General features: G+C 46.0%; 5 protein-coding genes and 1 long non-coding RNA gene across 7 annotated transcripts; 3 read left to right on the plus strand and 3 right to left on the minus strand.

Annotated features, from left to right (window-relative positions):
- Positions 1–17,196: 17,196 nt before the first annotated feature.
- Positions 17,197–192,634, minus strand: FAM178B (family with sequence similarity 178 member B). Its single transcript, XM_088151902.1, has 17 exons — positions 192,239–192,634; positions 191,368–191,437; positions 188,161–189,152; positions 186,916–186,977; positions 183,990–184,112; positions 179,776–179,961; positions 166,782–166,881; positions 139,257–139,338; positions 125,786–125,921; positions 113,334–113,439; positions 106,529–106,705; positions 99,406–99,503; positions 75,078–75,168; positions 65,516–65,647; positions 24,068–24,145; positions 22,124–22,291; positions 17,197–17,552 (listed from the first exon to the last, which is right to left on the minus strand). The coding sequence occupies exons 1-16, from the start codon at positions 192,632–192,634 to the stop codon at positions 22,127–22,129; spliced, it is 2,994 nt and encodes a 997-aa protein (XP_088008028.1). The 3' UTR covers positions 17,197–17,552; positions 22,124–22,126.
- Positions 192,635–201,303: 8,669 nt separating this feature from the next.
- Positions 201,304–207,319, plus strand: COX5B (cytochrome c oxidase subunit 5B). The gene is made up of 4 exons (XM_007440736.4): positions 201,304–201,487; positions 205,361–205,431; positions 205,983–206,082; positions 207,087–207,319. The coding sequence occupies exons 1-4, from the start codon at positions 201,370–201,372 to the stop codon at positions 207,194–207,196; spliced, it is 399 nt and encodes a 132-aa protein (XP_007440798.1). The 5' UTR covers positions 201,304–201,369; the 3' UTR covers positions 207,197–207,319.
- Positions 207,320–208,811: 1,492 nt separating this feature from the next.
- On the minus strand, positions 208,812–233,754 carry ACTR1B (actin related protein 1B). The gene is made up of 11 exons (XM_088152127.1): positions 233,578–233,754; positions 227,214–227,278; positions 226,714–226,789; positions 222,478–222,603; positions 221,640–221,764; positions 219,257–219,473; positions 218,475–218,567; positions 218,051–218,225; positions 216,187–216,248; positions 213,553–213,593; positions 208,812–212,086 (listed from the first exon to the last, which is right to left on the minus strand). Exons 1-11 carry the CDS (start codon positions 233,623–233,625, stop codon positions 211,984–211,986), a joined length of 1,131 nt encoding a protein of 376 aa, XP_088008253.1. The 5' UTR covers positions 233,626–233,754; the 3' UTR covers positions 208,812–211,983.
- Positions 233,755–234,705: 951 nt separating this feature from the next.
- Positions 234,706–246,647, plus strand: LOC103065202 (E3 ubiquitin-protein ligase MARCHF5-like). The gene is made up of 6 exons (XM_088151912.1): positions 234,706–234,923; positions 240,412–240,614; positions 242,428–242,558; positions 243,903–244,086; positions 245,106–245,275; positions 246,133–246,647. Exons 1-6 carry the CDS (start codon positions 234,889–234,891, stop codon positions 246,301–246,303), a joined length of 894 nt encoding a protein of 297 aa, XP_088008038.1. The 5' UTR covers positions 234,706–234,888; the 3' UTR covers positions 246,304–246,647.
- Positions 246,648–266,864: 20,217 nt separating this feature from the next.
- LOC103064971 (neuropeptide Y receptor type 4-2-like) lies at positions 266,865–271,877 on the plus strand. The gene is made up of 2 exons (XM_088151908.1): positions 266,865–267,253; positions 270,038–271,877. The coding sequence occupies exon 2, from the start codon at positions 270,130–270,132 to the stop codon at positions 271,234–271,236; it is 1,107 nt and encodes a 368-aa protein (XP_088008034.1). The 5' UTR covers positions 266,865–267,253; positions 270,038–270,129; the 3' UTR covers positions 271,237–271,877.
- A 9,211-nt stretch (positions 271,878–281,088) lies between these two features.
- Positions 281,089–286,583, minus strand: LOC112542557 (uncharacterized). 2 transcript variants are annotated; one of them, XR_003086268.2, is made up of 3 exons: positions 286,412–286,583; positions 284,088–284,318; positions 281,089–281,839 (listed from the first exon to the last, which is right to left on the minus strand). It is a non-coding gene; the product is annotated as an uncharacterized LOC112542557 (long non-coding RNA). The 2 variants fall into 2 exon arrangements; XR_015798140.1 differs by having other exon boundaries at positions 284,084–284,318.
- Positions 286,584–288,358: the final 1,775 nt, after the last annotated feature.

Raw genomic sequence — 288,358 nt, forward strand, 5'->3', positions numbered from 1 at the left:
GTTATCACTAACCTTGTCGCTGTCACCATCTTCTCTCTAAGTCTGGTCTTGGGCGAGACAGCCTTTTTGCTTTTCAGCAGCAATTAAAAAGGCAAATTCCAGTCTAGAGATTTCTCAGAACAAAACTGAAAGGAAAACAACCGGTTAACTGAACAGTTAAACATTTATACCCCCATTTTTCTTCCTTGGATGTCCAAGGTCGGGTATAGGGAGCCAAAGCAAACTGTAACAATAATAATAGAATCTAATCAATCATGGCCAAAGCAACAGGGAGACAAAAGAGATAACCAGACTCCAGAATGCATAATGGCCTGAGAAGATCCCCAAGGCCGGACCAGTTGTTAGACCAAGGAAGCAATCTAACACAGGGAGCAGATTTGGAGTCTTGCAGAAGGCAGCAAATAGCACCTCTTTCTTTTGACTTTAATTCTCAATGGTTGTGTTAGTTGAGGATTATAGGAGTTGAAGCCCAACCAGCTGAAGGAGATTGGGCCCATACTAATTAACATGGAGTAATTAGTTTTATGGATGAGTTAATGGCCAACCAAATGAATTCTGGATGAAAGTATCCAAGGATTCACAGACATGCGTTAGTCATATTCTTCATTGGAAGAGAGGTCAAGAGCCAGCAGACCAAACCCATCTCATCTTCCTTCCTCATCTGCTCATCCCTTCCTTTTCCTCCTACAGGGAGTCAATTAGCCAGGCCTTCATCTCTTCCATGCCCAAGCTCTGATAAGTAAGGGCAATGCTGATGTCATCCAGCTTTTTCCATCAATGCTGGTCATTTCCAGCTGCAAAGATTGCAAAACAGGAATTCCTCGATCCTACATGTAGGACCTCCCTGGAGAACTTCACGGTTTCCACTCCCACTGTCCTTCATAGCTTGGTTCCAATCTTTCATCAGCATGCAATGGTTAGTTGCCAGTTTTTTTCATCAGCCCTGCTCTTGCGTCTAAATTAACCCAACTCTGCTGAAATTAAGAACATGGAAGATTCCCCCCTCCACCATCTCTTATCCCAGAGGTGGGCAAACTGATGTCCCAGGGCCTTACATAGCCCTCAAGGAGTTGGTTCAACATTGGAGGACATTCAAGTTGGGAGTCTGCTGTAATAAAAGCCCCAAAGTAGGCTTAACTTTATTTATTAAACTAAGATACTCCATCCGCCCCCAAATCCCACCCTCTTCAAAAACTTAGGAAAACTCCCTGAAAATCTCAGTGTTGCTAAAGTGTGATATGCAACTAGACATATTTTCCAACCTTGCCCAATTCTTTCTGGTCCCCATGATAGATGCTGTCTCTGGCCACGAAAAGAACGCCTCCTTCTAAGTGGCATGAAGCTGAGAAATAATTATTACTAATATGCCTCTACAAGGAATACACAAGAGAGAAACAGTACTGGGTTCAACGTTCCTGCTTTTTTTCATTTTCCGGTCTGTCCTGTTCTCCTTCGGGATACCCCCACCAGGGCTGCCTGCGGGGAGGGTGGGGGGCAAAAAGGGCAAGATGGGAGCTGCGACCAATGATCAAGGCCACCCCCCTTTTTATGTCCATCTCCCCCCCAACTCCCCTCTTCTTTTTCCATTCCAATTTTTCTCCCAACCGGTTTTTTCTCTCTTCCTGTAAGCCAGCGGGGCCGACTGCTGCCAAGTCTACAATATTTCCATCTTGTGCAAGGGAGGTGCCATTTCGGCAGCTTACGTTCTCGTGCCTGAACTTCAAAATCCGAACAAATGGTTTATTTTAGAAAGCATACCCCAACCTACATTTCCACCCCCTGGAAACCCAAGGAGCTCACACTGACAACTTGTAAAATAAACCAAGACTGCTCTCCAGAAGTTCCCAGCAGCAGCAGCAGCACTAAAGCCTATTTATTTGCACACTGCTTTCTTCCCTCCATAAGTGGTCCACAAGAAGGGTTTACATTATTAAATAATATTTCAAGAGGATTCACTAACAGTTACAAGATGACATTTAAATAAGCATACCAGCATTAAATAGAAACCGAGATTAAACAGCGCATGAATCATGTCATGCTAGAGCCTCACACCAGATGCACAACCTCGCTAGCCAGAGAGCAAAGGGAAGAGGGCTTCTCCAAGACCCTTTAATCTACCTCTGGCCTTTTTAAGATCTAGAAAGTCCCAAGGGGCTTCTAGGAGGCGTCTACGGCTTTTGGGGGTTGGGGGCGCTCTTGCGAAATGGCCGAGAGGTTGATGGGTCACAGAGAGCATCTGGGGGGACATCCTCACAGAACCCACTGGCCAGAAGGTTACCCCGTCTGATCCCATCCCACCTATCCCCTGTTCTCTATTCCTTTGGCTCATCTTTGCCCATTACCTGGAGAGGTGGGTGCACTGCCCAGTGAAGCTCTGGGCTGCAGCACCCACCCACCACTTTTCTGAGATTGCTGCTGGAGCCCATTTGGCCACCTGCAAGTGGAACTCAGCTTGGGCAACCCTGTTAAGACCCAGAGCCTGACTACGCCTGGGTAATCCTTGGATCATGCAGGAAGAGGTCATCCTTGAGATACCCAGCTCCCCCCCAAAAGATAAAGTCAAACTTGACTCTTCTGGACATGACTATGGACTTGTGGTGGGATGTATCTACGAAGAGGAGGGTAGTGTGAGAGATCCAGGCTATCAGGAAGGAGGGGGTGCATTCCAGGAGGGGAAAGGAGACAAGAGACAACACAGTCCGGAGCAGGAGCGTGGAAAGTGAAAGAGGTTCAGGATAGCCACTCCCTAGAGTATGCCCACTTGTTGCAGTAGTAAAGATTAGTCTGTCAAGATTCTGTCTATAAGGTGTGAGAAAATAAAGGAACTTGACTCAACTGGACTGTTTCACCGTTGTTCTTGGGCTGGGCCTGACAGTACTTTTCTTTGCAGCAATATGGAAGTTCCAACTGTGAACTAATCCAAGTGGTCTCCCATCCCATCTGTGAACTAAACAGGGAGACTCTGCTTCCCCTCTGAACCCAGGTGAGGCCAGCCAAATGGTTTCCACTTGTTCCCAACTTCAAGCCTTATCATAACCTACATTTTGTTAACATTTATTAGCCTTGGTTTCTCAGACAGGCAGAGACTACACCAGCTATAGTTTAACTATAGTTTGTGGAATAAGCATAGTGACCCAGTTCCTGCAACACAGTCAGCCAAAAACTAGTTACCAAGTGACATTAAACTATGGCTTATTTAACCATGAATTGTTGAATTTAGGTGTGTATGCATTCATCTCTCTCTCTCTAATGAATTTATATATTTTATGTATAGGTCGATAATTTATTTATGCCATCTATCCTGTGGATTATATTATTTATTTTTGATTATTGTTGTCATTGCATTTGAATTGGTTTTTACTCTTCTTTATTGGAAACTGCCCAGAGTCACTCGTTGAGTGAGATGGGCGGCGACTAAATTTTTAAAAATATTAATAAATAAATAAAATAAGCCACCATTAGTTAGATTCAAACATAATGCTAAGCCATTTACAAACTATGATGGCTGGGTTCATACATTTCACATACCATGCTAAACAGTTGTTTATTTGAAGCAAGGTTGGTTGAATGCCTTATTTGCTGGGTTCACACAGCACAATAAACCAAAGTCCAGCATACCAAGTACAGCTTCATATAGTGCAGTGTTTCTCAACCTTGGCAACTTTAAGATGCCTGGACTTCAATTCCCAGAATTCCCCAACCAGCCATGCATCTTAGAGTTGCTAAGGTTGAGAAACACTGATATACAGACAGTCCTCTACTTATGAACAGGTTACACTCCAAGAGGCTGTTCATAAGTCCATTTTGTTCGTAAGTCCAACCACGGCATGCCGCATACATATGCCTGGGAGTTTACAGCACGCCACATACGTACGCATGCATGCCGTAAACTTCCGGGTGTACGTATATGGTGCACTGTATACTTCCGGGTGTATGTACACATGTGCACCATAAACTTCCAGGACCTTCCTTTAAGGGACCTTCATTGTTGGAGTTCTTGGAGGTTTGTTCGTATCAGTGAAAGTTCGTAACTTGAAAGTTCGTAAGTAGAGGACTGTCTGTAGTGCATGAACTCAACTGATAATTTAACACTGTGCTTGAACCTAATCACAACCTCATTCAACTTTAGAACAATGGTGTAAGCCAGGCCATTTGGTTTAAAAAAAAAGTGGGGGTGGGGAGTGACAAGGCTGAGAAATAGCCTGTCTCAATCTGGGTGCAAAATTCATGGCCAAGGGATCATAGCTCTGAGCCCCCCTGCCCACCACCACAGGGGGAGGGGCAGAGCTAAACTATGGGTTCCCTTTTGCACTTTGTGGGGCCAGTGGGGGGTTATGGGCCAAGTGAGGGCTTTCAGCCTTGCATGAGCCAAAGACACCCATCACAACCCTGAAAACCTCAAAGCCCCCCCCAAACACAGAAGAGGAAGGCCAAGGGTATGTGTGTGCGTGTGCGTGTGTATGTGCATGTGTGCGTGTGTGTGTGTTGGGAGAGGGAGAGATTATGACAGATAACCTTCAAGGTAGAAAAAAAACTTGATTTTTCTTCCTCCTGAAACAGCAGGTTGCCTCAATTCACCCCCTCTTGGCATCAGCTGGCACCAGCTGTGCGTTCAATACAGAGGGCATCTCAGACCAGACCCAAGACACTTGCTGGCGGGGGGGGCAGCTCAGGTTGGTCCCATCTCACTTCCTCTTGGCTAAAAGCCTTTTGCCAGCTGAAGCTGACTGGGCTGGGGCCCGGATGAGCTGAAACCAGGAGCAGCCTCAAACCCTTGGTGGGCTTGCACCCGAGCCAGGAAAAGGGCAAAGCAGGTTTGTGAGAGTTTGTTAGGAGCTGGAAAGGTAGGATTGGTGGCTATAAATAGCCTGCATCCTGATCCGGCTGCTTTCTGTCCATTTACTCCCACGGAGCTCAACAGGACACATTTGATTTGTTATTTTATTAAACGGTTCCTGGTGCAGTGAACTTTGCAATTCAAGCCTGACTTCCTGGGGACTCCATGAATATATCCATGTAGATGCTCGGCAGCGTGACTGAAATGATTTGCTACCGTCTTCTTCGGCAAGCTTCTTCACCTCCCTGGTCTCCGCCAACCGCTTTGGGATCCCCTGGCGCTCTCCTATCCGAGCATTCATCAAACCCAACCTGGATTTGCATTTTGAGACCAACCACGGTGGGTATTTGCGACCCAGGCTAATATCATGGAATCTGGGAGCAGAAATCTGACTTTCTTCTAAGTAAGGCTGAAATCACATTTGATGCTGGTGCACGTGGTTCCCAAATCTGTGAGCCCCTCAAATGCTAGTTTCACACAACGGGCTAACTGAGCCACACGTGCAGAATTAAGCCTGCATTCAGGACACCTTTTGAACCACCTCCTGGACGCAGCCACCGGGTTCATAACACAAACCGAGCCACAAACAGGTCCACGGCATTTTAGCCTAAACTATTGTGCAGCTCAGATGGGGTCCCGCCATGTACCGAATTGTACTGTGGCTGATTTGACTTGGGCTGCATGCGATGTGTAAACTCAGGCATTGCAGGTTTAAAATCCCATGGCTTGGTGTACTGGGTATGACCGGGGGCACTCATTTCCAAAAGGACATTTCTGACAGGTTAGAGAGGATTCAGAAGGGGGTAGCCAAGATGACGCAGGGACTAGAGGACAGGCTGAAAGAACATGGGATGTTCATTCTGACAAAAAGAACATGGAGGGGAGACAGTTCGGTGCATAAAGAGAAGCTACAGGGAAGACCCTCAAGAACTATTTTCCACGGGCCCAGAAACTAGGACCAGGAATATGGACATAAGTTGCAGCTACCTAGAGTTTGTGTTTCTCAACCTTGGGAACTTGAAGATGTGTGGACTTCAACTCCCAGAATTCCCCAGCCAGCATGGCTGGCTGGGGAATTCTGGGAGTTGAAGTCCACACATCTTCAAGTTCTCAAGGTTGAGAAACACCGGTTTATACTGTAAGGAGAAGCTTCCTGTCCAACACTGGAACAGTCTCTCCATGTTGGCTGTGGGCTCTCCATCTCTGGAGGCTTTGAAGAAGAGGTTAGGCAAGAACCCCCTCTCACGGCTGGTTTAACTGAGTTTTCTGCCCATTGCAAGGGGTTGGGCTAGATGATCCTTGGGACCCTTTCCCCCTCCACAGTTCTGGGATTCTAGGATGTGATGAAAGGCGTCTGCAGAAAAGCAGCCAGTCCAACAGGCTTATCTTTCCCCTCGCCCGCCTCGAATCCCTTTCACAAATAGCTTTCCACCCAGCCTAACCTTGGTTGAGAAGGGGTTGGGCATTCGTTGGTGCAAAGGAGATGGTCCGGAAGGAGAGTTCACCATAGGTAGTACAGCTTCCTTCCCGTTTTTACTTCTCCCCTGCAAACACCCTGCTTTTTTGCTGGACTGGTTGTTGGATCCTGACTTTGCAGTTGGGCTCCACAGTGGGGTCAGCAAGGCTCCCTTTGAGCTGGGATCTATCCCCCAGTGGAGTCATCTGGGTCCAGGAAGAAAGGGGCTGCGTTGCGGAAGGATTCTGCTTGGATATCATTGCCCCATCTCCACCCTGTCTTTGTCTGCCAGGGAACATACAGACTTGGCATCCTTGGGTTGCAATTTCAGAAAGTGGAACCGCAACGTTACGGCTCTTTGTACACTGAGAGTTTTTACGCACAACCGTTCTGTAATTTTGATATGATTAACGGGGCCGTTCCCTCCTCCCAAGCAACAGGGGAATGACAGTTTTGCTAAGGGTGCTGAACTTTTTGCTGTTAACTGCAATATTCTTCATTCTCCTGCTAGGATAAGACAGCCCAGTCTGCAGGGGAAAATAATAAAGGTGGGATTAAAAAAAAAAAATCTAAAAAAAAAAGGGGGGTGTTGTTAAACCAGTTTTAGTCTGTGGTATAGACATGCCCTGAGTGAAGTAATGAAGAAAGGAGAAGTGGAGGGCAACAGTGCCGCATTGTTTAAAAGGGACTTCTTTTTTTAAAAAAGATATTTTTTTGTTTTGCAGCTACACACGTGAGCCTCACAAAGCTCAGATATTTTTATATGATCTGGCAACTGGTTACGATATATTCCTGCCCTTCCTGGTTCTAGGACTGTAATGCTAGGACTGTAATGCAAACAGCGTTGACTTTGGGCAGGGGAATTTTCTGGCCAAACGTGTTCTATTCCTACAAGGCGAGAGCCCCCTTTTGCTATTTCTCCCTAAGAAATCCGCGGCTGTACATTCAACAAAGCCATAATGTGGTTTCCTTGCAGCTTAGCATTCCGTGCAAACCAGCCAACATGGTTTGTTCAATAAGCAAGCAAACATAGGTAAGCAAGCTATGGCTTAGGGTGCTATATGAATCAGGTCAAAGTGGAGAGCACCCTAGATGTCGTCCAATTTGCCAACATCCCCAGCAAGGCTGGAAAAAAATAAGAAAAACCTCTCCTATCTGAAATTTGGAGAACAGCTGCCAGCGGGCTGGATAGGCCAACAGACTCAACAGGTGGCAACTGGACCAGCCTGCCCATCTGTGCTGCCATCTGCCCAGATCCATCCAGCTTACAACCTCCTGGCATCTACCTAAAGCTAAAGCAAAAACGATTCCTTTTCCGAGCACGATTCGCCGAATCTCTTTGGCAAGACTTATCCGGAAGAAAGGGATGGGGTGACAAGAATTCCACCAACTGAACTATTTCCGTCAACCACCAATATTTCCCAAAGTATGTGAGGATGAGTCTTCTGCTTTTTCACTCCCTTTCTGGGAACTGGCGTTATCTCTTCGCTGAGAGTTGTTTACAAAACCCCCTCCTGCCTCCTTATCGGTCTAGGAGCAACCATCACACTTGGATTAGGAAGTTGGAGGTGTGAACTATATCTTAAGATAAACAGAACGCCGCGTGTGTTTGTTTCTGGCCGACGTTTTAGATTTCTGATAGCTGGGGCGCGTTATATTTTTTTCTAAGGGCACCCTTCCAGAATTGGTAAGTAAAGTCACATCCAGATATATCTGCATCAGCCTTCTCCATCCTGGTGCCCACCAGATACATTAGGACTCCCAGAATGCCGAGCCAGGTTGGTGCTCCTGGCACAGAAGCTGGATAATTCGGAGAGCTGCAGTGGCAACTCATCTGAGTCCATTGGAGTTGGGTGGCCAGTACCTTTAAATAAATAATTAAAAAAAAAAATCTGGAGGTCCCTAGATTGCACAAAGCTGGTTTATCTGAACCACTGATCTTCTGGTTTGGTCCACTCAGAGCAGCAGCTCTTTCAGAGAAAAAACCATCAATTAATTTAGTTTTATCTGCGCCATAAGAGAATGGAATGAGCAAATAACAATGTAAGGGCAGCCTAGTGAATTCCAAAAAGGCAAACAGTGGGCTAGAACAATGAATCATACAGAGATCAGTGGGCAGCCTCCTCTGTAAATTAACATTCCAACTTTCTAACAATATGGGCTCCGTTTTCACCAAAAATAAAAACCAGCTCTTTTTTTAAGGTACACAAGTAGTTGCCTCTAAGCAGAGTTTAGGGAAAGTGGAAAGCTGGTGTCGGAAGCTTCGTGGATGTGTGCAAAATGATGAAACCGTGGGTGGGAAGGGCGAGAAGCTGGTACCCATGTATGTTTTCCTCCATGAGAAACGTTCCTGCAGCCGGATACAGGAATCAGTGACACAGAATGTCAGCCGTTGCAGCTGTCCACAGCCCCACCCGTCGCGTGCGGGAGAGCACAGCTGGAGCAACAGACGGCAGTGAGAGCCCTTCCCTGGCGAGGCATCGCACGGGAGGAGGAGAGGAGAACAAAGTCGGAGAGGCTGGCAAGGGAGAACCAAGTTTATTTGTGGCAGGGATCCAAAGAGACTAAGTTGAATGGACAGCTGATGCACCATAGTTTCATACAGCATCAAGGAATCGCGTGGTGTAGCTACCCAGTAAGGAGGTGACTTCAAACACCCATCTAAAGCCGTCCTTTCCTTTTCTCTTTTTGGACTCCTCACGATTTGGGGGATGAAGAACCAGTTGGGCTCTTTGCAGACATGACTTCACACCTGCAGATGTGAATTCCAACCTTAGTTCTGCTAAATGAGAGTTTAGCCCAGTGTTTCTCAACCTTGGCAACTTTACGATGTGTGGACTGCAACTCCCAGAATTCCCCAGCCAGCCATGCTGGCTGGGGAATTCTGGGAGTTGCAGTCCACACATCGTAAAGTTGCCATGGTTGAGAAACATTGCGTTAACTCCATTCTGCAGCCTAGTCTACTTTACAGATACGTGGTAAGAATTTCAAGGGTGTATGTTCCACCTTGGGCTTCACCAACCAAGTGTCCACCATAAAAGTAAGTCAAGCTCTCATGGTGTAGCAAGCCACAGAGATGACCTTGGAGAAACTATTCAACATGCACAGAAATGTGCTGAGCCCAGGAAACAGGGAAAGCATTAGACAGAGACTCAGTCTGGCTCTTTCCAAACTCCCTGGGGTATAAGAGAACGGAAAGAGAACATACAGTCAGGTTTGGAAGATTCAGCTACAACAGCTTATCTCAATAAAGCAGAGTTTTAATGATCTGGAGTTTTCCCATCTGGTCAACCTTGAAGGGCTGACGCATACAGCCTCCGCTAACTGGAGAACACCAAGTCAGGGAAGAATGTCATAAATTAAAAGTGGACAAATTAAAAAAAAAAAAAGCGATAATAAAGTCTACTTGATTTGGGACAATCCAAGTCTAAGGTCAGAAAAACAAGATTTCAGTCTCTTGACAACTTCACCGTTACGGTGTACCAAGCTCCTAATTCTTATTCTAAGAGCGAATAACTAATTTTGAATAATTACCGTCCCAGTTTTGTAGCAGTGATAATAACTTAATGAGGATTGGAATAATCACCTAGCAAACACAGAAAGATAAGCGCTAAAAAGGTAGGAGAAATTCTAAACATTCCATTAATCACCCGTTTGTATAGGAGCCTATGACGCGATAACTGGGAAGTGTTTAAGTAACTGGATTTAACGGCAGGGACAATGTAATTCTACGTTGACAGAAGGATGTATCTGGCAGGAGAAATTATAGTGATGAGACTTGTACAATGTTTCAGGTTAGATTCCGAAAAGGGGCTTCGGAGCGTGAGAGGCACAAACGTCGCGTCTACCTGCAGCTGTTTAAAACAGCCGTGTCTTTTTCCTCTTCTAGCTTTGCACCATGACCCCCTGATGTTGTCGGTAGTTTTTGCACGCCACCCCTTACCCGTAAATTCTCTGGATGGTGCAGAATGAAAAATAAATGAAGCAATCACAACACCAAAAAGTACGTGAACATTCAATTCAGAACAAACTGGCAACTGCAGAACACCGGAAATGCTCTGCTACGTCTAAAAGGCATAAGCGCACACATCTAAAATGGGAGGGTCAAAGGTTTTCAAAGGTGCTTAAGTACTAGGCACTATAGGATGCTGTGGACAAGGTGCCCCCCCTAAAAAGGCCCTCCCTCCTTCCCTTCCCACGTGCTCAAAAGGGGTAATGTGGGGTCCTGGGAGGGACCAAGGGAGGGGAGAAGACTCTTCTGTGCATTGTGCCAAGCCAGCTGGGGCTGCAAACATCTACTTGGCTTTGGGACCCCAAACATACATTCAACCCATGGAGATCTCAAGGTGACCAACCAGGTATTCTCAGTACCTGTTTTGCACTTCCCAGACTGCCTTGGGGGAGTGTGAATGATCTCAATCCTTAAAACTCCTCCCCAAAGGAAACTGTAGCCCTGCTCACGCAGGGAGCACATCTCCAGCCATGTCCTCTGTGGCCCTTGGAGGTTCCTCACCACAATGGCAAGCCTTAAGTGACCTGGGTATTCCCAGATGCCTGTTCTCCTTGGTGGAAGCCCCAAAGTAATCATACCAGAAAAATTCCCAACCCTGTCTCATAAAATGCACCCACTTCCTTTTGAACTATTCTCAGGGTATCTAGATAGGTGCTTTCCATGGCAAAGAGGGTGTAATTATGGGGCAGAGGTCTCCTTGGATGACAGACTGCAGGGTTCCTTGAGACAGATAGACCAACTATTGTTAACTAACGGTTTGTAGCAGAAAGTAAGTGCCCCCTTTCTATTGAGACACCCCTGCACTTCCACATTTCCACTTTCAAATAAAAACATATTTTATTATGACTATTGGCTAGTCAACAAATCCACAACAAAACCAGATTTTCAATAAATCATAGAATAGAATCATAGGGTTGGAAGCTAAAATTAGCTTGACCCAATCAGTATAATTACAACAGCAAAAACTGGGCTCTTGTCTTAATAGCAATTTAAAAAACCCTTTGCTTTGCAATAAAGCATTAATAACAAAGGGGATCTTGTTCTTACTTGTGTGATAAGCAGTCCTGCCCCACCCTGGATTTTCCAAGTTTTCTCGAAAACAAGCCTCTCTTTAGCTGTCAGATATTGCTACCCACTTCCTGAAGAGAGTAGACTTCTGAGATGACAGTGAAGCCATGACTGGATTCATACAACGCTTTAAATCCAGGTTAACAAGACACAGTAGCTGGGTCCAGAGAATATGCCATTCTTAAACCAATCAACCATATCATGGTTCCATGTGATCATCTTGTTCATGCCGTGTGCTAAAAACTGGCTGGGTTTCCCACAGCACAGCATCGAGTGACCAACTAGTCTTGCCCATCATGTCGTGTCAACCCAACCCATTTTGAGCTAACACTCGCCTTATCCCTTTGGTTGACCCAAATTTCTCTGGAGGCCTGGGTTGGAAAGTCTTAATAACCCTCTCCTCTACTCCACACTATTAAAAAATAGGAAATTTAAATTAGGGTTCCTTCCGTTCTTGAATCTGTGAGTGAATCAGAGTGTTGAGAACACGTTGTGGGCCACCTTGGTGAGAACGAATCCCAAAATAACCATTTAACAGGATGGTGCCCCCACCCACCATGTCCCCAAGATGGGCCACACTGACCCGAGATTGTCCTGATCTTTTTTCAAGCATGTGGACACACTTCCAAAGTAAGTCACCCCTGTTCTTATTTTTTAGGGCAGGGTTCCTCAACCTCAGCAACTTTAGCCAGCTGGGGAATTCTGGGAGTTGGAGACCGCCCATCTTAAAGTTGCTGAGGTTGAGGAACCCTGTTCTAGGGCAGTCAATGGGGAATTCTGGGAGTTGGAGACCACCCATCTTAAAGTTGCTGAGGTTGAGGAACCCTGTTCTAGGGCAGTCAATGGGGAATTCTGGGAGTTGGAGACCACCCATCTTAAAGTTGCTGAGGTTGAGGAACCCTGTTCTAGGGGAGTCAATGGGGTCAACTTGTGGGCCAAAGGCATGATTAGAAATAATAATATATAATAGCCCTTGCTTTGTTTTGCAAAAAATATAAAGCAGGTCACTTAAAAAAAAATCAAAATAAGCTTTTAATTTAAATGTTTTTCATTTAAAAGTCAGTGTGGGCTGGGAAAAGATGATGCTGTTGCATTGGTACCCCAAGGAGGCCTCAGAAACTACCCAGCCTGCTGTCTGAAGCAGCTTGTTTTACCGCAGGACACGTGAAGGCCTTCGCTGGCTGTGACAAGAAAAAGAGCAGCCCTCTCCTGCCGCCCTCACCTGGCCCTTGATGATGGAGGGGAAGGAACAAGGGACGGTGGCTCTTGGCAGTGCCCAGGTGCCTCTAGGGAAGCCACAGCAAAGCCAAGTTTCAATTTCAACCCAGGTTCAATGACCTTTATGAAAGTCCCTGACCACCTTAAGCAGCAAGGTTGGGAAAGGGACGCCCTGCCCGGGGTTTCAGCGCCTCCTTTTCCCCTGGCAGGAGAGACAAATGGGCATCTCTGCATCCGCCCCTCTTCAGACTGCCCCTCCATCATCAAGGGCCAGGTGAGGGTGGCAGGAGAGGACCGCTCCATCTCTTGCCACACCCGCGATGGCCTTAGCGGGTCCTGCGGCGAAAAAAGCTGCTTCAGACCACAGGCTGCGTAGTTTTGGGCAGCCAATACATTTAAATAAATAAGTCAAAATAAATAAAAAAAATGATCAATGGAGGGGCCTCCTGATGAGACCCCTCGTTGCCCACCAAGGAAGGTGCCAGGTGCTCCCTCCAGCAGGGCACCGAAGCCCCTTCCCCATCTCTAAATGAACTATTCCTAGTCTCCTGCAGCTGCAAACCCCAGCAGCCGTTGGCTCACCGGCCCCCAGCCGGGTCATCTCACCCCCGGCCCCCACTTCGCTGACTAAGCCTCCGTTGGCTGGCTGGCTCTAGCCCGGCCCTGGGCACTCAGGTGTAGACTGCACCGGCCCGGGAGCTCTATTCACGAGCGAGGACCACGCACCGGGCATCTCTCGCCTCCTGCTTCTCCGGCCTGCTGGCTCTGCAGCTTCGCGGCCGCGGGAGGGGGATTCCCCTCCCCACCTCGGGGCCCTTCCTGCAGCCTGGCGCCAGCAGCTCCATCATCCGCAGCCGCTTTAATTACCGCTTGCGCGCCTGCAACAGAAGGCTGCACGCCGGCGCGACCGAGCGGCGAGCCCCAGAGGGCTTGCTCTCCCGGCCGCCCGCCCGCCCGGCCCCAAGCCTTGACCTGGGGACACGAGGCCGAGCAAGCCGCGTTCGCACGAGCCAGGGAGAAGCCTGCCGTGCCAACGCAGCTCGGGCGCGTTTGCTTCTGAGTAAACGGGCCGGGCCAAGTCCTGTTTTCCTGTGGCGGAGGCTGCGAGGAAGAAAATTCTCGGAGGGTGGTTTCCCCCCCCTTGAACTAAGCTGTAATAAGAGAGGTTTTACCTCTCGCCGATTTATGGGCGTTTAAATTACGTCGCTGCTATTTCGTTCGCTTTTCCGATTGCTTGCATTTTATGTATCGCAGCCTACTTTTCATTTTGAAAAACGGCTCAGCCCGTCTGCGACGAATGCGCTTTATGTCGCCAAACAGATTCGCTGAAGCAGGTTGGAGACCCCGGAGGCGTCCGGGAGAAGCCAGGATGATGTCATGGGCAAATGATGCAACACTGCACAATTGGCATCGTTAGTGCAATTCCGCGGCGGGCACCGTGTCATTTGTGCCTCCTTGACACCCGCATCTCCAGGGCCCTGGGAAGCCACTGTGTGGCTTGTACATAAATCTTGGTTGGCAAAATAAGCCAACTCCATGATGGCTTAATCAGATGGTCTGGTTGCTAGTAAAGACATTATTTGGTTTTGCCTTACCTTTTGCATTTGATAAACCATCGTTTATTGCAGGAATCTACAGCCTATGGACTACCTCACTAGTGGCTCTCAGAAGCTCTCCTTGAAAGTCCAACTTACCTCCTCTAGTGACATCCCACTATGAGCTGGACCCCACACCTTGGCCCTAAACCAGGCCAAAGGTCATGTAGCTCCTGTGCAAATAGGTTGCCTACTCCAGATTCCTGGCATGGTTTGTTGCAGAAATTCAGCCCTAGCATTCCTCAACCTGGTACCCTCAAGACATAATCACCACCATTGCCCAACCGGCCTAGGAGTCTGGCACATCCAAAAGATAACACATTTAGGCATCCACATCTGGCTTGCAAAAATCCAGATGACCAGTCAGAGGCAGCAGAAAGTGGCCTGGTGGTCATCTATAGATTTGCAGCCCATTTATGGTTGCCCTTACAGGTTGGAGAAACCTGCGATGTTCGGTTGCTTCCAACTCTGTCCCCAACTGACCAGGATTGTGAACTTCTTTGAGTTTGGTGTAAACAACATTGAACTGGAGGGAACAGTGGAGACAGGGGGGCTGGTAAAGAGCCCCCCCCAGCTTCAGTAGACATGGTGATAAGCTGGTTCCCTCCAGTCCTTGATGGCTGCTCAGCCAAGACATTTTTCAAAGCTACTGAATGCGTTTATTAACTGCCTGGAATCACACATTGTGCCAAGCTGTGGTTTTTGTAATCATGGTTTGCTGAGTAAGCCAGAATGAGTTGGGTTTACATGGTTTGTAAGCTGGTGGCAAGCAACATTTTTGTGTGCAGGGAGGCATACATAAGACAGACCAAAACCCAAAAGTCCTCTCTACAGCTTGAGAAGACAGGGCTGAGCCGATGTGGGGAGAGTTAAGGTTGGGAAGAAGGTACTTTGTGCCCACCAGAGATTAACACGCCTACCATATTTTGAGCTTCATTGTTTTAAAAATATGGGGGGTGGGGTGGGGAAATTATGTTGCCCAAATTGATTTTCTCGAGACTTCAGCAGCACAAATTGGTCCGCTCCCAAAGCTGCAAAAAATGAAGCTGGGTGCAGAATGAGGTTCTGGCTGAAGTTCAGACTGAGCGTCCACTGAAGGCTTATTATCATGATAAGTCAGATAAAATGTGAAACTGGGCCGAGATGGCAACCTTCACACAATATATTAGACCAGCCTAAAATGGGGTTGGGTAGTTCAGGGTTCAGTGTGGGAAACTCAACCACTGCCCTAACAGAACTTGTGAGCCAAGCCATCACATTAAACCAAAGGTTGCTTCTTTTGGGCATAGCAGGTAAGGAAAACCCAGCAATGGTTTTGTTAACTCAGGCTAGTGTTCAGTGCAGTGTTTCTCAACCTTGGCAACTTTAAGATGTGTGGACTTCAATTCCCAGAATTCCCCCCAGCCATGCTGGCTAGGGAATTCTGGGAGTTGAAGTCCACACATCTTAAAGTTGCCAAGGTTGAGAAACACCAGTTTAGTGTTTTTGCCAACTCAGCCACTGTCTGTATGTTCTTATATACCTCTGACTCGGTCTCTGGGATCCTCTGCTTGAACACAGTGTTTCAACCTAAGCAAATGTAAGATGTGTGGATGTCCACCCCCAGCATTCCCCAGCCAGCATGCTGGTCCACACGTCTTAATGCTGCTGAGACTAAGAAATGCTGCTCCGTTGGTTTCAAGTCCTGGAAGAGGATCCTGGCAAGAGGCTCATAACGCAGCCTTGAAAGCAAAGGGTGAGGGTGAGAAAAGGGTGGGCTTGGCTTCCACCCAGCAAAGGGTAACGCTTAGGCAGGGCTCTCTTTCCCGTAACCTTCACTGGTCGGGAAGAGCCTTTTTGCCCTCTCCAGCTGGGCCCAGGAAAGCACACTAAAGAAACAGCTGGACGATGAACAGGACAGTCAGCTGCAAAAGGGGGGAAGCATCACCCGGCAGGCCAGGGGCCGGGGGGGTGTCTCTCGGTGTTGCTTAAAAAGAGAACTGCTAACTTGGAGTTGCTGGCGGGGGGGACTTTTCTGTAAACAGCCCAAATCAGACAGCAATTCCCTCCTGGCCACCATCGTCTCAGGGAGGAAATGGGCGCTGCGTATTTTCTTAGGCGGCTGAGTCCCTCCGTTGCAGCTAAGCCCTCAGGATCTCTGCTTTGGGCGTGGAGAATTACGGCCTGTCTGCCCGGGCATCTGAGTTTGCCAGTCAGGGTTTACGGCAGGATGCGAAACCTGGGCCCGGGGGTGTGCGATGCAGATCAAAAGCCATGTCGTGGGTGCCATCTGGGCTCTTAGACCGTTCCCTGTGGTCACCCCTGCCTGGGCCTCTGTCCCCCCAGCATCTGATGCATCTCTAGTGCTTTGAGGCAGCCTCCCCCCCCACACCCAAGGCCCTTCCCAGAGTTGTCACTGAACTGTAAGTCTTCAGGTGACCCAAGGGAAGTCACTAAAAACCTGCATTTCATTTGATCCAGTTTAGTTTTACTTGGGCTGCGTTCACTTCTTTTCCTGGCCAGCCCACTTTTTGGGAATGGGACTTCTCACCTGTGATTGCAAAGTCAAGTGTGTCCCCCCCCCCCCCCGAAAGGTTGTGCATCTCTGTAGGAACCCGGTGCCTCCAGCTTGTTCGGCAAACCAGGAAGAAAAGAAGACACAGCTGAGCATGAAGAACCAACTTGGGGGCTCTGGACCAAACTCAGTTGCACGGTTTTTCAGTATGCTGGCTGGGGAATGCTGGGAGTTGAGGTCCACACATCTTAATGTTGCTGAGGTTGAGAAACGCCGTTCTGAAGCACTTCCACCTCCGAGTAAATAAAGACTCTGATTTTCCCCGGCAAATTCTCCGTGGAGCACCCACTCGAGGGAAAGGTGCCCTTGATTTCTCTCTTGGGCACCTCCCAAGGATCCTACGTGCCCGAAATACCCTCTCCCTTGCCTCCTGATTGGGATCATCTCTATGCAGAAGACGACTCCCTCTTACAGCCCCAGAGAACAGCCAGAAAGAGAAAAATCAAATCCATTAAACATGACATTTATTTTGACCTCCTCTGTGCAGGGAGGGGCACTTATTCCTTCCCTGAGTTTTCTGCTTTGAACACAGGTGCCTTAAAGGCACAGGGTCTAAAGAAACAGGAAGCAGGCTGGGTTTAGCCCTGGGAGGAAGGGGGCTCCTTGTAAGACACGCAGAGAAGAGGCTCAGAAAGTTTATGAGGAAGGAGGAAAAAAAGAACAAGGCTTTTATTGGTGGCTGTGGGGGGTGACTGGATTGTCTCTTCCCCCCCTTCATTCTACTAATTGTTTTTCTGGGTTCTGTGATGTTGTTCCTTCTGGCAAGATCTTTAGTTCCTGGGGATGTCTCATTAAACCTGATCGCTCTGGTCCTAAAAGGAAAATGCAAGGAAAAAACTTTAGGAGCAGACCTGAGATGGTTTGGCCAAGGGGGTAAATCGTGCAAAATCTCTTGCCAGCGGGGTTGATCTTGGTTGGTAGCCCCAACCCTCTTCTCTTTCAGCTATGCCCAGTTGGCAATGCCACACCTGTGCGCCACCAGGCCCTTCCACCCACAGAAGCGACACCTCACCGGGACAAATGTAAACGAAGCAAAGTTCCCCCGAGCGCACGCAAAGTGACTTTCTCCCCCAGCCCTGAGCAGCCGCCTTCATGTCCTTTGAAGTAAGAAGCAGAGATTCCTTCCAGGACAGATGGCAGAGCTCCCACGCAGGAGGCGCCTGGAGGGTCTCCTATTTTGAGAGATGGAACACAGTCTGCGCCTCCTTCGAACGCCACAGAAAGGTTTGCCACCGCTGCTGTGAAACCGCATGGCCTGGGGAGGGGGATGTGAACTGCGCCGGGGATGGGCAGGCCCTGGTGGAAACCAGAGCGCCAGTCCTGGGATGTGCTGGAACTTGACTGGCCCTGTGCTGGGGGGGGTGTTGATAGGGGAAGGGCGCCTGCAAAATTGGGGCATTCTGGGGAGGAGACACCCATCCTGAATGCCTGTTGTCACAGCCATCAGGCAGACCTTTTTCACTTTAACGTCCCTCCTCCAAAGTGGGGAGGGGGCTCTGAATCAGCAGAGCATCTCCTGCCAATTTTCTTTGTGGCCATGGAAGGGGTGGTGTCTCTTGGGGCATGAGATGCTGGCAGAAGGCACAAGGGTCAAAGGGAACGTTCTAGCTCCCCCAGGAGATCTCCTTCTCTGTTGGGAAGTTCTCCTGCCCTGTCATTGTGACAATGAACCGAAGCCGGGCAACTGTAGCAGGAGGCCCTCTTCCGCCTTTCTGAAAGCTGTGCCAAGGGTTATTTAATGGATGGCACCGCAGGGGCACAGATTCCGTCTCTGCACCAACCCCACCCGCCTGCAAGAGCTCCCTTCCAGTTTTCTCGAATCTCAGCTGATCGGGTGGAGGGCACCCGGAGGGGAGACAAGTTATGATACCCTGACTCCTAATTAATGGGGAGGGCAGTAATAGGTTGGAGTCCCTTGATCTGAACCACACAATGAAGTCATTTCCTGCCGCCCTCCCCCTCCACGATTCTCCAGGTCTTCTGATACCTTGGGGCCATGCAGATCCAGTCGGTCTGGGGTGAGTAAGTTCCTGAGTAATGGAAGAAGGGAATGATGGAAGGAGCACCTGTTTTCCATCATGTTTGCATAAAAGGATGTTGGCGTCAGCTCGGCTTGTAAATCAAATGGTCACAGAGCTACATGGACTTGCTGCTAGATGGAGAAGACGGGATCCCTGTGGCTGGATCCCTTCCCAAAATGCATTAGCCCAAAGGCATTGGGCCACCTCTCTTTTGGATGCAGCCAAGGTTTTTTGGGGGGGTGGGTTGGGAGAACATTTCATCCAACCCACACCAGCCAAAGGATTGGGCCCGTTCTGGTTCTTTCCTGCTGGGGCTGGCAAGGGTGGGAAAGGTCCTTTCAACACCCCTTGGGTGAACCTTTGAAGGGTCGTCATTTCAGATCACCTTGGAGCCTTTCCTAAGAGCCCGTGGAGGTCTGGGATCTTGTGAGATCCACGGGTTGCATGTCAACAGCTGCCGTCAACCCAGTTCTTGGCGTGCGTGCTGAAAACAGGGGTGTCCGTAGGGTGTGGCCAAAGTCAAAATGAAAGCCTTGACGCTGCCTCTGCATGTCACTCCCAGCTCTGCTGTTTTCCTTTTAATGTGCTTTGCAAGGGGCAGAGCTCCAAAATTATGGGGTCGCAGTCACTGCCTTGAGTTTTTTGACCCTCCCCATGGACGCCCCTGCATGACACTCCCTCCCCCATTTTTTCCCCCCACGACAGCAACCCTTTGGCTTGCTGAGAGCGAGAGGCAAGCCCAAAGCCTCGCTGTGAGTTTCCATGGCCAGCTGGGACGTGAGTGTGAGAGACATGGAGAAGTGGACATCAACAGGGAGGATATGGAAATTATTTTCAGACTTTTTCTTGTTTGGGGCTGTGGATTAAGGGGTTAAAGGCTTGTGACCTTTAGTGTGGTCCTGAAAACCACTAAAAACTAAAAAAAGGTTTTCTCCACAACAGGAAAAATTAGTTCAATTATTTGGAGGCCTGTTTTTTTTTTTAAAGGATGCTATTATCCTTATTATTTAGTTATGGCCAGCAACCAGCTTGCCACTAAAATAGTACACAGCTACAGGAGGAAACGATAAGATAAAACTTTTACAGTAGTCATTTGCAGACCAGCGAGCCACAATAGGAACACGAAGGAAGAATACCGAGGCCAAGAAATGAGCAGCACTGCAGGTCGCTAACTCCATCAGGGTAATGATCAGTTAATAGATAAGGTAGGTAGAAATCAGAATGCCTGCCTGCAGCTCCTCTAGAACGAACAGCAGAGCATTATCTGACTCAAGGATTTCTCCAGTGCCTGACCCACTGCAAACGAGGTTATGAGATCTACCAAACAGAGGGCAGAACGTCAAATCTTGCCAGAGCAAAGGTTTTGCTTGCAAGGTTTGTTCCAAAGCAACAACACTAACAGGAGCAGAAGCCAGTACAGACTTTTTTTAAAAAAAATCCCCCAAATTCAAGAGGCTAGGGGCTAAACTAAGATTCGAAAGGGTAATCTCAATCCCACAGATGTAGCCTGATAAAATCTTTTGGCATCACTGAAACCTGGAGGAAGAATGCTAATTGGGGGAGAAATTCAACTCCACAAACTTCTCGATCCTTCGTTAAGCCGGCCCAATTTGAAAAAGGTCTAAGAAAATCATAGAGGCAAGACCTTACTAGGAAGAAAATTAATTTCACAGATTCATAGAATCAGAGATCGTAAGGGTTGGAATTCATCTCCTTGGCCAATGCAGGAATCCATGTTGAACATCGCTGGCAGATGGCCATTCAATCTCTCCGCGAAGGGAAAAAAAATGAACTACATGCCGCCTCCACAGGCATTTCTTTCATCTTTAGACAGTAGGACATTCTTCCTGAGGTCCAGCTGAAGCCTGCTTCCTTGTTCTTTCAACCCGCTGCTTCGGCCACCGACCAGGAACACGCTGTAGCCTCCAGAAATATCAGCCCCGCCTCAAGGTGAAGAGCGGCGTTTCTAACAGAACCGAGGGACAGCCGAGATCTGAGAAACGTGGATTGCTTAGTTTCCAGTTCTGCCACTTTTCTAAACGTATTGACTGGGACACCTTCGGAAAGCTGAAGCTGGGCTTCAGCTTCAAAGGCCTTACAGAACGTGAAAACCACGTGGGCAAATGGAAGGGCTGCAGACTCGTCCCTCTCTGCGGAAAGTCAGTGCGCTCCCTGCTTGACTGAAAAGGCATGGAAAAAGACCTGGGATAAACAGCTACCTGCTTGGTTCTGTTCCCATTCATTTGCCAGGTGCACACCTAGTGCTGCTTTCAACCAAGAACACCTTCGTTTCCTGATAGTTAACCATATTTTTAGCTTTGCTGGAAACAGCAAGAAATCCCAGCAACTTTCTCATGCCTCTAAAGCAGTGTTGTCCAACCTGGGCCACTTTAAGATGTGTGGACTTCAACTCCCAGAATTCCCCAGCCAGCATGGCTGGCTGGGAAATTCTGGGAGTTGAAGTCCACACATCTTAAAGTGGCCCAGGTTGGACAACACTGCTCTAAAAGATACTATTGGTGCCCTCAATACCTTCTAATTCCCCTCACTGCACCTCCAAAACTAGAAATAAAAACAGGTCTGGCATTTTTGGCCCACCTTGTTCTGGTGGGCTTACCAATGCTCCCTCCTGGGGTACGCGATGAGGCCACGGCCTGGCCTCTGGGGCTTTTAGCAAGGGCAGAGGGGAGAAAGGCACGGAAGGGTGCGTTTCGCTGCGCTCCAGCACGCATCTGCTGCGCTTCCATTCCTCGGCCAGCTTCCGGGATCCAGCGTCCCAGCAAAGCCTTTTGGACGGACCCAGAGCAAAGGGTCTAGGGCAGGCCTGCTCTGCTCCCTCCCCGTCCCACTTGCTGCAGGGTGGGCTTTCTGCCACGAGCAGGGGTGGGTGTGTAATGTGCAATTAGCCACAGACAGCTGGAAACTGAACTGCAGCTGCCAGAGTTTCACTCATTCCAAGGCTGAATCAGAATATTTGTTGCCTGAAGCAGAATATATTCCAAATGGCACCCGGCACAAACATATGTTAACACATACACTGATTAGGACACTTGTTCACCCGTGCAGCGGGAGGGAGGAGGGTTGTGCAAGAGACCTTCCCAGCAGATTCAGCCTGGTGCCTTGGGTTGTTCTCTCTCCCCCTTTCCTGCCTTTTGTGCCCCCCACCTCCCCAAATCCTCCTGAGCATGGCTCTGACATTTCACCCTTTTTGCACATGAGGCAAGGCGTGGAGGGGAGGGGAACGGGGCATCTCAGTGGGAGGTTCCTCTTCCTTCCCCCAGAGAGGTTTAGCAACGTATGAGAGATGTCTGCTAAAAGCTCTGGGGGCTGCATCTGAAGGTCCCCCTCCTACAAGAAGTTACCTGCTAGGGGGTCACTTGGAGCCAGCCCCACGACAGCAGCTCCTGCCACTTGATGTAGGTTTGGGCAGCCAAGTTCTTGAGTTTAGTCCGGTACATGAGACAGGGGTCTTCTCGGATGCTGCTGCTGACGTGCCACTGCAGCTGGGTGCAAAGCTGCCGGAGATGGCCCTGGGGGTGGGCAGGAGAAAGGACAGAATTCATCAGGCAGAGAGTGGGAGAGGGCAAAGCTAAACTGAACTTTCCTCTCTAACGAGCTACATTTCAGGGTATGGTAAAGGACTCGGTCAGTGTCAGCTTTTCGAGGTAGTCCAGACAGGAAGCACGCCCAGATGAACTATTTCTACTTTATTGTAAGGCTACATTAACGGAATCTTGCAAGTCTGAAAGTACATTTCTCCCTGCTCGCCTTTACAGCCCAAGAAACTAGGGAGGGTCCCTTCTGAGATGTTTTCCATACTCCCATTCCTTCAACAGGCTCAGCTACCTCTTATCTGAGCATTGCCTAGTCTGTGGCTCTTCCTCCTGTCTCCCAAGGTCCTTCCCACAGATGATTACAATCTGACATCTCCCACCTCTCACTTCCCACCTGAATCCTCAGGATGAGATAGGCTACAACTCCCAGAATTCCTAGCCAGCATAGCTGATTTAGGTCAGAGAGAAGCATTCAAAGACATGTTTAGTACCTCACTTGTAACCTGAAATGGTACAAAACAGAAATATTTGTACTGGATGTAGAGAGAACCTCTGGCTAAACTACATGTTACACACAAGTGGCTGCGTTCATCCAACATGCAGGACTTAGTGATTGAATTAACTCATTTTCCAAGGCCTCAAAATAAACTGACCATAACCTAAACCAAACGGGCTGAGTTTGCACAACAGGCCAAGTCACAAAACATTAACTAAGCTTAAAATTAACTACGTTTGTGCTGTGATTGTAGCTGCTGATTTTTTTCACAGACCCAATTAAGTGCATTGTGTGAGCTGAGTATGTCTTAAGTAAGCAAACTGCAGACATATTTGTATATTACATGGATCTTGACCCCCAGTTTCACTTCCTTCTTTATTTTCTATTGCATTTATTAAATTTATATAGCCTCCCATCTCACAAATGTGATTCTGAGTGGCGCACGCAATTAGCCAGTCTTGCTTCAACAAGACTCCAGTGGGAACACATGGGAGAGCATTTTTCTGTCCTCTACTGCTTCCTCCTGAAGGGGTGGTCACATTATCTTTGGTTGTGTTCGCACAACAGGCAATGCCCTAAACCTATGCTAACAAAACATAATTGTGGCAAAGCCCAGATAAACCACGTTCTGGCTTCATGCAATGGCCTGGTTCACACAACATGCTAAGGTCCTGGCTGAGTTCCCAGCATGCACTGAGCCACAAACTACCCAACCCTGTTTGAGCCTAGGCCAGTGTTTCTCAACCGTGGCAACTTGAAGACGTGTGGACTTCAACTCCCAGAATTCCCCAGCCAGCCATGCTGGCTGGGGAATTCTGGGAGTTGAAGTCCACACGTCTTCAAGTTCCCGAGGAGTTGAAGTCCACACATCTTCAAGTTCCTGAGGTTGAAAAACACAGGCCTAAACTAACATGTTCTGCGCAAGCCCTCCATTAAGCACCTCTTAGTCATTAATTGCAAACTGGAACTCCACACATCTATTTTGCACCTTCCCCACCCCCACAGATGCCCTGAGCCAGCATGTCTCCACTTCAGTGAGTTGTACAAGCAAGCTGGCTCCGGTGGAGCTGTGAAATGGAAATTTATGCTGTCCGCAAAACTGAGCAACTGCCAGGCTAAATGTCACACACCGTGTAAGTATTATTCTAATATATATGTTTTTTTCTGAACGTGGGATTTGCTCTCAAAGCTTGGTCTGAACGCAGCCTCTTTATTCCCCAAGCTTCTTGCCATCCTGACCCTGGTTCCCATCTCACCTGTTCTCTTGGAGATGCAGGCTCGGTTCCCACAACCACGTTGGCTAATACCAGAAGGTTGTAGCAAAGGTAACAGGCCTGCAGGGGAGAGAGAAAAGAGATCAATGAAACAGGGAGGCAGATGCTGCTGCTGCTGCTGCAGATTTCATGTCTCCTTTCCTTCTAGGGCCATCAGTGGTCCAACCCTCCCAACCATCATCCAAGGAGACAGACAAGGCCTCCATATCCTATTTCTGGGACACAACACCTTTCACTCCTCTCCTCCCAAAGCAGAATTCATCAGTCAGCATTTGACCACAGGAGAAAAAATGGCCAACCCAGTTCCAACCATCTCTGTTGCAACCAACCATCTCTTGGCCCACTTCTTCTGGACAGCATCCCATCAGTGGCTTACTCAGAAGTCCATGGAAAGCCTGGGAGAGGACCTGCTTGACATTCAGGTGTACCAACTTTGGAGTGGATTGAAACTCCATGGGGTCAATTTTTTTCACCCAGGAGTGGGCAGTCTTTTTGGCTTGGGGACCATGCTTTCTGTATGTGCCCAGCCTACGGGGGTGAATGTGGGCTGCACAGAGGCCAGGGAGGTCCCCGTCTTAGCCTCTCATTCTTCTGTGTCCTGAATGGCATCTGCATTCTCTCTCTTGCATCCCTGGCAGTGGGAACTTTTTTCCAAGCTGCATTGCCTGGTAGGGAGGGGGAATGTGGCATTTGTGGCCAATCGTGGTCAGGGATGGACTCTCTTCTGTTTCCTTAGTCTGGAGGGGTGAAGGTGGAAGAGAAGGAATAGAGCTGTCATGATGGTTAAGGTCAAAATGATGGAGGAACAGAGAGCTGGAATGCCACTGTTCATTGAAGAGCAGGTTACTCAATCCCACGTCAGCCTCATCTGGTGGGCTTTGTGTGATTCCAGCCATTCAGAAGCTTGTGGGTGAAGAGAGCTCTCTCAGAGACAAAGATCTGGAGACGTGACTTGGGTGGCACAACTCAAGAGCGATGGGGGGGGCGCAGAGGAGTGGTTGGCCTGACTAACATACACATGTGGTGGGTAACTAAGTTCGTACCCAGAAAGACTGAGGAAGCTGGCTGGCACACGCTGCCTGTGGGTACATTATCTGGCACAGAGTTTGGTTCTATGAATTGGGTGTTCTGCTGGGCAGAAAGAGAATACAGTAGGGTTTCTGTTTCAGGGCAAAGTTTCGGGGTAAGTTATACGTTCGGTTGCTTCACCTGTCTGCATGCCCAAGGTTTCCTTGAACTCTGCATCTCACGGGAAGCTGTTTCCTGAAGGGTTTGGGGGACGTGTTAATGACTTCAAATGGTTGACTGTCCCTCAACTAACCCAGTCCCGTTGCTTGATGACCAAAATGAAAAACTAGAGCAATCTGGTGGAGTGGGGAAGGTGCTGGGCTAGAAACCAGGAGATGGTGAGTTTGAGTCCTCCCTTGGGCAGGCAAACTGGCTGGGGGGACATTGGGTCACTCCTTCCCTCTCAGCCAAGCCCACATGACGGGACTGTTGTTGTGGGGAAGATGAGAGGCAGGAGCATTATGTACATCACCTTGAGATGACCAAAAACAAAGCTGGGAGAAAAAGCCAGTAAATCGATAACAGACGCTGCCCAGCTTTTATTTGTTAAAAGTCGTGCAAAATGAATAGTCAAGTATATTTCTGATAACAAGGTCAAGATGCTCTCAAGTCACGCTCAACTCCTGATAACTTCATGGACACAGACACACAGCTGTCTTGTGTTGTCAGCAACACAAAAGGGACTTGCTTTTCAGTTTCCCAGTCTGGCCTCCCACCCAAAGGTTTCCTGGCATCTCCCATCCAAGGCCTGACCTGGACTGACCTTGCTTAGCTTCCCAAACCCAGACAAGTTCAACGGGGGCTCCCGTGTAGACCGAAAGCAATAAAGATTAGGGTAACCATTGAATGGCATTCTGGTATGCATTTATTATTTATTTAACAGGACTGAGAGGCTGCCCCAATTTCACAACCCCAGAAATTGCACATGAACAGACCAATACAGATGAATAACTCTGTGGTGAAGAGAACAATTCAAATTATAATTAAAAACGGTAGAGAACCCCATGCAGATAGAGGTGCACCAAAACACTCTAGGCCCAAACAGTGGGGTTCAGGTGGTAGGAGGTGTGTGTGTGTGTGTGTGTGTGTGTGTGTGTGTGTGTGAAATAGGCAATGTGGTGGTCACAGCCTCACAATCCAAGGGGTGGTACATAGATTGTGCTCCCTATCCCATGTTACCTGGACACAAACTATCATACCACCGTGGGCTGAATCATTTCAGAATGGGGCAAAGTTATTGCATTTCTCAACAGACAAGTTTTCAATTTTAATTATCCCTACATAGGTCAGTTTAGGTTAACTCTAACCCCAACAAGGATATCCCAGATCCTAAGAGTTAAGTTCAACCATGAAGAGACAATACTCTTTCTTCAATGGGGTGGAACAAAAATTACATTTGCTGTCAACAGATTTATAACCATCTACAAACTGGATATTTCGAGGTCAGTGTTTCTTTCTCTCTCTTTGTTCATTTGCATTTATTAAGAATTTTTCCATAGAGCAAAAGACAGATCAAAAGGGAAAGGAAGGGAAGGGAAGGGAAGGGAAGGGAAGGGAAGGGAAGGGAAGGGAAGGAAGGAAGGAAGGAAGGAAGGAAGGAAGGAAGGAAGGAAGGAAGGAAGGAAGGAAGGAAGGAAGGAAGGAAAAGGAAAAGGAAAAGGAAAAGGAAAAGGAAAAGGAAAAGGAAAAGGAAAAGGAAAAGGAAAAGGAAAAGGAAAAGGAAAAGGAAAAGAAAGAAAAAGAAAAAGAAAAAGAGAAAGAAAGAGAAAGAGAAAGAGAAAGAGAAAGAGAAAGAAAAAGAAAAAGAAAAAGAAAAAGAAAAAGAAAAAGAAAAAGAAAGAAAGCAGTGTTTCTCAATCTCAGTAACTTTAAGAGGTGTGGATGTCAACTCCAGAGTTCCCCAGCTGGTCAGTATCATCTGGTCAATATCATCTAATGCAAGGGGTGGGGGCACCCTGGTTAATGGAATTATTCCGCCAATGGAAATTAGAGGGCGTGAATTAGAGTGAAATGCCAAGAGATTTTGCTGCAGTATTCCAAAATGAGAGAGCCGTAGAACTGAATTGTCTCGGCTCCCATTTATCTACTACCCTGGACATTATGACTCAAGGTTCCTCTACCTGTTGTTTTCATACCTTTCAGTTAAAGGATTTTAATTATCTGGCTGGCAGGCAATTGCATGAGCTGCTTGGGGACAAGCTGGAACATCTATAGTTCTATTTTTTTAAAATTCAAGCAAAATCCTGGCTCATTAACTAGAGCTCTTCCTGGCGAATGCTAGACTGTAGACACGGATATTTAATAAAAATTTATCGAGGAGTGAAGAAGTAAATATCATACCTAATTGAGCATAAAACAACCAAATATTTCATACGGGAGAAAATGGAACAATGCCCAGCAATGTAATAGGTGGAGGAAAAATATATATATATATGTGGCTGTAAAATGGGGGAGGGGAGGGGGGAAGCACCTTCTAAGTTCCACACCAGAACAAATGCATTGCAATTCGATTAGTTCTACTCAGTCAACCAGGATGGTCTCATGTTCATCCTTCCCTTTGTTAGTCAACAGATCCCTCCTCTCCCCAATTTTATACTTTCCCTCCAATGCAACCATAAGCATCAGTGGAGAGTTTTAAAAACCAAATGCTGCAGGTGGCTGAAGAACAGGGCTGGGTTCATCAACCTGAGAACCCACCTCCTTGTTCTGGAGGGGCAGGAAAGAAATCTCATCAACGGAGAAGCAAACTCAACATGCCAATTCATTCTCCCTCGTATCTGCTCATTTTCCATTTTCCTGTCTTTGTGCTACAGATCTCACAAGGTTTTGGGGAGGTGGACAGAGAACCTCACACGGATTTGCAAGGGGAAGGAGGCCGGGCCAACAAAGCCTTGCCTGTTGGTACATACATCACCACACACACACAGATGGGCAAGGCTGGGGTATCTGCAAGATATGGTCAAAAAAGTTAAGATGGCCACAATGGTTTTTTTAAAGCATATACTCTTAACTTTAAACTTGATTACCATCATTGATCAGCAATCGAGTGTAATAACCAAAACCTAAAACATTGTAAAATACCTAACAACCTTTGAATATAAGCAAAATTACCAAAGACTACAGATGGTCATTCTGTCCTATGGTAGTGACCGTCTCATGGTGTAACCTTGTCAGTAAGTATATATATTTTTGAGATAGATAGATAGATAGATAGATAGATAGATAGATAGATAGATAGATAGATAGATGGATGGATGGATGGATGGATGGATGGATGGATGGATGGATGGATGGATGGATGGATGGATGGATGATAGGTAGGTAGGCAGGCAGGCAGGCAGGCAGGCAGGCCGGCCAAGCTTTTGAATTCTCCTGATTTCACCAATACTGTACTATATTCTGATTACTCAGTGGGCCTATTTTGGTTCTCAACTTGTTGGCACTCATCATCTGAATTTGTTATTAGAGGGCGTGAAGAAGCTAATGGAGAATGTTTAACAAGCAGGTGTTCAAGCCTTGTTGAACTGAATAGATCTGAATAGATCATGAAAATGGGAATGGAAAGAAAATATGGAATTAATGCCCTGTAGCCCTCCCTCGAAGGCTGTAGCCTTCTGGAGTCTGAGAAGGGGGTTGAAGCACCTGTTTTTGTGGGCTGGTGGTCCCTGTTTCCAGTCCAAATAAAAACAGAAAGCAGTTTTGGAAGAGTGGGAGCTCACATGTTTGATAGAGTCCTTTAGAATAGCCCAGCCATGGATCAGAAATTCCAGATGGTTCAAGATATTTAATTGCCAAGGTAGGAACTCCATATTGCAAAAACTCCCCAGATGCAAAATTATGTTTCCGCAGCCTTTAATTCTGGGTAGAAAGTTCTAGGCAGTGAGAACTGGATTTAGAGTTCTATCATGTGTGTTCACCAGGTATGTAAAATATCCTGGCATTAAGCAATATATTTCCTTTATAATTATGCAGAGTTGGGGAAAGGAAGATGGCCTTTCTAGAGGACTGCATGTGGTTTAGAGGGCTCAGTCCTTCTCCATAATTAAAAGAAAGATCTTTCCTTTCGCTCTCCAGTTTGGCATACTGAGAACCCAAATCCATCAGCTTGTGGTCCGGGGAGGCAGAAATCAATGCAGATGTCCTTTGGTGATGCAGGGGAGGCCAGCCCTGCGTGAACCTTCTTGCTCAAAATGGTTTTGAGGTAGTGTCCAATCTTTACCGTAAGCCTGATCCATTTTACCAGCCTTTACTAATTAACCAACCCTTCATCTCCCTTCCTGGCAGCTGTAACTACTGAAAGTCTGGTGTAGATTTACCGATAAGTCTCCTGCAACAGGAAGGATGAAACATCAGGGGCCACTTTAAAGACAAAGAGATTTCCACGTAAAGGTAAACAGATTGATTGAGGGGTTCATTTCCTGGGCCAGGAGCCTATTTCATCAGACCCTTAAGGGTGTCATCTTGAACTGACAAGCATACACACGGGCAGGACAAATACAGCCAGGGAGCTGATGCAATGCGAGCGGTTCCATTTCCACGTCCAAGAAATAATTAATGCTAATATTAACCTTTCTGTTTTCTGAGCTTATCTTGACTCCTTAGGACTCCCGCTAAGAAAAAAGCGTCTCAGAATCATACCTTTTGTCCTGTATGGACTTCTAGCTTCCCTATTTACCATCTACCTTCCTCCAGACGTGTGAGCGTGAATTTCTGAACTGAAGGTACCCTTTGGGCATCTGATAAAAACAAATGCTTAGGCCAGCCCTGAGTTTCTAAGGTATCCCCAAAGCCTTTCAAGTTGATAAATGTGACTGCGGTTGTGGATCAGCCATCTCAGGTGGAGAAGTTGGCACGATCAAGGCTATGGGGAGTAAGGCAGGCAATTACTCAGAATACCTGTCAGGAAGCAGGAAGAACCATGAGTGAACAATGGGGAGGTTGAGGGAAAAGACACCTAACATCTAAAGTACACCAAAGGTATGGTAATGTTGGCCCAACCCAGCCCAGACTCCTTCCCCCGGCATCTCTCAAGTTCCCTGTTGCATAAATGTGGAACTAGTCAATTTTTCTGTCCAACTTCCTGATCTACCTGAATTGATGCCAGACCAATTCTTGCTACACCTTGAAGATTTAATCTATGTAGGGATCCCTCTCGCTCTTCCCCCAAATAATCCAGCAGCCAGAAGAAAAGCAGGAAACATTACATGCTGTCTCGTACAAGCGTAATGGAGTAGTATAGAGGTGGTCAAGAGGAAAAGGGTTTTGCAGGAAATTAGGGTTAGAGAATGCAAATGGATGTCCGCCCATCGAGGTAGGCCAGGTTAGGAAACAGGCACCACAAGGACTACTGTAAAGTTAAAGGGTGCTACAACAGAGTTTGAGAACGTGACCGAGCTTCCCTCTCCCCACTCCTATACCCAAAAGAATCAAGGCGGGGCAATCTTGAGTTTCCTTCTCACCCCATCTTCCCTCGCAAGGCTAAGTCAACGTTTTCCTATCTGTTTGTGCATTCCTTCTTCAAGATTAGCTCCCTACTCCTTTACAACTAACACCTTAAGACAGGGGGTTAGGGAGAGAGACAATTCTCCGTTTTCCATCCAGGACCTAAACTTCAGCTGCAAAGACAGTAGTCCCTTCCCTGGTATATACACTAGAAATATTGGCCATAAGTCTCTCCCTCAAAATATCCAAAGCATGTTTTTAATTCACTGAAATGCTTCAGCAGCTTTTACATCCCAGGGGTGCAGCCAAGCCAATCGCTGCACATGGTTAATAGATTACAAACCATAGTTAAGAACTGGTGCTGGTATGATTTTGGAAAGGGATGGCCGTGGGAGTCAATACCTTCAGCTTCCAAGTGCGTGTTTTGACAATTCTTTACTGACTGGGCTGGAAAACACCCCGTTGTGTTGTAGTGCAGTCCTGCTTTTATGGAAGTGTCATAATCTTATTTCCTGGTGCAAGACTTAAAGCTCTGGCACGTTTTTTTCAAACTGAGGCCCAGTGTGTGTATGTGTGTGAACCATAAAATGGGCCTGCCTCTGAGAGGCTCTTTCCATCTCCAAAGCGTCCCTGCACCCACATGCAAACATCTGGGATTGGGAGGGGTCCAACTGCAAGAAGGACTAGCCTCCATCTAGGCAGATTTTTTTTTTAATAATAACTTTATTAAATTTTAAAAACAGAAAGATAAAAACTACCAGGAACTAATAATCAAGGAAAAGAATAGAAGAAAAGAAAGAATAAAGAGAAAGAAGGAAAGCAGAAGTGCAGAAAAATAAACAGAAAGAAACAGAAATATAAAAAAAGAATGACTTCCAACTTCTTTTATAGCAGATATAAGTAAAACATACATTAAACTCTTACTCTAAGATTGCAACTTAACATCCATTTTTTCCATAATCTATTAATTTTACTAATCATCAAATCATATATCATAATTTCATTTTCTTCTGCTTCCCACGAAAAGTCCAAAAGGGGTTTCCAATTAACATTAAAATTAGTCAATGTCTTTTCTTGTCCAGGCAGATGTTGAACCTCTGTTCCTTCCTTGCCAGGAGTAAATAAACAAGGGGGATGGGCCCTTTGTGAAACAAACCTAGTAAAAACAAAACTCAGCTCCTTCAGCGGTGCTCACCCCGACGTAAATACACCAAGGCCCATGAATCAGAGCGTCTGGGGAACTGAACGCATCTTTCCCTTTCTCATGCCCTCCTTCTCGCCTCCACAACTGGAGAAGAGAGCAGGTTGGGAACTGCCAGGCCAGAACGGGCATGTTCCCAGATGCTACCAGTCTGCGCAAGGGTTTCCTCCTGGAGTCAGTCCAAATAGGAGAAACAGAGGGCACAGAGAGAGACGGAAGGCAGATAGACAGAAACTCATCACATCAGGAGGCCCTTGACTAAGTAGACGAAACAGCAACAGACAGGGAAAGAGATGTTATCAAGGAATCACAGGCAAGTTAAGATGGGTATCTATATGTATGTGTGTAGATCACTGGGAAGATCTCATGGAAGAGGCTTCCCTGTTTTATTTTTCCAAGCCTGCAAACACCCCAGAGCGGTTTTTGAAAAGCTTTCGACCCCAGACAAGACCTTAGAAATGAACTCAGCGGAGCGGAAACCACTCCCGAGAGTGGGAGATTTGATGATGCTAAAGCTGCTTCCTCGTTCCCAACACGTAAAACTTTGAGGGGGAAATCAATAATGAAAATGACTCTATGGAGCTCCAAGTTTGTATCACCCTGAAATCAAAAGTGAGCAGACAACAAAGCCTTATCATCTTGCTCCTAAGTGGGATCCTCTGACCTTCGAGATAAACTGCCATACTTTTTAATTAAAATAATTGTTCTCCTAATTTAAAAACATCGTGGAAAACAAACCCCATCTGAGAACCATGGGTAAAGAGCTGAGATGCTGCACCACACCATTAATTTTCAAACCACCGCACAAAATAGATGATGGCAGAACTAGGCGGAAATTGGGTTGGGTCGTTCGCAGCTGAGTGTGCTGTGGGAAAGTCGGCCTCTTATACCAACCGGGCCACCCATGTTGAGCCATAAAGCAACTTATTTGCTCGGGCACCGTGTGCCACATGGGCCCAGCAGCTGTTGCTCTTGACCTGGGGCTCATGCGTTGGGAGAACCCAACCCACGTGTTCAGGAGAAAGAGACCCTTGGTGGGGTGGACCTGAATCTTGCCTGGCTCAAAGTTCTCCAAGTAGGCAAAGCACTTCCGGCCACAGCTGGACAGGGGCGTCCTACTAAAAGAACTGAACAGAATCGACCAAGGGGACGCCGCTTCCCGCATGGGATTTGGTTTCAAATGACAGAGGACCCTGTAGATAGAATGGGTGTCAACTGGGGTTTAGATCAGCCATTGATTCTTTTTTTTTTCTCTTTCAGCCAGGATGCGTGTCCTGCCATGACTCCCAGTGTCCCATGCGGAGAGAAATGTGGAGTCCTTGGGGTTCTCTGAGCCTGGTTGTCTTCTTGCAGACATTTTGTTACCTGTCTAGGTCACATCTTCAGTGCTAGAAGGGAGTGGGGCTTTAGAGAATGAGCCCCACTCCCTTCTAGCACTGAAGAAGTTACCTAGCCGATAATTCTCTTCTACTGACAGAGAGAAATCTTGGGGAGGCTTCATTGCCAAGACATGTGCATTTATGATTTGGGGAGGGGGGCAGAGGAAGGAAGCTGTGGGGTGCAGCATCTCCGATCTTTCACTGTAATTAAAGAGCAGCTTGGTAGAGGAACCAATTACTCAGAAATGGTAGCTTGCCTTCGATGGATAAGTTTAAGTGGGGGCTGGACAGCCATCTGTTAGGGATGCTTTAATCTGGCTTCCTCTACTGAGTAGGAGGTGGGACTCCATGGCCTTATCAAGCCCTAGGATTCTAACTTTCATCATATGGAGTTACAAATATCTATCTATGATTATTTCAGTGAAATAGGATGGTCATGCATCTTGAAGCCTGGAGCATTCTGATTATGGAAATATGTGACAGAGATTAGACCAGTGTTCTTCAACCTTGCTAACTTTTAAGATGTGTGGACTTCAACTCCCAGAATTCCCCAGCGGACTGGGGAATTCTGGGAGTTGAAGTCCACACATCTTAAAATTGCTAAGGTTGAGAAACACTGAATTAAACTTATCTTTAGCTTTAAGCGCAGCACTTTGGTTCAAAGTCATTTGACTAAGATGGGGAGGATCTGCAAGGGGTGTGTCTCAAAAATTCAAGATGGCAGCCATAGCCATGCGATCAAAGCCCTACCTGTTTCATGTGCTGCGAAACATGTAAAAAGGGGGTGGAGCTTTGCTCACATGGTTGTGGCTGCCATCTTGATTTTTCTGAAACCCGCCCTCCCCCGCGGATGGCCCTGGAGTAAGCTCTGTTTCCAAGTTGTGCATTTGGAGAATTTGCACGGCCTATGAAAAGCTGAATGCTCTTCGCTGCACCATTCCTACCCTTCCCCAATAGCCCTTGTTATCTCAGCCATTGTGCAGTTGGGAAAACAGTTTGCTCTTGGCCTGTCCCACACAGCCACTACTTCCACCCTCCAATCCCTCAAAAGCAGTTTGAAGGCAATCGGTGATCATCTTCATGGGTGCCGACCTCACTGCTCCATCCTGAGCTGCCTCCAGTCTTCTAGCACTAAAAACAAAAACAAAAATACTCACCACCCCACTGCATGCTCAAAGTAGTAAAACACCCCACCTATGTCTTTAGTTCACACAATAGATGTTGGTCTGGCTCCCTCCAAAAAGATCCCAGCCGGTCCTATTAGGGGGGAGCTGAAAAGCCATCAAGCCACCCTTCCATCTGAAGGACCTGCCAGCCCAGGAAGCAGAAAACCAGCTGAAGCAAGAGGTTCTGCAAATGGAGAAACAGTCTGCTGTCCCAAATCTCCACCATCACAAAATCTCCACCTTCACAAAACAACCCAAACCAGCTCCATAGGAGGTTTTACTATACCATAGCTCTGCTGAGAGTAAACCAGCTCAACTCTTGAAGAGAGATAATACTGTGAGGGATCACAAGGGTGCGATGCTGATCCCGGAGCAGTACAAGCACTATCTGGAGGTGCCCCGATTTCCTATCTTTACAACTGTTTGTGAGGCAGAGGCATGAACTTTGAAAAAAAAAGAAAGAGGGGATCCTTTATGGAAACACGGGAGTGTGCTAAACCCACTTACTACAGCTTTGGACAAATACTGAAATCCCTTTCTTGCAAAAAAAAAACTGGCTGTATTCTCACGACACACTGACCACCAATCAGCCAGCCACGATTCATGTGACTTGAATCCTGTCTGTGTGGTTAATTTGTGTGTCGTTGTGTCACGCAACTGCCCCCCACCCATGGGTTCATTGGTTAAGCTGCAGGAAATGGGCTGCAGTGCACCAAATGACCACTAGAGAGCAGCAAAGGGATAAAGAAAATTCTCTTTACTGCCCTCTGATGGTCCCCTGGCGTTTTGCAGCCCAGGTAAGATAGCCTTATGTAAAGGCCGCTTTGGAGCGCCCTTGCTTGTGCTGGGCTGTGCTGCTTTTTAAAAGAATAAACTCCATTATTTGATTGCGGTGCTGCTATTTTAAATTAATTACGCCGAGTTTTCAACCAGGCACATTTCATTACATTTTACTGATTGGTTTCCTGCAGGTTACAAGAAAGGGCAAATGCAAAGAAGGAATAGCTGGGGGGCTCACTTTTGCTAACTCAACAATCAAAAAGTAATGGAAGAAGAAGAAGAACATGTGGAAAAAGCTTTAAGGCAGTGTTTCTCAACCTTGGCGGTTTTCAGATGGGTGGACTTCAACTCCCAGAATTCCCCAGCCAGCACGGCTGGCTGGGGAATTCTGGGAGTTGAAGTCCACCCATCTGAAAACCGCCAAGGTTGAGAAACACTGCCCTAAGGGATTCTGCCTTTATAAAATAGATTCCCCAGTTCACTAGATCCTGTTCCAGTCTAAACCCAGATTGGGTCTATGCAACTAATATGGGTTTTGCTTCTTTGTAGCTTAGCAGATTACGTCAATCCAGCCAGCCCAGCTTACAAACCATGGTTTAGCAGGAGGGTGAGCACAGCTTCACCCGATCCAGTTCAACCGATCCATCATGGTTTAAAACGGCTGAGTGGCATGACCTAATCTCCCAGCACGATACCGGGGTGTAATTCATGAGCATTTTATAACCAACCGGAGCAAGGGAATCCACAGGGGCAATAAAAAAAAAGGCCGTGTGAAAATGCGACTGAAGCTCTGCCTGTTTTTTCATGGGCAAATAAAAAGAAACAGAGCTTCAACGGCATGACGGTGTCTGCCATCTTGACTTTTCTGACCACCCTACGGAAGCCTTGAACTGGAGTCCATGCGACACCTAAGGCAGCTGCTGTTACAGGACTCGGTTTTTGGGGTGTATGATTTTAAATTATTTCTCTGCTAAGCAAGCAACTCAGCCTCCCTCCTTCCCTCTGTTACTCATCTTCCTCTCGAATCCCAGATTATGTTGGTTTTAAAGAGCCGGTTTGTACCAAGGTTTCTCCTCTCTCATCCTCTGCACCTTGTTCCACTATCTACATGCAACTCAAGAAATGTTTAGCACAGTTATAATTAATTAGGCACCTGAGGATACCTGGAAAACGTGGAGGAGGAAGAGGATTGTATGTAACTGCATGCAAAAATAAACTTTGGAATGTGGTTCGTTTTATTCCTGGTTTTGATGAAGAGAGGGGAAAAATGCTAATAAATATGTATCTTTTTTTCCCCTCCCTCCTTCTTGTTCTAATCCTATACGTTTCCCACTTGCCTTCCAACCAAGAATCTCTGAGCAATTAAAAGAGCTCTAATTAAGCATGAAAGAAAGGATCACACCAAGGCATTAAAGTAATGAGTTGGATAGCTGAGCTGAAATGGGAGGGGAGAAAAGGAGATTTCAGGGTGTTGCAGGCGTTTGGAAGATAGTTATTCAAATTCCTAGATGCACACGAAGGCGGTGTTTGCAAGACATGTTTACCCATGGTTAACTTAATCATGGTTACTCAATTACCCCATTTTTTCAGTTTCCACAGCCCAGTGAAGCATGAACCCACCGCACAGGTTGGATTTGCACAACGGGAAACTGCGTATGCCCAGAGCTCTCATTTTTTCGGAGTTGGAGCTATGCAGAATGAGAAAAGAGGAACAAGGTGCATTTTGCATTGCTGGGGGATTCAGAGTTAAGCATCCTGATCATCCTAGCTCCCGAAGGGACTTCTTGAAGGTATGAAGACATCTAGTGGGCCAACCTTTTCGGTGGGGCATTTTTAGGGCTATTGTATCTGTCCTGCAAAACTCCAGGAGGCCACTAGCCGGCAGCAAAGGTGGAGTTTGGGGTTAGTTTGCTGCCACCTAGTGGCCATCAAGGGTTCGGAACCCATTTTTGGCAGCCTAAGTTATGGTAACTACACAGTTTAGCAGCGTTAGTAGATGACCATAATCCCAGGCTGTAAAAGCATCCACTGTTTACTTCTGTGGACTCTTGATGGGGCCAAGAAAAGAGTTTTCAAAAAGCAGGTTGGTGAAGGACGAGTTTTCAAAAGCAAGTTGACGAACTGGTGAAACGATCAGTGTTTCTCGAGCTTGGCCGCTTGAAGGTGTGTGCACTTCAACCCACAAAATTCCCCATCCAGGCATGCTGGCTGAGGAATTCTGGGAGTTGAAGTCCACCCATCTTCAAGTGGCCAAGCTCGAGAAACGCTGGTCCAGATGGACCTCCCGTAGCTGCATCTGCTCCTGTGATTTTAGAAGCGACCGGTTGGATAGAAATGAAGCGGAGGCATCTTTTCATAGCGTGCGGACAGAAAGCAAGAGGACCACCACGTCTAAATTTTTGGAGTGTCAGGCTGTTCTTAAAAGCATGGGAGCAGATCCAGTTGGCAGTCTAGGAGGCACCCCAGCAGGTGAAGAAATATAATGTGGCTAATGATAATAAAAGGCTGTAACCTTCTTGCTTCTGCCAGTTTTTAAATCAGCCCCTGCCATTCTCTCTACAGCTGCAGATGTTTGCTAGCGGACGCTTTTTCCTGTCTTCTGTTAACTTCGTTGGCCTGAACGTAAACCCAGATACCTACACAATACACACCCAGAGCAAATTCGTCCCTGTCCTTTAAAGGGCCATTCACTGTGCACAATCAGCCAGCAAAGCTTTTCATGATGGTGGGGAGGGGCAACCTATTCTGTGCTGGATTACCTGGACCAAGGATGCTCCGGGCCTGCCTAATACCTGAGAATCCACAAAGCACTCATCCTGTTAAGGTTTTCTATACCTGTCAACACAGAGGGAAGCAGACCCCAGGCCGGGAAAGGTGACAGGGTTGAGGCTCAAACGGTGAGGATAAGCTACGGGGGGCTTCCTCAAAACCTGACAGGTGAGGACCTTCAGAAATGGGAAACCAGTTGGCCTTGCTTTCAGAACATGCCAGAAAAAGGGTCAGGACTTCAGCCACGTGGCTGCAGCCCTCGTGACTTTTTTTGACACACACACCCCTGCAGTCTTCAGGGGTGTCTGTCTTCTTGCTAAAATCACAGGAACAGAAGCAGCTACAGGAGGTCCATCTGGAGCAGTGTTTTTCGAACTTGGCCACTTGAAGATGGGTGGACTTCAACTCCCAGAATTCCCATGCTAGCTGGGGAATTCTGGGAGTTGAAGTCCACCCATCTTCAAGTGGCCAAGTTTGAGAAACACTGATTGTTTCACCATTTCACCATCTTGCTTTTGAAAACTCTTCTTTCATCAAGGAGGAAGTTGAAGACACCCTTGGGCTCTGCCCTGCCCACAGATACAGATCTCGCTGCCCCAGGAGGTGGCTGGCTTCCCCCAACATGCTAAATCCTAAACCCAGCTTAACAGAAGACAATTGGGCAGGATTTGCCCAACCCGACTAAGGCTAAACTAGGGCGTGGTTAACTTGGGATTCAGGGTGTTGTGGGAACAACACCCACCCTTCACTTCTTGTGAGGTGGGAACAAGGCCATTATTTTACGCCGATGCAGTTGGTCTGTTTGGGCATCGTATAGTCCATGAAGCCAGCAATGGTGTTTTGTTAAGAGTAGAATTCACCATGCGGGAGAACATCGTCTAAACTTGGGTGAACCAAACCCACTCTTGCTCTGCAAATCAGTGATATGGCCTGGTTTGCACCTCCTGCTAAAGACAATGGGTGAACACACAACACACTGGGCCATACACCTCCCAGCTCCATATGAATCTAGTTTATAACCACCCCTGCCACCTTTATGACAGTCAAGGCCTATTTGATCAGGAACCCAACTGGAAGGAGTTTGCATTTTCCACCTCCAAAAGCCTTCCTCCCACAGAAGCGTCCTGAGATCTGCCCTATTCTTGTGGGGACAGGGGAGGTGGTCTGCGAGCCTCTCTGCTGACCCAAGGCACAGGGATCTCGATGGCTGACCCTGTACCTTTGCTTAGCCAGCACTGAGTAAGTGGAAAGTGGCTTCACTGGTATGACAGCTGGAGGCACCTAGCACGCTTACAAACAGCAACAGCTGGAATCCCACACGGCGGGCGATGGAACTGGCCCATTTGTGCACGGATTTGGCAACAGACCTTCAGCCCCCACCAGCAGGCTCCGGGTGCAGGAATGGGCTAGATTTGCCAGGATTTGGTTTAGTTTGCCCAGGACCACGGCTGTCTGCAGGGGAGGACACGAGGGGAAGCAAGTGGTGCCACTCGGATCATGAGGTCATTGTGAAAATGGTATTCGCATCGCTTCTGCAATGACATCACTACATGGCTTCTCCCAGGGGCCTACACACAGTAGCCGTTAAGGTTTGCTGCACCGCTGTTTACCACCTGTGAAGCTATTCCTCTTTAAAGGGAAAAAGGTGATCTGGATGGGCACAGACGGGCATACATGTTGCACCTGTCAGCAAATCTTTAAATAAGGAGGCGCAGCGCAGGCACTCATGTGCCAAACCCTCTTTTCCCTTTCGAGTCCAGATCACCGCACACTCCTCAAGCGTTCACACAATGTACTGAGTTGCAAGCAAGAAGCTCTCTATGAGAGCAACCTTTTTTTGTGAGGGCTCCAGAAAACCTTTGCTGGCACTGAACACCGGGATAGGAAGGCTTTGCCTGTTGAACCTCTGTCTCTCGAGAACAGCCTTTCCCCCAAATGCCGTTTCTCTTCCTCTAAGCAACTCTGGGACTCATTAATACGCCAGTCCCCAAACTGGCAAGTGCACGAAACAGAACTTCTCAGCAGTGTCTCGGTCTTATGGGAGCAGCGGCTGGTCTTTTTGGATGCTTTGTTTAATGTGGATATTTGGGTGGGGGAGGCAGGATCCTAAGCCTGGGAATTAAAAAAGAATGGAACAAAATTATCTTCTTATCAGAACGTGGGAGCCGAGTCATGAGCTCTGACTTCTAGCAGGGGCCTTTCACCAGCTTCAGCAGCTAGCTGTCTCGTAGGAGGAAAAGGAGGAGGAGGAGGAGGAAGCATCTGCTGCAGAACCAGATGTTCAGGCTTTACCCTTGCAGTCAGGTGCCTGTTCCCAGCTGTTTTGTGGCTTCCAGCTATTAGATTGCAAACGACTCGCGGGTTTGAAGGCCATCTAGCCAGCCCACATGTAATTATATAGGGCTGAGGTGAGGGGCGGATAAGGATCTCTGCAGAGTGCAAGAGGCACTATATACATCAAAAGTGAGGCAGGAAGGAAAAAGATACGATATTCCCAGCCTGCTTCCTTCTGTGAATTGACTTCTGACTCAGGGTTAAGCTCTGATGTGGCCTCAAGATTTGGTGGGGGTTTAAAATCGTGCAAAAAAACCAACACCAAAACTCCTATGAAGTTTGCTTGACAGAGGCAAAGATGGGGTGAGTGTATTCCAATGAATAACATTGCATCTTTGAAATAATATATAATACTCTAGGGGAAAAAAAAAACTCTAAAGCCTTTTTGCTGCTCTTGATATTAAAATCCCAACTCCTGAAAAATAGCAGCAATCAATAAACCAAATAGGCTTCGGAAAGGGAAAGATTTTTGACCTGAAGAGCAACCTTTTGGGTTTGGGGAAGGAGAGATGTTCGATAAAGTTGCCAGCCCTGATTAGACGGCTTCATTTAGTACCCTCAACAGAACCTATTGCACATTTATTTATTTATTTATTTATTTAATTTGTCCCCTGCCCATTTCCCCTCAATGGGGGACTCTAGGCGGTTCACAACACGTTAAAACAATAAATAAATATACAGTTAAAACCTATAACAATACACATTCACAAAAATACATGTACATGCAGGGAGGTCCCAGGCGGATCAAATGCTCGAGCAGAGGGTAAGAGGCCCCCTTTCCCAGCTTCGTGTCTAGAATCCAGCTGGACTTGCTGCTGAATCTCGCTCCATGTGCAGGGTGGGGGCTTGTCTAGGTGACTCAAGAATAGATGGAGAACTGCCTTCCATCCTCAGCAACTGTCACCAGGGGCAACCACCTTGAAGTCTCAAGGTAAGGCTTGCGCATCCTTTCGTAGGGCTACCAGATGTGGGCTGCAAAACCCTAGACAGCCTCTTGATGGCAGCAAAGAATGATGGGCACGTCTTTGCTGCCATCTTGTGCTCATTCAAGGGCTTGAAACTCGGATTTGGTAGCCCTCCCTCACCCAAGAGGCTCATAAACTTTCCTACCCCTAAGCCACAAATTTACAACTTTTGAAGGCAAGGAGCAATTTGGCCTTTGAAAAATGGGCCAGGAGGGGGGAGAGAGACATTCTAAAAAGAAGCCATGAAATTGGCAGAACCAAGAGAAAAAGCTTATTTTTTTTTAATGGAATATTTTAGTTAATAATTAACGAGGTTGCTCTCCAGCATTTAATAATTACTGCCTCTGTCACATTAAAAATTGCAATTCGGTGGTAACATTTGGAGGGATGCTGGGAGGTGCATCTAAAATTTGGAACCACGTGTGGCTCAAGGGTTACACAGTGGGTCTCCATTGTAAATAAAATGAATGGTTCCCCCTAAGGGGGAATAAAACAATTTAAGACAGGTGTTTGGATCAGCTTAAAGGGCAGGAGTGAAATGGAGCGAGCTTCTGGTTCTAATCCAGCCACCAGCTTGCTTTTCAGTGAAAAAAAATCAGGAGGAAAACATCATCAACTATTCACTTTTCCGCATCAAAATTGTATCCTGGTGGAATTTTTGTGGCAGAATGTGAAAAGTGGTGGACCTACAAAGAACTCTTCTCAAGAACCTGGTTGCCTGCATAACTATCAGCAATATCTTACATTTCAGCCCCGTCCCCACTGCAGATTTCTTTCTATAACCAAAAAACAGACTAAGGAAATATGTTTGCCCGAGATTTTTCCTTTCTGCCCTGATCAAGGCTAACGCGTTGCTTGTGATCGCAAACATGTTATTTATAATGTGGTTCCCCCATCAGGGTGTGTTCCAACTGCAATAAAAAATAATTAAGAACTAAATAACTGAAAATTAAACAAAAGGAATAACATTTATAGATACAGATCATTAATTATTTACTGAAGGAATCTGCATGGCCGCCCAACTCAAACAACTGCAATTCTGGGTGGTATACGATCAATAAACAACAAAACAGTTAAAAACGACAAGAAAAAATTACTATGTAATCAGAATCCAAATTCCTATTGCATCTCTCCAGGCCGAAACACCGATCAACTGGCCCCAAGGCCTGAAGAAAAGAACCAGTTTTTTTTCTAAAGACTAGCAGAATCGGGTCCAAGTATGTATCGGGAGAGAGATCATTCCAGATACTTTCAATGACAATGAAAATAATTCTATAGTTATAATAGTTTATCCCTATGCACCAAAGCACTTCACTACTAAGATTTACTGTCACTCTTATGTACCACCATTCTCAGCATCCGTTCACAACCATGTTTACCTGTCAGTCTGCTTTACTGATTAAATTGGTTTTCAACCTGCTTCACCGGGTCACCTAAAGGCCTAGTGACTACAGTCGAGCTACAGGTTTTGCTTGGTTACTATTAGCCTTGGGTAATACCTCTATGATTTCCCATGTTGCATTGCGTCACTAACCAGGTGAAGCGCCTGGCGAGAATGCAGCCAAAGCGATAAAAATCAAAGCAACCCAGCAGCTTTTCAAAGAAAACTGATCTAGAGAAGCAGATTTAATGGTTAACATCCCACTGTTAATCAACAATGGACTCTTTAAACTTTAGAACGGCTACTCGTATCCTTATCATCTTATCTGTAGACTACTACAACACGCTCTACACAGCACTGCAATGAAAAACAACTTAGAAGCTGTAATTGGTTTAAAACTCAGTCTCCCAGTGGCTAACAGAGGCAAGTAGGTTTATCAGCCTCACAAGAGTCTTCCAGCCACTGCGTTGGTTGCCAGTAGGTTTCCAACTGGCCAACTCAATTCAAGATGCCAGGTTTAACCTGTAAGGCCCTATATCGCCTTGCAAGCGTGGTCCTACAGGACTGTCTCTCCTGACCAGAATCAGGCTTCCTATCTGTTCATCCTACAAAGGATTGTGAGGGTCTCTATCACATGTCAGGTGAAAGGGGTTCAGAGGTAGATCTTTCCAGTGGTACCCCCATCATATGGAAAGGCTGGTTCCCTAAATGTTCCAACCAGGTCTTGCTTTTTGCAAAGCAACCAAGACCATCTTGTGCCAAAGAGTTTTTAATAGGGAAGGTGGACCTGGTCTATGGTTTGTCTGTGGTTGTGTCATTTTACTGTGATCTTACTGATCTAATCATAAATGATCTTTGGTCATCAGAGTAGGGCGGCGCAGACATGATTGTATAAATAAACAAACTTTAACAGTGGCAAGGAAAGCTAAGAAGAAATTGGTTTGGCTCTTTTGCCACCATGTGACAAATGATCTTTTGCACTAAAATCCACAGAAAAGACAGATGCCATTCCTATCCACTTGATTTATAGCATCTTACAGCATCACCAAGCTTTTGCTGTGACAGTATCAAGTCTGTCTTTCTTATTAATGCACTGGTGTGGTGGCACCCAGATGATGTGATAAAATGCTATAAATCATGCGTGTGGAAATGTCCAAAGATTTGCAGGAGAAGATATCCATAGCCCCCTCATCAGAAGTGAGTTCATGTTGCCAACATATTGCCTTTGGCCTAACATTCCTAGACACAAAATAACTATCAACTCAGAGCTCCAGGCTATTGATGCATTTGTTGACTCAAGGTGCAATGCAACTTGTATGGACTTTGTAATGGATTTTGTATCATGAAATATGTCTATAACGTGGTATGGACAAGTGTAATGAAATATGGGACTTGTTTATACAAAATACACTGGGTTAAAAAACCAAACCAAACTGGATAGTCATATAATTCTATTAGAAATATCTATGTACTTGAATAATATTTGCATTAGATAAGCATATATAGAATTATAGTTGTGTACTGTTATAAGGATGTATTTTTTTTTGTTATATTCACTTTTATGTTAAAGCACTTTTATGTTGTTTCCTTTTTTTTTGTAATTAATAACAAATTAATAATAATAATTTTAAAAAGTGCAATGTAACTTAAAAACGTTCTTGAACAGTTCTGCCATACTTGTTCTGAAACTGGCAAGAACAAATAGTAGACTTTCCTTGGGCGATACCAGCATCATCTGGGCAACCAGCAACATTTCTACAAATAAGTCAGTCTTATTTAAAGCACCTGAAAGGTTTCTAGGTCCAAAATGGAAGGGGAAAGGCTGTGGGTTATAGAAAGTGATGCTGTCGATACATTTCAAAAGCAAAGAATCAAGGTGAATAAGTAACAACATTAAAAATGAATGAATGAATGAATGAGTGAATGAATGAATGAATGAATGAATGAATGAATGAATGAATATTTGCTGCCCAGAGCCACTTGTTGAGATGGGTGACTATACAAATTGATCAAACAAACAAACAAACAAACAAACAAATAAATAAATAAATAAGCGAGCGAGCGAGCGAGCTTTTGGAATGGCACAGAGAAGGTTGAGAGGAAAGAGGGAGTCTGTTAAGCCAGCAATTTCAGTTCCACTGGTAAACAGTTGTATCTAATGTCATATTTTGAAGCGGAAAAATGGGATAGAAAAATTCTTCAATAAATTCCTGGATTTGGAGCAAGTCTCTTTTGCATCATTTGCAACAACTGCAAATGGAAGCCTGTGGAAGGCATGAACGTACAGAAGACTGAGTTGCCTGTCACTACTAATATCTAATAAAATAATAATAATATAAGGGAGAAGGAAAAAAACCTTCAAGAGTATTTGATGAATGTAAAATGAATGAAATGTACAGTGAAATGGAAATGTTCACTTATGTTTCAAATGCTAACTGCCCTGAGGCATTTAGGAAGGGGGGGTGGTATATGAAATGAAATAAATAAATGGCCAAAAGTTGAGCTCAGTTGAGGTTTAGAAGTGTTTGGTCCTTGAACTGTTTGACTTCAGTGGGAATTCATTGCTTGCTTTCTTCCTTCCTTCCTTCCTCGCTCTGTCTCTCCTCCCCTCTTCCCCTTCCTTTTGAAAAAGCTAAACCCATCTTCTTACTGTAAGAGTCTTCCTTCCTTCCCTCCCTCCTCAACCTGTGTAAATGTGGAGGTGGTAAATTAGATACAACGCTTGAAAAAGTCTGCCAATTTCAGATCTGGACTCATAGACGGAGCAGTTATTTATCTGAGTAGGCAGAAAGGAAAGAGGTACTTGAACAAGTCCTCGAGCCCCCCTGTCCTCCCAAGTCTCCTTCAGATGAGTCTTTCACCTTGGGGTTCCTTGTGTGTGTGCAAAACACAACCCAGAGCCCTTCTGTTAAGCAGAGAATGAGTAGTTCAGGGGAACAGACAACTCTGTCCCAGTGGTCGTTTCGTGAGCATTTTCCCTGGGACATTTCCTCATAGCCCCCACCTCTTTGGCAGCAGTTTTGTACAGCTGACAAACATCCTAGCTGCTGTAAGTGGTCCTTGTATGAAGAACAGCAACCAGCCACAGTCCTGCTCTGTCCTCTTGCTTCCCTCACCGCGTTTGCTTTTTGGGGTGAAGAAAAGTGACGTGAAGAGAACAGCGACTGGGCCAGAGGAGTGACCAAGCCAACATTTCAAGCAGCTGGGAAAGACAGAGAGAAGGGGGCAAGGAGGTGCTGTGGCTGAAGGAGGGAGGGAAGGAAACCCAAGGGTTAGGATGAGCTGGGAGTTCTCACCAGGGAGAAAGTGGGCACCTTGAGCTCCAGAGGAACCCTCTTCACAGCATCTCTTCTGGAGCAGAAGCTGAGCAAATGATTTGTTAGCTTAGCCTTCAAAGCCACGTGCCAACCCTCCATATCAGGGAGGCACAGAGGGGCACCATCAGCCTCAGAATGGCAGGACCCCTGCCTTTGAAAGGGGCCCCAGTGAACAGGAGAAGCCAGAACGTTCTTGCAAACGGACTGCAGGCACGAAGGCCATGAATTTGCAGAAGAACAGCTGTTTAAGAAATTACAACAGGCCTACCCACTGGAAGAAAGGAAGATGAAGAAGGGACGCCAGTTTGGTCTCTGCCCTTGGAGAGACCAAAAAGGAACAAGGAAGGAGGGAGAGAGATGCTGAGTGAGGTTGTCTGGACACCCCCAACTGCGGCTCATCCCTTCAGCTTAATTGAAGATTTTAGGTGCGTTTCCAGTGTCTTTTCTGCACCCGCTCATGTAAATAATAGGGCCTTGAGGCTCCATTTTAATTATCAGTAATAAGGAGTGTGCCTTCTAAACATGTGGGTGCAAGATCCAAAAGGAGACAGAGCTCTACTAGAATTAAACTCTTCTTGGAAAGGTTGCCTTGAGCATCGGCGCATAAGAGGGACTGGGGGAAAGAGGAAACCACCCAGCAAGACAAAACATAGTAAGGGAAAGAGGAGTTTTGATAAAAAGGTACTGATGTTGGCAGAGGGAAGGTCAGGCAGTGCTGTTCCTCGGGAAGTGGAGGCTGGGTCCCAATTTTGACAAGGACCAGAGAGGTAGGGAGGGCTGCTCTCTCCATTAATTCCAAACAAGGAAAAGCTGACCATCAATTCCAAACAAGGAAAAGCTGAGATGTCTCCACACCAGGCAACTGGCCAACTCAGGGGTGGATGGGGGTTCACTCTCTATAACAGTGTTCCTCAGCCTTGACCACTTGAAGATGTGTGGACTTCAACTATATACACGTGGACTTCACTCTCTATAACAGTGTTCCTCAACCTTGATGACTTAAAGATGTGTGGACTTCAACTCCCAGAATTCCCCAGCCAGCCATGCTCTATAAGTTTATGTAACACTGAAATCTTTGATTAACAGAGCTGATCTTGATGACATAAGTCACTGAGGGAAGCATAGAAACAATTGATTGCTATCAATTTTTTATTCCTAAGATGCTATCTAGGCAGAAGAAGGCCAGAACGCCAAGACACGAGAAGCCCTAGTGGGAACAGCACATTTCCCATCAGGCTGCAAGTCCTGCATGGCCACAGGAGAAGCAGAGGGCACCCATCTTCATGTTGCAAAGAGTTTTTCCGCTGTGCTGATTCGGCAAAATTGAATATGCGCATGAGTTTTTGCCTCTCCCAGGTCTCCAAGGTGGCCTCTCATACTCTGTGCTGGGAGGAGGTGGAAGATAATTGTGGGGCAGGAAGAGAGAACGTGAGACTCTGGTTAGCAGTGACTTGTCCTGTGTGGTGGTGGGGACTGGCCTTTGCCAGAAACGCTACAGTGTCAACAGGTGACTGGGTAGAAGGGCATGAATGTGCAAAGAGCATCTTGTGAACTTGGACCAACATGGTAAACCTTAAGCAAGGCTATGCATATCCCACATGGAGAAGGTTCTAATTTTCTGCCTTGGCAATGCCAATTCCCAATCGTATAACTTATTGAAGTTTAATGATTTGCCATCCCTTCTTCTGGTTTTGCTAACCGCTAGAGGGGAAGGAACGCAGACGTTTCTCCCCCACTGCTTTTGGAAACCTGACTCAGTTTCCGCTCGGCTTTTGGAGTTTTCAGTCAGTATTTCCCATGTTCTTCTAAGAGTTATCTTCACAGCTGTAACAGCTAAAAAGCAGATCACTTTTCAGTCCACTGCTGTATTTGCCTCTGCTAAATCCAAGTTCTGGCTTGATTTTTATTCGCAACTTTGCATAGGACAATGGCCCACCTCCACATACATATATTTTAATATTAGTGTGATGTTTTTGGAGCGGTCCAAAAAAGTCAAGATGGCAGCCGCAACTGGGTACTCAAAGCCACCATCTTGATTTTTCTGACTCCCCCCTCTCTGAGGATACACCCCCCTTTCCCGTTACTACCCAAATATTCCCATTTTCATTACTGTATATACATTGCAGGGCTGTCAATGCACTTGACTTTATTTATTTACTGCCTTTATAGCTTTCTTTTCCTTCAGGAACTCAAGCCAGCGTTCATGCACTGCTTGTGCTTTCTCCTCACCACAAACTTCCCAGTTCACACAGAGAGATTTGGGTTGGAAACACAGAATGCAGCTTTTAAGAAAAGGGGGCAAAGTGATTGCTGTCTTGGGTTTTTTCCCAACCCCCACCCCGCTGTCATTCACATCCTGCCCTGCTGCATCCTTGTCAAATGGTCTTCAGGCAGATGCCCAACCTTTAAGTGGAACAACTTTGACAGCCAGAGGGTCTCTGTGGCCCATCCTGAGGCTGACTGTTTTGGGATGCCTCTGACCCATTCCGAGGGCCTTGGCTGACCAGCCTGAAGGGGATATGGAGATGTTGGACAGCTGACAGCGTTTCAGAGCTTTTCCTTTGTCTTTAGGGGCATTATTAGCCATTGCCATCCATCCATGCAGTTTGGTTATTCAGAAGGACCAGAGGGACGTTTTCCTGTGGGGACAGAAGCAGCAGGCAGCCACTTCTAATGAGGAGGTCCTGCGCAGAAGAATCAGTTAACAGTCAGCGTTGGCCAAGGCCTCTTATCTGAAGAGACGTTTGCTCCGCATCCTTGGCATACATCTCATTTTCAGTGACCTTTTGGCAAGCTGGAATAAGCGGGCTTTCTCAGTGGCTGGAATATTCTGATTTTTCTCATCAGGGCTCTTGAGACTCTGTTTTAGGGAAACTCACAAATCCGTCGGTATCTCCTAACACTGTGAAAAATCCTACTCTGCTACCATTCAGAAGTCTTCTTTTGCTCTGGAAGAGACTTCTGGTTTTCTATCTTATTCTTGAAACACTTGAACCTGTCTTTCTCACTTCACTTGGTGGTGTTTCTGAGCATCTTTTCTTATACTGGAAAGGGTGAGGGAGCGAACGATGGAGTTTCACAGCTATCCACGGCTCTGAAACCCCCAAGGCAGCCTGTACCTCTGAGTCCATGAAAAATGATCTTCCTTGATCTCTTCCCTTGGGCTAAATGGAAGGGTGGGAAGCCAGGGAGGTTGCAGTTCCTGGAAACAGGGTGCTCCTTTGAAAGATACAACCTTAATCCACCTCCTTTGGCTGTCTTGTTGATGAGTAGGTGTACAAATGCCATATTCCACCTGTGGGAATGTGGGAAAATTTGCATATTTAAAAAAAAACGATTTCAAGAGCACAATCTCTTGCATCACAGTCAATGAAAACTGGTGGGAAAAGAAGAGAGATGTGCCATGGCCGTGGCATTTGCTTGGTCAAACTACCTCAAATGCACTAGGGGAACAATGGGCCTCTCGCCTTTCTAGCGGCCTCCCCAGGAAGCAGTCAAAAGAGACAACAATGTGGCAGTGGTGATGCTGCAATTAGAGACACACCTCTTTGTGGTAGAGCTTGGATCGTGATGCTGCTACGGGCATCTTGCTTCTTCTGACCCCTCTGCAGACACTGCTGCTCCAGCTGGCACTTCACTTATGCCAGTGTTGTCCAAACTTGGCCACTTTAAGATGAATGGACTTCAACTCCCAGAATTCCCCAGCCAGCCATGCTGGCTGGGGAATTCTGGGAATTGAAGTCCACTCATCTTAAAGTGGCCAAGTTTGGACAACACTGACTTATGCCCATTGATTGACCTAGAAGCAAGCGTCATGTTGACATTCTGTAATGGTCAGTGGGAATGACCTTGGGAGACAGGAGGGAGAGCCGCACACTGGACAACCGGTGTGTCAAAGATCTCAGCCCACAGAAGGAAAAGGGGCATGGGAAATGTCTCAGAAGGGACCCCCCCCCGCCCCAGTTTTCTGGAAGGTAGAAGGAAAGGAGAAGAAATGCTTTCAGACTTGCAAGATTCTGTTACTGTAATAACAATAAAGGTAGTGTTAGTATTCACGGTTGGTGCTTCTTGTCTGGATGATCTTGAAAGACTGACACATTCCAATAATGTCCTGGAGAGAGACATATTATAGCAAAATCTCTCAGGATTGTGGCCAATATTAATGTGGTGAATAGATTCTCACATCTGGCTGGGGCCTCTCAGTGGGCACACATTCACAGAAACAGAGCAAAGGGCAGAGTGGATTCTGCCCAAGCTTGCCAATCTCTGCTCTAAAATTTTCCCTCTTCAGATCCTGCTGCTGCAAGAATCCTGCCTTTTTCTTGGGGGGCTTCTCGGGAGGCAGCCAGAGAGTTCAATCCTGCATCAAGGATGTGGCTGAGTCAACCTCCCTGCCCTCACCCAGGTATTCCAGAGCCAAACACCTCCACGCCATCCTTTGGTGGCCGTTCCACAAGTCTTGCTGGATGGGATGACCCTTGCAGGAGCTACTGGAGTGTAGGGCAGTGCTTCCCAACCTGGGCAACTTTAAGATGTGTGGACTTCAACTCCCAGAATTCCCCAGCCAGCTGGTGGAGGGAATGGCTGGACTAACTACAGAGTCAGTCACAAAGTCCTCTGCTCCTCCCTGCACAGAATGGAAAAGCTCATCAGCTAAGTTACAGCTGAAGGCCCTTGTTTGGGGCGGCTGCAAGCCTGGAAGACTCTGGGCCACCAGAGTCAAAGAAAAACCAGCTGGGAAGAGAAGAAAGATCATCCCGCTTCCTGAAATCCGGCAGCGGGCCAACGGCAAGCTTGTTCGAGGTGAACTTTTTAAACCTCATTCTGTGTAATTGCTTTTGTACCGCACGCCGTTGCTTTAAACGGCTATTTGAATTCTTGATTGTTTCGTGCTGTGCACGTCGCCCAGAGCACTGGTCAGAAAAGTGATTAATATAGTTTAAATAAACAAGTCAAGGCATGCACCATGCTCTTCGTGTTTGGGATGGCTCATGCTTGCTTTCTGCCTTTGCACAATCTGGCCCACCGGCTGCCCCAAGGACTTGAGGAAGCTGGTCTGATGCATCTGGCCACGCTCCGTTGCAAAGCTTTAGCTACTGCCTGCAGTCCAATGGGGCCTTCCTCCATAAACTTGGTTAAAACCACGCATATTAACGAGTTGCTTCCGCGATGTTCCCTTCTGCGCTGGATGTGCAAGAGCCGAGAGGCTGCTAGCCAGCTCCAGCTTTTCCCGCTGTGCTGAAATGTGATGACTAAAAGCATGGTGGCGTATACAACGCAGCCATCAATCACAGGGATGGTCAGAGAGGAGGAGGAGGAGGCGGCGGCGGCGGCAGCGGAGGAGGAAGCACTACAAAGAGCTGTATTTGGAACTTAGGGAAGCCGTGAAAACCTGGCTGCTCCAGCAGGGTTTGGAGGCTGAGGTGTCCCAATGTTGCTTCCTCTTGGGGGGTGGGGGGGTTGTTTACTACAAGTTATGTTCCCTGGTGCATAAATATAGGTGTTACTGCCTCCCTTGTATTTTCATTTTATTATCCTATTATTGTAATTACTGTTCTTGTTTTAACCTGATTTATAGACATCAGGTCTGTATGCCACTCAGTCTCAGTAACAACGGGAGTTGCATATAAATCCAAAAAGTACGTTCAATTTCCACTGGGCACCTATTCCGCTCTTTTGACTCCGGTGTGCAAATTTAAACCTGCTGGTTGTCCTGTATCTCTCACTTTGCACGGCATCTTTTCCTAAGCACTGGGTTGCAAACTCTAGAAGCTCAAATTCCAGCCTTCAGGATCCCTGTAGTCTTGCTCAGCAAGTCTAGAAGCCAAGGATGGAACTTCTGGGTCTTTAAGGATTAGGTGGAAGAATGTTTTAAAAGCAGATTCTTCATCTGCAGTGATGTAAACTGAGTGGTGTCTCATCTGGACCGTCTTGACCTGCCTCCCATGTAACTGGTAGGTTTTCCAACAAATGATGGTGACAGATATTTATAAGACTCTGCATGTGGGTATCCATCACCTTCCCCATCAAATGTGTCATAGAAACAGAAAGACTTATTTGCAAAACTTGTTCTAGGAGGATTGTGGGAGAAGCATGTTGGAGAAATCACTGGCACTATCCAGCAAAAATAGACAGACCATTTTTTTTTTAAATCTCAAGTTCAAGCAAAGGGAAAAGACAACATTTCAGAGCACAAGAATAGTTACTTTACTAGGCCAAATAAATGTTTGGGTACACCTTGAAATTTAATCTCCTTCTATTCTTATTTGTGTCTTTTGTCTCTCCCTGGTGTGTCTCTTCCACAGTTCAATTTGAAAGACCTAGAAAACCAACAAATCTTATTTTTCCTATCAGAGCTTGCTTTGGGTTGAAAAACAAAAAGTACCCACAATTTTAAGGGCTTGTGAGATTGAATGACCTCTGCCATTTTGAATAATGTTGGATGAGAGTAGCTGTTGATGGGGGAAGTTTGAATAACTGCACCCGCTGAAGGTTGTTTTCTGCTCTGTGGCCTAGGAACCATGTCCTATCATGCTTAAGATCCTTCTAAAACAACTTTCTCCTTTGTCTTTGGCCACGTTGAGGGTGGATTCTGCAAGCTGTATTCCTAATATTTCTGGTGGACACTGGATTGTTATAAAGCCTTCTCTTGAGGTGAGAGAAGAATTTCTGGGATGGTCAGTGACTCACCTCTTGAGATGCATGGAAGGTAACACCAGCATCTGCTTACATAGAAAATGCCTCTTTTCTAGATTAATTCATTTTATTAGCTGCAACAATCTTGTTATTGCATTCTCAGCTCACATATGAGTTGTATGTAATTTGACTGTCTACTTTTGGGTGGTTCAGAGAGAGAGAAGGAAAACTCACCAGAAATAAAACTGGCCAAGAAAGACTGGAATTTGTATTATGGCTCAACCACTGTGCTACATGGGATGTTTTCATATTCCCAATCCTATTACTGGTTCACAAAGTTCTGCTGTATCTACACAACTGGTTGCATCTCTCCAAGGTTTCATACAAGTAGGGCTATCCAGAGGATTTACTGGGGTTGGGAATAAGTAACTGGGCAGGGCAGAGGCCAACAATGTGCCTTGAGAGCAAGATGTACTACAGAAATGTAGGACAAATGGCTGAAATGTAACTTGAACCAGGATCTTTCTGGACCACATCTTGGATGGGGAGATAGGAACCGCAGGCCAACTCTTCTGAAGGGCATCAGGCTAGGAAAGGCTAGCCAGATTGACCAAGACCTTAAGCAAGATCTAAACCTGAAGCCCAGTCCTAAGCTTCTGCCTTGAGTGTATCTTGCAAGAAGGTAGGGAATCATAACACACCCACTAAAGAAGTTAGGGATTCAGCAAGTGCTTTCGCCTGGGCTGTGAAATCTGTTCAACTGGATGAATAAAACATGACAATGGTTCCCCTAAGGGTCATCTAGTGTTTACACCAGGGTTTACTGTGCCTGTTCTCTGCATCAGAATGGGAAAAGCAAGCTCTGATCTGAAAAAGAAAGACCTATAAGCTGGACCTTCCCCACATTTTCAGCAGCAGCAACTTCCCCTCCCCCTACAGTTCCCTGCTGAGCCTGCTGCCAGATTCACAGGTGACAGAAAGCTCCAAACCAACCTGACAAAGGTTGACTCAACCTGTCCTGGTTCTCTCAATGTGTCACAAATTTTGCCTGAAATGACGGTGTTTAATCGGCAAGGTACCTGCCCTATCTTCATTCATCCTACAAAAACTACCTTGGTAACACACTTTGTCTGGGCTTGGAAGCTAAGCAAGGTCACCTCTGGTTAGTATTGGGACTAGAACCACAAGATACAAAAATGATAGGCTAGGACTTTGGGGAAGTCCAAAAAACATCCCTGCACACATTCACCAGTAGCTAGTATTGAGAAACGCAACACCATGAACCTTTGCTATCCAAGTACCATAGCTATCTTCACAAAATATGCTAAGCCCAAACAAATAAGCCATATAGTCAGATTCACACAATATGCTCAGACACTGGTTGGGTTCCCACAACATACAGCTCCCCAAAATTCCCATCCACCCCCCTCTAATCTAATCTATCTTAATGTTTTGGATTGTCTGAGCAGACCTGGACTACAAAAACCTGAATGAGGCCAAGAGATGAAGGCAACTTTTCTTCTTTGATGCTCCCTAGTGGTTGTCTGGATGTCTGCAGCCCAAATAAGGTAGCCCTGGTTTCATATGAACCCAACCAGCGTATTTAACAGCAAAAGTAATATATGATCAGCAGTGGCTGAAACAGTACATCACTGTATATGGTGGCAGCGAGTTTCATATAGAATTATGGACTGTGTAAGAAAGATTTCCAAATGTCTTATTTAAGAAGATTCATGGATCTACCAGTTCTGACTTCTCTTTCCTGGAGAATCCAGTGGTCCTGAAAAGGCAACACTTACCAGCTGAGCTTAAACATATGCGTTAAAATATGGTTTGCTTAGCTAGGGTTTAGTAAATATACCACAACTGGTTGTGCTTGCACAAAACAAGCCCTAAAACCATGTTTTTAAAATAACAGTCATTGGACAGTCACACAACCCTCTACACCCAAACCGAACCAACTAATTAGCATGCTTAGCTTAGAGTGCTGTGTGAGCCAGGTTGCACATCCTCCATCTGAGCAAAAGGCTGATTTTGAATCTGCCTGTCCTCTGACCTGAGTGCCTGGTGAGATGAATGCCAAAATTCAGCTTTCAGCTGTCGCCACCATGGCAAGAAGACTGTTTCATGATTGCTTCAAAACAATGTCATTTTTTTTTTTAAAGAAAGCAAACAGCTAGGTTGGATCATCAAACCACTGATGCTAAAGGAACCTCATTAGCACTAGTGAAGACCTCTGGGTTTCAAAGCTGGGGAATTGGCACCGAAGGCTGAGCAAGGCTGAACAGCTAAGGAGGGATAAAAATAAACACTGCTTGTAGCAGAGTGGGGAAAAAAAGAAGACTCAGAAGATAATTCTTTGCACGACACAACTGAACAGTTTCCCATAAGGAACAGGGAGACAGGGAGATCTCTGGAGTCCATATTAGGCAAGGCTACTGGACCTGGGCTGCACAGGTGCGTACAGCCATTAGATGGCAGCAGAGAAGCAGAAAAATCCCCATTCTTTCCTGCCACCTAATGGTCTCCCCGATTATTGCAGCCCTGATTGCATAGCTGTTGTGATTGATAGGATTCTAAATGGGGCACAGTATTTTAGAGGACAAGCTATAGCAGTGTTTAGGAAGCCAGAATGCCCCCCACAACTTGGCGGAGAAAAGTCTTGATGGAAACCAATCACATACACATATCTGGGCAAACACACTAACCTAACTTCGCGTTTCAAGTATTCAAAACATCTCGTAGGCACCGTCTCTAGCATACTGCCACAGCCTTGCACCGCTCTGCCCGAAGCATCTGGCAGGGCCGTGGCAAAGACGAACTTGGAAACGGGTTCTTTGTAGCTCCCGCTTGGCAGTCCTGCAGAAAAAAGGCCCAGGGAGGGTAGGAAATCTTACGCGTTTTTCAGAAGCTAAATGGAGCCATCGGGAAATCAGGAGTCAGGGTTATTGGAACATTTCTCAGTAGCTCTAGGCTGTTGCTACGTGAGATGGCAAAGGGGTCCTCCCCTCCTCCTCCCCCCCGTGCCACAGCTGGAGGCTTGGAGCCGAATAAGGGGAAGAGGAGGGAAAGAAGAGATGCTGATCTGCGCATGGACAAGCATTTCCATCTTCCCATGTTGTCCTTGTACAGCGTCCTAACAGATTTGAGCTAGCTCAGTGTTTCTCAACCTTGGGAACTTGAAGAGGCGTGGACTTCAACTCCCAGAATTCCCCAGCCAGCCATGCTGGCTGGGGAATTCTGGGAGTTGAAGTCCACGCCTCTTCAAGTTCCCAAGGTTGAGAAACACTGAACTAGATGTAACCAATACAAATTAAGGAAATAACATGAATTTCCCCCCAAGTGTGGCCTACAAAGGGCTCCCATTTATGTTCTAGTTGGGCAAGCCTTCTTTCTCCCTCCCCTGCCTCCACTGCTCCTCGCCAAGCCCCTTGTTTCCAAGTTTCTCATCCCTATTATGCCCTTATTCCCCCGTGGGTTTGTTCTTCTTCGCAACCAAACTCGAGAAGGGAATAACGAAAAGGAGCTCAGGACTCGGTCCTGCCCTCTGTCAGCAGGACAACACTCAGAAAACAGAAAAGGACCAGACAGGGATGGGGAGGGAAGGTGGCAAAAGAAAGATCCCGTCTGAAAATAGACCAGAAACTGGAAAGAAAAAAAAATCCCCCCTTTTTTAAATCGATCACTTTTCTTAAACAAATCCCCTTGTGTGTTTGCAAATCCTCTGTTCTCAGCCCCTTCCCGCCTCCCTTCTGGTCACGCAACCCTGAGTGGAATTATTATTATTTTTGGTCGCAGTCAGCCAGATGCTTAGACTGGATTTGGCATTTTTGTCCACCTATTGAGTCCTTCCCAAGGACCTGGGATAGGCAGATGTTGTTTGATGGTGTTCAAGGCATCGTCGCAGGATGGAAGCTGTTCCAAGTCAAGCTGCCTTTTGCAATGGGCTGATGGTGATTTTGCCAATGCCGATGGTCTTCAAGGGGTGCTCCAGATGTTTTGGGATTGTACCCAAGGTGCCTATAACTATTGGGACTATCTTTGCTTTCCTTTGCCGTAGTCATTCTACTTCTATTTGCCGGTCTTTATATTTTGTGATTTTCTCCAGTTCTTTTTCTTCTCTTCTGCTGTCTCCAGGTATTGCAATGTCCACCATCCAGACTTTTTGGTCTTTCTTATCAATGATGGTTAAGTCTGGGGGGTTATGTGGCAGGTGCTTGTCGTTTGAATTCTAAAGTCCCAGAGTACTTTAGCTTCTTCATTTTCTATTATTTTGTCTGTTTTGTGGTCCCACTAGTTTTTGCTTGCAGGCAACTGGTATTTCTTGCAGATATTCCAGTGTACCATTGTTGCTACTTTGTCATGCCGTTGTTTGTGGTCAGTCTGTGCAATCTTCTTGCAGCAGCTGACTAGGTGGTCCACTGTTTCTTCCTCTTCTTTGCAGAGGCAGCATTTGCTGTCTGTTGCTGTCTTAATTCTGGCTTTGTATGCATTTGTTCTTAAGGCTTGGTCTCAGGCAGCCAGAATTAGCCTCTCTGTCTCCTTCTTCAACTTTCCTGCTCTCAGCCATTGCCAGGTCTTGTTATCTGCTTTGCTGCTAGTTTGTTTGTGTACTGACCATGTAATACTTTGCCTTCCTATGTCTCTTTTCTATTCTCCATTTGGTCTTTCTTGTAGGCCAGTTTGGTTTCTTTGGTATTCAGTAAGCCTTCATGGTGTACTAGCTTCAGTGCATCTTCTTCACTGTCCTTCAGATATTCTTCCAATGCCTTTTTTCTTCTTCAACTCTCTGGTGTACTTCCACGCCCTATTATGTTCCTTGGTAAGTAGAGTCTGTCAACATCGCTGTGTGGATGAAGGGCATGATTCATTGTCATTATTTTTCCAGTCTTCCTATCCAGAGCTTTGTGTATCTAATAACTGGAATTGGCCAGGTGTTAATCGCCTTGATGGTATTTCCAGCATGAGTTTGGACTTTAAGATCTTCTTTACTCTTCTGATGTATTCACTACTAACCTTCTTCTTGACTTCAGTGTTTTTGATGTTGTCAGCCTGAAGGATGCCCAGGTATTTGTAGTGATCTTCTTCATCCAGACTCTTGATGTTATTTCCATTGGGCATCTTGATTCCTCCAGTTTCCACTATTTTTCCCCTGTGGATGGTCAGGGTGGCACATTTGTCCAGCCCAAACTCCATTGCAATATCTTGGCTGTATATTCGGATAGTGTTGAGCAGTGATTCTATTTCTGATGGTGTTTTTCCATACAGCGTCAGATTGCCCATGTAAAGGAGGTGGGATAGCCTGGCAGATGTTTTTGATGTTTGATAGCCATGGCCTGACTTGTTCAGTATTGTTGACAGAGGAATCAGTGCAATGACAAACAGTAGTGGTGATAGTGAGACTCCTTGAAATATTCCTCTCTTGATACTAACCTCTTTCAGTCTATCACCATTGACCAGCAACGGTGTCTTCCATTGTGCCACTGATCTTTGCACAAAGCTTCTGATGTTTCTACTGGCTCCTGTTATTTCTAGGCACTTGATTATCCAGTCATGTGGCCGGGAGTCAAATGCCTTCTTGTAATCAATCCAAGCTACATTCAAGTTGGTCTTCCTTCTCTTACAGTTTTCCAAAATCATCTTGTCAATTAGGAGCTGATCTTTTGTTCCTCTGCTGTTTGGCCGGTTTCCTTTCTGCTCAGATGGAAAGAACTTGTTTTCAGCTAGATGCTGTTGGACTGCATCAGCTAAAACACCAGTTAGCAATGTGAAAGTTGTTGGCAAGCAGGTAATTGGCCTGTAGTTGCCTGGTGCTGCCCCTTTTGCTGGATCTTTCATTATCTGGTAGGTTTTGCCAGATGTTAACCAATCTTCAATTTCACCTCCTTGCAGTATGTTGTTAAGTTGCTTGGCAGTGAGTGGGTGCAGAGCAGTCAGATGTTTCAACCAAAAACCATGCAGTTCATCTTCACCTGTGCTGACCAATTCTCGATTTTCCTTGCCCTTTTCTCCACTATTTCTGCTGTTATTACAAGTTTTTCATTTCAGTTTCTTTTTTATTCCTATCTACCTCCTTTATCCAAGTTGTATTCTTATATTTCTTTGGGTTGTCCCATAGTTGTGCCCCGAACTGCACTGTTTCTACTTTGTCAGGTGTTGACTGGTTCATTGCAGTTTCTCCATTGATGGATTGGTAGAAATGTTTCTGATTTGACTGAAACTGGAGATTCTGCTCACAGAATGCAATTTAAGCTTCATATCTGCTGATCTTCTTGGCTATGGCTGTTATTGCTGCTTTATTATTTCCAGTGCTTCCTTGATCTTCCTTGTTTCTAGGTGATATTTCTTGATCAGGTATTCTTTGGTCTTTTTGTTCTTCGGCTTATTTTCTTTCATCTGTTCTAGCTTGCTTGCATCTGATCTTAGCATGCTGATCTTATTTTCCAACCTGATCTTCCATTTTGGTGGTGCGCTGTTTGGCTTTTTTCTTGTTTGTTGATTTTGCATCTAAGTTATTCAGTTCTAACTGCAGCCGTGCTGTACGTCAGTTGGTTTGTTTCTTGCAGTGAGCTGGTGCTTATATCTAATGTTTCAATATTGGCATCTTTTAATATCTGTGCTAGCTGTTTCTTTATAACAAGCTTCAATGCAGACAACCTTATTCTGTTGTTTTTGTGCTGTTATTCTTTGATTCCTCTTGTTTTTTAGTTAGAGGGCTTTGTTCTTTCTGAGGAGAAGGCTCTACTATCTCAGCTAATTCTGGCAAGGCTTCGATTTCTTTGCCCTGGGTAGACCTTTGCAGTTCTTCCAATTCTACTTCTGTTAATATTTTATTTCGTGTCATAAATTGACATTGATCTGCTGGCCTCCGTTCTGTTATTTATGATTCTGGATGTTGTTCTTTCCAGAAGTGGTATATTCTTTTCAGATAGCCTCTTCTCATTGGACTTGATTTGTAATAGCAGATCATTATTTCTTTGTTTTCAGTTTCTATATATTTGGGAGGGGTAAACAACTTTTCTTCCAGTAGTTCTGCAGCTGCTGGCCCTGGTTGCTCAGCCAACAGTCCTGAGTCCTGTAGCCCACTTATCACCAGATGTCCAGGAACTAGAATTATTATTACTACGACTACGACTACGACTACTACTACTATTATTATTACTAATTCCAGGAACCAGGCTCTGCTGGTGACACATTTGTGACCAATATGCTGATGGAGTCTACAGCAAACTTTTGCAGCGGCAAGAGCTCTTGTTTAAGGATTTGTATTGGTAGGTGAGAAAGACCTTGAGAGACAGGGCAAAGAGATGCTGCCTAAGGAATGGTCAGATAAGGAAGGGCATAGCCCGCAGCTGCACACTGGCAGAGCAAGAGGCTCAAAGGTACCCTCCCTAACTTCTCAGGCTGTAAAGGAGATGCCAGGAGATTTGTACTTTCAGACTTGCAAGATTCTGTTAATGTAGCCTTACAAGGAAGTAGAATTAGCTCCTGGTTGTGTTTCCTGCCCGGTCTACCTGGGAAGGCTGACAGGATTGCAGACAACTATGCCTTCTTTCCATCTCTCCCTTTCCTCCCATCTCCATTCTTCCGCAAGGTCCTATGTTCTCTGAGCATCCTGGCCTTCACTGGCTTCTTTGGATTTTTCTCCTCTTTTTAGATTTCCTCCCCACCTCCCCACAGTACTGCTGTTACCCTGTGGATTCCCTTAAGCTCAATGAAACCTCTGAGATAAAGGAGATGTGGATGATCCCATGTTGGATCTCCGTTGGGGGAATACAGCAGCCTTGTCCAATCTGATGCTCACCTGTTCTCCTGGATTTCAACTCCCACAACCCCTAGCTAGCACAATACATAGGATCAGGATTAAGGTGCCCTTGGTTTTATCCTTCTTGTATAATTACCTTTGCAACCGTTGGACCAGGTTCACACAACACCCTATTCCCCAAACCCAGGTTAACAAAACACGACTGCTGTGTTGACAGAACAGACTGTTCCCAAACAAATGAACCATATCATGGCTTGATGCGATAGTCTGGTTCATAGAGCATGCTAAGGCAATGGGGAGGAGGGGGGTCTCTTCATGTGCTGATTCACAAATTAGCCCACCCCATTGCTTCAATTTGGGCAAACCCAGTCTCCTCTGTTTCACATAATTAGTTCCTGTTTGGCATCTGATGGGAAATGGGACAGATAAAGAACTATAAAGAATCCCTTCTCTAGCTCCAAGATTCCACCGCCTGCCATCCACATCATTTCAAGTATACCCACATCTAATAATTTTTGAATTATTTTTTTCCTCTTTTTTTATCAGAATGAAAGCTCAGATGTCCACAGGCACCTCCATAGAACTTCAGGATGGACCTTGCCCCCAACTTTTTGGCTTGCTAAGGACACCTGGTTCTGCCACAAGATCATCTCTGGAAGCAGACCTTGTAGGGATTAGAAAAACGGCAGAAAATGTCTCTGAGATGGAAAGATCTTCCATTTCTTTTTTCTTTTTAATTCCAACTATTATCCCAAATGGACCAAACGGTTCAATTGTCCAATTAAATACTGGAACTTACTCAACCACAACCCATCTCCCATGCTTCGTTCTTTCAAACTATTAGAGGAGGTCCAGTCTATTAATCATTTAGGGAAAGAACAGACACCATTCCCCTTTCTCAACCTGACTGGTCCACAGTGGTGGGTTCTGCTTTGCAGACCATCTTTTCTGTGTTAGTTCAGTGGAGACTAGAAATAGGGGGTCACTGTCTAGCAGAACTGCAAGGGGAGGAAGGAAGTGATATTCTGTGCCAGGCTTTTGGATAATCCATGCCACAAAAGCAGGGGCATTTGCAGGGTGGAGTGAAGGTTAAAAAAGTCAAGATGGCAGCTGTGATTGCACGACCAAAGCCCCACACCTTCTTTGTGGGCATCAATGGGGTTGATTGCATGGCTGAAGCTGCCATCTTGACTTCTTTGACTTCCTCTGGGGTTACTCCTGCCTAAAAGGATGCCGTCAGTTGGAAAGTGGAGATCGATGCAGTCACACTTCACCATCAGCACCACAAAAAGCTCCCATTGTGATGCCCCATCACTAGGGGATTCTGAGATGTGTTGGAATCTCTCAGTGCAATACACGTTTCCGTGCTCCAGCTTTGCATCTGTCAGCGTTCAACCATTCAGACAGCTTTGTAGCCTTCAGAAAGGCTAACGCCATTCCTGATGAATGGGAACTTCTCTTCCTTGCTTTTCTAAGAACACCCCTCCACAATTTCCCATTACTGGCTATTATTTGAGGAATGTGGAAAACGCAGGAGGAAAGGCTACCACTGAATGTTAGTCGAGGGAGGGAGGGAGGGAGGGAGGGAGGGAGGGAAGGAAGGAAGGAAGGAAGGAAGGAAAGAAAGAAAGAAAGAAAGAAAGAAAGAAAGAAAGAAAGAAAGAAAGAAAGAAAGAAAGAAAGAAAGAAAGAGCGAGCTTCCATCAGTTCCATTTTTTAATACTGTGTTTGTATTATTTTGATTTTTTTTTTCCTTTTGCGTCCATTTTTCTGCTTCTGCTGGTGATGAGGAGGAGCTGCAAAGAATTGAAATTCTACTCTAGCCCTCTGAAAATTGCTTTCTGCAATAGCCTTTGGGGCCTCTGAGCCTGCAAGCGGCATTACCTGCAGGCTCTCAGGCGTATCTTGTGTGGGAAGTCCTTCGTCTGGCATTTCCTTTGTAAAAAGTCAGCGATGAAGCCAAAGGTGTCAATTTACAATCTAATCCACCTCCAAAATTCAAACACCAATTGCAGCATCAACGCCACTGTAAGCCAAATCAACAATGGACTCTTACAATCGCGCTCTCTCTCCCCATCTCTCTTTTTCAGATAACGCAGACAATCCCACAACTTCTGTAAATGTGTGTCTGTGCCCGTGATGAGCAGCACCATACATCTGCTGTTTTCGACCCACAATGTGTGGCTCCCAGTCCACAGCTGTTGACTTGAGAATGAGAAGGTCTGTTTCTTCTATTGCTTTCAAGGTATGCCAAGGCTGCTGTGGCGGTTAAAATAACGCGTTTCCCAGGGCTGGGAATGCTCTCCCCTCCCAGCTGTTGGTCCTATTCGTTCCCGTCCCCCAGTCTTGCATCTAAAGCCAAGTCCCTGATCAACTTAGATCCTGCGCTGAGGAGTGCCAAAGAGGAATTCACAGGGGCTGTCAGATTAGAAACGCACAACGGTCACAAATATACGGCAGTTAGGCTAGGTGCAATGTAACTTGCGTTACGCTACGCGGGATCCCAAGCACTTTGGGCAGAAAGGCAAGGATAAATCTTGCTCTCTGAATCCAGTCATCGACGGGAGCAAATCCCCAGAGCTTTTTGACCCTTCTAAAGGAAGGAAATGAGGATAATTTCTCTTAGGTTATACAGGCCTTGAATTTGTATGATTGTTGCGTAATTTCTAATTTTGCTCATCCGTGGAGAGGGGAGCAAAGACGGACAGGGCACCACCATAATTTGGAGGAATAAACGATAGGTCACCGCCATAATTTGGAGGCATAAAAGACCCCCAGATGGGGCCAGGTGGTAACAGATCATATGCCATTCTTACAGCAACAACAGCTTGTGAGGCAGGCGAGACTGATGGCTCAGCACAATCTAATGGAAACCTGAAACTCAAGTCCCCCTGGTTGAAGTCCAACACTTCAGTCAGGTCATCCTACAGAGGCTCTTTTTGACCAGCAGCTTCAGAATCCATTGAGATCCCTGCCCTAAATAAATAAGTAAATGTGCCTTTGAGTCAGTGTTGACTCCTGGCAATTGCCTGGCCTAACAGCCTGCCGACTCTCCTTGATCTCAAAAACCTAAGTACGATCAGACCTGGTTAAAACTTGGATGGGAGATCACCAGGTAGCCTCAGAGCTTTAGACTAAACACAGAAGATCCTGCAGAAAGGTGGCCATAGCAAAACCATTTCTGTACTGTTGCCAAGAAAACATAGAGGTGTTCATGAAGTCAGTGGGTGTTCAGCTCGTGAGACGGTACATTTTCAGACTACATCATACAGTGGTTTCTACTGAGAGTGGACCTAGAGCTTGGGGTTCTTTCTTTAGTCTAGATGGGGGACTACTGGGGTAGGAGGGTTAGTCCAGACTGAGTGTGGAGAACTTCAGCTATGCCAGGGCAGAAAAATAGAGGGAGTCTTCTTTCTGCAGATGACTGTAAAACTATCCTTAGATTCATCTCCCCAACACACCCTGCCTTTTCCTGCTGTCACACCTCCTGCTCATCTCTTTCTACCTGCCCTTCACCTGCTTGTCTCTTACACACATAGCTTGGAACTACCAATATTTCGAGATGAAGTTATGGAATAATTTACACTCAAGGAATAACTTTTGTCAACTGGGTTCAGGAAATTTTGCACAACCCCCAACTTCGGCAAAGGCAGAAATCATTCTTGTTTGGAAAGAGAAGAACAAAGGCCTGTACAACATTGGGAGGGAAGAGGGATTTGTCAAAAGCGGCTCTCAGTGTGGTTGGAAAGGGACTTGGCACCTTCAACAGGAATTGTTTTGTTTCTGTATAAAAATGACTGGAATGATAGCAGAAACAAATGAGATCTTTTTCACCCTGAAGAACATTTAATGTGATCAGCCAGGTCATAAATTCATGGACTGAATGCTCTTTTTTATTTCTGTTGCTCTCTGTTTTGGGAGTGGAGTGAGACAGAAGGAGAAGAAAAGGCAAAATAATTCTTCAAGATCTGGAATGAGCACACAGTAAATGCTTAACATGCAAGTTAGTACCAACAGAAGAGAATATCTGTAGCTCAGGGCTGAACTATGGAGTCCTTGGGGAGTCCTATCGCTCCTTCTGACAGCTCATCTCCTTGTTTTTGCTCTAGGTGGGAGGCCTGGAAAATGTCTCAGGTATAGAGAATTGGGGAGATGACCTTGACCGAAACATGCACAAACTGTTATATGAGCAAAGAGAGATGAAGCATTTTTTATGTCCTGGGAAACAAGATAGTATTGGGAAGAGACTCCCTGATTCATTGGGATATAAGAGGGAGGGGAGGGGACAATCATAGTCTATCTAGATAAAGTAGAGTCTAGTCTTCCTGTGGAGTCTGTTTCCTGATCTGGTTTCCCCCAAAAGACTGACACTGGGCTTTCTCTTGGTCTGCAACTGAAAGCCATGTGTTAAAGGCTATTCTAGCCTCTCCTTCCCTTTGCAAACAATCCCTAAAGAGGTGTTATTTCTCATTCCCTCAAAGTCCTTGTGTCCCGCTTCCCAGCTCTCCTTCCCAGACCAAATGGTCTTCAAGCCAAATGGAAGGGTGCCCCAGCCTTTCTTTCCAAACTTGACAAAATATGGGACGGGGGAAAGATAAATCACCAACTGATGGCGTTAGGCAAAACAACCGGATGCTTAGTATACAGGGGTGAGTGGGTGTTTTAAAAGGTTTAGAACATTTTTTTTTAAATCTAATAACCAAAACAACCTTCTCCATGAATTTAGCAGTTCTAAATTGCCAGGAGGAAGGGAGGAGGCCAGAAGACCAAACCCACGAGATCAAAATGCCTAGCTGATAGGCAACAATGGAATTATCCAACCAGGAAATAATGAGGTCTGTTCTTAGAGGTTTTCAAGCAAACAATTCTTCAGAAGGGGGAGCTGGATATACAGCACTCTTGGAGTCATTCACCACCAACATACTCCAAGGGCCATGAGTCTCTGCTTACTTTCCCAGTTTCTGCTGTTTGCCTACAGCAATTCATTCCTTCATCTCTACCGCAGGGCATCTTGCCAATTCTTTCCTCCACCAAATGATGGACTGTTGGATCCTGTCTCCGTAATCTTATAAAACCAAGGGCAATGGGAGGCCTAGCTGCAAAAGTTCAACTTCCTGATTTGATAGTATGGAGAGTCCCAGAGCTCTTCTCAACTGTGGATCCTCTGAATCCTCTTCCCATTCCAACAAAATCCTCCATAATACACACACCCCTCCACTGTTCTTACCTCATGGTCAAGATCAGTTGGTGTCTCCTGCTGGTCTTTTGCTGGCTCCTCCTGAAGCTTCTGGGCCTTCTGTAGGGCCTGCTTTAAGCAGGCAGGCTTCATGAGGGGAAGGAGATCGCAAAGCTGCTGGAGCTGTGGGGAAAGAGAGGTGCTTATTGAAACTACCACAAGCACACACACAACAGGTTCATGGAAACTGGAGTTCTTCAGATATCCAGGGGGGTCCCAAAATTACATTTGGCCACCTCTCTGCCCCTAAAACAGGAAGGAAGAAAATGGCTGCACAGGGGAAGATTGACTGTCTGCTAAAACTCAGCAACCTCTATTGGACATAGCTGATTTATGATCTGCTTGCAACCAAATAATGTGTGGTGGACCATAATATGTAGCACTGCCTACAGATGCAAGTCTAACATTGAATTAGATAATGCACTGAAATCCACAATGTGATGCACTGGTCCTTCTCACTTGGCTATCCCAACCCCTGGATGCCTTTTAATAAAATTTGTTAGCTGGAAAAGGTGCCACCAGACTTATTATTCTTGTACTTCACACTACTGTTAATGTTCATGCAACGTTCATGTAATTCATGATACTCTGATGAAGTGAGCTGTAGCTTACAAAGGTTTGTGCCTTTTAATAAAACTTGTTAGTCGGAAATGATGCTACCAGATCTCTTCTGATTTTTGTCTACCATAGACTAAAACAGCACTCCTCCTACAATGTCTACAATAAACAGAAAAGTAGATGTCAAAGAAAAGATGTTTAGGTTAACTGTTTTCTTCCTGACATATTAGTTTGCTATGTGTAGAGGATAGCTTGATTTTGGCATGGAGGGCACATTCAACTATGGGAGTCCCATCTGAGATGTGATGGAGTGGAATTATGAAGGCCAGGCTCAGGGAGATAAGCATTTTCTTAGCTCGCCGCAGGAGCATGGGAACTACAAGAGGATGAGACTGGCACCTCCCTGAGGAATTCACACTGTTGTGGCTGGCTGACTTGGGACCTGGGGTTTCAGTCTGGGAAGATTCTTGCTAGAGGTTGTAGCTAATAAACATAGCTGAACTGATTTTGCATTGTTCCTTGGGCTAGGCCTGACATGAAGTGACATATCTCAGAAGCTGATGTTTGCATTCAAGGTGGTACTTCAAGTCAAGAGTGAAGAACAGAGAGAAGGGAAGTATGGTTAAGTCAAAAGAAAGGAGAGTTGAACTGTGAATAAAGGCAGTTAGAATGGTTTGAGTCTTCTTTCAGCTGGAGATGGATTAAACAGCATTGAAAATGACAGGGAAGGAAGAAAGAGAAGGAGAGCCTGGGGGACCTACTGCAGAAGTATTCTGGAAGTGGGCTTTAAGTCAGGCATTTCTTCCAAACGGAGTAGCAAAATTCAACCATGAACATCACATTTTTCTGGATTTCTCAAACACCTCCAAACAGTCTGACCACCCCAAGCTGAGCATGGAAGAAAAGAGTGGATGCAAGATGTGGACACCTTACTTGTCCAGTTAAAAATAGACCAGGAAGTTGTTGTTTCAAGACATGTGTAAACCAAGAGGTCTGTTCAAGTAGCGGCTTGCAGGCTAGTCACCTCTTGGCTCTCTTCTTGCTGTATCTTCCAATCGGTTTGGATTTACGAGCCCATGACTCAGGCTGCCTGTCTGACAGGGAGGCAACCCTGTGCTGTTGTCAAACAGAATTCAGCATCTTCTGGCAGAAAATGCTGAGATTTCATGCTCCTGGAGAAGGTGAGAGGTTGCAGCCGGCAAGACACACAAATGCAACCCCAGCTTTTCTGGGGCAGCAGCTTGGTGTGCAGTTGAAACATGGGCACAGTGAGCTTTGCTGATCTGCCAGTGAACTGGATAAACAGAGCAGGGGAACCCTGTTCCCTGCTGCTGACCAACCAGCCAGGAGAGGAATAAAAACACACATTCTTGATGGGCCACAGAATAATCAAGAAACCAAAACCTGGAATGTGGCTGCAAGGAATATGGTATGAGCTATTACAGGTGTTGTAAGCCCTTCATGTATATTATTTCTCTAATCTGTTAAATATCCCCTTGCGATCAACCCGAATTTCCCCCACATTGCAGAGGCTAAAAGAATATGGCTCGGCTAAGTCTCCTAGAATAGGAGGTTGAGTTTTGAACTAAGCTTTTCCTAACTCTTGGTTATTTTGCTACAAAAGCATCAAAATAGCACATTTGGCCAGAGGGCTGTATCCTGGCCCTGGGCATGGTCCTTACCTGCCAGTGGGGCAGGCAAACATTGGCATATGTTGGCCACTGTGCCAGAGCCAAGAGCCTGGAGCCCAGTCCCATGAAGGATGGTGAAAGAAGAGTGGATGCAAGATCAAACAAAGCCCTTGCCAACCCAGCTGTTTATAGACTGCAGGAGAGCATTAAGGGCCTGCTAAGTCCATCACAGTTTTTCCAGCTACTCAATACCAGGAAGAAAGTAATGATATAATCTTGGCAAAAGACTGAAGGTTTTAAAAAATGGATGTGATAATAAAGAGGAAAGGTGAAGGCAGATGTAACAATCTTGTGTTTTAGAAATGCTTTTAGAAGTCACTTTTCTATATTTATGAACACGGATTATGTGCCATCAAGTCATTTTCAACTCCTAGCGACCACATAGATAGATTTCCTCCATAACAATCTGTCCCCAGCCTAGTCTTTCAGGTCTTCCAACGATGCACCCATCACCACTGTAACTGAGTCCCTCCAACCTCGTTGCTGGTCATCCTCTTCTCTTTCCTTCCACCCTTCCCAGCATTAGAGCCTTTTCCAGTTCTTTTGAGACTTTGATGTTCCCCTGATATTGTGTTTGGAATGGGAGGGGGGGGTCCCCTCATTTTCCTTTTCCTTACAGCAAAAAGCAGCTGTGAGGAGGGAAGAACCAGACAGAGATGGGGCACCATAGTGGGAAGAAGGAGTAACCTCGAGGAACAGGAGGAAGAATTGCAACCAAGACAATGATCAGATAAGAGAAATCTGAGTCCGGGGCAGAAATGTAATTTAAAAAAGCGACTCAGACATGACCCTTCCTAGTTCTCATGAAGATGGGGGGGGGGGGCACATTCAGATTTACAAGATTCTTTTACTACTGTATAACCTGATAATAAAAATAGCATTCGTTTGCCTGTCTTTGGCTTCCAAGTTTGGTCTACCTTGGAGGGCTGGCAGACCCTGACTATTTGGGGCAGGCTCCCATTGGTCAATTGCAGGGAGCAGAGTCTGGCTCCCTGTGAGGTCGGAACATACTAATACGGCAGGCCAAATCTTGCTGAGGATGCGAGGGGCGATGCCACTGGCTAGGTAGAAGAGCCCAAGGGTATGTTCTCATTCTCTCCTAAAGAAAAAAAGAAAGATCTCTCCGCCACTACTTGCCATTCATGTTAAGTCTCCAAACCACAGACCCCGAGCTCATATGGTGCACAGATGTTGCATGTGAGTAAGCATGTGGTTTGTGGTTCTGCTACCAGAGAAAGAACTCAGGGTCGCTCGAGTGATGAACCAGCCAAGCTGGAGCCTGAAGCCAATCACAAGGGATTCCCCGCCCTTGGGTCTTCTGTGGAAGAAACTGGGAACTCAGCTGATCCGCCTAGCACCAAAGAGCCCCTACTATCTTCTTCAGTCTCATCACTCCACCTGTAGTTGAAGAGAGCTGCATCATGTTTCTTGGGAAGGGCAGCCCTATAGGAATTGGGATCTGAGGAAGCACATATGAAACCAGTCAGTTATCCTAAGGCAGTGTTTCTCAACCTTGGCAACTTTAAGATGTGTGGACTTCAACTCCCAGAAGTCCCCAGCCAGCCTTGCTGACTGGGGAATTCTGGGAGTTGAAGTCCACACATCTTAAAGTTGTCAAGGTTGAGAAACACTGTCCTAAGGCAGAGGAGTCTGAAGGAGTCTGCTAGCACCTTTTCCAATTAATGAATTTTATTTAAAGGTGCAAGCTGAATCAAATGTGTTAGTCTGAAAAGGTGCAACCAGACTCCTTCTTAATGTTCTTGTAGTTCATGCGACTCTTAATGTTCCTGCAATGTTCACATAGGTTCTGGAGCAGCTCACAAAAGCCCACGCCTTTCATTAAATGGGTTAGTTGGAAAAGAGGCTACCAGGCTTCTCCTGATTTTTGACGAGCCTATGCTAACACAGCTCTCCTACCTGGTCGACCCTAAAGTGGAGGAGCAAGGTCACAAACCCCAACTGTAAGTTGGAAAAGGCCATTGGGAAAGGCAGGGTCTACCTTATGGTCGTCCTGGTAGGAGGAGAGCCGTGTTAATGTAGGCTAGCCAAAAATCAGGAGAAACCTGGTAGCCCCTTTTCCAACTAACCCATTTGGTGAAAGGTGTGGGTTTTTGTGAGTTGTACCAGGCAACGGGAGAAGAACCGAAACAGAAGCGGAGCCGCGTTTTCAGCAGGAGGCAGTTGATGTACACCTAAATAGTCTTGCCATTCGGAGGGTGCTTGTTGCTTCCTAGAAGGGCCTGGCAGACAGCGAGAACTCCCATCCCTCAAGGCCTGGTGTCGCCAGTCAAACAACTGCTTGGTCCACTCCAACAACATCTCTGGAATGGCTGTGGACGCTACACTTTCTGCCTGCCTGGATTTTCGAGCCTAAAAAGGAAATGGTACAGCGAGTGAGTGGAACGGAGCCAGCTTCAACCCCCAAGAGATCAGAAAAGGCCATTGTAAAAGGCAGGCTCTGTTCCTCCGCCGAGCCTGACCTTCTGTAGGAGAGGATGTGGGTTTCTGCTGAAAGCGATCGATTCACATGGCGCTGACCCCCCGTCACAATCTCTTGACCGCCGTCTTTGTCTCCCATCGGAATGGCATGGGAGCCGGGGTGAAGTGACGTGGGTGCCAGATCCAGATTCTAGAAGAAAATGCCCTTTCGAGAGCTCCCAGGCAGCTCTGGATAGAAGCTGAGCTGAACCTGGCCGTCCTGCAGGAACCATGAAGCGTATTTAACTCTCCCTGGCTGCCGCTGGTGAGACAGCCCAAGCTAAGTGCAGTTAGTGCCATTCGAAAGCAAACGCTGCAGTTTACATAGCATGAGTGTGAAGAATTTAAACAGTTGGAGATTAAGGAGCACTCAGACATGAAGTGGGCCTTGACTGCAGCTTCTTGTTCTGCTCAGACTGTAAGCCAGTCACGATTAGACGGCTTCCTTTTCAAAGGAGCATATGAAAAATCATATGCAGGAGGCTTGCTTTTCTGCCCCCTCCCCAACCACTTGCCCCTATTTTCTAGCCACCATGTTGGAGCACGGCGGCCAGGACATTTTAAGGTAGGAAATTCTCTGATTGGTAGACAACAGCCCACCCCCACCCGTGCTCTCCAAAAACCAAAGGAAAGGCAGAAAATCTATCCCTACATCCTATTATTTGAAGAATTTGATTGAAATTCATGTTCCTCTGCACTCAACTTAATTGAGCAACCAGGCTCACTTAACTTCTCCGTGTTGTGTTAGAATGGCCACCTTCCATTTTATAGCCTTCTCTCAACTTTACGAAGTTGGAAGAACCATTCCAACACTAGTTTAAATTATTGTAGTGCTAGGATCAGATAACATTTGTAAAACTGTCCCTCCCTCCCTCCTTTCCTTCCCTCCCTCCCTCTTTCTTCCTTCTTCCTCCCTTTTCCTTCCTTCCTTTCCACAAAATGGGCATTTTGCATCTTCAGCCCCCCTGCTGTAGCTTCATCCCAAAACATTAAGGGCACCCCCAAAAGGGACCCTCTCCTGCTATAAAGTAGTATTGCTCTTTTCTTCCCCCTTACTCATTATGTGAAGCTGTCCTGAATTTCTCAAGGATCTGAGCGGGAGTATGCAAAACCTGATTGCCAAGTGTGGTCAGAGGTGCGCGGATATAATTGGCAACAGACTGGAGGGCAAAAGGAAGAAATTGGAAGAAGTGCCTTGAGCAGGAAGCAGATGGAGCTGCGTGGAGACCCTTTGGGATTGCAGCAAGCTCAGGCCACGGGGACCTGAGCGCTGCCAACTCAGCATTTGCAGACAGCGTGCTTCTGCTGACCTGCAATTTGCGAGAAGATGGGCTCCACAGATGCCTTGCATTAGAGGGCCATGTCCACGGGCTGGAAACCCAATCGGCTTAAGATTTAACAGCTGACATAGGACAGCATGAATTTAAGTTAAAAAGCTTTTCTCCAGGGAAAATTCTTCTGGGGCTGGGTTGGCTTGTCTTCTGTTCGTACTTGGTTGATAGAAGAAGATCTCAACTTGCTATGTTTCATCCTCTAGCCCTGATGGTGGCTTTACTTCCAGCGAAGTCATGATTGCAGGGGACGCAGGAAGGGAAAACACCATCTAGATTGGCTTCCTTGGCTGTTTTCCACTGGCCTGGCCTGGCCTTGACGTGGTGTGTCTTGCTCAAGAGGAACGGGCTGAGTCGGCAGTCTTGAACCCTTGTGTGGACTTGCCTGGTTAAAAAATGATTCTTCCTTCTGCCGCCGACACCCCTTTCCTGCCTCCCAAGTGTTTCACACTCTGGATAACCCCGTCGTGGGTTTGAATGTTAACAAATCAGCAAAATTTTCATTTCAGCACAGCACTGGGGTGGAGGTAGGGGGAAGAGGGTGAGGAGAGAAAGCAATCTGTCAGATCTCCTTCTCGCTCCCGTCCATTCCCACCGTTCTTCATTGTGCCTGCTGATTACTTATTCCTCTTCCTTAAAAAGAAGCTGTGGAGAATATTTAAACAATAGCTGAGTTGCCAGGATGAATCACTAAACGCGCACACACGCACGCACGCACACACACATATATATGTATATGTCTAAATATATGAAAATAAGCCGCCCACCTGCACGCCTTAAAGTGCAGAAGCCAGAAAAGTTGATGCTGTGATGGACTGTGGAGGAAGCCGAGTTGGCAATTTCAAAAATTACACCCAATTGCTGGAGCAGAAAGTAAAACATATGCCTCCAGTCAACAGGTTTTCCTTCCCTTGGTGGTGGGAAGAACCTTAATCTGAACTGACCAACATCTGTACCGAGTCTTTGGACTAATTCCTTGGTTGCTGCAAAGCCGGGCAGATGAAGAACTTGATCGCTCTTCAGCTCTGTGTACAGCAGAACTCGGACGCACAAGGCAGGGGTGTTGCAGGAGAAACTCCATCTCAGCCCCTCGCTCCTATGGGGCATCTAGGATTCTGGTGGGGGAAGATCTGTTTACACATGGGACTTTTTCCTTTCCATACTTACCTGCCCCACTGGGGAGCAAAATTCGTGGAAGGGGTAATCTACTTTGGATGTTGCTATCTGCAAAATCCTTCCCAGAATCTATCCTGCAGCAATTAGATTGAGGAAAGAAAGATCCCCATTGCACAAAAAGAAGCTTTGATCTAGGCCAAGTTCTAGCAAGCCAAGGTGATCAGGGAGAAAGCAGAAGGAGAGAGGAGGGAATCAAGAGAGGGGGCAGGAAGAAAAGAAGATTGGGTGGGTGGGTGGGTGGGTTGGCTGGTTTTTAAGATTTATAAGGCTGTCCAACTCAAACAATGTGACTTTGGGTTGTGTATGGCATAACAACCAAATAATACATCCCCAAACCCCTCCAAAACACCCTATAACACCAAACAAATACAATATATAAATTCAAAACATAAAATGGCAACCAAGCATACACCAAAGCAACCAAACTCAACCAACCCCTAATGCAGTGTTTTTCAACCTTGGCAGCTTGAAGATGTGTGGACTTCAAGCTGCCAAGGTTGAGAAACACTACCCTAATGGCTGGGAGAAGATCCAGGTCTTAAGGACCTTCCTAAAGGCAAGAGGAGTTGGGGGCGGGAAGAGAGATCGTTGTGGCCAGTGTAAAATGTACAACTCCTTCTCTGTTCTGATCTCAACCGTGCCCACCTCCAATTCCACCTCTGTCCATTTCTGGCAATGATGCGGCACGCAGAATGGTGGCCCTTGGCACAACACCAATTCACCCCTCCCCAAGCCTATCCTTCACCTACAATGGGAGAGGTGTTCACATTCTAATTTATTTCGCAGTCTCTAGCAAAGATAACTGCAGTGAGGCTTGTCAAGCACTTTCAGCACCCTAAAAACAATATATAAATGCCAAGCGTTAAGAATTACAACTGGCTGAGAAACGTAAAGCCCTTTCCATTTAGTTAATACTTAATTATCACTGTGAAACAAAGGAGTTCTGTATTTTTTTAAAAAAAGTCACCTACAAAGAAGGCATTATTCTCTATCTGATCTTGGGTTATAAATTAAATACCATTCTCTTGCGCAGATGGCGGTATGGGTGAATGTGTAAGAAATGCTGATATCCTGTTGAGGAGGCTAAGAATGAACCTTTTTAAAATGGTCTTCAAGAAAGTCCATTGAATAAACCTAGGTCTCTCTTATGTGGTTTTCCTCGGCAGGGATCTCACCGCCCTTTATGAGCCCCAACCACAAAAACACAAGAGAAAGACTTGGGCGTCATGATCAAAGTGGTGAAATCAAAGCCAGGAAGTATCTCGACTTAGTCACATGTGGCGCGGTCTTCTTGAAAAGTCATTCTGTGGGTCTCCTCCCTTTTTACCCTTGGGAAATGATAGGACCCAGATGAGGATGAAAAAGTACCAGAGGAAACTACAGTTTCCAATTGTCCTAAATGCATATCCTTAGAAAGTGGGGCAGGATGCAGGATGTCCTTGCCCTTGGTCTTCAAAGGCCCCCCTGTGTAGACAGAAGCAAGTTGGAGGACCAACATGGCTATGAAGTCCCACCCTGGGACACCCCCTCCTATCTTCTGCTCTCCTTTCTTTGGGACACAATTGTTCAGCAGCTTGGAAGACTTGCATTCCCCTCTTGTCATTTTCCAGGGTGGAGGCACACATGGCTGGATAGTGTTGTAGATGTGCGTTAAAGGCAGAGAACACAGCTGTTTATGCTAGTGTGAGAGCCATCTGCACAGACACGGCAACGGATTTTTAAGCAATCAGCTAAACTGAAGGATGTGTTTGATTGCCATATTATCTTCGGCTCCTTGATTCGTGGATGTGAGCATCAGCAAAGGTGAACAGGCCTCTAGGAGAAGCACCCATCAGTGAACAATGAAATGGTTGGTTCACAGAATCCACTGAACCACACCACATACGGAGCCATTTTAGCCTAGGTTAGCCTGTTGTGTGAACCCAGCCAATGAGTTTTAGCTTATGGAAGCCCAGTTAATTTGGCCATCATTCTGAACCCTAAAAGGTGTCCCCAAACCTTTCACAACATGTGGTTCAGCAGTCTAGCTCTACAGCAGTGTTTCTCAATTTCAGCGACTTTAAGATGTGTGGACTTCAACTCCCAGAATTCCCCAGACAGCTATGAATTCTGGGAGTTGAAATCCACATATTCACAACCAGGGCTTTTCACAAATAAACAAAAAAGGGTCCATGAACAAAACCCCAATAGCCCTCTGGCTTTTCTCTTGGGGATGACCCCCCAAAGCTATTCCAAGATACCTCCTGTCATGTTGAAAGAGAGCCAGCGAAACACCACCCCTGATCCTTTCTTTCTCTTCCCCTGGGTTCCCACACTAACCTGGATCTCTTCTTGCCAGGAGTTTGGGACCATCTGCATTTTTCCAAGCAGTTTCATAATGAAGTAGAGGCTAAGGCTTCTGCGCAGTTGTCTGGGAAGAAGGATGGGAGAGACGTTCTTCAGTGCTGTTCTAGCTCCCTTCTACTCCCTTGAGAGCCCAGGACCTGGTCTGCCATGGAGGTGGCAAATCAGAATAGTTTCCCTCCCCCTTGCGCCCCCTTTCTTTGGTTTTGCTAGCAAGGGGAAAGGGCTTTATCTCTCAGATGCCCAAATGTCTTGAGCCAGTCCTAGTGCCACCCTTCCTGAACACAGGATCCTGTGGGTCGTCATAAGGATGGTGGAAGAACTTTCCAATGGGATGCGCCACCTGTCCACGTGAGCAAGTGGGAGAAAGGGATGTTGGAGTTCCCCATCAAATCCATCTTAGCAGACCTCACCAATGCTCACAAAGCAGGTGGGTTAATGGTAGACCCCACTCCCCACCCACTCCAGCTAAATAACTGCCCACAATTGAATCTCTCATCAGCTCTCAGGTTTACACTCAGTTCTTTTATTTTGCTAGTGCCAGGATGCATCCTGTTTCCCTACGATGCTCCGGAGAAGTGTTATGCCTCCCGTCACAACCTGAGGCCTGAAATTTCCTGAGTTAACAGGTCGCTCTTTACGAGCCTGTTGTGGTAAGCCTGATTCCCACTCTTTTTCCCAGCATCCTCCTGGAAGCACGTCTTGAAGCTGCCTTGGCTGTATCCACACCCCAAGCAATGCAACATTCATTAGACCGCATATGGGTGCTTTGAGAACGCGGACTGGAAAACGCCTCTTTTGCTGATGGTGATGCTACCAGCAACCGAGTGGGCAATCTGGAGTCCCCATTCCAGGAACTTCCAAGCAGACGCCTTCTGTCTAAAAAACAAGCCGCTGGGGAATCAGAGGGCCCCAGGAAAAGGGGCCCCCGGCCTTTCTCCTGCTCCTCGTTTTCCAAATGTAAAACATGCACGTGCACTTTGCCTGTTATGGAAAACTGTAATTGGAACAAGGAAATTGATGGTTGGGGAGGGGGGCTGACGATTTCCATCAGGAAAACGTGATGGAAAGAAGATAATCCCTGCCATAGCAAAATGATGCTTTTCCAACCCCCCCACCCCCCGGATCCCCTGCTGCTGCTGCTTCTAAAAATGAAATTAAAGGATGGGAAAGATCAACATCTCATCTCATTGGTCCTAAACAGCTGGATTTGAATGATGGGGGGGGGGAGAATGGGGGCTGGGAAGGCTTGTGTGCCCCAGGAAGAGAAAAATCACATGGACTCTCAACTGTTTACTCAGGAATTAGGCTCTGCGTTAGGAGACTTCTCAAAATTAAACTCTGCTTCTGACCAAGAGGCCTCAGCTTGGATCAGCTTCCTCCCACTTATAGATCTCTATCTATTTCAGGGCTGACTCTCCCAAAATCCCCCAGCCAGCACAGCCAATGGCATGTTTAGAGGGCTCCAGATCAGGGAAGGGGGACGCCAGCATACCACTTTACATCTGAACAAGGGGGTATCCCCCACTTGTGAGGTCCACAGTTGTGTTTCTTGAACTCTCCGTGTGAAAAGTGGAAGTCGAGTGCACTCTGGTCCTCAGAGACCTTCCCGTCACCCTCGTGCCATCCAGGCCCATTGCTCCTTCCTTTCCATCTCCCTCTTTGGACCATCCTCCCGCAACCGGTCTACGTCAGCCACCTGAGCTGTATCGGACTCAGGGCTTAGCCTGAAGGGTGTGGAATCTGGGTTCCTATCAGGCCAGGAGCAAGGAAATCGCTTCCGCAGTGCTTGGTGAGGGACGTAGGCTGGTGATTGAATCCTTTGGGTGGCTTTGATGGAAGGGGGAGAGAAGCTAAAAGACTCCTTGCAAGTTATAGGTTACTTGGGCTGTGGGCCTGGCTTCTTTCCAGCTTCTGCCACTTGCAACCTATTGTGTAAACCAGACCAATTTGTTTCGCCTTCCCCAAAGGCAACAACGTGATTTTGACGAACAGCTCAAACGCTTACCTAATTTAAGTCCATCACACAGAGCAAAAGAGGTGGTTATTTTTTTTTTAAACATGCCCATCTGTCCTGGGAATTTGCAAGCAGGACCTCAGAAGCTCCCTTATGGTGATTAAAAACCTTACGTTTGAAATAAACAGCATGACTCTGAATCAGGTTCCGTCGCTCTAGCAAATTACGCTTGACTTGGCCCTTTATTCACGTCCTTTATTAATTTTTGCGAGGGTTCTCACTTCTGCTGTTGGGAACCCCTGTTTTAACTAAAATATTAGCAGATCTTTGGGGAAGGGAACAGATGCAGCTCTTAATGTTGGAATAAATGACTTGAGGTAGCCACAAGGCTTTTGTTCTTCTGTAATATTCTTTGTTGCTGAAGAAACAGCTTCTCAAGTTCCTTCGGTTGAAGCCATCTCTCAGTGAGTTGTATAAATACTGCCGGGACGTGTATAATCCTAAAATCTGCCATAGCATAACAATTCTTCCTAAAGGCAAGTTGTCTGCAGCAGATATGTTGAGATCTACAATGGAGATTTCATACCTTTTTTCCCTTCTCTCTCTCTTTTTACAAAAAAAGGAATTTTGTAAGAGGCAAAGCCAAAGACGCTTGCAGGCTATGTTCAAAAAGGTCAAGACGGCAGCCACCCTCACGCCGAGCCCTTGTTTTCCTTTTTTCAAACTATATTTGTATCGCACCCTTCAGAAAAAGGCATCCTTGAGCAATGTGTAAGACAATGTGAGACATAAACAATAATAGGATACGTGCATTAAAAGGCATCGAGCAAGAAATGACCGTTAAAAAAAATCCCACTAAACAAAGTACAAAATCGTTACAAAGCTGGACACAACAAGAGCACTTTAACCTAATCCAATAAATAAGGAAAATTATTTATTTATTTTTGCTTCTTTATTTATGGACAGGGGATTCCACGGATAGGGTCCTAGCGATGAAGGAACTTGATTTTTGCTATCGCTTGTCTTGTTTACGACAGTAGGGCGTACAGAGAATGTCTCTGCAGAAGACCTTAAAATCTGCATTGCCCTCTTTTTCCACTAAGGTTTTTTCCACTAAGGTAAGTATTAAGTACTACTGTACTGGTCAAACAGCAGTAGGGTCTTTAATTTCAATAGGAAAAGTACAGTTTGGCCACACAAAGGGTGATAAAGAGGTTGTTTTTTTAAAAATTTTAATTATAGTTCCAGTGCTACTTGGGACATGTAGAAACAGATGCGGGTTACAACTCTTACTGTTTACTGTCTGAGTGAAAAGCTTTAATTCCGTCGCTCCTAAACACACACCCATTTGTGCCTCTCCATCTCTAGGTCCATCTGACTAGGCTAGTTTTGAGTTCCAGGAGAATTGAGGTAGAAGGCCCACCATCCAGGATCCTGTTCTGTCTGTTGCCTCCAAGAACTACAGTTCCCAGCTATTTTTATAATTTCTGAAATGGCTGGTCCAGCCCCAAGCTTGGTATTTTCTCATGTCTATGGGTACATTTTCCACTTGTCATTGCCTCACCCAATTCACCATGGAATCATCTCTTGTTGAACAAACCTTCCCTTGTTGAGATTTTCATTCCAATTTCCCACAAGTTCTCACAAACACACACACACACACCCCTACCTACATAGAACCACAGGGTCACAATCTGATTGTGTGAAGAAGATGGTGCTTGTGGTCCAGAAAATCTATTGAGTCAAAGCAGAGGCCACCAGATCTCAGCTGCCTCATCAACAGCATCTTCTAAACGAAAGGACGCTAAACCACACATCTTTCTCTGTGTGTTAGATTTGCAAGTTTTTGTGGAGGTTTCTGGGGGATTCTGAACCACCAAGAGCCTCAAAGGCAGAATTTGCCCAACACCCTTAATGTGGTTCCTGTACTGAACAGGCTTGCAGAATATGCTGATGTCCAAACGAACCAACTCAGTTGGGTCTGCAGATCGTGCAAAGCAGAACAAGCCAAGGTTCACTTTAACCAAATGTAACCTGTGGTACTGGCCACTAGATTACAACCTGACTTTCTGAGATGCATGATATGGATAGTTGGACAGAACTGAGGAAGCCCGGCAGACGTATCTACTGCTAAGACAGTGTTTCTCACCCTTGGCAGCTTGAAGATGTGAGGACTTCAACTCCCAGAATTCCCCAGCCAGCAAGGCTGGCTGGGGAATTCTGGGAGTTGAAGTCCTCACATCTTCAAGCTGCCAAGGGTGAGAAACACTGCTCTAAGAGGTGGAAAGATCCTATCCTTTGGTTTATCAACTCTCCCAAGGCAGCTTCACTCCCTGCCAAAATGCTGGTCAACTTCCAGAGATCAAGGATGAAGTGCCTGACACAATCCTGGACTCACGCCTGCCCACCCCAATTATATAGATGCAACGATGCAAACCAGGACAATGGGGGATTCAATAAAATGCATGCAACTGGCCCAATGGGAATAGATTACAGAAACCCTGTCTTTTCTTCCTTGGCACAGAATTTGGATTCTCTTGTTGCGGAAAACACACACACACCGATTTTTAGTATGCTCCCCGGTGGAGCAGCGGACTCTCCGTTCGAAGGAATCACGCTCCGAGCGAGCAGTGCAGATCCTGGCAGTGCGGACTGTCTGGCATGCAAAGTGCGGAAATGCCAGAGCCCTTGGGAACGGGCAGCATACAGATAAATCCATTAAAAGCAAAAAACAGGTAAATAAATAAATGAATCCCACTGCAAGGACCCCAGATCCCTGCCCTGAGGAAGGGACTTCCGAAGCAGGTCTAGGAAACCAGAGCCAGAGGGAGCCGAAACTGTGCCCGACCCAGAGAGAGCCACGTGGCCTACGCTGAATGCCGCAATTCAGACCGCCTGGATTTGACCATTGTCAAAGCCATTATTGCTTCATTAATTAAATGAGAAAAGGGGTGATGGTGCAATCTTTTGCAGCTGTAACATGGTTGCTCAGGAACTGCGGTTCTGAATTAGAATTAAGGACAGGCCTTCCCTAAGTCTAAGCCTGTCACGGTCCCCAAAGATCCCCAAATGTTGGGAAGATCTGAATTCAGAGGACTGCTATGGAGAACAGGAATGTACAATTAGGAAGAGCTCATCTCAATGCGCAACGGGACTGAAGGTGCTGGACTAGGAACAGGAAGACCTGTGTTCGAGTCCTCCCGCAGCCACAGATGCTCCCTGGGGGACTCTGAGCTGGCCATTTTCTTTCAGCCCAACCTACCTCATAGGGTTGTGGTGGGGAAAATCTGGAAGAAAGAGCAGAGGCATCCAGAGAGGGAGAGTCAGAAAAGTCAAGATGATGGCTACGACCACGTAAACCAAGCACTGCCTCGGGTTGCCCTGGTTAGCACTTGGATGGGAGACCACCAAGAAACCCACATAGCTTGTGGGGAAAAAAAGGGATAAAAGGTCCCAGAAAATGACAATGGTTTCCCAAGAAACCATTTCTACGATGCTGTGTTGCACATAAAAAACAGGTGGAGCTTCCACGCACTGTTGTGGCTGCCACCTTGACCTTTTTGACCACACCTTGTGGAGCCCCTGCTGCCAAGAAAGCTACACGGATATGCCTGTAAAATAACCTAGGGCTGAGCTTGACTCAAGAGTGTGTAATTTTCTTACACGAGGGATCAGGGGAGTTCCTCCTGCATGGATATGCCAAGCGGTTGCACTTCCAGCATCCGGAGCCTGCGATGCCCATTGTTCAGAAATCCAAACCCTGAGCCCAGTTTGGCACTTTATCCGAAGTCTAGGTCAGCAAAGCGGAAATGGGTTGGTTCTCCCCACCTTGTAAAGTCCCTTCCTGTATGTTGAGGAAAAAATTCCTAGACAAAGACTAAAATAAGGGGCCTTTTGGCAGCAGCATCGATATTCTCCCTAGAAAGGCTGCTTTGGTGCCAAATCTTTCGTCCCTCGGTGCCGAGATAAAAACTTCCTCTTCTTCCTAACACCTGATGGCTTTTTAGAAAATAAAAAACCCAATTTGCTGCACGCCTGTGAGATTTTATTATATTTTATTTTAGGTTTTGCACGCTTGCTTTTAAAACCAACACCCGACCGCAACTGCTCTCCCGGTTTGAGTTACCAAAGAAACTGAGTTTGTTTTACTTGGATTTCATTTTGGTAATTATTTGACGTTTCTTTATGTAATACATAGCACCACTCACAGGACTGTATTTTTTAAAAATAAATATGTAAAGAATTGTCTCTCTTTTGTTTGGGGTCTGTGTGTGTGTGTGTGTGTGTGTGTGAGACACGCCAGCAGAGTCCAGTTAGGCATTTTCCAAATTTTTGACACGTCGAGCCCAAAAGGTTTGCCATCACTGCCCTAAGCTAGCCTGGTGCACCGGGAAGTGGAAAAGCATCGCTTTACACAGGCATAAAAATGACAGAATCTGGACCGTACGACATAATTGCAAAGCATCACCAAATCATTTCTGGACTGTAAGAGGACTGGGGCCGCTTGCAACACGGAAGCCTTGCAAAGCCTCCATAGATCGCTAGAGGCAACACTAAGGAATTCTAAACCACTTTTATTTCTAAATTAAACTTCTAAATTCTGAAGTCTGAACCGCTGCTTTCATGACCACGATCCCTCGCTCTGTGCTAAAAGAGTGCAGGATCTGTTACAACAGTCAAAATAAGGTGGGTGAGGTCAGTTACTACAAGGCATGATAGTCATTGTCTAAAAGAGTGTTTCTCAACCTCAGCAACTTGGAGACGTGTGGACTTCAACTCCTGGCTGGGGAATTCTGGGAGTTGAAGTCCACACGTCTCCACGTTGCTGAGGTTGAGAAACACTGCTTTAAAGCAAAAGATGCCAGGATTTAAGCTTGCATGGACTTCACTCGGGAAGAAAGCCCTGTTCTGTTCCTTAATATTAGCTTTAGGTATGAGATCAGCTTACAGCCGTGTGTGGGAGAGCAGAGAAAGCACTCTGTACATCCTCAAAGGGCATTTTCATAATAATAGCATTTTGCAATATCATTTAATAAAAAGGCCACCGAGGGGAGGAGGCGGCACTAAATCGACATCTCAAAAAGAGCCAAGGGGGAATTGTCGCCCTTGGCTTGACTCACAATTCACGTGGCCAACGAGGAAGGCTGCTGGGACCGATAGTTTCGCCACATCTAATGGGCCACCAGCAACACTCCTGAGCCAGTTTTTATTTATTTCCAGGAAATAAAGAGGTACCTTTAGGGCTGGGGAGCAATTTGGGGCTGAAACCCTGCTGCAGTTGCACCAGGCAGGATCAACGTAGCTGGCTGGCTTGCAATCAGATTTCTGTAGGGAGCAACAACTCTAGCCCAGGTATTTATGCACAAAGTCATGCTCCCACTTCACCGGGATGGCTGCTGCGATGTTGCCAGAACTGCCCTGAGTCTGATCTTAATTTGCAAGGGAGTATTTCTGACAGTAGCCTGGAACAACAGGTAAACTCAGCTTATAGCCATGGATGCTTCTGAGTGCGTGCACATAAATACCTGGGCATGCATCCAGGATAGCTTGGGTTTCTCCTGCTGCGTTTCGGGCAGCTGTCCAGCTCAGTGCTGCTGTTTTTTGGGCGTCCCTGGAAGAAGCTGCTTTCAGAGGCTGGGGGGGAATGCAGCCTCTCAGCCACAGGGAGGAAGCACCCGGGTGGTGGAGGGAGGACAGAGACGTTGCCCAGGCACGCGCCTTGGCGCAACCTTGAGACTCCACTTCTGACGGCGGCATGAGGCCCATGCAGAGGGATTCTTGGAAGTGGGGACGGGGGTCTGGCAGGGAGTCCGGGTGCAGGCGAGGGCAAGGATGCAGAAATACTGTTCGGCAGGACAATGCGGCTGTGTTTCCTGCCTGGGGCTGGCAGGGCTGGGGAGCGTTCCTCAAGCTGGAGATGGGGGGTCCTATGGGGGACAGCTAGGAGGAGAGCAGCTGGACTTTGTGGAAACGTGCCAAGGCGCACCCCTGAGAAAGGAAAGGGGAGCGGACGCCCTCCAAACTGGCCAGGTGGAAACAAACAGCAACGGTCCATAGATGAAACCCGAAGCCCAAGCAGCGCACGAGAAGAAAATGTGCGGTGCAGATTCTCCACCTGCTTGTTGCTGGGTAGGTGCTGGGGGGAGCGAGAAGAGGAGCCCCACTTTGGGAGATCGGGGCATGAACCCTCCCCTGCCGTAAACAACAGCCAGATAAGCCAGGATGGGGGGGGCAGCCGTAAAAGCATCTGGGATTAGCTCCCCTTTTTTCTTTTCCAGTTACACATCACTTGGCAAGCGCAAGCAGGTCCCCTGCCTCCTTGTAACGTGCGGCTCGGGCTTCGCACTTGTCAAGATCCAGCCTTGTACGAGGCTGGGGGCTGCAGACAACCAGGCCAACCCTTGTGGCTCAGACGTCGCAGGTATGACTCATGGTGCATGGCTGATTATACCGAGATGCGCACGTCCTCGTATCGCTCCACTTTTGACTAATAAGCGAAAGGACAAAGGACTTATTTTAGCCTGGGGGGGCAAACGCCGTCGTTATTCTTAGCGTGGGTCAAGGTGGTGCTACAGCTTGTCCAGTCAGCCGAATGACTTTGTGGGAATCAGGTTAGTTTTCAGTCCTGTGAGCCTTATCTGGATCTTGCCAACATGTTTCTGTGCTGATGTTTCGTCGGTTATCTTATTTCGTGCTGCTCGGTGACAGTAATTTGATGTGATACAGTAATTTGATGCAGTTTCTAGTGTGCCTGATACGATTCTGCTCAAGGAAATAAAGCTAGGAGGGTCTGCATATTTCACACCCATCCACCTACCCACCCACCAGTGGCTGCAACCCTATTACAGATTATTGGACTAGTTGGCCAGCTACCAGCTTTATGCAATGGCCTCCTAGGATTTTCCTGGTGGTCCCCCTTCTAAGCACTAACCCGCTCTGACCTTGCTTAGCTTTTCAAGGTCAAGCAAGGTTGTTAAGCTTGCCACCCAGCCCTAGCAGTAAATACAGGAACATCTCCCTGACTCCAGAGTAGCACCATTTCTGAGTTCACTCACTGCGACTGGCTGTTTTTGGGCCCACTGGGTTGAGAGAAAGCTTAACCCAGTGTCACTCCGGAAGTTTAATCTTCCACAAATTAAGTTCGGGCTGGACTGAAACTCTTAAAAGATGCTTCAATCTCCATCAAAGTGACTGCTCTGATTGCAATCCTCAAAGACTAGGAGACTATTTGAATGGAGTTTTCTCCCATGGCTGAATACACTTTCTCCTAGACTGACATGTTAGTCTGTGATAGCCCAAAATCAGGAGGAGTCTGGGAGAACCTTTTCCAACTACCACATTTTATTAAAAGGCAGAAGCTTTGGTGAGCTGCAGCTGACTTCATCAGAATATCAGGACTTAAATGAACCTTATGTGAACATGAAGGAACTTTTTCCTACTAACATTTTTTTTAAAGGCAGAAGCTTTGGTGAGCTCACCTCATCAGATGCCCAGCACAGCTCCAGCTCACCAAAGCTTACGCCTTTTAATGGCATTCGTCAGTCAGAAAAAGGCCTCTCAGATTCCTCCAGATGTTTGAATAGACCTTCTCCTGTCTCTGCCCTTCTGGGCGCTCCAAACACAGAGAATCCGGGGCAGATTTTGACATTTATCCAGTGAGCATCAAGAGCAGGGTCTTTCTGGTGGTGTCAGTCCTACAAGGTGGACCAGTTCAGGAAATTGACTCCACAGGAAGTCTAGAACTCTACTTTATTGAGAATCTTGCAAGTCTGATTGTGTTTTTCCTCCCTTCCCTCTTATACCCCTGCGAGCCACGGAGCAGCCAGGCTGAGCCTCTTCCTAATACTATCTCCCTTTCCAAGACGTAGGAAATATTTCTGTCCTTTTTTTTAACCTAATGCTTCCTGAATATTTGCTTCTTCAAGGCCACCTCCCTGGCTCCCTACAGGTCATGGTGGCTTTGCTGTTGCAAGGCCCCCTGCAGAGAAGCCTGCCTGGGCTCGACTGCCTTCAGAAGAACACTGATCCATCAGACCCAATATAGCTTGTTCGGACCGGCAGCAGCTCTGATCCAAGTTCCCCTTTTTTGTATTTTGTTTTGGCTTTGGGGATCATTAACACCAGATGGTTTTTATAAGTGAGTTGTTGGCCACTCTGGATTTACTTTGAAAGACTGGCGCGAGGTCTATAAAATTCAAAATAAATCTGCTACCACTATCCCTGTCTGCTGGTTCCTTCTCTCACTGACCCTTCAAGCCTGTTCACGACCCTATGAATCTTGCAGTGAAGGTCCAAGCTATATAAATGATCCTACCCAACCACATGGTTGTCCCAGGCTCGATGCCAAAGAGTGTTTTGTCTTGGGTGGACTTCAACTCCCAGAATTCCCCAGCCAATATGCTGGGGATTTCTGGGAGTTAAAGTCTACACATCTTAAAGTTGCTGAGGCTGAGAAAAACTGATTTAGACAATAACTACCAAATGGCCCTTTCCCAGTTGCTCCCAATCAGAGCACAAACATGGTCTGGCAATGCGTCTCCAGGACGTTGCCTTCACCTTATTCCCAGAGCATGTGTGACAAGCTCTAAGCCAGTGTTGTCCAAACTTGGCCACTTTAAGATGAGTGGAATTCAACTCCCAGAATTCCCCAGCCAGCATGGCTGGCTGGGGAATTCTGGGAGTTGAAGTCCACTCATCTTAAAGTGGCCAAGTTTGGACAACACTGCTCTAAGCTATCCTTTAGCTCTGCTGGAATTAAAGTCCTGTTTTCCCCCTTAAACCCAGAGCATCCAACAGCAACCACACAGGATATAAAAACTGTTCGGCTTCGACAATTGTCTCCCTGGAGGAAAGACTGCAGTAACTGGGAACAGAGGCTATCAGGGCAGGAAAGGGATCATCTGTGGACAAATGCCAGCATGGTTTACCGCTGACTCAGAGAGGTGGAGACCACCAACGTAGCCTTCAGCAAAGGCCCTCAGACCCACAATCAACCCGGAGCTCTCCCCAGTGTAGTAACTCCAAGATGGGGGCGGTTTCTGGGCTGCTGAGAAGAGGGTGTGGGAGAACCTTATTCCCTGAGAAGCAAGCGCTGGGGTCTCCAGCAGCTCCTGCCATGGACTTCTGAAAGAGGACCACTTCTGTGTGGCTGTTTGGCTAATCGCAATCCTTTATGTTGTGCTTCTGCATTACCGTTTGGCCCAGTCCCAGGGAGGAAATTGAAGAGAGCAGTCCAATATCTAATGGATCTGATGGGACTTGAAATTCATAGCCTAACCTGTCTCAAATCTTTCCATAACTCATCCATCATTACCACACGCGTGAGGTGGCAGTTACACTTGTCCTAATGGAAGCACATCAAGAAGAGCTCACTAAAAGGTAGTTAGGTGGGATCTAATCTTGCCCTCCTCCTAACTGGCCATATGTCTTCCTTTATGGAGCAGGCTCCTCTCTTTGGCCTCTGAGAAGACAGTTCTCTCTATGAAATCACCCGCTCCTGGAAAGGTTCTCCAGTCCAGATGAAGAACAAACAGATCATACTGCCAGGTCTCCCCAAGTCGTCCTGCACAACAGACGGAGCAGGCACCCTGCCGTGCTGAGACATCCTGCATCTGTCTTCCAGTTCCAGCCATCGTCCCTAGTTCCCATCCAGATTTCTAGAACAGCACACACAAATGGAATGCAAATCTGGGACTTCTTTTACCCTTGTTCCTGGTGATCCATCTCCTCTTCTGGCAATGCATAAATGGCCAACCCAGTAACGTGAACCACAGTGGTGTTTCTGGCACAGCCTATGCTGAACAGACTGTGTTAAACACAGCAGCCTGTCCCCACCTGGATGCTGTCCCCCCCCCCCCCCAATTCTGGATATTTCTGCCAGAAGCTTCTGCAGGTGTCGAAATTTGCAAGATAGTGGGCGCTGTGTTGTAAACCAAGGCCTGCCCTAGGCAGGCTGCTAAATTCTGCTAAATTTTTCTCTGGTGGCTATAAACACAGGCAACACGCCCTTAACGTTCGTGATTGGCTCCTTTTCAAATTCCATCTTAGCATCGCTTTTCCAAGCTCTCCTTTTCAAATTTCCTTGCCTTCCTGTTTCTGCTTCTGAGCCAAAGTGTACATTTGGAGAATGGGGACGGTACAGCCGTGAATCCAACCACCAGCTTTTCTGCTTCCCTTTTTAAGAAGTTACTTCCACAACAGCTAATTGTGCAAATGGCTCCTTGTTGAATTTATCCCTCTAAGTCAGTGTTTCTCAACCTCAGCAGCTTGAAGATGGGTGGACCAACTCCCAGAATTCCCCAGCCAGCATGGCTGGCTGGGGAATTCTGAGAGTTGAAGTCCACCCATCTTCAAGTTGCTGAGGTTGAGGAACACTGCTCTAAGTTATTTTACCCGCTGACAGGATTAATCACAGGGTTGCAAAATGACCTCCCCCTTCGTGATCCAAAAGGAAGGATGGCTAACTATTGGGAATCCAGGCAAATCTGGACATCCTCTGAGCTTTTCAACTTATTTAATCGATTTATCAGCCACCTGAATCACCAAAGCAACTTTAGAGGTTGTACAAAGATCAGAAACAATCTAAGACGAGACTAAATGTATTTTAGAGAAATATACACCGCTCCTGATGAGGAAACAATATAAAAAAAAGGTTCAACAAGCAAGATCACCAATCACCCCGGCCTGTTAGAAAGTCAGGTTCTTACAGTTTTCCTGAGGAACAACAGGGTCAGGGCTGTGGGGACTTCAGAGGGAACGTTCTTCCAAAGGGCAGGGCCACAGAGGAGGCGCATCTCCATGGGTTCCCAAAATGACATTGCTTTGCTGATGGGACACGGAGCATGCCAACCCTGTCCGATCTTACCAGATGGTCAGAAACCATCAGACAAAGTTGGCTCCGTAGGTATCCAGGCCGCAAGCCACGACGGGCTTTATAGGTGAGAGCCAGCAGCTTCAATTGCACCTGGCAGTCAACCAATAACCAGTGGAGCTTGGGAAGTAGAGGTGTCCCGTGGGCAAGATGAGATACACCCGTAACTACTTACACCAGTGCAATCTGGACCAGCGGTAGCTCTTCAATGGTCTTCAAGGGCAGCTCCGTAGAGAGCACACTGCAGTAGTCCAAAGGAGAAGTGAGCAAGGCATGAGTGAGCATGAGAAGGGCCTCCTGAACCAGAAATGGGAGTACTTGGTGCACCAGATGCATCTGTGCAAAGGCTGTCTTGACCACAGCAGGGTTAGGGTTAGGGTTAGGGTCAGGAGTAACCAACTTATCTAGATGATCCTGAGCAACAAGAGGATGAAGAAGGAGCTGTGTGAACTGGGCCTTTTCTTTGAGGAGGGACAAGCCTCTTGCCTCAGTATGGGGCAAGTGGAGATGTTCTGTCCACAACCACCCCATTGTGCTCAATTCTCTCTTCTCCTTTGATTCGACGCTGGTGTGCTTGCATCAGGAGCCCAAGAAAGGACCTACGCAATTTAAAGTTTCAAGTATCAGTGCAACTGGGCCGCTGTCAGAGGGAGGGGAAGGAGGGCAGATGTTCTTCTGCCTTGAAGGCCGGCAGCCTGGGGAATCAGGGAATCAGAGAGCCAAGCAGTGCAACCACCTCTGCTCCTCTGCCCCCATGTAAGCCGGGTTGGGCCCATGCCAGTGGGTTGGTCCCAGCTGCTACCAAGAGGAGAAATGAAGCTCAAGTCACAGCAATCTCTCTGCAAAAGCTGCTTCTGTGCAGCCAGCTGGTCAGTTGCCCAACAGGATCTACGCTAGGAGGGTTGGAGAGCCCAGCCTCCTTTCGCAGGCAAGGAGCCACAGAAGAGCTGAGGAAGGCGGAGGAAGGGAAAGAGGGGCAAGCGGTGCAATTCTGGGGGCGCTAGAGAGACGCAGTCCCCTTGCAAGCCAAGGAGGACACTAACCGGCTACATCCAATACACCAAACCTAACCCAGGTTAATAACACTTAATTGCTCTATTTGTTGCACACACGGTACCCAAACAGAGAACCCTATTAAGGCTTCGGGCGATGGCTGGGCCATGCAACGTGCTAAGATAATGGCTAACTTCCCACCACGTGCTGAATCACAACGATGCAACCTCTTTTTAGCTTCCTTTAGTGGGATGTGTGAAACCCACCCCTCCTTCCCCGGTTGGGCGTCACTGGAGGAGAAAGAGTGGAAGAGAACTTTGAGGCATATTCCCAAAGGATGGATTTCATGAATTTCAGGAACATAAGCTGCCCTTTATCCTCCCTGCTAAAATTAGCTGCTAAGCCCTTCCTGCTGACCCAGGTTCATTTGTGTGTTGGAGAGATGGGAGGCGTTATTTATGTCCCTGCCTCCAAAATATTACAGGTCCAACCTGGGATGAAGCAAAATGTTTTATGGTGCTATTACTGTCTCCTATCATTTTCATTTGGCATTTTAAAAAATGCTAATTGGGAGCCTGTCTTCTCTTCTGTAGCTCCTTCCCACCGCCTTTCTATAAATACTGCTGCCTGGAGGACCTGTCAGTTCAGGATTCAGCATGGAAGATTTGGCAACCTTGGGAGTAATAATACTGAGCTGGGTTTGAAATAAAAAAAATAAAAAAGAAATGCGTACGAAGCAAGAAACGGAATGATAATCATAACCGTGATTTCAAATGGAAATAGCATGCATACACTCGTGGCTTCTGGCACAATGCCTTATGCAAAGCTTTCTTTTTTTGTAAATCAGCCACTAGTTAACCCTCAAATGTTGTGCTATTTAAGTGGCACATTTCTGCTTCAGCAGAGCGAAAGCTCCCTGCACATGAGTGGGGTGACATGGGTTAAAGAGAAGCTGAAGGGGCACCGTTTCAGATCGGGCAGAGCTGAGCAGAAGGCCGATAAGGAGGAGGAGGAAAGTTAACGTTTGCAACAAGCTTTGGAGTCTGGTTTGGGGATTATTCAAGGTTAAACAGCAGAAAGTTTACTTAAAGAACGCTGTAAACTTGGTCATATCTCATTCCAGCTGTAACGCTGCTATCAACAGAGGTCAAAAAGGAACTCTACAATTGGTGGTTTTAATTCTGGGGGTGGGGGGGAGAAATGGATACATGCCTATGGATGGGCTCCTCCTGATGCACAAGCCTTTTAAAATGTTTATAAGAACAGACGATTGGGCAAACAAGATGAGATGCAGAGAACCCGCACAGCTGCTTTTTCATTCCCTGTAACTGAAATCTAGCTACCGATTGCTCGCCGGACAGCCACTTTTTCTCCTTCTAGCTGTTTTCTTGCCGCCCGAAGAGGAAGATACGGAGCTGTTTGTATGTTTTCCACTCTAATAGAAAGCAGCTGGGGAAAGCTGATGTGGAAGGTAAAAGCAATCAAATCCAAAAGGATTAAGGTGAAATATGAAAACGTCCTTGCTCACACTCGGCTCCAATTAAACTCACAATCCCTCAAATGCTACTTTGCTCCAGAAGAGGAGCCTCTGTTCCTAAAGCTGAGATAACCTTCTCCAGCCTTTCAGATGCGTTGAGAGTTCAGAGCCTGGTCAAGAACAGTCAACTGTCAAACTTAGTGAAGAATTATAGGAGTTAAAGTCCAATGTACTGGAGTGACCCTAAGTTGAGAAAGGCAGTTTGGGTGGAGCAAATGGGTGGTCGAGGTCTCCAGGGGTCTCCAGAAACAATTCTGGGGATCTAAAGTGCATGGAGAGGAAGAATGACTGAGTCACCTTTCCCCAACTTCACTCCTTCCAGAGATGTGGGGATGGCACATATTTGTCCTAAGATATCTGAAGAGTGCCAGCTTGGGGAAAGGTCTCCTCCTTGATGCTTGAATTGAATTTGAGTTTTATTGATTACTCAGTTGACCTTATCAATACCACAAAATTAAAAAATATATATAAACAAAGCATAATTGGAACTATAAAAAGAATACATGAGACATATGTGTATATGTGCCAGGTTGGGGAAAGATCTCTTCCTTAATGCTTGAGAAAACAAACCTACAAGGGTACATACTGTACAAGCCGCACGAGCTGAGTGGGGACTAGAAGCTGGCTCTCAAACATAGTCCTGCTGAGGAATCAATGTAAACTTCTAGGAGCCCAAAGACGTCACGTAATTTTTCAGGCTATTCTTTCCTTATATATAAAGTAAGCCAGTTGTTTCCCTCCTGTGTGTCTGTCCAAAGGAGATAAAATAATGCCTGTTCAAAACTGTCAGGATTCGACCAAGCGAAATAGAACGATTAGTCTTCTTTAACCTTCCAGAGCTGCCTTAACTTTTCAAACGAGAGGGAGGGGGAAGAAAACCAAAAATGCTTGGCCTGTCCACCCTTTACTCCCACGCTCCAGGGAGACTTCCAATTGACTACTGAAGGAATCAGGAAGTTAACCCAGGCACGGCGGGGGGCAAACGTGCCAAAGGAGAAACACGGCCTGTTCCCAGGGGGTCTTTTTGTTCTGAGCATGGAACCAAACTGTTTTTTCTCCCGGGCATGGCCCTTTCGAGCAGAACCCCAGGGAGGATGGGGGAATAACAGATCTACCCTCCAAAGAGATCCATTGTTTTGAAGACCTTTATTTATTTTTTATGGGTATGCTTTCATTCTGCTGGACCCCAGCAAAACACAGTAGCTGTGGCAAGCAGAAGGTTTCCCACGGAAGGAAAACTAATTCTTCCTGCTGATCCTGCGTTTTTACAGGACATCCGTCTACGGGATGATGATAAGGAGAGGGCTGCGTAAAGGCGGGGTGGGAGAGGTTTCTATTATTGATTTTGCAAAAAAGAAAAAAAAAGAAAAGGGGGTGGCCATAGAAATAGGTAGAGCTCATTTGCTTTCTGGGTTGCAAGGGGTGCGAAGATGGGAAAATTACAGCTTTGAAAAAAATAATTGCTCTAGTTCAATATTTACAGCCCTAATTTAGAGACTCCTGGTGTCTTCCATGATAGTCTCAGCCATCTTGTCCTCATTACCAACCACTGTTTGGTAATTGATGGAGATTTTAATGAAATTCTTGATTCAATTTTAGATAAACATTCTCTTAAGCCGCAGCCTTTGGTTCAGTTAGCAAAGGCTCGTGTGTGTGACGCTGGTTTCGTTGGTGGGTAGTGTCTGTTACGTCCAACTTTCTAATACAGGGCAATTATAGATTTCATTCCTTGGTGCATCAAAACTGCTTTTTTTGGCCGGTTTCCTCATCTTTGCTTCAGATTATATAAATTACAGTACCTGTTTATGCCTCACTTGGAAGTGGGGAATTCCTCTAACATAAAGAACATTTGGTGTCTACATGGTTCTTGGGTAATTGGCAATCATCTTAAAAAGTGAATGGCTAGCAAGCTTAAAAAAATTAATAAATGAGAGTTCAGCATACTCTTGTGTTATTGAATGGAAAGATGCAAGCATATATGAGGGGATAAATGATTTCCTAAGCTGCACATAGAAAAAAGGAAAAGGGCATTCTAAGAAGAAAAATAGAATCAGGAAGAGGGTTAATTTTTTATTCTCTCAGTTTGTTACTTATCCCTCTCCAGATCTGTAGGGGAAATTGCAAAGTGCTACGTATGAACTGATTAAATTGCTTTCTGCTAAGGTAGACTTTGTGTTAACTTGTCTACAGCCAGTTTTGCAAATTAAAAAAACAAAACAAAACGGGAAAGGTTTTGGCATGTCAATCAAAGCAGCAACAAGCTTGAAATTTTATCTTAGTGATTTAGGGCAGTTATATATAACATCTGAAGACATACATGTAAGATTCATTGTCTTCTCAATGCTTTTCCGTTTCTCTTTGTAGTCAACAAAATGATCCCCTGCCTAAACCTAGCCAGGCAGAAGAAATTAAATATATAATTGAAAATATAAGGAACGATACAGGTGCCAGGGCTGGCAGCTTTTCTGGAAAATGAACGGAAACACATACAGATATTCTGGTTTCTAAATTTTAAATCTTTTCAGAATGTATTTGAATGCAACACTGAATCTGTTTCTGTTAATGAAGCTTATATTACTTTCGTAGATAAAGTCTGTAATGCGCTAATCAAATACCTACTTCACTGAAATATTATCTGGCATTTTTATAACCAACTCCAGAAGGTACATCTGGATCAAATGAGGGATTTATTTATTATAGACAAGGGGCTGACAATTTGAGATTATTAGTAAACCTTGAAGCTTAAAATAATGTTTAGTGAATCCATCTAGAACTAGGTCACTGGGTGCAGAGAAGGATTCATATAAAACGTATGGCAATTTTTACTTTTTATTCGTTCAACATTTTCTTTTTCTCAGAATCCCTTTAAAATACATTCCAGTTCTTTATTCTTGTCCAAAAATACAAGGGAGAATGAATGGGATTTTATTCTACACCCTTCCTAACAGCTGCCTGATTGTCTTTTTGCTCTGTTGTTTGCATTGTACAGGTATTGGGAAACTTGAACATCTGTGATTAGTCAATATAGTGGGAAATTTGATAAACACACCCACACCCACCCACACCCACCCACAGTGGTTATACCAAAAGTCAGGCCTCATAGGGTAATCACAATATTTTTTGGAGAAAAATGTTGCTGTACTTAGACGTGTTCAAAGGGCATGTGTCAAACTAGTCAGGAAGTGTTTAGAACAATGTTGTCCAAACTTGGCCACTTTAAGATGAGTGGACTTCAACTCCCAGAATTCCCCAGCCAGCCATGCTGGCTGGGGAATTCTGGGAGTTGAAGTCCACTCATCTTAAAGTGGCCAAGTTTGGATAACACTGGTTTACAAGAAAATCTGAACATTTTACCTAATTTATGTAAGTTGTCTATGGAGCCTGGCTTTTGATACACTCTCTATATAGAAAAGAAATCTGGAAATGTTGTCTCTTGTCGATAAATCTTAGCCTTCCATATTAAAATTAATAAAATTAATGGACGGGTTTGGAATCTATCTCAGTGTAATATTAATTGGTCTGAATCTGAATTGAGGCCTGGGGCGAGGGGCACTAATTTGTCAAAATCAGTTTTCGCTGGGAAGTTTCAACTACGCCGAGAAGTAATAATTTATCTTAGGTTAGGAATCCTGCGGATATGATTAAATTGAATTTATATAAATTGCCGTTGGAAATAGCAACAATTTGGATAGATGGGATAGAGTATGTAAGGATAAGATTAATAGACTAAATAGAAATATTTTACCATGAATCATTTATGCCATATGTGATATTCTTCTCTAACCCTATATTTTCAGTAACTTAATGCGTTATTTCAGAGGTTTACTTAGGAAAAAAACCCTTCCTTCTTTTTCACTGAAGAAATTTTAATAGTTAGTTAAAGGAGAGCTGATTGTTCCGATTTAAGATCATATTATAAGCAGGCCTGTCTGCTTTCTTTAACAAATGGCAAGTTTTGCCTACTAGAAATATATCCTAACAAACTGCCTTGGAATCAGTATATTTGACACTCTTTCTACAAGGGTGCCTGCATTTTATACAAAGGCGCCTACCATTTTCATCAGACTGATAGGAGTGACATGCTACTTAAGCACAAACTCTGTCTCCATCCCTTTTGCAAGTCCGTGCGACACCACAACACATCTACAAAAGAGGCAGAGCTGTGCAATTCCTATCATTTTGTCTCCCCAAGAACACCTTTGACAATTCAAATTGGTGTTTAGGTCCAATTACTCTGGCGAGTATGGAATCCCCCCCCCCCCCAATTCGATATAAGGGAACAAGGAAGCGCATTGTGCAATGCTATGTCAACTCTGGTTTGGCCCTTATGATTATACTAAGATAATTTTATGGGGGATTCCAAACTTGAAAACAACAAACCCACTTTTTTGTTCAAGAACTGGTGGAGTCAAAAGTTTAGATCAATTAGAAGAATTAGACAATGAACTTTCCTTATTTTTTAATCAGCTGGGGGTCTTGACCAAGGTGAATTAACATCTGCAGACAAGCAACTCTTTGAGATAAGTGCTAACAATGCTGCTAGGAAGTCCCACACTGAGGGGAGACACAATTCAGGAAAGCTACAGGGAAGATATATTAGTGTATGTTTTCATGGCCAACGTGATCAGCTTCTGGGATAAATGCCTATGGTCTTATCTGGTATCCTGATGTTTCATCAGCAACCATGGCTGGCATCTTCAGAGGCAAAGTGATCTCTTTTCTCACACTTCTTGGCAGCTCACAAGCAACTGAGTAGGGACTAAACTGGGCTATTGCATTTGTAACCAAATAATCTGGATTTTGAATAAACTTTCCATTGGAGCTCATCTCTGATCTCCTGTGTCACGGGAGTCCAAAAATGCTGGTTCCTGACTGGTTCTTCATCCAGGTAAACTTCTGATTGGTCAAATTTGAGGAAATTCTATGAGAACTAGTTCATGATTAACTTGTTTTGGTGTCATTTCAGGTGAAGCTGTAGATTCTCTTTGCTGTTGATTAGTCTGGTTGACTATGTGGCATCAAGAGAGTCAGAGATTTTCTCCATGGTGATAACTTGGTTTTTCACATCTTTCAATAGTGCACTCATTACCACCATAACTGAATCCATCCACCTTGCTGCTGGTTATCCTCTTCTCTTTCCTTCCACCTTTCTCAGCATGAGCACCTTCTCTGGAGAGAGAGGTCTTTGCATAATATGTCTGAAGGATAATTTGAGCCTGCTTATTTGTGCGAGTGAGAACTCTGGGTTGATTTTTTTGATGATCCATTTGCTTGTTCTCTTGGCTGTCCACAGTATTCCCAGGAGTCTTCTCTAACACCAAAGTTCAAAACCGTCAATACTCTTCCTATCTTGCTTCTTCAAAATCCACCTTTCACTTCCATAGTGTCACAGGAAATATCATGGCTTACACAATTCTGATCTTTGTAGGTGTAGAGACATCATGGCATTTGAATATCTTTCCAAGGCCTTTATGGCTGTTATACTAAGTGCTAGTCTGCAGCATATTTCTTGACTGTTCCTTTACTGTTGATAGTTAATCCTATAAGGTAGAAGTTATCTACCACTTTGTTATCTTCAATGCCAATTTTAAGGCTGGTGTTCTACCTGTTGTAAGGGCTGTTAATCTTGGTAGAGCATAAAGTTGGGAACCAGGCTTTGTTGCCCTTCAGACTCTCTTCCTTCCTGTTGAAGTAGTTACAATGTTTATGGATCTCGATAGCATTTTTTTTGCACAATCCCACAATAGTTGGATGTAGTTGCCAGTACTGGTGTGTCTTCAAATGGGATCTTATGTCCATTATGTACAGGTGCATGTTCCACTACTGCTGATTTTTCAGGCTGTCCTTTAATCATATTCCTTTAATTGGGCATTAGTACTGCATTTTGTGGTTCCAATATGTACCTGTCCACAACTGCAGGATATGCAGTAAACTGATGATGATGAAAGTGGATTTCTGCCATCCTTGGGTGATTGAATGATTTCTTGGATTTTCTTCATTGGTTTATAGATGGTTTTTAAGTTGTGTTTCTCTCATCCTTTTCCAATTTGATATGTGATCTTCTCAATATAGGGGAGAAACACCTTCCCACTGGAGTTGGTTTGTCCATGGATGTATATTTATTATTATTTTTATTGTTGGATTGCACCACCTGCCTGATCTCCCCGACAGAGCATCTGTTAGCTTGTAAAGCACTATCTGTATGTCTCAACCTGTCTGATAACCTTTCAGGCTCACAAATACATCTGGCACGGTTGCTAAGTTTTCATGACGCTTCTCTTCTGGCAGGGATGATGGTTGGAATTTTTATGTAGACAGTGATCTGTGTGTGTTGGCTCATGGGATATAGTATACCCTGGTTATTGAGTTTCTCTCTGAATAATCAGAACATCAACAATGCAAATTTGCCATCCCTCACCCGTCATAAATTGAATATTGGGTGGATACTATTCAGAGGTTCTAGGGATTCCTTGAGCTCTTCTTCACCATGATTCCAAATCATAAAGGTAACATCCACATACCAAACCTTGCTTAAGTCAACTCCAGTCAATCAAGTTCTCTTCAAGCTCTGAACTTCTTCTTCCTAAAGCTCTGAAAACTTCTTTATCTACTTTGGAGGAAGGGAGCCAGAAGAGATGAAAGCAGCCTCTGTGTGACAGAAGATACGAGAGAGTCCAGCCCATCTTTGACAGCACTGTTCCCACTTCCCTCCACCAGAACTTGGCTCCAGGAACAGGTGACCTAAAGGCCTTCCTCCTTCAAACAAAGCATAAAGCAAAGGAAACCCTTGGGAGATTTCTAGCACCTCTCCCCAAGAAGAAAATGCGCTCCACCTTACAACAGAACGTTTAAAAAAGCATTGGAGATTCTTGACGTGTTGAAGTTTTTCTTATAATGTCTTGCAATTCTTTGGCCAGTTACAGATATCATATGTGACTTCTCGGCCAGCCCACTAAGTTCACGACCTACATTAGGTTGTAAAGGCCCAACTTATGCTGCAAAACAAGGGATTTTGTGGAAGAGCATTTCTATGTGTGTCAGTTCACATAAAAAATTGTGGCCATCATCTTGGCTTTTTTGACCACACCCTGTGGACACCTCTGATAGCCAATATAGACCAGACCAGACTGGATTAGACCAGACCAATCCATAAAAAGATGGCCTACCTTCAAATTGCTTTATAAACACTAAGGAATGGACATAGCAGCAGTTTGGAAGACTTCATAGATTATCAGTATTTAAATATCCTAAGATGTCAGGAAGGAAGGAAGGAAGGAAGGAAGGAAGGAAGGAAGGAAGGAAGGAAGGAAGGAAGGAAGGAAGGAAGGAAGGAAGGAAGGAAGGAAGGAAGGAAGGAAGGAAGGAAGGAAGGAAGGAAGGAAGGAAGGAAGGAAGGAAGGAAATCAATTAACAACCTAAAGGCTGGTGAAGAACCAATGAGATGCAGGTCCTGCTGCCCACACCCATAAATCTACCAAGGACAGATGTGTCATGAACGCATCTCCACAAAAGTCTGCGGGGAGAGCAGGAATAAAGTGTACAGTCTTCAGCTTTGTGATGGATGTAGCAGGAATAATTTTTATTTTTCTGGAACTTGAAGGATTGACTTAAAAATTGTGAATGAAGGGCTCAGGACAAGATGAGGGAAGCATTATAGGATTTCTAGGGAGTTCTGGTGCTGATGTAAATAGCAAATGAGAAACCAGCAGCAGTCTCTTGCTTTCTCTTATATTGTAATTCTAGTGTTCAGATTCCTTCTTTGGAACTTCCTCCATCTACCAATTTTTCTCTGCTATGTTCATTCACCCCCCCTCAGCCTCTGGGCTTTTCACAGCTGTTTTTGTAGCTTCCAAATCTCCTTCTCTGCTGGAGAACCCGTTTGTTAAGGGACAAGAAGTCCATTAAGTCAATCAGGGCCACAGACCAACCAACTATCCAACAGAGGTGATACCAAACAGAAAACAGAGCAAGGCATTTGCTCTAGGTCCTAATTTTAAATGTGCTTTTCCTGCAGGCTCCCTCCCTCTCACTGAATATACCTTTCTAAACATGCTGACGGGCTGCACAATGGAAAGATTAAGAGAGAATGAAGAAAAAGGAGCTTATGATTTAGGAATATGTATCGCCTGGAAAGCGTTCAAATACAGTGTGCACTTGAGAAATTAGTAACTAATGATCAAAACAGCAGAAAAATTCTCCCCCAGTGATTTAGAAGCTCTTGGTTATAAGACAAGCCTTGCTGGGTCAGATGAAAAGGCCCACCTAGCCAGGCTTTCTGTCCCGGAGGCAGGGGGAAAGATAGCCAGGTGCCCCCAGAACAGTTAAAAGAAGGACACAAGGGTAACAGAACTTTTTTTGCTCATGTTCCCCAGCAACTGGCATTAAGAAATTTGCTACCACATCCAAAAGAATGCCTTTCACTGCATCTTCTGCTAGTAGGTTCTGCAGGTTAACACTGTGCTGTTATGAAAGAAGGTTTTCTCTGAGCTGTGCTGATCTCCCAGGATTCAGCTATGCTGGATGGAAAAAAAAATAACCAGCATTCCCATTTATCTATGCTATTCCTAATTGCTTAAATCAGTATCATCCCTCTCCAGCTTTTTCTCTAAGTTTAAAAAGCCCAAACTACGGTAACCCTTCCGTGCTGGAAGAACTTCAGCCCTTCCCTATTTCTGTTTACCCTTTTCTGCAAATCTCCCAGCTCCTTTTTGCAACGCACGGATTGGAACAGCCTACCAAAGTCGGCGTGTTTATTTTCTGTTCCAGTATTTCCACCGACTTCTGTATGATTGCTCCAAATTTCTTTCCTGACCAATCGTAGCCGGCTCAGATGAAATCGGGACGCACGCGACGGACGTTTCTGCCCCGCGTGCTCTGCTTTGCACTAGTGGGGCCCTCCTCTTCCCTCCCATCAATCCAGAGCTGTCACCACACAGAATGGACTCACCGTCCTCTAGTTGTGGCATCTGGAAACAAACGCACGACAGCCACCAAGTTGTGATGATGCTGCGAGACGTGGCAAAGAGACCTGCATAATTCTGGCAGCTGTTAAGGAAAAGATAAGTCAGTGGAGATACCCAATGGAAGGCTTTCTGAGAAACAAGTTCCAGATGCTGACGACTCGTACAATTCAATTTTTGCAGTTTACTTCCCAATTCTCAGGGTACGGTGCTTTCTAAATTTAAGTTGTATGCCTCTGCTACCTTCTGTCCATGCCAGTTGGTGTGGACCTGGGTGAAACAACTCTTCTGTATACACTACTCTCCCCCCCTTTTTTCCTCTAAACAGTTCTAAAAAAAAAACCCGGTATTCTATAGCATTTTCAACCTACAGTCCTAACGTATACATTTTCAAAAACATATTGTGTGATTAATAAGGCTAAATAATGAAAGGGAAGAGATGACTTTCATAAAAAAGGAACATGGAGATAAACAGACTGGTAAGAATAGAACGGTAAGAGGTTTTTGAAAGCAGCTTTTGAGCTTCAAAGACCTTTTCTGCTGAAAGGCTATTTATTGTGCAAATACTTTCACCACTGAATAGCATTTCCCTTCTTTATGACTGGGTTCACATAACACGCTAAACCCTAATTCTCAGTTAACAAAGCACGAGGGCCACATTCTCATAAAATGCTACACCCGAAGAAATAAAACAAATCAGGGCTTCAGCTGAAAGCCTGGTTCACAACAACATGCTAAACCTGGTTTCCCCTAAAATACTGAACCGCAAACCACCCAACCCCATTTAGCTTAGTCTGGTATGCAGTGCAAACCCCCACATTCTAATAAAGCTGCATCTCTTTAATAAAATGGAAAAACTGCTCTAGGGAGACCAGCATCCAACATTATATTATTGTTCTCTTCCTTTATTTGATTTTATATATTCTGTCCAGAGTTCCTTAACAGCCAATGCTTCATACACAGAATTTTACATGGGATTCAGTTGCCAACTTTTTACTGCTTGGAATCCTTCTGTGTACCATTCTTACTGCAGAAAATCTGCTATGGTGGGAAAATTTGGTATAACGGTACAATTTTTTTAAAGTCAAGGGGGAAAATGAATAATTGCAATACAATAGGGGAAGCTGTCTCTGGAGAGGATAGTTGACATTTTCTGATTGTCCCCCCCCTTCTCATTCAACATAATTTTTCCATTTTTGAAATACAGGTACTCCTCATTTAGTAACCACAATTGGGACTGGCAACTCTCGGTCATTAAGCAAAACGGTCACTAAGTGAAACTGCAACTGTGCTGACAATCTTTCTTCTACTTTCCTTTGCTTTACAGACCTCCAAAGGTTGTAAATGTGAGGATCGGTTGCAGTTACTTTCTCATCACCATCATAACTGCAAATGGTCACTAAATGAGGACTACCTGTATGCACATTTCCCATCTAAGAACACTAAACTTCTGGAGGCATTGTGTGTGCGCACATGGGTGTGCATCTTGAGTTTGGCAGGGATGTCCACAGGGAATTCAAAAAATATAAAAATGGTGGCCACAGTTTGGCGGTCAAAGCCTCACCTCTTTTTTTACACACATCACCATCTTGATCCCCCCCCCCCCAATACCCCTGGGCCTGAGGTTTTCTGTTAAAATAGGATTTTGAGTCAAAAGACTGTCAAAAACTCCTTTCAGAAGTTAAAAGGAAACTGACTAGAAGGGATTATGAAATGGATTGATTTGGATTCTCTGATAAAAGGCTGTGAAATTAACTGAAGAACACGGATCGTTGTAGGAGATTAATGAAGCTAACTGCTCAGTTTCTACCCATGTTCATAAATTAGTGGCAACCTATCAGCCCTCTGCACTTTTGAGAAAACAACTGGAAGTACTAGAATGATGGAATGATTGCTTACTTCATGTAATTATTTTGGAAAACTGAACTGCTTACAGGTAGTCCTCACTTACGGACCATACATTCAGTGACCGAAGTTATGACGGTGCTGAAAAAATAACTTTATGGCCCATTTACGACCATTGCAGCATCCCTCAGTCATGTGATACCCATTACAGTCAGTATGTGTTATCCTGGGCCTGACCTGTGGTTTTTTCTTCCCCGCCCTCCTTGCAGAGCAGATTGATTGGAGAGAAAGGGATTATGAGAAAGGAAGGTGAATGCTCTTCTACACATCGAAAACAATGCGATCGCACTGGCAGCTTGGGGCTACGCAAACAGCTTACAGTACTCTCTTGAAATCTCTTTCTCTCCAATCTCTCTGTTATGTGATGGGGGGGAGGAAAAGCAAGTGATTTCTGTAGGCAATCTCTCCTTTGCTTGACCATCCCGCCCCCCCGCAGAGCAGAGAGATTGGAGGGGAAGAGATTTCAAGAGAGTAAGCTGTTTGCTCTTCTACACATCAAAAGCAATGCAATCACACTAGCAGCAGGAAAGAGACAGGCAAAGGAGAGATTGCCTTCAGAAATTGCTTTTTTTCTCTCCCCTCCTGCAAAGTGGAGAGATTGGAGAAGAAGGGATTTCGAGAGAGTAAGCTGCTTGTGTAGCACGCCTGTGGCTCCCAGCCCCGGGATGTGGCAGGATCGCATTGCTTTTGATGTGTACAAGACAGCAAGCAGGCACTCGAGCCTTCCAAAAGGCAGGGGAGTGGTTAGGAGGCAAACAAAAGCCGAAGGTGTAAAACTGAGCAGTCTTGTCTCTTTCCAGCCAGAAAGCACAGTCAGGGTCACATGATTTCCCATTTAGCAACTGCTTTGCTTAGTGGCAGAGTTGCCGGTCCCAATTAGCATCATTAAGCAAGGACTACCTGCATATGCATTTGTGGGGAGAAGATACCACTGCAGAGATGAAAGTTATCGCAGCAAACAAGGAACTGAACAAACTGCTCTAGCTTTAAAGCTGGGGAGAAGAAGGGGTGGACAATTTCAGCTTGGCAATATCCTGCTGTCCCAGTGGACCCAGAGCAAAAAACACACATCCAGGAAGTGGAAGTGTCTCCAAAATGTGGAGTCACTTCCGATTCAATTGGTAGCTTACAGCAGAAGTAAAATATATATTTTAACACTTGAGAGCCTTTTACTTGAAAGCTTGCTGAGCAAAAAAGGAGAGACAGGGCACCTCCGCTGAGCAAGGATTAGAAGTCCGATGGAAAGCAAATGAATAATGTATGGTCTTTTCCCCCTGTATAAATACACTCGGTGAAGGCAATCCTCGGTGATTCAGAGATGAATAGCTGGGTTATGCAAAACTGGTTGGAGGGAACGTAACAGCCTAGTTTTATGGTCTTACTAGGCAGCTTCCCAGATGTGGATCACGTATTCCTTCGTCTCAAGCAGCACTAATGCTGAGGGAGGAATGGCTTCTGTCACATAAAGCAAAGGCTGATGCCCAGCTCCTTCCTCTCCTGGATACGAAGAAGCTTCACTCTTTTACAATCAAAGGGAGAATGCACTTCGGTCTTTTATGCAAATATCAGGTTGTGCATGAGAATACTTCCTTTCTTTCAAATCTCTTGAGAACAGAATATTTCCTCTGTGAGATTGAGAGCCTGGGGGAACTATAACAGATCAGTGCTTTCTTGTGGTTTCTTGGATTTCTTACTTTACTCAATTAGCCAAATGCTCTAGATTTTAATTGGAGACACCAACACTTTAGCTCCTGCAACTTTGCACATTAACAGTTCTGGGATTTTCAAGTTAGCAAGTGGTTTTTATAGACTTTTTTAAAAAAATAAAGTTTGATTTTTCTTTATCTCTTGTGAGATTGGTCTGTCTCTCATGGGGGATGGGCAGAGGAGTGCTGACACTTCAACTCCAATGATTCAATGCTATATGGTCAGAAATTGGCACTAGAGCAATTATTTTCATTTTTATCTTTTTTCTTGCTAGAAAGGCACCAGGATATGGGAGCCCTATGTCACACACTGGGGAGGACATCAGGTGAAACAGCCCACTGGAAAATAGGAGGTGGCAGCAGGAATCAAGTCTCTACTCCAGGGCAGGGTTAGGATGTGAAGACCCAGAGAATTTTGGGACAAGAAGAAGTTTGAAACCTTCAGCCTCCTATCCTATGGGGTTGGTCCTGCTCAAATCACATGGACCTTTACTTGGAAGTCCCATTGATTTCACAGGAACTACACCCATATAAGTGTGGGTAAGACTGCAATCAAGAGTCTCTCAGTCTGGGAGTTCTGCTATCTTCTCTTATTTGATGCGGAACTTCCTGCAGACCTAGCTCACCCCAAATGTTTTAAGTGTGGACTGAGTATCATTGATCAGGAAGAAAGAGGCATTAGATCAGGTCAATAGACAGCAATTTTGGGGGGAGACTGGACCTATTTGGAATTCTGAAAGCATGTTCTGGACATTCCCAGAGAACGGCTGCTGCACTGGGCATGGGGGTGTCAACAAACACCCATCTACCAGAAGGCAAACCGGTGAAGCTGCTGCCTCCTATTCCATTTGGACTCCCAGGCTGTGCTCGCTCACTTGCTCTCTCTCTCCTGACGACATAAGCTACACGGGCACACTTCCAAACAAAACACTGGAGTGCAGCCACCTGTTGTTTTCATTTTTTACGATTGCCTTGAGGGTCTATTTGGGGCCCATCGAGGTTCACCTTTTGCTTTGTGCCTCGCAAAGCTTCCTGTTTATTATTATTTTTAAATTAAAACCATAAATAAATAAATCCAGGAGGACATGGAGCTTGGAGGGTGCCCAAGGGAGGGTCTGCAAGCCAACTGGCACCCATGAATGCCATGGTGTGGACGGAAACCATACTTCTTAGCAGGCTCCCTCGAGGCGAACAATGCCTTTCTACTCATGAATGGCAATCAGGCCGCTAACCCACCGATGGATTCAAACACCTGGATCCTTTCCAGGCTTGGATTGTGTTCAAAATTAGGGAGGAAAGGCTCTGAAACAGTCTAAACACAGTGCCTGCTTCCACTCAGCAGGTGGTGGAGACTTCAGCCGAGCGAGGAATGCCAGAGCTAGCCAGAGCTAGCAATGCCAACCGTTCTGCCAGGCTCTGCGGGGAACTACAGAATCCAAGCCTACACGAGAGGTTTATTATGCCTTGCAATTAATTAAGAAGCTAAACGGAAGACCCTATTGGCTGAGCTGCAGAGAAAAGCAGGACACCAGTAGGTGGTATCAAACTTCCAGGATACGTTTGTATAGAAAAGGATTGTCAAAAACAGCATTTTGTTGGAGAGGTAATAAGGACAATGCCTCTTTAGAGCTTATGTTTTTACAAGGTCCTATATTTGGTAAGTTTTGGGAGAAAGTAGTGGACTATATAAATATGACTGTGCGACAAAAGCTAAAATTTTCAGAGGATAATCTTCTTTTGAACTATATACCTAGTATGTGGAATTTGACATCTGGACAATGGAAATGGATCCTCTGTGCCCTTACTATGGCCAAAAGACTGATACTGCAGCATTGGAAAGATAAATGTATGGCTCCATTCACTCAATGGATTGAAGACCTGATTGCACTTGCCAGTTATGAGTGGATTGCCTACAGACGTAGACTTTGTATGGACAAGTATCATGAAATATGGGACTCATTTATACAAAATACAATAGGTTAAAAATATGATAGTCATACAAATATATTAGAAATATATATGCATCTGAATATTTGCATTAGATAAATATATATAGGTTGGTAACTATTTATTGTTATAATGATATACTATGTCAAGTTTTTATTCCTTGGTTGTAGTTTTGTCACTTTTTTGTAATAGCACTTTTCTTCTTCTTGATAGTGTATTATTACTTTTGTGTTTTGTTTTTCTTTTTTCTTTGGTTATTAACTAAAAAAAATAAGAAAAAAACCCTCTAGTATAAAGCCAATGGACTGCAATTTCCCTAAAAATGAGTTTCAGCACATCCTTTTGCTGCAGGATTCTGAAGATTTCAAGGAAGCACAAATGGAGCGCAAAAGGAATTTAACTTGCCCTTCCTATTTAATATTATTCTACAACTTACACATTAAAGATTCCGTTAGCAGGGATATTATTAGTCCGTAACCACGGCGTTATGGGACCTACCACTATGAAAGTTTATCATTTCAAAGTACCAGATTAAGATAATCCATGTGACAAAAGTAATTTTCCTACGTTCAGTTTGGAAGACTGAAAGATGATACTGTGGATGTGTGGAAGGACAGAAATACTGTAGAAGAAAAAGAGCAACCGGAGATATTATTTCTTGATTCTGTATGTTCAGACTTTAAAAGGCCATCTGCACAGTGCAGATGAATTCATGGGGTAATTTTCCAGCCGCTGCAAAAGACTTGTACTTTGCAGATTCTGAGCAATGCTATCTAGGTGCCCACAACAGACTCCTCTGTGTCACCCTGAACATCCTTTCAAAGGGTTTGTGGCAGAATTTCCAACTTATGCCGGGACTTTTTTAAAATTCTCGCTGGGTTCCTGTTCCTCTAACTGCCTTATGATGGAATAAATTAAATACACGAAGCTTCCCCCCATCATTTTTCTTTCTGTTAAAAGAACAGAGATCTCAGGAGGAGAAATGGGAATCTATCGGTTGTTTGACACTTAACACCAAACGGAAAGCACTTTGTCTGCTAAGATAGTCTAAAGGGATTTTCATCTTCATCCTACTGAGAAGCTGGAAGCGGGTGAGGGTGGGCGGCCAGATGGAGAATCCATCTTGTCTCAGACTCCTTGTGTAAGCAACTTCTCTTTAGAATAATCCAATGTGTATTGTGGCAAATCTCATCATCTCATCCTGCTGATGCAGATAACGTTGCCTTCTTCTGCTCTTGGGTCCTTAAGTGCAAACAAACTTAAAGGTACTAAGTTAAGTTTTTCCAGGAACAGAAGTGGCATCCGCTAAATTTTGGGGCTGGCTTGTTGTTCAAAAGAAGAGGCGGGGGAGTCCGCAGGCTCTTTCCGGTTTCGCCAGAATGACCAAAGCAGCATTGCATTGTCGTGATGTGAGCTCCGCCCCTCTGGGGCACAGGTGGACTTGCATGTTGATACTAACCGTGCCGCTGTGGCCCCCTTGCCTCCCCCTGCAGGGGCTGCCGCGAGCAGGCTCAGGAGAAAAAAAATGGCGGCTCGGTTATACAGACCTTACCTTTTCCTGCCACCCCTGGATGCCTTCAAGCAGGACCAGCAGCAGTTGCTGGAGGTCCATCAGGGGCTGTTTCCGCAGATTCTTGTCCAGGCTGACCCGACACAATAGTGTAAGGAGGGCCAAGCACTGGCGGTCAGGATAGCAGTGCGGATGGGATGTTACGCACAATGTCAGGAACTGGAGAGGAAAGGAGAAACCGAAACAGTATCAGGAGGATGTGCCAGAACTTCCCTAAAGGCTGACTCAACCACAGCAGGAAAGGAAAGGTGGGGTGCGAATGAAGCAGGAGTCCTGCTCCGAACATGACCCACTTGGAATATCACAGAAGGGCCTTCCCGTGCTTTTCTTCCACACTGCCAACTTCCACGCCGGCGGGTTTCCTGTAAAACCACTGACCCCCATGGGCCAGCTGGATCTGGGACTATGAGCCATGTACAGCTGAAATCAGAGCCTGGGAAAGCCTCACATCTGACTACAGAGCACTCCGATAACAATACACTGGTTAATCTGGCCCTTAGACCTCAGGAAGACTTTTTGCCCCTACGTTCTGCTTGCTGATCACCATCTCCTTGGCTTGAGGTTCCTGGACTCTACTGCCTTGGCTCTGAACCCAATACCGGGCCAATCTTTGGAATCGTCTACTTGCAATTTTGTGGTGCAGTTTTCAGACCCCTCCAAAATGTACAAAAGGTTTGTAAAGTAAATACATATGCATATTTAGAAACACACAGACTTTAGAAGAAAATACGTTCAAGGATACACACACATGCACACATCAAGTGTATTCCAAACTTTATACTTAAATACATTTTAGTCCTGAATGAAAAAGAGATGCAGGCTGAAAAAAAATGCAATCATTTATAAAAGTCTGAAATCCTGTGGTCTCTTCATTCCTAGCAAAGACCCTGCCAACAGTATAAACTCGACTTTCTGGGGTCAAATGGATTAGACCAGGGTCTTTCAACCTTGGCAACTTTAAGATGTCTGAACTTCAGCTCCCAGAATTCCCCAGTCAGCATTGCTGGCTGGGGATTTCTGGGAGCTGAAGTCCAGATATCTTACAGTTGCCAAGGTTGAGAAACCCTGGATTATACAATAGCCTGGGTCCCATATAGTGAACAAACAGGGACTGCAAATTGTTGCAGTCAAGTTTAAGCTGCAGTCTACTGTCTGGATGCATCTCCTTACAGAATCAAACATGCCAAATAAGTGGAATAAAACTGACAGGTTTGGTTTTCACTCTGAGACAGACCCTGATAAAGTGAAGGCAGGGAGACATGGCTTCATGAAAAAGAATTGGCTAGGAAGAAAGCACCAATAAATGTCCAAAGGATCACCTTCAAATGGATTACCCAGGTCGTGGGAAAACAGCGTATGGAAGACCTTGAAGAGGTTCATCAAAATGGTTCAAGAAAGCAGCTGTGGAAGAATCCAGCTTCTTCTCTGCCATTTTTTTTAGTTTGACTGGCACGGGAACTCCCCCTTTAGAACTTTGGTCTGCCCTGACATGAGGGGGGGGGGGGTACTGAACAATAAATAGGGTGGAGGGGGACTTCAACAACTAATTTCAGGACCACATGATTCAACATCAGGGAAGGAGGTAAAGACATGATTTCCTTTCTTTAAACATTCAGGGATGCTGCAGGATGTCCTTCACAGTTGCCTCCAGGCCCACTCACTAGAACATGCTGCTTCTTCACCAGTGCAATCTTAAACCCAGGACTGTTTCTCTTGCAATAACCATGAGATGGATAGGGGAGCTGAATCTAGGCCCAGTGGGGACTTCACACATAAGCAATGGTCTTGCATTTCCCACAGATAGACATTCTCGCTTCACCCAGTCTTTCCTTCCACTTGTAGGGTATAAAGCACCCTGTGGACACGGCGCCTTTCTGAGGGTCTTTTTAATGTGTGTTGGGGAGGGACAATGTTGTCTCCCCCTCACCAGTAAGCCAATGCTTTGTTAATCACTGCAAGAACAAGCGCAGAGGGAGGGTGTAGCTATCTCTTGAGATTTGCAGTCCACCATTAGCCAGTTAGAAAGAGTGTTGATGAGAAGGGGAGCAGTTTTCAGTTCTGCAAGAACAACAGTGGTGATGGCAATGGTGGCGCACTGTGGACCAGTGTGAGCATTTTGGGGGGGGATTGATTACGTGCCATCAAGTTGGTTTCAACTCCTAGCGACCACATAGATAGATGTTTTCCATGACCATCTGCCCCCAAGCTGGTCCTTCAGGTCTTCCAGTGCTGTACCCATCACTGCTGTAACTGAGTCCATCCACCTTGCTGCTGGTCGTCCTCCTCTTCTCTTCCCTTCCACCTTTCCTGGCATTACAGCGTTTTCCAGAGAGCTGGGTCTTCACATAATGTGTTCAAAATAGGATAATTTGAGCCTGTTTTGAGTGTTTCCAGGGGTGAAAATTGGGGCTGCACGGAAGAACGATCGCTCCGCTCCTCTGTGGCCAAGCAAGTATTAAAAGGATGTACCTCCCCAACCCCATTCTGCAACTGCAATCAATTGTTCAGTTGGAGAAACCATGCATAGGGTGGTTCATTTTCCTTACATGATTGAGCCTGCAACATCTCTGCCCTCTGAGAAGGTAACTGAGACCTTCTCAGCAGGTTGTTCTTGCTTCCCTAAAAAGCAGAGCCTCTTTTGCGACATGTTACAATTTCTCCACCTATCAAACTGCCACAGCTTTGTCTCCGGGAAAAAAATGTGATCTTTGGCTTCCCTGAAAGCACATCAATTGCAACTGTCTGCGAAATGTGATTGCACCCCTGTCACACGTTCATAGTGACAAGAAAAATTGTCCCAGCTGCATACTGCCTATGCTTCATAGCGCTGGCTTTTGATTCAACAACTCCTATTTTTACGGTTTCTCCATTCCCTGTCTCTGAACAGTTGAAGATGAAAACCCTGGAAAATTACTCATTGTTGCAGCGTTTTTCAAAGCACGTCAGATCTTTAGGCCAATGTTTTCCATACCAGGAAGGCTTGTATAACAAATAGCTCTTGATACTTTAATACTATGCCAATTTCAATTATGCATTACCCAAGTGAAAACCCTAATCCCTTGGTTAAGTGGCATCACAATTAATTGCCACAGCAAGGATTTTATTCTGTGACAAACAGAAGATTAACCAGGAAGCCACCAAAGCAGCTGGCCACAGATAGGCAAGAGCAGATCATCAGTACATCAGCTGCCCCAGTTCTGGAGCTTTGTCAAAGGGTTTGGGCAGTCACGAGGATCAGGAAACCCTGACACTGTAATACTTACAAAATATGAATCACACAATGCAAATGCCTCCTTCCTATAAAAAAGCATCTCAAAACAGTTTCCAACATGCAAAAGAACCATAAAAGCAGTAAATAAAAAATAATATAAAACCATGCACAATGAAAAAGACGGTGGGCGGGGGAAGAAAAACTACAATAAACATAAAAATCATTCAGCCATTAATATTCATGCATGAAAGGCTTGAGTGGAGAGACAGAAAGAGGACTTCATCAGGTGCTTAAAAGATGTAACTATTCAGACTTACAGCCACAATTGGAAGTGGAATTTAAGTCGCTAAGCGATCTGGTTGTTAAGCAAATCATCACATGACTGGACCCAATTTTAAAACCTTTTTTGGGGCAGTCATTAAGCGAACCATCATGGTCGTTAGGTGAATCACATGGTTCCCCATTGATTTTGTTTGTTGCAAGCCCCTTGGGAAGGTTGCAAATGGCAATCACATGACCCCCATGATGCTGCAACTATCATAAATACATGCCTGAATTTTGATCACAGGACTGCAGGGAATGGTGCAATGGTCATAAGTGTGAGGACTGGTAGTAAGTCCCTTCATTCAGCATCATCGTAACTTCGAACAGTCACTAAACGCACGGTCATAAGTCGAGGATTACCTGTAGGTTCTTTTGGGACTTATTAGGTAAGAGTCACCTATAAGCAGCCAAAAGATACATTCCCTTAATCCTGGCACCTCTTCTGATGATCTTAGTAACTGACCAGGTCAATAAACATGGAGGCAGTCTATCAGTTATCCTTGTTCCAAGCTATCTAAGGGCATATCTATATAAAAATCAATAGTTGAGTGGCAGCCAGTGCAAGGGCCTCAACAGAGGTGTAACACAGATATTGGCAACTCAGTAATTTGGCCGCCACATTCAATATCAGCTGCAGTTTCCGGATTAAGTGTAAAATCATAGAATTGTAGAGTTGGAAGGGACTACAAGGATCATCTAACCCAACCCTTTGCAATGTGCAGGAAAATTAATTAAACCATTCATAAGAGGTGGCTGTCCAGTCTCTTCTTCAAAACCTCCAAAGATGGTGAACCCACATTCTCCATAGGTAGATTGTTTGCCTGTCGGAAAGATCTTATTGTCAGTAAGTTCTTCCTTACATTTAATTGAAATCTAGGTAGATGCAACTTATACTGTTAGTCCTGGTCTTAGTTTCTGTAGCAGTGGAAAATAGTTCCTGATCATCTTCCCTATGGCATCCTTTCATGTACCTCAACCTGATACCGTCTCTCCTCAGTCTTCTTTTTTTCAGACAAAACATCCAGGTTCCTTCAGCCTGTCCTCAGAGGGCATGTCCTGAAGCCCCTGTATGATCCTGGTTGCTCTCTTCTCATCTTGTTCTAACCTGCCAACACCCTTGTCAAACTGTGATGTCCAAAATCGTACACAGCATTCTAGGTGTGGTCCCACCACTGATGAGCACAGAGGAATAATAACTTCATATTTTTGTAAGATGTTTCTTCTGATGCAGCCCAGAACTGTGTTAGTCCTTGTAACATCTTTCTCATACTGCTGACTCACATTCAACTTGTTGTCAATGGCCACACCCAAGTCCGAGATGTAGTGTTTCCAAGCCACAAAATTTCCATACTGTATCTGTGTCCTACATTTCTTCTCCCTAAATGTAATACTTTACATTTCTCCCTGTTAAAAGGACAAACTTGTTCCCCTTAGCCCAGTCTTCCAACAATCAGATTAGACTGAATCTTGTTCTGTCATCCTGGGTGTGGGCCAGACTTCCCAATTTTGTGTCATCCACAAATTTGATAAGCAACCCATCAGTCCTATTATCTGGATCATTAATAAAAATGTTGAATAATACTGGCCCTGCAGAAGCCCACTAGTTACTGTTCTTCATTCTAGAGGCATTAATGCTATGATTTGAGATGGAATGGGGTAAGGCCTTATTTTCACTTTGAGGTTGCTGAAGCCGGAATTGGGGAAACAAGGAAGCCTTCATCCTCCTTTTTGTTTTGGACCTTGGAGTCCGGTAGGACTTTCAGAAGGTTTTGAACTTCTAATGGGTGATTTCCTCAATGGCCCAGCAGAGACATGAAGTTTCTCTGTTGGAGGTGGAGAATTTGATCTATCACTCAGGGAAATGGAAGCTGCCAATTTTACCTGAGAACATCCTTAGAGCCCCCACTTGTCTTCCACAGAAGAAAAAAATATATGTACATATACACCAAAGTGTGCCAGATTAGAAAATATCACCATAGGTAGTCCTCCTCATAGCTGAATTAAATTGTCTCCCAAATTTTGGATGCTTCTTATTTCCCCCCCTTTTTTCAGGTTAAAATCAGAGGTGTGAATCACAGATGCCTTCAGAGAGACTTGTGTATTTTCCTCGTAAGGTCCCAAAACTGTGAGAAATACTTCCTGATTAATAGTAGAGGTTTGGGCTTTTACTAAAAGTTGGAGGCTATCCATTCCAGAAACAGAGATGAAAATTTCGACTCCAAATGATTCTTGGCACTTTATGACATTATGTATTGAAATTCTTACATTATTTAAGTTCCTGTCACACCAACCCCATCTCAACAAAGAGTTGGTAGTTAAATATAAACTGACCCACCTAAAGAAGTAGAAATGTGAACTAATTCCACCGGAAATGCATTTGGGGACCTGCTCTCACCAGGCTTCATAATGCAGTGCATGCTAATAACAAAATTCACTGGTGTTTATTTTTCCTTGATCAAAAATTCTAAAAGGCAGAAAAAGGCACATGACTGAAAATGATGTGTAAACAGTGGAGATCAGTTTCAAAAAGAGTTTAAATTAGGACAGTTTGCATATTAGAAGCCAGCATAAGGAAAATTTAGGTAGCAACTAATGAAAAGCCGGCTGATTCGCATTAGAAGAAGTTCTAGAAATAGTCATGTTAATGGCTACCGAAATTAGGGGAATATATGCCCAAAGTTCCTACCATACAAGATGTTGGAAGTGCAACGGTTCTGAAAGTTTCTACAGTTTTAAAAAAATCCAGAGAAAAACACTAAACAACAATGCTATCGTTTTGTCATTTTAACAAGACAGAGAAGCAGTCCTTTAGTAGTGATTTGTACATGCCTGCAAAAGAACAAATATAGACTTCCTTTCTTGATTCCTCAAAGAATCTACATACAATTGTTACATCAAAACAGTGTCTTTTCCACGGTAAACCTTTCTCTGTAAAAAGGACGTGCCTTTTTTTTCTGCCCCTGCCAGCATCTTCTAAACTTTTATGATGAAAGAAAGCAACCAAAACATTGGTTAAGTTCACCTTTCGGAACACCTTTGGCTCTAGAAAAACTGCTTCTAGAAAGAGGCATCGCTTTTTGACAGACGCCAGAACCAGCCAGTCCATTCAGCTTGTGCTGCAACCTGGAGAAACAGGTCTCCTCTGAGTTCCAATATAAAAGGTGTCCCCAAAGCAACACGTCCTACCATATGGAACAAATTGCTAAGATTAGGCATGTATCTGGTTGCACCAGGAGTTTACTGGATGTCTACCTTAAATGTATCTCCGAGCATTGTTACCAAGCTGAGCTGGAAGTGGGCTTCTTCTGGAAAGACTTCATTCTTAATGTCTGCAGTATGAAGAGGGTATTCTGGGAATCTGCAAGGGAAGAAAGAGAAAGTCAGTAAAGGCAGCCCTGACCATCTTGGCAACTGGAGCAGACAGCCAATCCAAAGAGCCATGTCCACCCCCTGGGACATCATCCACCAAGATGTTCTCCTGACCAAGCTCTATCAAATTTAATGGGAACTTCCTGAAAATTACTGTCCAGTCCTCCAAGCTCCATTAGGGATTCTGCCCCATCACTTTTTTCTGTTTTGGGTTCAGCTATCCTTATTTTATCAGTCAGAGGAAGCCAATGTTGAAATCAGCCTTGACCCCAAGAACTCTGGCAAAGCTCTACCTGGGGCTCATTCCTTTCTAGGTGCCACATCCAGAGGGCTCCAAAAACTCTAAGGGGAAAACGTTACTTCCTGAAGGCATTTTTCAAATGTCTTTTTTTTTTTTAAGGACTAGTTCAGAATCAAATACAATACAGAATTCAATTTCAAAAGCCAAATCTAAAAAGTCTCATGTAATTCAGAAATTATCCAATATTGGCTACTTTTCTAGGAAGAAAATTCTGCAAACCATGTGAGTCATGGCAAGGTGGGCTGTTTGAGTTCTAGACTGGATACAAAAGGTTCTAAATTGAAATCCTGGGCATCTCCAGTTTAAAAATATCAGGTAACAGCGCTGATCACAACCTTCTTCCCAGGATGGGTGATTTCCAGCGCGTGGGCTTCAATTCCCAGAATGTTCAGAGTGTAGCCATTGCTATACTGTCCCAGTTGGGACAGATAATGTTGGGAAAATTAATCCACAGGGCAGCTGAATATAGCAGCTGCATTGCACTCAGAGAGCCCTCTGCATCCTTGTTTCCTCATAAGGCACCAAGCCCTGAGGATGAATGTCTACACTCCAGATCGTTCTGGTAAACTTTAGATACTGCGGTTCAATTAAAACAGAAGAGCTATAAATCAGGAACAGAAACATTTAGAACACAATGGATTGAATCCTGATTTATTCATGCTTAGAATAACTACGAGTCTTAAGATCGACATGATTCAGGAGATCTATTCTAAGTACACTTTAATCCAGACCTAAAACAATAGTTGGGTTCACATGATGAGCTAAGCTGCTACAGGTCTTATTTCCACACAGTGCTTGACATAAACCGTGCTTTACAAAGGGCATTTCCACTAACGGCATTTCCAACCCATAATGCTTCCATTCCCAACCCTTCAACCTTCTCCCATCTTCCCTCCTACTGCCCTTGGAACACTGAGAACAGGTAGAGAACAGAAGAGCCAATCAAAGCTCCCGCCAGGTGACCAGCAGGAGTCAAAGTCATCACTCAGTCACAGCCTTGTCCCCCGAATGCCCCTAGCTTCTGAAATAGCAAAAATACCCTCAATCCCACCCCACACAGGAAGGAGAAAGTAAAGAGTTTTCCCCCTCCTCCATGTTTTCAATATATGTTGGGTAAATTCATCTAGCTGTTGGCAAAAAAGTCTGAGCTGGGTGAAAAGAGCTTAGATGAAGAAATTCAGTTTAGTTCAGTTCAATTCATTTATTGTTTTGACCACAGGTCATAACAAATTAGATGAAGAAGTCCTTCCTTCTGCATATTAAGTCCCACTGAAAGGTGTGAAGGTGGCAAGATGCCATAGTTTTGCAATCAGGTGGTTTCCTCAAAAGCTGCACCCGTGGTTCTAGGTGGCAGGGTAGAGCCTCCAGGTGTAGGTGTGGGGCAGGGAGAGAGAAACAGCTTGAGTCCAGATGCTGGGAGACAGGGCGAGACGAGAGTCCAACACTGCTTACATAAGCAGGGAATTCAAGCCAGTGAATTGGATTAGAAGGATTAAGATCAAGTTGCCTGTGAAAGCTGCCTAGGACATCTAGATCAAGCAGCTGGAAGAGGTTCTGTGAATGGAAAGATGGCACACTCCCAAACCCCACAGGGCTATGGGGTTGCAAATCTTTTTCTTCCATTTTGCATTTGAGACGTGCTGCAGTTGAGCAAGAAGGTTGGTTCAGTGGCCAAGGAGGACAATGCAGGAAAATACTGGCATAGCACAAAGTTGAGGTCCACATATCTTAAAGTTGCCAAATTTGAGAAACATTGGACTAAACCCAAAGCAGATAAGCCACGTTGTGGAATAGCACAATATGTAAACGTAGAAAATGTGCCGTAGCCCTTCTTGGAGGAAGATGCATCTCTCTAACAAGATCTGTCTTACTGAAATTGGGAAAACAATGGTGCGTGTTTTTTTCAGGGCTGATGAGTGAAATATCTGAGCCTCGCTGTGACCACCAAATTCATCTGGGGTGGCTGCGGTTATTTGGTAAACTTGATCCCAGTTTGACACGTGCCGGGCATTGAAACTAACTCCCCAGGCTCTGTTTAGACCTCTTGGCTCAGATGGAGGCACTCCAGTCTCCCAAAAACTATCTCTACGTCTGACCCCAGCAGGCCTCCAGTCTTCACCACTCAAGGACAGAGCTCATTTCAACAACGCGTTCGTCCCTTGGGGTTGAGTAAATTCAGCTGAGAAGAGTCAGGGATAACTGTGCTTTACATACCCACCCCCACCCCACCCCCCTTTTTTTGCCGGAACCACTTGAGTCCAGCACGTTGCCGGCTGCTATTTTGAGAAATAGGTTCATCCTGTCCGATGGGGATGGGGAGACGGGGGCACGTTTATCAGGGCAACGTGGAGCAAAAGGCGATTTCATGCTCGGTTCCAAATTCTGCTCGGCTAATCTAACCCGGGGAGGGGGCTCCCGGCTCTCAGCTCCCCGCCCCCCAATTCCTATTTAGGAACCTACCAATTTCAAGGCTCAGCTTCTCGGCTGTCTCAAATTGCTTTGGGCTGAAACGGAAGACGCGGCATCAGATGGGAATTCTCCTCCCCGCTTTTCTTTTCTTTTCTTTATTTCTTCCCCTTTTTCATAACTAAAAGTGATTTCAAAAGGCTTTTAAAAAAGCCTTTCAGTTCAAAAATCTGACCTACGTTGAAGACAGCGTAATTTAACCACAATGAAAGAAAGTTCCTTCATTCCTCAATACCACACTTTTAACCCTTCCCATGCTCTACGCTACATTTTAATCAAAACAAGCATTATTTTTATACCGCCTAGGAAAACTCGTACACTCAAGCCCTGTATTTATCTTTGATTTTTGCCAAAGCATAGCCGTTTTCACACACAAGGCATAAATCAAGATGTACAAAGTTTCTAAACCCTCAATCGCCTAAATTAATCCTTGCTGTACAGGCTTCAGTGGGGAGGATGGGGTCAAAAAAGTCAAGATAGTGGCCACGACAGGTGACCCAAGTCATGCCCCCTTTTTATATGCAGGGCAATGTCATCCCACCTTCTTGACTTTTTTGACCCCCTCCCAACAGAAGCTCCTGCTTCCCTGACAAGGGTCTCCAAATATCTTGGACTATTATAATTCCATAATTCACAGCCAACTGCGCCAGTAGGGAACGATAACGGTTCTAGTCCAATACACGGGAAGACCCTGACCCGGGAAGCCTAGGCTACAATGTGGGAATCTTGACTACTTGCTTACCTTTCTGTCTAAGGCTTCTCCCAACACTCTTCTCCATTATTCTAAAGTTTCCTCTCACTTTGGAACAGCACAGGATAATGGAGGAAAAGGGTTGGCGTTGGTCTTATTGCCTCTTATGGACTGGGTTCACATACCCACTTAACCCTAAACCCAGGTTAACCTTTTGTTCTAAATGCCCTTCCACTGGTCAGTCCAAGGAGCACCATTTCAGATGTCATCCCTTAGAACAGTGTTGTCCAAACTTGGCCACTTTAAGATGAGTGGACTTCAACTCCCAGAATTCCCCAGCCAGCCATGCTGGCTGGGGAATTCTGGGAGTTGAAGTCCACTCATCTTAAAGTGGCCAAGTTTGGACAACACTGCCTTAGAAGCTTCCAGTGATGAGGACAATCGCGGATCAAGGTGAATACGTTTTGGAGGGCTTGGTGGTCTGCCAAGATGCGTGCAATAAAGTACGGAAAATCTCTGCTACTCCAAGAGTCGAAACAGGTAATGATCAATATTTAAAATTCCAAAAAGTATTAAAATAGTGTAGTCTGGGAACTAAAAGACAGCAGTATGGCTGCCTAGGGAGACTTCAGATGCAGGCCAATTCTCAAGCGAGGCACCGTGTTCCAAAAAACTCTCATCTTCTCTCTTACTGACATGAGAAAGAAATGACATTAAAAGGGGAGGCAGGCAGAGGTGTCTGTAGGAGGGGGGCGGAATAAAAAAAAAGGCAAAATGGTAGCCACAGTTGCGTCTGCCATTTTTTTTGACACCCAAACACACCCTGCAGATACCTCTGAAGACAGGTTAGTATCTTCCTTTGGGTGTATTGGTTTCAGGGACCGATCAATTGATTTTGCATGTATATAAATGGAGAAACTTAGACACACAGACATCAGGTGCTGAGTGATAAATCCTTAAAGTTTCCCCAGTTCTGAGCTTCTGAATCCAGAAAATATAATTGGGTAGGAGATAGGAGAAAATATATTGGGCATAAATTGTTCTGTCAGCCTGCTTGCTACAAGGGCATTAAAAAAAAAAAAAAAATTACGTCGCTTCCCTTCCCCTGCAGATAGCATAGAAATGCAAGCTACAGGTTAATAATTCTGGGAGTTGAAGTCCACTCATCTTAAAGTGGCCAAGTTTGGACAACACTGCCTTAAAAGCTTCCAGTGATGAGGACAATCGCGGATCAAGGTGAATACAGATACAGTTATCACAAATGTATTGTTTACATTTGGTTTTGCTCATCCTAAAGTGATCATAAACCACTATCTTTTTGTTCCAGTTTAATTCCACCAAGTACAATGGGGCAAATAACTCAATAAACACCCTCAAACCGTGACTGGCTCAACTTTGTGGTGCAACCAGATTTTCCGTTCCAAACCAACATGTCCTGCTCAGCTTGTTAAAAGCCTACTCCACAGTGGAAAACGTTTGATATCTCTGGCTGCCTGAGCAACAGGAAAGACGATAAGGGGATCTGACCCTTGTGCCGTGTCCAGTCAACCACAGGACTGCAGTTCTTAAGCAGCTCATCCAAGATTGCAATTGCCCTGAGATCTCCTACTCATCTAGCAAACAAGAGAAAAGGGAGCAAAAGGGGAAGAAAACATCAAAATACATCATTCAGGAGCCTTTGCTGTTAGGAAAAAACAGCTCAATTCATTCTTGTTCAGGTGCGTTAGCAAGTGGGGGAGGACAGGAATCGGAGCCGGGCCAGCCACAAAAGCTAAACACAGCAAGAGGCGAGCTGGCAGACAGCCCAGGTTCAAGCAACAATAGAGCCTTAATAAAACAACCTTGTCTATTAATCCTGTGGGTGGGAACCCTATTGACTGCCAGGGAAGGGTATCTACACCTGGCTCTGAATCGAACAGCCTTTAATTCCTCCCGCTTTGAGAGAATGAGGAAGAGAGGCCAACGCAGGATCTGTGGCTAGGTTGTACCCTGTTGGGCCCGAGGTCAAAAGTTTGGAAGGGAACATAGGATGTCTCCTTCAATACCTGGGCCAAAGGGAAGACTAGTCGTCCAATTGGCTCTTGATTCCCCCCCCCCATAAACCAAACCCAATAAAAACAGTGCTGTATGGGTAATGAAGAACATTGTGTACTGAGGATGGAACAGCGACCGCTAAGAAGCAGCCATTTCTTAGTCTTTCTATCAAAATACCTGATGATCTCCCCAATACTCTGGGAAGGTCTAAGCTACGTACAGGTCAGATGATCATAGATCGCCCAACATTAGGGGATTAGTGTACAAATGTTAGATTCAACTCATTTGCATTTTAGGGACAGCCACACAACACCATCAACTGCTGCCTCCTTCTGCTTCTTCATGTTTTGATCTATCTGAAATGGAGAAACATCAGACCTTTTCTTTAACGGAAGGCTAGCTTAATCTTCACAGAGGTACATGTTAAGGGGTCTGCTTTACCATCCTCTTGGATGGAGTTTTGGTAAAAGAAAGGAGAGCAATGCCATGTCCTAGGGCAGCTAGTCATTCATTACAGGAGGACTAGCACAGCACCCATGACCACCCTATGTTAATTAATTAGGGGAAGAGTGTCACTGCAGTTGTGACCTCATGTGCCTAAAGGTTTAAAGCTAATTTAATCCTCCCTTTTCAGTTGTTATTTCCTGCTTTCTAACAGCATGCAAAAGGACAATGGAACACAAGCCCTAGAACCGAGCCTAGGTGCAAAATGATCTCCTGGCCAAATCTCCTGTGGGCCCTTGAGAAGACAACTCAGTAGGCAAATGCCTCACTGAAGCTCTGAAATGATGGTGCACCGGGAAGTGAAAAACTCTTCCTTACACCACTCAGCTCTTTAGAAAAGGATGGTTTGTCTCCAGCCTTCTATAAAGAGGAGCACACTGACACGTGCCCATCCGTGCCACCTCTTGATAGGGAGGTCCCTGGACTACAGACAGAACGGCAATCTGAGCAGCAAACGTTCCTCCTCCTTGTGGGGTTGCATGTGATCAGGCCCAAAACAGCTGACCCACCGCCTAACAAGCCTCCCAGCAACCCCCCCGCCCTTCCACTCAGCCTTTGTGGCTGGTTTTATGAACTTGTTATCTTCCCTCTCCAGACTCCTATAATTTACTTGCTTCTTTGCTTCCCAGCCTGTTTAATTAGGGCCCTGATGTGGAGGAACAGAAGGGAAGGGGGATTATTTAGCCGGATAACTGCTTTTGTTTTCTTCCCCGTGCTAGACTTTGGAAACTGAAGAGGTGAGTTAAAAGAGGAAGATTTATGTCTCCATTATCTCCCTGAGGGTTGAGGACCATCATCATGATTTACAGCTCGCTTTGGTTCAAACAATGTTTGAGAATTGGCCACTCGTGAAAGTGAAGGATTGAGAGATGCCAGATGGAAGTGGATGAAGGCACGTGCTGGTCCTGCAGTTCTGGCCTGTAGCCACTTCTTTGCTCGAGCCTTGGGCACTTCTTTTAGTCACCCTCAGCACTGAATCCCCAAATCCTGGTACTGACTGAGGCCAAGGCTATTTCCCTACTAATTACTAGCAGTGTTCCGTACAGTCACCCAACCATCCTTGCGCCAATATAACAGTAATAAGGGCAAGCTTTCTACTGGCTCGTGCGAGATGCTGTAAGATGCTGTTTCTCCATGTGTTGCTGGTGCTAAGGAAGGGAGTACATCAAAAACAATAAGCAGAATCAAGTTACATACCCCGCCCCTACCTACTGCCCTCCTTTAATGCCTCTAATGTATTTAAAACCAATACACTAAAAATCAAATTCTGGATTCTAGGTACTCTTTCAGGACTTGGGTTCTCAGTCCTCAATCTCAGAGATACACAGTAGACTATCTACTGTATTTTCTAGACTTTGAATATCAAATGTACACAAGGTGGAACTGTACTTTCAATTTAAGTCTCTTTTCATGACTCAAATGCTCCATGAAGCCTCCCTTGTCAGATGGAAGAGGTAGGACTCTTTAGGGAGACAGAGGGGAAGATGCACAGCTGTGATCACCATGGGGCGCACTTGAGTGCACAAACTCACCCTGCAGGACCCTTGTGTCCAACCTTTGGCAGCTACTTGAACTGAAAGTGACTTCTCCCAAGCACAAATTGCAGAGTTCTCTTTAGCAAGCTTTATTAAGAAGACAGTAAGTAATGACACAAGAATTCCAGCAAGTGAACTATTTTCAATTAAGAACCAATATTGTGGTGTATACTTAGGGTGGTGAGTTTCTGAGTCTTTATCTCACAACCTAACAGTGCAGGAGCAAAAAGGCAGGTCTCTTCTCTGATAAAGAGGGAGTCCTCGGCTGTGTGTTGTTTATACAACAGTTGCCTGAATCATTATCAGTCTAAAAACCAACTATGCTTTGCACAGCATCTGTGCAGTTTAGTAGAGCTTGTGGAAGAAAATGTCTTGGAAGACTGTTCCATCTCAACCAGAGAAGGCCATGTGAAATGTCCAATTTAGACAGTAAAATGTTCAGAGCAGAGCCCATCACTTTCTATCCAATCTTCCCCACATCTATACATGCTCAGACAAAAGTTAGTAAAGTGCTTCCAGGGCACTTGTTGCAGGCAATACGCATCTCCATCTCCAAGGAAATGTTTATCTAATCAGGATATGCGTTCATCATGATCAGCATTTATCTCCCCTTTTCCCTGCAAGGGGCAGACAATGACAGCATGGCTTTGTGGTTGGAATGCCTGACTCAGGTTAAATTCTTATTATGAGGGCTACAGGAAGATTTGCAGACATCACTTAACAGGGTCAAAATTCAGGGTCAACCAAGAAAGGATGCACCATCTATAGCAGGCATCCCAAATGTTCTCAGCACCAGTCTTTGTGTGGCATATCAAGGACTATGCTCCATAAATGGTCTAATTTTGGGGTGGCTTCAGAGATGCTAAGGGGTACAAGGGTGCCTCAAGCTTCTGTCAGCCTGGCCTATGGCAAAGGTGTATGAAGTCATTTGAGGGCTGATGGCCATGCTTGGTCTTTGAATGGCATGTCAGAAGTCACACTCTGGCATATGGTGGCTACCATTGGTGGGCTCTACAGGCTGCACCAAAAGCCTTGAGGGTCTCCAAGTGGCTTTAGAACCTCTGATCACCTTCCACACATTTGGGAGTTAAGAGAAGATGAAAATAAATCAATTATTCGCCATGAATCCCTCTTCTCAGTATCTCAATGAAAGGCATTCAACAGCGTTGCTTGATCAGATCCAGGTAAAAGAAATTCCTTGTTTGGTTCTTGTGTTTCTTCAGTCTGGCCTAGATAAGAACACTAGTACACTTAAATGTCAAGATGTTGCTAAATAACATTCCCAGCTGTCAACCGAAGAGCTTCTTTGCTTTTCGTTTCCAAGCTAAGAGCTTTGGGAAAGTAACTGCTCACTTGAATCTTTGGGCCATTCACTGATACCTCATGCAAAACCTGAATTCAGTCTGAGGGTCCTCATGGGTCTCCCTTTTAAGCTGCTGACCTGAGCTTAACGTTGGATCACTCCTGAAGTAGCACTTCTTCTCACCATTATTTTGAGTTTGGGGACATGTCATTTCCTTATAAAGTAGGGTGAGATTTTGCTTCAAATTTATCTTATGGCCCAAAGTCTGTTGCCTCTTCCATGGGTCCCAGGAGACTGACCTGCTGTTTCTATCCAGACCCATGACACACATGACAGAAGGACTGACACAAATGGAATGTGTGCAAGGCACTCAGTTTCTATTTACACTGAATGATCTCAGTTAAGAAGTTGGAGGGTTTGCTTGAAATCTTTTACAAAGAAGTACAAAGAGTCAACTTCCTCCATATTTTTCTGGTTGCAGGAATGCAGTTGTAGAGTTTCACTTCCGGGAGATGTTCCTGGACTCTATCAGAGGCCAGGTTTTCTTGCAGGCAATCTGTAGTGGTACCCTCTGGGCATCTCTGCTTAAAAATAGAAATTCTCTAAAGTAGATGCTTGTCTTTGATAAAATGGTGTAACCGATAATAAGGGTTGGTCATAACTGTCTTGCTGCTGGAGATGCAACTCAGGAGCTGGAGGTTTTACTCATATGGTTTGGATGTCCTATTATTGCCATCTCTGGGGCTAATTCAAAGGATTGCCAATATGTTTCTGAACTGATTCCTGTGTGTTAAAGATGCATATATACCCCAATATTTGGAATCTATCAAGACATCAAAAACATCTCTTCTTCCTGTTACTGACCTAGATATTGCAATACATAAGGCTTAAGTAGCTCACCTAGATTATTGCCACTTGGGCTCAGTATAAGTCTTCACAGTCAACTAATAAAATAATCTTTGCATAAAGCATTCAATCTGCATAATGCATTCTGTTCACAGTGAACTCAATGAATTTAAAAGAGGCCTTCCAAGGCTTGGGCGCATCATTTCATTTTAAAAGCTTTGCTGTAAACCATTATCTACAGATATCAACAAAACCCAGGAATCACAGCACAAAGCACCTGCTCTGGACCTTCTATTATCATCAGAGAATGAAAGAACTGGAAATGAAAACAAGATAAAATGGTTTTTAAAATGAATTCAGCACCAATGGAGTTCAGTTGATTGAATCAGTTCTTAAAGGACCTTTTCTGCTCTCTGCTTTTAAGTATGTATGTATTAACTTAAAAAGACACCTCTTTGCAAGAACTAAAAAAAAAAGTATAATAACAAAACTATTAATGGCATAATCAAACTATATAAGCAATTATTTATTGCTACCAATAAGCCCTTTGTTCATGACTACCCCAACAAACTTGACCCATAGATTTCAGGGGGTCATATATTCTTGACTTCACTTTTAATGTAAACCAAAAACTTAGAATATATTAAGGAAGAGTGGTTTCCATAATTAATATTGCTACCCAACCTATCCTGATTGATGAAACATTCAGCTAGGGGTAAATTCCCTATCTTCCTTTACCACTGAGAGGTCTACCTTCTCCAGTCTTCCATAAATAAGCTATAATGTGATGGGCCATCTCCAAATAAGAGAACTAACACCTTCTCAAGGAAACCTGATCCCAACTGAAGAGAATATCTGTAGCTCGGGGTTGACCTGTGGAGTCCTTGGGGTTCTCTGAGCTTGGTTGTTTGCTTAAAGATGTTTTGATACCTGGCTAGATAACATCTTCAGTGCTAACCCCAAGGACCCCACTGATCCCAATTATTCAACTTTGTGTCCAACCCGAATAGCAATACCGACCAATCACATGATGCTTTTGCTTACCGATATGTACCCCATTCTGGAAGCAGAGTAGAAAGCCCCTCTCTTTATGGAAACTCTGCTGTGAAAGCTCCATTGAAATCAATGGGAGTGAGTAATGCAAGAGTACAGCCATATCCCAAGATAGTGTGCTTTTTTGCATTAAGAGGTCTTGTGCTCTCAATCATTTTCATAGTATCAACTCATAGCAACGTTCTTTGGAGCACTAAACACCTAAATGAGATCACCCATCTCTCTGCTGCCTTTTCCAGACTTCAAATGCTAAAATCCAAGACTATCTCAAGGTACAGAATGCTCCAAATCTTCCCAATAGCCACATGTGACTGAGACCACACAGGCTACAACAAAATAGAATCAGGAGTCAGACGCTTTTTGAAACAGGACTTCAAACCTGTGACTCTACATGCATGAGGGTTTCTGGTTAATTAATGCTTATCCCTTGCAGTACAGGACTTTAAGAAGGCCTTAGAAATCTCTCAGTTTTTCCTAGCCTGGTGCCCAATGTATCTGGAAAACAGCATGTTGGACATGGCTGGTGTATAAAGATCTCAAGAACATGAATGGCTTCTGTGATCTGCAGCTGCTTTCCTCTTAGCAACTCCACGTGCATTTGATGGGTTCCTTTACGTACATTCATTCATCAGGATTTGGTCCTAAAAGGTGGTTAATAAAACTCTTCAAATGAACAAATGAATGACTGGTTGCTTTTAAGAATCTCTACAATAAGAGAAAAAAGCTTTAAAGAGACCTGAAAACAATTTCATAGTAGGTCACTCCCCATTATGCGCACAGATATATTTACTGTTCTGTTTTGGCCTCTAGTCAAAGCAGACTAGAGCTTGTTGGTTCCGCAAGAACCTGTGGATCATATTTAACCAGAAGCAGCAGCAGAATGAACATGTGCAATATGGAGATTTCCAAATTACAGTCCTCAGAACTCCACCCTTTTCCCATTTCCAGAGATAGCAAATTGATGGGTCCTCTGGCTGCAAGCCCTTACAATTAAATGTAAAACTGATCTAACTAAGATGGCTTAGACCCTTCCTTGTATCATCCATATAATGGTTCAGGATTAGGCAAACAACACAGATGAGCTCCAAAATAAGAATCAATTTATATTATTCTCAATGGCCAAAAATGCTTGTCTGGAACATTTCTGATTTCACGGTTAGTGTCTCATACAAAACAATCTGTGGAGGTGCAACGTAATTGTTTCTGAAAGAAAGCAACACAAATTCAGGATTCACCATCTCTGCAAGGAAATACTGTAAAGTAAACAGAAGTGAGCCAGACAGGCTGAATAGAATGCAATGTACCCACTTGTTTTTATCTACCCAACCAGCAATTTATTCTCCTACCATTATATTTGTATGCTCAAAAGATTTACAGACAGTCTCTGATTCTTGCCTAGACTTGCTTAGCATCAGTCACTCAGTTGGCTGGGACCTTGGCTCTACCTGTGTCAACATGGCCTCAAATTGTGTATTCTCTCAGTTCTAATACCCTTTTTCTCTAGATACGATGAGTCTGCGTGTTGCAATAGTGCATTCTTAACAAGTCAAGTAGAGAGGAACAAAATACAAACATGTGCTGCAGAGATAAATCTCAACTCACTTTAAGATTTCAGACATGAATTCATGCTGAACAAGTCCAGCAGGGAACAAGGCAGAAGCACAGGCTCCAAAATTATAGAAAGCTTGGGTGACGTCCTTCAGCTCTGGGCACCAAAGATCAGTGCTGACTTTGTCTGCTAAGAAGAGAAGAAAGGGTTGGGTTCAGTAGATCAAAAGAGGCAGGAAGAGATCTTGTGATCAGGTTGCTGGGATTACAGCAATTCTGGGTAAATATTCCTTGCCATGCCCAGAGTTACACTTCCCAAGATTCCATGATAGGAAATAGCCACCCCGAACAATCATGGAAATGTTGCTCCAATGAAGGAGAACATCTTGGACCAAGTGTTGACTGTAATGTGCTATTTCTGATCATGCTTTGAGATAAAAGTGAAGCTGATAGGAGTCATTGTGCCTTAGAAAATAAGGGTGTTTCTAGAGACCCCGTTTCAGGGCACTCAGCATCTGCGAGTCAGTTGGGATTACGATTAGCAGGTCTGTTGCATCAATGTGACTGGGCTGCCAACCAAAGCTTTCATTTCTTGGGCCTGTGTTTTGATTTGAAGATCATGGCTGAGTTCATCTCTTGCATTAATCCCATGATTTATTTAAGGCTAAGTCACAAACATAGCTTAAACACCATGGTGGCTGAACTTTACGCCACACACTAAGACAACCAAGCCGCATTGTAGCGCAAGAATGTTGTATGGCCCAGGCTAATACGTAATACTGGTCTTCCACAACCTTTGCTCCCAGATGTGCTACATTTATTTATTTATTCATTCATTCATTCATTCATTCATTCATTCATTCATTCGGCTTGTATGCTGCCCATTTCCCCCACGGGTGACTCTGGGTGGCTCACAATAAAAAAGAAGAAATACAATTCTCTCCAAGATGGCTAAAAACTATAAATAATTTAAAAACATATTAAAAATACCCTAAAAAACCTCCTCTAATTTTGGCCCTATAAAAATCTGTAAGATGCTGGGGGGGGGAACCAAACCCATCACCCCACCAGCCATCTCCACAGGTGCGAGCCCCCCTCTGGCCCCCAGGCCTTCTGGCAAAGCCAGGATTTAATACCTTTCCTGAAGGCCATGAGGGAGGGGGCGCACCGGACCTCAGGAGGCAGGATGTTCCATAGGGCGGGTGCCAAAGCAGAAATTTACAGTTCTGGATGTCAAATTACACCAAACCAGACTTTTGGTGTACCTATGCAGTACGGTCTATTACCAAGGTTCCAACATGGTGCCTCAAAACACCAGTTGTTTCTTGATACCTGCCAGGCGCCCTACCCCATGTAATTTTTTTGTTTTCAAAAACATCATTTCAATTATAACAAAATAGGACGTTAGCAGAACGCAAAACAAACTGTCTATCTTCAACATCACGTTTTCCCCCCAAATTGCCTATGGGCCCTATCAGTGTGATGGCTGACTGCAACCTAATATTTTGTTCAGAATTAGGGGCACCTGTCTAAAAAATCAGCAGTGGGCAAAGAAGATTTAAGTCATCTTCTATAAACTGATTATATCCATTGTGGCAGCTGTTGTACAAATGGGGACACCATTCTTCCAGCAGTTACTCTTGAGAAGTGCCCACAACGTGATTTCAAAATTCCAGACGTAATTTATTTACACAATTTATCCACCATCTCAATCCTAGGGGACTGTAGATGGTTTACAGGTATTATAATATCTGTAATAAATCACACATTATTCTAAATTGTTAAAACTTCAATAACAGATATGTAATAAATATGTTGGCAGCTGTGACACCAGAGTCAGGACAAAAGAACGTAGATCACAAGTTGCGGATCTTCCATTATCCTAGATGAAGGTTTCTCCCAATGCTAGGAAGAGATAGTTTTTGAAATAGTTATGGAAGAAATGTGGCCTTTTTGCATTCAGCCAATGTTCTGCCAAGGCATGGTGTCTCCATCGCTTCCCCAGGGCCTGCTTCCTCTCTACTACAACTCTGCTTTCATAATGAAGCTTGAAAGCAATTGTAATAGCAGCTGGGCAAAACCAAGGAAATGTAAGACAGGTAAGGCATCTCTTCATTCATCCAGTAGTTCTGCAAAGCTTCCCTCTGTCATATTTCTTGCTTAAAAGGATAATACATAGAGTGGTTAAAATGACACCACTTCAATGGCAAGTGACAGCCCGGATTACTCTCTCCCCTTGCACACACCTCATTGTGGAATCACAGAGACTTCAGCGTGAATAACAGATGTTATTTATACATGGATACATAATGTGAAGAGTAATGAAGTTCCTGTTTCAGGCAACTCGAAGCTGCAACTTGCTTGGCATATTGACCTTGGCAGCGCCATGGTTCAGGAGCCTAGGACAGAAGCCGTTCGTTGTGTGTGAAGACGAACAAACCGAATTTGCCCAGGGCAGCTTATAATTCTTTCCAGTGCCATACATGAAAATCACAAGCGAAGACATTTCCCATCAAGGCAGGCCAAAAGGATCTAAGGTGCTGCTCTCAGGCTGATGAAGGAAGGATCAAGCTAGGAGCTCTCTTGTTCAAGGCCATAACTGGACTTGTGAAAATTGGGACTGCTCTGCCTAAGAGCCCTGGCCATTAGTCAGTGGCCCAAATCCTTGGCCAACTGACCTAACTGCTTCGGGGAGCAAGCCAGCGTAGCAATTTCATAGCCTCCCACAGTTCGACATCTGAGTCAGCGGTTCGCCCAGCTGCCAATGGGGTGGCGGAAACGCAGCAACCAGCTTCTTCCCTCGCTGCATTTGCCTCTCACTGGCCCTAGTCCGGGAGTGGCAAAGCTGCCCCTTGGAGCAACTGGGGTGGGGAAATAAATGCAGGTGGAGGTGCTGAGGTGCCAGAGCATCTTATCTATGGGGTGGGGGGGAGGATCCCAGGAGTCAGGTTGATGGGAGGGCCTGCTTGCCCCGCAGCTCCAGAAGAAGCCCTGCAAAACTCCCTTTGCAAGGTTTCATCTTAAGCAGGAGCTAAACTGAAACTTAATCAGCTTAGCTTTTTAAGCCCCAGGATGTCACGGGGAGGTATATGGAAGCAGGCCCAGATAAAGACCTCTCAGAAGACTCCCACCCAAATTCTGGAGACCTCAGGGTCTGTTTCTCCATCCCTTCCCTTCCCTTTGGTGTGGAAACAGATAACCTGGCGGGCCTCTCCAGGTGACTCAAACCCTCCCTGCGCATGATTGTCAGAGAGGAACGTATCTTTAGCCCAAACCTCTGCTTTTCTGGCAAGACATCTGCAGCTTGCTTGCTCGCCGGCTTTCTTTTCAGCGAAACCACTTTTCTAAATTGCCACTTTTGAGAAGGAGAAGGAAGGAAGCTGGTCCAGACGGGAGCAGGGCGACAGGTTCCCCCTGTCCCCGTCCCTTTTCCTTTCTCACCTCACAATTACCTGACGCCGGGCTGGGCCCTGTCCCGTGCAATTTTGAAGGTGCTTCGGTTGAGGCGTGGCGTGGTGTGGCGGAGGAGCAGCAAAAAGCCGCTGGGGATCTGGAAGGAAAATGGAGGATGTGGGGGAGACTGGGAGGCCCAGACAAAAGAGCCTTTATCTGCAAAGGTGCTGGAGTGGGAAAACAGGGAAAGGGGTGGAGGAGTTAGATTGACAAGACACACTGCTTTCCTAGGACAACAGAGAGATGGGCAAAAGCTTCCCATTTTTATTTACAACATTTCTACCCTGGTTGGGATTCTGTGAATCTCCAGGCCATAATAAAACGGGTTTGTACCATGAACTATGAAACAGAACAAAACAGTTAAATGTTTAAATATATTAAAAAGGAGAAAACTTTTGGAAAACCCACCAACCACAAGTAGAGGGCCGCCATGGTGAGCTATCCAGCGCCGAGAGTAAATAAAATGTCAGAAATAAAGTTGGCACATGCATTGCAAGAGACAAGCCATCTTACAAAATTATGATTTGTGTATCGAGGGGGCCCCCCTGTTGTTTGAACCAACCCCCTCGCAGGAGCAAGGGGAAACCACAGGAAGACCATCTTAACCTTCGGCTATCAGATGATGTGGATCTTGTAGCATGTAAAAAAGGGGTGGGGCTTCAGCTTGTGGCCGCCATCTTGACTTTTTTGACTCCCCCTCTTTTGCAGACACCCCTGGTTCAGCTGTCACTGAAGGATTCTACACAATGGCTTCCCACTCAAAAATATAAACATCGTTTCATCTTTCCTGGGATTATTGCCTTGTTAGAGTTCACCAGTACCTCCCCGAGAACTCAATGGATCTTGTGCCAAAACGTCAAAATCGAGTGAGATTTCATCTCGCATGAAAAATCTCGTAGGATCTGACAATCACACAGTACTGAGGACATTCTTAAAGGGGGGGGAAGAATGTCATGGAAGAGGGGACACAGATGCCCCAACCCAAAAGGGAAATGTGGTACCAGCCCCTGACTCATGGCTTGTTTAACAATAACGTACTGACTAAGCCCCAATTAGCCAATACACAATGTTCTAAGTCAAAACCACATTATAGTTTAGTGCAGAAATCCTGAGTCGTTCAGGGTCACTGGACACATTTGGCATTTTGAGAGCATGTTATGAGCATTCCCCCACAAGGGTCACTGAAAAACTCATAGACCAGAAGGCAGACAAAGCATAGCACACACCACTTAATTTTCTAAAAATACGATGCCCAGATACTTTTGAAAAATACCAGTCATGCACAAGACAAGCTTTGCTTTGTCGCTTGCTACTTTCGCATCCATTGTTTTGAGAGGAGGAGGAGGAGGAGGAGGAGGAGGAGGAAGAAAAATTAGGCACACTAGAAAGTTTCTGCTCTGTGGATCACTTTCTGTTTCCCTTCCAAAAAGCAGAAACGAAAAAGGAGCTCGGGATCTTTCAACACACCGTCCCAAACCTGCTGCCTCTTCCATATTTGCTGACAATTACGGCCAGAAGCTGAAGACCCAACCCATCTGGAAGGCACCAGATTTGGGAAGGCTGATTCAATATACAACAAATTTAATTTCACAGTGAACTTAAATTACAACATCCAAATCTAGCTTGGTTATCCATATTTTTCAATCTTGTATGGATGAAAAAAAAAAGCATGTGTAACATCCCTGTTTTAATAACAGTTGGTGCTTAAGTACCACACTCCCATTATTATATATGAAGGAAGACTTTTTTTCTGCTTTTCTCAATGCCAGTGTTTCTCAACCTTCCCAACCACCCAACTTCAACTTTCCAAGGCTGAGAAACACTGTTTTACACATCTAGCCTGCATTACTTTGCCTTTCATTAGCTAAAATTTTCTTTTAGAAAAGTGTTTTAGTAAAATAAATAAATAAATAAATAAATAATAGGAGAAAAAGCTCAGAAAATACCCTAAAGTATGCTACTGACAAATATACTTTATGCATACGATATGCCACCCTTCAACAGAGTACCTGTATGTGTTTGATATGAATACGCAAATTCACTCTCATATTTGGTTGAAAACACCGGACGTGGTAGCCCAACACACCCAGACAGGATTGGGTTGTACTGGGGAAAAAGCCGAACCACAGAGAACAGAAGCTCTCACCTCTTGTGATATTGTAGTTATTTTTTTCCCCCCAAACGATAAAAGATGGGAAGGAATCAAGGACAGCAATGTTTCACTGAGAACTCTCACAACTTGTCTTTGGGGAACAAGCAATAGTCAAAAACGCATAACTTTTCCCTTCTGACACGGAGTCGCCTTCTTCTGAAGATGGAGACATAGCATGTTACCCCCTCAAAGATGTTGTTCTATGGTGGCCTCATCTTGGGTACCAGTCCCTCTCCTCTTAAATTGCATATTAATATCAAACACATACAGGTCTCCCACAAACCACTCTTAAAAAGCCATGTACCACTAATTTGAAGGCTCCTTTCTCCACTGTAAGCTAATTCTGGTGGTGGTGAAGCCTGAATTAGCAGGTTGGATACAACAGCGAATATTCTAAGCCGCTCCTAAATCCTACTGCAAATTTGTCCGAGACTTTTTAGGTTTTATGGAAGTTAACTCGTGATCCACACGGATGGTTCTGAGCTGAACTGATGGAATGGCTGAGTCTAATACTTTCTCCAGCTGGCATAAGCTGTTACTTTCCAAATGTTTATTGCTCGTGTTCTTCATTCTCTACAAGACTGATGGCTGCACAGTGAACGAAAGCCAGAAAAACTCAAATCTGGTAAACATGCCCATTCTCTCATAGCTCTTGCAGTGAAAGAGAAGCCTCTTTTCTGAAACCAAAGAAGGAAATGGGAAGAGAAGAAACTCTCTTCCTGCCCTGACAAAGCCATTAAAGCATCTCTTGTCTACTTTCCCATCTGCTGGATGAACCTGAGGCCCTGATACTTGCACCCACACGCTCTTCACCAGGGTGGAGAACTCTCGTGGGAGCAGAGGAGGCCCATTTCACTGGGTCTTCAAGAACAGGTCCCTCAGACCTCACGTTTGTGGGTTATCGGACACTGCTTTTTAGTGGGGTTTTCACCAGAAAAAGTTATGAGTAGGCTGTAGTCAGTTCCCTGCTGTCTGAATCTGAACAGCGCCCAAAATACGAGACGCCAGGCAATTGCTCCTCTAGGACTCACTCCAGATAGCTCTGGGGGCTGTATATCCTGATTCCCAGATCGTGAGACAGGCCTGACTTTAGCAGGATATCCATTTCCAAACCACAGCAGAGCGGCAACAATGAGTCTCCAAGAGGATAAAAAGAGGATAACATTGCAGGGCAAACAGATTTTATGTAGCTTTGGAGGATCACGCAACAGCTGGGGATGTGACACTGAGGCAGAGGGACCAGAAGCCTGATGTTTGATGTCTCCGGTTCATCTGCACCTCTGTTTCATTCAGAACAAAGATGTTCAGCCTTCTCTATACAAACATGGCCAAGTTCCTAATGCCTAGGTGGCCTGTGAATCTCCCTGGCACAGGAGCTAGAAAATGTGAGACTTCACGTGAGACTGAAGTGAGGAGAACCTGGAAGTTCCAGACAAACATTTGGGGGAATCTAAACCTTGCATGCCATATGGTGGTGCTATGGCTATGCATCCCCCCATGAGGGACACACGGCATCCATGATGATGCAAGAGTTCTGCATTAGTTCCTCCCTGCAGAACCTCCGTGTTCAATCCTAACACCTGGGATCATCTGGGTCATCCCCCCACACCGAGGCAGGAAGCAGAGGCTGCTCTTTCTGTGGTCCCAATTCTCCGTCCTTCCCTTTCTTCCTTCTTTTGGTCACCCTCTTGTTCAGCCTTTAACCTTGCTCGCTCCCGTTCAACCCTCTTAATGTTCCTTGCTCCACTGACTTCCAAGAGCTGATTCGTGCCAGATGTTCCCTTTCCTCTCCCAAGGAGCAACGTGGCCTCTCCGTTCCTGTCCAGCTTCCCTCACTCTGACCCACCCACTCTCCTGGCTCCAGGACAGCAGGAACTGTGTGCTCAGCTGTTGCCCAGTGTCAGCTTTGCAGCTGTGTTGGAGGCTGATATTCAAATGCTGATGACCAAACTAGGTGTGGCCTTCAGCAAGCTTTTTGTGCTCATTCAGTATTGTGTTATCAAACATTAGTAACAACTAGACAACTGGCTTAGTGAGGCTCTCTATTTTGGTGAGGTACTTGGGGTGTGGACCAGCTAACAGGCCTTCTCAGTAATGCCTCCCTTTAGGACACCCCCCCCTCCAGGAGGCATAGAGGGTTCCAATCCTCATTTTCTACAAACAAATCTATTCCATTCAAAGATGCTTTTTGACCTTTAGTTACTTTAGACATCTTGACTCTATTATTTATGTCTTTCTTATACTGTATGTTTTATTTCACTACTATCCACATAGAGTCTACCTTGAATAAAGCAGGATATAAATAATGTTTAAATAAACAGGTGAGAGCAAACCAGAGAGTCTCTTCACACTTGCAATTTAGACTGGCATTGGGATACCTCAGCAATTCCAACATTCCACCATCTGATGGGACCCTGGAGATGGTCCTTTTCTGCCACGGTGCCTGCTTATGGAACATCCCCCCCCCCCCGAGGTCAGTCTGGCTCCATCCCTGTTCACTTTTCGCAAGTCCCTCAAGACTTGGCTGTGTCATCAGACTTGGGGGCCCCAAGGGAAGGGTGAGGTGTTCAGGTGGCTCCACTGTTGTTAATATCTGTTGCTCTCTCCTTGCCTTTTATAGTTGTAATTATTTTTTAAATTGTTGATTGTTTTTTATGTTACTATATTTTAATTTTTTTATTGTATGCCACCCAGAGTCATATTTTGTGAGATGGGAGGCCATATAAATATGATGAATGAATGAATGAATGAATGAATGAATGAATGAATGATATGACAATGCCTTCATCTCACACCCAGCCCATATTATGCTGATGAAGTCTTCCTGCTTAATCTGACAATGAGCCATGGGGTATAAAATTCATCCCATATCCCACTCCTTTTTGAGGAGATGCTCTGTGATCCACCTAGCCTGGATCAGTCACTGGTAGCTTCCCAACAGGTCCACTACCTTAGAAGGGAAATTAAGAAACACACGCCATTGGCCAATCCCCACTCTCAAAATACTCATTATCTCACCTCCTCCTCTGCTGTCACCAATAAGAACAATCTATTTTGTTCGCCATCCAGGAGCAGAGAGAAATTCCCCAGTATATCACTATCCTAACCAGACTTTATGTCAATATAACAAGAGCTGAACTATGCAACACATCCCCAGACTAGAGATGAGTCTGTGAGAGAATGGAAAGCTGAGGGAAAGGAAAGGTCTCCAATGTCAGGAACTGAAGAGGCAAGGAAAGCTGAAATTGCCATTGTAGTGGGGGTAAGGAGATGGTTCAGGAAGACCATGCTTAGCTTGATCGGTGCTGTTACTTCAGCAATGGTTGTGTTCAGTCTAAGAGCACATGAGGAATTCCTGGACTCGTCAGCTTCTAGATTCTCAGCTAAGCCCTGATCCAGGGAAGCATTCGCAGTCTTCTCCACCTTTTGAGAAGGCCAATGTGGAGCTAGCTGTAATGGTCGGTGGAAATGACCTTGGGAAACAGGAGGAAGAGCCGCAGACTGGACAACCAGTGTGTAAAAGGTATCTTGGCCCACAGAAGGAGAGAAGGCGTGGGAACCGTTTCAGAAGGGACCCTCCCTATTTTTCCGGGTGAAATATTAGTGAAGAAACCTACCCACGCCAATCAATTTGGCCCAAAGCCTTGGCGGACGGGCAAGACCCAACAGCTGATTCAGGACCTGACAGGGTGGCCTGGAGAAAGTCAAGCAGCACCTTCGCCCTCCCACCACAGGCAGAGGCCCCTGTAGCTTCAGCTAACCCGTTAGGCCATTTCACCCAAAGTGCCTCCGAGGTGAGCCAACAGCATCTCTCCCACCCTGCCCATGAGCAGCCGAGCTGGACAAAGAACTTCTCTGCTGTGGCTTCTCCCACCCCGGACCACTCTTCCAGCAGCTGCACAGAAGCCCTGGATTACGTTCACTGCCCCACCCGGGGGCCTCCTCCACTTCATTAGAACCAAAGCTAAACTTCCTCTCTGTGGCCATCTGTGCCAGAAGCAGCCGGAGCGCACAATAGCGCTCTTTTATCCAGAAAGCTTTGTAGTGGGCAGGTCCACCTCTGGCGGCAGGCACAGCTGCAGCCCAGCAGAGGTGGACACCGGATCCCACTGTGGGGTCCTCAAAGGGGAAGGGGTCTTACAGCCGTTGTTAGCGGCACTGAGGAAGCGGCACAGATTCATTCGGCCCGGGAAGGAGTGACAACAGGTGACAGACATCAAGCAAATAGAGCTGACAAAGGAGACGAGGAGGCTGCGCTGGCAGCTGTTAACCTTCTGCCAGGCCATTGGTCTGAGATGTCAGCCTGAGTTTGCTATCCCCTATCACTTCTATTCACTTTATTAAAAAGCGTGGGGAACGAGAACTAGCGTGCTACAGAGAGAATCAATACCTGTCTACAAACAGATTTAAAGCCGTTCACAAAATCAAGACATACCAGGCACATGGATGGAACAGGGACAAGAATCAATCAATACAAGTTCCTGGACACTTTTTAACTCTGCAGAAAACGGCGGGCATTCTTCCTAATGTGCACATTTCCCTACACACTTTTACCAACAGGGACACGTTCACCCATCCTATATATATTTGTGTGGGTGTTTAAATCAAAGAGAGCCATTGTTGCATGCTTTCTTAGTCTGGAAACACACTGCAAAAGTTTTTAAAACTTTTTGATGCGCGTGGGCATTTGAATTCTCCTCAAAGTGAACATGGTAAATTCATAACAAGTTGGGATGGAACCCATTTCTCCCTAGCCAGGGACAAGAGCTCAGCATCTTTATTAAAAATACAATTCTAGACCTAGTTGGGGGGAAAAAAAGAGAGAGAGACACAGAGAGAAATCAATGGAAAAGTTGTTCCTTACTTGCTGCATTCATAGATTGACCTGAATGTACTTTTCACTTATATTCAGTTCTCCAACCAGGGCAAAAGTTTGTGGAGACAGCTTCAAAACTAACGGTAACTACTCTAAAAGCAAACATTCAGTGTTATGTATCTTTAACTGACATTGCACCTACTGCCTCAGAGAAATCTAAAGGGCACTGATTAGTAAAGATGCTGAGAATTCTGTTAAAAATCCCCAGTGTCTCCTTTCTTCCAGATTTCTAGGTGGAAAAGATCTACAAAGCCTGTTAAAATTGGTAAGGAGATTCTCCAGGAGTCCTTGGTGCTCTCTGAGCTTGGTCGGTTGCTTGCAGACGTTTCATTGCCCGACTAGATAACCTCATCAATGCTAACATCCCACTCACATGCACTGATGACATTACCTAGTTGGGTAACAAAATCTGCAAGAAAACCACCAAGCTCAGAGAGCACCAAGGACTCCACAGCTCAACCCGGAGCTACGTGAGGTTCTCTTCTATTAGATTCTCCAGGATTTTCAAGTTCCATAAATTATTTCGCCAAAAGAAGGTTTGGCCTGGGAGGTTCAGCATCGAGGGACTGCGCAAAGGGCTGGCATTGCTGGTTCTTCCTTCCGGGGTGCAATTCCGTGAACTCAGGCCAGGCTCGACAATTAGAAATAATGAGACTGCCACTTCAGATAGCAGATGCTGAGAGGCAGGGAGCGGAGACAAAAAAGTCAGAAGACAGACATATGTCTGCCAGACTGATGCCCTCAGCTGTGCAGGAAGACGTCGGTTCACAAATGCTGTAGCCCGATTTAACTGTCAGCCCGATTAGCTTCTGCGTACGGTGCAGGGAGAGACATGTCTTAGCCTTTGCTGCAGATTCTAGAAACGGTTTGGCCCAAACAATTTGGAATAATCAGCAAGATTTGAGGAGGGGGTGGTTAGCAGAGGAAACCCCATTTTATTGTTCAAGCTGTTGCACAATTAAGGCTGGGCTGGGCTGGGCTGGGCTGGGTGGTTTCAGGGGCGTCCACAGGGTATGGTCCAAAAAAGTCAAGATGGTGGCTGCGATGGTGTGATCAAAGCTCCACCTGATTTTCAATGTGCGCAGCGCGTAGACCTTGCTGTGTGGTCTGCATGTTAATGCTTTCGAGGGAAGGAGAGGGTGCTATGGGCTACATTGCAGAGTGAGCCATTTCACACCCACAGAGGAGGATAATTCTTTTTTTGTGGAACTGGGGGAGGGCACTGAAGGGTTCTTGCTCTGTTGCTTTTTTTTCCCAAACCATGTTAAGCTATTTTAGGACTTCTACAGTTTCATGTGTTTCCCATCTCAAAATAGCAGCAACTGTGCTGCCAATTTTCAGCAATCGTGGTCCCTCTGCATGTGTCTGGTGATGGTCTATAAAAAGATGGGTTTGGGAACTGCGCGTGGCTCTGGAGATTAAGGTTGCCACCCATGAACTAAGGCAAACACAACAATGCTACAACACTGCTTGACAAAAACCTGCACCTCACTTGGGTTCTGAATATACAGAGCAAGATCAGAGGAAGGTGTTAATAGCCATGTACATCAAGAGACAGATTTCTTACGCACAGATGTGTGAATAGTCCCAATTTGCTCAAGGCAGGATTTCTGATTGTGTGGGAAAACCACGGGTGGGTGATTAAACAGTTCTTGGCGAGCCAGTTTGGTATAATGGCACCAGGCTAGAAACCGCGAGATTGTGAGTTCTAGTCCTGCCTTAGGTGTGACCCAGCTGGGTGACTCTGGGCCAGCCCCTCTCTCTCAACCTAGGAACATGGCAATGGCAAACCATTCCTCAAAACGTTGCCAAGAAAACAGCAGGGGCTTGCCCATGCAATTGCCAGGGGTCAAAACTGTCTTGAAGGCACAAAGGAGCAAATAAAGTAATAAACCTTGGCCCAAGAGCCTTGCCATGACCCAGGAAAAGCTTCTAGTACCTCCCTTATTTCTCTTCGGTGCCCAAAAGCAAAATAACAGATATGCAGAACTTCACGGGCTCCTCCTGTTCCTTCCCCACTTGGAATCCTAATTCTCATGACCGTTAAGCGCTAAGGAGAAGATACCGTCGTCACCGACAGAAGATTATGACTCCTTCACCTCTTCTGCCAGTCTGGATGGCTATTTGATTTTTTTTTCTTTTCTCCTCCCCCCTCAAAGCTTGAAATGAACAGAAAAAGAGTGGAGGACACAGATAAGATGCTTGCTAAGCCGATTCCCCAGAAATGGTGGAAGAGTGGAAAGGGGTGCTCCCGATATCAAAATCTGGGCAAGAAAACATTCAGGTGTTCGGCTAGTCAACAAAAGCCAACCCATCAGGCTCAGCCATTTCAGCCTCCTAGCACACCCGCCCTCCTGCAGACCATTCCTCATTCTTCCTTCTTAAATATAGTGGCAGACTTGGCATAGGGCCAGCCCTCCCCTGAGGCAAAACGCAGCAGCCACGTCAAACAGTGGCCTGGATCGGGTGGCCAACTGGGGCCAAGGCCCTTCGCCGTGCCAGTCCAGCCTGCTACCAACAGCTCCATGTGGGCTGCTCTGAAGGGATTCTCAGAAAGGCCCAGAAAGGAAGGCTTGATATCCCATGGCCGAAGCGGGCATCTCATGGCCACTGTATAATACATCACTCAGAAGCCTTCTTCAGCCATGATGATTGTAGGGTGGCTGGGGAAGGGGATTATGGGAGGGAGCAGCAGGTCCTCCTCCTATCATCCCTTTCCCCATACATCCTATAACCATCATACTAAAGGGGCCCTGAACAAAGTGTGGTGTAAAATGTGAAACAATGCTTGGATTCAGCCTAGGCTGACACAGAGCAGAACAAAGTGTTGGTCTGAAGGATCTATACCCATGTTTTTCAACCTTGGCCACTTTAAGATGGGTGGACCCTGCTGGCTGGGGAATTCTGGGAGTTGAAGTCCACACATCTTAAAGTGGCCAAGGTTGAAAAACACTGGTATGGACTCTTTCTGCAGACTAAACCTCTCCCCTTTTTCTCTCAAACACAATTCCTTCCACCCTGCCCCTTTGTCACTCCCCACTGACCGGAAGCGATGTTCTGATAAGCGCTGATTTCCCAGAGGGCCTGGAAGGCATTCGCTGAAACATCTGGGTTCAAAGACATCAACTGCAAAAGAAATGCAGAGCATCAATGGACATGAGGAAGACAACAGGGAGGCACCCTGTCATTCACGCTCAACGGTTCTGGCGGTGAAGAGTATGCCCTGTGGTCAGGGAGTTTGAGGGCTCAATCTCCCCTTGGCTGTAAACATACCAGGTCACTGGAGGGAAGGCCATTCAACATCAGCCCGAGCCCCACAGTTGCAAGAAAACAGTAATGACACTAGCTTTCTTAGGATGCCAAGGCAATGCTGGCATGCCCTTTGAGGCATTCTGTTGCTCCCCAGAGAGGATTTGCCCTTTGCCTCCGGTTTTTCGCATTTCTGAATGCTATAAACACCACGGGCAGTCTTGCTTACAGAGGTGTTATGCAAACACAGAAGACTCTGCTCATCCCCATAATAAACCTGCCGGCTGAGGATGATATGAGAGCAGCAGGTCATAGACGGCTGAGCTGTATAATTGCAAGCTCGGAGCATTATCTGACCGTTACAGCTCCAAGCGGTGACCTGCAAGTGTGGTGAATTCTCTCCTGGCCGCACCCAGGAGGCAAGTTGCGCACCATCTCTTGCTGCCTTGCAGGTACAACTCCCGCTGGAATCAGCTCACCCATTTAGATGCAGATCTCACCCAACTTGAGATCCCAAGAGACAAGCTACACCAGTGTTGTCCAAACTTGGCCACTTTAAGATGAGTGGACTTCAACTGGCTGGGGAATTCTGGGAGTTGAAGTCCACTCATCCAAAAGTGGCCAAGTTCGGACAACACTGAGCTACACACTCTGCAGTCAGAAGCGAATGATCCTGAAAGTCCTGATTGATTCTGGGCCATTGATTCGGTATCAGCTCTGAAGCGACCACATAGATAGATTTTTTCTCCATGACCCTGCACAGTTACCATCTCCCAAAAGTAGTGAATTTATAATGCCCCCTCCCTGCTTGAATCCAGCATGGCAGAGCAAACGTTTGAGCACAGCCCTCTATCTGGATAAGCTTATTTTCCTTGGGGAATTTCCCCAATCCGTGTCCTTCCCACCTGGAGCAAGAATTCTACCTTCCTCCCTACCCAGGGAGCTGCAAGGGATCTGCTCACACCTTATCAAAGCAGGGGGCAGGATGGGCAGAGAGCTTGTATGTCCGGTGGGGGCGAGGGGAAGAAGCCAAACTCCAACCCCCTGTCCCAACTCCTAAGTTCTTCTCCCCCAGAATATCTTTGCTCAGATAATTTCCAGGCTGGGGTCACTTCCAGTCACCTCATCCCACCCACCAAAAACCAAATGTTTTTTTAAAAGTGCAATCTGACTGGTGAGGGTTGCAAGATGGTTTGATTCAAGTCTTCTTCCCTGGGTTGCTCATTTTATGATCAACCCTCTGCTCCACCTCCCCCCACTACACATCTGAATGGGGCACATACAGAACTGCCTAGAGGATCAATGTGGGTCAAGAGCTGCCGTCCACCAGGGTGCTAGAATCCATCTTCCCTGTCTTCCAGAAGGCCATTGTCCCTCCCCAGTCCTCCATCTACAGAAGGGAGCCTTCAAAAGTTGCCGGTCCCTGCTTAAGGCTAGACACCCATCCAGGTCCTCCAGAAGAGATTCCCCTTCTTTGATCTCTCTCAGAGCTGTGCTTGGAAGCTTCTTTCAAGTTGCCAGTGTCAAAACAACATTTAGGCTGGGGCTGTCTGCCCTAAGGGGCCCTTCCCAGATCCTTCTCTCATCCTTATGCTTGAACTGACACGGTGCTGCTGAAATGCTCTTGCTAAGGTAGTACTTAACTGCATCTGGAGTGGGCCTCCTGCCTGGCTGACAGCACAGCCTATCCCTATGATTTACTACCTGGGTGCCTCTTTTAGCGCGCGAATGAAACAATTAGGCGGCTCCATTTTCACACGCGCCAGAGGGGGAGGCACAGCTTAGGCCTGGCTGGGGAAGGGAGGCGCAACCGTTTTGTCCAAATTATTTGGAGGGGGCAGAGAAGAACAGCAGGGCCACTGGTCCTCCAGGTCCACCATGAACCCAGGTGGCCAGGCAGGTTGGCGGCACGAATCCCATTAGGTCGGCAGCCCATTCCTTGGTGAAGCTGACATCATGAAGTTGCGTGGGAGAAAAGAAAAATGGATGGATGCCAAATACATTAAACTGTGGCACTGGGGTGTGTGTGTGTGTGAGTGTGTGTGTGTGTGTGTGTTCAGGAACAGAAAGCAAATGCAAAAGCAGAAGGAAGAAAGGAAAACTAAGTGATGGTTTAAAAAGAATGTAAAAGGCAAGCAGAAGCCTGAAAATAAAGGCAGGGAGCTAAATCTCAAAATATTGTAAAATGTCCCCAATTCGCCAAGGAATGGCAACTTTTAGGAATGCAGAATTTAGCTAGCTGTTTGGATGGTAAAAGGAAACTTGCAATATTTGTAATAATATTACAAATACTGTAATTCGTAATAATATCAGTTCTGTAATATTTGTGTCTAGTTACAAATACTCAGGTGGAACACAGAAAATTCTTTAGCCTTCTTATGCTTGAGGAATATGTGCAATAAGTCGGTGCTGACTCTACGACTGAATACCCAGATTGTCTCCATGATCTGTCTCCCAATCTTGTCCTTCAGGTCTTCCAACTATGTACCCATTTCTTCTCTTTTCTTCCACCTTTCCTAGCGTTGTGGACTTCTTTGTAGAACTGGATCTTCATTTACTGTGTCCAAAATATGATAATTTAGCCTGGTCACTTGTGCCTTGAGTAAGAACTCTGGGTTGATCTGTTTGATGAGTCATTTGTTCATCCCCTTGGCTATCCATGGTGTTCTCAGGAGTCTTCTCCAACACCAAAGTTCAAAAGCGTCTATCCTGCTTCTTCAAACTCCAACTTTCACATCCATTGAATGTCTCAGGGAAAACCATTACACCAGCACAATTCTGATCTTTGTAGAGACAGACACACCATGGCATCTGAATATCTTTTCCAAGGCTTTCATTGCTACTCTACAATGAAGAGTATCCATTGTACTCTGGCACATTTCTTGACTGCTGGTTCCTTTACTCCTGACATTTGATCCTAAAAGGCAGAAGCTATCCACCACTTTGATATCTTCATTGTCAATTCTAAGGCTGGTTGCTGTACCTGTTGACATTAATTTGGCCTTCTTTATATTTAATGGTAGTTCCATTTGTTCACCGTGCTCTCTGACTTTTATTACCAGAGCTTGCAAATGATTTGCACTTTCAGTTATCAGGGTAATGTCACCAGCATAGAACAGGTTATTGATGTTTCTTCCTCCTACTTTAAAACCACACTCACCTTCTTCCAATCCAGCTTCCCTCAATATATATTCCACATATAGCTTGAATAAATCAGGGGAGAGTTTACAACCTTGTCTCATTCCTTTGCTAACCTACAGCCAGTTTGTTTCTCCATGTTCTGTCTGGAGTGTGGCTTCCTGACCTGCATACAGCTTTTGCGTGAAGACAGTGAGATGTTCTGCAGTTCTCATCTTCCTAAACACATTCCACAGCTTGACATGGTCAACACAACTGAAAGCCTTTCCATAAACATTGAAGCACATAGTGACTTCTTCTTGGTATTCTGTGGCTTTCTCACTTATCCAGCACATATCAGCAATAATGTCTCATGTTCCTCAGTCTTTTCTAAAACCATCTTGAGTTTCTGGCATCTCCTTTTCCACGTAGGGTTCGAATCTGTGCTGGATGATCCTAACCACTTTTTTTGGCTAGCATGTGAAATTAAGGATATTGTACAATAGTTTGTACATTTTGTTAAGTCTCCTTTCTCTGGTATTAGTATATAGACTGATTTCTTCCAGCCTGTAGCCCACTGTGTTGTTCTCCAGATTTGCTGGCACAGTTTGAAGTAGCATTCTTACAGATTATTTTAGGTAAGATCTCCAAGAGGCTGGAACACCTGTACTGGAATCCTAAAATTGCATTTTCTCTCTGTTTCTAGCCTGTTTTTAAAGAAGTGAAGTCTCTTCTCACTCACAGATATGGAAGGGTTATTACGCTTTCTTGAAATGGTCTTGTGGGTCATTTTTAGCAATTTCTGTAACAAAGAGGAATATTCTGGGGACCAGCTGCAAAACAAACCAGATTAGTCAGTCAAGGGCATAGAGCCAGGTGACTGGATGAACAAACGCTCACCACCTTGAACTGTCTTTAGTAATTAGCCAGGGAAATTCCAGTAATTTCTTTGACCCCATCCATCCGTTACTCCCACTGCCTTCCCCTTCTTCTAGTTTTCTTGATCTTGTTAAGCCTTGGTCTTTTTCTTTTCCCAGTCTATCATCTGCTGGCACCACGTGCCCAAAGTATGTCTTTGTTTGCTGATCATCAACTCATAGGAAGCTGTCAGCCTTCATTTGTTCCAGGACTCAGGGCCTGTTGATTCAGTCTTGCAACCGCAGAATCACCAAGCTACTAGAGATCCATCTTTAATGGATAGATTTAATCCATCTCCCAAGTGTAAAGCAATACGTTATCCTGTAACAGGATTCATTCTACTAATGTATGATTTCCAGAAAGAGTAGTGTTTTGACAATGCCTTTTGCAGGGGGCGGGGGTGGGGAACGACTTAGGGGCAAGACCAATACACTCAGGGCATGCTCAGCAATACTCTCCCCTTTCTTATAAAATGGTCCAGATACGAATCCTAGGAACAAATGCAAATTCAAGGATTGAAGGAGGGGATAAAACAGCTCAAATATTAAGCTGCGTAGAAATGCAGGCCAAGCCAAGGTGTTGTTCGTACTTCCCACGGAGAGGTCTAGAATCCTCATTGGCATTCATGACGTATCTGGCTTTCAAACGCAGCTTGAAATACTTTAGCGCTTCGGGAAATAATAAATGACAACCATCATCCACATGGCAGCTGTCAAGAGGTTTCTTTTGTGTTTTTTTTAGTGTGAAAAGCAGGCATTCTACTGCTCGCCAACATGGAGGAAAACCTGATATGAACACGGAGGGTTGAAAGTTCAGGGACAAAATGCAAGCATTTTATTTGGTTTTTTAGGAGGCTGCAAAAGAAATAAAAGCCAGCAGCCTTTGACCAAGTCAACAAAGACTTGGGTTTCTTAACCTTTCCTCTTCATCCTCTGGTTCCCTGAAGAACGACCTTCAGGGGAGTATAAATTAGCCTGGGCAAAGGGAGGATTTTAAAAAAATCTATAACTGCTATTAAGAATTTTAATTACAGTACTAAAAACGAATACAAACTAAACGTAGAGAAAAAGAGAATGGAAAGAAAGAAGAAAAAGGGCAGGAAAAAAGAAAAAAGAAAAAGAAAGAATATAATAAAGAAAAAATATAAAGAAGAGACTTCCAGCCTTCATCACAAGTATAAACAAATTTAATAACTCTTCATCCCCTGTGAGGTTAAACTGATATCTCTTCACCCCATATCCCATCCCTTATCTATAAGCAAATCCATAAAATGACTGGTGTGGGTCTTCCGGGCTGTGTGGCCGTGTTCTGGAAGTTTCCGGAAGAACTTCCAGAACACGGCCACACAGCCTGGAAGATCCACACCAGTCATTGTATGCCAGCCGTGAAAGCCTTCGACAATACAAATCCATAAAACATCAACTTTTGAATCCTGGTGTCAGCAAACAGTCCATAAAGGGTTGCCAGAACATTGCAAAAAAAAAAAAAAAAGTCTTATTTTAACCTTGATCAAATAAACCAACTTTACATTCCTTCCTTTTACTTCTAATAGTCTGAATCTTTAGTACATTCAAATATTGTCGTGGGATTTTATTTCTCTTCAATTTTTCTTTATCCCATTGCACAGATTTCTTCAAGGCTTTAACCTGTTTTGTAGATCCAGTAAGAAAACATTTTCCAGGTCATTCTCTTGGTTTATCATTTCTATTTCCCTTTTAATTTTTAAAACTGTATATCCAGTAAAGCGTCCTTTTCCAAATCATTATTTTGACCTGTCATTTGTAGATCCACATTTTGTACTTTCTCTTGTGTTGTCAGATAAAATTTGTTTCACATCTGTCATTCCTTCATTAACATCTTTTAGACATAGTCTATCCATAGAAGCAGATATCATTATTGATAGTGTTGATACTGTAGTTATTAATTTCTGGCTCCATCCTTCAAAGATCTCTAATATTTCCACTGGTATAACATTTTATGGCATAAAGTTCCAGTATTAACTGACATCAAGAACAAGCTTGTATTTTTTTTTTCTTCTGCTTAAAATCTTTAGTCCCCTCTAGGGTCGAGTTTCTTAAAATCATCACTTATCTTTTATCATGATTTGCAATAGCCAGGATAGCCAAAATAAATCTGTTTCCTACAAGAAGTTATTTTTATAGTTAATTCCAAAATCTTATAGTAAAAGTCAATACAGTGGAACCTCGGTTTACGAACTTAATTCGTTCCGCGACTCTGGTCGCGACTCGAATTGGTCGCAACCCGAAGCAAATTTTCCCATAAGGTTCAATGTAATTACCGTTAATCTGTTCTGGCGTGGAGGACAGGGAGGCTGCTATTGCTTGGAGGGAGAGTCCCCCTCCCTACGACCACATGTCAGGGGCGGAAAATGGCTGCAGACCACGTGTCAGGGGCGGAAAATGGCCGCGGACCACATGTCAGGGGCGGAAAATGGCCGCGGACCGTGTCACAGGAGGGAAAATGGCCGCGTATCCTGTTTGTACCCCGAGGCAGAGTTTGCAAACCAAAGCAAAATTTTGCGGCCGGAGCTGGTCGTAACCCGAAAAGTTCGTTAACAGAAACGTTCGTAACCCGAGGTTCCACTGTATTCCAAATTTATCTGGACCATTAATCCATTTATAACTTGTTTAGATCAAAATCTTATTTAACTTTTTGATGTTAATTTCGAATTCTTTATGTGGTTAAACTTACAATTAATTTTTCTTTTGTTCAGAGTTGATGATAAACTCACCCGATGAAGACTTTTCAAACATGTCATTCTGAAGGTCTCTAATAGCTTTAGAATGGTTAATAGACAATTTCCGAAAATGATTAGAAAGTGAGGTTTGCAAACCTAATGGCCTTTAAAAAGGCTCTGCTGCGGTTGCGAGTAAGATGGTTAATCCCATTATCTCCTGGTGCTCAAACCTGTGGAAAATTGCTGTCCTGCAGCCTCCTCATGAGGAGCAGATGTCCGGAGCACATGTGGGCAATCTCCCATCCTCTCCTTATCCAGAGAGATTCCTTGGTCTTGCCACAGTTGTCAGCTCTGCTTTCACAGAGCCATCTTCAGTTCACCATACCTCCCCTGAAAGTCCTGGGCAAAGGGAGAATTTTGAGTAGAACAACAGTTTGCAAGGAGTGGATGAAGGGTGGAAATTAAGACTATCAAAGTAAAAGTAACTCCCACACCACTTGGCTCCTCTCCCCCAGAAAAGGGGGAATGTCAAGAACTTCTGGACTTTCCACTGTACTCAACATAGCCTCCTTTCTTTCTCTTGCCCCACAGACAATGATGGCTCACAAGGTTCCCCTCTCCCCTGCCCCACAAAGTCACACTGTCTCTCCCAAATAATTAGAACAAGTCTCTGAAACATTCAGAAAACGAGGAGGCCCTCTGTAGACTGTTCTACCAGTTGCAGACTTGGGGGATTTCTGGTAGAGGATTTTTTGCAAAGAGAATGTGGGAGCTTGGTCTTGGAGTGGAAACAGTGCAGGAGGTCAGGGACCTGTCTCCCCCACCCCCACAAGAAAGCAGCTTTATACAGAAACATTTTATTATTATTATTTCTGGGATTACATAATGCCAGACTGCAGCTCCAGGGAAGGTACACCTGAATGCTTCCTTTCCCCTGGACAAGCTTCTCTGAATATAGAATGCTAAGAACTCAGGGATAGGAACATTCTATGACCTTTTCCCTGACATAACAGCTTCCTATGGCCCATTCCAGGGTTTTATAGCATTTCCCCTGGAGTTGCAGGGAGGATGGTTCCCCTTGCAAGAAATCCCAACTACATCCCACCTCTTAGAATTCCTAATTTCTATGGTGAAGAAGATGATGACTGCAACACACCTTCCTGTTCTCCCCAGCCACTCCAAAGAGCATCTTTGTCATTCTTGGCGTTCAGCTGCCACATGGGTTGCCTTTTGCAGATTAAAAAAAAAAGACTTCCCCCCACCCCACGAACAACAAAGACATTGCAGGAAGAACAAGGGACAAGATGGGACTCTATTTTGTGCCATCCCTCTGATCTGTGGGGGAAAAAAAAGACTTTCAGGCTAGCAGGGAATCAAAACACAGCAGGGACATCAGAGGAGGACACGTCAAAATTGCTAGAGAAGATTGGGGAGAGGTGTGATGGAACGTGGGTTGACTCAGAGAAGGCAAATGCCGAGCCATTACCCAAAAGATATCTAGTCCTGGGAAAGAAGAAAGCATGAGAAAGAAACTCAAAAGAACCCCACCTTGATTAGGTAAGGTATAAGTTGAAGTAGAGACCAGCTCTGAGAGGCTTTCAAAATTCTATTACAATACCCTAACCAGTGTTCTTCAACCTTGGCAACTTTAAGACAGTGAACTTCAACTCCCAGAATTTCTCAGCCATGCCGGCTGAGGAATTCTGGGAGTTGAAGTCCACATCTTAAAGTTGCCAAGGTTGAGAAACACTGTCCTAACCACATTAAAGTACTTCCAGGATTCCTAACAACTCCTGTTTCCTCACCTTGGCTACCTCAAAGGCCTGACAAAGGAAGACCCACAGCTGGGTGGAAGAGTCCTATGGGATTGTAGTGTTTGCTTGAACACTGACTTATATTCTTACATTTTACCCTATAAGGGACTCATGTTTTGCTGGTTGTTTTGAATTCTGCAGCCATAAGAGCTGGGCACCTGGTTCAGGAAAAAGAAAAGAAAGACCCAAATGCTACCATCATCATTTCAATTATTATTATTTATTTTCCCAAGACTATATCTCGGGGAGGAAGGGCAGAGGCCTGTAAGTGTGGATATGTTTAAGGAGGATGAATATAGAATTCCTGACCTCACCCCTTCCTCTGCCCTAAGTCCCCATACAGCCCTTTCAATAATTTCCTTTCCAGCGAGGCCTGCTTATTGTTCATGCAAAAGCTGAGTGATAGGCTCTTCCTCTGTAGAAAGCAGGATTTCCAGGCTGAGCTCCTCCTACTGTGAATGAGGGGAGCTTTGCCCAAGCAGGGCAGCTTAAAACTGGCGAGAAAAACCCAACAGTCTGCCACCAGCTTCACACATTCACTTTGAAAAACACTCCAGTTGGAAATTCTCCAGCTTGAGCTCACCCAAAGGAATGGAAGCTGACCCTGAGGTGCCCCTCTCACCAATGATTCATGAGACTTGGCAGGAGAACATCCCACTGGCTACTGCCTTCTGCCCCTTACTTTGCCACCCACCATCTGCTGCTCTGTAGACCTCCAGGGCAATGGGATGGCCCATCAAAAGTGCCAATTGACAAAGAAAGCCCACCCAGAAATATCTGGACCCTTTATTTGGACAGGCACCATCCAAATTACAACCAACATATAAGCCATGTGGAGCAATCAACATCTCAAGCGGTTGCTATGGCCCACCAGGATTTCCAAAGTACAGTGGTACCTCGGGATACGAACACCTCTACTAACGAACTTTTCGGGTTACGACCAGCTCCGGCCGCAAAAATTTACCTCGATGTGCAAACTCCGCCTCGGGGTACGGCCATTTTTCCACTCCTGACAAGTGATCCACGGCCATTTTCCTGCCGTGTGGTGCGGCGCCCGGCTGTTTTCCTGCCGCGCAGCGCGGCACCCGGCCATTCTCCCGCCGCGCAGCGCCCGGCTGTTCTCCCGCCTCGCCGCGCCGCACAGAGCCCGGCCGTTTTCCTGCTGCACCGCGCCACGCCCGGCCGTTCTCCCGCTGCACCACGCCGCGCCCGGCCGTTCTCCCGCCACGCTGCGCCGCGCCGTTATCCCACTGCGCCGCGCCGCTTTCCCGCCATGCTGCGCGGCGCCCGGCCGTTCTCCCGCCCCTGATGCGTGGTCCGCGGACGCCAGAACGGATTAACGATAATTACATTGAACCTTATGGGAAAATTTGCTTCAGGGTGCGACCAAATTCGGAGGGCGGAACGGATTAACCGGATTTACATTGAACCCTATGGGGAAATTTGCATCGGGTTATGACCAACTCGGGATACGCCCAGAGTCACGGAACGGATTAAGTTTGTATCCCGAGGTACCACTGTACAATGGTACCTCGGGTCATGAACGCTTCTGTTCACGAACAATTCGGTTCACGAACAGCACCGTTCGCAAAATTTTGCTTCCGTTCACGAACTCCACATTGGGTGACGAACAGGATCCACGCCCATTTTCCCTGCCGTGATACGTGGTCGTGGCTTCCTGTAGGGAGGGGGACTCTCCCTCCAAACAATAACCGCCTCCCCACCCGCCTTCCTGTCCTCCACGCCAGAAGTCGCCTCAAGCAAGGTTAGCGTTCTCTCTCTTCGTATTACACTGTACTGTACTTTGTTTCATATTTTTGTGGTTTAAAAAAAAAATACATATGGTTCAGAACGGATTAACCGTATTTACATTGAACCTTATGGGGAAATTTGATTCCGGTCGCGACCAATTCGGGTCGCGACCAGAGTCGCGGAACGAATTAAGTTCGTGACCCGAGGTACCACTGTACTAGGGCAGGATGGGGACCTTGCAATCCTTATTAAGTCCCTGAGAGGGACCATCATTTGGTGATCGGACAACTGTGTTGGGCTGAGTAGACATCAAGAAAGATGGCAGGGGGGGAGACAGTTTGGCTAATTCTGAATTGCAACATTATGGAAAATTTGCCTACTGTATGCCCATGAGGAAGATTCAAATTAACATTTTTAACTCAACCACTGCCTGCCCAAATATTAAGGCAGGGTTATTTGATGTGATTAAAAGTAAAATCTAGCCTATTGTATGCAGTTCGGATTCAAAGCAATGAAAAGCTTTGATATGTGGAGAAGAAAAAAAAAACTTTTATGGGAATTTTAGCAACTGCGGGGGAGGGGAAGAAAAACAACTGCAACTATTTTCAGCTTCTCAATGTTTTAATTGAGAAGCAAACATCTTACAACTTTCAAACTGCCAAACTTGCCCCAAGTTGAAAGCTTTTCACAGAAAATTTGCCGAGCTACAATACATTTCTGGTCATTGGTGCCTGTAGCTGAAAGAGCTTCAGACTCCTGATTCCACCCTTCATCTGATACAGCCCTGTCCATCCGTCCTTCTTCCGTCCGTCCTTCCCACAGTTAAACCTTGAGTTTTCTGGACCTCAGCTGAATGAGATCCCATCATGATTTGCATCATGCAAATAATGTAAATGACTCAAACGATATCATCTGTATCACCGTGATGATGTAGTCTTCAATTCAATGGACCTTGGGGATTAATGGACACACCTTCCATATAACTAGCTTTTGCAAAATGAGATTTTGCTGTACCTCATGGTTTGGTGCCACATCAGCTGTCCCAAATCAACAAGTATAGCTTGTACAGAAATTAGCCCTTCCTGTTTCTAGAATGACCTTCTGGTATCAGAGGAACTGGTCTACCAGTTTTCTTAGGATCACCTGCCTGCCTCTTCCAGCAACGCCTCTACCAACCTCAAGCCCTTTGGCCCAGATCTACTGGAGAAGCTAACTTCTCTTGCATCCTTTGAGTCATGAAGATTTAATAGTCTTAATGCATGGAACAGCGAGGATTTTTACTTGCTGCCCGGAGTTGTGTAGGTGAAACAAGATCACCGCAGCCCTTTCTGGATTAAGATGTATGAACCCCAGAGCAGCTATATAAATCACACCTACACTCGGAACTTAAAAAGCTCCTTTGCCCAAATGCATTATATTCCTTATAATAGCAACAAGCAGAGTATGAGAGCAAGTGCACCGGAGGGGTCTGAGAGCAAATTCAATTGCTAAGGAAAAGCACATTCCTCCCCCAGCTCAGAACGCATGGGGGCTGTTTGTCTGAAAACAACCCCTGTTTTAAAATTACCCTATGCACCAAGGCACTTCCAGGTTTTTCAAGTGACAGCCTGGGCTGTTCCCCCTGCCCAGAACACACACATGCATCTTCCTGAGCACCCAGTGATCAGGTTTCTCCATAAACGAGACAGACTTGCTTCACCAGCCCTTGCCGAGTCCATTAAGAAAGATGGCAACTCTCGCAGGAATTGCCTCGTAAAGACTTCTGGAATATTACTGGGGGTACAGGAGGAAAGCATCACCTTCTCCACCCTGAGCTGATCACACAAGCTGGTGTGAACTTACCACCTTTGGTGTGAACGCAACTCATATCCAGCTTACAGGCATCTACTGCAGAAAGCCCACACACCATTCACCTGCCGAAGTGGAAAGACCTGACTGGCAACTTCTTTCTAAATAGGGACCATGATCCCAAGAGGAATGGCTGCAAGGCTGCTAACATTATGATTTGTGTACGTATCAATCAAGACACAGGCAGTTTGGGGCTCCTGAAACACTCTGGCCGAGCCGGGGTGAAACAGTTTAGCTCCAAGACACAGACCAAGCCCTTCAGTTCATATGGACTGCAGGAATCGCTCTGCTCCTTCCTCGGTTCTCCATCCCTGCATGAGCTTCCAACAAATTAGCCTTCTGCAGCTGAAGACACTGGCCCACCCTTTCAACATTTCTTGCACCCTCTTAAATATGAAGCTATTTTATTTGACTAGCATACTAGTCTTTGCCGATTATCCTCCCTTATATCTGGGGAAGGCAATGGTAATCCTTAAAATCTTAGGGGATAATAAATGCATTATTGTTTCATGCAGGGGAAAATGTTGCCAAGAGACAACAAAGGGGATACAAGTATTCTGGCAGACAGAATTTCCTAGAGACCCGATTAGGTTCACAAACCGAAATAGATAAGTCCTATTCAGCAATCACAATATCTCCCTAAAAAAAAAAAAACACCCTATGGATGCTTTTCCCAGCCAGGCTTCTGTGAAAAATCCACAGAGCAACCCCAGGTCTTCTAGCTTAGGAGAATGACTCTCTGCTTCATATGTTGTACCTCTTAAACTCTGGACTGGTTCCTAACCATCACATCTATGGAATACAGGTAGTCCTTGTTTAACAACCATTCATAGTTACGACGATGATGAAAAAGTCACTTTGCGACCAATCCTTGCATTTACAACCTTCGCAAGTCTGTAAAGCGAAGGAAAGCTGAAGGAAGATCGTAAGCACAGTCGCAGTTTCACTTAGTGGCCACTTAACGACCGAGTTGCCAGTCCCAACTGTGGTTGCTAAATGAGGACTCCCTCTAGATGGGCGATCCATTGCCAGTGACCCAGGCTGGGGCCAAGTGTTTCAAGGCTACCCATAAAAATGGCACAGAACAACTTCCTCCACCTTGTTTCATAATCCCAAAAGCTATTTGTATTGTTGGAGGTGGAAAGGAGAAAAAGAGAAAGCGTGTGCACGACACAAGAATTAGGCAGAAAAACTCTGCCTTTCAGCCACGTCACTTCTAAAGGCAGAGGAAAACAGCTGCCCAGCCTTGGCCAATCCTTCCACAAACTGGGAGCATGGCTGGCAGGGGAATTCTGGGAGTTGAAGTCCACACATCTTCAAGTGGCCAAGGTTGAGAAACACTGCTCTAGATTATGAGTGCGGAAATGCTCCTGGCAGGGGAAGGCAGGTCAGAGTGCACGCCTCCAGCATGTGGCCAAAGGAATGCCTATGAAGCCTCATTTGCTGTACCCCTTCCCTTCCAACAAACCAAGCAGAGGAAGCTGTGGTGAGGTTTCGCTGTGTGCATGCCACTTATGAACAGTGCACATGTGCTTGGTGAAAAAAAAAAAAATGTACCTTTTTCAAATAACCTGCGGGAAGCATTTAACAGTGGTTGCTGTGGCTACTGCAGATACATCATCAGGTCTGTCTATGTGGTATCTATACCACACCCGATACAGTTTGCAGTGCCATCAAAGATGAGGCAACGTGTTCATAACTTAGGTTTGGTGCCCACCAGGGCATGGGGAGAGAGCCTCGGATCTCCGTGCAGATTAATCTCGGCCACAGTTCACTCGTATTGCGATACAACCACCTGCCCCAGCTGATGCTCCACGACGAGGTGGTTGGACAATAACTCCCATCATTCCAGTCAACTTCTGGAAGGCACAGAATACAGACAGACATGTCTGTGATGACAGACGTGACTGTTCATAAATCTCCTGTTGAAAAAGGAATTTCTTCTGGAAGTCAATGGTGGACTTTGCAAAACACACTAGACTAGGCTAAAATGGGGTTGAGGAACTCTGTGGTTCAGCGCACACTGAGAAGACAGCCACTAGCTTAGCATGTCATGTCAGTCAGACTGTGTTAATAGACCAGCTTTTCCCAAGGTGCCTCCAGAAGTGTGGGCTGCCTTTGAGGTGAATTGTAGCTGTTGAAAACACAAAGCTCGAGGAAGCCTAGATTGGGGACGCCTGTGTCAAATGATAACATGACATATTTTTCACACACAGCATACTGTGTGAAGCAGTACTTGTGCTGTTAACTTGGGAGGGGGGGTTGAGCGTATTGTCTGAACCCAATCCAACCTCAGGCTTACCTTGCACAGCTAGTAAGCTTTGTGGCATGGAGGAGATTTTCATCAGAACAGAAAGTGTTAACCTCTTCTGCAGGCACTAGCAAGGAACGCCCCCAGCTATTATTAATTTAAACTATTTATATCAGGGCATTTCAAGTGGGCCATTTCGTATTGTGTCAGCTAGCCCTGAGTCTTAAAAGAAGCAGATCCCCACAAGATGAAAAGCAAAAGAAGATGTAAATAGAGTCCAGACCCACACAGAAATTCACCCCCCCCCCCCGCAAGTTCCAAGAAAAGCCAGTGGTAACAGAGTACAGGGAGTCCCTGGGTTAGGAACGCCCAGGTTACAGACAACCCATGGTTAAGAATGGAGCCTACTGTGGCAAAATTTGAGTTAAATACACAATGGTTCAAGCTAAATACACAATGGTTCAAGTTCATTACACAATACGACTTATACAGTATTATACAATAAGACTGTTCCGGCTTGCATACAAATTCGACTTAAGGACAGATCTTGGGTGTCAGGTTCGGTCAGTACGGGGCTTCGGGGAAGCTCTCAGCCGGACCACGCGAACTCCACCGGCGATAGCTAGCGAGGAAAAGAGGAACTGAAAGCGCCGCTAATTAACGGGCCACCTGCGCCCAGCCAAACAGGAAAACCGCAGCGGAAGCTTTTAACTATGCACTGATAATGGCGCGAGCCAACAATGAATGGGGCCGCAGGCAGCGAAACAAGATTGCAACGCAGCACAGAACCCTCGGGCTTGCACGTAACGGGGAGGGACCAACCCAAGCCGGAGGGGGACTGTCAATCAAGGACAATGGACCCTGATCGAACCTGCCATCATGGACAATCAAGAGGGATTATTGGGGGGCCGATAATCCGCAGCGGTAACGTGATCGCGGGGCAGAAAAAAGCGCGGGAAAGGGGGAATATAACAAGTGATGCAATTGTACCAAGCCAGTCCTGGCTTTGCTTGTGACTGCTACGTTACGCATGAGTAAACCTCTTTTGTGAACCACACGTGTCACGAGAGTTTCTCTGTCGAACGGGGCAAACCTTACATAAAGCCAGGACTCACCGTTAGCGCTACCCGGTGCCACCAAGGAGCGTTTCCCTTTCTAATACAGGCATGACCAGCGACGAGGAATCCGTGGGCCAGCTGGAGCACGAGGAACCCGGACTCGAGGAGGGACGGTCAGAGCCACCTGGGAGCGACGGGACAGCGGCCAGGGCCGGGGACCCTCCAACGGAGCGGTGGTCGATGTACGTGAACCAAGGGCCAGACAGCTCAGGCGTCACGATGACCTGGGGTTCGGGGGCCCGGAACCGCGAGCGGGACGAGAAGCTCGCCCGACTAGAGGAGAGGATCGAGCGGCGCCTAGACGCCGTGGAGGCGATGCTCCAGACCTTGCTACAGAGAGCGGGACCATCGGCGGTGAGCGATGGCGCGAGCAACAGGGGTGGCAGCCCGGCACCCCAGCCGGCACCGCCCACGATGCCCCGGTCGGTGGACCGACGGGCGGCGGACGCCTTGAGACTTCGAGGCATCACCGGGAAGTTCTCAGGGGACCCTGAACAGCTACCACATTTTTTGACGCACGTTAGTGGTTTCATGCAGAGGGGTGGTCACCTATTCGCTAGGGACGAGGATAGGGTATCCTACGTGGCCGAGCTGTTAGACGGCCAAGCGGCTAGCTGGGTGATCGGACTATACGACGCCAATGCGGCGGAACTGCGGAGTTTCCCGGACTTCATGCAGGCACTCCGGGACAGATTCGAGGACACATTGAGCGCCAAGCGGGCTGAGGACGACATCCTGCAGTTCAGACAGCGGGATAAGTCGGTATTGGAGTACGCCGTGGAGTTCCGGAGGTTGGTAGAGAAGCTCACGGACTGGCCGGAGTCCCTAAGGGTGAAGTATTTTAAGAGGGGGCTCAATCCAGAGATCCTGGAGCGGGCACTGGGACGGGACGACCCGTCCACAGTGAAAGATTGGATCTGGCTGGCCGGGACGGCGGAATCGGCATGGCGGCAGATTCAACAAAGCGCGAGGCGACGGGACCAGACAAGGGACCAGCCGAGGGAGAGACCCCCAGAGGAAAGGCGAAGTAGTCGGCGGCAGTCCACCGGGGGGCGAGAGGCGACCAGAACCCCGAACCTGTGCTTCTGGTGCGGAGGCAGAGGCCACCGAGTGGCGCAGTGCCCGACGGAGCGGGAAGGAGCCTCACCACGGCCCGAAGTCAAGCCCCTGTGTCCTACCGGGAAAAGGGCCGGCGACCGACCGCGGAAGGGTGCAGTGGCGGCGGTGACCGAGAGAGGACGGCGGGGGTGGTCGACCCCGGAGACGGCGTCCTCCGGGGAGGACTTGGAGCCGGCGGGAAACGAGGCGCGCTCGCACTGAACGGCGTCCCATTGCGAGCAGGGGAACCGAGGTGCGCGGACCCAATCGGAGATGAGGACTGCCCTCCGTTCCGGGTGAGGATACACATCCGGGGGGTGAGATCCGGAGGGGAGGCACAGCTGCGGGCGCTGCTGGATTAAGGCTGCACCCACTGCTTGATGCACCCAGCTGTGGTCTCGGGACTCGGACTACAGCTGAGGCGCCTCCGGGAGCCTATTGCATTCAGCCAGCTAGACGGCACGCTGGCGGGGGGGGGCCAGCTCAGTATTACACCGAGCCGGTCCAGATGACGATCGGGAGCCACCGGGAAGAACTAAGATTTGTGGTGGTCCCGGTGGCCGACTACGCGGTGGTGCTCGGCTTGGCGTGGCTGCGGCGACGGAACCCACGGGTCGACTGGACGGCAGAGGCAGTGCGATTCGGGGTCGACAGACCGGCGAAGTGCGAGAGCAAAGGGGACCGGGCCGTGGCAACGGGCGCGACCGCAACCACAGACGGGAAAGTGGAGGATTCGAGGCACAGGGAGGCGGGGCGAGAGCAGACGGAGCCTGAGACCTGGGCGGCAACAGCAGCAGCAGCAGCGCCGGGACCCCGGAGACTTGCAACGATCCCGAGGTGTGGGGAGGCAGCGGCGACTGGCGGAACAACTGCAAAGCGAGAGACAGAGTCCGGGGAACCCACGACGGGCGGCAGAATCCCGAGGCAATATCGAGACCTGGCGGCGGCATTCGGGGAGAAGAAGTCCGACCAGCTCCCTCCACACCGACCCAGTGATTGCGCCATCGAGTTAGAGCCAGGGGCAACGCTGCCTAAACCAAAAATGTACTCCCTGTCAAGGAGGGAGATGGGGGCTCTGCGGGAGTTCATAGACAAGAACCTAGCGCGGGGATTCATCCAACCCGCGAAGTCACCATTAGCGGCCCCGGTACTATTCCGGGAGAAGAAGGATGGCTCGCTCCGGATGTGCGTGGACTACCGGGGGCTGAACGCAATCAGCACCGAGTACAAATACCCCCTCCCCCTGATGAAGGACTTAATGTCGCACCTATCTAAGGGGAGGGTGTTCACAAAACTGGACTTGCGCGAAGTTTACTTTAGGGTCAGGATCCGCGCTAAGGATGAGTGGAAAATGGCGTTCAACACGCCGCTCGGAAGCTACCAGTTTTCCGTGATGCCGTTCAGATTAAAAGGGGCCCCGGGGGTGTTTATGCAGCTAATAAACGAAGTGCTGCACGACCTACTCTACCGGGGCGTCCTGGTCTACCTGGATGACATCCTCATCTACACCGAAACCCTGGCGGAGCACGTGAGCCTGGTGCGCACAGTACTCCAGAGACTGCTGAAGGCGCAGCTGTACGCGAAGCTATCAAAATGCGAGTTTCATCGGGAGCAGCTGGACTACCTCGGCTACCGAATATCCAGTCGGGGAATTGAGAGGGACCCGGCGAAAGTAAAGGATGTTCTGGGCTGGGAAGCGCCGCGGACCCGGAGGCAACTTCAAAGCTTCTTAGGGTTTGCGAACTTCTATAGACAGTTTATCCCGAACTTCGCCCAAATTGCCCTCCCCCTAACAGACTAAAAACCAAGGGCACTGGAAAACCCCCCAAGCCCAGCATGACACTTGCGTGGACTGCAGAATGCCAGGGGGCATTTGAGGAGCTAAAACGGCGGTTCACAGAGGAGCCGATCCTGCGCCATCCCGACCCAGATCGGCGGTTTATCATCCAAGTAGATGCGTCAGATGTGGCAACGGGGGCAGTCCTGCTCCAGCCCAGTCCGGAGGGGACCATCCACCCATGCGCCTACGCCTCCCGCAAATTCACAGAGACGGAGAGGAGGTGGATGGTGTGGGAGAAAGAGGCGTACGCCGTCAAGTGGGCACTAGCCACGTGGAGGCATCTATTGGAGGGGGCAGCTGAACCATTCGAGGTGTGGACGGACCACAAGAACCTCGAGGCCCTGAAGACCCCGCGTAAGCTATCCCCCAAACAGGCGCAGTGGTCCCAATACTTCGGGAGGTTCAGGTTCACCCTAAAACACATCCCCGGGAAGCGCAACTTCCTAGCAGATGGGTTGTCTCGCATGCCCCAGCACGCCAGCCTACGAGAGGAGATCGTGGACTCCATCATCCCTGCCAGCAGGCTGGCTGCAAAGGCGGCGACCCGGAGCCAGACCAAGGGGGAGCGACGGGACGCGGCGCCGGAAGTAAGGCAAGGGTTTGCGGAGGCGGCGGAGCAGGACGCTTGGTTCAAGCAAAACCGAGAAGTGCTAACCAGCCAAGAGGGTTTGTGGTGGTACGAAGGGAAGTTGTACGTGCCCGAGGGGTGCCGACGGGAGGTCATGGAAAGAGCCCACGACAGCCGGAACGCGGGGCATTACGGCTTCGTGAAGACGCTCCATTTAATTTGGCGGCAGTTCTGGTGGCCAACGCTCCGTAAGGACGTGGAGGCATACTCGGGGGGTTGCCCGGTGTGCGCGACGGCGAAAGGGGCCAAAGGCAAGCCTAGAGGGTTATTCCAGTCGGTAGCGGAGCCCGACGGCCCATGGCAAGAGATCGCCATGGACTTCATAGTAGAGCTCCCGGAGAGTAAGGGGAAGACCGCTATTTGGGTGGTTACGGACTTATTCTCCAAACAAGCGCACTTTGTAGCGTGACGGCGAGTCCCCACGGCAGAGGGGTTGGCGAGGCTGTTCGTGCAACATATTTACCGGCTCCACGGCGCGCCCCGACGGGTCAGCGATTGGGGTGGCAACTTCATCGCGCGGTTCTGGAGGGAGTTCCTGAAGCGGGTGGGGATGAAGCAAGCCCTTTCCTCCGCGGCGCATCCGCAGACGGACGGAGCCACGGAACGCCTGAACGGGGGGCTCGAACAGTACCTGCGCTACTACGTGGGGCACCAACAGGACGATTGGGCGGAGCTACTGCCATTCGCGGAAGTGGCATACAACAACGCCATCCACAAGAGTACCGGGTTCTCTCCATTCAAAGTAGCCACCGGGAGAGACTTTGTCCCCATGCCGGAGTTGCCTCAGCCGGAATCCCAAATCAACTCCCTGGACGCCTGGTTCGCCCAAATCGACGCCACCCGGCGAGCGGCGCACGCGGCATTGCAAAGAGCCAAAACCGATTACAAAAAACACGCGGACCGCAAGAGACTCCCCAAGGGGCAGTGGAAAGTGGGGGACCAGGTGTATTTGTCAACCAAAAACCTAAAGACGCACCAGACATCGAAAAAACTCAGCCCGAGGTTTGTAGGGCTGTTCCCCATTGCAGAGGTCATCAACCCAGTAACCGTCAGGCTGACGCTCCCGAAAAGCCTCGGGAAGATCCACCCAGTGTTCCATTGCAGCCTGCTAAAGCTGCACCAGCCGGGGAACGCCTGGCACAAGGCAGAGGGGGTGCCACCACCCATCATGGTCGGGGGGGGAGCAGCATTTCGAGATCAACCAGATACTGGACGCCAGGAGGCACAAGGGGCAGGTCCAGCTCCTAGTGCAATGGAAACATTTTCCCAAGTCCCACAGCGAATGGGTAAGTAAAACCCACATAAGAGCGCCGGACCTAGTGCGGGACTTTTACAATAAATACCCCGGGAAACCGAAATAAAGTCGGGGGGGGAGTTGTCTTCAGGGGGGCAGTATGTCAGGTTCGGTCAGCACGGGGCTTCGGGGAAGCTCGCAGCCGGACCACGCAAACTCCACTGGCGATAGCTAGCGAGGAAAAGAGGAACTGAAAGCGCCGCTAATTAACGGGCCACCTGCGCCCAGCCAAACAGGAAAACTGCAGCGGAAGCTTTTAACTATGCACTGATAACGGCGCGAGCCAACAATGAATGGGGCCGCAGGCAGCGAAACAAGATTGCAACGCAGCACAGAACCCTCGGGCTTGCACGTAACAGGGAGGGACCAACCCAAGCCGGAGGGGGACTGTCAATCAAGGACAATGGACCCTGATCGAACCTGCCATCATGGACAATCAAGAGGGATTATTGGGGGGCCGATAATCCGCAGCGGTAACGCGATCGCGGGGCAGAAAAAAGCGCGGGAAAGGGGGAATATAACAAGTGATGCAATTGTACCAAGCCAGTCCTGGCTTTGCTTGTGACTGCTACGTTACGCATGAGTAAACCTCTTTTGTGAACCACACGTGTCACGAGAGTTTCTCTGTCGAACGGGGCAAACCTTACATTGGGAACGGAACTCATTCTTAAACTGGGGACTCCCTGTATCACATACTTCTTGCCCTGTGGGGCTCCAGTGTCCATGTTGAGACTGACTAGTGAGGAATGGCTCAGAAGGACAGGTCTGCCATGATACCCATGGACCTGTCCCAACTGGCATTTGGCCCCTGGTTCAGCCAGAGCCCGTGTTCTTTCAGGAGGAGCTGCCTGGTTATTTTTATGGGGTTGGCTGCTATCAGTCTCTGCAGGAGCGGAGGATGGGATAAAAGGCTGCACTCCAAGCAACCGATGGAGTCCTGAATGCACCTAGGGAACTTCCCACTTGGTCTATCAGGAAAGGCCTGGAACAGAGAACTAGTCCAGATGATCAACACTGTCATTCCTGAGCCCCTCTAGCAGAGTTAAACTGGCACTTTGCCTTACCATGAAGCAGAAAATGATACTGGTTAAGGGCTGGGGCACAAGATGTATGGATTGGGTGGAATGAGGAGTGGGCTCCTTTTTAAGGCCCATTTAAAATCCTAATCTGTAGCAAGTAAACCCAGTGGAAACAGCTTACTTCTGTCTGCCTCGGTTGCATCTACACAGAACAGGCTGGCAAAGGTCTTCGGTACTGCGTGGCATTTTCTCCATAAGAATGTTGGGGAAGGGAGCTGGAACAATCGGAGGCTTGCTGTGAGAATTTTCATTGTTCTCTGTGGACAAAGTCCAACAGATTTGTCTTGACCTGGACTCCAGTTGTGGGCAGGTCACAGCAAGGTAACCTTGGCAACCACTTGTCCTGTTCATATGGATTCTTTTCAGCTTAAAGAGCTTGAAGATGTGGCAGAGCCGGTGGAGAGAAGAGGGCCATCACCTGCTTATTCAACTGTTGCCCTTCCTGGCTAATTGTATCGACTAGGATGGGACTGGCCCCAAGTTTATGGGAAGTGATCAATGTCTTCTTGGGTGCAGAATGTGTTCTTGCATGCTTAAAAGAACCAGTTAGAGTGAAAAAGTCCTCCCTTGATTTAAAAGATCTCTGTAATGATAAGCCAGTGTCAAATATTTCATTCAATGGATAAGATGATGGCTTAAAAGGTGGCTTTGCAGCTCTACATGCATGTGGATGAACCTGGTTATCTTGGTCCATTGGGGCTTGATCCAGAACATGGTACTAAGTCTACACTGATTGACTTGGTGAATGACCAAGGCTGGAAACTAAATGGGTAAGTGTGATCCTCCAAGTTCTCCTAGAGTTATTGGTGGCTTTTGATGCCATCAACTACGGTATCCTTCTGGGCCATCTGGTGGGGTTGGGCCTTATAGGTGCTGTTTTGATGTAGTTCCGGTCCTGACAGGGCATATCCAGAAGGTGATGCTGGGGGACTCTTCTTCAATACCTAAGTTGTTGAGATATGGCATTCCACATGGTTCTATCTTCCCCCCTATGCCATTTAACATCCAAATGAAACTAAGGGGAGAGGATGTTTAGAACTTTGGATAAAGGTCCCAGGAATATTCTGACAACCAGATCTCCTTCTCCTTAGTATCTAACTCCAAGGAAGGAATCATTACCCTTGAAAATTGTCTAATCTCAACAACGGGCTGCAAAATGAAATGGAGACAAGAGGGAGGTGTTGTTGGCAAAGAAAAAAACGTAACTCAGGGATTGAGGTAAAACTTGGTTTGATGAGGATGCATTTCCCCAGAAATACCAGTTTCTCCATTTAGAAGACTCCCTTGACTTGTGCCTGCCCCAATGAGCCACTTCATTGCCACAGCCTTCCTGCATGGTTGGGTGCCCAATGTTCAGAGAAGGAAGAGACCACATTCCCATAGGGAAAAGGGCTGGCAAAGTGTTGCAGGCAGGGAAAGCATTCTGCAAATTCACACTTATGTGATGGAACCCAAGACAGAAACAAAGGGAGGCGTGGCACAGATTTTTAAAAAAAGTCCCAGGGAGAGCTGAAATGGAGCCAGTTAGATTGGGGGGAGGGTGCCAAGAGGCTAGGGAAAATAGAAAAAGCACCCCCTTTTACTTCTGCTGTAGCACCCAAAGCAACCGAGTTACTTGGAAAGGATGAAACATCAAACATGGCTGGATACGGAGCAGGAGAATGGTGCTCTGCAACTGTGAAGGCCCCATTCCAACGAGAAAAGGCTGAAAAGTTTGGAATTTGTTTCTAATTTGGGGGGGGGGGAGGTGACAAAGGGGAGGGACATGACAGAGTAGGCAGTGGCACCCCTGAATGTTTCCTTTGATGCCCCCCAGACTCCCTCGCCTTCTGGATCATAAATAACCTTTATTTTTGCAATCTACTTCTGAACTGCTGCCAAGAAAGTTGAGCTTGACTTGAAGGAGAATTTACTCTCTCTTTCTCTCTTTTTTTAATTAGGAGCTGGCATGCCGTAAAGCAAACGCTCTGCTCCCAGCGTCATCGTTATTTTCACTTAGGCTCCAGAGAGGTCCACAAAAAATAAAATTAAAAAACAAACAAACAAGGAGAATTGCAATTCAGAACCTTGTTAGGAAAGGTGCCTACTTGATCAGGGGGGGAAAAAAACCAAAGATAATCTGACAGATGGCATGGTGAGTCAGGGGGTAACAGGGAACCATCACAACAGCTTGCCATCTGGAAAATGGGGCTGGGTCCCCCCTGGAACCATTCTGCAATAGGCAAGTCCCCTCCCCCAACAGCCATTTTATGAGAATACTGATGCCAGGCTTTCAAAATTCCTAGAGTGCCCACCAGCCCCAACCAATTTAAGACCTTTGGAAAGACCAAAGTGAGTCCTGTACCACTTTGCTCAAAATATTAGGCTCCAAGGAGCAGTCAAAAGTGGGGGGGCTATTTCGTTAAGGAACTTAAGGAATTCACCAACACATTTAGCTGCTTTAAATGGCTTTAAAAGACAACTAGAAAAGCTTGTGGAGAAGTTTGCCAACTGCTGTGGATCAACACAGCTGAAGGGAATCAACTGCTCAGGTGAAAAACAATGCAGCTGCTTTAAGAGTTGCATTAAAAAGCATCAAGCAGCCTGGGGGGAAAAAAGAGGTGGCTACTTTAATGAGAAATAGAAAGAGACTGTGCTCACGTGAGATCGCAAACATTTTTTCTTGCTCATTTTAGAAGTGTGCACAGCTTTACTGCTTACTCTCCCTCCAGAGAGATATTCATTTGCTAGCTGCTGCTGAAAATTGGAAGCTGAACTAGATGGAGGAGCTACCACAAAGTTCTCCTAACGAGCTCATGTTCTGAGCTGGAAAAAGCTCATCAAAGGTCCTCAAAACCACACCTTGGGAACATCTCCACCTTTAAGACCCGCCACATTTATCCATACTGGAAACAGAAGATGAAGAAGAAAGCAGTGAGGGAAACTGCCATATTGGTCTTCTCTGCTGGACCAAACCAGGACCAGATCCTTCCTTTCCTCACAGCTCATCCTAGTCTTGGCCTATAGTTTGAGACCAAGAATGCCCCTTTCCATTTATTTATGTGTTAAACATGTATCCTGCCTTCCCATCAAGAGGTACAGGCAGTGCACATCAGCCCTCCTTCCTCTTATTCTTCCCCCTACACAACTCTGTGAGATATATATCAGCCTTACTAGGTAGACCAGATAGGAATCACAACCAAATGAGCTAATTCTACTTTATTGCAAGGCTACAGTAACAGAATCTTGCAAGTCTGAAAGTACAATTCTTCCCCCCCGCCATCTCCTCAACAGCCCAAGAAACTAGGTAAGATCCCTTCTGAGCCTCTTGCCCCACCCACTATGCAGCTGCGGGCTATGCCCTCTCTTATCTGACCGTCCCCTTGGCAGCGTCTCTTCCCCCCATCTCCCAAGGTCTTTTCCACAGACCATTACAGTATACTGGGCTGAGAAAGACCAATGTCACTTAATCAGCTTGCAGAACTAAACACCTTTGACGGTGACAAAGCCAGGATCAACATGGCAGCCTTAACCAATAAAGGCCTTTCCGCTTTGGAGCTACAGAATTTGAAGAAGCTTTGGCCTGCCTGTTCCTAACCTAACGCTGCTGTGAGAGGGCCTGTTCAGGATGCTCTGAACCTGCTGAGGTGTGGCCGATGGTTCCTCGGGAGTAGGTCCCTCTCTCCAATAGGATGCCCCCTCTTCCCTGACTCTGGAGCATTCTCCCCCGTGAGCCTACTTGGATCGCTCTACGGTGTCAGACAAAGGCTTTTTCATCATCGTGGCCCTTCCTGCATTTCTGCTGCTATGATCTGCTTTTTAAGTCAATTCATCTCTGATATTTTTAGATTCCGTTGGGCTGCTTATTTTAACCTCGGCTGCTTTTAATTTGCTGCTCTTTTACAATTTGGCTTTAATTGGTTTATTGTGTTTTTGATTTGATTTACATGACTTTCATGGGGGTTTTGATGGCACTTTGCCCTCAGAGCTATTAGCTCCAGGGTGACTACTAAATCTTGAGCGTACATAAGTCAAGCTATGACACTGGGATGGGCTGTGGTTCGGAGTGCTCGTAACCACAGCCACTGAAAGGGATCCAGTTTCTTGAGAAAGAAATGAAAAAAAGACAGAGAGCTCACGGCCGTGTCCCTCAACCACAGGGTGAGCTCATTCTCTCTTGAAACTGAAATGACAGATGCACCAGCCAGCAAACTAAACACCGGTGTAATCATCCTTCCTGAGCCTTCTCAAAGGCTTCACGCAAACTCTCTTTTAAAAATTAATCCGCAAACTCGTTTTTGATTCATTGCTCACCTGCTGCATGAACGATCGTATATGTGCTACCTTAATAATTAACCAAAGGATTTTTTGAAAGGTACAAAATTGTCTCAGGAAATGGGGAGCAGCGGTTTTTGGTGACGATGACGTGATGGGGTGAGCCCATTTCAGGGTCACACTTGTGAAATGTTTTTCCCAAGCTGCTTTCTGAATGGAAACCCTACGTTTTGAACAAAGCAGTCTCACCATTTTGGAAGAACAGGTCTGTCTCCACCCCTTGTTAAGTTTTGCAGAATTGCAAACCAGACAATGCCTGAAAACCTGCAAAAGCTGTTTTCAAACTCACAATGTTCTCAATTCCTCAAAGCAATGAGAGTGTTCAATTGCTATATATATTTGTGTTTAACTGCCTCCCAGAAGCAGAAATTCATAAAGTCAAGCTTTTTGCAACAAGGCATTGTCTGTCTCTGACAAAATTTCCATCTTAGATTTTAGACACAGCTTTATTTTCCAGATTTCTGTTGATTATATAGGGAACCAAAAAGCTGGGAGTGAATGAGTGATTATCCTTGGCCAAGGGGAAGGCGAAGAAAGCCCAGGGTACTGGGGGGGGGGGGTCAAAAAAGTCAAGATGGTGCTGGCGATTCTGTGATCGACGTCTCACCCCTTTTTATGAGCATAGCATCCCTGACACAGATTTAAAAAGAGCAGGGCTTCAATCATACATCATAGGTACCATCTTGACTTTTTTGACCTCCCCCTGCATACACCTCTGAAGAGAGATGAGTTGCCATGCATCTAAGACGGCCTATGGCAGAAGAGCTCAATAAGATTATCGTTTTTGCTCAAAAGGTAATCAAACACGGTGATTTTTCTCATCTTGCTGGGCCCTGGGAGAAATGTGGGCAGCTGCTTGAGTTACTTCCTAATTCAAGGTTTCTCAACCTTGGCAACTTCAAGATGTGTGGACTTCAACTCCCAGAATTCCCTAGCCAGCCATGCTGGCTGGGGAATTCTGGGAGTTGAAGTCCACACATCTTCAAGCATGCAGGCTGGGAAATTCTGGGAGCTGAAATCCACACAGCTTGAAGTTGCCAAGGTTGAGAAACGCTGTCCTAACCGTTTACCAGTCCTGGGGGTGGGTGGGGGTTGTTAATCAGCTTTAAGCATTTTTTAACTGTGACCATACAATCCTCTGCCCAGGCAGCTTGTTAACCGGGGCCAAGGCAACAGATGCAGTGTTTGTTCTGCAAATCCACAGGGGTGAACATCCTTTTTGTAAGGTCCTGCCTACTTGGGAGCAACACAATTCACAGGCACACACAGATCATTATCCTGCCCTCCAGCAAAGGTGCCTTCTGCAGCGTAAAGCAACCTGTTCCACGAGGCTCGCGACTTGGCCAGTTGTCCACGGTAGCTTCTTGAAACTGGGGATTCCTGTCTCAGCTGATTAATCAGGCTAATTGATTAGCACCCCTGGTCCTGAGCCCTGCACCAGAACTGGGAGCAAGATGGGTCTTCTGGAAGGCCTGCCCTGTCCACCCAAGCCTTGGCCACTGGTGCCATCTAGTGGCCTGCCCTTGGCTTGCACGCAAGCGGCCTGCTTACCTGGAAAAGCCAGTGCAGAACAGGGCGGGGACACTTGACCGTCCCGTGATAGATGGACCCAAGGCAGCCGCTGTGCAGGATCGCCATCTGGTGAGCAGAGCTGGAGATAGATGGAGAAAGGCAATGAGGTCTTGACTTCTCTTCTCTCACCAGCTAAGAAAAGAAGACCCAGGCTGGTACATGTCCCACACGACCCTATAAGGTCTGCTCGGGTTCCTCTTTGCAGGGCAGCTGAACCCATCCACATTTGGCTTAGTAAGAGATCGACAGACCAACTCCAGCTTAGCCCAATGCATGAACCATTCACAATATGGCTAGTTTGGTCCTAGAGTTGTGTGAACCCAACAACTTATGGCTTGGTCAGTACACCAGCATTAAACAAACCATGCCTGAGCCCAGAATCAGGCTGACAGGGGTACACCTTTAGTCTGGTTTGGACAGAGATGAACCTTGCACAGAGGTGACTGATGCTTGCAGGAGGCAAAAAAAACCCAACACCACAGCCAAAACATTCTGGCTACATTCACACAATATGCCTGAATGGCTTACCAGAAGAACCCATTTTCCGGTTTCATGTAATACACTCAAGATTGATGAAAAGCTTTGGCTCCACACAATACAGTAAGCCACACAAGGCATTAAGCCTGACCAAGCTGAATTTATTGTGAGAACACAAGGGCTGGGTTTTCATCTGACCTGTTCAAGGAATGGTGAGCAACCTTGAGCATGAGCCAAATATAATGGAACATAATTCAACAGGAAACGGTGAGGGCAAGTGGTGGCCAACGTAATTCATGCCTTGGTGATGAGCTGCTCCATGAAATATCTGGGCCTGCTTCTGGAAAATGTAGAGTTGGAGGAAAGGGGTTTTTCATCGGGATTTGCAACACAAGCACTACCTTTTGGAATGGATCTTGTAGGACGGGGGCTGTGTCAGTCTATGGTGGCGAACAAAACCAGGAGTCTGGTAGCATTTTTTCCGACTAACAAATTTTACTCAAAGGAAGAAGCTTTTGTGAGCTGCAGCAACTTCCTTTGAATAAAAGGTGTTAGTCGAAAAAGATGCTACCGGGCTTCTAGAAGACTATGCCAGTCAGCGCTAGCAGCTAATACAAGCAGGATCTGAATCCAGATCACGGCAGAACCCAGAAGGGCTGTCCAAGTGGTGCCACTGGACGTGGGATGCCTGCTTGAAACAAGCAGGAAGCTCGCACCTCGGTGTCTAGAAGGTCAAACTGAGCATGAAATTTTAGTCCTTGGAGCTCTGAGAAGAAAATGCACAGACCGAGGCTTCTCACCCAGCGGGGTGTCATCATTTTTGGGGACAAAGCATGCCTTGTTCTCTGACGGGCATAAGAGGGGGCACATTCCAAGAGCAAAGTCCGAGGGCAAAAGCTAAATTGGAGTTCATGTCAGTAGAAGAAATACGGGGAACGGGATTCCTCATGGATTTAATCATCCCCCCCCCCCCCGTCACCGTATGAATTGAAATTTGGTGACAACCTTGGGGGGGAGGGTCTCTAAGAGCCGTATTCAAGGTTTGTTGGGGGTGTGGGCGCATGCAACTCCCAGGTCAGAGAGTACATACTCCCACTATAAGACAACGCAATCCATCTGCGTACACAACAGAAAGCAACGCAAAGCTAAGTGGTCTGACGAAATGCAGCATGAAATATGTTGAACAGCGCAAGAAATCCTGAAGATCTCCAGATTCCTTAGATTTCATGGAATGGTTTTAAACACACCTGGAGAAGCATAGCCCTGAACTGCTTCTGCTACTCATCCAGAAAGTGTTTTGGAAATGTTTCATCTTTTAAAAAAAATAAAAAATAAATAAAAGCAGGGTTGAGAAGTTGTGTGAAGGAGCAGTATTTCCCAAGGTGGCTTACCCAGAATTTAAAACCACGCTAGACTGAGAAATCAAACCCAATTAAAATACAGACAGTGTAGGAAAGGAGGAAGCCACGTAAAATGAGCAGCAGAGACTTAGATGAAGACACTGAAAAGACCCCATGCGAGAGTGGTCTTTTCTTAATCCAGGATACTTTGGAGTTCTCCAGATCTGCTGGGATTACAAACTCCAGTTTTCTTCCAGTTTGGTTGAGGGCTCTGGTAGAACCAGAGAACAGCATCACAGGAGCTGTTTTCCTGGGAAGAACCTCACACAATTGAGCGATCACCACCAAGGAGGTCACCTCCTCCAGGAGCCACCTCTTGGCCTAATTCTCTTACAGTCCTGTAACGATGCCTGCAAACCCCCTTCCCTACCCCAAAAAAGTGGGTGGGGGTTGCAATTCCCCCAGAGTTTTTCTACCAGAGCATACAGCAACCCCAAAGGTAGGCCCTTTTGACTTTTCGTTAATTCTCTCCAGAGCTCTCAGAGGCATCTCTCCAAATCCCACTGGAGGTAAACAAAACCAAACAAATTCCCCAGAATTGGGCTGTCTGCTTTTTTAGAGCATTTTTTTCCCCTGCAGAAGCAATTAAGTGAAAATAAAAGATGAAGAACCTTGTGCCTTAAAAGAGAAAACGCCATTTTCAAGACCCTTGGCTGTCCCATCCCCTTCCAAAAGTGACTGTTTTTCAAATAAACCTCTCCTGAGCATTTGATGTTGTATTTTTTTCCGGGACAAAATATATTTAAGCTGCTCAGGACATAATGATCTGAAGTGATGGTTCCCCCGGGCCAGGCGGCTATCATTCCACTCTCTGTGCATCTGGACAATGTGATGAATTTGTCCTCCAATTGCTGCAGATTTGGAAAAGAAGAGACCTCCTGGTTCTGATTCATGAAGAAGAAGAGTGGATTCTCTGAAACGTGGAGTCTGTGTCTAAACTCCTACAACTGAAAAGCAAGCCCATTGTATTTTTTTTTCTTCATTATGTACAAAAAGCAACAGCAGGCAGAGAAAAGGAATTCTATGGAAATCTGATCTACTAAAAAAAAATTGCTCTGACCAGCCCTGAGCAGATCGACTGGCAAACTAGCTAGGTATTATGGGCATTGAAGTCCAACATCTCAGAAGACCTTTAGTTTGGCGAAAGCTGAAGCCATGCGTGCGATGTGGCTCCAGGCACTGAAGGATGAAATGCATTGATGGTAACAGGCACTCGGTGACAAGCAAGTTCAAGATGACTTTTCTCCCTGGTTCTAAATACACAGAATTCAAATTGTATTGACCATATACTAGACTCGGCAAAGAATGTACCCAAAAGGATGGGCATCAGATTTTTCATGTTGGAGATGTAAAAAAAACATACGGGTTCACTGACCCATATGATGTGATCATCTGATATTCTTTTGGGGTACTATATTAATGTACCTAAATAGATTTATGGGAAAATCTTTAAATGTTAAAGAGGCTGATGTGATGTTGAACTCTATACCAAAGCTTTGGAATCTGTTTATCAGGAACGATGCTTGTATTGAGCACAGGGAGGGGGTAGCTAAAAGAATCACAATGAGAAATTAGAATATGGTATTATTCCAGATGTTAAGGAATGGTTGTTGGAAACATGCAATCTGTCTGTTCTGGAAAAGGCAGTATTTTCGACTAACCGAAGAATGCACCAATATGTGTTACTGTGGCAGAGAGGTAATATTCTACAATAACATTTTGTACTGATTACATTACAGTAGTATATTCATTAGTAAACCGGTGGCTATTGAGAAATAGAAAATAGAAGGCCGACTTTCTTTTCTTGGTTTGTGTTTGTTTAGGGCTGCTGCTTTTCTTCTTTGTTTTGGTTCCTATTCATTCTTTTTTTTAATGTTGTTTTAATGATGTATATTAAGAATGTTAAATTAAAAAAAACCAGGATTCATATTTACCCTGAAGCAGAAATGGTGCCCTAACTGGGGGAAAGCATTTTCACAAGGATCCACTGCTTTTAAACTGTTGTCACCTGCCGGGTCATCAACCGCACAGAGGCCAACAGTTGCCCCGCTGCCAATGGGCACCAAGCTGGTCTTTCCAGCCAGAGCCCTCTTCGTGTCCGGTTGGGGGCTTCTCAATGCTGAAGAACTGCTGCTGCCCCCCTGCCCTTTACATAAACCAGGACTCTTTATTCTCCTCTCTATGCCAGCTCAGTTGCAGCCCTCGGGGCAAAGGGGTTTGGATCCAGAGAGATAAAGCAGGGACTTGTCACAGATCACTCGAAACCAAAGGACCTTTGTCAGATAACAGAGGTCATTTAAATTTAGGCCGGGTCAGGACGAGTCTCAGTGTAGTGTCTTGATCAGCTGGATCAAGACCTCCAGCCGCCGGAGGCCAATTCTATTCAAGGAGAGCCCAAAAAGGGAATGCGAAGCACAGGGCAAGGGGAAGAAAAGCTGAGGGCAGGCCTGGAGGAAAGAGAGCTTCAATGGGTAACTCTCAGGCCTCCCCAAAGGCTCTCTGTGCCCTGCCTTCTTCCTGGAACTATACAAGAGATGGATTCAGTACGGCTGCCTTCTAATTCTGGCCCTTCTCCTTTCCTTCTCTGTGGCTTTTGCCCTGCGCTAGAAGATCAGCTAACAAGGAGGCGGAAATCACAACGACCTCCACTTTGGGTTTGGGCTGGTGCACCTAGCTCTCCAATCTGTTGGGAAGTGCCCTAGCCAAATGGACGTCCACATCTGAAAGGGGCTGGAAATGTATTCCCTTAACCTGGGATATTTCCTAAACTGGGTTTAAAGTCTTTAGACCAATACACAGTGGCCCCTTTGAGACAGGCCAGATCAAAAAACAGGAATAACAGGGATTCCATGGAAGTTGGCCCAAGTTTCTTTTTGTCTTGTCTTACGCTAAGCAAAATCAAGGTGAGATAATTCTGAATTTCTCACATTTCTTTCTGGACTGGGTAACATTTTCTACAAGCCCTCCCCCCACCCCCAATGACTCCCTCATTCCTTCTACATCCACAAGGTCAGCTCTAAATTCTTTTACCTACAACAATTGAAAATAAAGTTATTGAAGGTGGGCTCACATGAAGGGATACTAAGTTTCATGATGCAACGGAAGAGTGAGATGGTCACCTTTCTGACATGTGGACCCATAAGGCTTCTCAAGCTGCGGGCAAGGATCCAGGGAGGGGGGGAGTCACAGAGAGGCAGTTACAATTCTTTTTTAAACCTGATCCGGCTTGCACAGGCAACGTGGGAGCATTGTCATATCTCACTCTGTGCTCTGCTCCCCACTTGGCCTAAACAAATTGGCTGCAGGCTCAGCCATGCTAAATGGGAGCGAGTTTAGAGAGCACTCTCGCTTTGCTTGCATAGGCAAAGCAGGAGTACCATCAAACCTTCCTCCTTGCTTTGCCTGTGCAACCCTAGCAGGTGACTGCAGTCCTGCAAAGTTTGAGAACCCTTGAAGATATAGATTACATTCTGATTATTATAAACAGTGTATTTATTTGCCTAATCCAAATCCAATAATTTTGTTTTATTCACAGAGGTGGGGTGCTCATGTAAATTCTTTTTTATGGAGGGCAGGACTGCAAAGTGTGAAAGCCCCTGAAAAACAGGGAGCCTGACTCTCAACCTGCAAGGGCTTCATCATGGTCAAAGTTGAGCTATAGACAGGAGCTAATGCCAAAGTCAGAACTCCTAAGAGCCAGGAAAGCTGCTGTAATCCAGACAAAGTCCTGGCCTGATCAAAAGCCTCTGTTGAGGAGAGCCAATGGCCAGCCAGAGCAAGCGCAACCAGTCTAAATCAAGTCACTTCCTCCCTGTTGCTCAAGAAAACATTCCAACAGAGAACAGCTAAGCACAGAACCACAGATCTCTCTTTCTAGCCTTAGCTGCTTCTGACAAATGTGCAGAACAAAGTCATCCAGGAGAGGGAATATGGTTTCTTCGCAAAAGGCTGCCTCAGCTGGACTTTGGGCCAGACTCCAGCAGGGACCACCAAGCACTGGACCAGATTCTTCAAATCTGGTGGGGAGCTTCCCTGCCAAAAAGCTCTGCTGGGAACCATCAATTATTGAAGCAAAAGGCTAACTCCTCAAGCGGATGACTTCCATATACTCCAACCAGTTAAGATTTATGAGAACTGAAAATGAGAAGTAGAAGGTGCCAGGCTGAAGAAGGTAGAAAGGGACTAGGACTAGGGGAAGGAAAATTGGTAATGCCTCTGAGATATCCCTCAAGGCCTTTCCCTTCCTGATGTTCCTTACCTACCACCCATCTTCTCTTGCTGGTTCCTGCTTTGTGATAAAGCAGGTTTGGCATTATGTGCTTGTTTTAAAGGGGTTATTAATAGGTGTTACATTTATTTCCAGTCCTTCTAAAGAGCTTTAAATGCATGAAACCCAGAGGGATTTGTGATAATAGTTTTGAAAAATATAACATTAAAAATAGAACGGACAGACCTAACATAGCATAGGAAGAACCAGGAGCAAGGGGTTGTGCTGGAAGTTATCTGGTAGAGGACTCTCTTCCTAGCAAGTATCCATGGCCACCTAGGTGGCCAGGACTGTTCCAAAGCTCAAAATCCTTGGCTCATGAAAATGCTACAAACTGCAGTTCTTGACCCATCTCATGGGTCAGTTCTGCCCCACACCAAAGATCCCCAGTTCCTGCCATAAAAGCACCTGAGTCACCAGAAGCCAGCAAATCAGTGGTTTCTGCCCGCAAGACCTCACGCAGAAGTACAGGCTGCAAACCCCCCAAAAGCCAGCTCTGGGAAGATGGTTATAGACATAAAACTTCCCTAACAAGAGTGCTTCTGTATCTCTAAAATTTATCATTCATGCAAACCCTGGAGGGCTTTTCTGCGGAAAGAGGAGAGGACGCAGAAACTGATCTGAGGAGTCCGACACATCAGAGCAGGGATGGCTCATGATCTGTTGGTCGATTTGCCAATTCCCTATTTCAGAGGAAAAAAACAGAAGAAACCTCCATTGTCCACTTTGGATTCATCAGATTTCTCTCCTGTTTTCTTCCCCACTAAGGCCCTAAAATACTGGTTTTGTTGATGAGCCCAGGGAGTGTGGTTGAGTCCATATCTTGGTTCTGTTGACTGTGTTGTTGGTTTGATCTCGGCTCCTGTATTTGTTATTGGTTTGCTCTGCTATTTTAATCTTATTCCCATTTCCTGTTACGTGCATAACTGAACTTGGGCTTTCCCAGTCTAAATATAACACATTTTCCACTTTTCTCTTTCCAGAAGATCTGCAAAACATCCCTTTTGTCCCCAATTACTCCTGCAAACCAGCCAGATTGTGTGGCTTTGAAACCACCTCATATTCTTCTTTTTTTTTAAGCCCCATCTCTATTTCTGTCCCTGTGCATTCCTTCTTGTCTCCCCGTGCATTTATTTCTCCATTGTATTCTGCTCGAGAGAGAGAGATCAGCCGTTTGCATTTCTGGAAAGCTGCGAATGCCACTGCTTAAATAACCAGCGGCGTACATCATCACAGGAACCAGAACAGGAAACCCCCTGGGCATTTTAGCTGCTATTAATCCCCACCTAATAAAGGACAGCCAACACTGAGAGACACCTACATCCATCTCTCTGCGTTTGTGACAGATGGAAGCCAACTCTGAATGAGTGATGATGTCCCAGTTCGCGCAGCGCATCAGAAAACAATCAGCATCACCCGTAATAGTGTTAGCGCCTGTCAGTTGTTTCTAACTTCAAACACGAATCCACTGTCTTCCCTCCATCTGCTGGAGAAGCACCCACTTTCTGCAGAATGGGCTTATTAAGACCAGCAGCTGATACTAGCACTGATTTCCCTCTTTCCCCCTGCCCTGTTTGCTTGGATCTGAGCAAAGAGGCTGGTTTACTGGCAGCACGGAAGGGCATTCACCACCCGTCCCTGGGACTTGGCACGCCAGCGCCATTTATCACAGGAATGCTGTGCATGACAGATAACCTACTTTCGCTAGCCTACTAGAATATTCACAAGGCTGCCTGGTGGGCGCCCGCTCATTCCTGTGCAAATTAGCACCCAGCCAACACCAGTGGAGCAACGATCAGCATAAAGAAGTTGGAAGCATTCTTATGACACGCCGGCCTGCGAGGAAGGTCAGACGCACCAGTGTTGTGCACGCAGAGTGACATTCGGGGGTTTCGCTGCTCCCAGCCCACAGCAATGCACGCTCTGTGCAGTTGCAACAGGGAGACCGTTACAGAGAAAGATGCCATTTTTGAAGCTTTCAGATGCGGCAATGGGGAGTGGGGGGGGGGAGGAATTCCTGGGATTGGGGGTCTTGTGTTTGTGCCCCCTTCTAGAAAGGAAACATCAGTAACACAGCTGGTTACCCACAACCTCCCAAGCCCTCCCTTTCCAGCCCCAGAGCCCCAGCTATGCCTGCCTACAGTTACGACAGCTTTCCAGGCATGTTGAAACAGGAAACATGCAACCCTAAAAAGGAGAATAAACCCTAAATGGGCTTAATTTTTTTAAAAACAAAGGCGGAAAACCCCCAAAACTTATTTCCAAACTCCCAAAACAGAAGACCCTCTCTGTGTGTATGACAAGGTCTTGTCCTCTCTACATGATCACTCAGCTCCTGGCCAGCCATGCCTGGGACTGGAAATGAAACAGGATCAGGACTGTGCTGGTACTTGGATGGGAGACCACCAGGAGATTCCAGGGCTGAAGGCTAGGCTGGAAATTGAAAAACATCCCACAAGGAAAAGCATCGGCAAGCCCCTTCTGAACCGTGGCTGAGAAAAATGCATGGATGCATCCACAAGGTCAGCAGGAGTTAAGCTCAACTCAGAAAGATAAACGCATTTGACTACTGTGGCTTTTTTTTTAATGTTGCCCACTCCTTGCATGTTAACAGCCAAGTGATTTTCTAAGGGTGGATCCAGATGTAGCCGAAGCAAAGTAGAGAGATATTAACAAACGAAGAACTCTCCCCCCCAAATCTTTAAGAAAAGATAATGATAGAGGAGAGCTTAAAAGAATCCAAGAGAGATCAATCAGACTTGAGCAAATGGAAGGGAATGTCCCTACTGGAGTTGACAGGGCTCCTTATGCAAACAGCCTTGGAGTTTTGTTAATCTAGATTTCCCAGCCGCTGTGTTGCAGGTGGCAGTTGCAGTAAAAACAAAGAGAGATAAAGTATCAGGGAGGAAATATATGGCTTTGCAGTGCTTCAAATTCATAGGAAAACAGGGCTTGTGGACGTACACATAACCCCAGCCAAAACTCCTGAAAACAAATGTACATTTTCTTGGGCAGCTGATTCCCAGATCTAGACACGGCTGCTTTCAAGAGCTGCCAACAACGACCCCACATGCTCCGAACCTTTTTGCACCTTTGAATCCAAATGTTTGCCTTCGGCCGGGAAGGATCTGAAATGCTTTCTCTACTGTGCAGCCTTTCTCCAGCCTTGCTGCCCTTCCATCACGCAGACTTCAACTCCCAGAATTCCCAACAATGACCACGAGGCTGCAGGACTCTGGGAAAGGGTTGGCACATCTGGAGGACCCCCGGTTCAGGGGAGATAAGACTTCCACTCTGAAGCACCCTGAGCCTGGGAATTGGTCTCAGTCATTTTGCAAAATGTAAAATTCATTTCTAGCTGTTTCACTTCCACATTCCGATATTTCAGGGGGGAAAAAGATGGTTCTGTTGAAGGAATGGTGCCAGGCGCACACAGATTCACAGCTTCCAGTGCCACGTATTTAAGGCAGGGCAAGGAGGGCAGTGAGCAGGAAGGGCTGGGATGTTTCTTTTCTCTCTTTTGGGTTTGGGGTAAGGCTAGATTTTTTGTGAGGGCTATTTTAAAGAGTACGTGACAATTGTTGTGTGTTTCCACCACCATCCAGAGTCACTGGAAGTTGGGTGGCATGTAAATTTAATAACAATAATAGCAGCAGCAACAATGGCAGAAAACGGAACTGTTGATTTTCAGCAGTTCTGCCACTGAAATTGGCAATAATGCCTCTGTGGGTCACCCCCATAATGGGCTTGGGAACGTGTGCAGCATCAGGTTGTCTGCCCTGATCGACCAGAACTGCTGTACTGAGGTCCGGTGGTGCAGGTGCTGGGCTTGGAGCAGAGATCAAGGTTCTAGTCCCACTTCAGGCACAGAAGCCAGCTGGGGGGCTGGGGGCCAGTCCCTCCCTCTAACCATCCCACCATGCTGTATCTTGGGCAAAGTGCTGGACTGGAAAAAGAGACAGCCCGGTTCTAGTCCCCATCAATCGCAGAAACTCCCTGGGGAAACTTTCTCTCTCTCTCTCACTTTGCCCAGCCTATCTCACAGGGTTGTTGTTGGATCTCAACTAGGGAGACCCAGGGTCTATTCCCCCCTCAGGCATGGAGGCTTTCTGGGGAACTTTGGGCCCATCGCTCCCTCTCAGCTCAACCCACCTCGCAGGGTTGTTGGGACAGGGGAAATAGGAGGAGGGAGAGGAGGGACAGAGATCAAATCAATAAATATGTACACACATACAGCCTGAGTTCCAAAAGCAGCATGATGGACATAGGACACTGAGCTGACTGGATCCTGGGTCAGTGCTAGCAAAACAGAACTTCTGAGCCAACCCCAGCTTTAATTCTCTCCCTTAACTGGGACGCTGCTTTTCTGGCTAGCGCCTTCTGGAAAGACTCACAAACAAAGCGATCTTAACCTGCTTTCAAGATCTACTGGAAAACTCCCATCTTCCAAGCCAGCCTAGCCCAGAGACCAGGAACAGTTGCCCAATACGTGCAAAGGGTGGCAGGCTGAGAACAGCTGAACTGCACCATCCAGAGCAGTGTTTCTCAACCTTGGTGACTTTAAGGGGTGTGAGCTTCAACTCCCAGAATTCCCCAGCCAGCCATGCTGGCTGGGGAATTCTGGGAGTTGAAGTCCACACCCCTTAAAGTTGCCATGGTTGAGAAACACCGATCCAAAGGGTTTAGGAGGGGAGCAAATTCATCACTTACCATCACACCCTTTCAAGCAAAAACACAGAGTAACTCTCGACCCAGAAGAGGTAAACTGTTCCTAGAAAGAAAGCTACCTTGGTGGCATAGGACTAAAATTGTCCTCCCTGCCCTGAAAAAAATGGATCAACGGGTCCTTCGGCATTTTCCTCTTTCTTTGTGGGGTTTTCCGAATGTGGATGTCTGGTGCCCCTAGACCGAACCGAGCTAGGTCAACTTAATTCCTCCACTGCAGATAAAAAGGATGGGTCAGGTGCGGAAACTGGAGCATATTCCTTTGAAGCGGAGAAGCCTGAACGCACTTCCCGCTTCCAGGGGAGGCAGTTTCATCAGCGCACCTAACGCTCCTTGGGATGATGAGGGCCTTTGCTGCCATTCCAGCAAACAAAGCACAGCCCTAATTATTCCTCCTCCTTCTTCTTCTTAAAGAGCCCACTGGCAGGGAGCATAAAGGAAAGCAGCAGCAGAAAAGCTAAGCTGTTTTTCAACCAATTATCCAGATGCCTGCAGGTCTCCCATTTCCAGGGACAGCGAAGGCAATGAGCTGAAATGATTGGTGGGGTTCACCGCATTCAAGTCGTTCAACTGGAGGGAGTTAATTAAGGCTTCGTCGGGAAGCGGGGAGCAGGGTCTGGTTCAGCAGAGATAGCAGGTATGAAGGACTCAGAGGGGTGATTAGCCAGAAGCAGAGCGGTTCGCAAAGCTTCTGACCAAAGAGATCCTACGCTCGACTCCAAACTGTCCGTAACTGAGCTGAATCTACTTCCACCGCTCTATCGCTCGATCTCAGAGATACGGAAGAGTATCTAAAATCCAAGCGGGTCAAGCAGATGGGAGAAGAGGTGGTTGGTATCTTATCTGTGAAACATCAGCTCAGTCCAGGCTGATAAGGGATTCAAAATGTTTATAGATGAACTCGTTAATAAACGAGAGCTGGAAGTTCCCAGAGTAGTTTCCAAGATTCTGTTCCTTGCTCCTAAATCTTGCATTAATGCTGGGAGTTTAACTCCTTAAAGTTGCCAAGGTTGAGAAACACCAATCCAGAGGGTCCACACCAATCCAGAAGTCCACACCCCTTAAAGTCGCCAAGGTTGAGAAACACTGCTCTGGATGGTGCAATTCAGCTGTTCTCAGCCTGCCACCCTTTGCACGTATTGGGCAGCTGTTCCTGGTCTCTGGGCTAGGCTGGCTTGGAAGATGGGAGTTTTCCATTAGATCTTGAAAGCAGGTTAAGATCGCTTTGTTTGTGAGTCTTTCCAGAAGGCGCTAGCCAGAAAAGCAGCGTCCCAGTTAAGGGAGAGAATTAAAGCTGGGGTTGGCTCAGAAGTTCTGTTTTGCTAGCACTGACCCAGGATCCAGTCAGCTCAGTGTCCTATGTCCATCATGCTGCTTTTGGAACTCAGGCTGTATGTGTGTACATATTTATTGATTTGATCTCTGTCCCTCCTCTCCCTCCTCCTATTTCCCCCGTCCCAACAACCCTGCGAGGTGGGTTGAGCTGAGAGGGAGCGATGGGCCCAAAGTTCCCCAGAAAGCCTCCATGCCTGAGGGGGGCCCAGACCCTGGGTCTCCGTAGTTGACAGTTGTGGTTCTTATGTCCTTGATGGAGCCCAACAGTATGGGGCTTGAGGATAATTTCCTGAGTTTCAGGCCCTACATTATCCTCTTGAGATCAATCCAAGGGCCAGCTTGGGAGTTTGTGGGGTGAATCCCGTTCCTTTAGAGAAGGAAAGATCCATACACGGAAGCTAACACGTTGAAGAGCAGAAGCCTTGAGAGGAAATTTTCTTCCTGATGTTTAGGAAGTTTTATAGGGACAAGACTCAGTTAAGAGGAGCCCTCACTAGAGACAGGAGGAAGCAGAAGCGACTGATGTCAAGACCTCTCAGCTTTCCACTTTTGCAAATGCATCAGTTTGGATTCTCTCGGTCTTTCAGCATTCCATTTCATTGATCAACCCAGTATTAATTTGAGAGAAGCATGAATTTTAAGAGACACCTGGGCTTTGGTTCATGCATTAGTTCCAAGACAGAAATGTGCATTCAAATGGGAACTGATTTCTCCAGCACAGGCCCAGGTCTACTCACCCTTTCCCTACCTACTTCACTGGGAAGCTCACCTGAACAAGCAGCTCTCCAACGGGTTCTGGGGTGTAAGCCCAGCTGTGTCAAGGACCAAAGCAGTCCTCCGGTAAGAAGAAGGCCTGAAAATATTTTCACCAGGGTGCACGGTTGGGATGATAGCCGGACTAATGGAGAATTGCTCCAGGACCAACCTGAAAAAAAAAAAAAAGACGGAAAAGAGGCTTTCAGAAATAGTTCGAAGGAAGAATGGCTGGGGGAAATGAGAACAACAGGGAGGGAGGGAAGATAGAAAGAGGAGGGAGGGAGGGAGAGGGAGAGGGAGTTAGTTACCAAGTAGCATGGCTGGTCATGCTTTAACATACAAAATGACTTTTTTTTAAAAAAAGGATCCATTCTTGATAAGGAGTCTTCTCCTCACTCCCACTAAAGAATGATTTACTGACCAGCTGCCATCAAGGCCAATTCTCACCTGAAGCTCTAAGCCTGCTGTACAATTTTATTTTACTTATATATTTTGCACGGCTTAGAGGCAGCTCCAATCAGAAGCAACAGTCACAAGTTTCTGAGCCCCATTTCCAAGGATCAGCTGAGCTCCAGAAATAATAAAAGAGAAAGCGATTCGGGCTTTCTTGCCTGAAGCCCAGGAAAAGTGGAACTCAATAAAAACCTCGTTGCCGTCCAAAGAGCCAGGAGCGAGGGGGCAGGCAGAAACAGTCAAAGGCAGATGAAAAGATAGTCCTCCGGGTACCTGAAAGGCATTTGAGGTGTCATTCTATGCCTACGTTGGGCACTATGGTAAAGGCTTCTCAAGGACTCTGAGATCACCTCCCCATCTTTTTTAACCAAAGGGGTAGCTTAGCACCACCCAGCTCTGCACACCAGAAGCTTGTGGGAAAGATCTGTTTAAATTCGGACCGCCTAGCACTCTTGCCATGAAAACACAACTTGGAGTTAAGGAAGGGCTGAGGGTGCACCCACCCCAATCTGGCCCTAAGCACCCTCCAGCGCCTCCTGAGGTCAGAGGCGCATCTCCTCCGCATCGCTCAGCTCCTGTATGGGTCCAGAAGGCACGGCTCCTTGACGGAGGCACCGATGGGTGCAGCGCGCACATCCACACCTGTTCCGAAGCACCACAGAGCCCGATTGGGAAAGAGTCCTATTAAACGCTGTGTCAGAATCCTCGCAACCAATCACCTGTACTGCTAGTTTGCTTGCTTCGTTTCTCCCATTACAGAGAGAGGGAGGCGGGGAGGAAGGATGGCAATGTTAACTGCTAGGCGCAGAGGGGCTGTCATCTCACTCTCAGGAATGCCCAAGGCCGTACCAACGTGAGAACATGAGGACATCTTCCACATGCGCAAGAGAGATTCCAAGACTGAAGGGGAGGGGGTGAAATGGGAGTGAGGTAAAACTAAGTTTTGGCACGTGCGGGACTCAGTTCCAGCTATGCTCTAGAGCTGTTCACTACTTTCCAATAAATGAACTTTCCTTTGAACCTGCATTGGTTTCAATGAGAGTTGCTTTCCTTGGGAACTGAGTACCGTGGTTCTCACATGTTGTTGAGTAATTTGGTATAATTTCCATTTTGTTTCAACGCAACATCAAATCAAATCCAGTTTTGTTTTCAGCCAGGCCCAGACCATTTTTTTTACACGGTAGTCCTGCTGCAATCCTCTCCCCTCCCAAGGAAGGAGCAGAGTCTTGGTTTAGGCCAGTGTTTCTCAACCTTGGCCACTGAAGAGGTGCAGACTCCAACTCCCAGGATTAAATGGAGCAAAAGTCTCATGGCAGGGCAGGCCTGAAAGGGAACAGTCAACAGACCCGATCATGCCCATGAACAGCTGGCACTCTCACAGTGGCTCTTTGCTCCCAACTTTTGCCAGCCAACCTGGAGGAAGACCTCTGGCCGGCCAGCCTGTCCTTGTAGTGCTAAGAGATGAACCACCCTCCTTCTTAAATTGCTCTGGAGGATAATCAGGATGGATCTGCTTTTCATCAGGGATGGTTTGCATTCTAGACAAGATGTTGCATCGTCCAGACTCTTTGCAAGCTGATAAAGGAAAAGTGGAGAATCCCCCATTCCTGGACCAGGGTTGGGGCCCAACAATGCACCCTCTTGGTGGTTGCCTCTGCTCCTTGGAACACCTTCCCCTCTGAGATAAGGAGGGTCCCCAACTCTTGGCCTCCAAGAGGGTCCTGCAAACAACTTAGAGCTACTTTGGTGTCGTGGTGAAGGCGCTGGCCTTAAAACCAGGAGAAAGTGTCTGGGGGACTTTGGGCCAGTCCCTCTCTCTCACCCCAACTCACCTCACAGGGTTGTTGTGGGGAAAAGAGGAGGTGGAAAGGGTATTAGGTATGCTTGCAGCCTTCAGTTGGCCAAAATATATAAAAGGGGAGATAAAAATCTAATAAATCATCATCATCATCCTCTTGTTCCATGGAGCGTTTGGTCACTGATGGTATCTGAACTGTCCAGCTAGTCAGTTGTGGCAGAGGGCTGTCCTTTTCTTTTTTAATGGATGCTAATTACTAACCCCGTCAAACGCTGGTGAAGTGGGTCTGCTGTAAATGAATGAGAGCACACAGCCCTGGGATAAAGGGAGAAACAAAACACTGATTTGGCCCCAGTGCAGCTCCCTCTTCCCTTAAAACTCTGTTATGATCAGTTTCTTCCTTCTCTCCTTTTAGAAACGTCTATTACTTCAGGGGAAACATCAGGCAACCGCGTGGCCCGGAAGGAAACCAACTGCGTTTTCCACAAGAACCAAACCCGCTCGGTGCCCAGGGGCTCATCGCTTTTGAGGACAAGCGCACCAAATTCCTTCCTCTCCTGCCTCTGCCCCTTTGCGCTGTTCTTTACACCGCCTCCCAACCCCACGAGAACTCTTCCGCCAGGTCTTGGGAGAATTACCCATTATCCCAGCTGGTGGCGGCAGGCAATAACAGATGCCGAGCCCTTTGCTCCCTCGACAGGCGAGGAGGCTCAACTGCTCAGCGTCAAGAACAGGGCAAGAACGCGCCTGCCCGGGCTTTAAAGTGCTGCCCCTCCATGGGCACACGAATCGGCCAGCTGTCCGGGGTCAGGGGTAGAACTTGCCGATAAAAATAAACAGCTGGGTTTGGAGCAGGAGGATGAATTCAACGGCCACTGAAGGAGAACAAGAGGGGATGGGTCATCCCGTTCTCCTAACCTTTTTTTAGATTTAATTTTTTTAGATTTTTAGATTCCTTTTTAGGTTTTTTAGGTTTAAAGTTGAGAGAGAAGTACTTGTCAGGGAGTTTCCAGGACTGAGGAGGAGACTACAACTGGGTCTCCCTACTCCCAGGCCAGCACCTTCACTGACTATATCACTCCGGCTCTCATAGATGCATGTATTTCCATTATTTTTTTTTTTACATTTTTTTTATCCCGCCTTTATCATTTTTTATAAATAGCTCAAGGAGGCGAACATACCTAACACTCCTTCCTCCTATTTTCCCAATAACAACCCCTGCGTGGTGGATTGGGCTGAGAGAGAGTGGGACTAGCCCAAAGTCACCCAGCCGACTTTCATGCCCAAGGCAGGACTAGAACTCACCGTCTCTAGCCTGGTGCCTTAACCGCTAGGCCAAACTGGCTCTTGCAACTCTAGCCCTGTTTTCATGAGAAAAAATAAGAAGAAAAATCTGCATGCCCAATTTTTTACTAATGTTTTTTTTTTAAACAAGCTGTCTTCTTGCACAGAATGTAATTAAAGGGCAAATGCACAGGGGCAGGTAATTTGGGGTGACCGAGGGACTCGGGTGATGTGCTGAGAGCTACAATGGTGCTTAAATGTTTGTGAACCCTTATAGTGCTCCTAACCAGATAAAGAAAACCGAATTGAACAAATGAGTCAAAAACATTATACTTGTTCGTTTATTTATTGAGGAAAATGATCCAAAGTTGCATATTATTTGGTTTTAGGACTTGTGTGGAGAACAGATCATGTTTTAGGTCATATTAATGCAGAAATATTGAACATTTAAGAGTTTGCAAACTTTTAAGCACCAGTGTACATTCCAAAAAGGAGATGGAATCTGAATAAAGATGTACAGTACCAAAACTAGACCAGGAATTCTGGGAGTTGAAGTCTTAGCGTGGAGAGGGGATCCTACGCAGGAGCTGAAAAGAGGAGCACCCCACGTCTTGGACAACTGAGACCTTCCAACCTACCCATTCCCCACTGGTCGTTCCTGGGCAATTGCCACAGAGCACTCATCCACCTACCTCTGGGCATCAGACAAGGGAGCTTCGTTTTCTTCACCGGCGTCCCCAGCACTGAGCCAGCTAGAGGACAGCAGCTTGGTCCCCAGGCTTCCATCCAGCTCTCTGTCCTCTCGTATCTGCTCTCTAAGGAGGGCAAAGCCACAGGAGGGGCACAGGGTGAAATGGGAGGGGAAAGGAACAGGGGTCAGCAGTTGGGCAGCTGACCCAAACTGAAAGGCCTCCTTTTCCCAGACGTGAATCAGAGTCTACCAAACACAGAATTGTAGAGGTCATATATCCAACCCCCAGATCAGCGCAGGACCCACTAGACGTGTCCGACAGATGACCATCCCGCCTTTGTAGGAAGACCCTTAGACCACACCACTTCCTGGGGCAGTTTGTTCCATTGGGTGACAGCTTGCAGAGTCAGGAAGATGCCTTGAAGCGAAAGGGCTAGGGTTACAAGAGCATCAGCAACTGGCCTATTTCCCACGAGAAGTAACGGGAAACCTACTTATCTCCGGAAACATTATGGTGGAGCCTTCTGTAATTGCTTGCTAGGCTGCGAAATAGCAAGGAGGTGAGCTGTTTTATTCATAACAGATGAGCCTACATGTATCTATTTACAAAAACCGTCTCCAGAACCTTCGTCAGCCTGAAAACCCTCCGTTACAAGAGAGGTCCAGCCCCAACATTCAACAGGTCATTTAAAGTTGGGGAGTCAGCATGGTGCTGGCTGAGTTCATCCACTACAGTAAGCCATGGTTTATTCAAGTCCTGTTTAACCATGATCGGTTAAATAAACCATCCTATTGACTTGATTCTCACAAATCACTAAGGTAGGACTCAAACACATTGTTTGCACTGGCATAGCACGTTTGAGTGGGTCAGGTGAAGACCCTTCTTTTCACAGCTGCAACTGCACAATACATTACACTGGGTTGGTGCCATTCCTGGTGGTTATACTGTGTGATCTTTCCAGTGTTCTTCCTCTTACGGTACTGGGCTAACCCAGGTTCCGCATGCTGTGTTGATGTCCTGCACTGTGGGTAAGCTCAGTCAGTGTCAGGATGATTGAGTTAAAGATCTGGAACTTCAAACCCTCTCTAACTGTGAGATAGAAACTTGGGCAAACCAGCTGATTCACAGAGAAGCCTTCTCTATATTGCCATCTTCCCAACTTGGTGCCTTAAACACATGCCGAGGTCAAAATGGGTGCCTCAAATTCTGTTCTGGTGAGAAATATTTTATTTATTGATGGATTTAACTGACTCATGCAGACTTGTGGCGCCTTACCCAAATCCACAATAAATCAACCACAAACAGAGTTAAAAGCAATCCATCAGAATGATTGAACCACAATTAAAACATCCCCAGTAACGACACAACTAAAATGCTTATGGTTCAATAGCAGTAAAAGGACAGCCTATCCACAATAACCATAAATATCATATCACATCAACAACACTAATTACAAACATCCAAAGTGAAAACTTAATCCTGTTTAACAGGCAGCTTAATTCACACCATTCCAGTGTTTCCATCCCATCCCAAATACGTTTATTGCTTTACAGCAAGGAGAAACTAGAGGGGTGGTAGACTTACATAGAGCAGAAATAGAAGTTAAGATCTTTTCAGCTCAAAAAAGATGTTGCTGAGAATGAAGAGGAAATGAAATGGGGGAGGGAGGGGGGGAGGGAGGGAGGGGGGGAGGGAAGGAAGGAAGGAAGGAAGGAAGGAATTTTCAGCTGCTCTAGAACAGGGTGATCACATCTTCTAATGTTACATTGACAACCAGGTCTCTGAGAGCTTGAGGGAAGGTGAATTGTATATACCACTCTGACAAATTGCATCTTCTAATGGAAGAGTCGCAGAATGGCTGGTCCCTGCAGAGAACTTCGGGGTCTCTCTGGGTCAGGTTGCACCCAGGATTAAGCACCAGATTTTAGGATTTGAAGGAAAGTGAGCTGTTATGGACAAGTAATGTAAGTAGGGTAATCAACAGTAAGCATGGGATGACAGATTAAAAGAGCTAGAGTGACATGTGCAGGATAACACAAGGCACTTGGGGCAGACACCCCCAGTTGGATATTGTCAGCTCCTTGAGACAGGCCAGATCAGGAGACAGACACCACTAGGATTCCAGGAATACTGCTTTATTATAGTTGGGTATAATAACGCAATCTTGAAAGCTTGCCCAAGTTTCTCTCCGTCCCCCCTTATTCTAACAAAATCAAGGTGGGGTCATTCTGAGTTTCTTTCTCACACTTGCTTCAACCTCTGGACTATGTAATAGCTTCTGACGGTTCTTTCTTACCAGTCATCTTTAAATTCTTTTACAGGTATAGACTACGGTCTTAAAAAAGGAAAGGGGAAATACATCCTTAGGCTGAGCTTGACTTCCAATGACGTCATGGACCAACCATACATTTTTCTCAGCAGCAACACAGAATATGCTACTGCCTTTTTTCCCGGATGTGTTTTGGATTTCCCAGCCCATCCAGGTACTAACCCAACCTTGGTTTGCTCTGGGGAGAAATCAGTCAAGCTCAGCTAAATGCAGCCACGTGCTCTGACCTTCTAAGAATAGGGTTCCCTAAACCTACCCAACTATACCACAAACAGTGTAAGCTTTATGACAGTGTTTCCCAATCTGGCAGCTTCCAGATGGGTGGAATTCAACTCTTAGGATCCCCCAGCTAGCAAGATTCTTGCTAAAGAATTCTGGAAGCTCAATCCACACATCGATGCCTTGAACTCTCAAGACCTGCCCAACTTCCTGAGATGCATCTTCTCACACTGTGGGCTTTGAAAAATGACATCCGTCCCTCTTCCACTTCCTCCTGCTGCTGCCTTGTGTCACCTCCCCCTCCAGGAAATAAATAAGTGGCCTCTCCTAATGGGTTGGTCCCAATCATCAGATTTGCCAGTGAGACTCCAGGCTTACCTTTTCTCCTCAAGAAGCTTGTCCAGACTGCTCAGGTAACTCTCGGGTCCTGGCAAGGGACACTAGATGCAAAGGCAAGAGGAAAGCACATCACTGGGAAGCTGGGATGGGCCAGCCTGCCAAACCTGGGACTCAGCAAGCAAGAGCTGGGTCCACTCCTGGCATATTGTCAAGGCTCAGAGCCCCCATATTGCCAGCCCTAGCAATCCCCACCCCCAGCAATGGAGTCTGCAAACCATAAATGGTGGGAGGGGAACCATTTTCTATTTCTCATGATGCCTCACATATAGCAGCACCTCAAGAACACTGGCTCATTCAGAAAAGGAGGCAGCTTCCAGATGGCCACAGGAGGCTGCTCTGGAAATAAGCTTCCCAGGGACTCTCTCAACATCTGAGGGCCTTCTAGAGTGGCTCTGAAATCTGCAATAGCTTGTCAAACACAAGCTACATAAATGTCGATTGAGGGTCATCCTGATCATGCCAACTCCCTGAAGTGTATGCTTCCTGGATGCTGTAATGGCACATGGACGCTTGCCCACAAGCCTCATGAGAAGTTGGCTCTGACGTTGTGCATCCATGATCTACAGTGGCATTTGGTCTGGGTCAGAAAAGCCCAAGGGGGCCAAAGCATGACCCTGATGAGCAAATTATGAATTAATTATGGTTCACTGAATAAACCAAAGCTGGTTAGTTCATACAATGCCTTACATTATAAATCAGAGATTGGCAATATGAGGTGTCAGGAATGTATGTGGCTGCTGAGCCTCCTGTTTGAGGTTCCCAGAGACTCCCATCATAATTAGCAGAAGTCAGCAACAAGACTGTCTGCCATTTGGGGAATGAAAACATAGAACAACTATGTTGTAAGCCCACTCAGAGGCCAAGATGCCAGGAAAAATAAAACAAAGGATCCTGCCTCTCCCAAGTACAGGACATGACCCCACCCTCTATGCTTTACCACCCCTCCCAGTGGACCTCTTGCTCTCCTGAGAGAGTCTTAAGGGTGGCCCCTGTTGCTCACCCTTGCCATAAGCCATGTTTTACAAAAGAACAAGGGCTGGGTTTGTGCAACATGCTATGCCAAAGCCAAACAAACCACAAGGCTTAGTAAAATATGTGAATCGAGCCCAGAGAAGGCGAGTAAATCAAATGGGGGCTACTGGCTAGCTATGGGATTTGAAGACCAAGGTTCTGAAGAACACCAAGTTGAAGGAAGTTCAAACACCGGCTCATTGGGCTACCCACCGGGCTCAGCTCCACAGAGCTGGAACTGGAATCATCCATCTGGAGGAGATCTCTGACTGGAACAAGGCTGCTGTCATCCATATCTTCCTCCATTACTGAGCCCTGGGTCAGTCCCCCGGGATCTCCTGAAAGCTCATCAGAGGAGGCTGAGATGCTGCTTCTGGAGGAAATCCCAGAGCGAGGCAGCAGTAGATGGACAGGGAGCGACGAAGAACCACCTTCTGTCCCAGAGTCCCCCTCCACATCCAACTCACAGGCCAGTCTCGCTGGACCCCCTGAAAACCCATCCAGGGACACTAAGATGCTGCTTTTAAAGCATTCTGTGGATGGGGACCCCGATGAAAAGACTGGAGACTGCAAAAGAGAGCATTCTTCCTGCTCTAAGACCCCCTGGTTGCTGACTTCTCTTTGGTCCTCTAGGACAAGTTCTTCCAGTTCCTCATCTGCTGCTTGACAGACATCAAATGTAGAGCACTCTGGATTGTCCACATGCCTCTTTCCAAACTCCTTCAGCTGCATGGCACCAGAGTTTTTGAGGACAAATACAGGGCTCCCAACTGGGGAGAGAGCTTTAACTCTCAACTCCATCCTTGAAGACCCACCAGGCTCTTCAATGATGTCTGGCATTTCCCCAGAGCTTTGAAATTCAGGTATCGATCCAGAGGCAGGGCTGAGAGGGGGTGGCTCTTCATTATACAGGAATGCAGTCCGTGGTGGTGTCCAGTCTGGAGGGAACATCTCATCCTCCTTCTCCTCTTCCAATGGAGAGTTGGGGTTGCTCCATAAACTGGAGCTGTCACCTCCTTCAAGGGTCTCGGCTAGCGGAGCACAATCTCCCTGCTTTGATTTCTTTCTGGAGCTCCTGCAGAGCCCTGTTTCCCATGGCTGGCCAGAACTTCCTGCAGAGGAGTTGCATTTTGGGTGCAGCAGGTTTGCAGACGGTTGGCGCCTCTGAAGCTTCTTCTGCATCCGTCGCAGAAAAGCCTGAGATTCTGGAGAAAAGGAAAGAGCTACTACCAGGAAGGCGCTCATGCTACACTCCATGGAGACTAATCAAAGCTACAGAATGCGGCATTGAGTACTTAATCCAGGTTTCTAAGTAGTGCAGCTTTCATTCCGATTCTTCTAAGAAATACGAGATGCATTTGGCACGCGTTATGACAGAAAGAAAGGTGCATCTTTGGAGAATAACACTGAATGCCTCATACTAGATCCCAAAAAATGACCCTTCCCCCAGGGTAAAAAAAACACATTAAACCTGTGATAACAAGGCCCTCCATTCCCTGCAATAAAACTAAGAAATTAGACCAGCTTTTTCTGGGACAAATTCCAGTGGAGAAAAAACTGCGGTGACCCCCCCTGCTTCACCACTCCCAGGCGTGCAGAAATCGCTTTCTGCTGAAAAGTGCCAGGAGAGAGACTGGAGAGGAACCTTCTCTGTGTCTCCAAAACGCCATCACCTTGCCTCCCCAAAGATCTCCAGAGCTTACAAACACGGCTGCTCCTGTCTTCTTCGCTATCCTTTGCTCTTGAAACTGCTCCCCAAAGATCTCCATGACGCTCTCTTCCAAACCCATTTTCCCCATGTGGCCCTCGGCACAGTTTCCAAGTCTCTCTGCAATACCCAAGCCTAAGTAACCACTATAACTGCATACTGTTTTTCCAAATTATCCCTGCCTCAATGTTCTTGACAGTCTCTCCCTTCACTCAACCACAGAGCAATGCCACTGCAGAGTAAGAGGGTAAAGGAGACAGCCACAGAGAACTGATCCCTTTGTTCTTATTCCTTAGGTAAATCTACAATCTCAATGAGGGGTTCATCATGAATAAAGTTGCATATCCCATGGGATGCCAAAAAAAATGGCAGTCTCCCCAACCTGGTGCAGTTCGGGGATGACAGCCCACACACCTGTCAAGTAGAAGCCCGGTAGAATATTTCAGAAGGCTGACATAGCACTTTAGAAGATAAAAAGGCAATCTTCACAAGAGAAACAGTATGTAAAACAGCTTGTGCAATTGTGCTCCAGTAGATCTGAAATGCCAAGGCTAGAGCTGTCATTTCGAGAAGAAACCTTTCAGCCTAACAAACACAACTTTCATTCAATTGTAATTGAATGGGGAAAAAATTCTAAGGTCAAATAATATTTTAGAGAAAAGACTGCCCTCTATTGGTTCTCATCTGTTCCAAGAATATTAAAAAGGGAGTCTTTTTTTTTTTTGGCAAATCAGATTAATGCCTGGACATAACCCTGCTAGCTACATGTTTTCCAGGATTTAAATAGCACTGTGCCTATAATAGCATGCATTTCAACCAGTTATTATTTCTAGTTTCTACAGCAACTTGGGCATGTAATGTTCTTGACAAATCTTATTTTCATAATATTCATATCAACCCTGGGTAATACAGCAATCTGTTCCACAGATGAGAAACGGCAGTCTGATCTAAAACAGCTCATCAGAAAAATATTATTTTAACAAGTAGGCTTTTCTTTGAAAGTTTAATTCTCTGCATGTACAGATCTGCATGCTCATTTGCTTTGTAGGAGGCCACTCTCAGCTGGGGGCGGGATAAAATACAGGTACGGTGAACAATATTTAGCCTTTCCATAAAAATCTTTCAGTACTGAGAGCACTTTGGATTATTATATTACATTTAATTGTAGCTGGCATTTTATAAAACAGGGGTGGCAAGTGCATAAACTACATGCGATTCTCTTGCCCCCTCCCTGCGGCTTACAAATCACGCTGCCAATTTTCAGGGGCAAATGGCCTACAATTGAAAACTGTTTCCCACTAATTTCCTGCCCAGAACACTAGAAAATGTTCTTAAGCCTCTGATGCCCAACGGGGTTGTGCAGTGCTTTATGTCTGATTCCCCAAAAGTGCTAGGTTCGTATTCTGTATGCTTCAAAGCACCTTTTCACAATCACGTCCAAAATATGGCGCTCTATGCATCCATTAAGAACCCTGTCCCTTTGTCCCAATAATATAAAGTACAAAGAAACCAGGTCAAAAAGTCCAATTTCACCCCCTCTGGTGATGTCCTTAAGTCACTGCATTTCCACTTTTGGTCCATAGTCACCAAGAAACATTAATTACACAGGTTTTAGATCTAGTTTTGGAGCAACCATCTTAACAGGTCCTAAGATGGGCCTGAGGACAATGTTTCTCCCCCTGCGTTATCAGAAATATATTTTAGAACATTACCATTTCTATGGGCTGAGAGTCTTTTGTTTCCTTTAGATCCACCAGCTCTTGAAGATCCGTGATTATCACGCTGCAGGACAAATGTGATAAGATTTAATAAAGCTTACTTCATGGCTGGACTCACATAAATACAAATGTTAACCCAAGTTAACAAAAACCAGTCCCTGGGATGTGAAAAATGCTAAGTACAAACAAATGAGCTCTAGTAAATCTGATGGCCTGGTTCACAAAACATACCAAACCTCCAATTACCCCCAATCCTGTTTTAGCTGAGCATGTCTGGCCAACTCAGCTAACATTTATTCAAAGATCAAAGTCAGATTTTAAAAAAAAAGCTAAGTCTTGCACCTTTCACTGCGTTAAGGCCTTGTGCTACCTTTAAATCTGTCTAGGATAAGCGCCCCAAAGCAAATTTATGACCAAGAAAACCCCACCATATTCCTTTCCTATGAAGGATCATTCAGCTTGGGGCCATTCAGCATAGGCCCCTTTGACCAAGACAGTAAGAAATGTGACTCATTTTTAACACCCGTGGGTTCAAGACTCGACACATGAGTGTCTGTTCCAAGAAAAGTTTACACATCACAATTTATCTGCCAACCAAGGGATGAAGGGTCGTTCGGAGGTCTCCTTCCCAGTTGAAACACTAAGGAAAGAAACCCCATTGATCCCGCCTTGTAGAGCAGTGTTTCTTAACCTTGACAACTTTAAGATGTATGGACTTCAACTCCCAGAACTCCCCAGCCAGCATAGGGAATTCTGGGAGTTGAAGTCCACACATCTTAAAGTTGCCAAGGTTGAGAAACACTGCTGTGAAGAGCTGATGTTGTCCAGTCTTGTATATTCCCCCAAATCCTGCCTCAACACTTACCTGCAACGTATCCTGAAATGGCGCAGGATCCGTAAATGACAAGGATAAGTTAGGGAGAGGCAGGACAGAGAAGGGCCGCCCAACTTTCAGTTGCTTTATTTTCCGAAGCTGCTGGTACTTCTGCAGGCTGGACTGGAAGGTGAAGCTGAAAAGGCGGGCTTTGGGTCTCCTTAAAGATGACAAAGGAATTTGGTACCACCGGATGTCTCTCCAGGTGCTAAACATCTCCTTGCTGTATGAAGCCATCTTTGACTGGGAACCCAAACTGACTTTAGCGGATTCTTTAGAAAGTGGGGTCTGGTACATCTTCTCCAAGGCATCCTTGGATGTCCCAGGTTGGTTACCCAATGCAGAGGACTTCCCCGAGTTTTGTTTGCCCTTCTTTTTCATCGGCATGACCAACCTCTCTTCCGGCTTGAATATGAATGGAGAAACTCAACTGATTTGCTCTTTGGGTGGGCTGGATGTGCCCAACAGGACAATACAGCAGCCCTGGCAAAAAGAACCGTATCTTCTGCAGTCCCAGGGAGGCCTGGAAGGCTTCCAGCCACATGGAAAGAAAACAGAAATTTAAATGGATCTTTTTTTCATTATGAAGAGTGGACCTTCCCCCCAGCTACCTGGTGTTTTCACCTAAGAGCGTTATGCACCCAGTCCCATTACCATCTCTCTTCTGAATCACTTTCCCATGGAGGAATATTTATTTATTATTTCATGATAGCCGCCCATCTCAAATACATGACTCTGGGTGGCTTACAACAATTAAAAGCACTACCCCCCCCAAAAAAAAGCAGAATATAAAAAGCATATAAAACCATCTTTTTAAAAAACCACAGACAGACACAGACTAGACAGACATGCTCCCAGATGGTGCTTCTATTACCCAATACCTATGAATACTTTGCTACGAATTCCCAGAATTGCAACCCGGGTCAAGACAACGCTGTCCTCCCTTTCTAAGCTCCCATCATGTTCCTTCCTGGAGACAAATCTTGAGGAAGAAAAGGTGAAAGAGCTGCATGAGGGTTTTCATCGAGAGCAGCACAAACATTTGGTTTGGAAGCACTCTCACCGTTGCAATGGAGAACGAGTCAAGGGATTGGGTTACCTGCCCTGCCTGGAGTGTCTGCAGGGTATGGTTAAAAAAAAGTCAGCGTGGCAGCCGTGATGGTGCAACACACATAAAAGATGGGCAACGGTTCAATCACACCATCGTGGTCACCATCTTTACTTTTTTTTTTTACTATACCCTGTGGACATCCCTGGCAACAGCCCTATCTTTATTAGCCTTATCTAAATTTATTTATTATTGAGAAACTGATGCTCAAGAAGAGCTGAAACTCCGTCTCATTATCACAAAGCCTGCAAAAACACTGGGACCTACAAAGAAACTGTCCTGCTGCCAATCAACGGGATCCATTACCAACCCGTTTCCACCTTGGAATTTCCAAATCTGAGTCTAACTGTGAGGCTCATTTGCAATATCTACACTGTTTAATTCATTACATAAAAATGTCAACTAGGTTTCAGAGAACTCGCTCTTCCCAGATAATGGTCCAACTGCAGCATTGTTTGAAACCCACAGACGTGGTTCACATCCTGTACTGAGACATGGTTTTGTTTTTTTTAAATCATGGTTGTTAAATAAACTGCTGGGTTCATGTATCATGCTCAGCCATGGTTTACAAACTGCAACACATTAAGCCACAACTAGAGAGTTGGGAAAAGAGATGATTTTTATTTTTACCACTACCAGAAACATCCCCCTGATATCCAGAAACCCAAAAAGAGATCTCTTTCAGAGCTGGTTTTATTGTATACCCAAGCAAAGTTACTTGTTGGATTTTCTAAAGGGATTCTATAAGGAATTTTCTGAGGAGCATCAGGGGAAAAAAAGCCCCCTTTCTGAAAATACATCTTGTTAAAAAGGGGTGTTTTTAAATCTTATAATACATGTCTGCAATCCACTTGTTCCTCCTTTCACCAAGAATAACCACTAAATGTTGTGGAAAAGACACCACGGCCCTTAAACAGCCTTAATAGCCAAAAAAATATTTATTCGATATTTATAGCATTTAATTCCTGCTCTTCAACAACAACAACATTCTTAGAGCACTTTACAAATCAATAGTAAAAACAATAAGCTTCTTCTGCTCTCAGACTTAACAACACTCAGCACTAAATACACAGGGAAGGGAAAAGAAGAACTACTTCAACTGGTCAGACTCGCACACCATACTTGCCCCTGTGTTAGCTGAACCATGGTTTACATGCAATAAAATCACAGCAGATAGCAGCACTAAGTCAACCCTGGTTACCAGATGGAACCGAAGAGATCAAGGGAGTCAATGGCACAGGCAATCTGGTCCCTCTGCAAAGCAGATGGTGTGATTACCTCACCATCTTTCTCTCCGCTGCAGACTGATGGACTAGCCCGTGAATTTGATAGCCCACCTGGCTAAATTGCAAAGCCGTATTGAAACCATACAGCTCCAATCCCTGAAGAGTACAGAGCTCCCATTCTCATTGCTCCCAGCCACACTCCTGGAACAGATGCAACCACGAACTAACTTTTGGGCTAGTCCCTTGTGCAAAACAAGGGACGATTGTTAGTTTAAGATCCAGTTTGCTATTATATTGCAGGTAATTGGGTGGAATAAACCAAGGTGCTAACCACAGATAAGCATGCCAGGCAAACACAGCCTTAAAATACTAAGGCCTTTTCTAAGGGGGCAGGGTGGAGAACTTTATATAGTTTGTCTTTTTAACTAAATTAATGTGGATATTTATATTTCTAACTGTTTGGGGGGGTTATTTTAATTGCGAGCCGACCAGAGTCACCCTCTGGGGGAGATGGGCAGCATATAAATTTAATAAATAAACAAACAGAGATTGATTCCAGTAAGAAAACAGGAAAAGTTTAAAAAAAAAAAAAAGCTGGACAAATAAAACAGGCATTTAAGAATAAGCAAATTTTTACTATTTGGTGCCTGATTTGCTACATACACCTAAGCCAGGGCTTCTTAAACTGACTGACCCAATTACCCCTTTTCCTGGTCTCCAATGATGTCATTACCCCACCAACAAACCAGACTCTTGTTTCACCCAACAAACTGACCCGAACAAGCAATTTCAGGTTGCTCCATGACCCCCAGGATATGCCCAACTTGCCCCCTAGTTGGCTGCCACCAACCTAAGCTGGCAAACTACCGGCGCCTTAATTAATTACCGGCTCCTGCCTCTGGTGCAGAGACCCGGGCCAGCGGGCCGGATCGCTCTGCACCTCTTTGCACCTCTGCACCGTTTCCCACGACGCCCTGACCCGCATCTGAGGCCGGGCCAGCGTGCTGGGCGAGCGGCCCGGCCGGTCGGCTGCCCAGAAAAGGCCCCGCTCCGAAGAGCGGCGAGCTCGGGCTTTACCTGCGAGGAAGAGCATCGCTAACGCTCACCTGTGCCGGCCTGGTTCAAAGCGCCCGGCCGGGAGCGACCATTGGCCAGGAGGGAGCCAATCGCAGCCCGGCTGTCCGAAGCCCTCTCCCGCACGTGGGGAGAAGAGGCGGGGCCGAGCGGAGCTTCAGCCAATCCGCGGCCTCCGTAGAAAAGCGCGCCTGGCTCGCCACGTGCCCCGGGCCGCGTTCGCAGGTGCGACCCGCGCAGGCCTGGGCCGCGTGGCTTTATGGGAGATGGAGTCCTCAGCTGGACAGCTTGCACGTTGCAACCTGTGTCTGCGCATCTAGCTCAAATTGGGCGCCTTCTAAGTCCGTGTTTCTCAAACTTGGCAACTTTAAGATGGGTGGCTTCAACTCCCAGAATTCCCCAGCCAGCCATGGGGAAGTTGGAGTTGAAGTCCACCCATCTTAAAGTTGCCAAGTTTGAGAAACACTGTTCTAAGTTGTGGCTGTTGCGTGGCCCAGTGCAAAGCTGATCCTACACATGTCTGGTCAGAATGCAAATCCTGCTGTATGGTGTTGGATGTGCTGCCGAGGCAGCGTGCACACACCTGGATGGCCCAAGCACACGTCGAGAGCACAATCAGGTTGACTCTTAAAATGAGCTTTGCAGGATTGCAGGCTGTTGCACTCAAAGGCTAAGCTGCAGCTCTGTCCAGCAATTTTGGCAACCTAGGGAGCCCCCTCCTGTAAGATGTAGATTTTCTTAAAAGAAAACATTTAAGCTAAATGGATTGTTTCCCTTTGTCCTCCTTCATGCGGTGAGAAATTATTCCAGGAGACCAAAACGCCTCTTCTTGAAGAGGGAACCTTAGACAAGGTGCCAATGGCCTTGTCTGAAAACGAAGTAAGTTTTGATTTCTGTCCTTTAGGGAAAGTAGAATAAAATCCTTTTTCTTTCCCTCTCTCTCAATTATATCTTCCTCTGGAAGCCCAGCAGAAGGGAAACATTCAGGCAACTTGGTATGCTACAAGCTTAACATGCATTCATGCAGAAGTAAGATCTGCTTTTTGGATTCTCCCAACACTTTAACTTAGATTAAAATGGATTGGGTGGTGGGAATCCAGCTATTGCTTAAGCACGAAGTGTGAACTAGAGTCTCATGTTAAGCCACACTGTGGTTGAATCGGTTAGGCTTAGTAGGTTGTGTGAAACACAACAGCTGTGTTTGGTTAACTCACATTTAGGATTTGGGATCTGGTGTTCGTTTGCTACTTAAGTGCTGCAGCCAAAATCTGCAATCGTAGCTGCTTCTAAATAACCTTGCTAAGATGATGTGGCTAACATAACTGCTGTTCAGGGAACCGTTCAGAGCTGATCGCAGAAGAGAACTATTTCCCAGCCTGGCTCCAGAAGGAACCAATTCTCTGCAGTGAAATATTAAGCTTATTCCAAAGTCAGTCAATCAGGATTTCTCCTTTAATAAATGTGGCAAAGACCTGCAATTTTTTGTGCATTATAAAGAAAAATTAGAGTGGAAAAATGTAATGATTGTATTCATATTTGCAAGAGGAACAGGGTGAGCCGTTTGGAGCAAAAATTACCGATTATAACTTATGCCAGTGTTCTCAAATGGTGGGTTACATGAGCAATTTAGAGAGGGTCACAGGCTCTTTTTTTTTTTTTAATTTTGCCTTAGAGGTGGTCATCAGGCTTAGACTTTTGAGTATAACAAAGCTTACACATTTCTAAGCTTTGTTATACTTTTTTTTTTTTGGCCAAGACACAAGGGTACTTTCAATAAGTGGTCAAAAATATTGCACTACTTAATTTTATAATATATTATTTTTAAATTAACTTTTGTACTTACATCGCTATTTGCTTTACTAAATGTTAACCTTCATCTGTTAAAATCCATTATTACGTTAAAATTTAGATAAAGATTTTGTCATTTGCTTTAATTAAAGTGTTTCATGGGTTTCCATTTTTAATGCAACTGAAATGGACCAAACCCTCATTTCTGCGGAGCATAATACCCGCCACCTATTTATCAGTGACAAACTATTATTGGAAAGTGAAAAATCAGGAGGAGTCTGGGAGCAGCTTTTCCGACTAATAAGTTTTATTAAAAGGCATAAGCTTTTGTGAGCTGCAACTCACTTCATCAAAGTCATTCTGTGCATCTAATGAAATGAGCTGCACAAAAGCGTATGCCTTTTAATAAAACTCGTTAGTTGGAAAAGCTGCTCCCAGACTCCTTCTGATTTTTTTTTTTTTGCAACCACAGACTAACATAGCTCTCCTCCTACAATGTCTTCTTGGATATTTGTGTTCCATGGCCTCTGATCAGTGATATTTGGGTTCAGCTTCCCTCAGAGAGATGTGGGCAGGTCTAGCATTTCTGCCAGTGTGGTATGAAATAATCTAGCCATACTTTTTTGAGTGTCTGTAGAAGAGTGTTAACAAAATTCAGTATTTTAGAGTCGGACACGACTTAATGACTGAACAACAACAAAAATCCTTCTTTTATTTATAGAATATGAAATTTAGTCATTAAACATCAATGATATATTTATTTTTTACCTTATCTTTACCACCATGAAATCATTTGCTTTATTAAAGGGGGGGAGGGAGACAGATCACATAAAATCATTTATAATTTTATAGTTTGCAGGATCCTGAAATCAGCAAATATTAGCAGACATAACCAAGCCATATTTAGGGTCCAGAACAGAATAAGGTAGAAGCCATGGCAATAGTAGACAAATTGCACACAATGAAATATTGGTAGGGAAGGAATAAGTGATAAGGAGCACAGACTGTACAAGAAAGAATTAGAAACAAGCTCTCTCTGTCCAAACTGCTTTCTTGTACAAATTCCCCATAAAAGAAGCAAATTAGAAATAACCATGTACAATCAAGAAAAAGGCTGCTCTTACCCAAATCAACCATTGTTTGTTTCTAATAAAATGTATGAGAGCCAGTTTGGTGTAGTGGTTAAGGCATCAGGCTAGAAACGGGAGACCCTGAGTTCTAGTCCCACCTTGGGAATCAAAGTCGCTGGGTGACCTTGGACCAGTCCCTCCCTCTCAGCCCTAGGAAGAAGGAGGCCAGGGCAAACTACTTCCAAAATCTTGCCCAAGAAAACTGCAGGGACTTGCCTAGGCAGCTGCCAGGAGTCAACACTGACTTGAAGGTGCAAAGAGAAAAGAAAAAAAGGCAGCTTAGAAAAAAGTCTGTCACCAACAGTTGCTTGCTTGAAAAAAATTTGTTTTCTCCCCTAAGGGAACAGAAATCAATAAAAGTCCAAAGATCAATTTTGCTGCCTTAAATTGGGATTAAGGGGAAGTTTTTCCTACAGTACAAGTCTTGTTGGAACAGTGCAAGGACTTCTATGAGTCAAAGTATGGAAGAAAATGTACAGCTTGACCAGATATAAGAGAACAGCTAAGTGTGGGCCCAAAGCAGCCTTGTGAATATACTCCGTGACTGCTATATGATTAACAATTGACTGAATGAAAAGGTCCTGCCAGAATGAACAGGACCAAATCAGACACAGTGCATCGGAGATATATACAGTGGTTGGGAGTAGACATGAGAAATGGGCTTTCATCTTTGTTATATTAGATAGACACAGAAGGACATGAGAAATGAGACCTAGACATCAAGAGCTGCAAGTTTTGATCAGATACAGATTGATCACATGGAATATTGTTATCAGAAAAAGCATTTGGAAGATCAACCTGCCCAGTCTCTCTCCTTAAGAGGGAGTAAAACTGATAACATCCAAATTTGGACATACCGAAAATTGCAGGTCCAAGTCCAACAAATTGTTCTGCCAGTAATATAAGAGGGAAATAAAATGATCAGCTAACTCAGTTCTGTTGTGCTTTATTTTATCTGTTGCTGTGTCATGTACTTCAGTCTGAGCCTTCTGGTTTTCCCTCCTCTGCTAATTGAAGCTCACGAATACATTTCAGATTAAGGAACAAGTCATCAATCTAGAAACTATATTACTGATAAGAAATGCTCTGTTTCTGTTAGTGAGAAAGCAGTGCTGACCAGCCCTGAGTATCTCAAGGTCAGTGTTTCTCAACCTTGACAACTTTAAGATGTGTGGACTTCAACTCCCAGAATTCCCCAGCCAGCATGGCTGGCTGGGGAATTCTGGGAATTGAAGTCCACACGTCTAAAGTTAACAAGGTTGAGAAACACTATTCTAGGTAATACGTGTAGGAACTGAGAAGTGTATTAAAGGAGCAAGTGTGTTATAACTTTGAATCAATAAACCTATACAACTCTCAGTGCAATATCTGGTAGAGCCGCCATGCCCGCTGTAAATCCTAAATCGGTTTAAAGCTAGCCAGCTCAACAAGTATCACCAAATTCCCTAGGTTTATGCTATACAAAGTACATTGTCCTTAGACTAGTAGCCTAACAGGCTAGTGTCAACATCAAAACACTAACATTTGCTGGCTGAGGCTGGTACCCTCCTCCCCATCGTATTGAGGATAATTATGTGGGGCAAATCATTAGATGCTATTTAAACCAACTGCGTAGGAATGAATCTAGGAGGAAACCCTTCTCTGCACCTGCCCTTTGGACCTGCCCTTTGGCACCTGCCCTTTGCAACATCATTCACCCCGAGGTAAGATTGGCCCTGACCCTATTGATCTGCCTATTAAAATCCGGTTTTGTCATCAGGCCTGGGGATCCCATGGAAGTACGGAGCCTGCAAAATGTTTACATGGTTTGTAAGTTTTGGAATGCACTCTCCAGTGTTTTTTTGTTTTATTTATGTTTTTTAACCGTTTGAATTCAAACAACTTGTTTTTTAACCGTTTGGTTTGGTTTTTGTTATTTTAATTGTGTGGGCCGCCCCGTCACAGGTGAGATGGGCAGCAACATACATTTAATAAATAAATAAACATTACATTACACCAGCGTTACATTCATTTCTGCTGTATTGTGTATTCATTGATCTGTTGCCTGCCTTTTGAGGGCAAAGCAGTGTCCATTCTAATCCCCCCGCATTTTATTTCCATAACCACAACCCTGTGAGGTAGGTTGAGTAGAGAGAGAATTGCTCAAAATCGCCTATTCAGCTCCATAGTCAGGGTGGGATTAATGCCTGGATTTCTCCAGACTGGAACTGACAACCTCCATTTTTGCCAGCTGGTGACCCTGGTCTTGTAAGCTCCTTGGGGGCAGAGCTCTATTTTCCATTCTTTCCAAAGCCCCAGGATGGGTGCATGGCAGAGGAAGAGAGAGACTACAGGGGCAAGTCTGTTGGAAGCCACACCCAAAGATAAGTTCTTTACTGCTGCCAGCATCCCAAAAGGGCACCCTCCCTTCTTTGATTGCAAAGAAACCATAGCAGAAAACAAGGCTAAGGGAAAGAAAACGGAATATAACTGGGGGGACTGCCCAAATCCAGAGGACCACCAGAGGGGAGCACAGAGGGGCAGGCAATGCCAACGCCGTGCCCAAAGAGCGGGCATCTGGTTTCCGGAAACCCAAACTCTTGATCTGTTTCAAACTTTCCCGCCTCTTCCCTAATAAGGAAACGAGGGCGCCCAGTGGGCGGGGCTCCCCTAAGCACGCCCATTAACCTACGCGGCGCGCCGGAAATGGCTGCGCGGCCATCTTTTGTCAGAGGCGAGGAGGGGCACGTGACCGGAAGTTCCTGCCCGGAAAGGCGGACGAGGTTGTGTGAGGCGGCCGCTGCTTGAAGGGTTGTTATGGCGTCAAGGTTATTCCGTGTCTGTGGGGCCCTGCGGGCCCTCCGAGCGAGCTCGGCTGCCCTGGGGAGGGGGCCGCGGCCTCTGGCAGGGTCGTCTCGCCCTGCGAGCACTGGAGGTGAGCCTTTCCCGGGCGGGTGTACCCTCCAGGACTAAGACTACCCTTCCCATCATCCCCAGCCAGAATGACCCCCCCCCGGGATGGAGGTGACTGGAAGCCACCCGGGGGGGCGCTTCAGGTTGGGAAAAAAAGGGGGGGTATTGCTGAGTTTCCCTTTGCGTTTCGTAATTAAAACCAAGCCAGAAATTATCTGATTTTTTTTATTATTATTTTATTTTGCTGGTTTTATATACTGCTCCGATCAAAGCCAACTGAGTGGTGTAGGTCCCCGCCTTCCAAAGCTGGGCCACGACATGTATTGCATCTCTACAATCCCGTGATAAAATGATGCATCACCTGTATGTATTAGAAATAGAAATAGAAATCTTTATAGCCATTGTACTACTTGTACAACGAAATTAAATGCCACCCCAGTGCAGCTTTAAAAATATAAAAACCATAGAACACATAAAACACCTAAAACACATATAACACAACCTTCACATTCCATATTGCACAACCCCTGATGCTGCATTAATACTGCACTATACAATAGAATTCAGTATAGTTACAGCTCTAAGATAGAAGCTATTCTTCAGCCTATTCGACCTATTCAGCCTATTAAAGATAACAAAAGCGCTAAAAATGCATGTTACAATAAAATAGCAGCCACCGCTGTTCCTAAAAATAACTCTTCAAACACCGCGCCAGTGATCTAATGGTTTTTTCTTTCTTTCTTTTTATTAAAACTTTTATTAAGATATATAAAAAGCACAGTTAAAATACAAATCAGAAAGACAAAACCTAAGATAGTGAGAACAGGTAGAAAGATGAAATGGAAAGTGACTTCCAACTATCTCCAATACAGATATGAGTACAAATTTTTAAAAAGGTTAATCTCTTACCACTAATTAATCCAAATTCACATTATTTCTATCAGCACAAACCATCTAATCATTAAATCCCACAATCAAAGCTTCATTTTTTCCCCACCCAAGCATGTAATCTAGGAAGGGTTGCCATGAGGAGACAAATTTAGAAACGGTATTATCTCTTATTAACACTGTTGCTAGCGATCTAATTGCTGAGCCATAATTAGGAAGGTATCTATACTTCCCATTGAAAAGCCATTGCGTTGCTTTTTGAGCGTGGCTCATCCCGTCTTTCACACTAGAGTGGTTAGGATGCTAAAACTGGGTGATGCAGTTCTTGAAGTCCTTCCATCCCCATGCAGAATCTGCAGGGCGAATGTAGCTCTGATGGCATTCTAGCTTCCGCTCAAGGGCCTTCGCTGAAGGAGAACAGATGATGCTTTCCGGGGGCCCTTGGGCCACTTTTGGGTGAGTCTTCAGAAGTTTCGTGGGATGCTGAGTTGAAATCTCTTTTCTGGCCATCTGCGCTACTGATTATAGCACTTTCTAGAGCAGTGGTAGACATCGAGTTTATGATCAGCTTCCTTTTACCCTTTCTTCAAGCTGAAGATCCTACTTTTACTTAGGACATTCTCGTGATCAGAAATATACTTTGGGATCTCTGCTAACTCTCTTCTGAAATCATCCAGAGATCATTACTGCAGCTGTAGCACAATCCTGCAGTCTGCTTAGAGCAGTGTTTCTCAAACTTTGGCAGGTTTAAGATGGGTGGACTTCAACTCCCAGAATCCCCCAGCCAACCATGCTGGCTGGGGAATTCTGGGAGTTGAAGTCCACCTACCTTAAAGCTGCCAAGCTTGAGAAACACTGTTCTAGAGCACCTGGAAATAAATCCGTCTCATCTTCTGTACCCCAACCCTTCAGATTCTAGGCTAATATAAACATGTGGGACTTAACTCCATACTCTTTAAAAATCTGCATTTACCTGTTTAGCAGATAACCCATAATTAACCCCAGCATAACCCCAATTAACCTGGATAACCCCAGCAATTCCTCTAATTTTTATGACACAAGTTAAAATTGGTTAAAGCTAAGCCTGTGACTCATCTGTCATGAGAATGAACTGCCAGATCCCACAACTGAGAATTTTAAAAAAACGTACTTTTAAAAATATATTCTTCCTGATAACAGGGCCATTTTCTCAAGGTGGAATCTGCCCACCCTACACAATCTGGCTGGGAGAAGATGCTGCCTCTCCAGCTGGTAGGATCTGAGAAAAGGGCAGTTCCAAAGGCTGCTCCCTCACTTTGAAATCCCTGCCCCCCTGAACTCAGGCTAACCCCATCCTTTTATACTTCAGGAAACATATAAAAACCATTGTTTGAGGAGTGAGTTTTCATGGAAGATAACTGCACGTTTAATGATTTTAATATTTATAGATTTTATAGATTTTTTATTGCCACTGTTGTAAGCTGGTAGAGGTGACATGAAAATTTACGTAATAAATAGATAGAACAAGTTATCTAAAAATATTCATATAGGTGTGAAAGTATGTTTACACAATTGCTTAACTAGCAAGTTGTTAATAGTGATAACTGCAAATGCATCCTAGTGTGAAATTGCTCTTTGGGGTGTTCTTTTGTGAGCGGGTCAATAAGATAAAGATCCTGTTACACTAGACCTCAAAGTCATGCTAACCGCTATCAATGTAGTATTCTGTACTGATGTTTATGTATATTAGCCAGAGTAGGTAGGTAGGTAGGTAGGTAGGTAGGTAGATAGATAGATAGATAGATAGATAGATAGATAGATAGATAGATAGATAGATGCTATTCATTCTATTATTTAGATGCACTGATATGTATATTGGTATCCCCTAAGACATTTGAATGATGGCTGTCATGTTTGTGCTTCATTATTTTAGTATAAGAAATTGCAGGTCTATAAAATGGGCTAGGCTAAACCATACTTACTAGTTCAAAATGGCGCATTGTCAGTTTGTAGCTGAAGGGGAGTTCCTCGGTTTCTTTATTTCTGCAGTCTGAACACCTACACCATATAGGCTCTTGAGGGAATGCCCTATTATAAACTGAGCTGACTTGGACTCTGCCTTTTTAAAATCCTTTTTCCTTCTGCTTTCTGTTTATATATTAGGAGTGTTGAGTCTGCTTAGAAAGTAAGACTTGCAATTTGAAAATCTCTGCATTGTTCATGACTGAAGCACTCTTTGCTTAGGATAAGAACAATTGTGGTTATGTTAAGTGAGAAGCAGGTCCTTAATTCCTTCTATTTCCATTTGTTTTTATGTGCATATAGAAAACAATCAACTGTTTGCTTACAACTAAACCCCAAAGTTAATAACTTTGATGTTAAAATAATTTAATTTGTAGACAGAACTGTAAAACAATAGATGGGTCTTTAGGATTGATCAGTGATTTCCTGATATTTATTAAATGAAAGACAAATTGTTTTAAATATATAACAACAAAGATGAATGTAGAGCTGTCCAACTGATATGGAGCCAATCAGTAAAAATTGTGGGAATGCTGGAAAAAAGTCTTGAGGGCCAGATTAATACATTCAATTTTATATGGAGCTTGTTGTTGTTGTTGTTCAGTCGTTAAGTCGTGTCCGACTCTTCGTGGCCCCATGAACCACATCGGGCCAGGCCTTCCTGTCCTTCACTGCCTCCCTGAGTTGGCTCAGTTTCATGCTCATTGCTTCAGTGATGCTATCCAACCATCTCATCCTCTGCCGTCCTCTTCTCCTTTGGCCTTCAATCTTTCCCAGCATCAGGGTCTTTTCCAAAGAGTCCTCTCTTTGCAATGGGGCCTGTAGCTTTTCTTTATCCTTGTGGTTAGGTTACTGGGGGCACATTCTGGAAGAAGTTGCTGTTTTCAGGGCCAGTGAATGTTTCATAAGCTACAGAATATTGGGCCTTGTTTTAGCCACAGGGGGGAAATTTGACAGGAGGAATTTTTCATCTCAAATTACCCAATATTGTCCTTCTCTACCCCAGATATGCCTACTGATGAAGAACAGGCCACAGGAATGGAGAGGAAAGTTCTGGACACTATAAAGCAAGGAGTGGTGAGTAAAACCAAGCACAGAAGACTTCTTTGAGCAACGGCACTTTCATATGCCGAAGCAGTTGGCCACAGGGAACCTTGCTCACCTTTCTGGAGGGGCTGCATTTAACTTGACATAACTTACATTTCGAACTTAATTGAAAGGGTCAACTGCTGCTCCTGCCCAAAGTAATGCATCCTCCAGTATAGCCTTGTAGATGAAGATAGGTGATTTAGTCGAGCAACACATCAAGAAGGAAAGCCTCTGACAGAGAAACCTAGACTGCTTCCAGCCTAAGCCATCATTCTTCCATCCTAAGCCATAATTCTTGACTTGAAATTGGTAGTTGGCAGGGCTTGGGCCTGACTCAGTTAATCCTTGGCCTGGGGACTAATTCTCCTGATAATGGCAGAATTGGATAATGAAATGCTCAAGGGTAAAAATCATCAAAGGAGAAAGCTCTGAAGCATATAACTGCTGGTTATTAGCTATCAATAACTTTAGAGTTGGGGAGAAGGATGGCACATTGGCTACATGCTTTAACCTTTCCCCCCCCCCTCTGCTGGTTGTAGGATCCTTATTGCATTAATCCATCTAAACCATTTGGGGGAACAAAAGACGATCCCCACCTTGTCCCCTCCTTGACCAACGTGAGGCTCGTAGGCTGTATCTGTAAGTACCTCTTCTGTATGAGTTCACCCAAAGTGGCAATTGAGGGATTTGAAATCATGGTTGGAGAAAGTATTATTATTCGTGATGCAGAAAAAATTTTAGAAGGGTGGGGGGTTTATTTATTTAAATTTCTACAGCCACCCATCTCAACCAAGTGACTCGCTGGCTGCAATTTCTTTAGAAGTACAAGGACGGTAAAATATAAACTCTGCAAAGCATTTGAAAAGGACCCTTCAGGAAGGGCGCTGGTGTAAACAAAGCCCCCCTTCTCAAAGCCCTGAAGGGCCACATCCTCTGGACTAGGGTTGAGCAGGGTCTTAAACCACTTTCCACTCAGTAGGGCAGGGTAGCACTTTGGATTCAAAGGCAGTGAGGTGCTTTGAAGCAAACAGGGGCTATCTAGAGCAGTTTTTCTCAACCTCAGCCATTTAAAGATGCGTGGACTTCAACTCTGGAATAATGCTGACCAGGGAATTCTGGGAGTTGAAGTCCACATATCTTAGAAGTGGCTGAGGTTAAGAAACTCTGCTCTAGAGCACCTGTCTGCAGTGCCTCAAAGCAGTTGTCTCTTATGCCAACATTGCGTGACCACAGTTGTAGCTGAATCCCAGGGAAAGACACCCTTGGATTAAGGAGTTGCGAAGGGGCGAGCTGTTGCCCCTCATGTTGTGAAGCACCTTTCCCTTGGCATCTGAAATACTCTGCAGTTCTGAATGTTTGGTCTTTTCCTTCCCAAAACTGACTGCCAAGCATGCTTCTCTATCATTTGTGCAGCCCAGGCCATGAGAGAGATCCCTCTGTAGCCCATTCTTTCCATATGCTTACTGTTTCACTTGTTTATTTCTGCAACCCTATAAATTCTCTGGTTACCAAAATTTGAAAGGGTTCAGACAGGCACGCTGCCTTTTTTCACTTGAGCATAGTTAAGTTTTGCTTGGGTAGTGTGTAACTTTTGCTAACGCTTCTGCAGCATTCTGATAATTTTGTTCCTGCCCCTCTTGTAGGTGAGGAAGATGCCACTGAAACATACTACATTTGGCTTCATATGGGAAAAATTGAACGCTGTCCTTCGTGTGGGGCCCATTTCAAACTGATTCCCTACGAGATGCCGTGATGGGCTGCAAAAATCTTCTGAATTCTTATTTTTTGAGATGCATGCTTGAGCCGAAAATCTGAATAGGTTGTGAGGTCCTGTGTTTTTTGCAACCTAATAAAGTCTTTTGACCCATAGTATAAACACATTATTTGTGTTCTGAGCTTACGGTTAAAACTTGCACTGAAATTAAAAGCACTGAATAAAAATTGGCATTTGTTAGTTTCAAGGCAAGCAGCAGACTTGTTTTCCTGGAATTTTCCTCTGGACTTACGTGAACGCATGGATAGAAATACCATGATCAATGTGGAATCTTCCTCCCAGTGAATGTAAATTATGGATGAAGAGGAGCAGATCACACTTCTGTCAGCCTTTCCCTGTTTGAATCAAGGACGGTAACTGCAGCTATTCTTATACAGGGCTATGCAGTGATTATGGGAGCACTCATGTAGCATCAGCACCTCCTCAAACCAAAAATATCTTTACCTGAGGTTGCTCAGCACAGCTGTGCAAGTCCCAAAAAAGATACACCTTGGGGGTTTTCCCAGTGATTTGAGCGGGTGCTGGAACTCTGAACGGGTTGTTTTGTATTCCGTATAAACATAATTCTGAATGAGTTCTTGGCTTCCCCAGAAGCAAAGCTCTGAATAAAGGCATACAGTAATGGGTGGCAAGAGGACACATGGCGTATACGGGTTTCTGAAAGGAGAAAGCATGTACCATGAAATGAAGTCACTTGTAAGAGTCAGCCTGGATTTGCACAAAAGGCCAAATGAAAGCCTACCATGCCGCCACATAGTTGTGTGTGATACACAAACCCAAACTCAGTCCATTTCCCCCTCTAACTTCAATAACCAGAAGATGAGATGCTGAACCCATAGAAAGGAGCATGGCTGATGTCTGAAGACCCTGCAAAACAGCAAGGTTTGTGGAGGGAACTAGTTGGCTTGTAGAGTCCATCAACGAACTGTTTAAAATAAAAATGCCCCAAATTGGACAAATTACTGTAATTTAATGCTGCCTGACTCAAAGTCACACTTTGGGGGATGATGTGCACAGGTAACCCTGAATCCAAACAGCTGCATTCGTAATACCTTCCTTTAGGCGTTACCTATGGCCTAATTGTTCTGGGGAACCACCGCATGATGCCGAAGGTGGTATCTTCTCTCGTTAATGGCATTCTCCATTATGCTGGGCCTGGAAGTTTGCAGAAATCATTTTCAGGGGTACACTGCTAACCAGCTGGCAGCCAGCTCTCTGGGGCTCTGGCTGTCAAATTTTTGTCCAGGCGCTGTATGAATCCGGAGTTCCCTTCAGGCGACTACATTCTCACTTGCAGCCAGAGAGATTCGTGATTTTCAAAGAATGAAAGCAGCACCCGAAGTTCCAACCCTCGAGTATGAGTGTTGTGACTGCACAGACACGAAAGGCGTGAAGCTCGTGCGAGAGTGCAGTGTTGCCTTTGTCATGTTGAAAGCATCAGATTCTGCTGGTGCCAACGAGTTAAGCTTCAGCCATTACTTTATTCTCTAGCATTTAATTCAGTCCTACTCGCCCCCCCTTAATATGGGAGATTCACCAATCATAGTTAACCATAACTGCATTTCAAAGAAGCACACCTACCAGATAACTGAAATACTTGCTTGAGCAGACGTATTTATTTGTATGTTTGCCTTTTTTTCTCGAGTAAATGGAGTCTTGGAGGGTTACACTAACAACTGTGCTTTTGTATTTGCTATTTATCCAGCACTAGTAAACCACTTTCTCATACCTGTTTTCACATCCCTACTGAACCTTTTCAGTCACACATGAATTCAAGACTTCAGCTCACCTGAAGCCAGACTAGCACGAAACTCTTTAAAGTACTTAAAGACAGCATATGTTAGCTTCCTTTCTTATTGGGAACCGAAAGGAACTTCCAACCAGATAAGGCAGTGTTTCTGAACCTCAGTAAGATGTGTGGACTTCAACTCCCAGGATTCTCCAGCCAGCATCCTGGCTAGGGAATTCTGGGAGTTGAAGTCCACACATCTCAAAGTTGCTGAGGTTGAGAAACAATTAGGAGTACACTGGAAGAACGCTTCAAAGCTGAGAGGGGCTCTTTAAGCCATCAAATCCAACTTCCTGGTCAGTGCAGGAATCCAAATTCAACCATCCCTGACATTTGACAGTTGGAATTTGTCTTCCTGTAATTTAAATCCATTATTTCATGTCCTGCGATCTGGGGCCATATAGGACAGGCCACAGTCTAATTTCATGCATATTTCTGAAGTGGCTACAGCTGAGCTGACTATGGTCAACCAAGAAAGAAAAGATAGCAGATTGCTCAGTGAGGATGACCTGGTGCACAGCAGCCTGTGAACTCTGCTGCAGCATCTGGATGGCCACTGCTGGAATGAGGATGATGGATGAGACAGACTTTTGGTTCAATCTCTTGTGTTTACTGCAATCTGGAGTACCAGGAACAGCATCACAAAATCCTTGTGAATCACTTGGTCCAACAGCTCATGATTTGCATCCTTGCATCAGCACTTCACATGGCAAAATCATAGTTTCGTAGAAATAAGCAACTTGAAACAGACCATGTTTTGAAAAGTGCGTCCCAAGGATTTCCTTAGCCCAGCCTTTGCAATGCAGTGCTCCCCAGAGAAAGCGCCACTCAAATTCCTGAAGAATTTAGGAGTTCTAACATGCTCCGAGAGCACTGGGTGCAGATGGATCTAAATCCAAAATCCGAAAGAGGCAGTGCCTTCTACCTATTGTTACAATCAAGACAACACCTTCTTCCACCGCTAACAGAGCAGCCTCAGACGCACGCCAAGCCACTGGCGGTTAATTTATAATTATTAGTATAATGAATTTACAAAATAAAAATACAGGCAACTGTGTTAAATTATTGTACATTGCAGCCCAGAAAGGTGGTCTCACGTGGGGGAGTGGGGCAGAGTGGGAAGAAGAGGGCACTTTTGCCCCCATTTGGTTTGGTTACGGTAGTTGGGTAACATGGAGAAGCCAACGTATGTACACACTTTAAGGGAACAGAGAGTGTTTTTCTTTTAAATAAATCCATTTGCATAAACATAAAAAATGCTTAATGCTTTCTCCAGCCCGAGGCTGAGGCCATTATCAGCAACACAGCCGAAGGTGGGTAGTTATTGGAACCCCACCGCCCCCTGCTAGCAAAGCCAGACAGGCTTTCAACTGGTATGTATTTTAGCAGAACCGCTTGAATTCTGGACTTTGGGCCAGTGCTGTCCCATTCCCCACAAAGGCAGTAAGCAAGGGGGCACCGCACGGAGCTGATGGGGACAGCGTTTCCCAAGCAGGATGCCCTGCGAGCCTGGGGACCAACTCCGAGGCTTTTCAGCAGAGGCCACGAAGCCTGGGGGATTCTCAGAATTGAAATCCACACATTCAGAGGATGTCCGGGCTGGGGAAGGTTGGGCTAGGAGGCAGGATGGATTCAGCAGCTGGCAGCTTTTATACACAGATGAAGAGCCCCCAGAGACATGGCCATTCGCAATGGATGAGCCACAGGACTGGGGGGGAGCACCTCCAGGTACCAAGAGCCAAACCAGACATGGAAAGAACAGCGAGATCAGGTAGAGGGGGCTCCAAACAGGCCTGTCTACTTCTTAGGTCAGCCTTAAACGTTACTGCTCCTGCTCTGTGCATGTTAAGCTTCCCCCTTGCCTCCAGGCCGTTGGTCACCTGAACTCCCCCCGCTCCAGCTCAGGAAGAGAGACCGCAAAGGACTCCAGGATGGGACAGTTCAGCTCCCAGAGCCTATGTAACCCTCCAAGGCAGCCCCTTCCCACCTCCCATTTAGCCTCACCAGCCTGAGCTTTAGTTCTCAATATTCCTTCCCACTGCTTGAACCCACTTTGAGCAGGACAGGTGGAAAAGAACTGAGAGGGCTGACGTGAGGAAGCTGCCTACCTCCTCTCATGCTTCTGCCTTCCAACGTGACTTACGCTGTCCCTGGAGGTGATCCCAATCTCTTGAGAGTAGACAAACTGGAGGAAAGAGGTGACCCCCACCCTCACCCTATTCACCTAGGGAGATTCGAATACCCTCATGCGCAGCCTCTCATTAGTTTCCTATCTCTTAACAAACACCAGGATGGGGGCTGGACTGGGAGAAGGGGCTTCCAAGAGGAAAGATGGCTGGGCTGACACTGAAGCCACCCTCGCCCTGCACTCAGAGACCCCTTGGGACTCAGGGCGGTGAAGGACCCCTGGGCTGGAGCATTTTTATGGGCAGGCTGAAGAACATTTGGTACCCCTTTCCCCCCAGAAATCAGGGGGCCTTGGCAGAGCTGACAAGAGGGGGCAAGCAGTGCAGCTACTCTATGACGCCATCTCTGCAAACAGCCCTCTGCTGTTTTTTGCAGGAGGCATGAGCGTTCCTCCAGAGAGGAGTGGAGCGTGCAGACGTCTGTCCCAGAAAGACCAAGGGCAGGGAGACCTCCTGCCGCAGAGGGCAGCCTTCCTCCTCACTTGCAGCCCATGGCGAGCGTTGGGGCAAAGCAAAATGGCTGCTCTGGAGGGAATCGGAAGGTGGGGTGGACCCTCCCCCCCAGACAAGGCCTCGAAAAAGAGCCACACCTCCTCCTGGGGAGGTGCAGGCTAGCAACATGCATTCAGGGGCACTAAGAGAGGGAAGTGGGGGGCCCGGGAGGGAGGGAGGGAGGAAGGAAGGAAGGAGCAGTCCGGACAAGAAAGGATTACGGGAGAAGAGACACGACCTGGGTGAGTCGCCCACAGACCCCAGCTGCTGCTTCCTGCTGCCGCCGCCCCCGCCCCGCCCTAGAAGGTCTTTCGATGAATGGCCCGGGAGCCGTCCTCCTCGTATTCCTTCTTGGAGACCCACATCTTCTTGAACGTGTCCAGGGAGGCCAGAATAGAGCCCCTGGGGAGAAGACAGAGGAGAGTCAAGGAGCTGGCACATATCCTTGGCAAAACACCCTGGCTGGGCACAGACTTCGCGATGATGTCATCGAAGCCTCGCAGGTGGAAGCAGCAATGGCTGGAGTCAGGCATTGTACTGCACCAGGGGTGGGCGAGCTACATCCTCCCACAGGAGCCAGCCAGTCCTCACCTGAAGCCCCCAGAGCCACCCACAATCAGGACTGAAATGTCCCATCCCTTAGGGGAGTTGAGAGCCAAAATGTGCGCCCTCAGAAGCGAGGGAAGCAAACGGTAACATTTTTAAAAAAGCAAAAAGTCAACCCTCGCCTCCTCCCATAATATCAAGATACCACCAGCCGCAAACTAAGATACAAAAGCAAAATGTGCCCCCTTCTGCACCAAACCATAAGCTGTGGTTTATGAACCAGAAGGGTTGAGTTCATACATCATAACTAAACCAAACCATACTTTTTGGTTTTGCCCAAACCTTTTTGAGGGAATACGAGACTCATGAGTGAGTATCACATCTTTTAGGCCCAACGGAAAATGTTGCAAAAGGGTGGCTGTGTTCGCATAACACGCTGAACCCAAATGTCCTTTGGGTCATCAGTCCTTTGAACTGAAAATGCTCATTTTCAGTTCAGCATGATATGTGAATCCAGTCATGTGCTTTTTGGCTAGACCCAGGTTTACCCAGGGGTTCTCAACCTCTGAACTGCCATCACCCTTAAAATGATGAATGGGCAACTCTCTTACCCATACATTAAACTAATTATTTGCTGGGGTTAGAGGTGGTTGAGAAATAAATGTATCACTTATTTTTAACAATTAAATGTTAAACAATAATAGAGTTTTGCAACTTTATAAAATAAACCTTTTCATTGGAAAAAAGAAACAACCCAAATGAAAACTGTGTTTCGTAACCGGGAGGATGAGTTTGCTTGGTTTTACAAACTGCTGAAATTGAGGTTGTATTTTTGAAACAGCTACTCATTCTTTCTCATCTTGGATCAATATCTGCTCTTTATAGCAGCAAAAATGGAAAATTCAGACTCTGGTGCTGGCTCCTTGGGGCCCAAGAAGAGCAAATTCTGACAGTGATTTAGGTTTGGAGATGATGCCAAAAGTAAAGGTCTTGGCTTATCTGAGGAAAACCCAGACTATGTTCTGACAGGGCTCCAGCTTTTACAACCCCATTCAAGTTTATTCCTCTTCCCCAATTTGAGAATCTCTGGTTTAGGGTGTTGTGTGAACCCACCCAGCTGTGGTTTATCTAGCAGAAGACACTGACTGGATTCACAGACTGCACCTGAACATGGTTTGGTGAATAATTAACCCCCATGGCTGACTTTGCAAAGTGCGCTAAACCAAAACCAAATAAACCAGGTTCTTGTTTAGGAAAGCTGAATCATTATGAAAACTCGACCCAATGAAAACCCTCTCAGTTGAGGATGGGAATGTTCTTACCCAATCCACGTTGAGTATAATCTCTCCTGAGGGGCAGAAATCTGCAAAGAAGTAACACAAGTCAGAGAGGTGATGGAAAAGAAGCATGCTTCCGCCGAGCCCAGGGGCTGCCTTGAGCCCTACAGAACAGCCCTTCCAAACAAGTCAGCCACGACTGTCTCCCCATTGGAACGATGCCCCCTTATGAATGCAACCCCAGAAAGCCCATCCCTTGAAAGCTCAGAGAACTAAGGTTGCATCTTGGGGTCAGAACCCTCCAGGCAGAAAAGGAATGAGCATTACTGACATGCTGAAAACTCTTCGGTTGCTCCAGGAACTACAGTAGAGTCTCGCTTATCCGACATAAACGGGCCGGCAGAACGTCGGATAAGGGAAAATGTCGGATAAGACACAGTAACGATTGAGTGCGGTAAAAAAAGAAGAAGAAAAAACCGATCCGCTGCGCCTGTTGCAATCGATTTTTTCGTTGCGGCGCCACCGTCAGGAGCAACAAGAAAGTACACTCACGCTCGCAAACAAGCGGCACACTTTTCTCATTGCTGATTTATGCGTGGTGTTTTTTTTAGGGGCATCGGATAAGTCGGAATGTCGGATAAGCGAAGGTCGGTTAAACGAGACGCTACTGTATTTGATTCTATACAAGAGCTGCAAAATGGTGAAGCTCCTGGCCCGGATGGCTTTTCGGTGGAATGATATAAGGCATTTGCCAGTCTGTTGCCTCCTATACTTTTGGAGGTATATAATGAATCTTTTGAGGATGGTCAATGGTCACCATCATTTTATGAGGCATATATAAGGTTGATTTTAGAACCAGGTAAGGATTTTGCCCAACTTCAAACTGAATTTGGTCATTCCAGTTCACAACGGTGGTGGTGTCTTCGACTTAAGGATGTTCTAATGCAGTGTTGTCCAAACTTGGCCACTTTAAGATGTGTGGACTACAACTCCCAGAATTCCCCAGCCAGCATGGTTGTCTGGGGAATTCTGGGAGTTGAAGTCCACTCATCTTAAAGTGGCCAAGTTTGGACAACACTGTTCTAACGGATCAATATGGGCCAGATACTTTGGCTGCCTCAAAAGCACCTGAGATGATTTCTTATACGATGGAATCCATGACAGAATTAAAACCTATAACGTTTCTCTATCAAAAGCCCAGGAATATTTTTAAAGCTGACATCTCTGGGATATTTCCACCAGGGACTAAAGAACTGGAATCTCCAACAGAGGTCCATCAATGGATGAATGTCCATAAAAATGTTCAAATGGTATCAACAAATCTGAGATTAAAGTTATTTCATCAAAAATTGTATTGAGTGCGTAGTACACTCCCCAAAGAATGTATCAGAAAGGATGGACATCAGAGTTTCTATGTTGGAGGTGTAAAAAACGTGCAGGTTCACTGACCATATCATATGGTCATGTGATCATTTGATATCTTTTTGGGGTAGTGTATTAATGTACCTAAGTAGATTTATGGGAAAATCGTTAAATGTTAAAGATGTTAATGCAATGTTGATCTATATACCAAAGGTTTGGAATCTGACTTTTTATCAGAAATTATGGTTATGTTGAAATTCGGGCAGTGCGGGGTGGCTGGCTAAAAGAATCACATTGAGAAATTGGAAAAGTGGTATTATTCCAGATGTTAAGGAATGATTGTTGAAAATATGTGATCGACCTGATTTGGAAATACAAAATATTTTCTGCTAATCAAAGGAGACAGCAATGTGTGTTTCTATGGCAGAGATGTGATATTTTACAATAGCATTTGTGCTGATTATATTATACCAGTGTATTTATTCATAAACCAGTGGCTATTGAGAAGTATAAAATATAAGGTAGATTTTTTTCTCTTTTTCTTTTCTTTCTTCATTTGTATTTTTAGTTTGTTTGGTGGTGTTTCTTTTCTAATTTTTCTTCTTTGTTTTGGTTACTATTAATTTTGTTTTCTTTAAGTTTAAAAGTTGTTTTGTTAATTGTGTATGTTAGAATGTTAAATAAAATTTTTTTAAAAATTTGGAGAGTTATCCCAAGAACCTGCACTTCACATTTTGAAGAGAAAGTTTCCAGTCTTCACTATTAAATCAAATGGTAAATGAAAACTGACTTAGAAACCAAGTAACATCTGTAACAGACTTTTGGGGGGGGGGTGAAGGGGGTGTCACAGTGCATGGGAGTGGAACAAAGAACCACATTTCTTTCTCTTCCAACTGTTGTAGATGAATTGCGTTCCACCCCCCTCACCCCCCGCCAATGGCAACTACCTTCCTTGTCTGTAATACCAAAATATCCCCACAAAGAGAAAAGGCAAGAAAACAAAATATTGGCACGGTTTTTCCCTTGGGATGACCAAATCTCCCAAGGTAGTAAAGGAAATCTGGAGTGTTTTCTCAAGATAGCCCCATTTGCAAACTCAGTCATGGGGCTGTCCTTGCCAGTCAGTAAGGGCAGAGAGAGGGAGAGAGAGAGACAGACCTCTTCTTGTTAGGAATAGTCCCTGGGGAAACTGTCACATTAAAAAAAAGTGTTTCATAGTCACAAGGACTTCTAAACTTTACCAGGGGGGCTCTTATGTTTTTTTAAAAGGTGAGAATTTACCCGTGTATGGAATCTAGCATTTTCCCGTATATTTACCTTGATCTTGACATCCTTTGGAGCAAGTTTCTTCACTTCACTGAGCAGTCGGTCCCCAAAACCTTAAGAGTTGAGAGGCAAGTTAACACCCTCTAAAGCAGCAGATCAGATGCTTCCCCAGAGAGGAGGTGAAACAGCTGCAGCACTAGCGCTGGGCACCATTCAGGGCATTCCAGAGGTTTAAAGCAATGGCCTCTGACCCTGCTGCCTGGAACTCAGGGGAGCCGAAGTCCAGATCAGCAGGATGGCACCCAGCTGTAGTCACACCTATGCACATCTTTCTGAGAAAAATCCTGAAAATAATTTTGGAGGGGGGCATTTTAGTTGTGGCATCCCATTTACAGAATGCCCTTCCCAGATCTGCCAGGAGCCATCCTTAATGCTGACACATCAAATGATTTTTTAAAAAAATAAGCGAGCAATTAATAAATACCACTTTTTATTATCCTGTTTTATTGCTCGATACGTTTAGGCTGTTTTTACTACAGGTAGTCCTCGAGTTAGGACTGCAATTGGGACCAGGATTGCCATTGCTAAACGATGCTGTCATAAAGCACGTCACATGACCGCATCGCTTAGCGAAGGCAAACCAGGCAGTCCCAGTTGTTGTAACCCAAGACGTGCGGTCGTTAAGTGGGAAGAGATGGGAGTCCCAGGTAAGGAGAACGGGGGTGCCGCAGGAGGTGCAGGAGACCCTGAGAGGCCCAGTGCAAGCTGTGCTGACTTGGGACAGTGGGGTGCTGTGGTGTGGTACGAGCACAGGAAGACTGGGGAAGGAGGGCGCAGGGTGCATGCAAATGCAGGGAGGCCAGGGAAGAAGGGTGCTGGTGGATGCGTGGGAGCAAAGAAAGGTGGGGGTGGGGAAGACTTGCCACTTGCAACCTTTCCTGCCAGCTTCCCATTGACTTTGCTTGTGGGAAGCTGGCAGGGAAGGTCGCAAATGGTGATCACATGACAGCGGGATGCTGCAACCATCATAATCACTTTGTGTGAGATGGGCAGCTATATAAATGTGACATGTAAATAAATAAGTGCAAGCCAGTTGCCAAGCGCCAAAATTTTGTTCACATGACCGTGGGGGTGCTGCAATGGCTGGAACTTCGAGGACGGGTTGTCCCTGCATTCAGCGCTGTTGTAACTTTGAATGAATGGTTGTAATTCGAGGACTACCTGTAGTAACTTAACTTCATCATTTTTAAAAAACTTATTTGTACATACATTTGGATAAGCATGCCTTCACACACACACATTCTCTCTCTCTCATTCACACACATATTTATAATCACTTGGAATATTATTTATAGAAAAGCAATGGCCACATTATAAATAAAATAAAATTGGCATCTGCTGATAAGGGATGTTTTGAGAAATGCCGATTTCAATGCAATCTAGTAATAAATAGGAAGTTATTTTTCATCTTTTTAGCAAACATGCCTCTCCATTTTCTCACCTTCAGAAACAAGCAGAAAAGCTAAGTGATGCCAAAAGCTCCATCTGCCAAAAATCTCTCAGTGCCTGCGATCACTCCTCTATTTTCATTCTCTACATAAAGGATTAACGTTCTAGTAGGAAAACTACCCTGTGTCACAAACCCCACTTTCCTCATTCTAACTAAATTGATCTCCACCTCCCTTCCATTTCCATTTCCATTCCTTCAGAACATGAGTTTACCAACCTAATATTCCAGATGCATTACTACCCCAATATTTAAATATTTCTTCAATATTTCTGGTCTCTTGGATATATACCTTGTCTGGGAGAAGTAAAAACTGCACATCCCCTTCCAACCAATTTTTTGGGAATGCAGAACTAAATTCCTTTATCAATACCAGCAGAACGTACCTCCTCTACATCAACTGAGTACCTTTAAAGAGCGTAGATCCTCCAGACAAGACAATGTTCCCAAACAGCGTCCGCCTCAGGTCCATGTCAGATTTCTGGATGGCAAACACCAGCACTTCGTGGATCCCTTCACTTTCATCTCCTATTAGGTCTGGTTGGAAAAGCAGCTCAGGAGCTCGGAATCGGGATGGGCCAACCTGTCAGAAAACCCACAGGGTCAACTCTGCTCCAGCAGGACCACTTAGCTACAACATTCGTAAGCCAGCAGCGGGTTTTTTCTGTGGGTGAGAGAAGCTGAATCAACCAGACTCCGGTGCATGGCTAGAAACTCAGAAAGCTTTTCTGAAAATCATTACAGTGCTTCTCTTGCAAACGGAAATGGGAAGCTTCAGAGGCCTCACTGCCACATCTCAGGAGCAAGACATATTTTTAGTTCAGGAACTTACATCTAAAGTGCTTCCGTCAGGCAGCGTGTACTGCACCTTCTCTGTCTCTAGGGCTTCGTCCTTCTGAGGGTTGATGGACAGGTAGCAAGCTCTCTGCAGGGAGGAAGGAAGCATGTGAAGCACCTGAACTGGCACTGGAAGCCACTGGCTAGAGAAGCTCCTCAGAGGTCCTCCGAGCCAGGCCCTCTGAAAGCCGGTGGGAGGCCACAGTTAACCCTCTCCTCCACTACTCTACCGTGGCACCAGGCAAGATCCTGGACCATCTCATACCAAAAGCCTCTTCCAAGTCTGCTGGGCTTCCTCATCTCCACATTAATTTTCAAACCATCTACCTCTGACGAGCTCAGCCATGCTTTGTGTGTGTTTTATCTTATTTCATGGGCACATGCCAGTTACTTAAGAAGCCCAACTCAAATCAAAAGGGCTGTTTTTGTCTCTCTCGGCCACTTCACAGATAAAGAGGTTCTTTGAAACTTCCACTGCAAGAGCTCCTCTTGCTGAAGGCGGCAGCTTTGAAGCTCAAGAACAGCTTCTGCCTTCTTCAGTGTGTGATGGACACTTCAAAGAAGCCACCTGCTCACCAGCAGCTTCCAAGACAAACTGAAAACCACAGCCACCGGCTTAACACCATCTCCAGGTGAAGCTTTCCAATTGTTTCCATCTTCCGTAAGACGTTGAACACTTGCATTTATCAGCACACAATAGCAGGGAATCCCATCCCAATTCCTATGAGGGCAAAGAGCCCCCATGACCCACGTATGTCCACTCTCCCTTGACCTTACCTCCTTTATTGTCTTGACCACTTCAAACTCGGCTGAGGTGTGGAAGTCATAGCCCTCTTTCCGTAGCAGCAGGCGGAGGTAACGGGAGACATCCCGTCCGGCAATGTCAACCCGCATAATTGAGTGGGGCATGGCAAAGCCCTCATAGATGGGCACTGCATGCGTCACACCATCACCAGCATCTAGCACGACTCCCGTGGTGCGGCCTGTGGCATAACTGGAAAAGGGCAAAGGGAGATGAGGAGGTCAGTCCATCAGGCTAAGGAACCAAGTGGAAAAGGTCTTGGCCTGGCTTAGTTTCATTCAGGATCTGTTAGTCCTTCACATCATGAGACGATTCCCAAAACAATGCATTTTCAGCAGGGTATCTAAAACAATGGGACTTGTGTTTTCTACTTTTATTATTTCTCCTACCTCTCAGCCAAAGTTCTCACTCGAGGCACAAATGACCAGGCTCAAATTACAGTATCCATGGGGGCTGGAGCCTTGGATCGTATTGCCCCTACATCGCCTCTCCCTGTGCACCGATCTCAGGCTGCACCTTGGTTTACTGAGAGCTCCAGGAGATGAAGTGCCAGAAGAGACACCTGGAGCACCACTGGAGGATTTGGAGCAAGTCTGACCAAATACCGGTAAGAGCCCACGTCAGGGATTACTTCGTGGCAGTGGGGGGTGCATGTGAAATGTAATATTTCTCCACCCTTACTGTGTCCACTGGTAGCCATTCAGCAGCCCTAGCAGGATCATCCGGTCCCTACCAGGCAGGGGCAGGCCACGGGACCATCTGCAGGGCCACTATGAGGAATATTTTGACTGTCTGGCAGGTAAAGTCACTCAGATCCACTCTAAGTTAGACTCCAACTGGACAACTCTTGCCAAGGGGCCCGGGGCTTGGTCTGTGTGATCTGGCATGAGTTGGAAGTGGTGACTCCGGAGGAGGTGGACAGGGTTTTCGCGCTGTACGTTCCACTGTTTGTTGGACCCAGGCCCCTCCTAGTTTGTGAGGGAAGGTGACCTCTGGTTGGGTCCATCCTGTGGTGTCGGTCTCTGTGAGGGAGGGGGTTGTGCCTCTGTCTTTGAAAAAGGTGGTGGTATGTCCCCTTCTCAAGAGGCCATCCTTGACCCAACCATCTTGGACAACTACCATCCTGTCTCTAACCTTCCTTTTTTAGGGAAGATTGTTGAGAAGGTGTCAGACTGCAGTTGGGGGGAACCCTGGGGGAAGTGGATTATCTTGACTGGAATAGCGTTGAAGGGTAGGAGTGGGGAAAGGCAGCAACTTCCAGAATAGAAAGATGAAGAACCGACAGCTACTCTGATCCCTTGAAGAGCTGACAGGTTGGGAATTGTGGGCGCCGTTTTACAGTGGTTCTCTCTCTTCCTACGGGGCCAGTTCCAGTCGGTGCTGGCTGGAGTGGGGAGGGCAATCCCTAGGCCTGTCCTTTGTAGGAAGCCGCAGAGTTCCATGCCCCCTCCCCCTCCTATTCAACATTTACATGAAACCGCTGTGTGAGGTTATCCGCTGGTTTGCATTTCAGTATCATCAGCCATCATCATTGTCAGTCATGAATTTGACCCCCGGCTGGCCAAGTGAGACAGTCAGAAGTCCTGTCCCAATGCCTGGAGGCTGTGTGGGCCTAGAAGGGGAGGAACCATCTCCAGCTCAATCCTACCGAGTGGCTGTGGACATTAGGGCCATCTGGTTCCAAGGATATTCCAACTTTAACCATGGGTGGGTTTGCACATTCCCCATTCAAGGCTGGTGTACAATCTGGAGGTCTTCTTGGACTCACCTCTCCTGCCCAAGCTTCATGTGGTATGCCAGTTGTATACTTTCCTGGATTGGGAGGCCCTTCAGTCAGTCACTGATACCCTAGTCACCTCTTGGCTTGACTACTGAAATGTGCTCTACATAGGGCTGCCCTTGAAGACCACATGTGAAGCACAATGTGACTTCAGAGACTGCAACCATCGTAATTGTGAGCCAGTTGCCAAGCACCTGAATCGCAATCACATGACCACAGGGACACTGCGATGGCCACAAGTTTGAGGACCGGTTGTAAGTCCCCCTCATTCAGCGTCATCCTAGCTTTGATCACTGAATGAGTCATTGTAACCCAACGACTACCTGTATTTTGTTTTTTATTATCACACTGTATTTTTATTGTTTGTAATACTGTGAGCTGCCCAGAGCTGTTGGGTGGCGCCTAAATTTAATTCATTAAATTAAACACTTTTCCTACCAAGACCTGGGCCTTTCCAGAGAATTTCTGTCTCTGAAATTCTATTCAAGAGAACATACAAAGCCAATTGCACTGAAGCTCAGAGATGGGAGGTCACTTCTCATCCAGCCAGCCTCCACTTCCGGCAGGTGGAAACTTACAGACTGAGGACAGCTTGCATGGAGATGAAGAGAGCAGGAACATTGAAGGTCTCAAAGAAAACTTCTGCAGCCTTCTCCCGGTTTTTGCTAGGATTTAGGGGGGCTTCTGTCAGGAGAACAGGATGCTGGAAGGAAAAGAGAGGGTCTACATCAGTTCAGAAAACTGACTGATTGTCTGAATGTCTACAAGCACCTTTTCCCATCAGTCATCCTCCAGACACTGAAAAGTGCCCCCAACCCAGTAAGAGGCCACTAGAATTGGCAGCAAAGCTAATTCTATTCACTTTTCTAAGGACATAATGTGATACACAGCATGAAATGTTAAGGAACTCTCTAGTAAACAATGTTTTTCACAATGCTATGTTCTTCAGGAACACGTTTAATGGAACCCAGGGCTCCTCTGGTAACTGAACCACCTAGTGACAAAGCAGGCTTACATTATAGCAGGAAGTAGGAACTACAAGGCTCTGGAGCCCCTCCCTTCACCACAAACGTGGCTTTCCACCCCAACCGGTTAAGAACCTAACAGAAGATCTCTAAGGCTCCAACTCCTTTATCCCTGCTCTATACAGCTATGTCTCTCCTGCACCTTCTCCAACTTGGTCCCCTCTGGATGTATTGGACAACAACTCAGTTATCTTGGGGCGCTGCATCATTTCTTCCATGCAAAAAAGGGCTTACAGCATCAATTCTAAAAATACTAGAAAATAAAAATAAAGACTGATGATTACAAATCTACACCTGATCTCATCCATGTGACCTAGCAGGCACACATACACACATACAGCTGGTCTCAGCAATCTGAACGTTTAAAAGATGACCGGCAACACTGCATTACCTCTTCTGAAAACGTCTGCAGCTGGTCTTTGGAATAAACATACTGCCAGATTCTCTCCATGTCATTCCAATCCCGGACAATGCCATGTTCCATGGGGTACCGGATGGATAACAACCCTCGGTGCTCCTGTAGGAGAAAGAGGAGGAAATCTGCCACAGGGGATGGCACCAGCAGCCAGAACGTGAACCCCATCATGGTAACGATGTCCAAAATATCTTTCCCAGATAACAGGGCAAGACTCTGCCCTGGGCATTTCCCCCAGACCTGCAACAAGGACGGCGTCCAACTGCTAACGGATTCGAGCATCTATGACACAATATTAAGGTCTGAGCCTGTTGGGCCTAAGGAAGTGGACAGGGTCCTCATGACTGTGAGCTCAGCCACCTGTTCTCTAGATCCAGGCTCCGCTTGGCTAACGAAGCAGCCCGGGTGGTGTCATGTGAGTGGGTTCTAGCGGTGGTGAATTCTTCCTTGGGTAAGGGGGTAGTTCCTTCACCTCTTAGGGAGGCCTTGGTGTACCCCCTCATCAAGAAACCATCGCTGGACCCCACCATACTGGACAACTTTTGCCCAATGTCTAACCTCCTCTTCTTAGGGAAGGTTGCAGAGAAGATGGTTATGCCATAGCTTCAGAGGATCCTGGATGAAGATTATCTGGACCCCCTTCAGTCAGGATTCAGGCCTGGGTGTGGGGCAGAAATGGCACTGGTCGTGCTTTCAGATGATCTCTGGTGGGAGTGGGATGGAGATTGTGCACCCATCCTCACCATGCTTGACCTCACAGGGACCTTTGATACCAATGACCATAGTATCCTTCTGAACCGGTTCTGTGGACTGGGGGTGGGCGACACTGTGTTGTGCTGGTTCTCCTCCTTTCTCCAGGGTCTACCAATCGGTGGTGATGGGGGGAGAGATCCCGGCCTCGGCCCCCACTATGTGGGGTGCCGTGAGGTTCGGTGCTCTCTCCTCTCCTATTTAACATCTACATGAAGCCGTGGGTAAGCTCAACCATCAGCATGCTGATAATACCCAATTATACATCTCTGCCCCTGGCGAATTAAGCAATGCTGTTGATGTCTTATCCTGGTTCCTGGAGGCTGTGGGGGTCTGGATGGGGAACAACAGGGTTCAGCTGTTCCCTGGCAAGAGTGAGGGGTTCTGGGTTTTGGGCCTGCCAATCCTGGGACTATACTATCTTTGGTACAGGATGGGGTTGCACTGCCCCAGACAGACCCGGTGCGCATCTGGAGTCTTCCTAGACTTGCAATTTTTGCTTAAAGAGCAGGTGGCAGTTGTAGCTAGGAGGGCCTTTGCACAGCTTTGTGCTGTGCACCAGTTTCGCCTGTTCCCGGATCGGGAGGCTCTGCTCAGTCACTTATGCCCTGGTCACTCCCCGATTGGATTACTGTAATGCACTCTACGCGGGGCTGCCCTAGAAGAGTATCCAGAAGCTTCAGCTGGTACAAAATGCGGCCCTGCAGGCAGTTACGTGTACACCTAGAATGGCACACATTACACCTCTGCTCTGCAAGCTTAACTGGTTGCCAGTTTGCTTCCGGGTCCAATTCAAGGTGCTGGTTCTGACCTTTAAAGCCCTTTACGGGGCCGGGTTATTTGAGGGACCGCCTCTTCCCGATTCCATCTGCCCGTCCCATCAGATCTGGCAGAAGAGGTATGTTGTGAGTCCTGTCTACTAAGAAGTTACACCTGGCAAGACCCAGGAGACAGGACTTTTCTGCTGTGTCACCCACCTTATGGAACACCGTCCCCCCTGGACTTTTGATGGGGACAATGGCGGCTTAATCAACTCTCCGTGAGAGGGTGTGATGGAATGGAATTATGAAGGCCGAGGTCAGGGAGACAAACATTTTCTTAGCTCACCAGAACCGCGTGGGAGGAACAAGAGGATGAGATTGGCACCTCCCTGAGGAATTCACACTGTTGTGGCTGGAGGACTTTGGGAACTGGGGTTTTAGTCTGGGAAGACTGATGTCAGGCCTAGCCCAAGGAACTCCAAGAAACCATGCAAATTCAGTCCAGCTATGTTTATTAGCTACAACCTCTAGCAAGAATCTTCCCAGACTAAAACCCCAGTTCCCAAAGTCCTCCAGCCACAACAGTGTGAATTCCTCAGGGAGGTGCCAATCTCATCCTCTTGTTCCTCCCACGCGGTTTTGGCGAGCCAAGAAAATGTTTGTCTCCCTGACCTCGGCCTTCATAATTCCATTCCATCACAGGGGGAAGACAACACCGCAGCTGGATTGGTGGCCGGCAGCAAGTGCTGGCCACCCAACTTTGCTCCAGATTAAGAAGGAAGTGAGGAAATCTACCCCTATCATCTCCGGACGGCCATTCCTCAAAAGCTAATTGCGGAGACGGAACCTTCTGCCAATGGCTTTGGAGTCAAACAACTGGGAGGTGGGGGATCCACCTTTGTTCGAAGCCGTGGCACAGCCTTTTTTATGGACACCAGAGCAGACCGAACCCCATTTCTGAACACAGTGGAGTATAACTTTTTTGCAGTCTAGGAAAGACCTTCCTTTGCAACAGATAAGTAATTCTCTTGGGGCTTATCCTTATTTTGGGGACTATACTTCTAAAAGGAAAATTAGAGCTTTAATTTGAATCTGATTCATTCACAAAAAGCTGGATGACAAGCGGAATTTAAAAGACATTTAAACGTTATTTACAGTGAAAAGAGAAGATGTATTTGTTAGAAGTTTATTTTTTAATGAAACTCCATTTGCAGTGACGAGGTTTGCTTTTTCCATGGGAAAGTTTTTCGTTATGTTTTGTTTTGTAGATTATGTCTGTTGATTGGCTGGGTTTCTAAAACAGAAGACTGCAACTTGATCCCTGTAGTGTATGTTTTTCTTTGATGCGCCCCTGCAACTTCAATTTGAAAGACACTAGAGGGCGTGAACTGTCAGTTTATTTTCACTTGTAATTAACTCTATCCAGCTATATGTTTTACTTGTGTAAACAGTGCTTTGGGCAAAAACAAAAATTGCTAGAAGAGGTCCTTTAGAGCAATCGTTAGAAGATAAAATAACTCCTTTAAGTTTACTCCAGTTAATGTTCGATGAACAAGGAGCTAAATTCAAGTTCCTTGAAAAAAAAGATAGAGGAAAGAGAGGATAAGATGGTTAACTTTGAAAAAGAGGTGGAGATTGGAGTTCAGAAAAATGTTGGAACTATGAAGGTGGGATGAATAAAGAAGTTGTGGATTCGAACATGGATTTAAGACAACGAAAAGATAAGAGTGAGATGGAAAAAGAAGCCAAAATGGAATTACAAATGGAATCGATTGATGTTACAATGTTTAAATGGGACATACAAATAATGGAGAAGAGTGACTTGGAAAGATTTCTTATCTTGGATTTCTAAAAGGAATGTATGGAATCAGTGAGAGTGTTCTTGGAAAGAGACAAAGAGAAATTATTGGGAATGTTTTTGGGAGAAGACAAGGAGACAATGGGGAATCACCTTGTGGGACATTATTTGAAAGGATTAAAGTTTAAGCTCTTCAAAAGTAAACAGAAGGTTTAAAAAATGAACTTATTGGACTATGGTTAACATATATGCTGAGTCTTTTGGTAGTTATTAATGGGATCTTTTTGTGACCAGGATTGAATGACGATGCTTTAAGGATCTGTGTATAAAGTTTACTAAGGTTAAAATATATTTGTTATTAAATTTATGGAATGTTTGTTATTATATATGATAACAGTAGTTAGGTTTTTATAGGTATAAAGATGAAAGAATATGAATATTTCTGCCATCCTTTCAGAAATCCCTCAAAACATGGCTATGTCAACAGGCCTGGAGGTCTCAAGGGAACGGTGATCTGCTGAGGTGGCTCCACCGTTCCTAATATCCAATGCCCTCGCTTAACCTCTTTTAATAATAACATCAATGTTTTTAATGGTAGCGTGTTTTAAAATTGTTATTATGTGATTTTATTGTATGCCGTCCAGAGCTACATTCTGTGAGATGGGTGGCCGTATAAATATGATAGATAGATAGATAGATAGATAGATAGATAGATAGATAGATAGATAGATAGATAGATAGATAGATAGACAGACAGACAGACAGACAGACAGACAGACAGACAGACAGACACACACAAATCAACTGAATGAGACAGGATCTCAAGAGACCTTTGTCATATACAAAAGAATATACCGAGAAGAGGGAGTCAGCCATCACAGAGATGCTGTGAATGGGATTTACCTCTGCTTTCGGTCCAATGAAGAGATCTCCTTCAAGTGCCCCAGCCATAACCCGGACATGCTTTGGGCGGCCCACACTAGCAAGAAAGAGAGTGATTATCAATTAGCTCTGCACATGAGTGTGTGTCAGCTTTACAGGGTAGACCAGACAAGAAACACAACCAGACGAGCTAATCCTACTTTATTGTAAAGCTACATCAACAGAATCTTGCAAGTCTGAAAGTACAATCCTCCCCCCCGTCTCTTTTATAGCCCAAGAAACTAAGGAGGGTCCCTTCTGAGCTTCTCGCCCTGCCCACATTCCTGCTGCAGGCTCAGCTGATCATTCCCTGGGTTACATCTCTTTGCCCTGTCTCCAAAGGTCATTCCCACATATCATTACATCGTGTGACCCTTTACAACTGAGCACCAATACCCCACCCACCTAACCTCCTCAATATATCTTGTTCCCAACTTTCTACATCCAACAACTTATGAGACAAGTTTTGCGACAATACTCACTAATTCGGGAAGCAGTATTTCGGAATCTGATCTCCAGCAAAGCCAGCCTTAACTACTCCTGAGCCCTACAAGAAAAATAAAATTGTCAAGAGCAATGCAGAAGACATCTCAGTTCAAAACACACTTGGTAGCAGAGAAACGTTTGCCACACATCAGCTACTGCCATAAAGCTGGCATTAAGATTTTCCCTCCCTTTTTGCAGATTTCACTTTTCAGATTAAACGTCTTCCACTTTTATCAGGTATGGCTTGGCAGGCTAAGGGGAGACATGCTCTCCATGGTCAAAGCAGTTGAGATGTTTAAGCCTTGTGTATTTATTTCTTCCAGATCTAACTTTTATATAATTATAATGCCATGTTAGCTGCAGTGGCAGAAGACCTATACTATGTACTACACGCTAATTCCAAGTTCAGTTTTTGACAACAAGAGATCATAAGAACAGGGGAAGACTTCGGCTCATGATCACAGAAGCCTGCAATCAAAGGAAAAATACTGGGCTGCAGGATTCCTCAGGAACAGAAGAAACAAGCTTCAAATATCCATCAAGCAAGCATAAAACCCTTTTGCTGGATGTGACAGATCAGACTGACTGACTAACTGCTGATTCACTCCTCTGGAAGATCAAAATCATGACTGCAATTAACAAACTTGGAAGCCAGAGCACACTGAAGGAGGTGATAATTCATAAGGCTAGAAGTCAAGAATAAAATCTATGAGCCACTTTCTTTCAGCCTTAAGATCAACCTATGACACGTTTGCTAGGCCAGCAAAAAGAGACAGCCTGCTATTAGAGGCAGAAACGGCAGCTCAACCTTGTGAGAGGAACCACCACTCAATAATCCAAGATATCCAGAGAATCAAGGAATCAACTTAGCAGCAGGCAACCCTCCCCCTTCCCCACTTTGAGAGGGCAACTGCTTGGCCCTCAGCCTCTGGGAACAGCTATGAGATTGCCTGGCATTTCCCTAACCGGTTGCCAATTATTCCTTTGCAGCATGAATAAGCAAATCTCTTTCGCAGCCACACCCGTCAGAACTCCCCCAAAATGCAAAATCCTATTAGAGAGATGGGTCAAGTCTAATTAGTTAGCCTCAAGATATCCGTAAAATTTCTTCCCCCTTACCCAATACATTTCTTATATTCTTATTACATTTTACGAGGAGAGGAACTATGCACGAAGAGCCTCCAGGAAGAAAACAGTGTTACAGCAGCGACGACAAAAAAGGAACAGATTTCATAAAAGTGAGCCTCCAATAAACACATAATTAAGGTGTTAGTCAGTGACCCTTTGTATCATATTTATGTATCATGATTAGATCTATACATATTTACATAAACATATGCTGTAATAGCATTGCCTCCTGCACTATTTTCATTTTCCTATTGGCAGCGTAGATCTCATTCGTGGATAGAACACAAAAGCGCTCAATTAACAAATGGGGATAAACGGGATCTCTAGTGAAATAACTTCCTAAGAACCATCCAAGGTGTGGATTATGGTTGCCATTATCCCTAGTTGTTAAGCATTGTAGCCCAACATACCTACGTGGCACCAAAAAAGGAAATACTGAAGTTCTATGTAAAATCTTTTACATACAACATAAACAGGGCACTCTGTGACCCCGGATTAATACTGGGATCTTATTCCTTGGTTTCTGATGCTTCCTTCTTCAATACAGTAATACAGTTTTTATTAGGATTTTCCACTTGTTTTATTATTCTGATAAGTTGTATGCTGCCTAGAGTTGCTTATAACTGAATAAATATATAAACAAACCACCTTCACACAGCACTTTCTGCCAAGTCAGTGGGCTCTACAACAAGCTAACCTAGTTTGTCTTCATCCTTGTTTTTGGTTACCTTATGGCACAATGTATGGTGCAGACCCAGCAAATGGGCTAATTCTGTCACCAGACTGAGAGCTGTATGCATGCAGCCACGCAGACATTTGCCACACTAATTTTCACTGTACAATCAAGGACCCACAAAACTGCCTATTATTTTTAAGCCATTATTAATAAAAAGCAAGTACAAAAACAAAAGGCTAGAACAGGTTGCTTGATGGAAGAAACATGGTGAAGCAGACCCTCCAGCATTTCGGGGTTCAACTAAGCGTCCAAAGGCGGGTAGATGCACTCCTGGAATTTACACTCTGACTGCCTTGAAGAACTTGCTGCTGGTTCTGATGCGAACTGTAATCCAACTCATCTGGAGAGTGTCAGGTTGGGGAAGGCTATTCTCAAACCTCATTGCCTAGCAAAATGGAAACTGCAGATGTCCACCAATATTTGATTGTGGCTAGCCCAAGTTTTATACTGGCTCCATAGGAAAGTTACTGGGAACAGGCTTGGCCAAGCCATAGTTACTTAAATACTTCCCCGAATTCTTAAAAAGATGGAATGACACTATGCTATATACCACTATATACTATTTTCTCATGTGTGGCACTATTCACATACAAAACAGGGAGTGTCAGAAGATGTGAGGAAATCTGAAAGTTCAAAGAGACCCAACAAATAATTAGGAGTGAACTTGGGGGCAGGAACACTCAGTGGCTATCGATTGCTAATATAAAATGAAAAATGAAAAATAAAACAGAAGGCAAAAACATTGCAAATTACCTTTTGCACCAACTAATGCACCTCTGGAACCATCCCCACCCTGAACACTCTGACTGGCATATTCTGGGTGGGGGACAGAAAGTTCTACACTGTTGGCCCCCTGCATTTTTCATATCCCATTTCTGGAGTTGGGAAAAGTTGCTTTGCATCCACAGGAAAGACCCTAGAGAGAAAAAACACCTAACAACTACAAATAATGTTTAATAATAGGCTACAAGAAAAAAAGCCCTGGAAATCTCAGAGGAATACAAGCAGCAAAGAGAATTTTACATCATTCCCTTACAGCAACTTAGGTGGGATTTTCTATCTGGTTTGTAGCTCGCTTCACTTTAAAAGTCCAGTCCTAGCAATAAAATCACAAAACATCCAATTGATCTGATTAATCTCAATTTATTGACATGTTATTGTCCTTTCACCTGCAGCATAACCACCTCACATTCATATGTACTTAGAAGAAAGCTGCACTAAATTCAACAGGTAATGTTCTCATACCCCTGTATGTCCATACAACTGCAGCCAGAAGTGGAACTATGAATTCAGGAAATCTCTGGTCCAGATTTCACTGCCATTATGAACTCACAAAGTGTAATCTTACACCAGTTTACCTAGAACTAAGGGCTGTTGCAGCCAAGGAATATTCTTATTAATCCTCAGCCTCTTATATATATATATATATATATATATATATATATAGTGTATATAGTGCCTTCAAGTTAGTCTTGACTCCTCGCGTCTATATAAAAATAAGCCTGCAGTTCTTGGGCAACATTTTTGGAAGCAGTCTGCCATTGCTTCTTCGTCTATATAAAAATAAGCCTGCAGTTCTTGGGCAACATTTTTGGAAGCAGTCTGCCATTGCTTCTTCCTAAGGCGGAGACAAAATTAAGAATATAGAGTTCATGGCTTCAGATTCAATTCCAAGAAGGTGCTTTGGAGCACAAAGGGTGTGAACATAGCCTCTGTCTGCAACTCTTGAAAACAGCCACATCCTTCCCCATTGCACAACAATGGCTTTAAAGAGATGCAGACAGGTGATCCAAAGCACTTGGTTTAAAGCACTGCACATCTCTTACAGGTCTCTTATAGAAATCACACTGAAAGTCAGAAACCATACATGACTGCAGGAAGCAGTAAGAAGACAAATAATCAATCAAACAGAGAGAACTGCTCCTGTCTGTGCTCCTGCACTCTGAAGATGCCAGTCACAGGTGCTGGCGAAACGTTAGGAAACAAAACTTCAAGAACACGGCCACACAGCCCGGAAGACCCACACCAGCCAATCAATTTGTCTGTTAGGAAGGAGCAGATTTTGAGTTGCCACTTATGTTATATTTTTACAACTATAGTAGGGAAGAATGGGCCCTAAATACTAAATGCTGTTTCACCCCCTGCCTTCAAAAGCATTAATCTGAACTCTTAAAAAAGTACCTCTCTCAGGAATAAGAGTATGCTGTATTTAATATTACTGTTAATTCTTAAAACAAAGACTCTTCAATATTAATAGTATTACCAACGTTGTCAATACTGTACTGAGAGTTAAACATTAATTACACAATCTTCCTTACTATAATGTAGATTTTAATATTAACTGATAAAATGAAAAAAGTGATTCAGGGCACATGCAGATAGGCATGTCACAACTGTCTGCATCCCAGAGATCCTACAGAAACCTGCATCTAAATTAAGGAGATGCCTACAGGTGTAACATCAGCATCTTTTCACTTTCAAATTTGGACACAGCTTTATTTCATACAGCAATTCAAATGCCAAAGTCATCTTTCAGGTTCTACTTCTATCATACATATTTCTGTTAATTCCACTGACAGATGCTTATAAAAATTCCTCCTTACCCACTACTATAGCCACATCAGCTAGAAATTCTGAGGCACTGACACATTCTGGAAGCCTCAAGTTCAGGCAGACTATTTTAAAGTTACATTATATTAAACAATGGTATTAACTTATAACTTTTTTATGCCATTGCTCAGCATAATATATCGGTTAAGCAACTGAGTTATGGATCAGGAAAACACAGAAACACACCTTTCAACCGCTAGTTATTCTTAGACAATCTACACAGTTTGAGCTGAAGTGTCTTCATCTGCAATACAGGAGGTAATACTAACTTATCTTACATATAACAACTAGAGAATCCAATTGTCTATTTTCCATACTTCACAGCGCTCTACAAATACTGCATATCACTATGCTGGTTGTCAGGTTGTTACACAAAGATGGGTCGAAGCTGGGGTCTTCCTCATGCAAAGCCACTACAGCAGAGTTTCTCAACCTTGGCAGTTTGAAGATGTATGGACTTCAACTCCCAGAATTCCCCAGCCAGCATGCTGGCTGGGGAATTCTGGGAGTTGAAGTCCATACATCTTCAAACTGCCAGGGTTGAGAAACACTGCACTACAGGACCACTGAATTATGGCACTATCCTAAAGTAACATTTCTGATGTTTTAACGATCTTATGTAAGTCACTTATTGAGGCTCACCTGGAAAGGAGCAAAAAGCATACCCAAGAAGATAGAGAAATTAACACAAGCAGTGGCAATATTTAAGCAGGCACTGCCCTGAGAATAAATTCTTCACATGAGGAAGCTCAGCACTGGATGCTGCCCTATCAGATGCCGCTCCCAAGAGCTTCAAATATCACCTCGAAAGAGCTACTGGGCCAGGCTGTCAAAAAAGGTGCACGGACGGGACAATGCAGTTACTAGGAACTGAGCTCAACCCATGGATGCCTTTCTCTCTCCCTCGCCTTCCTCCAGTGCCAGTTTGCTGGATTATCCGTGGCTCAGCAAAAACAGAAGGCGGCTTCTCCCAGACATACTCAGGGCTTCCCGGCAGCCCGTGACCGGCTGCCAAGGAAAACCAGGGGAGGCCTTTGGTATTATCACGACAAAGGAAGAGGCCCTGAAGGTCCGTCTCCTTCCAAGGTCTCGGCATCAGGAGGAAGCCATCTCCCCTTCGCTGCCACCAAAGACAGGCCTCGATCATGGCACTAGACTCCTTCGGGATCGGATGTCAGTCTACGTGACAATAAATAAATAAATGCTACCAAGCAACAATCTATCCCGTCCTTTCAAAGAGAAATGCCAGTGGGGGGGTGATGATGGTGATGACCCACCTTCCTCAATATCCTGAAGCTCCAATAAATAATGTCATTTTCCTAAAGCAACATTATGTCACTTACCTATTACAACTGTAACCCCCCCCCCGCTTTCCATCAAGGTACACCTACTATTCTCCCCCTGACGGAAATCAACACATAATTATGGCTAATAATAATAATAATAATAATAATAATAATAATAATAATAATAATAATAATTTATTAAATGTCTATGCCGCCCAACTCCGCTGAGTAATCACAGCATTAATAGCGGCTGGGCTCCTACAGCCAACGAAGCAAGAGTCTGCTTTACCCTGGGACTCTGAACACGCAACCGTTACCAGGATTCACACATGCTGAAACCAAAACGAAGGAACCGAGTTAGGGCTCTGCGGGATGGCTTAACGTCGCCACCGCGTTGCGGGTCATTCTCTGCAAAGCCCAACCAGAACGCCCCGGGGCAGGGCAGGGCAGGGCAGGGCAGGGCAGGGCAGGGCAGGGCTCGAGCCGGCCCCGGGCCAAGGCCAAGGCCCCACCCAGCCCCGGCTGCTCATCCGCCGCCTCTGCAGACCCGCCGGGCGCGGCTCCTTCTTTCTAGGCTGCTCGGGCGGGCTGCGCGCTTACGTTGTCAATGACCACGGGCTGGTTGGCGATGATGTCGTAGGACTCCATGGCCGGGGCCGCTGGGCCTGGCCGAGCGAGGACTCTAGAGCGCCCGCCTCACCCGCTGGAGCGCTGCCGCCGGGGCCCGGGAACTACCACCCCACCCCGCGCACCCTAGCCCGACCGCCGCTCCGCCACGGAGAAAGGCGGGGACAGGCGAGATTGGCAGCGTCCCGCCCAGTCGGCGGCGGCGACTCCTGGGTGGCCTCCGCGAACGGGCGGCGAGAGCTCCCACTTCCCGCTTGACAGCTTGCCCGCTATTGGCTTTCTGGGCTGTGGAAGGCGGGCCTTCCGTGTCAAGTTCGGTGGAGCGAACACAAAGGGGAGGGGGCGGGGGAAATGATGTCATGGGTCTTTTCTTAAAGGGACAGAAGCCGCATTTTGGGCTTGGGCTTCCCGGGGGGAGGAGCGTGGTTTGCTCGCCGGGCCCTGGGTCGGGCTTGGGAAAGGCGGCTGGGAGTCAAGCCGAGTAAAGCGGCGAGGCCGTAACCGAGAGGAGCCCTGCAAGGCCCGCGGCTCCTTTCCCCAGCTTCAGTTCCCATCCCTCCCAGCCGACACGTGAGCGGGGGTCCCCACGTGAAGGCAAGCTGGGCTGGAGAGGCTGGACTTCCACCCGCCGCATCGCTCGAGGGTCGCGTTTCTCTCGCGCGCCTCGGACTTCTGCAGGAAGCCCGGGGTGGCCTCCGTCCTGGACGCCTGCGCTGGCGGGGAACCATGGGACCTGTCGTCCAACACGCCCGGCAGCCACCGTGGCCCGGGGGCGCGTCGTAGCGGTGCCTGTTTTATTGCTCAGCCCGGCTACGCTCCCTCCCCAACGCCGCAGCCGTCGGCGAACCCCCCCCCGAGCAAAACTGCAAACCGACATAAAGCCTGTTAGCGGAGTTGCGTGTTAGGAAAGAGCTCTTGCTGCTGCTTCTTTCGCGGAAGCAGAGCCCGGCCCTTCGCGGCGACGGACTCCAAAGCCCATCGTCGCCATCACGCCTAGTGGGGGGTGTTGGAGGGCGCAGTCCGGCCTTTGCAGAGGCGGGGAGGGAGGGGCCCTCCCTGGCAGCCGCGCCCGTCCGGCGGGCGCCCGCTTGCAGAAGGCTCGGGCCGCGCCAACGGCGGGCGGCGGCGGCGGCGCGTCTCGAGGCGGGCCCGGAAGCCCTGCAGCGCGGCCGGGCCGGGCGGGGCGACGAGAGCGCGGCTTGCGCAAGCCAGCGGCCTCGCTGGGCTTCGCGCGGCGCTGCGGCGCTTCCCTGCGCGGGGACGCCGAGCGGGAGGGCGCTGGAGATGGCGGCGGCGGCGGCCCAGGAGGCCGCGGAGAGGTGCGCTCGGCCGGGCGGTGGGGTGGCGGGGGCCCAGCGGTACCCGGGCCGGGCGGGCGGCTGCCGGGCCGGTCGACCTTGGCGGAGGGCGGCGGGGGAGGCCGGCCGACCCCTGGCCCGCCCGGAAAAGGCGCCCTGGTGGGCGAGCTCCTGCGGGGCCCCAGCACGGAGCCCTCGCCCTGCAGGCGGGTGGCCCGGACGGGCCCGGCAGGTCCCTTCTCCAAGGAGCTCTACCCGCGCCTGTGCCCCTCCGAGCCGGTGCTGCCCCCGGCAGCTGTCCGGAGGGGTCCCCGCAGCGTTCCTGGCACGTTTTCGGTTTGCCGCCGCCTCCCTGGGGCTGAGGGAGGGGGCCTGCCCAAGGTCGCCAGCGGCGGACTAGAGCCCAGGCTCCCCCGGTTTCTAGCCCGGGGCCTTCCCCACTGCGCCAGACGGCTCTGCCCCACTTTCTGCTTAACGCCAGTCATACGTCTGAGTCACTCCGGTTCTCCCTTGGGCACCCCGGGATGGAGGCAGAAAAGGAGCCAGAACTGAAGGATGGGGACGGATCGGGTTTAATTATTCCATGTTATTCAGATGTTTGAAGACCATCTGGGTTAAGGGGTCTGTAGTGGGGGGGGGGGTATAGAGGGCCCGGGGATTGGTAGGGTTTTTTTGTTGTTGTTGTTAGATTTTTTATCCCACCTTTCTTATTTTTATATAACTCAAGGCAGCAAACATACGAATCCTCCTTCCTCCTCCTTTTTTCCCCACAACAACAACCCTGTGAGGTGAGTCGGGCTGAGAGAGAGTGACCGGCCCAAAGTCACCCAGCCGGCTTTCATGCCTCAGGCAGGATTAGAACTCACCATCTCCTGATTTCTAGCCTGGTGCCTTAATGACTAGACACTGTCTCCTGGGGGTATTTCATCCTGGCATCATCAAATTGAAAAAAATTAAAAAAGGAAATTGTTTCAGAAGGTTTAGTCCAGTGTGGGGAACTCTGGGAGTTGAAGTCCACACATCTTAAAATTGCCAAGTTTGAGAAATGCTGGTCTAGTCCTCTCTCTCTTCCACTCCTATGGGAAATCAGCCAATCTCACATGAGATAAACAAAATCAAACTCTTAGAAAAAGAAGAGACTACAAACAAGTATGTTTTCACTTTAAATATCTAAGAATATGAATATTCTCTACTGGAGGAGGTAAATACTACTTGGTTAAAAAGATTATGCAAGAGAAATTGTAATTCTTTAAACCAGTGTTTCTCAGCCTTGGCAGCTTTAAGATGGGTGGACTTCCAGGCAAGGCTGGCTGGGGAATTCTGGGAGTTGAAGTCCACCCATCTTAAAGCTGCCATGGCTGAGAAACGCTGCTCTAAGCAGATTGCAGGATTGTGCTACAGCTGCAGTAGTGAGCTCTGGATGATTTCAGAAGAGAGTCAGCAGAGATCCCAAAGTATATTTCTGATCATGAGAATGTCCTAAGTAAAAGTAAGATCTTCAGCTTGGAGAAAGGGTAAAAGGAAGCTGATCATAAACTCGCTGTCCTATCTTATACACAAAATGAAAAGCAACGAGGCTTTCCTAGAGCCACACCGAAAACAAACCCACAATCTCACACGACATCCTGACTCAATGTTAACCTGTGTCTATAGAAAATAGATTACTCTTAAATCCGTTTTTTCATTGATGCCATTACCTGGCCTTGCCCCAATTTCTGGAGATTCCAGCTGGGTAATGGAGGCAGTTTGGAGATATATTAAACCCAATATTTAATTTCTTTTCCAGCCTTGGTTCACCAACTTCTCAAGGTCTCCCTTAAGATTTAAACTCTATATCCAACGAAGGGAGGGGCTGGGGTTATCTGTACATGACAGAGAGCACCTCTCGCTCAAGGAAATGCGGACTGGGGCTGCCTTGAGTTCTGCTGGCGGGTGAAGAATTGCGTTCATCACATGGTGGCTTTCTGGTCTTTTGACTTTTTTCCGTGGTTGAATCAGGTTTTCTGGATTTTACAGAAAACCAGCCAACCCTGCAGGATCTTTTGGGATAAAATGGGTACTGGTTGAGCTTGACTTCTTGGCAACAAAAGCGGCTTTCCTTCTGGGATGTATTTATTATTTTTGTATTAAATTGATCTGCCGTGCGACTCTTTTGGGGAAGTTTTTCCATTTGCCAGTTCGTTTCTAAGTTTGATGCTGCGAAGCTTAGGAAGATGCTAGTGAAGTCTCCTGTTTTCCAATCTGCTTTCACTTTCACTTCAGAGTTGCTGTTGTTAGCTTGAATGTATTATTTTACATAGCTGAAAGGAAGACGAGGGTTTTGTTCGTATAACACAGTGGCTCTGTTCACAGAACACATTTCTGTGTTGTCTGTTCACGTAGCACATTTAAGCTGGTTATTGAATTACTCTGTTTTCTGGGTTCATGGAGTACCCTGGACCATAAACTAAGCAAAGAGCTTTGGTTCACAGATCGTAGCTACAAAAACCTAACCATAGCATGGTAGACGAATGAATGAATGAATGAATAAAACAAATGTTGTGAAAATGCTTCTGCTAGTCTTGAGATGACCTGTGAGCACAGCCCCTGAATTGCAGTCTAGCAAACCCTCTTTTAGCCTAGTGTTCAATGTAAATCCACCTCATACAATTAGTTCATAAGTTCAATGCATCTTGCCAACTCAAAACATACAGACAGAGCAAACTAAGGTTTAGGTAATGATAGGTGACTGTTTCACAGAAATGTAGCCTTTTTTTTTTTTCCCCTCCAGATGGTTTGTCTTTAAAATGAAAGGGTCATCTTAGACTCACATTATGGGAGTATTTTTTGTTTTCCTGTTTAGGATTATATTGTTTGGCTTGTTTCAAGTATATTTTTCCTACGGTAGTGAGGTTTTATTCTTACGTGTATGATGAAAGAAATCAGTAGATGAATGATAAGAAAGCATTTCCTGGACATTCAACTTGGCATGGCTCCACTAGGCTCAAGACCCATGTTCCCCAACCCACAAAACAGCTAGATAAAGATCTTTATTGCACAGCAGGAAGAAGCCATTAAATCAGATCATTTTCCTCTGTCAGCATGAAGATGCATTTCCTTCTGTAGTTTAATTCCAGCACTTCTTTCTGTCATCCTTCCCACATTGTAACAGATTTTTTTTTTCTGCGAAGCTGGATGACCATTGGTTGTTGACATAATTGACATCTTTGCACTGAAAATTTCTGGCTCTCAGTTCTCACAACTCTTGGCATTGCAGCTAAGAAAATGTAGTGGTAAAACAAAAAATTCCCAACTCAAATATCATGTTTGTAGTTATTAAGGTCATCTGTATCACCTCATCCACTCAGCCCCAGTCTTCCTCTAATTATTATTAGATTTTTATCCCACCTTTAAATATAGATATAGATATAGATAGATCAACTCAAGGAGGCAAACATGCTTAATGCTCCTGCCTCCTATTTTGCCCACAACAACAACCCTGTGAAAGTAGGTTGGGCTGAGAGAGAGTGACTGGCCCAAAGTCACCCAGCCAGCTTTCACACCTAAGGGAGGTCTAGAACTCACAGTCTCCTGGTTTCCAGGCCAGTACCTTGACCGTTCCACCAAACTGGCTCTTGTTGTTTGAGAACATAAAACATTACAGTGTAAAAACGGCTGAGATGGTGCTTCAAACCATGAGGCCATGTGTGGCAAAATTGGGACATGCTGGGTGTGTCTCATTTAAAGTTCACCCTAAGCCTTAGGTGTGGTTCCAGACCTGTGAGACCAGTCTGATATCATCGCTTTTCAGCCCTAGAGTTTGGGTAGATAATTATAATGGGTTTGTTCAAAATTCTCTGTGTATATTGTTTCATGAATATGAGAAACTGGGTTCCATTCAGAAGCAGATTCAAGATGCAGATCCCACTCTTGGGAGCATGCAAGTTTATCTCAAACCAGTTGGTCCTTCTGACCTGGCGCAGCTCCACACCCAACTAACGGTGTGTTGATCTGGTTTGGACTGTTTCTGTTAAGCCAACATTGGAAGCAGGCTTCTAATAAAGCTCCCTACTCTATCTCCGATCTGTATTTTCTGTGTCAATTGGCAGGGTGATGCAATGAGATTCTGGACAAAGACCAACCCCAGACTTGCCTACAAACACTGGGGATTAAATCCAGAATCTGTTGCATGCAAATGCTATGCTCGGCCACTGAGTTGTGATCCTTCCTAATCTCCAAGTTTGGAGATCCTATGAGTTGTTGGCTTTGGACCCTCATTCAAGATTTCTACCACCTCACAGGAACAAAGTGAAGAAGAGGCGTGGGGTTTGTCTAACTGTCATGTAAACTGCATTACTCTCCAGATCTCTAGGTGACAGATCTGAAAGCATGCAGTTATCAGAACTGTCAACCCCACCAGGTAGACCAGACCAGGGAATCCACTCCACAGGAAAACTAAAACTATTTTTATTGAAATTGGCCATAATAACAGAATCCTGCAAGTGTGATTTGTGCTGGACCTCCTCCCCTTCTTATACTCCAGTGCAGGGTTTCTCAACCTTGGGGACTTTAAGATGTGTGGACTTCAACTCCCAGAATTCCCCAGCCAGCCTTGCTGGCTGGGGAATTCTGGGAGTTGAAGTCCACACATCTTAAAGTTCCCAAGGTTGAGAAATACTGCTCCAGTGAATTAGGGAGGCGTCTGCCTAAGCTGCTTCCAAATATTATCTCATTTCCCAGGTTCTTTAAAAAAACAACACATTTTTTAATGTGAGAGCAGGGACAAGTTAACATCCATTAAACTGAACCCAATTTTATTTCCCACAGCCACAGAAATTAGGACCAGAAATAACAGGCATTAATTGCAGCTACCTAAATTTGTTTCGCTGTAAAGGAAAGCTTCCTGCTTATAACATCTCTACAGAAATGGAAGGTTGCAGGTTCTTCGTTTCCGAAGGGTTTGAAGAGGAGGCTGGAGAGCCACCCTCGGGGGTGGTTTAATTGGTTTTCTTGCACCTTGGAGAAGGTTGGACCAGGCGATCTTAGAGATCCCTTCAAACTCCACGGTTTTCGCCCAGTCTATGCCTCTTTTTGGCAGTGTAGTCGGTGGCATATTATGCTGACCAAGAATTGTGCATGCTGTACTCTGTTCTACGGAGACCTGCAAACTGGGGTGGTCCAATCCTATGCCGGTAATTTGGTGATTGAGAGGTTTTTCAGGTAGCAACAGAGTGCCAGAAGTTATCCAGAACTGAGCAAAGAAATCCAAGCTTTTGACAGGATGCTTTCGGTGAGGTTTTTCAGAAGCTCACCTTGTACGCTTCGCCCTCCCCACCACTGCCCCCAAGATCGACGCCTCTCCTTGGAGAAAGAGGCTCCTCACTGCAGCTCCCTCTAATTACTTATCACAGGACAGTTTCCATCTTCCTTCTTCCCGTTTTGATTTGGAAGGACAAAGTGACGTGTTCTTCAAAGGAGTGGATCGCTTGGGATTCCTTCAACGCTTCCTTTCTCTTTCTTTGTCTCCCAGGCATTGCTGGGTGTGTTTTGCCACCGAAGGCGATGACCGGTCAGCGGAGTGGGTCTGCCCCTGCCGTTGCAAAGGATCCACCAAGTGGATCCACCAGGCCTGCCTCCAACGATGGCTGGATGAGAAGCAAAAGGGCAACAGCATTGGCAGTGTGAGTTGCCCCCAGTGTGGGACTGAGTACTGCATCGTCTTTCCCAAAGTAGGTGAGTTGCATTGCTGGCCAGGAAAGGCCCAGCCACCGCTGGGCAAATGCACGCGCTTGGTGGCAGCGGATTCAGGTGCTGAATAAACACAGCATTTCCTCCAGATTCATAAACACCAACCCTGCCTTGCAAACGTCGCTTCTGTTCTCCACCAGATTAGTGTGGCTTGCACAGAGTGGAGACACTGGAGACTTCAAATGACTGTCACTGATGCTTCCAGGAATGGATGATTCCAGATCTTTTCTCTGTCTTCTCACCAAGCTCTGCAGTCTGATACTGTCCAGGACCAACAAGACTTACATTGCATTCTTAGGTGTTTTCACAGCTCTGCTTAAAATGGAAACCTGGCCCAAGCATGCCTAGAGCATCACAATTTATTTTCCTCCTCCTCCTTGATTTTAAATATGTTGCCGGATCAAGGGTTGTGGAGAACTCAGAAGTTGGCATTTATTATAAATGTCTTGTTGGTCTAGTGAATGGGTTGCCCCAATGTTTTTTGTGATGTTGGAATCCCATATGATGATGATGATGATGATGGTATAATAGTAATAGGTATGTTGCCAAGCAGAGTGGCATCCTCAGACATAACTCTTATTTACCAGAATGTTGCCAAGCCCCACATATATAATTTATTTATTTTTATTCATATATATATATATATATATATATAATATAAATATTATAAAATATGGTGCTGTTATAAATATTTATATATTTATAATAGAGGCATTCTTAGAAAATTCAAAAAATTGTAGAAGACTGCAAACCTCAGGGCTTGTTTGCAAGTGACCTAGTTGCCCACAAAACACCCAATTTTCCAGCCCGATTGTTCCCCACTGTCCCTCCAGCCTCCCTCTGGGAGGGATCAGTTGGAATAAGTGTGTGTTTTCTGACTGGTCGCACCACCATTCTTTATTTATGCATCCCAAGCTTTCTCTATTGCCCTGAGGTCTCCCCACTCAGGCTGTTTGCATAGTTTGCAAGAAAATCAAGCACCGTAAACCTTCTGAAGGCAACCCAGGTTCATCCCCAAAATGTACTGAGATAAAATGGCATTTACAGCTTTATGGAGAACAATTGTGGCGGGGGCGCCTGTTCTTTAGCCGGCAAGGTGTCCCAGAAGGTGAGGGCCTCTGCCAAGGAACACCCCTGTGCCCCCTCCCCCTTAGCCTTCCATGGGATGGAGACCCAGAGCAGTCCCATTCAGGATGAAAGCGTGGGGCAGGTGAGATGGTTCTGAAGGCACCTGGGCACCAACTCAAGGAGGACTCTAAAGGTTAAAACCATGCTTTTGCATGATCTCTGGGAACCTACTGGGACCCACCCAGCAACCTTAACCTAAGTGTCCTGTTGTTGAACATCCAAAGACAACGGCATTTAGAACCAGCTGCGGTTCCCAAGTTGTCTTCAAGGGCAGCCCTGTGTAAAGTGTGTCGCAGTAGTCTAATCCCAGGATGACGCCGGATATGACTTCCTACTGCAGTGGCGTCCAAAAAGGGGCTGCAACTGGGCACAGCATCTCTTTCCTCCCCCAGCATCAGCTGCAGGTCCTGGAGGACCCCCCCAAGGTTGGGGACCTGCTCCTTCAGGGAAAGCCCCATGCTATCCAGAGCTATTTTGAAAGCATGCCCAGTTACCCTCAGAAACCCTTGCTCTGCAAGACCCCACTGTCCATGTCTCTTTATTTTTTGCTTTCTGAATGTGGCCCGGAAGCAGAGACTCTTGGTTTTGCCCCCAGTTTAGGGTTCTGTGCTGCACAGGCTGGTCTCTGGCGCTCAGGGTCTTCTTTTGACGCTTTGTGGTCTCTCTGCAGGACCTCTGGTCTATTTCCTGCAGCAAGTGGACCGGGCTTTATCCAAAGTGAGCCCTTTTGCTGCCGCTGGTATCGTGGTGGGGACACTGTACTGGTCGGCAGTGACTTATGGGGCCGTGACTGTGATGCAGGTAAGGCTCAGGTTGGCAGCAGGAGAGGCTGCCCCACCCAAGACCCTCCTGCACTGTGCCCAAATAACCACGTTGGTCTGCAAGACTTGATGAAGACCAAAGCTTTGGGGGTGTCAAAAGAAAGTTGGTGAACTGATGTTCTCCATCAGGATTAAACTTCTGGACAGGGCCATCTTGGGGGGGATCAACATCTGCAAGGGGGCAGGACAAAAAGGCAGGCTTCAGTCATGACGCTGGGCCTGCCATCTTCCCAAATTTCCATTTGCGCACACCCCCAGCCCCACACCCCCAGCCTTGCACACCTTCGTGCTTCTGAAGCAACCCTAATGAGATCCAGGCTGGTGGAAACCAGGCAGAACTGGGTTCTTTTCAGAAGGGATAAAGACTGAAAGATGGCAAAGAATTTGACTGGAGCTGCCTGGGTTACTAGGCTGCAATTGCAGATTAGCTGTAGACCTAGAGCTGTTTTCCATCCCATCCTGTTTCACTGTGAAGCTCAGGGAACAGCAACCCAGCAGAAAGCACACGCTGCACGGCTGTAGCAGACTTGCTTTAAAACGGGCTTAGCCCGGGGTCTGAAAGCACTGTGGTTTATCAGCCCTGATTTACCACTTGGAGTTCTGGGTGAACCAGACCACTGTGGCTTGTTCGGGGCACTGGGGCTAAAACAAAGTCTGGCTTAGTATAATAAGAAATCCAGCTAGAGAGTTCTCCTGGGCCCTCTTTGAAAGGAAATTGGGTTGAAGCCATTCCACCCTTTTTATTCCCTTAAAAAATTCAGATGTGCCCCATTTGCACGTTCTTGGAAATCAAGGAGATGCTGAAGCTTTGCTTTGCAATATGCCAATTTCTCGTTTTTAAATTAATTTTTAAAAAATGGAAAGTGTCAGGTGTGGCCGCAGACCAAGGGAAGTGTCTGTTGGTGTCTCAGGGCCCCAGGAGCGCACCCATCTCCCTTTTTTTACCAGCAGCGACAACCCTGCGAGGTAGGATTGAGCTGAGAGAGAGTAACTGGCCCAAAGCCCTCCCTGGACAGGCCAGAACTGGGATCTAGTCCAACCCCTTCACCCCTGCCCCACACTGGCTCTCCTGTCTAAGATGATTTGGGTTTGTTTGTTAGCTTCCTATCCCGCCTTTCATTCAGGAGCTCAAGGTGGCATGCAAAGCCATCTCTTGCTTTTCCCCACAACCATCACCCTGCGAGGTAGGTTGGGCTGAGGGACAGTGACCTGCCCAGCATCACCCAGAGAGTTTCTTTGGCTGAGGCGGGACTAGGATCTGGGTCCCTCCAATGCTAGTCCAACTCCTGGCCCCCCAACCCCCCTTGGCTCTCCATCTCCACAGGTGGTCGGGCATAAAAAGGGCCTGGATGTGATGGAGCGAGCCGACCCCCTCTTCCTGCTCATGGGGCTGCCCACCATCCCGGTCATGCTGGTGCTGGGCAAGATGATCCGCTGGGAAGACTACGTGCTCCGGGTGTGGCGGAAGTACTCTAGCAAGCTCCAGGCCCTGCATTCTTGGGTTCCAGGTCGGTGGATTCCTCTTTGGATTCTGGGCACCTGCTTTGAGGTGATATGGACAGGGCCGGGGGGGCCATGGAGCTGACTTTTCCCAGGCTGCAGGGGTGTCCACAAGAGGGAGGTCAAATAGTCAAGATGGCAGCACAGTCAACCTTGGCCGTGAGTTTGACTCATGGGAGGGAGGCCAATAGCAGTGTGTACTGCATCCTTATCCACGTTAGAGATAAATGGTACACCAGGGTTTAAGTCCTGCAAAAGGAACAGTTCCACTTTTACCAGGTGATTCCTAGGTTCGCTTGGCCTTTGGGCATTTCCTTGCTCTTGATTGGCATAATGTGCAGCTGAATCCTTAATTATGTCGGGACAGGGGCTCTATACTATAGGGGCAGCATATAAATTAAATAAATAAATAAATAATTTATATAAATAAAATAAAAATACTATGTACAGGTGGTCCTCGGTTCAGTAACTGTTCAAACTTAGGAGGGCGCTGAACAAGTGGTAGTTACGACCAGTCCTCAGAGTTCTGGCCGTCGCAGCATCCATGTAGTTAGGTACTTGCGATTTCCAACATTCCCTGCTGGCTTCCCATAAGCAAAGTCAGTGGGGAAGCCGGCAGGAAGTCAAAAGTTGTAGTCAGCTGAGTCCCACTTAACAATGGCAGCTGGGACTGCTGGGAGGGCCATTGCTAGGCGGTGCAGTCACATGATGTGCTTTTACGACCACATCGCTTAGCAACAGAGTTCCTGGTCCCAATTCCTGTTGTAAACTGAGGACTACCTGTAAGGCCTTATAAAGAAGCTAATAGGTCAGCAGTTTTGTCACTGGAATCTGGGAATCCAGTCCCCTTAGAGCAATGTTCCTCAACCTTGGGAACTTGAAGATGCGTGGACTTCAACTCCCAGAATTCCCCAGCCAGGCTGGCTAGGGAATTCTGGGAGTTGAAGTCCACACATCTTCAAGTTCCCAAGGTTGAGGAACACTGTCTTAGAGCGATTTATTCTCCTGTTTCCTCTTCTGTCCTCAGGGACCAGCCGTCCAGTCCCACCGATACCTCTCGCCGAGTCACGCTACCAGAGTGACCACCTTTCCATCTCGCGCACCTTGTGTGGGGCCCTGGTGTTCCCAACTATCGCCAATCTTGTGGGCCGGGTCACATTTCGGAGGGTCAACTCCAACCTCCAACGTACCATCCTGGTGAGTCGGGATGAGCTGAAGGAAAGCAATTTGCAGCATTGAAATGTTTGAGTTGCCTTCCAAAGAATCGCTCCCAATTCAGCCCAGCTGCTTTCACTATGGATTCTCTGTCTTTTGCTATTGAGCTACTGGCTCTCTCTCTCACACACACACACATTACAGCGTTAACCATAATCTAGTTAGCTTTCAGCAGTCTCAGCTGAAGAAATGTAACGGGAAGAAGGAATAACCTTGAGGAACAGGAGGTAGAACCGCTACCAAGACAATGGTCATATAACAGAAATCTGAGTCTGGGCCAGAACTGTAACCTGAGAAAGCAACTCAGACCAGACCCTCCTTAGTTCTCACGAAGATAAAGGGAAGGAGGGGGGAAGCACATTCAGACTTGCAAGATTGATGTCAGTTCTTCAAGTTAGACTAAGCTAGGAAACCAAAGTCAGGCTAATACTATTTTTATTATAGAGCTATTGGGACAGAAACTTGGAATGCGCTCCCCCCCCCACTTTATCTTTGTGAGAACTAGGGGGGGTCTCGTCTGAGATGCTTTCTCAGGTTACGGTTCTGGCCCAGACTCAGATTTCTGTTATCTGACGGTTGTCTTGGTAGCAACTCTTCCTCCTGTTCCTCAGGGTTATTCCTTCTGTCCATTACATCACCTACCTGTTCATCCAGGCTTGGAGCTCAGATTAGGCTATGGTGTTCTTCAGAGTGTTTCTGTTATTCTGTTTGATTACTTTAAACTTAGTAAGTTAGGAGTGTAAGGGTTGAAGGCCACAATCTTGGAGAGTGCCCAAACTGAGGGAGGTTGATCCACGGCCTGTCATTTAATTCCCTCCCCTTTTCTTCTCTCCTGGCAGGGCGGCATTGCCTTCGTGGCCATCAAGGGAGCACTGAAAGTTTATTTCCGCCAACAGCAATACTTAATCCAAGCCAACCGGCGCATCCTCAACTTTGTGGAGAAAGGGGACGCGGAAAAGGACTTGGCTCAGCCCGAGGAAGACAGCAACAGTGAAGCGGGGCTCAGCTAGGAAGAACGGTCTCCACTCCTCCAGAATAAGCAGATTCTTCTCCAGAATAGATTGTATGTCATTCATCGAGCATTGCTCTTGAAGCAAGCACCCTTCAGGCACCCCAGGTGTGGCGGTGGTGCGTTGAGGGGAGAGGTTGACTTGAGGCTGGGTGAGCCAAATCTCTGGGATCTTCTGTATCAGTAAACAGTGCTCGTTTTCAAGCCAGTTCCTCCTTTGCGTTCTGACAAGCTGACCTCGCTCTGTGCTGTCTTGCGTCTTCGCCCTGTTCATTCTGAATCCCACCTGAGCCTGTCCCCTGCTCGCTTTAGAAATCGTAATTTCAATAAACCATTGAAAAGGTCCCCTTCCCATTGGGGGAGTTCATAGTATGGCTCTGCTTGTTGAAGAAAGACGCTGGGTTGTAACATGCTCACCTTCTGCATGGAGACAGGGGTATCCGTGGGGTGGTCAGAAAACTCAAAATGGTGGCCATGACCATGTACCCAAAGCCCCACCTCTTTTTGCATGTGTTGGAATGTAAAACTGGAGTCTTGTGCCCCACGTTTCCATTCAGCTTGCTTTTCCTGTCAGCAGAGTAGGGATCTCCAACTCAGCAGTGTTTCTCCAGGGTCAGGAGAAGCCAACCGCACATCTGCACCACACCCCTGGAATACCTGGAGGAAGAGCTATACTTCCAGATTAAGCAATCTCTTTGCAAAGCAATAAACCCATTTTTCTGATTTGCCCTCCCACTGCATTCTGCTCCAAATGACAGGTATTTTACTGCGGAGGGGGGCTTGGAGCGGAATTTCCATTGGCACGACTGAAGCTTTTTTTTTGCAACTCAGCTTCCTTGTTATCCAGGCAGATGATTTTGTGATTTCGGGGGTGAAATCTTACAGGGAGGAGGGGTGAACTCTTCCTCTGAACTCCCTGCATGCACGCGACATTTTCCGTTGGCGTCAGTGGAAGAATTCCTCAAGATGAATTGCCATGTGGGAATGGGGACAAGTGTTAGGCGGAATGGTTACCCTTCCCTCACCAGCTGCGCGCCCCTTGCAAATACCTCTTCTAGATATGGCAGTTGAGTGTAGTGAAATGCTCCCTGTAAGTGCTAATGGAAATTCCCATCCCTTCCCCTACCCCACAGGAAAAAAGTGTATACTAGATCTAAGAGTGTTAAGAAGTTACATTCAAAGTTCTGCTTCACAATGAAGTGTTCTCTCCTGCTCTAGGCTACCTTGCAGGATCGTTGTGAGTACAAGCAGTAGGGGAGCTATATATGCCATCTGATCACTTCAGGCAGAACACAACTGTAATACGCAAAAAGTTGTGATACTATTGCTTTAGCTCACAAGCTCTGATTTGCGGTGTTTCCTGTATGCGACACAATGGGTATAGTTCTGTTGACACCTACTCAATATTTCTCTATTCCTTTTGGGGTTTTTTGTTTTTTTTTCTGGTTTGCTAATAAAGAACTCCAGCCTTCCTTAGCAGTGGCTCAACACAGTCTCATCCCACGGACAACCTGCAGAGTTTGGGGTTTAGTAGACCATTTCCTCAAAGAATTCTCCATACGGGTCATGTTTTTAATGATTTAAATGTTGGTAGCCTCAAGAAGGAACGGATCCTCTGGTTACCAAGTCATCCATTTCTCCATGGATGCCTCCTCCAGGAAGTTCTCTCTAAGGATCAGATGATGCTTAGGACCTACCGCATCCTTTTCCAGACTGGGCATGCTCCTGAGGTGTGGGCTTTATTTCCCAGAATTCTCAGAAATGGCCATATGGGCTGGGGAATTCCGGGAGTTGAAGTCCATGCATCCGAAGCGCCCTCCAACTGAGGAAGGCCGATCTGCAGACTGCCATTTAAAATCCTACAAGAGTTTTCCCCAACCGGGCCATCCTCCAGCTATCTTAGAGCTCCCAGGAATTCCAGCACATTTGCGGAGTGCCAGGGTGGGGAAAGGTTCAAATATTCATTTGGTGGAGAAGCAGGAAGTATCTATCTCTCCATCTTTGATGTTCTCACTCTCACCTATGTCTTCTCCAGGGATAGAGAACATCCAGATAGCCATCCATTCCTTCCGAGAGGTCAAGAGGCCATCATTAGGTCATGAGAATTAGCCTGCTGGGTTAGATCAAAGTGTCATCTAATCCAAGTTTGGGGAAGTTGGGACCCTCCACATGGCCATCTGGAGGGGACAAGTGACAAAATGGGTGTGATGATGTGGCCACGCAAATGGCACCACTTGCATAGTTGGGTCAAACGGAGGGCCTCAGGACGTGTGTGTGATGTCATTTTAGCATTTGCGGGCACATCTGACCTCTTTGGCGTTGTTCTCCCTAAAGCTGGCGAATCCCAACTAAAAATACGTACAACAAACAGGGCTACATTATCCCAAGAAAACCATAAAATCATCTCTCTTTCCACCACAAGATGGTGCTGGCAGTTTAAAGAATAGCGAGGGATTCTCTCCAGCGCTTGGCTTTAGGCAAAAAAGGTGACCGACTTTGGAGCTCGCCAGATCTACCAGTTTATTTTGGTGGAACTCGGTTATTTTATCCCCGGCGGAGCTTCGTTCAAAGTGGTGGCAGGACAGCTTCTCAGCACTTGTCCAGCCCAGAGACTACTTTTTATTCCCCAGACGGAGCTCTCAGTCTTTTCAAATGCAAGGATGCGTGATTGTCTTTTCCCCCCAACATTTCCCTCCTAAGCCAACTGAATTTTTAGGGAAGTAAGAAGGACCCTTTCAGATTTTCAACAGTCAGATGTGCAGAACCTTCTCTTTATTAGTTTGGCGGCGTGGGGAAAGTGCTGGGCTAGGAACCGGAAGCCGTGAGTTTGAGTCCTCCCTTGGGCAGGGGAGCAGCTGGGTGACTTTGGGCAGATCCCTCCCTCTAAGCCAAACCCACCTCACAGGGTTGTTGTTGTGGAGAACATAGGAAGCAGGAGCATTGTGTGTACCACTTTCAGTTGTACAAAATTAAGGCAGGATATAACAACAACAACTTCTTGTATTGGATTTAATACTAGAACCGTTTTCTCCATCCTGGTGCCTTCCAGATCTGTGGAGCTATAGCTCCCATCATCCCCTGCCTTGATATGCTGGCTGGGGGTGATGGGAATTGTAGCACAGGGAGAGGGTTCTCTCTTGGGGAAGGCTGCCTTGAAGAAGGGCATCTCCTTATGCCAGGAATGGCTGTGGGTGTACCTTGACGTAATTTTCGAACCCTTCTGCAAGTCATCAACGCAGACCCCTGTCTGTCCTTTTCTGGAAACTTCTGTTTGGGAGAAAGAGAGAGAGAGGCAGAAGATGACATCTAAAAAAGATCGTCTAGGTTGCTACCTTAAACTAAGCCACCGCTTAACCATGATTTGCTTTGATCCAGAGATTTGATTGAAAGGCGACCTGATTAACCTCTGAATAAACTTTCCAAATTGGGTTGATGGATTTGCATCCAAGCTTTGAATCCATCCAGGGACCTCAAAAACGATTCAGCAATTTTTCAATAATTGATTTGGAAAATCAGATCAACCCAGTTCCCCCGATGGATTTGAATTATTAAATTGAAACAAATCGACCCTCTGAACTGAATCAATCATTTAACTCTGACTGGAGCTGATGCACCCATCCCGATATTTAATTGCAACCGAATGTAGATCAAATAAATTTTAATTCCTGTCGTGACCCCACCCGTTTCTTTTTCGGAGTTTAGAGCTTGAGACACATCTGCTCGACCTGGAGACAGCTGTACCATCCAGGCTGGCTTTTTGCTACGTCTCCCCAGATTGCAAAGCTGGCTTCTGCGCCTCCCGAGTAAGCTTTTTCCTATTCTTTTCAAGCAAAGTCTTGGGATTCCTGCTGTTAATCAGTCTCTGGAATCTCTTCCCTTCCTGCTTAATTTCAACACTTGCCACACTGCAACTGGGCTTTGGCATCCTAATTCTGCAAGATTGCTAAGCGATGAGGCCCTGGGTTTGGGCTCAGGACTGAATCCTGCCCCCCACCCCATCATTTTGCACTCATACACCAAGCCCCTCTCCCCTCAACCAGATAATTTCAGCATCTGCACCCAGAGATCCCAGATAGACCCATTTATTCGAAGGAGGTTCGGTCAGAAGAACACCTTACGCTGATGGGAATCAAGGTCTGCCCTCTGTCATCAAAGCGTCCCTGGCCAGCAGGTGAGTTGACCACAACATTGGCAGGTGAAGGAGGGGGGCATGAAAAATCCAGGCTGCCTTTGGAAGGCGAATGCAGGAGCAGCAGGGAAGGCAAAGTGAATGCCACCTTCTCTTGCTAATGTTGGCTTTTTGCTCAGAAGGGAACCTGCTGTTTGTTCTCATTAACTGCTGTTGGGAAAAGTGACCTATTCCTCTTCTGATTCTCTCTCTCCCACACAGCAAAACTGCAGACACCACACACAGGCAGAAAATTAAATCTGACAATCTCCTTGTCCTGAGACTCTCTCCTTGCCCATTTAATAACGTCAGTTGCTGAGGACTAGGGAGCTAAATTTTCACTGATGCTACTCTAAAGGATTCGCTCCAAACCTCTGATGCCTGGAGTACAAGGCTCCTGCCTGCCTCCAAAATTGACACTGGAGGAACTGAACAGCTGACTACTCTTAAAGTTCATTTGTAATGCTGAGTCTGCTGTAAACCGCTACGGTCACATATCATGCTAAGGTTTGTTTTCCTTGGCCATATGTCCTGAGTCCCCTGTGAGGCTGAAAAAATTAAAGTGTGACCCCAGTTGAAAGGGAATTACAGACCCTTTTTGCTCAGCCAGAGCAAAATAGACTGCCTTATGGTGTAGCATTTGTGGCTTAGCACTGCAATGTTGCACTAATGTGCAAATCCAGCGCAGAGTGCGAAAGTGTAAGAATGTTCAGTCCCTCTGAATTTGTACAATTGGCTTTATATGTCACACCAAGCTAATGTGGTTTTCAGGCACACCTGGAAAGGTCAAAAAAGTCAAGATGATGGCTGCAGCTGTGTGAAGCCCCTCCCCTTTTTATGTGCATCATTATACACATTAAGGGGGCGGGGCTTTGATTGCATGGACGCTGTGGCCATCTTGACTTTTTTTTTTAATAACTTATTTTTTTTAAAAGAACAGTAAAAACTGTAAAAACTAAGGTTAAGAAAACTAAGATGAAGAAAAAGAATAAGATAATTAGAAAAAAATAGTAGAGATCAAAAGGTCAGAAAAGAAAAGAAAAAAAGAAATAACAAAAGAAAGAAAAGGGTTGACTTCCAACCCTCCTCGCAACAGGTACAAGTAACAATAGGCATCAAACTCTTAAATTTACAGCATAACTTCCATATTTCTATTAACCCATATTATTTCTAATCATCAAATCCATACAACATAATTTCGTTTTTTTCTGTTTCCTGCAAAAAGTCCAGAAAAGGTTTCCAGCCAGCATCAGAAGTACACAATGTCTTATTTCGAATCAAAGCACTCCGGCCTGCCATCTCAGCCAACTCCATCGTGACTTTTTCTGACTCTCCCCTCTGCAGAGACTCTCCTGGTATTTTCTGTAGTTTTGCCCGTGGCGTGTACCCTGCCATAAACCTTAGATGTGTGATCCCATCCCATTATTGTTTCTTCATTAAACCATGGATCTGTGCTCTACAAAGCTATGGGGCTTCAAAGGCAAAGTCACAGCCACCATCTTGACTATTTTGACCTCTTTCCTGGACGCTCCTGCCTGTGCCTTGGGTTGCTTGGGGGATGAGGCTCAGGCGTTACCTGACAGGTAAGGGGCGGAGCCTGGAGGTGTCTGGTAGGTAGAGGCAAGGCATATGAGCTGAGAGCAAAGCCACAAAGAACGTGGAAATCAGCGCGGTTCTGCACCACCGAACCTCGTTTGGCAGCAGAATAGTCCTCCCCAAACTTCAAATGTTGTTTGAGGTTTGGGTCTCGGCTCCAAATCACGCATTGCCTTCATATTAGCATGATCCTACCTGCCTTATTAACATCTCCACGGGGTGTTGCTCAGAATCAGAGACCCAGTAGGCAGCACACAAATTGTTATTCTCCTTGGCAACCGTAGCGCACAATGAACAGTTATGATTGTCACAGGTCCTGGCTGGCAGCAGGAACCTCTCTCCGTAATTCTGAGTTTCAGCTGCCGCAGCCCAAGTCTTCTGCAAAAGTGGGAGGGAGGCAGAACCCCAGGATGAGGTGCCAGATCATGCCACAGCTTTCCAGAAATCAGCCCCAACCTCTGTTGGCAGCACCAGGGCTCTGAACCAGTTCGGAAAAGAGAATGCCTCTGAGCAGGCGCAGAGCATCTGCTCTTAAGTCTGCACGCAACTTTCTCCCCCGGCAGTCTGGCCCCCGACACTTAAAATTCAAGAGAAGGCATTTTGAGGCCGATGGTAGCAGCTTCCAACTGAACAAGTTTTATAACCTCCGGGCATCTCTCTTGCTGGAACTCGAGGCCAATTAATGCACTCAGATTAAAAGGAACCATTTTTCACAGTGTTTTTCAAACGGGGCCACTTGAAGGTGGGTGGACTTCAACTCCCAGAATTCCCCAGCCAGCATGGAGGAGACAGCAGTGTTTTTCAGACCTGGCCACTTGAAGGTGGGTGGACTTCAACTCCCAGAATTCCCCAGCCAGCATGGAGGAGACAGCAGTGTTTTTCAGACCTGGCCACTTGAAGGTGGGTGGACTTCAACTCCCAGAATTCCCCAGCCAGCATGGAGGAGACAGCAGTGTTTTTCAGACCTGGCCACTTGAAGGTGGGTGGACTTCAACTCCCAGAATTCCCCAGCCAGCATGGAGGAGACAGCAGTGTTTTTCAGACCTGGCCACTTGAAGGTGGGTGGACTTCAACTCCCAGAATTCCCCAGCCAACATGGAGAGGACAGCAGTGTTTTTCAAATGTTGCCACTTGAAGGTGGGTGGACTTCAACTCCCAGAATTCCCCAGCCAGCATGCTGGCTGGGGAATTCTGGGAATTGAAGTCCACCCATCTTCAAGCAGCTGAGGTTGAGAAACACTGGTCCAGTGACTCTGGGAGTGTGTCTGAATTTGCTGTGAATAGGGATAGTAGAAAATGGACAGTATTTCTGAAGAAGTCAATCATGGGGAGATGGGAGATGGTCTCCATCAACTTTTAAAAATGACGGAGAACCCCAAAAGAGCTTTTGTTTGTATGGGTTATATCCATCCATATTTACAGTATTAAAAATGGATGCATTTGTAGAATATTTATTTACTGAATCCTGTAAAAATATCAATACAGGTTGGTGAAAACTGACAAGGAAGAATATACTTCCGGTAAGATGGTAGAGAGAGAGGGAGCCATGCTCGGGCTGTCCTTGTGATTGTATGTTGTGGTGTGTTGAGGATGTTTTTGGTGGCACACGGGACTGACACAAATTACATAATTCACCTAAGTGATGCAGTGGCTTCAGGGCCCACGGAACATCACCATGGACCCTTTGTGGTTTGGACCTTCGTTGCTAAGGTGGCTAAAATTTAGACTTTTGCTGATGTTTTTACTTGAAAAAGTGTTCAGACTTTCTCTCGCCGGCTCTTTGTGTGTGCTTTCTGGCAGCCTTTTTTAATTTTCATTTTTATTACATTTTTGGCCTGAATAAATGATAGTTGCTCCAGTTTCTCTGGACTTTGGGTGCGGTCGTGAAAAGAGCAAAGAAATTGCCTGGATGCTCTGAGAAAGTGAATGAACAAAAGTCCTCAGTGCCAGGGAAAAAAGGCTACAGGGAGTCCCCGGGTTAAGAATGCCCAGGTTACAGACAACCCATAGTTAAGAACGGAGCCTATTGTAGTAAAATTCAAATTCAGTACACAATGATTTGAGTTAAATACACAATGCTTCCAGTTAATTACATAATACAACTTATACAGTGTTATACAATAATAATGTTCCAGCTTACATACAAATTGGACTGAAGGACAGACCTTGGGAACAGAAGTTGTTCTTAAAATGAGGACTACCTGTACTGTGAAGCCAACTCATACTGCAGTAAGCTAAGACTTGTTTATTTTAGTAAACCGCAATGGCTGATTTCATACAGCAGACTTTACCCAAACCAAGGAAACCAGGCTGGGTCTGAATCCAGGCAGAGAGGCCTGAGGTGGACCCGTTGGGTTGGAGATTGGCAGTAGGAACATGAACTTCAACGGGCCCTTTCCGCACACCTGGCTTACGCCGACCTAGGATCAGCCCCATGTCCCTGGGTTCTCCTGTCGGAGCTCTGCAGCAGCTCTTCCACGTCTGAGCCAGTTCACGTTGACTCAGCCGCAGCCCAGAAGGAAACCCTGGGGTGGTGAAGCAGAGAGATGGCCTTGCAGATCTCTATTGCAGGGAGAAGCTTGTTTTTCTGTCCATTTGCAAAGCAAGGATGAGAGGGGAGGACGCTGGCTGGATTCTGCTTTTGGTGCTGACCCCTTCGTCAGCTGGACAGAGCACAGGTTGGCTCAGGGAAACCTTTCTGAATTTAAGGATGTCAACAGTGAAGGTATTCACAGGAAAATGCATGTTCAGGTTTGAGAGGTTAAGCCAGTGGCTGTGTGGAAGTGCTCGTGGTTTGAGCTTCTTCTCCTGTTCTCATAGTTTGGCCTGAAATTAATCTGATGGTCAACATGACTTTGGAAAGGGAATGTTGTTTTTCAGGGATGCATCTGCTTCTCTTGGCTATAACTCAAGTATTTGAAGCCTATCAAGGCGGCAGGAATTACAGTCCCATTGTTAGTAGTATAGTTTTGTTTGTGTCATTATAATGCTAGCATTACTTTGTGTCGTTTCATTAAAAAGAAGGAAGGAAGGAAGGAAGGAAGGAAGGAAGGAAGGAAGGAAGGAAGGAAGGAAGGAAGGAAGGAAGGAAGGAAGGAGGGAGGGAGGGAGGGAGGGAGGGAGGGAGGGAGGGAGGGGAGGGGAGGGGAGGGGAGGGGAGGGGAGGGGAGGGGAAGAAAGATGGAAGGAGAAAGAGGGAGGGAGGGAAAGTAGAAAAAGAAGGAAAGGAAAGGAAAGGAAAGGAAAGGAAAGGAAAGGAAAGGAAAGGAAAGGAAAGGAAAGAAAAGAAAAGAAAAGAAAAGAAAAGAAAAGAAAAGAAAAGAAAAGAAAAGAAAAGAAAAGAAAAGAAAAGACACATTCAGACAGACCTGAAGTGTTTCCAGAGAAGGATTTACTGTATTGGGCAATCACCCAACATCATTTTTTGAATTTTTCTGAGGATTCAGATGAGGACATCTTCCATTTGGACACCTCCTGTGTTTTCCCACTGCTCCTTTCCCCATTTTTCTTTTCACAGAAGAGCTGCACAAAGTGTTTTGACTAGATGCCTTTCATCTGGGAGCCTTCCATTTGGAAACGCCACAGAAATAAACACATAAAAAATGTGAAAATGCGCCAGAAAATGCCAGAGCCTCTGCCTGTCTGCCCTTTCTTGCTAAGGACAGCCACCCGTGCAATGGGATCCCAGGTGCTCTCCCACTGAAATGTCCCAAGCACGGGCAGCTTGCAAAATTGGCTGGTATCAGATGAGTTCTTTCTGAAGTTTGTTCTTCTAGGAGGCCAGAAGAAAAATCCATGAGTCAGAGAGGTGGCTGAAGTCTGTGGCAGGAAGAATGGCGAGGAATCTCCCTTACCCCTGACAGGAATCAGCAAACTCCCTTTGCAACTGATCGTACCAGGCCAATTTTCCTCTGCCACAAAGCTCTTTCTGGGTCAAAATGTCACAGTGCCCGTGGCTCATATCAAAGCCACAGCAGGAATGGAGAACACATGGCAAGAACAATATCTGGAGGACCACCGATTGTCTGCCTTTCCAAATCATTTCTGCAGGCGCAACCCTCTTAAACCAAAGGACTACTTAACTTTCTCAAATCCTACACTGATCTGGCCAGATGGTGCTTCTTTTCATCTGAAGTCTTGCGTCTAAAACAAACCTGCTACAGAATCTCATTCTGGCCTTTTCCAGATATTAATCAAATTCAGGCCGAGTTTTCTAGGGCTCTGAGGGCCATCAGAAATATCTATATCCCCGTTGCACCACCATTGATTTGCTAAACAAAGAACAATATAATATATCAGACAACATTAGCAACCATCTGGCGTGGCTCGCCAATACTTTTGGATGACAAAGTGTACATTTTGACTATAATTTTGTTAAAAATACGGCCTTACAGCACAGGTTTCCACAGACGTGGTAGCAAGCAAAACAAAGAGATTATTCTCAATTTGCCTTGGCACTTGAGAGGTTCTTGATGGAACAGACTGAATGCAGCTTTCTCGGCTACGCAAGTAAGATGCAGAAACCTTAGAAGACAATGACAAGAGGCACACGTGTTGCAGTATGGTGCTTTTTTCCCCTTTTCAACAAAGCTCAGATATTTGTCAGGCAGAGGCTGCTGTCTTCTGCAATAGAATTTGAAAGCCCTTTTTGCCTAGGATATACACAGATAGCCTCATCTGCTGCGGAGAAAATAGCCGTCAGCAGGCATCATAAAAGAAAGCTCACGTGTGTCAGCATAAGCGCATTGGATGGGTCTCCTATGAAAATCCTCAAAAGGAAAGAAAGGTCTCTGGTTCAACTCTTGTTGAAAATGGACTTCAAGCTTGGTTTTTAATGCAGACCTCAAGATTCATCCAGGTATGAAGGGCTGAGAGAGAGTAACTGGCCCAAAGTCACCAAGGGAGATTCCAGGCTTGAAGGAAGACTTCAGCCTGGGTCTCCCAGGCATTTACCCACTTTTAATTTATCCATTTTATCCACATTTAAGCAAATGGGGACAATGTTTATGATATTTACAGCTGATCCATCCTGCAAAAAACTCAAGAAAAATGCTGAATTCCCTTTGGTGCTTATGGCCATCCTTTGGGGAGGTGCAGTTGGAAGATGCCAACAGGCCCTAACCTAATCCTGGTTGTAATGATGCTCCTTTAAAGGGAGGGTAAGAGATTTTGCCAAAAGCATTCCCAAGGGAGGAATTCTGAGTGTTTGCTAGAACTAGAAGAATAAGAAAGTTCTCTGATTAGAGGAAGAGAATGCTGATTTTGCAGCTCAGCTGGATCGTTTTTACACAGAGCTGACAATGGAGGTCACTGCCCAGGGACCTGCAAATTGGGGAGGGGGAGGCATCCAAAATGAAGATAAAAGTAAAGTGTCCCTTGACTTAACTGCTGGTGACTTTATCGACATGTTTATGCAGTTTTCCTGGGAACCATATGGAAGTGGTTTGCCATTCTACTGGAATATTTTTCTCAGTCTTCAGTCCTGGGATTTCTTAGTGGTCTCCCATCCTGCTTAGCTTTTTTAAAGATCAGCCAGGTTTGGCTAGGGCTGCCACATAGCTGCACTCCCATATGAATTCTAGCACACAGGCAGAAGATTTTTGGACACCAGAAAGACTGGAAAATTGGTTGATCTGACTTCATGCAGTAGGCATGATGCGACATAGTCCAACACATCTGGTGGATGCAGATATGGGAAGCTAATACAATCTGGAAATGAGATTATCCTGTGAAGGTCCCTCATAACAACGTTCACAAGGTGGGACATCATGTCATTGAGTCACGTTGCTGAGAGGGGTGTCTGGTGGGGGATTTGATGCATGTAAAAAGAGCCGGGACTTTGATCACATGGTTGCAGTTACTATCTTGACTTTTTTGACCCCCCATCTCCCCCCCTCGCCCCAGACATCCTGTGGCTGTTGTCTGGAGTAAAGCTTGTCAGAGACCAAAGTCCCTCACCCTGTAATCCAGAACGGACTACTTTCTGTGGGGTGGAGTTGCACACCATTTTGGGGAGCTGGAGAGCTATGATGGATGAGGCAATGATGCAAAATAGATAGAGGTCCTCCCTTGATTTCCTGGGGGCAGAGGGCATGTCTTTGTTTTTCAAACAGGTTAAGCCTATTGTAGGGCTTGTCCTGTAACTTTCCCAGGTTTCAGCTGAAGTGATTGGAGGAGGGTTCAGAAGCCACTGAGAAGGAGCTGGGGTGGGGTGGAGTGGGGGGTGTCTTCTGAAGCCCTAGAGTGGGCTGCAGGTTGCCCACCCCTGTCCTAATAAGGAGTGATTGGTCTGGTCAAGACCATTGATCTAATCCGGCCTGATTACCCCCAAACAAGATTTATCACGCTAATGAAATACAGAGAGAGAGGGAGAGAAATAAACGGAATGAAAATGAAATAATCCAGAGTGACTCATTCCATTGGAGGGAGAAAACATTTTCTAATTTCCGTCAATTAAAGAGAAATTTAAAAACCTCATATATACTAAAACAGCCCATTCTTTCTGTACCAGTAAATAGTAATGATGTTTCTCTGGCTAGTTCCTCAAGATGGAAATAAAGCTATCCTCCATGGCTGCATTACCATCTTTCTTGTCAACCAAGCAGCCTTTTCTGGCTTTGGCGTAATCTCTGCAGTGTAGCCTGTACTTATTCACCCGATCACCCCGCCGCAATGCAATGGATGCTCTGTGGAGAGAGAAGGAAAGAGAAAGAGGTGGCTGCTCTCCAGAGGGCCCTGTCTGGCTTAGCTAGACTGGTTTCTAAACCATGGTTTAGCGTTTTCTGCAAACCTAGCCATTAAGTCAGGAGATGGCAAGGCAAGGCAGTTTATGTCTTAGCTTAGTCTTGATAGGGAAGAGATGATCAGGACCATGGACAGCTCCCTCCCTCTTCAATTATCCCAGCTGGGAAAAGATGTTGTCTTAGCAAAGAGCTGCTGTTGACGTAGTCTAGACCAGGACTTCTCAACCTTAGCCACTTTAAGGTGTGTGGACTTTAATTCCCAGAATTCCCCAGTCAGCTGGCTGGGGAATTCTGGGAATTAAAGTCCACACACCTTAAAGTGGCTAAGGTTGAGAAGCCCTGGTCTAGAAGCTCTGCATCTGCTCCACGTTGACAGTGATAGCTCAATTATCCTTTCTGAGCTGGCAAACTATAGAAAAAGATATCAAAATCTCGCCCCAATGATGATTAGAAATAATATGGGTTAATAGCCCCAAAGTGGGAGGGGTGAATCTAGAATCCATCTGATTCCAAGTCCTGGGTCTTGAAAGCAGGGGACATGGTAATCCTCCAGTTCCTCCTATTGACACGCCTCTCTTCTAACTCTGTCATTCTGTCATTCTTGTAACTCAACTCTCATAGGCTTATTTTTATTCTACCAGTTGCATTGGTGTCCGTGGGGAGGTGTCAAGTTCTGCAAGATGGAGGTTGTGGCATTGCAGTTGAAGCATTCCTCTTTTGTAGCTGAGTGTGATGTCAACGCATGTACAAAAAGAGTGGAGTGGAGCTTTGATTGCAATGCCAGGTCCACCATCTTGCAAATTTTGACCCCACCCAGGGATGCTGCTGATTATTCAATTAAATATTTGCTTCCCCCCCCCCAATGGTTCACTAATAAATAGTTCACACTTTATTTGCCTATTAATTTGAATCTCTATCTAAGATTATTCTCTTTGTGAAATTTTGGAGAAAGTAAAAGCATGATTTAAGTGCGTTACTTGTTCAGAAGGAAGGTTGTCTTAAAGATTTCAATCTGATCTGCACATCCTGTAAAGTGACAATTTGTTTAGTTTGTAAAGTTTAATTTTGTTTAGGTTTATTGAGTAAACCATTATGGCTGGGTTTACACAGTGTACTAAACTATAAACCAGGGTTATGAAACTCAATGGCTGGATGCACACAACATGCTAAGTCCGAGCCAAGCACATTATATCAAAACTTAGCACAATGGGCAGATCTAATACTTCTTTTTCAACCTTCCTTACAGCAATTCAGGGAATGTAAGAAGTTGTCTTAGCCTGGTAATGTTTGGACAACAGGCATCACCAGAGCAGTTAAAAACCTAGCAGATGCTTTGGCAACATCCGAACCTTAGTTGTTAATCTTTGCTTGTTTTTGTTTTTCTGTGACTTATCAAGTTGTACAACTCCAGCCCTTATGGTAAATTTATGGTACAATGTATTGAGCAAATCCAAAAAGTAGGTTAATTCAGCAATCAGGTTAAGTTTGTTATACGAATAAAGCTACCTTTCTCTATTTACTGCAGTGGACCATCAGCAGTGGACCATTAGGTCTGATTACTGGATCACAGTATGACCAATGATGGTTCCAATGATTCTTTATAAATGTATGGTGAGAGAGAGGTACTTTCCTCAAATCCATGTTTCTCCTGCCATTCTATTCAGCTTTCGCCATCCTGATACCTTCCAGATGTTGGACTTTAACCCCTTTAGCCCCCTTCCATCCCTTACCAGATTATGAGAAGTGAAGTCCAACATATCTCATTCTATTTTTTAACATTCTCCCCACTGATTAATAACTAAAAGCTTGGTTTGATTAACTGATGAGTTCAGCCTGGCAGATGTGGTATAGTTCTTGCTTGCTACCATTAAGCTATCCAGCTGTCCCTCTTTGAGGGGCACTATTGATTTCTCGTCTGTACTTTGCTCCTTTCCCAAACTATCTGCCTCTGCCTCTGCCTCTGCCTCTGCTCCATCTCTGGAGACTTTCTTCTTCAGAAAAATGAGGGTGGCTTGTGATTTCCGATCACTTCTCTGCTTACGCTTCCTCCTGCATCCTATCAAAGATCCTGGAAACTTCTGCAGAAGTCTCCAGAGGCTCCATCTGGTAGTGTGTTTCTTTGCCCAGCTGCATCCTTCACCAGCTGCTTTCCTTCAGCTTGGAAAATGGCAGGAAATTCCTTTGACATCAGTGGCTCCAAGCCATGGAGGTGGCCTTTGCATTCTTCTCACAACCCTTTTCTGCATCTGCTTTACATGCCACCGTAGAGGTTCCAACATCACGCTAGACCATCCTGTGCTTTGCCTGGCTTGGCCTAGAATGCTGTGTGGCATCAGCTTCTGAAAGTTAGGTGCGTGCAAGGATGTACAGGGGAATGTGCGCAGGTGAGTGTGTGTGGGGCATATGAATGTTTGTGTGTTTACGTGTGTGCGTTTATGGGTCTATGAACTTAAATGGGTTGGAATGTGTGTATGCGTATATGGGTTGAGTAAATTTGTGTGCATCCCGGTGTTCAGCTTCTTTTACTCTGATGGACCTTCTCGTGTTCGAAGTGTGGTTCCTGAATGCTTTTGAAAAGCACACGCAGCCTTTGTCTCATCAAAATTTTGTGCCACCCTGCTGCAATTCACAGCAGAGGTAAACAGCCACAGACACAAGATGATGACACAGTTTCTCTCCATTTTGAGGTGGGGAAGACTCAACTATATACATGGAACGATATTTTTTTTACACGTTTTCTTCTCCAAAACCAAGAATAAATGAAAACTCCCAGCCCTACCCACAAGTCTGTTAGGCCTTTTTCACTGTGCACCATCATCAATTGACACACGCGCGCACACACATGGTTGTGTCCCAGCCATCCCTGATTTATGAACCTTGCCACTGTGGCTTGTAAACTATCATCTGTAGCTTAGAATTGTGCATGCATCAGGCCTCTATGTCTTCTTCAACAAGCCATGCTTAGGACAAACCCTGGTTTAGCAAAATGTGTGAATCCAGCCACGGGGCTTTAGAAAGGTTCTGTTCTCTCTGCTGTTGACCCTCAGATGTAGGAGGGTGTCCTTTCTGATAAAACAACTGGAGATTTAAGGTTTCAACTGAAGAACCCCAAGTGGGTGGCTTGGTCTTCTATCTTTAACAGTCTTTGTTCTCTGTGATGCTTTATTTTTATAGCTTTAAAAATAAGCTTCATCACAAGCAAAGGTCTACAGAGAATGTTTAAGGGCACAGAACAGAAGCTCATAAAATAATTCGCAATGCAACCGTGATTCCCATTGTGAAATGTCCTATCTCTGCTTGCCCACGCCGGTCTATAGTTCAGGCTGGCTTCTGGTGGCCCGAGCTCAGCCTTCACAGAAACCAAAGCATTAGATCCATAAGGAAAAAGTCCTGCTCCACAAGATGGCACTTAGCTCAGCATTTTCTTCACTCCAGGTCAACAGACATTCACAAGAAGCAGATAAGGGACAGTTCCAAAACAGGACCTGCTTTTGTTCCAATGTTGTTGTTGTTTTTCTGGACATAACTTCCGAACAAAGGCCTGGGCCAGCCAGTTTTAATTTGCAGAAGCATTCTTGTAAAACCTACAGCTTGTAAAATCCTGCCACCACCTCATTGGTTCCCCCCATAGATGTCATCATTTCGATGCAAGCAGTGTCTCGCCATCAGGCCACCAGCTCCACCCTACTGTACTTGTGTGTGATATCACGACATACATACAAAACAAAGGTGGCTTCCATCAAGATGCACGATGCTCCTTTCCCCATTCGGCCCCCTCTTGCCCTCCTGTGGAGGCCACTGTGCCCCAACAATCCAAGATCACTGCAAAATGGCTCGTTTTGTTTTCTGAAGTACAGGTAGGAGCAGAATGCCTTTGAGAGCGAAAGGCTTCCATTTTCATGCTGAAAAGCCCTCAACACCCTCTCCCTGCCAAGAGAGTCCAGAATTGTGACACCAAAATTCAGCCTTTTTGCCACAAAGTTTTGATACCCTTGTTTCTGGCCATGGGAGGGGGGGCCATGGGGGAGGGGGCAGAGGCTTCCTGCTCCTACCCCACCCTTAAGTCCCCCGAACATGCTAAAACTGAACAGCCAAACAAGTCAGCTCCACCCGTTCCTGCAAAGTCAGCCCCTTTCTGATCATCTCTTCTGCTTCCCTCGGGCCAAACTGGGATCCTGATTTGGGAAAGCTGCCCACGGTGTTCTTAACAAAGACAATGCTGGAACCGGAGCTTTGCTTTCCAGCTTACTGTTTAATTTGTTTCTAATTAACAAGTTAAAAATGAAAGATGGGGAGGGGGTCGTGAGCTGTCATCTTGGCTTTTTTGACCCTCTCCCCTTGCAGAAGTGGTTCACGCAGGCTGCTTTCAGCAATCAAGCATCCAGGAATGCCACCATGTCTATCCATGAGTGTAAAGCAGGGTTGGGATCCTAACATCTGTATCTTTCCTTCTTTAGGGAATGCACCCCGTTGATTTGAACTCCTAGGTTCTATATCTCAGAGGAGGCCTGACAGGGGCAGACTTGAACGAGAGTAGGAACAGAAACCACCAAAACATATAACCATTTAACAAGTGTTCATAGGACAAGTGATTCCTCACCACAGAGATGGCAAAGCAGCTGGTTTCCGCCTTGACTTTGTCACACCTGGATGATTGCTAGTTGGGTTGCCCAATCTCTCTCTCTGTCTCCTGATCCAGGTCCAAAACATTGCTTTACTCTATTCTAGACCTCCTCTGAACTACCCTTCCCTCTCTCTATTGCCAGCACTGACACTGGCTGGATATTCATGCAAGATACCAGTTTAAGTTGCCAATGCCAATTCCTTGGGCCTTGTCCATGGACATACTTAGTTATTTGGAAAATCTGCTTAGGTGCTTGTGTGCTTAACCCAGTTGTCTAGCCAGGGATGACTGGAACCTCCTTATACTAAAACAGCCACATCAAGATGGTGTCTCAGTGCAACTGCCAGCCCTACAAGGTAGACTAGACTAAGACTCCAATGCCATGTGGGCCAGGACACTTTCATTGTAACAGTTCTAGTAACAGAATCTTTCAAGTTTGAATGTGCTTCCCCCCCCCCTTCTCTATGTGTGAACTAGGGAGGGGCTGGTCTGAGACGTTTTCTCACGTTACTTTCTTGGCCCAGCTCAAACCCCTCTTATCTGACCATAGCTTTGGTAGCAGCTCTTCCTCCTATCCTTCAAGGCCATTTCCTCTGCCCTCCTATAGCAATCATGGAAACCATCTTGACCTTTTTGACCCCCACCCACCCACAGACAGCCTTGATGCTTTCTCTCTAGTCCTGAGAGGTTCTTCTCTGACCTTTCTATAGGTGCTTCCACCTGCAGAGCTCCAATGGAAGGTTGGAGCAACAGAGCATGTTCAGTGGGAGTCCCACAGTTATGGAATCTGCCCCCTAAGGAAGCTCACTTGGCATTTTCTCCCTCCAGACAGATATTTTGATAATATTTTCATGGGCTCTCTATTAAATATAAAGTTCTGTGAGTCTGCTGGCTCCTCTGTATGTTTTGCACAAAGAAAAAAATGGCTGTTTTCTTTCTGCACGTTAAATTGCATTTTGCAAACGGCTCTGAGACTTCATATGAAAAGTATGATGTTTAAATAATTGTAATAGCAATAACAGTACAATGATGACTGGAGGAACAATGACTCAGACCCACTTTGCAAATGCCATTTCTGATTTAGTAGTACTCATTTCTTTAACTTGAAGATGATGATGATGATGATGATGATGATGATGAAGATGAAGATGATGAAGATGGTCTGGCATTGAACTCCCTAGATATGAAGATAGATATCCGGCTCCATCTTTTCTTACTGATGGCCTCTTGGAGAGGAAGTTTCTAAACAAGTTGCTCTGAAAGTAGAGAATGCAACCTGTTTCTCTGTCTCTCGGGGCCCTTGGACCCAGGACCATGACTTCAGCCAACGGAATTGAATCGGGGAGATCCAGACCCAATATTTCTACACTGCTGTCAAAGGATTAAAAAAATCACAGGGCCTATTGAGAAGTCTCACCGGTTCCTGAGCCATGAGCATTCAGATATCGATTATACATGTACCCGTTACTTGATTTTAATCTGAAGATTTTGCCTGCTCAGTTTCAACTGTGATAAAATAACCAGAATTGATCTCGTCTGTATTTGGAAGAGAAGGTGCGACGTTAGCAGCATTAAGCAGATCTCAGCTGAAGTCCAGTTGGTTGCTCTTGACTCTGCGCTAATGCAGGGGCAACAAAGGGAAGTGCCTGGGCAAAATGCTTGCTTGGCGCATCCCATCGTTGCCATTCACTTGCTTCTTCAGCGCACCGCTCGTTCCTCTGGATGGGGGGCACATGTAAGCCCTTGGCTCGGTTTGCTTCCCACTCCCCTAATTTCCCACAGCGCGTAAAGGATGTGACTTCAGAGTGTTTGCAGCTGTTGCTGGTTGAGGGAGCCACTGTTTAAATGAACAGTGTATGGGTAGAATTAAGGATGAACAGAGACCAGAGTATGGTTAGCAAAGCATTACTGATTAATTCCGTATCCTTAAATAAGGTCCCTTTCTCAATCAGCTGCAGGGGTGCAAGTGATGGGAGAGGTGGGCCCTGACAAACCACCCACAACAGGCTGTCTTTGTTGGGCAAGTCTGGTAGCCCTTCAACCTCTCCCCACTCCCCAGGGTTGCTTAGAATGCCTTTGGGGCAAGAGCCGCACGGCTCGGGCATCAGCAAGGGAAGGTTATATAAGAGTGAGACTTGGCTACATTGATAGGTCCCTAGTGGGGAGTAGGCAACTAGTTAAGGCAAAGGTGGGAAATGACTAATTGGGGTCAGAGCAGGAAGCTTCTTAGCATTCGCCAAAGCACAGAGAAAATGCATAGCCCCATGAAGAAAATAGGAAAAGACTAGCTTGACTAAGGAAGATTTTGTGTGCTAGTCAAAGGTGTACTTTTTGCCTGTTTGTTTTCTTCTCCTTTTTCCTTCTTTAAAAATAAAATCATCATCCTTCAAAAAGTGCCCTTCATTCACATTTCAGGAGCGTCTGGGGAAATTTGAAATGAGAAGGAGGCAACTTCTCAGCTGGTGTACGAGTGCTGGGTGGGTCAGTGGAGGTGCCGTCCATCAGTCGAGGGGACTCAGAAAATCAGATTCCTGCAGATGGTGATGCTCGTCCTGCGGGGAAATGAGTGGTCTTTGGGGTTTCCTGTCCAGGGGAGAGTCCTCTGGCAGGACAACTGGGCCTGTTTGCAGGGCTAGTCCGCAAGGTGGATGGATGGGCAGATATAGAGGAAAAGTTAGCGTACTGAGAACTTGGGTGTGTACTGGAGATGCCTCCTGGCTCTCTGTCCAGGAAGAATGGGATCAGAAAACCAGATGGGTCTCTGGGGCCCCCACGGCCCCAAATTAATTTGCACTAGGTTCTAGTAGAGCAGAGATTGCCCAGGAAAAGCTATTCCAGGTTTCTGCAAATGTGTACAGTGTGTGCATCAAATGGCACTTTTGGAGAGATGGATAAATGGAGGAAGGAAGGGTGGGTGGGTGGGTGGATGGATGGATGGATGGATAGAAGAGGGAGGGAGGGAGGGAGGGAGGAGTCCCAACTTGCATAGTGCACTTGCAGGTTTTCCTCCCGATTTTTCTTCAGCTTCATGGATGAAGATGAAATGTCTACAAAAGGAGAAAAGGGTCCTGATGTAACCCCTTCCCTGGCAGAGTACAGGGTTCTTACATCCCTGAGTGTCCAGGTGACCAAGGGGTCTTGGGGGAATGTCCTGCCTTTCCCAGGGCACCCCCCTCTCCCACCACCTGCTGCCCCTCTGGCTCCCCACAGTCCCACCCAATGCCAGGGAACCCTCCGGAGGAAACGCTGCCCACCTCCTTACCAGGGCTGCCCGCACCGGAGCCCGTCCGGGAGGCGGGGGCGGAAGCCAGGCCTGGGAGGGGTCCCCACGTGGGGAAGCCGGGGAGGGGAGGCTGCCTGCCAAGCCCTCTCCTCCCAAAGGAGGGGTTTGGGCGACGCGGCGGCTGTGCTGCGCCCGCATAAGAGCGCCCGGCCGCTCCTCGCTCGCCGCTGTCCTCCCACCTGGAGGTCTCCTTGGGAGGGAGGAGGGAGGCGGCGCCTGCTGGCCGAGCCCGGAGCGCTTAGGCGCAGTTTACCTGCGCAGAGGGCGGGAGGGAGGCAGCGCGCGGCAGGGCTGAGCCGCTGCGAGAAGAGGAGCGAGCCAGGCTGAGCGGATGCCGTGCCCGACGCTGCCGACTAGTTAGCCGCTTAGGAGGCGAGGCGAGGCGAGGCGGGCGGCCGGCCGGCCGGCCGGCGGCGAGAGGTGTGTTTCTGCGCCGCCCGGGCTGCTCCCCCTTCCCAGCCCTCCGCCCCCCGCCTGCTGGATGCCCGTCGCGGCCCCTTCCTCTAGGACCCCGACAGCGGCACCGCTCCCGCGTAGGTAAGAGCCCCCCGCCCCGACAGCTGCTCTTTCCGTCCTCCTGGAGCCACCCGCCGCCCAGCCCCGCGTGAGGCGGAGCGGAGCGGAGCGACCGAGGAGCCCGGGCAGCCCCAGTCCGCAGGCAAGCCGGCTCTTCCAGCCCGGGAGACTCCGGCAGTCTCTCTCGCAGCTACGCAACATCTGGCCGTGGCCGGGAGAAGGCAAGCGGCGGGGTCGGGGAGGGGGAGGCAGGGGGCCGGGGGGGGGGAGAAGGCGGCATCTGCTTCGGAGCTCCAGCCGCCCGGTAAAGCGAAGACGCCGAGTCCATTTGGCTGGCATTTTTCTCGTCCTGCCCACAGATGGTGGGTTAAGAGGAAGGCGGGTGTGGGGGGGTAGCCCTTTGCGGCACGGCGGAAGGGAAGCCTGCAACCTCCAAAGCAGGACCCCCCCCCCCCCCCCCAGTGAAGAGTGCGAGGCTGGTGCAGAAAGGAGAGACGGCTGAGCAATGCCAGTCGGTCTTGGGTGGCTCCGGGGTCGGGGCTCCTTCTGGAAAGCCCCGCGACATGCGGTGCCTTCGGAAACTTCGCATCGGGCCAGGGTCCTACAGAAGGGAGGCGCCTTTGGAAGCTCAGCTGTAGCGCCGTCCCGAGCGGGGGTGGGACGGTCTGCGCACCCTCGCTGGATGCCGAAGCGGCCAGCCCCGGCTTGCGCGCAGCCCCCAGCCCGGGCGCAGCTGGGCGCGGGATCCGGCAGAGGCGTTTTTTCGCAGACCGGGAGAGCGCTGGCTCTTCGGGTGGCGTCCGCGTGGGATGCACGTCGGCCGGCCGCTGTGGGCGCCGATGACTGCTACGGATTCCCTTTGCAGGAGAGTTGTGGTGGAGGTCGATGGAATCCAGATGGTGCTCCTCCCAATTTTTTATTTTATTTTTTTTAAGGCTGGGTAAATGACACATTGGGATAACAGAAGCGACCCGAAAGAGATCTGGATGGTCTGAGCTGTAAATGCGCTGTTAGGGAAAAGGTGTAGGGCAGGGTTTCCCAACCCTGGGAACTTTAAGATGGGTGGACTTCAACTCCCAGAATTCCCCAGCCAGCCCAAATACCTTATTTGAAGGAATGGGAACTGGTCTTTGATGCTGGCAGAGAGGTTGCTCTCGAAAAATCTTAAAAAGTAAAAGTCTCTGTTGAGACACCTGGCAATTCATGAGTTAGCAAAGATCCAGAAGTGGTTTGCGTCATTGGATGGATCACCTGGTGGTCTTCCATTCAAGCTGCTCCAACCTTCCTTTCCAAGATCAGCCCCTTGCTATGACTGGCGGGAAAGTGTAGTGTTGTTTCGAGAGCATTCACACAGAAATGATACTTCAAGGTATAAAAATAAAATAAAATTCGCAACCCAAGGTTGTAGGATAGGGGTGGGTATTCCTGGAGGTACATACCCCCCCTCCTATTTTACAGCTTTCAGAATGGTTGAAATTGAGACCAACATTTAATGGCATGGACTTCAACACTGGGGGTTTTTTCCCTGTTTTCCCACCAATGTTAACTTATTCAGTGCCATGCTGGTGTTAATTATTTGGGAATGATCAGGCACTGGCATTTTAAAAATATGGCCTGAGCCAGTTTTTAATGTGACCATGCCCAATATCTATCTATCTATCTATCTATCTATCTATCTATCTATCTATCTATCTATCTCAATATCATTACGCACAGGTGTGAATAGGCCCCCCTTCTTGAAATTCAGCTTTTGGAGAGAAAAGGGTCACTCAGCCCTCTTTTAGGATAAGGTTGGGCCAAAAATATATAAGTCGTCCTGAGCAGGGGCACCTGGGGGTCCAGTGTCAAATAAGTCAAGCTGGCAGCTGTGACTGTGCAATTCAAACTTTGCCCCACAAGGGTGATGCACATGAAAAAGGGACAAGGGTTTCGATTGTCTGATTGCCACCTGCATATGCTCTGGCCCCATGGAAGCACCGGATGCAGCCACACCGTGAAAGCTGAGCCGATCTGGGGTTTGGTCAGTGCCTGGATAGGAGATAACCTGGAGCCAGGGCTGAGTCTGCACAACTTGGTTATTAAATCGATCCATTGTCTGGGCTCAAACGATCTGTTGAACCATAAACTAACAAATGGGCTGGCCTCAATCAGTGCTCAGAGCCATGAAAATATTAACCAAGGTTGAAGTAAACCAAGCTTACCGCGATATGTTAAGATATCCTTGAGGTTTTTAATTCACCCAGTTCAATAGGTTGTGTGAATCCAGTCACGGAGTTCATTGGGGAAAAATCTCTCCTATCTATCTATCTATCTATCTATCTATCTTTAGCCATCTATCCATCTCTATCATCTAAATCTATCATCTACAGTATATTTAGCCATCTCTCTCTCTCTCTCTCTCTCTCTCTCTCTCTCTCTCTCTCTCTCTCTCTCTCTCTCTCCCTATGATTTAGGATTAATTTTAGGATTATGGCTTTGTTTTGAGTTTCTAGTTTAATTTTTATTGGTTTTATTAAATTATTTTTATCCCCTACCCCTCTCTCTTTGTTCTCTAAACAGCATAGAAATTGGGGGGGGGGGTCCTCTCTGTCTGCACCATATAGCTTTTTTTATGCAGCAGGCTATTTCTTTTTTAAACATGGGGTTTTTTTTTTAGAAATATAGTTGCATAGCTGCATTGCTTTTTAGTTTATATGATACTATAAACTAAGGGTTTTTTTTCCTTAATAAATGCTAATTGTAATGTTTGCTGAGGTTTAACATATTTTTTAATGTAATCAGTGCACTAATTCTTCCTTGGCACAGGGTAATTCCTGGGTGAACACGGTAGAACAACTGCTGCCTCCTTTGGCGAGAAGCTCCATCCTTCCATCTGCTAGGTAGGAGGAGGAAGTGCTATGGACCAGCTGCTGAATCTCCTCTATCTGAACTTCTCCGAGCATCTGAGTCTGTTGGAAGAGAACGGCATGTCCTGTAGCGTGTCGGTGGGGAACAGCACCTTCCTGATTGTGGCTTACAGCGCCATCATCGCAGTAGGGTTGATGGGCAACCTCTGCCTGGTGTGTGTCATTGTGCAGCAGAAGGAGATGAGGAATGTCACCAACATCTTCATCGCCAACCTCTCCTTCTCTGACATCCTCATGTCCCTTGTTTGCATGCCTGTCACAGTCATTTACACCCTGATGGATCACTGGATCTTGGGAGAAGTAATCTGCAAGGTCAGCCCCTTTGTTCAGTGTGTTTCTGTCACAGTGTCCATCCTGTCCCTGGTCTGGATTGCTCTGGAGAGGCATCAGCTCATCATCAACCCAACTGGATGGAAACCAGCAGCCAACCATGCTTATATGGCTGTAGCTCTCACCTGGGTGGTGGCCTGCTGTATTTCTCTGCCCTTCCTGTCCTTCACCATCTTGACCAATGAGCCTTTTCAAAACTTAAGCCTTCCCTTTGACTCCTTTGCCAATCACCTGGTCTGCATTGAGCACTGGCCCTCTGATCAGCATCGCCTGTCTTACACTACCTTCCTCCTGCTCTTCCAATATTGCCTACCTTTGCTCCTCATCCTTGCCTGCTACTTCCGCATCTTCCTACGCCTTCAGCGCCGGAAGGACATGGTGGAACGAGCAAAGGATGGTTCCCGGGCCACTAGCCACCGGAAGGTCAATGTCATGTTGGCTTGCATTGTGGTTGCTTTTGCTGCTTGTTGGTTTCCCCTCATGGTTTTCAATGCCCTTTATGACTGGGACCACGAGAAGATCTCAGTGTGTTACTATAACTTAATCTTCTCCCTCTGCCATCTCATGGCCATGGCTTCCACGTGCATCAACCCCATCATCTACGGGTTCCTCAACAGCAATTTTCAGAAGGAGGTCAAGGCCTTGCTGTATCGCTGCAGCTGTAGTCGTGAGAAGGAGAAGTATGAGAATTTCCCTCTTTCCACCATCAGCACAGAGGTTTCCAAGGCCTCGCTCCATAGTGAGGGTGGTACCAGTGCCCCTGCGTGATGGCTGGATCCCATGCAGGACCTCCCGAGAGCAACCACTCCTTTCCTCAACACTGGGCAAAGTGTGGATCAGCTCCACTCTTTGTGTTTGCATCTTTCCAAGTCTTCTGCTTCCCGTCTTATAACCAAACTTATATCAGGGATCCTCTAAAGTTGCTGGGAAGAGAGAGAGAGAAGTGAAATTTGACAGAAATAGAGAATGATTTGGAGGCCCAGAGAACTCAAATTTCTTAGGGACCAATGTATTGGCCACTTGGAGGTCAGGTTTTCTCTTTGTTCCTGAGCCCAAATCTTTAGTCTACCTAAACACTGGGTGATCTGAAAGCTTCTTAGAGAATATAAATACATTGAAATGTATTGAGAGAGATGTTTGAGGAATTGCATAACTTCCTAATATGACCCAAGGGCTCCAAAATTGCTCAGATGCTTTGCAAAGTAACCATCCACCTCATTTTCAAATTCCTGCTGTGGGTGAGTACCTGGTTCGCTGACCCTGACAAATTGTTTCTCAGAAATCAATCAATCAATCAATCATGCTAGATAAAGATTTCCTGGAAGTAAACTTGCACAGCGTGCCCAACCTCTGCAACCACAGAAGAACACTGGGTATGTTCTAGAATCATGTTTTTCAACCTTGGCAACTTTAAGACGTGTGGACTTCAACTCCCAGAATTCCCCAGCCAGCCATGCTGGCTGGGGAATTCTGGGAGTTGAAGTCCACACATCTTAATGTTGCCAAGTTTGAAAAACACTGTTCTAAGCTGTGCTTTCCATTCAAATGGGTCCTTTATGGGGTGGAACAGACCTGGCCACTGCCCCCTGTGACTGGCATGAGCATCTCAGATCATACGCCAACATTTTCTGCAGTGTGTCAGGAACTCAGAAAAGTCCTAATTGCTTGACGAACAATTCACTGTGGAAAGGCTTCCACGCCATCAAGAACCTGTCGTGGTTGCATCGTGCCGTGCTGCTAGATTCTCATATGCTTCAAATGAAAATATGGGTGGGATAATATCATTAGATATAGAAAGAGACAACCAGAGATTTTGGTGCCCAAAGCCGAAGCTTTAAAAGCGTCGTTGCTTCCTTCTGATTTTTTACAAGGGAGTTAATATGCGTTTCTTGTCTCTAGGTCAGCATTTATCTTACATAAGCTAATTTTGTGAAAATTGCATTGGCTGGATGGCGTTTGAGATTTGAAGAGGTCTGTCTCGATTTCTCCATCCAAACTACAGTCTACATTTTTCTTTCATTGTACAAATGCTTGGGAAATTTCAGGAATGAAACTGTCTGCTTGCAGTAAATGCTGATATTGTGTAATCTGGCTGAGGGCAATGGGTCTACCCTGTGTAAATCAGGACAGCGGGATGTGGTTTTGAATTGTGATTTGTTCATGTACTCGAAGGAAAAAGCATTTTATATGTGAGGATTTTAAAAAAAAACTGTATTAAGGAAGCTGACTCATTTATGCTTGATTTAGATTTCAATGCAACAAAATCAAATATGGCTGTTGCTGTTTTCCCTTTCTGGCGGGGGCCCCTCTCAAAAGTCCCAATGCAGCTCTTCCACCCTACCCATTTGCTGTGAATCAAGTGTAGCTCATTAGCCAAGATTTCCTCCCACCTCTGTCCCTATTCCGTGTCTGTCCCTGAAGGGTTTTTCATGTTCTACCCTCACTTTTCAACAGGCTGGCCAGCTTTCCCACAAGGCAGCCACGCTGATACTTCAGGGAGCAGATTTGCAGGGACTGGATCTATACTACCAGGGATTTTCCTTTTCATATACAATATAGCGTGGTTGGTCCAGGGGTGCTAAGTTCCTTCATCTGGGTGAATGAAGGGGAGCCCCATCTGTAACTCTACTGTGAGCAGGAACTTGCTGATGGTCCTATTCAAATTTTAATCAGGCTACTGTTAAGTTTGCTGAATGCGTAAAGGAAGGAAAGAGACTGCCACGATGCAAGAAACAGAGGCTTCAGTGTTAGTCTCTCTCTTTCACGTTCCTATGTATTCGGCACTGTAAATATGCATCCGTGTCTGCTATGCTGTGTTGCAGGGCGTAATGCCCTTGGCTGCAAGACACACTTCAGCACAGAGCCTGGGTCCGGGTGAGGGGACCGGCTTGGGCAGCTAAATGAAATGCATTGGGGACCCCAGACGTCCGTGCCTGCAGAGCAGAATTGCTCTCCCAAATAGAGCTTCACATTGACTTGCAAATTCAGGCCCAACCAGGCAACTGAAATTGGAAATGGCAGCAAGATGGAGAATCTGAAAAGGTAGAGAGAATTTCTCCTTCCTGACTCATGTCAAGAGCAGCACAGGCTGTGGAGCGCATGGTTGCTCACTGCCTGCCTTCGTAACTTCACTGCCAGAAACCCGGCAGATGGCCCCTTGGCTTATGGATGTGAGGCATTCAGAAGAACCCCTCGTTTCGGCAACGGTGCCTCCAAGTACGCTGTAGGTGTCAGAACGCCATGAATTGTTCCATTCTGGAGACATTTCATGGACTAGTGCTTTTAGTAAGACTCCTCCACCCAGGATCCCTTAGGCACATTTTCCCAAGGTTCGGGCTAAGGCAAGGGGGAGGAGGCTGTGGCCAGCCCACTGTGGTTGACACAACTCCTGGCCTGTCTGAATGCTGGCGTGCTGACTGAGGCTGGTGCTCTGGGTGTGAGCGGCTGGGATCTGAACTCTTCCACTTGTCCTGGGCTGCAGAGGGTTATTGGATGCGTAGCAGGACGTTGCATGCGATTGGCTATATTGACAAGACATAGTGACCCAATGTTTAAAATAACCATGGCTTGTCCAATGAACATGATTTTCTGAATCTGATGACCAGGAACTGTGAACTAATCATACACTCTGGATCCTTAGAACATACAAGGGCAGTGTTTCTCAACCTTGTCCACTTGAAGATGGGCGGACTTCAACTCCCAGAATTCCCCAGCCAGCCATGCTGGCTGGGGAATTCTGGAAGTTGAAGTCCACTCATCTTCAAGTGGACAAGGTTGAGATACACTGCTCTAAAGATCTGAACTCTTCTACTCGTTCTGGGCTTATATGATATGTAGCAGGACATTGTGTGTGATGGGAGAGCATCACAGTAAGGTCAGCTCCATTTCATTTGAGCGGGTGGCCAATTCTGCATGTGGTTTTATTGCTTTGGTGCTGAAGGTCCTTACGCATTTTTGGAAGGAAAAGAGAATGACGTTAGCTATGGCAGGTTTTTAATCATTTGGACTATCTAGTTACCGCTTTAGGAGAATCAATCTTCCACGCCCAGAGACCAGCCCTCCTTCTAAAATGCAGGTCGTATGCTTGTACGAACTGAGATTTTAGATCTACGTGCAAAGGGGATGTACAATGCTTTAGAGCAGTGTTTCTCAAACTTTGGCAGGTTCAAGATGGGTGGACTTCAACTCCCAAAATTCCCCAGTCAGCCATGGGAATTCTGGGAGTTGAAGTCTACATATCGTCAAGGGGCCACGTTTGAGAAACACTGCTTTAGAGCAAGCTGCGGCACTGATGAAAGGCGGTGTGCTTTTTTGTGGCAGAACAACCTCTCCATGTTTTTCGTTTCCGTTTTTCGTTCTAGGAATATAAATCACCTTGATTTCAGAATGATTTTGTCCCAGTTAAATGCTCTATGAATCCTCCTGGGAGACATTTCTTTTTATGAAATCATTGCCAGTTTGTTGAAACCGGCCTTGTGCAATATTCTTTTTCAGAGCTGTACTTTTCAATCAGGACTTCTTTTTCTTTGGTTTATGGCTTTAACAAACTAACGGGAGGTGGGCTGTTCACATTTCTGGATCTTCACACCGGGCGGAAACCCCACGCTAGGAAACGAAAGGGTTTCTTCCTAAATGTATGAACTTTAAGTAACAATCAGGACCTGAGACATATGTAATCAAAATTATTAGGGGAGGTGAGATTTCATTCACTTCTGATGAGTTATGTCAAGAGTGAAGAATAGGATATTGGTCATAATTCTCAAAACTAGTGATTGCTTGATCTGTTTGTTAACTGTTTTTCATGCCCTGACAAAGATGCTGCAATATCTGGGACATTACACCAGGGATTTTTGCATCCTGACCGTTACTATTTTCTTGAACACGACAAAGTGACACAATCTTTATAAGCACTTAAGCATTCTGGAATATTTGTCTAAGCTAATTGTGTGCTTCCAATCTTTCAGTATTCGCTGAATGTATCTTAATATAGTGGTGGAGATGTCTCTGTTGCAGTGTTTCTCAACCTTGGGAACTTGAAGATCTGTGGACGTCAACTCCCAGAATTCCCCAGCCAGCCGTGCTGGCTGGGGAATTCTGGGAGCTGACATCCACAGATCTTCAAGTTCCCAAGGTTGAGAAACACTGCTCTATAGGTTCAAGAGACAGGAGATTTTCCAGCAAATAGCATCTGTGTATTTTATATAATTGCATAGGCACAACATTAACTAGCAAGGAGAGGGGGAAATTTACTGCTATTTCCTCTTGATATTTAAGTGATATTTTAAAATATCCTCCAGCTCAGGCGTGAAGAAAGGGAAATGTGTTTACTGATTTCATCTGCCAGTGGACAGCTAGGGTGACTTACTGAGAAATAAGGAGCCTTTGGCCCATCCTCCAAAAGAACTGTTTTCTCTAATCAGCTGGGATGTATAGAGACAGCCTGCCTCAGATACTAGATGATGGAGAAGATCTGGGCTTCAGCCTCTGAGTTTACGAGAAAAACAGATGTTGCAATTAATGAAACTTCTGTAGATCAACACTACTTTGAATTAACGGCAGGAGACTGAATGAACATAACCCTGTATAAACCAGCCCTTTTCCTGAATGGTATTTGCTCAGAAATCCTTGAGCGTACTGGAGCAACATATTCATGCATATCATGTTTCAACCAGCTTATCTGTCATGGCTTCATCCCAAATAATTTTGGAAAATGTGGCTTAAGAAGGTGCTTAAGCCACTCAATCAAACCGTCCCTGATGAGGCAAGGCTGTGAAATACAGCAAATTTTGTTTTTTGCTTTTAGAAGCAAGGATCTGGGGAATGATTTGGAAGCATCGTAGTTGTTAAAAACTGGTCGTGCATATTTTGGCTCTTCCAAGACAGTTTTCATATGTTTTCTGTCTCAAAATGGTAGAAACTATGCCATTAATTTTCAATAATTTTGGTTAGTATGATTTCCAGGCCCACAAAGATCCTGGGGTGATAGTTTGCCAAGCCCTGCCCTAAACTATTCTGGTGTTTTTGGGTAGGGCTACCACAAGGTCTGCAAACCCTGAGACAACCACCAGATGGAAGCATAGAGCTAGATTAAGAACAAAAATCCAAAAAACTCTTTGCTGACACCTAATGGCTTCCTGAAGTATGGACATTCAGATATAACCACCCTGTTTTCAGGCATGACAGGATAGTTTTTCTTCCCCAGTGTTACCAAAGTTAACCAGAAAGATAGGAAATACTATTTTGCCCCAGCAGCAAAATATTTCAGGCCAACCCTTGCAAGAGAAAGTGTTTATCGTCTGAAAGGAAATTGTCCCTTTCCTTCTGAATAAATTGGGGGTTCTTCCTACAGCTCCTTTTACCAATTTCAATTCTGCCTGACAAATCTTGGTTGGTTCTTCCACCAGTTCAGTGATGCTGTTCCCCTTCATGAGAGAGCCCTGAAGCTTGCAGTTTTAGCAAGGATGTGCCTCATTCCTTCTCAGAACCAGGACTCCAGAGGGCTGAGCCATGACTTAGAAAAGTTTGGTTCTCAGTGCAGAGGTCAGGGGTGTCCAAAGGATGTGGTCAAAAAAGTCAAGGTGGCGACTGCAATGGTGTGACTGAATATTAAAAACTGCTGTGCCCGCCTTCTTGACTTTTTTGACCACACCCTCTGGACACCCCTGTCCGAGGTGCCTGAACTGCTCAAAGGCAAACTTTACATATGAAATGGAGTTTTCTTCCTCTCTTTCTTGAATTGTAAGAAGAATAATATTCTGGGAAAAGTGTGCTTGTTATAGAACTGGTTGTATTATATGGTATTTTTTTATCCTGCTGCAAAAAAAATAAAATAAAATATCCTGCATTTTTGTGTTTGCTTTGTTTTTGCTTTGGCATGTGGGCTTTGTTAGATGGTGAATTGCAAGGAGATGTTTATAAAGTTGGGGTCTTGTTTAATTGAGTTTCCTGTGCTCAATCTTCATAATTCTTTCCAAACACTAAAGGGGAATCAAGGCACAGAGGAAAGGTTACACCTTGGGTGTGATTGTCCTGAAAGTAGCAAGTAATGGAAGAGAACATCAAGTAAGCCCAGATGGACATCTCAGAGACACCTCTGGGTCCACAGGAGCCCCCGTTGCTCAGGAGAGCATTTTCCAGAAGCTACCTCCATAGACCTGAAAGATGCTGTGTTTGAAGTGGATCCAGTTTTCAAACCTGCATGTCTCTGCCTGATCGGGGCTGGCAAACATTTTCCTTCTTTGGCTTGGCTCCAACCTATCAGGAACATAGAGGCAGTTGGCGTGATGGTTCCTACGTTTATTGCTGACAAATCCCCTTATAGAATTTTTGTGTGAAACAGAAAAAAATGAACTTATGATTTATGGTTTTGATGATTAGGCAGGATAGATTATAGAAAGAAGAGAGTTATGTTGTAACCATGGAGTAAGAGGTAAATTTATAATTGCAAGAGAAGGGAAATATTAATTGTGTATTTCAGGGTCATTTAAAGCCTATCAGATCATTACATCCAGGATCTGACATGATCTATCTGCACTATTCTGAACCCTGTGATTGAAAATTCCTATGAGTTAGCCAGTCTACTGAAATTATCCCAAACTCCCAGCATACTCTCTGTTGGGGGGAGATGGGTGGCATGCAAATTTATAAATAAATAAATAAATAAATAAATAAATAAATAAATAAATAAAATATGCCTTGATTGAGCAATCCTAGGCTGCAGATGGTTTGCTCTGTATAGGCACTGGATCCGGCCAATAACCTCAGGAATGACAGAAGGAAAGCCGTTTCTCAAGGCGATGGAGAGGGCCTTCTGAGGTTCCAATCTGTTCTCAACTAGAGAAAAGTCTGCCTAGGAGAAGTGAGCAGAGATCTGCCTAACCTGACCTGGAAATTATGCAACGGTTCTGTGAATAATAAGATCAGTTCAGCTTCATGGAGACAAGCCTTCACCAAGATGGTGTTCTTCAAATGGGTTTGAATCACCAAAATTCCTAGGCAGCATGATCAAGCTGGCTGGGAATTCTGGGAGGTATTCTCTAACCCGGAGTTTTTCAAGCTTGGCAACTTTAAGATGGGTGGACTTCAACTCCCAGAATTCCCCAGCCAGCCATGCTGGCTGGGGAATTCTGGGAGTTGAAGTCCACCCATCTTAAAGTTGCCAAGCTTGAGAAACATGGCTCTAACCTATCTGAAATCAGGTTCGCTAAAGCTGATGTAAATTTTGCAAGAGGTCTTGAGGCTTCATTGGCACTCTTGGCAGGGTTCCAAATTGTTTATTTCTTGCCCACTCACTGTTCTTAGATCATAAGAATTTATAGTTTTCAAAACATCACAACAAAACTCTTTCCATTCATCTTTACAACTTCCCTAATCTGGTGTTTTCCAGTGAGCAAGGACTGCAGATCTGGCTCCCCTGCTCTTTGGGAAGCTGGGGAGCTTCACCTCTCAGGGAGCACACCAACTTGGGGAATTGTGCACCAGGATGCTATTGGGATCGATCAACATTATTATTAAGAGAGATTAAGCCTTGGATTCTTCAATATGCAGCAGTAGGTCTTGACTAGACCATGGCTTCTTGGAAGGGTGGTCAGTTCTACACTCCGAGGTCTGTCTGGAGAACACAGTCACTGCCAGTATGCTCTGACTCAAAGGATGGACTTGTAGCAAAATCTCAAATCCCCAGTACAACAAACTGCGATCGAGAATGGTTGGAAGCAAACATTGCATTAAGCCAGGGAGTCTCAAAGGTTGCAGGCAATGTTGAGGGGAATCTCACTCACTCCTGCTCTACTTGGACATGGGTGGCTTCCTCCATCTTCAACACTAAACACTGGCTGTCTAGTGTGGGACAATGGCTTGGATTTACACACTGAGTGAAGCTAAAATGTTCTCCTAGGCATTGTAGTTTAGAAGCCATGGTTTATGGCTTAGCATGTCATTCATATCCAGCCAAAAACAGTTCGTTGACACATCATGCTAATCCTGATCTATAACCATCTTTCTATTGTCCTGATAAAAGAGTAAAGACTGCCAAGTTAAGCTAGTATCGAGTATCTTGAAGTCACATGACCTTGTGGCTTCACGGACATGGACATGTCATTTCTTGCCAGAAGTACAGAAGTGGTTTGGCACTGCCTTCTTCCAGAATGGTTTTTCCCCCATTACTCAGTCTATCCCACAGCTCGGGTGTTTCCAGGTAGTCTTCCATCCAAGTATTACCCAGGTCCAGCCTGTCTTAGTTTCCAAGTCTGCACCTGCCGAATCATAGACTCATGGAGTTGGAAGGGACCACAAGCATTCAACCCTCTGCAAAGCAGCCACACCACCTGTGAAAAGGGGCTGTCCAGATTTCTTTTATAAACTTCCAGAGATGGAAAACCCATAACCTCCATAGGGAGACTGTTCCATTGTTGTACATATCTTACTGTCATGAAGTTTTCCCTTAGATTTAAACAAAATCTAGGTAGTTGTAACTTATATCCATTATTTTTGGTGCTAGTTTCTGTAGCAACGGAAAATAGCTCCTGAACATCTTCCCTATGGCAGTCTTTTATATGCCTAGACACTGATATCAAGCCTCCCTCAGTTTTCCTTTCTTCTGACTGAACATCCCAAGTTCCATCAGCCTGTCCTCATAGGGCATCTTCCCCAGTCCCTTTATAATCCTTGTTACCCTTCTCTGATACTGCTCTAACTTGTCAATATCCTTCTGAAAATGTGGTGCCCAAAATTGTACATGGTAATGCAGCTGTAGTGTCATCAGCCATCAGGGGAGAGGAATAAAGACTTCATGCTTCTTTGATACAATGGTTCTCCTAGAACCATACAGGTAGTCCTCGACTTATGAGCATTCATTTAACGACCGTTCAAAGTTATGATGGTGCTGAAAAAAATGACTTACGATCGGTCCTCGCACTTATGACCATCACAGCATCTCACGGTCATGTGATCAAAATTCAGGCCCTTGGCAACCAGCATGTATTTATGATGCTGCAGCATCCCAGGGTCATGTGATCACTATTTGTGACCTTCCCAGGGGCTTCCAACAAGCAAAGTCAATGGGGATAGCTCGATTCACTTAATGACCATGGCAAAAAAAGTTGTAAAATCAGACCCAACTCACTTAATGACCACATTGCTTAGCAATGGAAGCTCTGGTCCCAATTGTGGTCGTAAGTTGAGGACTACCTGTATCTGCCCTTTCCTTCACACCAGAGCACAGAATGGGTAAGACTTACTTGGAGCTCTCCAAGGTCCTGAATGATACTTCAGCAAGGGGTCTCTTGTTTTTCTTGACTTCCCCACTTTGTCAGCCTAGACTTGAATGATCTCCTTTGACCAGATCTTTTCTGCCAGAGTCAATGCCACTAATTTCCCTGGGGAACCTCAGGTATCCCTGGAAAGGGACAACTTGTGAACAATATCCCACCAATCATGGAGTGCAGGGTCCCAACTCACATCAACCAAGCGCAGGGTCCCAACTCACATCAACCAAGAGAGATAAGCAGAGATAGATTTTGAGCAGAAGGTAATAGATTTAGTAATGTTATAACTTAAAGAAAAATACAGCTTATCTCAACATAATAATAAAGTCTGCTATCTATTGATGGGTATCTTCAAAGCCTCCACTGCTTTCTCTTCTTGTTATTCTTTCTCTTTAAAGCAGGCTTGGAATAGACCTCCCTTCAAGTAGAGGACATTTTCTGACAAAAGATTGTCCTCTGTAAAGTAGCCTCTTGAACATTGAAAAAAGACACTTTGCCTCTCTCTTCAAAACCTACCTGTTCTTTGAAGCCCTTTTCTCGAGTCCTTAATTTTCATGCCCTAATGTAATGAAGGCTCCATTAGATGTTTTGTTATAACATCGAACTTGTATTCTTCCCTTGTTTATCCCAACCTTCTTTCCCTTCCATTTTTCTCTTGCCTTCTCTGTGTTGTTTTCTAGGTTGCAAGCTTTTTGGGAAGGTTAGGGGCATATCTCTTCATATGTATAATGTTAGAAAACAATAATCAGTAAGAGTATGCCCTTCTTTAAAATGTGACATAGTTCAGTGAAGATTTACCATTTGGCAAGTATCAGTTTTTCAGGCAACATCCCACTTGTTATCTGCATTCTTATTCCAATCTACAAGAATAATGCCAGGAACCAATCAAGCTTTTAAAACCCTCTTTGATGAATACAGCTATAAAATTATATAGTGTATAGTGTACTTGCCAAGTTGGTGATTTATGTTGCTTTTGAGTTTTTCAAGGTGCAAACAGGCTGAAAAGTCAGCTGTTCTGTCTCAGATGTGGCCTTATAGCAGATGAGACCAGTACAGCTCACTCTGACTGGCAGCAGCCTTCAGAGGTTTTTCTTCTCCTTTGTTACCTGAAATGTAGAGACGTAGAGATGATATTGGTCACATTTTTAGTGAGCTATGGTGGAGCCAGGATGGGGCAGTGATACCATTGTGGTTCTCCTTGATCTCTCAGCAGCTTTGGATGCCTTCACTCATAGTATCCTTCTGCACCAGTTGTGGCAACAGGAATGGGAGTGGTTCTCTTCCTTTCTCCAAGGCTGCTGCCGGTCAACATTGGGAAGCAGAGAGATCAAATCTGAGGGCCCTGCTTTGTGGAATGCCACAGAGCTTAATACCTTTGTCTCTCCTGTGGTTGCTGTTGTTGTTTCATATTTTACTGTTTAATCACTACATGAGGCCACTGGGGGAGGTCTGGGATCAGGTATCAGCAGTATGTGCAGATGATACTCAGTTGGACATCTGAACTCCTGACTGGCCAAGTGATGCGGTGGAGGTCTTGCAGGTGGCAGCTGTGGCCAGGAAGGCCTTCACACAGGTTCAGCTTGTGCAGCAGCCACACTCCTTCCTGCATGGAGAAGCTCTCCTTACAGTCACTCATGCCATAGTCCCTTTGGAAGCGGACTCCTGCAACACACTCTGCATGGAGCTGTCCTTGAAGACCACTCTGAAGCTACAGCTGGTCAACAAAGTGGTGGCATGAGCAGCGATAGGCAGGCCTCACTCTGCTCATGTCAGAACCCTGCTGTGTGAACTGTGTGATTATCAGTTGGCTTCCAAGTTCAATACAAGGTGTTGGTTACCACCTCTGAAGCCCTACTTGGCACAGCTCCTAGCTACTTGAGGGACCACCTGTTTCCAACGCTGTCTCCCCATCCTGTGAGCTCCAACGGAGTTGTCTTGCTTTGGGCCCCATCAATTGTCTTGCTTTGGGCCCCATCAATCAGACAGTGTCATCTACCAGGGCCCAGGAGGGGGGCCTTCTCTGTTGCAGCACCAGCCCTTTGGAAGGGGCATCTCCCCAGAGATTCATATGGCCCTCCCCACCGTACCCACCTCCAAGCTTTCTTTAAAAGCCCAGCTTTTCCGTGGGGTCTTGGGTTGGGAGAAGCCCTTTAAGGGAGGGAGGGAAGGAAGGCAGCTTCTGCACGCTCAGAGGTGGTTGCTGTTTTTAGGGAACTGTTGCTCTTTTAACTTTGTGAAGCCACATTTTGGAGTTGGGTTGGGTGGCCTGGAAATTTATATATTTAAACAAACAAGCAAACAGTAATCAGTGTGCTACTGTTGAGCTGTGGTCTTACAGACCATGTTTTTAGTCTTACTTGTTTGGTTCATTAAAGGATATTTATATTCTGCTTTTGTGCATTTTAAAGCCTCCTTGGATTCCAGATTAAAGATAGTTATGAACCACACTGAAAATGGCAATTTGATCAGCTTACTGGCAGAGGCACCCACAGAGGCCCACATGTCTTCGGCCCCTCCCTTACTGCCAGCCTCCTGAATGTTAAAATGTGTTTTAGATTATTTTAATTTAAGAGGAAAGTTAAATGGGAAGCTAGTCTGCTCCATGGGAAAATAACAACTTCCTACAGCACCTTTTTTTTCCAGGAAAGATGCTGGGGCCACTGAGCCTCCAAGGTGTTCTTCAAAAATTACTTCATGCCTGCAGACTAGCACTTTATTTGGAAGCCTGCAGGGGTGCCCACAGGGGGTCAAAAGAGTCAAGATGGCAGCCATGACCGCACAACTGACACTCCATCCCTTGTTTACATGCAACATGAATCACATAGAAAAGGGGTGGGGCTTCAATCTTGCGGTTGCAGTTGCCACCTTGACTTTTTTGACCTCCCCTTTGCAGACACCTCTAAAAATATGCCACCTACTTGGCGGGGGGGGGGGGGAAGCAACAGGGACCTTTGTAATCTCATCAGTTAATAAATGGGAGTTTTGTGCCTGGTATGCTCCATCTTGGCCTCCATTTTGTGAGTGTGTCTCCAAATTCTAAATGTCTGCTGGCCAAGCAAGGCTAAGCAGTCCCGGATGGCTGTTTATTGAGGGAACCCTGAAAAATCAGGATTGTCTAGCCTCTTTTCTCTCTGACATTATTTAGGTTTATTTTTAATGTTACATCCTGCCTTTCTTTTGCTTCTGAAAAGAAAAACAGCTTTTTCGGCAGGCAGCGAAGAATGACCTTTTTTCAAAACAGTTAGAACAATCATAGCTCAGATCTTCCAGGTCCCAAAACCGCCACGTCACAGGAGAAGAAAGGATCGGTTTGGGGGTGTTCCTAGTGGGTTTCCAGTTTTGTTACTTACCCACCTGGTGAAGCTGGTAGGAAAACAAATATTGAAGACAGTTCCAGTGTGGTGCAGTGTGTAAGTCCAGGATCTGATAGGAAATGAAGGACACGTGATTCTCCTGTTCTTGGAAGACCCTCTTTTGGGGCTTCACTTGGACCATGCCAAAGCCATGCTGAAGCTCTTTCATTAGCAGTCTTCTCCACCAGCAGGCTAGGCTTATGTTTGACTCAGCTCCAAATATAAAGCACAGCTGAAATGAGAGAGCAGAATGCTGCATTCAGTCTGGAATCCATTCAAAACCGAGATCCGATGATAACGTGGGGAACTTCCAAGGGAACACCATCTGTCCTTCTTCAGAGTCCTACCCGTGAGTGCGAAAGGGTATTAAATGGACCATTTTGGGCTCAACGTTCAGGTTCCTCTTCAGAAGTGAAATATTGCCCACAGTTTCTGTTTAAAATAAGTTTCAAGGGAGAAATACGAAAAAGAATACTTCATTGCTAAACAAAAATAAATGAAAAACCCAAACCAAATAAAAACAAAACATGGCTATCACCACGTTTCTGACCCCTCCACTGCTTATTTGGCTTCAAAAGGGCAGAGAAAATAATTCAGTAACTCAAGATCAATTTGAGGGATATCTCTATGCATTGACCCTGCTCCCTACTATTATCTTTTTTGCAATTTACTTTTTAGAAAAGGAGGACAATTGTATCATTAGTATTCCAAGACTGCTGCTACTTTTGGAAGATCTGAGAAACAAAGAATTGCCTTGCCTTTCTTACTGCATGCACTTTCCGAAGCTACCTCCCATCCTTCGTTTCAACATTCTCTTTTCAAGAAGCACAGAAGCCATTTTTCCCATTAATTATGGTGTCCTTCCAGGCTGCCTGTATGGGCTGACAGCTGGGGACATGGTGCTATGGTGGGTTTGCTCCTTCCTGAATCAGAGGAGGTGGGGAGAAAATCTCTACTTCTGGTTGTTCCAGTGGTCCCTCCTGTTGTTTAACATTTACATGTAGCTGCTGGGAGAGGGTCATCCATTGGTTCAGTGTGAGATATCATCACTACGCTGATAATACCCAGACATACATCTCCATTCCAGGCCTGGCAGGAGATAAAATAGAAGTCCTGGCCCAAAACCTGCAGGCTGTAGAATTTGGATGGGGAAAATCAGATTGAAGTTGAATCCCAGAAGACTGAACTACTATTTGTTCAGTAACCATCTGATGATCTCCTCTAGTTGTGTCTGGATGGGGAAACAGTCCCCCGAAAGAGCTGGTTGGTGACATGGAGGTCCTCCTAGGGTCACTCAATGGCCAGTGGAGGTCATGGCTACAGGAGTCTGCTCAGCATTGCCTGGTGCATCAGTGGCAGTCCTTCCTGCAGAAGGAGGAAGGACTCTTGTTCATGCCACTTCCCAGTTAGATTGCTACAATGCACTCAATGTGGGGCTGCCCTTGAACACTCCTCAGAAGTTGCAATTGGTGCAAAATGCAACCCACCCACCCCCGTTGATAGGTGAGAGCTGTTCCTGAACCTAACACTGCTGCTGCAGACCCTGGATTGGTTACCAATAGCCTTATAGGGGCAATTCAAAGAGCTGGTTTTGGCCTATAAGCTCTATATGGCTCGGCACCCTGATTCCTTCAAGTGGGCTCCTTCCCTACAGGAGATTCAAAGGACAATGAGAAATATGGGTTTCTTTGTAGTCACACCTATCCTTTGGAAGAGCTTCCCATGGGAGATTCAGATAGCACCTTCACTCCTATAGGAAAGCAGTCAGAATTGAGCTGTTCAGCTCTTGGATGGGAAAGCCTGTGGAGGACACAGTTGGTGGGGCCTGGGAAGGGATCTACTGAAGGCTGAAGGCTGACCTAGTCCTCACAATAAGAATTTCCACATTGGAAGGGCACCTAGTTGGAGAAGGCTGGAGAAGTCAAGATTCAACGAGGGCCATGAAATGACCTGCTGTGGGGAGCATTGAAGGATGGAAGGGTGAAGAATAACTGAAGGCAGGATGGTGAAGCAGGTCTCCTTAAACAAGGGGGGAAAAAGACAAGAAAAAAAAATATGGTAAAGCAGGTCTCCTTAAACAATTGTCCCTTGCAGAATGGCAAGTTGGGGAGGGGGACATTTATACTGTATTCCACTTCAATTCAGACAGTCAAATTTCAAGCATCCATCGAGAGGTCTGTGAGACCTGCACCCACAAAGCTTCCATATTTCTACCTACAGAAGCTCAGCGTCCACTTCATATGGTGTTTGGCCTCAACCAAAGTGCCCCCTCTGCACCCCTTCCTGTGTTAAAGTCCACGCTTTTGGGTTTGCCTGGAAACTCACCGGATGCAGCACGCAGGTGCCTGGAGAAGAAAGGAGGAGGTGAAGGGACTTTGTTTTTGCTGCAGATCCCGGACTCAGCAAGGCCAAATAACATGTTGCTGACGTGAGGAGCAGCTTCCAGGCCCCGTCAGCTGCGTCCTCAACCGGCTTTCCCATCCAAGAGCCGCGTTCTTTGAGGCAGAAGCTGGCTGAGAAAGGAAGGAAGAAAACAGCAAAACGGTTGGAGGGACGGGGGAGAAGGGAGCTGGTTTTCTCCCCCACCAGCCGGAAAGATTTCCAGAATAGAAATTCAGACTTGAATGAAAGTCCACGTTTCAGCGACTAAGGGAGGCAGGAAGGTCAGACCCAAATCTCCACCCCCATTATTCACCAGGCTCAGCATTCTTCTAACTTTTAAAACAAAAAAAAGTTGGCCCATTATAAGCCTGACAGGAAATCTTACAACTCTCCTATATGGTAGGGTTGGGGGATTTATGACTGGTAGTCCTATTGTTGACAGGTGAACCAGGAACTAGAACATTTAACTTGGATATTAACTGAGGGACAAACTATAGTCAAGTCATGTTTTTTTGGTCTATCCCAGCCTCTTCTCTGAGCTAGATCTGTTGAGAGACACGTCCAGAGTATTTGGATGTTACCAAAATGGACTGTGCTGCCCTATGGAGAGAGGACTAGGACATGAATAAGGATTTTACAAAAAATCTGGAGTCTGGTAGCACCTTTTCCGACTAACCAATCTTATTAAAAGGCACAACCTTTTATGAGCTGTAGCTATGTTGTGCATCTGGTGAGGTGAGCTGTGGCTCACAAATTTTGTCTCTTTTAACAAAATTGGATAGTTGGAAAAGGTGCTACCAGACTCCTCCTTAATATTCTTGAACTTCATGATACTCTTGATGTTCGTGTAATGTCCACCTAGGTTCTGATACTGTGATGGAGTGAGCCAGCGTCTGCCTTTTCATGAAATGTGTTATTCAGAAAAGGTGCTATCAAACTCCTCCGCGGTTTTTGCCCCCCTAACGAACACGGCTCTCCTCCTGTAATGATTTTACCAAAGGTATTGTTTGTCTGAAGCGTTGGGAAGAGTGTTTCAAGTATTTGAAGGGAAGGGATAGTGACCAGCTTGTCACCCAGTTCAAAGTCAGCAGTGCCACCTGACCAGAAGAGCAGATCAAAATCGATAAATAAACGAGTGCATCTTCTTTGGCTACAAATGGGACGCATTTGGATGGCACCAGCCAAACTTCAGAAATGGGAGCAGCACCGAGCCGGCTCTGTCGTTAGGTGGACTTAGGCAATCAAGTCAGGAAATGGAGCTTGGAGGCCATGGTGGTGGTGACCACTCCCGGCTACCCTTCTCAGCTCATTCCCTTTCCTGACAGGGGTGTCAGCAAGGGGAGGGTATCAAGGTGGCAGTGACAACTGTGCAATCAAAGCTGCCATTTTATTTATGTATTTGTTTGTTTGTTTATTTATATATCAAATTTGTCACCGCCTATCTCATTGAAACGACTCTGGGCGGTTTACAAAACAGTGAAAATCGATTAAAATTACAATATACGATCATCTTAATAAACATTTGACATTTGTTGACGACAGTGTAGAAAACCACATAAATGATCTAGGGTAGGAATGCAATGGCAGTTAGCAAAACATGAATTAAGCCTGGGAAAGGATGAATTGTGTAAGAAAGGAACTTAATGTTGCCCCACCTTGACTCTCCTTGGTATAAGAGGGAGGGAAAGAATGACATGGTCACGCTTTCAAGATTCAGTTAGTAAATTCTATTTCAATAAAGTAGAGTTCCAGTCATTCTTGTGGGGTCTGTTTCCTGACCTGACCTACCTTGAAATGCTGACATCCCCACCACCACCACCATGGATACCCCTGCCTTGGGGAAACAAAACTACTTATATGAAACAGTGGCTGGGTTTGGCTAGATGAAGC

The sequence above is a fragment of the Python bivittatus genome, unplaced genomic scaffold (genome assembly GCF_059951505.1).
Source record: "Python bivittatus isolate LINGU-HERP-01145 unplaced genomic scaffold, Pbiv_v1 ctg000680_np1212, whole genome shotgun sequence".
Taxonomy (NCBI): domain Eukaryota; kingdom Metazoa; phylum Chordata; class Lepidosauria; order Squamata; family Pythonidae; genus Python; species Python bivittatus.

What these genes read in the sequence shown, in the direction of transcription:
- FAM178B (XM_088151902.1), bottom strand. Translation starts at nt 192,634, where the DNA reads ATGCCGATGAAAAAGAAGGGCAAACAAAACTCGGGGAAGTCCTCTGCA. An exon ending in TTGGAGAGCTGCTTGTTCAG is followed by an intron (nt 166,882 to 179,775) that starts GTGAGCTTCCCA and finishes ATCTATCTCCAG; the next exon opens with CTCTGCTCACCAGATGGCGA. An exon ending in TGCTCGGAGATACATTTAAG is followed by an intron (nt 106,706 to 113,333) that starts GTAGACATCCAG and finishes TTTCCTCTCCAG; the next exon opens with TTCCTGACATTGTGCGTAAC.
- COX5B (XM_007440736.4), top strand. Translation starts at nt 201,370, where the DNA reads ATGGCGTCAAGGTTATTCCGTGTCTGTGGGGCCCTGCGGGCCCTCCGA. An exon ending in ACACTATAAAGCAAGGAGTG is followed by an intron (nt 205,432 to 205,982) that starts GTGAGTAAAACC and finishes TGCTGGTTGTAG; the next exon opens with GATCCTTATTGCATTAATCC. An exon ending in GAGGCTCGTAGGCTGTATCT is followed by an intron (nt 206,083 to 207,086) that starts GTAAGTACCTCT and finishes CCCCTCTTGTAG; the next exon opens with GTGAGGAAGATGCCACTGAA.
- ACTR1B (XM_088152127.1), bottom strand. Translation starts at nt 233,625, where the DNA reads ATGGAGTCCTACGACATCATCGCCAACCAGCCCGTGGTCATTGACAAC. An exon ending in AGCCCGTGGTCATTGACAAC is followed by an intron (nt 227,279 to 233,577) that starts GTAAGCGCGCAG and finishes TTTTTCTTGTAG; the next exon opens with GGCTCAGGAGTAGTTAAGGC. An exon ending in AAATACTGCTTCCCGAATTA is followed by an intron (nt 226,790 to 227,213) that starts GTGAGTATTGTC and finishes CTTTCTTGCTAG; the next exon opens with TGTGGGCCGCCCAAAGCATG.
- LOC103065202 (XM_088151912.1), top strand. Translation starts at nt 234,889, where the DNA reads ATGGCGGCGGCGGCGGCCCAGGAGGCCGCGGAGAG. An exon ending in GCCCAGGAGGCCGCGGAGAG is followed by an intron (nt 234,924 to 240,411) that starts GTGCGCTCGGCC and finishes TTTGTCTCCCAG; the next exon opens with GCATTGCTGGGTGTGTTTTG. An exon ending in CCTGCATTCTTGGGTTCCAG is followed by an intron (nt 244,087 to 245,105) that starts GTCGGTGGATTC and finishes TTCTGTCCTCAG; the next exon opens with GGACCAGCCGTCCAGTCCCA.
- LOC103064971 (XM_088151908.1), top strand. Translation starts at nt 270,130, where the DNA reads ATGGACCAGCTGCTGAATCTCCTCTATCTGAACTTCTCCGAGCATCTG.